General features: G+C 43.7%; 2 protein-coding genes across 2 annotated transcripts; both read right to left on the reverse strand.

Moving 5' to 3' along the window:
• Positions 1-24,930: 24,930 nt before the first annotated feature.
• Positions 24,931-92,673, reverse strand: LOC144602057 (astacin-like metalloendopeptidase). Its single transcript, XM_078414739.1, has 12 exons — positions 92,605-92,673; positions 92,496-92,526; positions 86,515-86,583; positions 78,419-78,565; positions 74,449-74,566; positions 67,633-67,814; positions 63,615-63,696; positions 49,518-49,645; positions 40,069-40,187; positions 27,620-27,842; positions 27,390-27,517; positions 24,931-25,290 (listed from the first exon to the last, which is right to left on the reverse strand). The coding sequence occupies exons 1-12, from the start codon at positions 92,671-92,673 to the stop codon at positions 24,931-24,933; spliced, it is 1,656 nt and encodes a 551-aa protein (XP_078270865.1).
• Positions 92,674-109,309: 16,636 nt separating this feature from the next.
• LOC144602058 (astacin-like metalloendopeptidase) lies at positions 109,310-241,276 on the reverse strand. The gene is made up of 15 exons (XM_078414740.1): positions 241,185-241,276; positions 230,113-230,216; positions 228,650-228,783; positions 228,495-228,573; positions 221,973-222,050; positions 209,305-209,451; positions 196,999-197,116; positions 176,955-177,133; positions 162,599-162,680; positions 155,742-155,869; positions 147,891-148,012; positions 131,034-131,256; positions 130,827-130,942; positions 128,483-128,714; positions 109,310-110,603 (listed from the first exon to the last, which is right to left on the reverse strand). Exons 3-15 carry the CDS (start codon positions 228,716-228,718, stop codon positions 110,479-110,481), a joined length of 1,698 nt encoding a protein of 565 aa, XP_078270866.1. The 5' UTR covers positions 228,719-228,783; positions 230,113-230,216; positions 241,185-241,276; the 3' UTR covers positions 109,310-110,478.
• Positions 241,277-243,793: the final 2,517 nt, after the last annotated feature.

Genomic DNA, 243,793 nt, shown 5'->3' on the forward strand with positions numbered 1-243,793 from the left:
TGCTTCATCTCTATACATTACGCAAGCCTCCTTTTCCCTAACCAGGCCTCACATCAACTGGGGTCTTCTAATCCTGCCAGCCTGGCCCTTCACTCTAATGGAGTGTCACCATGATCCAACGTTTTGGATCTTGTCATTGTGGCAAGGGGTAACCTTCAAAGCTTAATGCTTACTTCACTTCCTAAATCTTCATTGGCAATCTTTCTAACTCTGTTCTGCTCTCTGCAATCTCTCTTGCTCTCTCTCACTTCCTCTGTCTCTTTGCATATGTACATATATATGTCTACATACAAGCTGGTTCTACCCCCCACCCTTATTCCACTCGCACTGTATCTGCACCACTGTATATGACGTTGTCACTGAAGATAAGACACAAAATGCTGGAGTAACTCAGCGGGACAGGCAGCATCTCTGGAGAGAAGGTATTGGACGTTTTGGGTCGAGACCCTTATACGACAGCTCACTAACTCACCCACTGACAGTATGCCCTGTTACCCATCCCAGTGCTCCTCCCACATCCACACATTCCAAAAGGTTCCATACCTATTCCACACAATCATCCAAGAAAGGCACTCGACAATGCAACCACTCTCACCTCTCAAGGTTGCCAGATATTTGCAGCTGGCACAGCTGGAAACAGACTAACTATCCAGGGAGAACAGGAGAGAGTGCTAGACCTCATTGGGTACTTGCGGCAAGTTAGCACCTGGAAAAATTGAGTATTAAGATATCTCCCTGGTATAAATTAATTGTATCTTAGCACAACCTCACAGGACTATGTTAATCACCCCCTTGAGCCGTCTCCACCATTCAATAAAATCAAGGTGGATCCAATCTTAGTCTTAACCATTTTCTTTTAGTCTTCCCATTTTGCTTGACCCACTTGCTTTTCAAATATCTGTCCAAATATCTGTCATTTTCCATCCTGAATATATTTATGTTATTTCAAACATCCTCTGAGGAGAAATCCCTTAAATGGACAATCCCTTATTCTGCAATCATACCTCCTTGTTCTAAATACCCTCATAGACAAAACATTCTCAGCAACCCACCCTGTCACAGTGGCGCAGCCGTAGAGCTGCTGCCTCACAGCGCCAGAGACCTGGGGTCAATTCTGACTTCAGATGTTGTCTGTGTGATCGCATGGGTTTCCTCCAGGTGCTCCAGTTTCCTCCCACATCCTAAACGTGCAGGTTTGCAGGTTTATTGGTCACTGTTAATTGTCCCAAGTGTGTAGCGGGATGACTAGCGTGAATGGATGATCAGCAGTCGGTGTGGACTTAGTGGGCCGAAGGGCTTCTTTCCATGACGTATCTCTAAACTAAACCTTCAATCCATTTGAGTATCTCATGTTTTAAAAAGGACACATTTCATCCCTCTAAGCTCCCATGAGTATAAGCCATATTAACTTCATACATCAACCCCTTCTTCTTGAAATTATCAGTGAACCTTCCCTGCCTGCTTCCAATACATGTACATCATTCATTCAATTTGCAAACCAAAACTATATGCAGTTCTGCAGCTGTGTTTACCAGTGCTCTATGAATTACTTTGCACCTTTGTAACCCGCTAAGTTACTACAGCACTATGAGTCTATCTTTGGTATAAACCAGCAGCTGCAGTTCCTTCTTCTTACATACTTGTTACACTTGAAAGTCAACCTTTTGTGTTTTATGTACTTGGAAGCATCTGATCCTTTGTATAACCACAACATTTGCAGTTTCACTCAATGTAAATAATGTTGCTTTCTCATTCATCCTTCCGAATGCCTTAACAAATGGAATCTAATTAAAAATCATCTTTGTTATCACCATAATGACCTAATCAGCTCATTAATAATCATTGCCATTCTGATGGAAATTGTAATCAACAGTGATAAGAAATGAGCATTTACTAATAATCTGCTCATTGATGCCCAAAGTAGATATTGCTAGAGCAACTCCACTCCATGTGGAACTTTTGGGCACATTGTCTGGGGAAGGATGTGTGGGCTTTGGAGAGGGCCCAGAGGAGGTTTACAAGAATGATCCCAGGATCATTGAAAGTGCTTCTGAGGGCCAAATCAAAACTTTGCCAATAACTGTTCTTCCATCAGAAGGAGTGATGTTGGCTGATGATTGCATAATACTCAATTCCATTTGCAATACCACAGCAAATGAAATAGCCTGTGCCTGCACGCAGCAGGACCTAGACAACATTCAGAAATGGGCTGATAAGTGCCAAGCAGAACTCAAGCCACAACAATGCCAGGCAATGACCATCTTTAACAATGTAGAGTGAAACCATCTATCTCTGCCTTTCTATAGTATTACCATCACTTAGTCCTTCAACATCAATATCCTTGGGGTTACTGTTAACCATAAACTGAAAGAGATCAGCTCATAAAACACCAAGACTACATAAACATTTCAGCAGCTGACTACCTTATAGTGAGTGGCTCATCTCTTTACACTATAAAACCTTCCCATTGTCTCGAAGGCACAATGTGTTTGAAAACTCCCAACTGCCCAGAATGAGCTCTCAATGGCCATGATACCAATTAGGACAATGCAGCTCTCTTAATTGCCATTCTATCCACCAACCTAGCTATTAATTCCTCCACCATTGATGCAAATTGGTTCCAATATCTACCATCTACAAGGTGCACTACAGTCACTTGCTCAGGCTACTCTAACAGCCTCTCCCAAACCTACAACTCTACTATCAAGGATGAGAACAGAAGACTTATGGAAACACCGTCTCTTCATCATCGCTGGGTCTTAATTCTGGAACTACAGAGAGCACCTTCACCAGATGGATTACGCTGGTTCAAGAAGCAAGATCATTATCACCTTCTCAAGGGGAGTTAAGAATGGATAATAAATGCTGGCCTTGCAAGTGGTGCACAAGTACCAATAAATGAATAAATTAGAGTTTAAAAATTACATATTTATATTCTTACATTATGGATATACTGGAAGGAGCAAACTGAGAGGTCATTTCTTCTCACCTGTCAGACTGCATTTTGGTGACATGGAATATGAAATAGTACAGCTCAGGAACAGGCCTTTCATCCCACAGTGTCTAGCCGATCATGATAACCTAGTTTCATCTGTCCGGATATGATCCTTCTCCCATACCCCTCCAGCCACTGCACTTCCATGAGCCTATAAAGCTGTTGGGTCATACCATTCACTGTATACTTTCCCCTTTCATTCAATCTCCCATTTCTCACATCACATTTGCTTGGATTAAATAGTCTCAATTATGTGACATTTTGACAAATGGCATTAACCACTCTCAGGCTTTCAAATGTTATTAACCAGGACAGAGGTTTGCAGTATTTTTTTTAAACACCCAATGTAGAACACAGAGACACACCACTTAAATGCAGTTGTTTTATTCTTGATTCCATCCAAACTGTAAAAGAAAGGGACCATCAGAATAAAAGCTGCTCAGTATCCCCTTCACACATGTGGGGAAAGGCAACAAATCAGCTCTTGGTATGAATTGAACATAACACTCCAGTTTGCAAATGACGAGGCCTTGCATGTTGCAATTTCAGGTGGATGACAGGAAGAGAAAAACGATATAAAACATACAGATGGGAAACAGGTCATTTTGTACAACTAGTCTGTACTAGCCTTTGTGTTCCACATAGGTCTCTGCTTCATCCATCCACTTCATCTCAACCTTTCAGCATGTCCACTCTTTTTCTGTATTTTCATGTATGTCCACTCTTTTTCTGTATTTTCTCTCTTTTGATGGCACCCAAACACTTTCTCCAGTTCCTTTCTTAGCCCTGGGGATGTAACTAGTATTCTTAGTCCTATTTTTAGATTATATAACAATAATTACTTCAAATTGATCGTGTTCATTAATGGTAATTTCACAAACCAAAATCAGGTTTAATTTTTAAGTCCTCTCTTTTCAAACAAAAAAGACACATTTAGGTTTAGGTTTATTGTTGTCATATGTGCTGAGGTTCAGTGAGAAGCTTTGTTTTGCATGCGATTCAAATAGGTCAGATATACTATATATTAAATACAATCAAGTCAAAAGCAAGTCTTCTTCTTTCGTGTCCATCATCCATGTTTCAAATGTTACATCTCTGTCATCGTCCGTCCTGAAAAGGGCACAAGCTTCCGGCGACAATCAACGGGAGCCATCAGTTGTACAATAGATGATGGTGGTAGCAGAATTAGCTCAGGACACTTCCAGTTTCCAGCCCCGTGAAGTGAACACTTCTGCTATGGGGCTAAGTCAAACTCAAATACAAAAGATAGTACCAAATCTACAAATGTCCACAATCAGTGGGAGTGAAGCTGTGTGAAAATTGCTGTCTTTACATTTGTTTCTATTAAAGATAAAACAACGATATAGTTTGAATTGATTTACGTCACCTTCTTTAAAAAATGGCCTCTTCCCCTCAATGGATTGATAAAATAAAGATTTTGAAGTGCCTGTTTCTTATTTAAGGATTCAGCGTGGGTTGGTAATATAAAAAGTGATATACTGATTTAAGCAAACACATCAAAGGGTGATAGACTTGGCAGAATCAATATGGAATGAAGTGGAATGGCATAAGGACAAACTCCATCCCTGGGAACCACTGTGATCAACTGTTGGTCATAAAGCATAACAGAGGATTGCATCTAACAAAACGAGATCTCCCAAAGTAAATATTAAAGTAACACCATGTTTTTATTGAATTAAATGGCAAATTAATCTATGCACATGAGCTATGAATCATGTGATTCTTTAGGATGCTTAATACTTTGCCAGTAATAAACAGTTGATTATTAAGAATAATAATGTTTCCAGTTGTATGAATTGGTTTAATGAGTAAAGAACTTATACAATCAAAGCGCATTCTAGTTATACTAAATTACAAGAATATAACCAGAAAAGTACAATTTGGACTTGAGGTCCAAATGAGACAGATAACACTGCTGCTGAAAATTGAACTGGCTCAATATTTGGGCTCTAATCAAAAAATAAAATTCCTCAAAATAATTAATGATTCTTGTCCCTATCCTGTATCCATCTCTGAATTCTGACTGGTCGTAGACTTAGTGTGATGTTTGATGGACTGTGTGGGGTGGGAGGACCCGTTGCTCCTCCCTTGCAGCAGGTGGCGCTGCACAGAACAAAGGGAGATGTTTTGTACATAGTTATCTTGGCTGTACACAGTGTGGGGTGGCAGCCATTTTAGTTGTCTTGCTGCCAGCATTAAGTTACTGTAATAAAGACTTCTGTTGTACCTTGAAGACTAGCAAAGTTTCATACAGGCATAGAACAAGAACACGAAACTTAGCTTTTTAATAATTCAGTAATATAACTTAGAATGGACATGGTTTGCACCTACCACTGGCTCAAACACCAAGATGGTTGTATAGGTAGGTGAATACTCTGGCACAAGGATTCACCAGTACTTACTGCTGGTGTCAACAATACAGCATTGAAACAGGGTCTTCGGCCTACTTTGGTCATGCCGACTAAATTAGAATACTGGGGTAGTCTGATTTTCCTGCATTCAGCCTATAGCCCTCTAAACCCTATCCATATAACTGTCCAAATGTTTTTTAATTGTAGTGGAGGCATGGAGGACTGGGCTAATTTTGAATGTGAAGACCAGGTAGCTGCTAAATGGCAAGTTTGAACTCCAAGGTGCAAAAGAGTGTCGAACAATCCCAAAAATAATGCAACAAATGGACATAATATATTCCTTTATTTGTCCCACACCGGGGAAATTTACAAACAGTGTCAGGGTATCAATTGCAATATGCAAGGTTTTAGGAGGCTCATGTGAACCTCTATCTCACCTAGAATGGTTGTTGGATCCCTGGATGGGAGGAGAGAGGTGTAAGGAAGGACAGATGTTACATCTCCTGTGGTTGCAGGGAAAAGTATCTGAGGAGGGGGCAAGTTCAATGAGAAAGGATCAGCGAACCAAGGAGTTGGAGAAAGAGTGGTCCGGGTGTAAAGTGATGGGGATGGGTAGTTGTGACTCGTGGTGGGATCACGTCGAAGTTGGCAGAAATGTGGCACTGGATGTGGAGGCTAGTGGAGTGACTTGAGGAATTCTATCCTTATTCTAAAAGTGCTGGTGATTCTCAGTGGATTGGCATTATCCAGAATGGACAGTTGATGCTTCGGGTTGAGGCCTTTGTTCAGATGGATTGCAATAGAGAGGACAAAAGCGGAAAAGAGAAAATCTGGCAAGTGTTGATGGATACAGGTGAGGTAGGGATTGATGAGCAGATGGGTGGAGTAAGTGACAAAGGCTAGGGGTGAAAAGTGTATCAGATAAGGAAGAGAAGTGAAATATAAAGCCAAAAGGGAAGATATAGGTGGATGACGAGGATATAGGTGAAGGGGAAAGAAGGGGGATGAAGGGGAAATGAGGGAGTCAGGAATAGATGAATGTATAAAGGAGAAAGGAGCAGGGGGACTGGGTGCTCGTCAGGGTGGGGGCCACAGGAAAGAGAGAGGGGTAATGGTGGTATTGTGGTGCCATCTGGTGGTCGGGCCACTGGTTAATTACCCGTTCATTATGTGGTACGAGGCACGTGACTGGAGGTGGCAGGAAGGAGTTCGAGGGAGTGCCTGGCTGCAGCATCACGCAGTTAATTCCGGGCTCAGCAACACTGCTATTGTTTTGGATTTCTTTTTGGTTAATAAAGCTTTTTCTTGAGCTCACAACGTGTGACTCGCTTTATCTCGCTTTATTGGTGACCCCACGTTTTCCAAACTGTGGTTTTGGATCGAACAATGGACGCAGCTAACAGCCCGCCCGATCCAGTCGCCGGCCCTCCGGCTCAGCAGAACACCGTGGCGGTTAAATTGCCCATGTTTTGGAAGTCACAACCGCACGTATGGTTTAAGCAGGCCGAGGCTCAATTTCATATTTGGCACATTACTGCTGACAACACAAAATATTATTACATGGTCTGGGCCTTGGATCAGGACACGGCCGGTTGTCTCGTTCATTTTCTTCGCCAGCCGCCGGCTGCTGGCAAGTATGACGGCCTTAAGGCGCTCCTATTGCGCACTTTAGGGCTAAGCAAGCGCGAGCGGGTTGTGAGGATTCTGAACATGGGTGGTCTTGGTGATCGCAAGCCATCGGGTCTGATGAGTGTAATGCTTACCTTGATGGACAGTCATCAGTCTTGTTTGCTTTTCGAGCTTGTGTTTCTGGCGCAGATGCCCGAGGACATCCTCCTGCTCCTCGTGGGTGAGCATTTTGCCGCAACGCAGCCTGCGGCCATTTTCTGTGTCGGTTGAGGGTTCCACGGGAAGGCCGGTTTCGAGTGACAGGGGTAGAGGTAAGTGGTGCAACGCTGGGGTCCTGCAGCCCAGCAATGCCGTCCGCCCTGCTCATATCTGGGAAACACTGTGGCCGGCCGCCAATAGTGGCTGCCGCGGCCGGCCTGAAGGATCGCCTCTACGCCTGGGACCGTAAATTGGGACGGCGATTTCTGGTTGACACGGGTTCTGAGGTCAGCGTTTTGCCCCCAGCAGGAGTCGACACTCGATCCGGTAAATGGGGCCCGCTCTTACTGCAGTTAATGGGAGCTCCATCCGTACATACAGTTTTAGCATGGTCCCGCTTATTTTCGGGTCCTGCCATTTTACATGGACTTTCACTGTGGTTGACGTGTCTCAGACGTTGCTGGGCGCTGATTTTTTTACGGGCACAATCCCTGTTGGTTGATATGCAGGGGCAGCGTCTCGTGCATTCTGGCACTTTTGAGTCGATTTCTCTTCGCCCCGCATCAGTTCCTCTGCCTCGCCTTGACCCGGTTACTGCTGTTGACAATATATACGCCCAGATATTGGCGGAGTTTCCTGCCATTCTGACCCCTCAGTTTCAGTCTGAAGGAGGGTCTCGACCTGAAACGTCACCCATTCCTTCTCTCCTGAGATGCTGCCTGACCTGCTGAGTTACTCCAGCATTTTGTGAATAAATACCTCAGTTTCAGTTGGTTGTTTCCAAACATGGGGTTTTGCATCATATTACTACCACCGGACCGCCACTTTACTCCTGTGTACGCCGGTTGCCTCCTGACAAGCTTCGCATTGCCAAGGCTGACTTTCGCCAGATGGAGGAGATGGGGAATGTGCATCGTTCTGATAGCCCATGGGCCTCTCCACTGCACATGGTTCCTAAAGCGAATGGGGGCTGGAGACCTTGTGGGGATTATCGCCGTTTAAATGATGTCACGGTGGCTGATCGATATCCTGTTCCGAATATCCAGGACTTCACGGCCCATTTGAATGGGACCAAATTTTGTTCGAAGATCGACCTGGTGAGGGGCTATCATCAAATTCCAGTTCATCCGGCTGACGTTCCCCAAACTGCTATCTTTACCCCTTTTAGGCTTTTTGAGTTCATCCGTATGCCTTTTCGTCTCAAGAACGCCGCGCAGGCTTTCCAGCACCTCATGGACATGGTGTGTCGTGGTCTCGACTTTTAAAAATTTATTTAGACATTATCCTCATCACCAGTCGCTCTCGTCAGGAGCTGTGCCCACCTCCATGTGCTCTGTCAACGTCTCAGTGAATAAGGACTGGCCGACAACCTCGCAAAGTGTCAGTTTGGTCTGAGTTCCATCACGTTTCTGGGGCATCATGTTACACCGCAGGGGGTGGTGCCGCTCCCGAGTAAGGTTGAGGCCATTCGGCAATTTCCTCGACCATCCACTGTGCATGGGCTGCAGGAGTTTGTTGGGATGGTCAATTTTTACCATCGTTTCATGCCCACGGCTGCTTTGATTATGCGGCCATTGCTTAAGATCTTGTCCAGCAAGCGGCGTGACTAGGTACGGGATGAGAAGGCCATGGCTGCGATTGAGGGCGCAAAGGAGGCGCTGGCGAAGGCGACGACGTTGGTCCATCCACGAGCTGATGCTCCAAATGCCCTGGACGGTTGACACTTCTGACACTGCTGTTGGGGTTGTACTCGAGCGACTGATTGATGGACGCTGGCAGCCTCTCGCCTTTTTCAGTCGGCACCTGAGCCCAGCCGAGCGGAAGTACAGTGCGTTAGATCGGGAGCTCCTTGCAATTTTCCTGGCCGTTCGCCATTTCCGCTATTTTCTCGAGGGCAGGGACTTCACCACTTTCACGGATCAGAAGCCTCTTACTTTTGCTTTCGCGAAGATCTGGGATCCCTGGTCAGCACGGCAACAGCGCCATTTGGCTTACGTTTCGGAATACACAACGTGCATCCGGCATATTGCGGGGAAGTGCAACCTAGTTGCGGATGTTTTGTCCCACACCACCATCCATGCCTTCCATTATAATGTCCTGGCGGCTGCGCAGCATGACGATGATGAGGTGCTCACCTACCGCACCGCTATTTCTGGTTTGGTGTTGGAGGATGTGCGGTTTGGTCCTGCTGGTGCCACGGTCCTCTGTGATGTGTTGACTGGTCAGCCGAAACCCATCCGTCCTGCAGCCTGGCATCGCCAGGTATTCAATCTCGTTTATGGTTTGGCTCATCCATCCATCCGTGCGACGATTGCGTTGGTGGCGGCCACGTTTCTGTGGCATGGTCTGCATAAGCAGGTCGGTCACTGGGCCAGAACATGTATCTCCTGTCAGACGTCTAAGATCCAGCGGCATGTCAGGGTGCCCGTGCATGGTTTTGCTGTGCCCCAGCGGCGTTCTCACCATATCCATGTTGATATTGTGGGTCTATTGCCCCCGTCTAGAGGGGGTACTCATCTGTTTACTATTGTTGATCACTTCACTCGATGGCCGGAGGTTGTTCCAATTGCTGATACCTCTGCTGCTAGTGCGCTCGTGCCCTCGCCGCGCATTGGATCGCTCATTTTGGTGTGTCGGTGGACATTTCGTCTGACAGGGGCGCACAGTTCACCTCTGAATTGTGGTCTGACATGGCTCGGCTTTTGGGTACTCAGTTGCATCACACCATGGCTTACCATTCACAACCCAATGGGTTGGTTGAGCGTTTCCACCGCCATCTCAAGGATGCTTTGAAAGCATGGCTCACTGGTCCGGATTGGGTCCATGAGTTACCGTGGGTGTTGTTGGGAATTCGCACTGCCCCCAAGGAGGATCTGGCTACGTCCTCTGCTGAATTAGTGTACGGTACTCCGCTCACGGTTCCTGGTGATTTCATCCTGACTGCGCAGGGGCAGCAGGAGTCGCCCTCCTCTGTGCAGTTTCATTTTCGGGAGCAGGTGGGCACATTTTCTCCTGTTCCAACATCCCGGCACAGGGTTGCTTTGTCCTAAGTTCCGTCTGCCCTCCAGGACTGCCCATATGTGTTTCTGCGTCGGGATGCTCATCGTACGCCGTTGCAACGCCCGTATGATGGTCCGTTCCGGGCGTTGCAGCACGGCATTTTGACTTTTGTGTTGGATGTGGGTGGAAAGCCTGAGACTGTATCGGTGGCGTGTCTTAAGCCGGTTCATGTGGACATTGACCAGCCGGGCTCAGCCTCGCCGTCGAGGGCGCCCATTGTCTCAGCCCCCGACGGCGAGGCTGAGAAGAAAGTAGAAAGGACAGACTGTTGGTGAGGCAGCCAGCGCCACCCGGTGGAATAACGATGGAAAAGTAAGGGAATCTTGAATGACCAAAGAGGTTGTAAATTTGGTCAAAAGGAAAAGGGAAGCATATGCAAGGTTTATGAAAATAAAATCAGATAGGGCCTGTGTCGAATATAAAGCAAAGAGGAAAGAACTCAAGCGGACAATTAGAAGGAGCAAAAGGGGCCACAAAATGGCATTGGCGAGTCAGATTTAAAAAAATCTCATGGCCTTTTCATGTACAATAAAAACAAAAGTAACCAGGGAGATAGTAGGACCTCTCAAGGATAAAGGAGAGAATGGTGCTTGGAGTCAGGGAATATACGTATGAAACAAATACTTTGCATCTGTTTTCACTGAGGAGAATATGGAAGACAGTGAGATCAGTGTGGAAAATACTACTATGCAAGGACAGGTGGAGATTAATGAAGTGTTTGGAGAAGAACATTGAGGTGGCTAAATTCCCAAATCCTGATGCGATCTATCTTGTTATTGAGCATATTATAGAGACATGGTTAATGACCAGTGCAGTATGACAGGAAATTAGAGCATATTGTGGGTAATGCTAAGAAGCAAATAGGGTTATAACTCTAATTTAGAGAGATCCTCTAAGTTTGACTTTATCATAAAGTCAAACTTAGAGGATCTCTCTAAATGAATAACATGAATTAATGGTGCAAATAAAGGATAATACATGTCAACCAATAGATATATCAAAGGCACGATTACAAAGTTTCAGAAAGATTAGAAAAATGAAATAAGTTGTGTGCGAGGTGAGGTGGGGAAGCGGGTGTGTTGAGGAAAATCTGCTGATAAGAGTAACTCCAATAATGAAGGATGACATTAGGTTAGTAGTGAGAAAATCACATTCAAGAAATAAGATAAACTTGGGTGTGAAAAAACTCCCAAATACCAGTAAGTAACAAAGATCACGGGGAAATTACATCGTCAAATAAACCGAATCAATCGAATTGGCAAAGTTAGTCTTGTGGAAGAGTTCATAAATCCTATTAATGGTAGTTTCCAAATAATATATTGTGGACCCAATAAGGAAACAGTTATTTTCCATTTGTTCAGTTCACTGTGACACAAATACTGGAGCTGCAAGTTTGAAAATCTGGGTACAGTAAAAATCTGACAATCCTCTATCCACGAGCTCAGAAATCGCACAAGCATTTGGCTAACCTGGTACTGTTTTTGCATTCCCTCTTGATACACCAAAGTCCTGGTTCAGACTCTTTTGATTTCACAAATATCCTATTTCCTGCACTCCCTTTAAAAAGTCACCAGAGCTGCTTATGTGTGCTCCCTTTGAACTTACCATTGTCCTATTTTCTGCACTCTAACACAACGAGGTCCTGTTTTCTGTGCCCCCTTTAAACTCAAGATGACCATTTCCCACACTCATTTTAAACTTACCTGCTTCTCTTTCCCTTGGGTAAGTTCCCTTGAAACTTATCAGATTCACTGGAAATTTTACATTGTTGAATTGTGCGTCTAAATAACAGTGAATTAAAAGGGTAAAGGAGCATTAATTAGAATACTGTCCACTAGTTTGGAAAATTTGCCAGTCCGGTGCCTCCAAAATCCGGAGTATGCCAGATTAATGAGATTTATTGTATTATGTGGTGAATGACTCATATTCAGACTTCCCAAACTCTTTTTCACAATATACAAACTGTACTTTGGTGTGAAGAACAAGACAGAATATTACTTCCCTTAACGAATTACATTTTGTTGAGAAACCCAACACTATCTGGGACACAGCACCCTCTTCATTGGAACTACATCACAATATTCAATTGCTGAATCACCAATGCACATTGGATGCAGTGTGTACCTCCAGCAAGATGCCTTCCGGTTATTTGACAGTGTTCTTGATTGCACTTCCCAAATCCATGCCTTCAACCAGCTAGAAGGGCAACAGGGGGATTGAATCATCAGCACATATAAGTTCCCATTAAGTTGCACACCATTCTAGATTTTTTTAGATCCCCGCACATTAACACTATCCTACACACACTAGGGACAATTTTTACATTTACCCAGTCAATTAACCTACATACCTGAACGTCTTTGGAGTGTGGGAGGAAACCGAAGATCTCGGAGAAAACCCACGCAGGTCACGGGGAGAACGTACAAACACCGTACAGACGGCGCCCGTAGTCAGGATCGAACCTGAGTCTCCGGCGCTGCATTCGCTGTAAGGCAGCAACTCTACCGCTGCGCCACCGTGTCGCCGACTTGTAAGTATTCTGACTTGTAAGTATTTTGCCATTCCTTCAATGGGATATTGAGAGAAAGTGAATGTTATCATTGTTTGCATCACCAATTTCATATGCCACTTTAAGAAACCTAGTCTTGGCAGTGCATTGGGTGATTCATACTGGCCCATTAAATAACCAACAGAGGCAATTTATTCTGTGCTAGGATAGCATTCTCATTCAAATCTCTGTTCCTGTATACTTTTTAATATTATGCTATTATTGTTTCTCCTTGTTCTTTCTAGCAAATGTATTAATTTACACTTTACTTTATTACATTTCATCTGCCATTTATCCTCCAGTCTGCCAGTCAATTTTTGCTGGAAGGAGACTGAGTCTCAGGTGTTAGATCCTATGGGCAAAATTACCTCAGACCATAAGACATAGGAGCAAAATTAGGACATCGGATCATTGAGTCTACTCCGCCATTCGATCATGGCTAATCTATTTTTTCCTCTCAACCCCATTCTTCTTGTTACCTTTGACACCTTTACTACTCAAGAATATTCATCTCCACTTTAAAAATATCCAATGTCTTAGCCTTCAGAGCCATCTGTGGCAATGAATTCCACAAATTTACCACCCTCTGGGTAAAGAAATTCCTTCTCATCTCCATTCTAAAGGTAGGTCCTTTTATTCTGAGGTTGTGCTCTGGGTTCTAGACTCCCCCATTACTGGAGACATCCTTTCCATGTCCACTCTATTTAGGCCTTTCACTGTGCAGTAGATTTCAATGAGATCCCCTCTTAATCCTAAACTCCAGCGAATATAAGCCCAGATCCTTCAAACGCTCCTTATATGTTAGCCCAATCAACCCCAGGATCAATCTTGCAAACCTCTGGACCTTCACCAATGTCAGCATATCCTTCCTCAGATACGGGGGCCAAAACTGCTCACAATATTCCAAATGTAGCCTCACCAGGGTCTTATAAAGCCTCAGCAGTATATCCTTGCTTTTATATTCTAATCCCCTTGAAATGAATGGTAGCATTGCATTTGCCTTCCTTATCACCTCTCAATCTGCCAATTAACCTTTCAGGAATCCTGCACCAACACTCCCTAGTCCCTTTGCACCTCTGATTTCTGAATCCTCTCTCAATTTAGAAAGTAGTCATTGTCTTTATTCCTTCTACCAAAACGCATGACTGTACACTTTGCTGTGCTGTATTACATTTGCCACTTTTCCCACTCTCCCAACCTGTCCAAGTTCTTCTGCAAACTCCCTGCTACCTCAACACTATTTGCCCCTGCATCTACTTTGTATTATCCGCAAACTTGGATCAAAGCCATCAATTTCATCATCCAGATCATTAACATATAGAACGTGAAAAGTAGCGGACGGAAAATCGATTGCTGCTGAGGACAACTAATTTCTGGCAGCCAACCAGAAATGTCTATCCTGTTTGTTCTTCAAAGAATTCCAACTGACTTTGGTCCATTTTATTGTATGCTTCCAAGTACCCCGAAACCTCATCTTGATAATAGACTCTAACATTTTTACCAATCACAAAGGTCAGACTAACTGGCCTATAATTTTATTTCCTTTGCCTTGCTCCCTTCTTAAACAGTGGTGTTATATTTGTAATCTTTCAGTCCTCAGAAACTATTCCTGACTCTAGTGATTCTTGACAATTTTCAAGTAATGCCTCCACAATCTCAACAGCTACTTCTTTCAGAATCCTGGGTGTAGTCCATCTGGCTCAAGTGACTTATCCACCTTCAACCTTTCTGCTTCCAAAGCACCTTCTCCTCAATAATAGCCACTGAATCTCTTGAATTTCTGGCACATTGGTGCTGTCATCCACGGTGAAGACCGATGCAAAATACTTACTCAAAACCTTTGGTACCTTCTTTCATATTATTGGCTGGCTTACCTTCAAATTGAATCTTTTCTCCCTTTTTTGCTTTATTAGTTGTCTTCTGTTGGTTTTCAAAAGTTTCCCAATCCTCTCGCTTCCCACCAATCCCTGCCAGGTTATATACCTTCTCTTTTGCTTCTCTTTTGACTTCCTTTGTCAGCCACAGTTGTCTCATTCTCCCATTCATATGTTTCTTCCGCTTTGGGATGAAAAGAACCCGTGTCTTTCAAATTATTCCCAGAATCCTTCAATTGCTTCTCCACTGTCATCCCTGCTAGGGTCTCCTTCCAAACAACTTTAGATAGCTCCTCCCTCTTGCCTGTGTATATACCTTTACTCAACATTAATACCGATACATCCAATTTCTGCTTCTCCCTCTCAAACTGCAGGTTGTATTCTATCATGTTATTATCACTGCCTCATAGGGGGTTCCTTCACTCTGAGCTCTCTAATCAAGTCTAGCTCATTACATAAAAACCAAATCTATAAATGCCTAGTGGGCTCGACCACGAGCTGCTCTAAAAGTCCATCTCGTAGGCATTCAACAAATTCCTTCTCTTGAGATCCAGTACCAGCCTGATTCTCCCAGTCTACTTGCATATTGAATCCTCCATGGCCACTGCAACAATGCTTTCTTACATGCCTTTTCTATTACCTGATATAATTTATGCCCTACATCCTGATTACTATTTGGAAGCCTGTATTTCATTCCAATCAGGGTTTTTAATCTGAAGATATCGACACAAAATGCTGCAATAACTCAGCAAGCCAGGCAGCATCTCTGGAGAGAAGGAATGAGTGACATTTTGGGTCGAGACCCTTCCTCAGACTAGTCAGGGGAAAGCGAAACGTTAAACGTAACGAGTAAAATGCAAACAAGCTGTTTGCTAGGTGAGAACGGGAACCTGGTGCGACTTGGGTGGGGGAGGGATGGAGAGGGAGTGCAGGGGTTACTTGAAGTTAAAGAGAGGGAGCGCAGGGGTTACTTGAAGTTAGAGAAATCAATATTCATACCACTGGGTTGTAAGCTGCCCAAGTGAAATATGAGATGCTGTTCCTCCAATTTGTGATTAGCTGTGGTGTTCTTCCATTTTATCTTTCAACATGGGCAGCACTTCACTCTGGGAATTGAACTTTACTCCAGTGAATGGCTAAACAGGCCTGGTGCAGGTAGCCCATAGAGTTATGAAAACAAGTTTGCTTAATACAAAGAAGAGCTTATGAACTCAAGGCTATACCGAGACACCCTAATCCTACATAAAGAAGCCTGTTTCTCAGTGGAAATTTACTGAATGCTGGATCACAATAGTTAACCCTGTAAACAAGTGTACGTGACTAACCTTGCTTTTATGCTATCAACAATGTTATCAAAATACTGCATGCTTTGAATCGAGAGGACAGTCTCTTGCTTGACTGTTCTCCTTGTCTGACATGTTATTACGAACAAAGTAGCTACAGTTTGATAGTCACTCACGTCTTGCAAAAATTATTCCAACAAGTAAAAGAAACCAGACAGGTTGTTAGCTGTTTGCTAGGTGAGAACGGGAACCTGGTGCGACTTGGGTGGGGGAGGGATGGAGAGAGAGCGAGTACAGGTGTTACTTGAAGTTAGAGAAATCAATATTCATACCACTACTGGGTTGTAAGCTGCCCAAGCGAAATATGAGATGCTGTTCCTCCAAATTGCGATTAGCCTCACTCTGACAATGGAGGAGACCGAGGACAGAAAGTTCAGTGTGGGAATGGGTTAAAATGTTTGGCAACTGGGAGATCACGTAGGTCCAGGCGGACTGAGTGAAGGTGTTCAGCGAAACGAGAGCCAGACGACGTTTGGTCTCGTCGATGTAAAAGAGTCCACATCTTGAACGGATACAGTGGATGAGGTTGGAGGAGGTGCAAGTGAACCTCTGCCTAACCTGAAAGGGCTGTCAGGCTCCCTGGACAGAGTCAAAGGAGGAGGCATAGGGACAGGTGTTGCATCTCCTGCGATTGCAGGGGAAGGTGCCTGGGGAGAGGGTGGTTTGGGTGGGAAGGGATGAGTTAACCAGTGAGTTGCAGAGGGAACGGTCTCTGTGTAACGGGGTAGAGATAGGAAGATGCGACTCGCGGTGGGATCCCTTTGGAGGTGGCAAAAATGTTGGAGGATTATGTGTTGTATGCGACGGCTGATGGGGTGAAAGGTAAGGACTAGGGGGACTTGGACTCTGACTAGGGGGAGAGGGAGCAAGGGCAGAGCTGCGGAGTACCAAGGTGACACGTGTGAGGGCCTCATCTATGATGGAAGAGGGAAACCCCCGTTCCCTAAAGAATGAGGACATCTCAGATGACCTGATATGGAACATCTCATCTTGGGCGCAGATGTGGCATAGACAGAGGAATTGGAAGTAGGGGATAGAGTCTTTGCAGGAAGCAGGGTGGGAAGAAGTGTAGTCAAAATAGTTGTGGAAGTCAGTGGGTTTGAAATGGACATCAGGCAATAGTCTATTTCCTGTGATGGAGATGGTGAGATCAAGAAAGGGGAGGTGGTCCACGTGAATTTAAGTGCAGGATGGAAATTGGTAGCGAAGTTGATGAAATCCATGGGTTCTACATGGGTGCAGGAGGTAGCACTGATGCAGTCATCAATGTAATAAAGATAGAATTTGGGTATAGGGCCAGTGTACACCTGGAACAGGGATTGTTTAACGTACCCTACAAAGAGGCAGGCATAGCTGGGGCCCATGTGACTGTCCATTGATACGCCTTTGATTTGGAGGTAGTGGGAGGAGTCGAAGGAGAGGTTGTTGAGAGTGAGGACCAGCTCCACTAGGAGGAGAGTGCTAGTAGAGAGAAATTGGCTGGTTCTGCGGTCATGCAAGAAATGGAGGGCTTTCAGGCCTTGCTGGTGGGGGATGGAAGTGTAGAGTCACTCTTTTGGGGACAAATTGGAGGAACAGCATTTTTATATTTCACTGGGGCACCTTAGAACCCAGTGGTATGTTGATTTCTCTAACTTCAAGTAACCCTTGCACTCCCTCGCTCTCCGCCCCTCCCCCACCCAAGTTGGACCATGTTTCCATTCACACCTAGTAAGCAGCTAACAATGGCCTGTTTCCTTTATTATCGTTACTTTTTTTATATATCTTTCATTCATTTGTTCTCTAACTCTCTACACCACTGTCTATATCTCTCATTTCCCTTTCCCCTGACTCGCCTGAGGAAGGGTTTCGACCGGAAAAAACAGCCATTCCTTCTCTCCAGAAATACTGCCTGTCCCGCTATGTTACTCCAGCATTTTGTGTCTATCTTCAGTTTAAACCAGCATCTGCAATTCCTTCCTACACACAGGGTTTTTACTCTTGCAGTTTCTTATCTCTACCCACAAGGATTTGACATCTTCGGATCCTAAGGCAGAGGACAAAATAAAGCCATACAAAATACAGGCTTTGGTGATTCAAGCCTATTATACCCAATAATAAAAGATGTTAAGCAAATCTAGATAAGATTAGATATGCTGTAATGGTCAAAGAACTCAAGATTCAGGAAATTATCACTCAATGTGGAGATGTGTAATAAACTTAAAAGATTATTTTTGTTTAACAGATGATAAATAATCCAAAAGTGCAAAACAGATTTGTTTGTTGTCATAAGTTATATGATTTTAATGAAGAAACCAAAGTTACATAGCCAGTGGAACCTTCCATTGTTCTCCAAAAAAAATGTTTTAAAATGGTCTTGCTCTAATGAAAAACAGCCAAAGGCAAAGACAATTATTGAAGGAATGTCTTGAAATTCTTATATGGTTCTGCTGGAACCTGGAGCTATAGCATACTCCTTTATGGCTATACATGCATTGCAAGCAAAACCATTTTTTAATCCTCATTACAATTTAAATAACTCACTGATGTTTCAAAAATATTTTTCTTTATGATTGGTTTTGTTACTGCAACTCAAAATATAGGAAACATAACATTTTCATAAGTAACAAATACTATTCAAATACTAATAAAATTTTCAGAAATTAATTTTTTTACGATGTCCACGCATTCGATAGACATTGCTATATTTCTGTGATCATTCTGAAAAATACCGTCATCCTTATTCTTCACCATTTACCAAATCTGGAAGCAGATTTTTTGTTTTCAGTCACACAACTTTCTTTTCACCTGAAATATTTATTGGATGGAATGTTAATTATAAGCAGAATTGTCAAATATTTTTTGTTTATGTTTGCATAATCAAAAGTTATTTGATAATACTGCTTCTAATCTGAAGCATGTATAGAATTTAACATAGCTAATCTGCAACAAATACACTGAAAAACATTTTGGATATTAGGAGATCAATGCGTGATAGATTAAAGCAAAAGTAAGTTATGATTGCATTGCAGAAAACAAAAACAAGTTATGGTTGCATTTCAGAAACTACATTATCCACACAGAGTTTAATAATATGCACCATACCAACATAAAAGCATTGCATTGATTCCAGTGAACAGAACTTCTACCTGTAAAAAGAGAACACAAAATTTGTAGATTTTTGTGATGGAGCCATAATGAATTATCCTAAAATAAAACTTTTTTATTATGAAATAGAAGTACAAATTGGCAATTAGGCCCGCTGTTTTCTTGTTCTACCATACAGTAAGATTGTGGCTGATTTTGTACATAAATTCCTTTACTATCCACATATTCCTTATTTCCTCTAACACCTAAAAATCTGTTGATAAGTGCCTTGAATTATTCTATGACTGAGCAATCTTGCAGAGATTTCCAAAGCTTCATTACTCTTGAGGTGAAGAAATCTCTTCTCATCTCTATCCTGAATAGCTATCCCATAGTTTGAAATTGTAACCCTCTCAATGTATTTTAACATTCCGTCTTCTTAACTTACATTCTTTATGAATATATTACTTCATGCAATAGTCGTCAAAATTTACAGCTAACTTTATTCCCATCATATTTGACTGCCACATGACTTAAACAGTTAAACCGGCTATTGCCACCATTTCTCATACTTACCTTTGTTCAGCTTACTTAATTCCCCTCAAGATCTTATTTGATTATTGGATGTGAAGTATCCACTTAACCACTTAGCTACCAATCTATAACTCATGCTGATCAAAAATTAAATCATCACCCACAAAGTTCCCAGTTACAAATCTGAAATTCCAGACATTCATAGTCTTTTAGGATATTCCATGATGACTCTCCAGTTGCAAAATAAAATTGTTGCTGAACCCTACTTTGATTTCATGCATCAACATTTTCCTTCTTTTTCTTAAAGGCATTTCCCAGCCTCCAGTTATAGGTTAGCTGAAAGTGCTTTCAATTTTACATCTATCTGAAGAACCACTTACAAATAATTAAAGCATATATTTACATAGGGAATTGGAATATTTTTCCACTTAAGGAAAAGGTGCAGGAGTAGGTGCAGGAGCAGGCCATTCGGCCCTTCGAGCCAGCACCACCATTCAATATGATCATGGTTGATCATCCTAAATCAGTACTCCGTTCCTGCTTTCTCCCCATATCCCTTGATTCCGTAAACCCTAAGAACTACATCTAACTCTCTCTTGAAAACATCCAGTGAATTGGCCTCCACTGGCTTCTGTGGTAGAGAATTCCACAGATAACATATTAGTATATTATATAGTAATATTCAACATATTAAGCAGTGAAAATATAATATATAATATAAATAATATAAATATAATAACATTTGATATAAAATCAATTCCAATTATAACTAACATTCACCTAGAAATTCAAGTGCACTTTAGGCCATTAATATCTTGAACAATAACAGTTTTGGTCATTCCTGCAGTGCAGTAAAAGTCACAGGCCTCTTTTGCAACCTAGTTAGTATTCAATTTTTCATGTACAAAAATACACATCCTGGTACTTTTCCTGAGGCCTGTTCTTAGAAGGGCCAGTTGGACTGGGTGGGTTGAACTGTCCATGAAGATTAGTTTGGAGTTGGTTGTGTTAGATAGGGCATGGTAGGTCCAAAATGGCAACATGGAATGGAAACGGATCAGTGCAGGGCAGGAGATGGGAATGATTTGGTGAAAGCAGCTGATTTCAGGATTTCTAGTTATAGTAACTAGGAACTAAATACACTGCAACATTCTGTGATAAAATGAGTGGCATTGAATTCAGAAGCGGTGTTACATTATGCGGGATGTGGCGTCTGATTATGCTGACGCATGTAGCAGGCAATGTCACAACTGAATTTACTAATCCTTGGCTTTTTCCAGGGACAGTGCCATTTGTATGTTCAGTATCAACAGATATAGATGATAAATGCATTCTTTACTTCATCAAAAACAAAAGAGAGAAAACAGCAGAACATTGAAAATGTGCCATAGTTACCGTGGTCTGCACTTCCATGTAGGACCAACTCTGTTCTGTGCATGGATCTGCTTGTCACTATCTATGCTTTATGTGAAGGAAGGTTGGTGTAAGCACACTCATTTACCTTAATATGGTTACTGACCATGCACAAAAACATATGTGCTGATAACTGAGGATTTTAATTTTCTTGTTTTCAATCAATTTTGAGTATATTAAGCTATTTTTAATTCAATGTATTGTTTTTGATTATTTAAATCAATGTAATTTCCAAATATATTTTAAGAACAGATTGAAGGTTTTTGAGAGGAGTAAGCTCTCTGAAGCTAACTGGAAATCTTGGGGGTCGAACATCAGGAAATCTGGTGACACGCCTCATGATCAACTGGTATTGCAGAACAGCAAAAGGCAAGAAAAAGGTTTGGAGGAGAAGGGTGCAGTAAACACTCAACAGATCAAGCACAATTTGGCCCATTACCCTAGCTTCCCCTGGAAATAACAAAGCCCTGTACATAAACTGTCAGGTCTACAACTACTCTTCATTTAAATTGAGGATAATGCCAGTTGTTCCACCAGTAAGAAAATATTTGTTTACAGTAGTCCAATAGGGTTATTTTTGATAAATGGCAGGCAGGAGTTTTGTTCTGTGGGACATAGATACAATGACATGTGCCTCCTTACTAGCTTAGAGAGCAGATAAATAATTGGTGTGTTGTAACAGCAAATCTATGCCTTTCAAACCCAAAGAGATCTTTCTTCACGGTTCAGCCTAATATCTTGCATAATCATGATCCATTGTAACAGCAAATCTATGCCTTTCAAACCCAAAGAGATCTTTCTTCACGGTTCAGCCTAATATCTTGCATAATCATGATCCACTAAACTTTATCTACAATTTCGCAATGGTAATCGTAATTAATTTATTAGGCAAGTATGTTTTGCAAGAGATAAAAAAGTTTCCCCCAACCCCCCATAATACAAAACTAAAGGTACACTAAAACATACATTTACCAACAGACTTAAAACAACAAAGAAAAGAAAGACGAGACAGACCGTTGGCAGAGGCAGCTATTGTTTAGCACAATGCATATGGTGTAGCAGAAATAAAAAGAAACTGATGACGATGCAATCATTTAGCCCTGCAAGTGTTTAGGTACATCAATGTAACCTGGTTTCTCCTAATTACCCTGCAATTCCTTTCTATTCCCAGTGTTCTCTCTATGTTCTCTCTTCAGAAACCAAAGGAAAGAATTTCTATTGGTAAAAGATATCACCACACATTATCGGTAAACCAAGCCCTATCTTCACACTGAGGAAATACACCACCAAATTGTGTGGTACCATCAACATTTCAGATGGGATCGATTCAGAACATTATCCAGCAGCTCAAGATTTCCAAGAATTGTTAGTTATGGACTTCAGTAAGCTTGGTGGAATATGTGGCCAATCACCATTAACGTCGCCAAAGTGGAAATGGTTGAGAACTTCAAGTTCCTGGTGTTAATATTACAATGATCTGTCCTGAACTAATTATACTGAATCGACAGTTTGGGGAATAGCTCTGCCCAGGATCGCAAGAAAGTGCATAGAGTTTTAGATGCAGCCCACACAGACCAGACTTCCCTATTTGACTCTCTACACTTAACGCTGCTTCAGAAAAGCAAAAAACATCAAAGACTTGTCCACACTCATTCCTCCTACTCCCTGCTCCCATCCGGCAGAAGGTACAGAAGCTTGAAATCACACCACCAGACTCAGAAACAGCTTGAGTTCTCCGCTGTTATCAGGATTCAGAACAGTCCTGCCATAGCTAGGGTACTGTCCTATTTACCTCTATTCCATTGTGGACATTGAACTTTGTCAATGGAATGGATGTCCTACATTGCTGAGAACTATATTCTGTACTTTGTAGGTTCCCTTTTGCTCTATCTATTGTTCTTGAGTTTGACTTGATTGTATTTATGATCTGTTTGGATAGCATAGAAAACAAAGCTTTTCACTGTACCTCGGTACTTGACACTAATAAATCTAAACCAATATACCCATCCTAGCCCACTTGAATAGCAGACAATCTATCATCCATTCTATTCACCACTAGTTGTAGTGTGTTGCATTCACAAAATGCACCCTATTTACTCCCACACCGCCCCCCTGAACCTATGGTCTTTGTTGTTAAGAAAGGCAAAGAAAGCAGGTGCATAAAAACATTATCACCTGCCAGTCCCCTACCATATCACATAATAGAGTCACCATTCTTGGTGAAGCAAAAGTGGCTCACATATTCATCTTAGCCACGTTGATATTAAGTGGATATGGCCTCCTTAAAAACAGAAAATGTTGAAAACAATCAACAAGTCAGGCAACAAGCCAGTCTATGGAAAGAGAAGTGGAGTTTACACTTCAGGCTGAACATCCTTTGTTAGAACTAGTAACAAAGAAAACAAGTTAGTTTTAATTTGCACGGATGAATAGTTAGATATAACAAGGACAATATCTCTGGTAGGATGAAGCCAGGGTTGCTGTGGGGATTCGCTACAGGATCATCTAATCAACGGGTTTAATGGGGCCAGTTAGAGAAGCGAGAAAATGGAACAAAAGCTATGGGATGAGTTAGTGAGAATATGCACAAAGGAATGTGATAAATTACAAAATGCAAGACTGGATGAAATGCCCAAAACATCAGAAAAATCGTGAGAAAAAATGAGCCAATATGGATGACATAGTAGAATTGGCCATTTCTGATGCAGGCAGAGAAAGCACGTCACCTGGTTGCAGAATTTGATATAGAAACATAGAAAATAGGTGCATGAGTAGGCCATTCGGCCCTTCGAGCCTGCACCGCCATTCAATATGATCATGGCTGATCATCCAGCTCAGTAACCTGTACCTGCCTTCTCTCCATACCCCCTGATCCCTTTAGCCACAAGGGCCACATCTAACTCCCTCTTAAATATAGCCAATGAACTGGCCTCAACTACCTTCTAAGGCAGAGAATTCCACAGACTCACCACTCTCTGTGTGAAGAAATGTTTTCTCATCTCGGTCCTAAAAGACTTCCCCCTTATCCTTAAGCTGTGACCCCTGGTTCTGGACTTCCCCAACATCGGGAACAAACTTCCCGCATCTAGCCTCTCCAACCCCTTAAGAATTTTATGTTTCAATAAGATCCCCCCCTCAGTCTTCTAAATTCCAGCGAGTATAAGCCTAGTCTATCCAGTCTTTCTTCATATGAAAGTCCTGCCATCCCAGGGATCAATCTGAGTCTGGAAGACTGTAATACCCACAGATGGAGCTCCCTGTTTATTTCTCATTCCTATTCCCACTGATAATGCCCAACGGAAGTTTGTGGACCAGCAACTTATCTGTGATATCGGTTCAAGCCATATCCTTCAGCACAGCCTGATTTGTTCAATGCGTGTGCTTTTTGTTTTGCAACTTTTCACACTGCTTTGTCTGTATGTCTCTCAAATTGCCCTCGCTCCAGGTTTTATTCTGTGCTTTCTCTTTAATTGCCCCGATTAACCCACCAGACAGTATAACCTATCTGCATGGCAATACTGATTTCAGTTTATGACCTTCTCCCTTTGACACGTCCCCCCCAACCTTCTCTGCAAGGTTGAGATGTTTTTTCTCTTTTCCAGTTCTGAGAGGCTGTTCAACCTGAAACTTTAAATGTTTCTCTTTCCACAGGTAATGCCTGATCTGCTGAATATTTCTACATTTTCTGCTTTTATTTCATTCTTAAACATTTGCAGAAATTTGTTTTCATGGCTTATCCAATACCCTTATCCTCCAAATTATTTTGAGTTTCTCTTGCCCTGTCATAGCTCACTTCTATGCTCTGTGTTCAATTGAAGCTGTATCACAATGGTGCAGTTCTTTGGTCAATGCTACTCAACAGTTGCAACGCCAAGGAAAATTATAGTTCTATATATGTTTATGTACGTGAAGACCACCTCCATTGAATAGAATAAACAAGATTGTGGGGAGAATGGAATTTTGTGAGTAAATTTATGGTACAAGATGGGGAAGATTTTTTTTGTTGCATTTTTTTACCTCGTCTTTCAAATGGACGAATGACACACTTATAATCAACTCTCAGTCCAGGCTGTATTTGTGCTCCAGGGTGCTTAAATTCTAGCAAGAGGGCAATGCCCTCAACAATAGGCACAGGTGTTGCTCCACAGAATTTTCCTTGACTCGTAGGAGGTGCTTGAGCAACATCATCAATTTTCATGTAGGCATTAGTACAATTGTCAGATCTTTGGAAGCTGTATGTTGTAATTTCAAAGACAACCTGTTGAAGAACAGCAATGGAAGTAGAATATTAATTTCAGTTAATTTCAAAGATTACTGTAAATACAAATTGTTTGGCAGCAAATTAGGGCTATATTTAATTAAGCAAGTATAGTTCTCCCTATGACTGGCAATCATCTTCATGATTTCTATTGGGCATGTTAACAAGATGAACAAGTACGTGTTTGAGGTCATCACCACCATTATTATTTGGCAGGATGTTAAGAGGCATGGAGAAAAGTACAATGTGGTCAGCTTGTCCAATTTAAGTAAAGGTAGAAGACCCTTTACCACATAAGGTGAGGCAATTCTGATCTTCATCTTGTCAAATGGTTTTTAATTGAATGGGATATAAAAGCAAACATCTAGGATGTTTTGGAATGTCTCAAAGAGTGATGGAATAATATTCATTGGAGTGGAGTTCTAACAGCACTCAAAACGTTTGTATCATCTGGTCACAAAGTGCTGGAGTGAGTCAGCAGGTCAGGCGGCCTCTCTGGAGACATAGATAGGTGACTTTTAGGGTCAAGAACCTTCTTCAGTGATTGTGGGGGGAGGGGTAGAAGAAAGTTGGAAAAGGGGAGAGGCAGGACAAAGCATGGCAGGTAATTGGCTTGACAGGCAGGTAGTTGGAACAAATGCCAGAGATAAGAACTAAAGATGTGCGGCAGGTTTGAACAGCTGCAGATTGTCAAGCCAGGGGCTGGGGGGTGGGGTTGTGGAGGGGCAAAATAAGTGGGAGTCCAGGTAGGGCAAAGGGGAGGGAAGGAAATTTGTGGGAGAGAAAGGGGGAAGGAGGTTTATTTTAGGGGGGGGGGTCATCTGGTCATGGATGTAAGGATAGGGCAATAAAATATTTTAGTTCCTGTCTGAGTGATTAGGCTCAAGTCATCAAATGCTCTGTCTTGCTATTTTATTTTTTAAGCCAACAGATAACAGCTCAGAATTTAAAATCCATTTTATCATAAAAGATTTAAAAAAAAGAAAGCATGGTTTGAAAACAGTGTATTAAAAAGGTATATAAAGATTCAGTATGTACTGAAATATTACACACACATACAATTATCAGGCAATGACTATCTTCAAAAAGAGACAATCTAACCGTCTACACCAAAATTTTAAAGGGATTATTATTGACTCTGAAAATCCTCTCCTGGAGTTCTGCACTATTAGAAATTGGACAAGCCACTTAGAAATCATGTTGCGTGCAGATCATAAATGGATATCCTTAACCCACTTCTTAACAATCCAAAGCCTTTCCACCATTTACCGAAGTGTGATAGAATAGTATTCATTGGAGTGCAGCACTAACAGTATTTAAAAAGCAATGGCAACCTCCAGGACAGAAAAGTCCACTTGACGGGTATCCATGCTCTACCTTAAACATGCTCTCTCTTCACCCTCAATGCACCATGGCTATAGTATATGCCATTTAAAAAAATTGCTACAGCTACTCAGCTGGGCTATTTCAAAAGATCCACTATCCCAGGAATCAATTTGTTGTCCCAAAGTCTGAACACAATACAGGATATTTCAAATGCACGGGTCTTCCGTGTACCTATTACATTAGCTCTCCTTACTAAAATCTCCTACCACTGTACTCTTCATTTGTACCAATAAAAGAATCTGTAATCACTTTTCAGGAAATAACACATCAGTGATCACATGCATGGATTGCCTGAATGCACTGATGGTAAATTAAAGTGATTTGTAGAAAGTCTATATCCTGCTTTTACCTCGTGCAGTACAGCATGCAGCATGTTTATCTATCCAGAGGTGCAGCTATCCAATTTAAATTTGGTGTGCCAAGTTGTTAGAGAATTTACCACATAATATGTCAGAACCAATTGGGTATCAATGGTATTATTTATCAGTAAGCTTTACAATAATAATATAATTTCAGTGATAATAAGTCTCTCTTTCAAACAGCAAAAATTCTAATTTCAGCATCAATTATTATTTTTTATTTTTTTTGCCCCTATAAATATCAAAGTTATCAGCACTAAATAAACCCAACCGATTTTCTGTACAACATTGTCAGTAACAGATATGTGCTCCTAACCACATTACATTGCTATGCTTCAATGTATTACTTTGTACCTTATGTCCTTTATGTGCTTGGACTAACCAAAAACAGTTTGATATTTCATTTGGATTTTTGGATGCTCTATGTTCAAATTTACCAATAATTTTGGTTGGTGAAGCAATCAACATTCTTCCACATTTAACTGCAAAATAAAGAAAATTAAACAATATGTTAAAAGCATGAGCTTTTCCATTTTATATAAATAATCAAGAGCTGCATACAAAATATTATAACAGGGTATTACCAAATTGATACTTAGCACTGAATCCTTTCGTGTGTTTAAAATGGCTTGAGATAAATACAATTAATAACTGATGATGGGAAGAGATGACTGCTGGAGCCATTTTGCCACAAACTGGTCCTTTAAGGATTCGTGATTGAACAGTGGAACCATCATAAATTTTTAGATTATCTCGATAGCAGCCTAAATATGTCTGGATATGAAAGAAATTAAATTCCAAGACGATCTGTAATTAGAAATAAAATTCCATATTAATTTTTAAACTCTGACCAGGAATTGTAACAAGAAATAATGATCAGTTATAATTACAATAAGGGTTCATACCACACAAATTTGGTGCAACATCCCTGAAAAGTGGAACTGTGAATTATTCTTTTGCCAAAATATTCTTACACATTTTGGAAGAAACATCGGAGAACTTTGTACTCTTTACATTCTGAAGCCAATTCTTATCAAAAAATCAGATGAGTTTGTCAAATCTACAGTTGAAATTTGTGACATTAAAATTCCAAAATATTCTCCACTTTGCCATATGTGGCCGAAACCAAATGGAATCTTGATACTTCCAAATGGTAGCTCAATATGACAATATAAATGACTTACAAGATATAGATTTGAGTAGTGAAGATGGAACAAAATTACAATACGATGAGATTTTATGTTCTAAAGTATCAAGAATTTTGATTTGATTATCTGCTTTAGGAGCAAGGAGGTCATACTGCAGCTGTACAAGGCCCTGGTGAGACCACACCTGGAATATTTTATGTAGTTTTGGTCTCCTAATTTGATGAAGAACATTCATGCTATAGAGGGAGTGCAGCGTAGGTTCACCAGGTTAATTCCAGGGATGGCGGGATCTGACATATGATGAAAGAATGGGTCAACTGGGCTTGTATTCACTGGAATTTAGAAGGATGAAAGGTGATCTTATAGAAACATATTAAATTCTTAAGGGATTGGACAGCTAGATGCAGGAATTTATTTTCTGATGTTGGGGGAGTCACAGTTTAAGAATAAGTGGTAGGCCATTTAGGACGGAGATGAAGAAAAACTTTTTCACCCAGAATTGTGAATCTGGAATTCTCTGCCACAGAAGGCAGTAGAGGCCAATTCACTGGATGTTTTCAAGAGAGAGTTAGATTTAGCTCTTAGGGCTACGGAATCAAGGGATATGGGTAAAAAGCAGGAACGGGGTACTGATTTTGGATGATCAGCCTTTAACACGTTGAATGGTGGTGCTGGCTCAAAGGGCCGAATGGCATACTCCTGCACCTACTTTCTATGTTTCTATATATTTGAAACTGAAATCAACACCAATTTCTGAGATTTAATGTTACAGTCAACGTACATTATTGTGAAATCAAAACTCAATTGGGGCCTTTTGATAACTTCATTATCTGCTGGATCAAATTTTAAATATAAATGCCAAGTATGAACATAATCACCAAATGATACAACACAAAAGGCCATTTGACATGTGACATTGTTATCCAATTAGTTTTACTTTCCAGCTCTTTTGCCATCAATTATTTTTCCCCAGGACTCTCATCAACTTTAACATTCTGTTTGTTAACATTAATCCCATTGAGTTGCCAACTGGTTCTAATTGACAATATGCCTCGAGGGTACACCTTAACAATGACATGGTTCACTCAATCTTGACAATTGGAAACACCTCAAATTCTTGTGTAAAGCCAAATTTTTCTCGAGGCTCATATTTCTAATCTTGTATACATAAGATTCATTTCTTGCAGTCCTACTCTTCATTAAATAACATTTAGGGGGAATTGCAAAGATGTTTTCAAGAGAGTTAGATTTAGCACTTAGGGCTAAAGGAATCAATGGATATGGGGGAAAAGCCGGAATGGGGTACTGATTTTGGATGTTCAGCCATGATCATATTGAATGGCAGTGCTGACTTGAAGGGCCGAATGGCCTACTCCTGCACCTATTTTCTAAGTTTCTATTAGCCAAGATGGTTACCAGGAAAGCTATAAAATGCTGGTTAAGAATATCCTTTGAATGTTCAGTGGGTTGGTGGAAACTGAGTGATAATATATTTTAACAAAGTTGGAGCCATAGCATAGCTATTACTACAAAATGTAACATCTATGCTGTGTTGTATATCTAATGTTTTGATTGATTGATACTTTATTATCACAAGTGACATCACAGTGAAATTCTTTGACTTGCTTACCATCCACAAAGTATGCAGAATTGCCATGTATAGGTCGCCAACAAAGTTACAAAGTAGTCCCCAATAGTCCCTTTGTTCTCTCAGCAGCACACACCCGCCCCCCCCCCCCCGGGTCCCTCTTTGTTCATGGCGGCCTCCCCGTGAACAAAGTTGATGAAATCATAAGGGGCATAGTTAAGGCGAACAGTCCTTTCCTGATGGTACGGGAGTTCAAAATTAGAGGGCATATTACATATTAGAGGGCATATTACATACCGTAAGTCAGACCTGGCATTGGAAGTACAACTAAGAGGAAACAAATGACAATATCTAAAGAAGGACTTAACTGACTCAAAGTAAAATGTTTTCTTAGTTTTACAAACACATCTGGTCAAAACATAAATGTGGCCTCTAATAATAATAATAAATCAAACGGGTAAAAATGATCTTTCAAGCATGTGAGAAGACTTGATTGATTGAATGAAAGGGATGTTTTGTTATGATCATGATACTAACCACAGGAAGGGATCTCTCCTCTGATTTGTCAGAAGACATGTTATTTATAGATTGGTTAAGTAAATGCTAGATATGAAATATAACCTCCAAATTGGATAATACAGGTCACATGCAAGTCAAGCCAAGTTGAGTTTATTGTCATATGCACGAGTACAGTGATGTATAATGAAAATACAGTGAGTATAATGAAAATCTTGCTTGTACCAAATCAAATCATAAATTATCCATGTAACACATGCGTAGAGCATATAATTACTATGACTTTTGGTTTTTAGGTTATTCTGGAATTCTGTATCCTGGTGACATTCTTGCATGAGCTTGAATACAGCAGTGAACAAAGGAATCTGATTCTCAACTGATTACCATGGGTGCAGAGAGTAACCCGCAATGTAACTTTTCTCAGGGAATGATCCTGGTGTAGACCCATTCCGTAATATCTATGCTTGCATGCATCATCACAGAGCAAGTTTGGGATGGAAAATATTTATATAAGCAACTAAATTTGAGGTGTTCCATAATCATCCCCAATTGATAGAATGGAAGGTTTTAGTAAGGTTTGATTGAGTGGATGGTGATGCTCCAAGCTGTTTCTTAGAGTTGTGCAATGAAGATCATTTATACAGTATGTCCAAATGGACAGAATTCTTCCTGTGATTCAGTGAACAGTTCCTTGGCCACAGATTTTAATAATAGTAATAACAATAATAATAATATATTCCTTTATTTGTCCCACACCGGGGAAATTTTCAGTGTTACAGCAGCAAAGCGGATAGCAAGAGATCATTCATTATAAATAAAGGTAAAGGCAAGGATAAATTGTCATCAATTTACTGTGTATTCCTTAACTGTTACTGTTCACTCGTCTGCTGGGAGCAGTGCTGGTTGTGCAGTCTCACAGCAGCGGGAAGGAAGGACCTCCTATATCTCTCCTTCACACACTTGGGGTGAAGGAGTCTGTCACTGAAGGAGTTACTCAGTGCAGTGACAGTGTCCTGCATGGGGTGGGAGTCGTTGTCCAGCAGCGATGTTAACTTTGCCATCATCCTCCTCTCTCCCATCGCCTGTACTGAGTCGAGGGGGCAACCCAGGACAGAGCTGGCCAGCTTGTCAAGTCCCTTCCCCTCCGCCGCTGAGATGTTGCTGCTCCAGCAGACCACTCCATAGAAAATGGCTGATGTAACCACCGTGTCGTAGGTCCTTAGGAGTGCCCCCTGTACTCCAAAGGACCTGAGTCTCCTCAGCAGATAAAGTCTGCCCTGGCCCTTTTTGTATAGCGCATTGGTGTTTTCGGTCCAGTCCAATTTATTGTTGAGGTAAACACCGAGGTATTTATAAGAGTCCACCCTCCCAATGTCCATTCCCTGGATGTTCACCGGTGTCGGGGGGACTTGTCTGCGCCTGCGGAAATCCACCACCATCTCCCTGGTTTTCCCTGCATTGATCCGGAGGCGGTTCCGCTGGCACCAGTCCACAAACTCCTTGATCAGTTCTCTGTACTCCCTGTCATCGTCGCCTGTGATGAGGCCGACGATGGCAGAGTCGTCAGAGAACTTCTGTAGATAGCAGTTTGCAGAGCTGTGCCTGAAGTCTGCAGTGTACAGGCTGAACAAGAATGGAGCTAACACTGTTCCTTGCGGAACTCCTGTGCTGCAGACCACCATGTCCGAGACATAGTCCTTTGTCCTCACATACTGTGTAGTCGGTTGGTGAGGTAGTCCAGAATCCAGGATGTGAGATGATGATCCACTCCTGTGCACTCCAGCTTGCCTCCCAGAATTTAATTGTGGCAGAATACAGGGAAACTCCTCTGAGGTTATCATTCTTGAAGATGATCTTGAAGATCTCCAGGAATATCCTTCTCTTCCTAAATGCGGCTGATGAGGGTGCAGATTTGTGAATGGGATTCGTCTTCACAAGTAATTTAGAATTCTGTCCAGAAAGTTGTGATTTGGCCTTCTCGACTTCTTATTTTTCAGAGCGGTGCAAGATTAGCTGGACTGGTCGCTTTGGGATGGAGTCACGTTAAGTCCCTGTCAATGGGATGGAGTCACGCCAAGTTATGCTCCTGTCAAGGGCTCAGTTATGGTTGTGAAATTTCTTCCAACAGGTGTCAGTTGCTTCTTTGTTGCAGATAAGTTCACCCACATTCCTGAATGGGATGGGGCCATAGATAAGTTTTACAGTGCTGAAAAACCTGCACATATCATGGCTGTCAGAATTTCCCTGGTTCTCATCTTTTATCCCATCAACCAAGGTTTCAAGGTTAAAGGTCAGTTTATTGTCACATGTACCAATTAAGGTACAGTGAAATTCAAATTACCATACAGCCATACTAAACAAAATGCAACAAGACACACAACTACATAATGTTAACATAAACATCCACCACAGCAGATTTCCCACGTTCCTCACTGTGATGGAAGGCAATAAAGCCCAAGTTTCTTCCTCTTTTATTCTCCTGCGGTGGGGGCAGTCGAACCATCCGCAGTCGGGGTGATTTAAGCTCTCGCAGCCGGCGCTCGAAGCCCCTGCGTCTGGCGGATGAGGCCCCTATGTTGGGGCGATCGAAGCTCCTGCATTGGGGCGGTCGAAGCTGCTGGGGCTTGGAGTTCCCAAAGTCAGTCTCTAACCAGAGACCACGAGCTCCGCGATGTTAAAGTCCATAGGCTCCCGCGGTTGGAGCCCCTGTCGATTCCCGACAGGGATTGCGAGCTCCGTTATGTTAAGTCCGCAGGCTCCCGCGGTGGAGCTCTCGAAGTCGGTCTCCAGCAAAGGACGCCAACGCCTCGATGTTAGGCCACAGTGCGGACGGAGATACGATACGGAAAAAAATTGCATCCCCGTCGAGGTAAGAGATTAGAAAAAGTTTCCCCCCCCCCCCCCCCCACATAAAACAAGCTAAAGAACACTAAAAATATACATTGAACACATACACACAAACAAACAGCAAAGAAGGAAGGGACAGACTGTTGGCGAGGCAGCCATTGCTGGCGCCACTCGGTAAACCAACACATTGAATCGATTAACCTTTGCGATTTCCACCACATATTCCTATCTCCTCTCAGCATTTACTTCATGATTTCATGATTTTCCACCCCATCTTATGTGAGTTCCTTAAACAACCATAGATGCACCTGTGTTCAATCTGCAGGAACAACATTGTTGCCTACTACTTTAGCTCTCCATCCCACTCCCATTCTGTCCTACCTGTATGTGGTCTTCTGTGCTATTACAATGAAGCCCGATCCAAATTTGAGGAACAACATCTTATCTTCTGTCTTAGCACATTGCAGCCTTCTTGACTCAATATAGAATTCTCCAACTTCAGATAATGCATTCCATTTCTGCCAGTCATCCATCTATGATGTTGGCTGTTTTTCACTCTCACCATATGTACATGCTGACTGCCGAGCATGTCCCAAAGCTCTGATATTAGTAACAAGGAAACATGCTCTAATTTCCCAATTAACCTCTTTGAACTGGTCACACCGTTTTGCAAGTATTCCCTTTGTTTCATTGATTCTTCATTGCAACTTAAAAATATTATTTTATTTCTCTTGTACAGTTCTGATGAAGGGTCTTGGGCCTGAAAAGTTAGCTAATTATTTTTCCACAGATGCAACCTGACCTGCTAAGTGTCTTCAGCGCAGTGGGTGTTGATTTTAAACCATTATAGCAGGTTGTAAGCATCTTTTGGAATAATATTCAACATGGTATAAAGAAGACTCTAAACAATTCACTAACATGTTGAGGTTAAATTTTAAGAAATGGGAGGCACACTCACTCTTTTGCACAGCATCCCTTCAACTCCATCCATCCACCCATCTCTAAAACTCTCGGATTGTTTGTGTGTATATGTTTATGTGTTTATGTGTGTACCATGCCCTTGACAGAGCCAAGACGGTACATGATATCGTGACAATTTTAGGCCCACCTTACTCACCATTGTCCTGGGATTCAAATGAATGTTTAATTTTTTTTTTAATCCACTTTTCAATCTTTCAAAAATCACTTTTCTTTGGCAGTCACCCGCGTATGACGTCACAATGGGAAGTCCGAGTCCGCGCCTGCCATTCGCCATCACCTGCGTATGACATCACAATGGGAACCCAATGCGTCCGCGCAGTTGTGGCCCGTTGATCTAGTTCACCGGACTACAACCCCCAGCGGACATTGCGGCACACACACATACACTGCGGCCGCTCTACTACTTCTCCTCCTCCTCCTCCCACTCCGACATCTTGTGTGCACCTCCCGCTGCCGCGCTGACCACTAGAAGTTGTAGGCGCTGCTCGGCCCCAGCGGTTGCCGCTCGGAGGGAGGGGTGCCACCCGCCTGAGTGACGGGAGTGGCAGCCAATGAGTGGGGGAAGGAGGGGTGATGAGAGCATCAGGGGAGGGGGGGGTAGGAGGGGGAATGGAGTGGGTGAGGTATGGAGTGGGTGAGGGGGGTGGGATGGAGTGGGTGAGGAGGAATGGAGTGAGGGGGGAGGGGATGGAGTGGGGGAATGGAGTGGGTGAGCAGGGGGGATTGGGGATGGAGTGGGTGACTTGGGGGGAGGGGATGGAGTGGGTGAGGAGAGAGGGGGGATGGAGTGGGTGAGTGGGGTTGGAGTGGGTGAGTGGGGTGGAGTGCCGAAGAGCCCCTAAGAGTGGAGGGGGGAGGGGATAAGGGGGGTTGAGGGGAGATGGTGGGTGAGGGGGATGGAGGGGGTGAAAAGGGGCTTTGAGGGGGATGGAAGGGGTGTGGGGGGGGAGGGGAAGGGGGGAATAGGGGAGGGTGCTACACCAATGCAGGGTCTAATGGATGGCCGTCAGATCCGCGCGTGCGTAGTTGGGGGAGGGTTGCCATTTTGTGTTCAGCTCCAGCGCTTGTGCAGTTAGGGGAGGGTTGCCATTTGTGTTCAGCCCCGACCTCCCACTCGACGCCCGATTGTTCCAGGTCCCACGTGGGGGAGCACCGGTGCTCCCCGCTCCGATTGGTCGCCGGTGCATCCTGATTTGCTCCTGGCGCTCACCCCCACGTGCGGTCCATTGATTGGCTACAACCTCCCGCTCGATGCCCGATTGGCCCCACGTGAAGGGAGCGCCAATTCTCCCCATTCTGATTGGTCACTGGCAAGTCCTGATTTGCTCCTGCCGCTCACCCCACGTGGGGTCAATAGACAATAGGTGCAGGAGGAGGCCATTCGGCCCTTCGAGCCAGCACCGCCATTCAGTGTGATCATGGCTGATCATTCTCAATCAGTACCCCGTTCCTGCCTTCTCCCCATACCCCCTGACTCCGCTATCTTTAAGAGCTCTATCTAGCTCTCTCTTGAATGCATTCAGAGAATTGGCCTCCACTGCCTTCTGAGGCAGAGAATTCCACAGATTCACAACTATCTGACTGAAAAAGTTTTTCCTCATCTCAGTTCTAAATGGCCTACCCCTTATTCTTAAACTGTGCCCCCTTGTTCTGGACTCCCCCAACATTGGGAACATGTTTCCTGCCTCTAACGTGTCCAACCCCTTAATAATCTTATACGTTTCGATAAGATCTCCTCTCATCCTTCTAAATTCCAGTGTATACAAGCCTAGTCGCTCCAGTCTTTCAACATATGACAGTCGCGCCATTCCGGGAATTAACCTAGTAAACCTACGCTGCACGCCCTCAATAGCAAGAATATCTTTCCTCAAATTTGGAGACCAAAACTGCACACAGTACTCCAGGTGCGGTCTCACAAGGGCCCTGTACAACTGCAGAAGGACCTCTTTGCTCCTATACTCAACTCCTCTTGTTATGAAGGCCAACATTCCATTGGAAAGGAGGACGGAGCAACATATTGATGCACAGAAGGCCAAATGCACGATGACAGCCAACTACAACTACCTGCCACCATGCCACTACGCTCAGTTCAGAAGCTTCACACACAGGATGATGCCCATTCCAGTAACATACCCACCAAAACATTTGCTCAAGTTCGTCTGTTTGTCAATGTAAACCTTGGCAGAAATGACATTCCCAAAAGGCATAAACATCTGGAGCAGATCCTGATCTCCGAACTCCTGAGGCAGGTGGTAAATAAACAGATTGCTTCCCTCTGGTCCTAAAAAATCCAACCTCCCGCTCGATTGGTCCGGGGCCCACATGGGGGGAGCAGTTTCCTCCTGCTCAAAGCAAGTACCGTCGCAGTCGAGCTGACGCTGCTGCAGAATGAATCTCTAAGAGAGGATTTTAACCATAAAAACCAAAAACATTCCAGATAAGATTTATTTATTTTTAAGAAAAAAAAGCAATTTATTTTAAAGAACAAAAGCGATTTTCCCATGTCACGATGGGAACCTAACGAGGAATGAGCCCAACAGGTCCACTTGGTTTAGTTAGTAATAAAAGTACACTTCAAGATTATTGTAGATGTCTGGAGAATGCCCTTTTAAGAACTGGAGGCTGCCAGTTAATTTTGGAGGCCGCTAATAATCGAAGTCTATGCATGAACAACTTCAAAATAATGGTGCATACTCTAACTATACTTGAATATACTGATGTTTAAGGACTCAGCAACAGACTTGAAGAAATATGCTACGGTTGTAACTAACTTCATAAGGAAATGCTTGGAGGAGTGTGTTCTCACCAAAACCATCCTAGTGTTTTCTAACCAGAAGCCTTGGATGAACCAAGAGGTTCGCAATGCACTGAGGATCAAAACTTGGACATTCATGTCTGGCAAGTCATAAAAAAGGCAAAGAGAACTTTCATTTAAAACTGGAGGGTGAAATGGACAGTTGGTGGCTCTGGCAGGGCTTGTACTCCATCACTTCCTACAAGGCAAAACAAAGTGGCAGCTCAAGCAACAGCGAGACATTACCCCCAGGTGAGCTATGTGTTCTACACTCGCCTCAAATGGGAGAACACCAATGTGCCTTTTCAGGCTTGCACAGTTCCCGTTGGCATTGTAATCTCAGTCACCAAGCCCGACACAAGAAAATCTTTTATGAGAGCACTTGACCCTCTGAAAGTGTCCGGATTTGATGGCGAACCGGGCTTAAAGCGTGCATGGATCAACTGGCTGGAGTATTTGTGAGCATCTTCAAATTTTTGTTAATGAGGTTCAAGAATCCCACCTGCTTTAAAAGAGCATTAATAATAATACTGATTCGCAAGATGAGGAACATGACATGGCATAATGACTGCCAACTGGTGGCACTAATGTCCGTGATGAAGTACTTTGAGTGGTTGCTAATGGCACATATCAACTCCTACCTTAGCAAGGTCCTGGACCCACTATAATTTGCCTACCGACACACCATATCAACAGGGAATGAGATGTCGCTGGTTCTCCACTCTGCCATGGACTACTTGGACAATAAGAATCCTGTCCGTCAGGCTGTTGTTCATCAACTACAGAGCGTTCAACATCATCATTCCCTCCACACTTGTTATCAAATTCAGGAAACTTGGACTTTACTCATCCCCATGAAACTGGATTATTAACTTCCTCATTGGCAGACCACAATCAGCACATATTGGTAACACTTCCTCCTTGAGAATCACCAACACAGGTGCACCTCAGTCCACTGCTCTACTCACTCTTTACCCACAAAAGCATAGCTAAACAAGTTCCAACACCATCCTTAAATTTGTCAACAACATCACGAATGTTGGACAAATAACAGTTAATGATGAGTCAGGGTAGAGGAGGGAATTAGGAAATCTGATTTAATGGTGCCAGAACACCAACCTTGCTCTCAACGTTAACACGATCAAGGAGTTGATTGTTGATCTTAGAAAGGGAAAACAAAGAATCAACAAGCCTGTCTTCATTGACAGGTTGGCAGTGTAGACAAGTTTTTGGGTGTATGCATCTCTGTTGATGTGTTCTGGGCCCAGCATATTAATGCAAACATAAAGAAAACCCATCAATGCCTCCACTTCCTAAGAAAATTCAGGAGATTTGGTATGTCAACAAATACTCTCTTGAACTTCTACTTGTGTAAGGTAAGAGAGCTTATCAACTGGTTGCATCATAGAGCAACTCGAATGAAGGAGATTACAAAAGTGGTGGACCCCATCTGGTCCATCGCAGATACTGACTACACAACAATCGAACAAATCTCTTGGTGGAGCTGCCTCAAAAAGGCAGTCAGCATCATCAAAGTCTCACACTACCGTGGTCATGCTTTCATTGCACTCAGGAAAGTGGTACAGGAGTCTGAAAAATGTAACCACCAGATTCAAGAATAACTTCTTCCTAACAACTATCAAGCTCTTGAGCACCACACAATACTAACCTCAACTATGAACTATCTCTGGTTGCACTGATGCCTTAAGACTTTTTGCACTAGTATTGGGGTCAGTAATGATCGTTCACCTTATTGTGGTGAAGAGGCTTGCGTGCCCCCATGATTCAGAGAGCGATGCCGTCGGAAGCACTAGCTTCTGGTAGGGCCACCCATGGCGGTAAGGTCAAGGATGAGGGTCGAGACTCAGAACGATCCAACGTTCAAGACCTCAACGGCGGACCAGGGGGACGAAGTTATCTTGAACTCAATGGCTGTGAAGGCGGATGAAGGCTGCAACAGATCTATCAGCTCCAATCATCTTGCCATTGGAATTAGTTGATTGATTTGTGAAGGGCAGTGTGCTTCTTGGAATGCAACATCAAGTACACGTTAAACAAACACACGCACAGGCGTCTTCGTTCTGACATCGGAATGTAGACCATCAACCTCAACCTCGAGGGATAGCCAAGACGACGAATGTATTGAATTTTTGTTCATTATACATTGTCTATGTGTATTGTATTTGCAGGCCTGTTATTCTGCTGCTGTTGCAGGCCTGTTATGCTGTCGTCAGTACATATGGCAATTAAACACTTGACTCCTGAGTCTCGGCTACACTGGTGTGAGTAGGAACAATGAACTGTGCATGGCATGTTGTAAAACATTGACAAACATTCAATATACTTAAAAACCTAAAACAAAAGTTAATTGTTAAAATAGCTCAGGTCACGATAAAAACACATTAAATGATTTGCAAAGTATGAATAAATATATGCATGTTTTGAATGTTTTCACAACTCGATATTCGCAGTTCATCAGAGATTATAAAAAAAAGTGCTTTACACATTTTTAGATCACCTAAGGATCTTAGCAGCTTTTTATCCATTCAAACTAAAAGGAAAAGATTTGATATGTTTCCTGCTGTCCAGTGCCTGATATTCCATCAAATTCAGTTGGTAGATTTTGTGCATTGCTTAAGTTCTGGCTCCCACATTGTTTCATTAGATCAGCAGTTGGCTATCCAACAGTGAACTGCTGTCAGCAACTTCAGGATTTTCTCATTCACATGTGCAGCAGAAAACCCACAATTGTTGACAGGTGAGATAATATCAGGCCTTTTGCCATTTTTTTTCCCCTGTAAATTCCTGGCCGTTATATCTTAATATTCTCTGTGCCATTTAATTAAATATGTAATGATCTGAATTTAGAAACTGGTTTAGTAAGTAACAAACTTGTTGATCATGCTAAAAATAATACAGAAAATAAAGACTGTAAAAGACTGGACAAGCTGACAAGATGGGCTGCTAGATCACAAAAATAATTTAAAAAGGCAATTGATTTTTCGCTGTGATCTAAGTAATAATTCATGGATAAAAAAATGAAAACCTATTCCATGGGAGTACAATTTATTTTAGTGTCTCTATTTTAGTGTCTCTATTCAGCGTAAGACTATTTCATTTAAAAAAAATGTTTATGTATTTTAGGCTGCGCTCACGCACCTTATGTTGCCAAGGTGCCCGGATTATCCACTTGCATTGAGAGTAATCAGGATATAAATCTGGATAATTTGGAGAGATGAAACGTCCATAATTTTCAGTCAGTAAATATCCACATACTTCTGAAAAATGAAATCAAAATATATTAAAGTAATGTTACAAACATAAAACAACAATGTTATTTATGTATGGCAGAAGACATTCTATGTATACCATTGATTACATTTATACATTGTAAAAAAAATCAGGAGCCAATTTATATACAATGGCACTTTATTTGTCACATTTACCGATGTACAGTGAAAATCATTTTTGTATACAGTTCAGTTCAGTACAAGTATCACTTGTCAATGGTTCTGTTTCTGGATGATGTTAAACAAATAGTTAAGAGAACACTAGAAAATATTAAAAAGAATATTAAATTGGTTCAGCCTAAGGTGTGCAGCATTTTTTCCAAAGCTCATTTTCATACATATCAGCAGTGAGGTTATGGAGGGGAGGCAAACTTGTAGTTGGCAAACTATGCAGCCTGCATCCCTAAAAGGTGATGTCGACACAAGGAATTGCAGATGCTGGTTTCCAAAAAAAGACGCCAAGTGCTGGAGTCTGAAGATTACCAACCCGAAATGTCACCTATCCATCCACAATATCAAGTCATGCCTGACTTGTTGAGTTACTCCAGCACGTTGTCTTTCTCTAAAAAGGGGAATTGTATTGACACTAAATAACTTATGGGAGTCATTTAAACATTTTATTTCAAGTGTGATATCATGAGGAATAGTTAATTATTGAAAAATATGTATACCACAAACATTACAATGGCAGTATTGGTAGAAGTGATGGAAGGGAAATGTCTTATATCCATTAGGGGTCAGGAAGAGAAAGGGGTATAGCATACTAACTTGTGTAATTTGTGTGTTTGCCAGGTTTGGGAGGCATATTGTTGTCTTAACAGAGTTTACCAGCTGGGTCAAAGAAGCATAGAATAAAGATGGCTGCAGGATGATTAACAGAGGGCATGGCTCAGGCTCTCTGTATGTTACAATAACTAAAGCTTTTGTTTAGGCAGAGCAACCTGTAGCCTTACACTGCATCTAAAATCCAGGCACTGGAGATGATAATATAACCCTGATTGCTTTTGTTAGCAATCATCTCAGATATAAGCTTAATAAAATCTCAAATCAGAGCCTTCCATCTGAGAAATGAGAAAGTGGAATAAGTGAATGTCATTTCTGGAGGCTAGATCTTATATGTAGGCATAATATTTAGCCACAGAAAGAACAGACAAAATACCAAAGCCATAATCGATGCATAAAACATCATTGTGCAAAGCTCACAAATTCCATGGGGCATATCCATCCATTGAATTACTATCTAACTCTGATATCCCTTGGATTATCCTTGACCGGACTTTGCTGGTTATACGTTGTGCTAAACGTTATTCTCTTATCATGTATCTATACACTGTAATGGATTGATTGTAATCATGTATTGTCTTTCTGCTGACTGGTTAGAATGCAGCAAAAAGCTTTTCACTGTACCTCGGTACACGTGACAATAAACTAAACTGAATTCTATACCTTCATACTCAGTTTCTCAAGTTACATAGACAATACTTCAAATGATACATGCAAAACACAGAAGGAAAGCACTGTTTATCAGCACAGCTTTGAAACCCAGCAAAGTGCAAGGATGTAGCTGTACTGAAATAGCTATAGGTGCATCAAATTCTGGAGAGTAAGTCCTCAGCATCAGTCCTCAGCTGGAATTGTCTTGTGGTCTTTTCTATATCTTATTTGTTGTGGACGTCAGTAGGAAGCTGAAGGGGGCAATTTGCTGACACAAGTGCCTGAAATTGATTGCACATATTTTACCCTTTGCATGCTGAACACAGGAAACCAGAGGATTGGGAAACTTTCAAAGGACAACAGAAGGTACCAAACGACAATATGGGCTGAAAAGATGAAGTATGAGGGGAAACTGGCCAAGAATATAAAGAAGGGCAGTAAAAGCTTCTTTAGATATGTTAAGAGAAAAAGAGTAGCAAAGTCAAATGTGGGTCCCTTAAAGGCAGACACGGGTGAAATTATTATGGGTAACAAGGAAACGGCAGAAGAGTTGAACAGGTACTTCAGATCTGTCTTCACTAAGGAAGACACAAACAGTCTCCCAGATGTACTAGAGGACAGAGGATCGAGGGGGAGAGAGGAACTGAAAGAAATTTGCATTATGCAAGAAATAGTATTGGGTAGACTAATGGGACTGAAGGTTGATAAATTCCCAGGGCCTGATGGTCTGCATCACAGGGTACTCAGGGAGGTGGCTCTAGAAATAGTGGTGTAGTGGGCGCGGTCGCCACAGAAATCAGGCCAGACGCCAGGTAAGTAGTAACTATACTTTATTCTGCAACGAACACTCACACCGCACTAAAAACTCGTGAGTCGAAACACCCAAAGCCCTTTATAGCCCCAGACCACCTGACCCAAGGGAAATGACCCAGGAAGTGACCTAATCCCCCCCGTCCACTCAGTGCCGAGTGGAATGACCAAGGGAGTGGCCACAGGACACCCCCCCAAGAACCAAAGGCACGAAACGGACAGGGGGACGGACTAAACGGCCAGCCCGCGTGCGCGGCACGGCGGGCGCAGGAACCGGAACCACCCCGCTAGGGGAAGGCACCCGCGGGAACTCCGGGGGTAAGGGCCGGGACGCTGGACGACCCCAAGGGCGAGGCCGCGCCAGTAGAACCGGCTGGCTAACGTCTACGTGCGCCGGCTTCAGCCGCGAAAGAGACCGTCTCAGGACGACCCCCCATGTCCAACACGAAGGTGGCAGAGCCCCGCTCAAGCACCTTGAACGGTCCCTCATAAGGCCGCTGAAGGGGTGTCCGGTGGGCATCCCAGCGCAGGAAAACAAAAGGGCAGTCCTGCAGGACGGAAGGGACATGTGACCGCACCGAACCGTGGCGAGACGTCGGCACCGGCGCCAGCGAGCGCACCGTCTCCCGAAGGCGTTGCAGAGCGGCCGAGGGCTGTTCTGCCTGACCCTGGGCGGAGGGAACGAACTCCCCGGGCACTGTCAACGGAGCCCCGTACACCAATTCCGCCGAGGAGGTGGCCCAGTCCTCCTTGGGGGCGGTGCGGACGCCCAGTAAAACCCACGGCAACGCGTCGACCCAGTCTGGGCCAATGAGCCGGGCCTTCAGAGCGGTCTTGAGCTGGCGGGTGAAACGCTCCACCAGGCCGTTCGCATGCGGATGGTACGCCGTGGTGCGGTGCAGGTTAACCCCCAGCAGTTGGGCCATGGACGACCACAGCTCGGAGGTGAATTGCGGCCCTCTGTCGGACGTAATGTCAAGCGGAACCCCAAACCTGGCAATCCAGTGAGCCGCCAAGGCACGGGCACAAGTAGAGGCACACGTATCCGGCAGTGGAACTGCCTCCGGCCACAGCGTGAAACGGTCCACCATAGTCAGGAGGTAGGTGAAACCCCGAGAAGGCGGCAGCGGCCCCACGATGTCCACTTGTATGTGGTCAAAACGGTGGTGAGGGACGGGGAACTCCTGGAGCGGCGCACGCACATGCCGCTGTACCTTTGCAGTTTGGCACAGGATGCAGGTGCGCGCCCAATGTCCAACCTGCTTACGTAACCCGTGCCAAACGAAACGGGAAGCCACGAGGGTCGTCGTCGCCCGAATGGAAGGGTGGGCCAGCCCGTGGAGCACCTCGAACACCCGGCGCCGCCAGGCAATAGGAACGATTGGGCGCGGCTGCCCGGTGGAAACATCGCAAAGCAGCGATGCGCCCCCAGTGCCACAGGGAACGTCCTCCAACCTCAGGCCCGAAACGGCGGTACGGTAGGCGGACATCTCATCATCTGTCAACTGGGCCGCCGCCAGGGCTGAGTAGTCGATGCCATTGGCCACTTGCAGGACGGCGTGGACCGAGGGTCGAGACAAGGCGTCGGCCACCCGGTTGTCTTTACCCCCGATGAAATGGATGGAGGTAGTGTATTCAGAGATGAAAGCCAACTGCCGCTGCTGGCGAGCTGACCACGGGTCGGACACCTTGGCGAACGCAAAGGTGAGGGGCTTGTGGTCCGTGTACGCAGTGAAGGTAAGCCCCTCGAGGAAATAGCGGAAGTGGCGGACTGCTAGGTAAAGGGCAAGGAGCTCGCGGTCAAAGGCACTGTAGTTCCGCTGTGCGCCGCTGAGGTGCTTACTGAAGAAAGTGAGAGGCTTCCAACACCCATCCATGTGCTGTTCGAGCACCGCCCCAACCGCCACTTCCGAAGCGTCGACTGTCAGGCTGGGTGGTGCATCCGCCCGTGGGTGCACCAGCATCGTGGCCACAGCCAGGGCTTCCTTGGCGTGTTGGAACGCCGCCACCGTATCGTCGGTCCATTCAACCTCCCTGCGCTTGCCCGCCATGAGGTGGAACAGTGGGCGCATGATCCGGGCTGCAGACGGCACAAATCGGTGGTAAAAGGCCACCATCCCAATGAACTCCTGGAGGCCCCGGACGGTGGTCGGGCGTGGAAACTGGCGCACCGCGTCCACCTTGTTCGGGAGCAGCAGCGCCCCGTGCGGTGGCCCAGGAAATCAATGATGACACCCCGAAACGGCATTTGGCTATGTTGATGGCCAGCCCATGATCGCTAAGGCGCTGGCATAGCTGGCGGAGATGGGCAGCATACTCCTGTCTCGAGCGGCTCGCCACCAAAATGTCATCAAGGTACACGAACGCGAATTCCAGGCCACGGCACACAGTCCATAAGTCGCTGAAAGGCTTGCGCAGCGTTGTTGAGTCCAAACGGCATACGGAGAAATTCGAAAAAGCCAAATTGCGTCACGATGGCCGTCTTGGGGACGTCGTCGGGGTGGACGGGAATCTGATTATAGCCACGCACCAGATCGACCTTAGAAAACACTGTGGCCCCAGCCAGGTGTGCATTAAAGTCCTGAATGTGAGGGACCGGATACCTGTCGGCGATGGTGGCATCGTTAAGCCGACGGTAGTCCCCGCAAGGACGCCAACCACCGTCTGCCTTGGGGACCATATGGAGCGGGGACGCCCACGGGCTGTCTGAGCGGCGCACGATACCCAGCGACTCCATAAGGCGGAACTCCTCCCGAGCGAGACGGAGCTTGTCCGGTGGAAGACGCCGTGCCCGGGCGTACAAGGGCGGGCCAGTAGTGGGAATTTGGTGCACCACCCCATGCTTCGGGGCGGCGGAGTGGAATCGGGGGTCCAGGATATCGGGGAACTCGGTCAGAACTCGCGAGAACGTAGCGTCCACGGACGACAGGGGCCCATCAGGGCGCACGACTGGGTTGCCCAAGCGGAGGAAAACAGGCTGCAAGGTGACGGAGTGCACCAAACGCTGCCGCTTAACGTCCACGAGCAGGGAATGTGCCCGTAGGAAGTCCGCACCCAGCAACGGCTGGGACACATCCGCAATAACGAATGGCCACGAGAAGCTGCCCGCTCCGAAGTTGAGGGAGATTGTGCGCACCCCATATGAGCGGATCGAAGTCCCGCTGGCTGCGGCGAGGAGGGGGCCGCGGCTACCACTGCGGAGGTCAGCACGCGAAGGGGGAACAACGCTCACCTCCGCCCCGGTGTCCACAAGGAAACGAGCCCCGGAGCGGCAGTCCCACGCAAACACACGATGAATCTGGCCGGCCGCCGAAGCAATCACTGACAGCCGGCCCCTGTGTTTCCCGGGAACGAACAGGGCTGCCGACATTGACGGGCAGAAGGGCCCCACCACCGATGAAAGTAGCACCAGCCCCCTCTGCTGGCGTCCGTGAAAACGGACGGCTGTGCGGGCCGATCCGACCACCAGCGACCTCCGGTAGCGTATGGAGGAACTGCCGGCAGGCTGCGCGCGGCACCCGGGTCCGACCAACAGCGACCTCCGGTGGCGGGTGGGCGAACTGCAGGCGGGCCGTGCGAAAAAGACGGGCGGCTGGGTGAGCTGCTGAAGCCGGATACCGTCGGGAAGGCTGTCGGGGAGCGGTAGAGATGCGGGCGATCGAGGCCCCTACCTGCGGATCGTCGTCGGCCGTCGGAGGGACTTCCAGCGCGTCGAGGGCCAACTGACGGGCCATCAAGAGTTCATCGGCGCGCCTCCCCACCGCCTGCATGTTGGTGAACGGGTCGTGGAGGAGCTGCTGGCGGAGATCGGATGGCAGCTGCATCAGGTAAGCATGTTTGAATAGAAAGTCGGGCTTGTGCTCGCCCAGCAGCACCAACATGTCGGCCAGTAGTACCGACGGGCGGCGGTCACCCAGGCCCGGCATCCGGAGGATCCGGGCCGCCCGCTCGGCTAGTGAATGTAGAGTATCTAGACTTTCAGAAAGCCTTTGATAAGGTCCCACACGGGAGATTGGTGAGCAAAATTAGAGCACATGGTGTTTGGGGTAGGGTGTTGACATGGATAGAGAATTGGTTGGCAGACAGGAAGCAAAGAGTAGGTGTAAACGGGTCATTTTCAGAATGGCAGGCAGTGGTGAGTGGAGTGCCGCAAGGCTCAGTGTTGGGGCCGCAACTGTGTACCATATATATTAATGATTTGGACGAAGGAATTAGAAGCAACACAAGCAAGTTTGCGGATGACACAAAGCTGGGTGGCAGTGTGAACTGTGAAGAGGATGTTAGGAGGTTGCAGGGTGACCTGGACAGGTTGAGTGAGTGGGAAGATGGGTGCCAGATGCAGTATAATATAGATAAATGTGAGGTTATCCACTTTGGCGGCAAAAACAAGGAGGCAGATTATTATCTCAATGGCGTCAGGTTAGGTAAGGTGGACGTGCAGTGAGACCTGGGTGTCCTTGTACACCAGTCACTGAAAGTTGGCGTGCAGGTACAGCAGGCAGTGAAGAAAGCTAATGGCATGTTGGTGTTCTTAACGAGAGGATTTCAGTATAGGAGTAAAGAGGTTCTTCTGCAGTTGTATAGGGCCCTGGTAAGACCACATCTGGAGTATTGTGTACAGTTTTGGTCTCCTAATTTGAGGAATTACATCCTTGTAATAGAGGCAGTGCAGCGTAGGTTTACGAGATTGATCCCTGGGATGGCGGGACTGTCATACGAGGAAAGATTGAAAAGACTAGGCTTGTATTCACTGGAGTTTAGAAGGATGAGGGGGGATCTTATAGAGACATATAAAATTATAAAAGGACTGGACAAACTAGATGCAGGAAAAATGTTGCCAATGTTGTGGGAGTCCAGAACCAGGGAGCCACAATCTTAGAATAAAGGGGAGGCCATTTAAAACTGAGGTGAGAAGGATCTTTTTCACCCAGAGAGTTGTGAATTTGTGAAATTCTCTGCCACAGAGGGCAGTGGAGGCCAAATCACTGGATGAGTTTAAGAGAGAGTTAGATAGAGCTCTGGGAGTTAGTGGAATCAAGGGATATGGGGAGAAGTTGGGCACAGGTTACTGATTGTGGATGATCAGCCATGATCACAATGAATGGTGGTGCTGGCTCGAAAGGCCGAATGGCCTCCTCCTGCACCTATTTTCTATGTTTCTATGAATGGCCTAAACCTGCTCCTATCACATGATCTTATGAGCCTGATTTTTAGATAAGAAAATTTATTTTGGTAACACGCACATCAGCAGCATTAAACCAGGCTTCCACTCAATTTCTGCAAATTAATAATGATAGAGTGGTAGCAGCATTAAAGGAATTCCTGGTTATAGTCACATCACATATCACCTTCCTGGTGGCTATTGTAAAACATGCAATTCTTAGGCACAGTTCCATATGTAAAGTAATAGCTTCATACACCTGTCTGAGATTAGAAGCTCTCTGGGTTAGATAATATGGTAACTGAATTTATGTCTTACATCCTAGCAAAACATTAAGGTCAGTTTAAGTTCCTGAATTGAAATAAACATTGAATTGTTGGAGCATAACATGCAATGTATATCAGAGACCGTTCCCTCCGTAACTCCCTGGTCCACTCGTCCCTTCCTATCCAAACCACCCCAACCCCGGGCACTTTCCCCTGCAACCGCACGAGATGCAACACCTGTCCCTTTACCTCCCCCCTCAACTCCATCAAAGGACCCAAACAGTCTTTCCAGGTGAGACAGAGGTTCACCTGCACCTCCTCCAACCTCATCTATTGCATCCGCTGCTCTAGATGTCAACTTATTTATATCGGCGAAACCAAGCGCAGGCTCGGCGATCGCTTCGCTGAACACCTGCGCTCGGTCCGCATTAACAAAACTGATCTCCCGGTGGCCCAGCACTTTAACTCCCCCTCCCATTCCCAGTCTGACCTCTCTGTCATGGGCCTCCTCCAGTGCCATAGTGAGGCCCGCCGGAAATTGGAGGAGCAGCACCTCATATTTCGCCTGGGCAGTTTGCAGCCCGGTGGTATGAACGTCGACTTCTCCAACTTCAGATAGCTCCTCTGTCCCTCCCTTCCCCTCCTCCTTCCCAGATCTCCCTCTATCTTCCTGTCTCCACCTATATCCTTCCTTTGTCCCGCCCCCGACATCAGTCTGAAGAAGGGTCTCGACCCAAAACGTCACCCATTCCTTCTCTGCCGAGATGCTGCCTGACCTGCTGAGTTACTCCAGCATTTTGTGAATAAATCGATTTGTACCAGCATCTGCAGTTTTTTTCTTATACTTATGCAATGTATAAATTCCACTGCAGTTCCTAACACAGCAATCCTGTCAGTCTCATTCTTTGGGGCAGCACAGTGGTAGGGTTGCTGCCTTACAGCACCAGAGATGCAAGTTCGATCTTGACTACGGGTATTGTATGTACAGAGTTTGTACATTCTCCCTATGACTGCATTAGGTTTTCTCCAGGTACTCAGGTTTCCTCCCACACTCCAAAGAAGTGCAGGTTTGTAGGTAAATTGGGTTCTGTAAATTGTCCCTAGTGTGTAGGATAGAGCTAGTGTACAGGATATTCTTTGGTCGGCGTGGACTCAGTGGGCCGAAGGACCTATTTTCGCGCTGTATCTCTAAAGTCTAATGTAAAGTCATCCCTTTTCCCAGGATATGTCATAGTTGTTGCCTGACAAAACTTGACTTCAATCCTAATGTTGCATGCTATTTGTGTGGAGTTTCCATGTACTCCTTGTGATCATGTGGGTTTCCTTCAGGTGCTTTGGTTTCCTCTCATATCCGAAAAACATGTGGTAGGTAAGTAAATTGGGCATTGTAAATCTCCCCTACTATGCTGGCATATGGTTGAATGAGAATGTGGGGAGAATTACTGTAGAATCTGTGTAAATGGTTTATGGTCAAAATGGAATTGGTGGACCAATAGTTTTCATACTGTAGGGTTTTTTTAACTATAAAACATGGTACGCCTCTGAAAGAAACCCTTTCGCCTTCTTTTAGGTCATAGCAAATGTTTGCAATCAGTAGGTGTTAAAGGATCAACATTTCAAAAAAGTAAGTTTATATTTTATACTTACTGCACTGATACAGATTGTTTATCTTTGAAATATCTGTATTGGAGAATCCCATCAATTGTCCAAGATATATATTTGGATCTGGTTTTGGCACAATAGTAGGTAAACCAGGCATTTTGGAAAAAGCATACCTAAATTAAACAAAAAATTTAATTCCATTTTTTGAATGGAATGTTACTGAGTTCCCATATTAGAAATAACAAATAGCATGGGAAAACATAACTCAGATTTATTTTCTTTAATAAGGTTAATTCAGAAACGATGCAGCAGTTTGGGTGGTGCTTGCATGCACATTCGTACAATGGTTTTAACTGGTATTGTTACGCTTGTATAATATTTTAGCAGAGAACAAAATATAATGGGAGGGATGGAGGGGGGGAGAGAGGGAGGGGGGAAGAGAGAGGAAGGGGGGGAAGAGAGGGGAGGAAGAAGAGAGGGGGGAAGAGAGGGGTTGGGGGGAGGAGGAGGGGAGAGAGGAGAGGAGGTAAGAGAGGGGGAAGAGAAGGGGGGGGAGGGGTGAAGAGAGGGGGGAAAGAGAGGGGGGGAAAGAGAGGGGGGGAAAGAGAGGGGGGGAAAGAGAGGGGGGAAAGAGAGGGGGGGAAAGAGAGGGGGGGAAAGAGAGGGGGGGAAAGAGAGGGGGGGGAAGAGAGGGGGGGAAAGAGAGGGGGGGGAAAGAGAGGGGGGGGAAGAGAGGGGGGGAAGAGAGGGGGGGAAGAGAGGGGGGGGAAGAGAGGGGGGGAAGAGAGGGGGAAGAGAGGGGGAGAGAGAGGGGGGAAGAGAGGGAGGAAAGAGAGGGGGGAAGAGGGGGGGAGAAAGAGAGGGGGGAAAGAGAGGGGGGGAAGAGAGGGGGGAAGAGAGGGGGGGAGGAGAGGGGGGGAGGAGAGGGGGGGAAGAGAGGGGGGAGAGAGAGGGGGGGAAAGAGAGGGGGGGAAAGAGAGGGGGGGAAAGAGAGGGGGGGAAAGAGAGGGGGGGAAAGAGAGGGGGGAGAGAGGGGGAAAGAGAGGGGGAAGAGAGGGGGGAAGAGAGGGGGGGAAGAGAGGGGGGGAAGAGAGGGGGGGAAGAGAGGGGTGAAGAGAGGGGGAAGAGAGGGGGGAAGAGAGGGGGGGAAGAGAGGGGGGGAGAGAGGGGGGGAAGAGAGGGGGGGAAGAGAGGGGGGGAAGAGAGGGGGGAGAGAGGGGGGGAAGAGAGGGGGGAAGAGAGGGGGGAAGAGAGGGGGGAAGAGAGGGGGGGAAGAGAGGGGGGGAAGAGAGGGGGGAAGAGAGGGGGGAAGAGAGGGGGGGAAGAGAGGGGGGGAAGAGAGGGGGGGAAGAGAGGGGGGAAGAGAGGGGGGAAGAGAGGGGGAAGAGAGGGGGGGAAGAGAGGGGGGGAAGAGAGGGGGGGAAGAGAGGGGGGGAAGAGAGGGGGGGAAGAGAGGGGGGGGAAGAGAGGGGGGGGGAAGAGAGGGGGGAAGAGAGGGGGGAAGAGAGGGGGGAAGAGAGGGGGGGAAGAGAGGGGGGGAAGAGAGGGGGGGAAGAGAGGGGGGGAAGAGAGGGGGGGAAGAGAGGGGGGGAAGAGAGGGGGGGAAGAGAGGGGGGGAAGAGAGGGGGGAAAGAGAGGGGGGGAGGAGAGGGGGGGAAGAGAGGGGGGGAAGAGAGGGGGGGAGAGAGAGGGGGGGAAAGAGAGGGGGGGAATGAGAGGGGGGAAAGAGAGGGGGGGAAAGAGAGGGGGGGAAAGAGAGGGGGGGAAAGAGAGGGGGGGAAAGAGAGGGGGGGAAAGAGAGGGGGGGAAAGAGAGGGGGGGAAGAGAGGGGGGAAAGAGAGGGGGGAAAGAGAGGGGGGGAAAGAGAGGGGGGGAAAGAGAGGGGGGGGAAAGAGAGGGGGGGAAAGTGAGGGGGGGAAGAGAAGGGGGGAAGAAGGGGGAGAGGGGGGGAAGAGAGGGGGGGAAGAGGGGGGGGAAGGAGGGGGGGAAGAGAGGGGGGGGAAGAGAGGGGGGGAAGAGAGGGGGGGAAGAGAGGGGGGGAAGTGAGGGGGAAAGAGAGGGGGAAAGAGAGGGGGGAAAGAGAGGGGGGGAAGAGGGGGGGAAGAGAGGGGGGGAAGAGAGGGGGGGAAGAGAGGGGGGGGGGGGAAGAGTGGGGGGGAAGAGAGGGGGGGAAGAGAGGGGGGGAAGAGAGGGGGGGAAGAGAGGGGGGGAAGAGAGGGGGGGAAGAGGGGGGGAGGGGGGGGGAAGTGAGGGGGGGAAGAGAGGGGGGGAAGAGAGGGGGGGAGGGGGGAAGAGGGGGGGGAGAGAGGGGGGAAGAGAGGGGGGGGGGAGAGTGGGGGGGAAGAGAGGGGGGGAGAGGAGGGGGGGAAGAGAGGGGGGGAAGAGAGGGGGGAAGTGAGGGGGGGAAGGAGGGGGGGATGAGAGGGGGGAAGATGGGGGGGAGAGGGGGGGAAGAGAGGGGGGGAAGAGAGGGGGGGAAGAGAGGGGGGAGAGAGGGGGGGAAGAGAGGGGGGAAGAGAGGGGGGGGGGGAAGAGAGGGGGGGAAGAGAGGGGGGAAGAGAGGGGGGGGAAGAGAGGGGGGGAAGAGAGGGGGGAAGAGAGGGGGGGAAGAGAGGGGGGGATGAGAGGGGGGGAAGAGAGGGGGGGAAGTGAGGGTGGGAAGAGAGGGGGGAAGAGAGGGGGGGAAGAGAGGGGGGGAAGAGAGGGGGGAAGAGAGGGGGGAAGAGAGGGGGGAAGAGAGGGGGGAAGAGAGGGGGGAAGAGAGGGGGGGAAGAGAGGGGGGAAGAGAGGGGGGAAGAGAGGGGGGAAGAGAGGGGGGGAAGAGAGGGGGGGGAAGAGAGGGGGGGGAAGAGTGGGGGGGGGTAGAGGGGGGAAGAGGGGGGAAGAGAGGGGGGAAGTGAGGGGGAGAGGGGGGGAAAGAGAGGGGGGGAAAGAGAGGGGGGGAAAGAGAGGGGGGAAAGAGAGGGGGGGAAAGAGAGGGGGGGAAGAGAGGGGGGGAAAGAGAGGGGGGGAAAGAGAGGGGGGGAAGAGAGGGGGGAAAGAGAGGGGGGAAAGAGAGGGGGAAGAGAGGGGGGGAAGAGAGGGGGGGAAGAGAGGGGGGGAAGAGAGGGGGGGAAGAGAGGGGGGGAAGAGAGGGGGGGAAGAAGAGGGGGGGAAGAGAGGGGGGAAGAGAGGGGGGGAAGAGAGGGGGGGAAGAGAGGGGGGGAGAGAGGGGGGAAGAGAGGGGGGAAGAGTGGGGGAAGAGGGGGGGGAAGAGAGGGGGGGAAGAGAGGGGGGGAGAGAGGGGGGGGAAGAGAGGGGGGAAGAGAGGGGGGAGAGAGGGGGGAAGAGAGGGGGGAAGAGAGGGGGGAAGAGAGGGGGGAAGAGAGGGGGGGAAGAGAGGGGGGGAAGAGAGGGGGGAAGAGAGGGGGGGAAGAGAGGGGGGGAAGAGAGGGGGGGGAAGAGAGGGGGGGGAAGAGAGGGGGGGAAGAGAGGGGGGGAAGAGAGGGGGGGAAGAGAGGGGGGGGAAGAGAGGGGGGAAGAGAGGGTGGGAAGAGAGGGGGGAAGAGAGGGGGGGAAGAGAGGGGGGGAAGAGAGGGGGGAAGAGAGGGGGGAAGAGAGGGGGGAGAGAGGGGGGAAGAGAGGGGGAAGAGAGGGGGGAAGAGAGGGGGGAAGAGAGGGGGGGAAGAGAGGGGGACGAGAGGGGGGAAGAGAGGGGGGGGAAGAGAGGGGGGGGAAGTGAGGGGGGGGAAGAGAGGGGGGGTAAGTGAGGGGGAAGAGGGGGGAGAGAGGGGGGGAAGAGAGGGGGGGGAAGAGAGGGGGGGAAAGAGAGGGGGGGAAGAGAGGGGGGGGGGAAAGAGAGGGGGGGGAAGAGAGGGGGGAAGAGAGAGGGGGGAAAGAGAGGGGGGGAAAGAGAGGGGGGGAAAGAGAGGGGGGGAAAGAGAGGGGGGAAAGAGAGGGGGGAAAGAGAGGGGGGAAAGAGAGGGGGGAAGAGAGGGGGGAAGAGAGGGGGGAAAGAGAGGGGGGAAGAGAGGGGGGAAGAGAGGGGGAAGAGAGGGGGGGAAGAGAGGGGGGGAAGAGAGGGGGGGAAGAGAGGGGGGAAGACAGGGGGGAGAGAGGGGGGAAGAGAGGGGGGAAGAGAGGGGGGAAAGAGAGGGGGGAAAGAGAGGGGGTGAAGACAGGGGGAGAGAGGGGGAAAGAGAGGGGGGAAAGAGAGGGGGGGAAGACAGGGGGGAAGACAGGGGGGAAGAAAGGGGGGGAGAGAGGGGGGAAAGAGAGGGGGGAGAGGGGGGAAAGAGAGGGGGAAAAGAGAGGGGGAAAGAGAGGGGGAAAGAGAGGGGGAAAGAGAGGGGGGAAAGAGAGGGCGGAGAGAGGGGGGGAGAGAGGGGGGGAGAGAGAGGGGGGGGAGGGGGGAAAGAGAGGGGGGAAAGAGAGGGGGGAAAGAGAGGGGGGGAAAGAGTGGGGGGAAAGAGAGGGGGGGAAAGAGTGGGGGGAAAGAGAGGGGGGGAAGAGAGGGGGGAAAGAGAGGGGGGAAAAGAGAGGGGGGAAAGAGAGGGGGGAAAGAGAGGGGGGGGGGAGGGGGGAGAGAGGGGGGGAAAGAGAGGGGGGAGAAGAGAGGGGGGAAATAGAGGGGGGGAAAGAGAGGGGGGGGAAAGAGATGGGGGGAAAGAGAGGGGGGAAGAGAGGGGGGGAAAGAGGGGGGAAAGAGGGGGGAAAGAGAGGGGGGGAAAGAGAGGGGGGGAAAGAGAGGGGGAAAGAGAGGGGGGGAAAAGAGAGGGGGGGAGAGAGGGGGGGAAAAGAGAGGGGGGAAAGAGAGGGGGGAAAGAGAGGGGGGAAAGAGAGGGGGGAAAGAGAGGGGGGAAAGAGAGGGGGGAAAGAGAGGGGGGAAAGAGAGGGGGGAAAGAGAGGGGGGAAAGAGAGGGGGGAAAGAGAGGGGGGAAAGAGAGGGGGGAAAGAGAGGGGGGAAAGAGAGGGGGGGAAAGAGAGGGGGGAAAGAGAGGGGGGGAAAGAGAGGGGGGGAAAGAGAGGGGGGGAAAGAGAGGGGGGGAAAGAGAGGGGGGGAAAGAGAGGGGGGGAAAGAGAGGGGGGAAAGAGAGGGGGGGAAAGAGAGGGGGGGAAAGAGAGGGGGGAAAGAGAGGGGGGAAAGAGAGGGGGGGAAAGAGAGGGGGGAAAGAGAGGGGGGGAGAGAGGGGGAAGAGAGGGGGGGGAAGAGAGGGGAGGGGAAAGAGAGGGGAGGGGGGAAAGAGAGGGGAGGGGGGAAAGAGAGGGGAGGGGGGAAAGAGAGGGGAGGGGGGAAAGAGAGGGGAGGGGGGAAAGAGAGGGGAGGGGGGAAAGAGAGGGGAGGGGGGAAAGAGAGGGGAGGGGGGAAAGAGAGGGGAGGGGGGAAAGAGAGGGGAGGGGGAAAGAGAGGGGAGGGGGGAAAGAGAGGGGAGGGGGGAAAGAGAGGGGAGGGGGGAAAGAGAGGGGAGGGGGGAAAGAGAGGGGAGGGGGAAAGAGAGGGGAGGGGGGAAAGAGAGGGGGGGGGGGGAAGAGAGGGGGGGAGGAGGGGGGGAGAGGGGAGAGAGGAGGGGAGAGATCTCCCTGCTAGCTGTGTTCCCTTGTTGCAGTTTTGTGGAAGACTGAGTCATTGGGACAAACCTGAGACCACCAGGACTGCGTTACCAGGAAGAAGCCCTAGCCAGCCAGTGCCCTATTGAGGCTAGACCGTTCCTGGGGCAAGCATAACGCCAATGCCACTTACTGCCCATAGACAACGAGGAACTGTGCCCACAGACAGAGGCAAAGACTGAGCTACCAGGACAATCCACAGTCTGCCAGCATTATCTCTTCAAGCCCAAAGCTGAGCTGCCAGGATAAGCCTGAGACTACTAGTGTCTCCTCTCAAGGCAAGGGTGAACTTCAGGGACAAGCCTGAGATCGTCATGCCTCGTTTGAGACCAGGACTGAGCTGCTGCGATGAGCCCAAGATCAGCAGGGCAAGTGTACATGGCCCTAACGACAAGAGACTGTGCCCCCATGCAGCCCTGGACTTTCCTGTTTCTGTAAATAAAATATATCATGCGAGTTCACCGTAGAGCGAGTGTCACTGCCAAACCAGCGTCATCCCCGATGCCACACTTGGTACATATGACAATAATAAATCCAATCCTACACTTTCTCAACTCAAGATGATGCATATAACTAGCCCGCCATCCGAGGTCTAGATCTGTTCTTAGTCACCCATCAAAGCTCTCTAGAGTTATAGAGGCACAGCATGGAAACTGACTGTTCAGCACACCGAGTTCACGCTGAATATTAACATTTATTTACACTAATCCCATTTTATTCTCTCCACGCTCCAATCAATCTTCAGTTTCTACCATTCACCTTGACATTAGAAACAATTTATTATGGCCAATTAACCTACTGAACAGCATATCTTTGGCGTGAGAGAGGAAACTGAAGCACTGGTTGTGATTTAGCTAACAGCATCATAGACTACCTAACAGTGCCAAGATAGATAATAATGGTAATAGTAGTAAAGTGCAAGTTGTGAATGCTTGAATCAGAGCATTTTTCTTGCAAGGATCCTTAATGAAATATTTTGATTGGACTGATTGATTCCTCTGGATATATTGAAAAGCATAGCTACTGCCAAAAATCAATGTGCTGTCTTTCATTGTGGCAGAACATTTTTCTCAAGGTAAGGAAGTGATGGATTTTTTTTTGCTGCTCCATTGCCATACTATGAGTGCATAGAACACTAAGTCCATATATCTGTTGTGCTACTGAAAGTAAGAATTTCATTGTTCAGTTTCTGGACACATCACATTAAAACACTCTTGACCCTTGAGTTATGGTCCTTCCTACAATGAAATCTAGTCAAATTACATAATCAGCTCTGTGTAGCTCATTGCAGGTTTGATTGCGGACATTGATTAAGGCTTACAGAAGCTACTGCAGGTACAGCCTACTACTGTATATGGGATCATAACAATTTAAACTCAGATCATGATAGTCCATTTTTCCTTACATTATCTATTTATTTGGTCAAAGCACCCCTATGTTATTTTGTGACACATCTTTCTTCGTCACCTCATTTCCTCCTCTTACCCCTTTTACTGAAGGCCAGAGAAATAATTGGCCCACTTGATTTGAAAATTATGGAGGATACAACAAACCACAATGAAGTATCCAAGCAGCTCTAGAGAATTCCTCGAGATGCACACTTCATTAGAATTCTCTACTAGTTTATTCTCTACTGAAGGAATTAGAAACTAAGCAAGGAGAAGATACCTATTATCTGCAAGTTTCAGTCCTCGACATGTAGTCATAGCTAAAATATCATAGAATCACAAAAAAAGTTATAAAATGGAGGAAACCATTGGCCCAACAATCTTACGCCAGTTCTGTGCTAGAGCAATTCAACTAATCCCATTCTATCTTGTTCATAAGTGGTCGGAGCAGAATTAGGCCATTTGGCCCAGGAAGTTTACTTCACCATTGAATCATGATGGGTTTATCTTTCTCTCTTAACCCCATTCTCCTGCCTTCTCCCCATAACCCCTGACATCCGTACTAATCAAGAATCTTTTATCTCTGCCTTAAATATCCATTGATTGCCTCCACTGCGTACTGTGGCAATGAATTCCACAGATTCACCACCCTCTGACTAAAGAAATTCCTCCTCGTTCGCTTCCTCAAGGAATGTCCTTTTATTCTGAGGCTATGACTTTTGGTCCTAGACTCTGCCACTAATGGAAGCATCCTTTCCACATCCACTCTATATAGGTCTTTCACTATTCGGTAAGTTTCTATGAGGTCCCCCCTCATCCTTCTAAACTCCAGTGAGTAATGGCCCTGTGCCATCAAACGCTCATCATATATTAACCCTCTCACCCTTACTCAAGTTCTGGAATCCTTTTCCTTTCCAGTAATTCATCCAATTTACTTTCAAATGCTATAACTTAATCTGCTTCACTATTCCACTTGTCAATGCATTCCAGATCCTAACTACCTAAAAATGTTTTCCTCCTTTTCTTCTTTTACCAATCATGTTAACATTTTTTGGTTCTCCACTTTTCTGCCAATGGGAACTGTTTTGCTCATTCATGATTACAAACACTTGTAACAAATCCCCCTCAACTTTCTCTGTTCTGAAGAAAATAACTACCAGTTTATAGTGTATCCCCATAATCAAAGTGTCTCACATGTGCAATAATTCTAATAAATTTCTCTAATCTGTAAGGTCTTCACAACTTTCTTGAAATGTGGAGCCCAGTAACTGGTGAACGTGATTTCATGAAGTCAGCAGCTAGCTCCTTCATCTTGCTGACATTGAGGGGAAATTGTTATTTGGATACCATGATATTAAGGTCTCTATCTCCTTCCTGTACTCCATCTCACCATTTTTTAAGATCTAGCCCAACAGTGGTGTCATCTGTAAATTTGTAAACGGGATTAGTGCAGAATTTGGCTGCACGTGTGAGTATATAGAGAGTATTGAAAGCGGCTGAGAACACATCCCTGAGGGGCACCAGTGTTCAGAATGATAGTGCAGGATGTTTTGTTGCCAATCCTCACTGATTATGGCTTAAGAGTCAGGAAGTCGAGGATCCAGTTACAGAGTGGGGTGTTAACTCCAAGGTTCATGTGTTTGGAGATGAGTTTGATTGGGATTATGGTGTTGAAGGCAGAGCTACAGTCAATAAATAAGTCTGATGTAGGTGTCCTGTTATCTAGATGTTCCAGGGATGAGTGTATGGCCAGAGAGATGGTGTCGGACATGGGCCTTTTGCGACAGCAGGCAAATTGCAGTGGATCAATGCTGTCTGGGAAGCTGGAGTCAACGTGCACCATGACCAGCCTTAAAAGACTGTGATGGTGAATTTCAGAGCCACTGGACTGTAATCATTAAGGCATGCTACTTTTGGCACTGGGATAATGTGGTCTTAAAACTGGTGGGAACCTCACTATAGAGCAGATAGAGGCTAAATATATCTGTGAATACTCCTGCCAGCTGGTCCACATAGAGTCTAAGGACATGACGAACTCCATCTGAGTTAGTTGTTTTTCTATGGTTTATTCTCAGGAAGGCCGATCTGAGAAAACTATGACTGTGAGTACAGGTGCACCCAATGGTGTTGGGGTGGGTGATGTAATTCTGTCGACTTTCTGTTCAATGTGAGTAAAGAATTAATTGAGCTTGTCTGGAAAGGACATACTGTTCACAGCGATATTGAAGGACTTCCCTTTGTCAGCCGTTTTAGCATGCAACTTGCCACAATCATTGGGTATCTGGTACTTTAGCTTGGTCTGGAATTCCGCCTTGGTGTCCTTGATGGCTTTATGAAGGTCATATATAGATTTCTTGTATTGCTCGAGATTGTTTGACTTGAACACTCCAGACTTGGACTTCACATTAGAGTGAACATCACAGTTCATCCATGGTTTCCAGTTAGAGATCACTTGTTTTTTTCTTTTTATGGCACTCAATACTCTACACATATAACGCTGAAGTCTGTGATGGCCGTAGACACATGGAACTGTGGATGGTGGCTTACAAAACGGCATAAAGTGTTGCGGTAGTCAGCAGGTCAGTCAGCATCTAAAGAGAACATGGATAGGTGATGTTTTGGGTCGGGACCCTTCTTCAGACTGATTGTAGTGGGGGATTGATAAGGCTGGATGAGAGGTGGGGGTGGGACAAGTGATAAGTGGATACAGATGAAGGGGGGGGGGGAGTTTGATTGGCAGATGGTTGGACAAAGTCTAGAGATGAAAATACAAAAAGTGTGAGATAAGGAGATAAAGGATCGATGAAGCGCAAAATGTGAAGCCTGAGGAAGGAACATAGGTGGAAAGGGACGTAGCGAGGGGAGGGAGTAAAATGGCTGCTTATTTAGCTGGGGCACAGAACAAGGGGAGAAAAGTTTGTAGCTTAGTTACCAATATTTGGAGAATTCAACGTTCATACTGTTTGTAAGCGACCCAAGTGGAATGTGAGGTGTTGATCTGCCTCCTTGTTCTCTCCTCCTTCTGCCTCCTGTAAGGTGCATGTGGCCTCACTTTGGCAATGGAGGTGGCCGAGGCCAAAAATGTCAGTATGGGAATAGGTAGCAGTTAAAATGGTTAGCAACCAGTGTCACCATGCCTTGCCGGACCAAGCGTAAGTGTTTGGTGAAATGGTCGCCTCATCTAAGGTTGGTCTTGTTGAGGTAAAAGAGCCCATGTCGGGAATACTGAAGGCAGTAGATCGACTAACCTACAAACATGCACCCCCCCCTCCATAACTCTCTCTTGCCCTACCTGGAAGTGCACCCATTTCTCATTTTCCCCTTCATCCCCCGTCCCCTTCCACCTATATTCCTTCCTTTTGCTTTACATTTTGAGTCTCTTTGCATCCTTATCTCACACTTGTTTATTCATCTCTGGCCCTCTAGATCAACCATCTGCCAGTCAGAAATCTCACTAAACTTTATCCATCTATTATTTGTCAGACTTTAACCTGCGCCCAGTTTAAACCTCTTCCAGTTTACTTTCCCCACCACCCCCAACTACAATCAGTCTGAAGAAGTGTCCCAATCCAAAACGTCTATACACGTTCTCCAGATATGCTGCCTGACCTGCTGAGTTACTCCAGCATTTTATGTCTTTTTCGGTGATGACAGTGGTGTACCTATTTAGGATGGCCAATGTTTCTTGAATGTCCAGTCCTTTCCAGTGCCGCCTCTATCATATCAGCCTGCCCAATATCTCAACTACATTTGATTTTCAAAAGACTCCAGCAACGATGTAAAATACTAATTTAGTAATCATGCCATTATCTAGATAGACTAATTGAGTCGGAGAAACGGGCCTTTGTCCCAACTTGCCCATGCCGACTAACATGCCCCATCCACACCAGTCACATCTGCTTGTGTCTTTTAAATGTTGTTATAGTACCTGCCTCAACTACCTCCCCTGGCAGCTCATTCCATATACCCACCACCTTCTGTGTGAAAAAAGTTGCCCCTCAGGTTCCTATTACATTTTACCTCTCTCATCTTAAACCTATGTTCCCTGTTTCTTGATTCTGCTACTCCGGGTTAAAGATTGTGCATTTACTCTATCTATTCCCCCCTGATCTTATACACCTCTATAAGATTACCCCTCATCCTCCTACACTCCAAGGAATAAAGTCCTAGCCTACCCTACCTCTCCCTATAGCTCAGGGTCTCAAGCCCTGGCAATATCCTTATAAATCTTCTCTGCATTCTTTCTAGGTTAACAACCTCTTTCCTATAGCAGGTTGACCTAAACAGAACATAATACTCCAAATGCAGCCTCACCAATGTTTTTTACAACTGTAACATAAATCCCAACCTCTATACTCTGACTGAAGGCCAATGTATCAAAAGCCTTCTTGACCATTACATTCTTGACGCCACTTTCATGGAACTATGTACCTGCACTCTTAGATCCCTCTGCTTTACAACACTCCCTTGCTCTACACTTACTTTAGATAACCATCTTCGTTATTTATGACACTACCCACTTTAGTGTCATCTGCAAACTATGTATTCTATATTCTCATCCAAATTGTTGCGTAAACCACAAAGGCAATGCGCCCACCACCAATCCGAGGCACACCATTATTCAATGGCCTCCAATTGAATAACAACCTTCCACCATCATCCTCTGCTTCTTTCAATTAAGCCAATTTTCTACCAGTTCTCCTTGGATTCACTGTAATCTAACCTTCTAGCCTATCAAGTGGAACCTTATCAAATGCCTTGCACAATTAAGTGCAGAAAGACCCTTTGGATCTCTTTTTGGATCTACGCAACAAATGATATTACTCTGTGCATTTACACATGATAATGCATTGATGTGTGCCAGCATTCACAGCTTTTAAAGTTCTCAAGGTGTATTTAGAAAGCAGCATGGTTCATGTAGAATGCAGTGAGGGTTTGGGGAACAGAGAGAAGCGAATGGATGAGGACTTGGCTAGTGGAAAATAACAGGGGAAAAGTGTAATTCTTTATGATAGACAAAATAAAAAGGCTGATTTTTAAATGGTGAGGAATAAATGAGGTACCCGGATGTCTCCATGTAAGAATTGCTAAAGGTTAATGTGTAGGCAGAGTAAGTAATTAAAATGTTAAATGTTACGTTGGCCTCTATTCCAAGAGAATTTCATACAAGTAGAGACAACGTGCTTCAAATATGGGGTTCAGGTAAGACTGCACCAGTAACATTATGTTCAGATCTAATCTCCCTATCTGAGGAAGGATATAGTTTTGATAGATGGAGATTCATAAAAGTTTGCCTTTTTTTTTGATGGAGGCTTTCTTGTTTGAGGAGACATTAAGCAAAATTAGGCCTGTATCTCAAACAGCTTGAAAAGTTAGATGCAGCAGTGCTGGCTCGAAGGGCCGAATGTCCTCCTCCTGCACCTATTTTTTATGTTTCTATGAACTGTTACCACTTGAAAATAAAGGGCCAGCCATTCAGACAGAGATGAGAATAAATGTCTTTACTTAGAGAGTATGTTTAAAGACAGAAAATGTATATAAAGAGATGAAGGGCAGGCATGACTGTAAGACAGTGCTACTGAGTTAAATGATCAGTAATGATCATTTTAGATGGTAAAACAGGTAAAGACCAAATAGTCAACACCTGCTCTATTTTCTATGACTGTCTATGTCTTTTACCAAGATTAAAATCCTGATGTTCACTTGTATGGCTCAGCATCATTTTTCATCTGATTGTGCTCCTGTGAAATACCTTGGAATGTTTTTAGTTCAGAGATACAGCATGAAAACAGGCCCTTAGGCTCATCAAGTCCATACAGACCCGCGATCACCCGTACACTAGTTCTATCCTACACATTAGGGACAATTTTCAGAAGCCAATTAACCTACAAAAGTGCACTTATGAGGGATGTGGGAGAAAACTGGAGCACTCAGAGAACACCAACATGGTCACAAGGAGAACATAAAAACTGTACAGACAATACCCAGGATCGAACCCAGGTCTCTGAAGCTTTCTGCTTCAGAGATCCAAAGGCAGCAACTCTACTGCTGCGCTACTGTGCCGCCCTATTGTTAGTGGCAAACAACAGATGTTTGACAGATAAATTACTTCATAGATTTTGCTGAGAATATGTTTTCTGCTTGCTGAGAATGTTTTCTGCTTATCACTCAACTGTTACAATTATCTCAGATTATTGTCTTTATAATTTTGAGATGCACTCAACTGAACAAAAAAAAAAAATGGTACTAGAATACATATGGATGGTTGTGGGATATCCTGCACAGGTACTTCTTCTGTAGTTGAAAAGAATCAATTTTCAAACTAAAGGCACACACTGTAGCAATATTTGTGAGCAGTCTTAATTCATTTTCTGATCCGCATGGCCGCCTTGCCAACAGTCTGTCTCGTCCCTTCCTTCTTTGTTGTTTTTTTAGTATGTGTTAAATGTATGTTTGTGTTATTTAGCTTGTTTTACATGGAGGGTGGGGTTGAGGGAAACTTTAAAAAATCTCTTACCTCGAAGGAGATGCGATTTTTTTGGTATCGTAGCTCCGTCTGCACTGTGACCTAACATCGTGGAGCTGGCGGCCTCTGCTGGAGACCGACCTTGAGAGCTCCAACCACGGAAGCCTGCGGACAACACCGTGGAGCTTGCGGTCCCTGTCGGGGATCGACCTTGGAACTCCAACCGCGGGAACGTGCAGACTTTAACATCGTGGAGCTCACGGTTTCTGGTTAGAGGCCGGCTTCGGGAGCTCCAAGCAGCTGGAGATTCGATCGCCCCGACGCGGGAGCTTCGATCGCCCCGACGCTGGGGCTTCGATCGCTGGCTGCGAGAACTTTGATCGTCCCGACTGCGGATGGTTCGACTGCCCCGACCGCGGAGGAATAAAGAGGAGGAAGTTTAACCTTTATTGCCTTCCATCACAGTGAGGAATGTGGGGATTCCACTGTGGTGGATGTTTATGTTAACTTTTATGCAGTTGTGCGAGTTTTTTTTTCTTTAGTATGGCTGTATGGTAATTCGAGTTTCACTGTACCTTAATTGGTACACGTGACAATAAACACCTTTGAACCTTTGAATTTATCAGCTGTCACAATTGCTCGTTTAAAGCTATCTCCCAGTTACTCATTTAAAGAAAATGGAAACATAAATTGATATCTTACCTTCCAAAATGCATAATTGAACTGTAATCATATTCAGCCACCAAGTTATTGGATTTCTTTACATTAAAGTTGTCCTCAAAACCTGTAAAAATAATTCAAAATACTCTTTTTTACTGTATAAACTGTGTTTTACACATCATGCTTTACATTATCAGATATTACTGTATAATTTAATCAAAATATTATACAGTGACATCAATGAGGCTGTACGAATCAATATGATCACAATATAAAACAATTATTGATATAATGGCTTTTATTTATTTTATTTTATTTATATAACTATTAATCTGGTTACTTTATTGGTAGGATGGTAAAAGAAACTACGCAGAGAAAGGTAAGGAGTATAATTACAAGAGTTTACTTATGATCCATAAGATTCTCAATTATTCACTGTGTTAAGTACAGATAACACCATTAAGTTCATTTATGTAGCAAATATTAATGATATTATAATTAGTAGAAATAGGAACATTAAATTAAGAATAAATGTTAACAAATTTAAATGAGTGGAAAATCTGTCAGATGGATATAAGCGCATTCATGGAGTCACCCATTCTGGATGTAATATTGTAGCCTAGAAATTAAATCACCTAGCTCTGGCTCTTCTATTACGGTGTGAATGAAAATTGTTAACCCAAAATAAACTGCATTTCTAACCATTGATCAAACGATCTAACCAAATGATCAAACTTGAGGGAGTGCAGCATGGGTTCACCAGGTTAATTCCTGGGATGGCGGGAATGACATATGATGAAAGAATGGGTCGACTATATTTAGCTTATATTTACTGGAATTTAGAAGGATGAGAGGGGATCTTACAGAAACATATAAAATTCTTAAGGGATTGGACAAGCTAGATGCAGGAAAAAAAATCCCGATGTTGGGGAAACCAGGGGTAACAGTTTAAGAATAAGTGGTAGGCCATTTAGGACTGAGATGAGGAAATACTTTTTCACCCAGAGAGTCGTGAATCTGTGGAATTCTCTGCCACAGAAGCCAGTGGAGGCCAATTCACTGGATGTTTTCAAGAGAGTGGCATTTAGCTCTTAGGACTAACGGAATCATGGGATATGGGGAAAAAGCAGGATCGCGGACTGATTTTGGATGATCAGCCATGATCATATTGAATGGTAGTGCTGGCTCGAAGGGCCGAATGGCCTACTCCTGCACCTATTTTCTATGTTACTATTTAACGACCAGACACTTCCATATTTGGGATATTCGGACATATTCTGAGTATTAATTATCTATAACAATCTTAGAAACATAAATACAGGAGTAGGAGTAGGCCATCTGGACTTCTGCATTACTCATTAGATTATTATTCTATCTCAGTGCCTTATTCCAATGCTCTCTCCACATCCTTTTATGCCTTTTGTGTTTTCGGAATCTATTTATCTATTCTTTAAATTTGAAAAAAACAGATGCAATAAATCTGAAATAAAAACAGAAAAACCTGGAAATACAGCAGACCAGGCAGTATCTGTGGAAAAAGGAGAGTTAATCTCAGTTAACAACGCTCCTTAAATATATTCAGCAACATTGCCTTCACCGTCTTCTGTGGTAGAGAATTCCGCAGGCTCAGCATCCTGTGAACGAAGACATTTCACACCTCAGTCCTAAATGTATCCTAAGACAGTGACTACTTGTTTAAAACCCTGCAGTCAGATGAATCAACCCCCCTTCATTCAGTCTGTTCAACCCTATGAGAATTAGATACCCTGCGATGAGACCTCTGCTCATTCTTCTAATCTCCAGTGAATACAGGCTTAGTCAACCCAATCACTCCCCATAAAACAATCCTGCCATCACAAGAATCTTTGTACACCTCCTCTATGGCAAATAAATATTTCATCAGATCAAAGCTTCTCACAATATTCGAGGTGTGGTCTCACCAAGATCTTTAATAACTGTAGTAAGATATTATGGATCTTGCATTTACAATTTCTTGCAACTAAGGTCAATGTAACATTTGCCGCCTTAAGTGCTTGCTGCTGTTTGCCAGTTACTGTTGCACAAGAACAGCCAGATCCTTTTGTATATTAACATTTCCCAATCCACAATTTAAGTTAGATTGCTTTTCTGCCTCACTTATAATCTCCAGGACAGGAAATCTGTCATCCTATTTTGTCTGGCCTTTACTCGACCCTAGATCCACAGCAGTCTAAAATATCTTTTGAAATGATGACCTTACCAGTAATGCTCATTTCCAAAATGTGAATAAAAAATCCAATCTCGGGCCGAGAAGAAGGGTCTGAAGGAGAATCTCGACCCAAAACATCACCCATTCCTTCTCTCCAGAGATGCTGCCTGTCCCGCTGAGTTACTCCAGCTTTTTGTGTCTATCTTCGGTTTAAACCAGCATCTGCTGTTCCTTCTTACACACGGAACCATTGCTACAACTGGTTACATTGTTTTGTGACCTACAGAGTCAGAGTAGATGCAGGACCAGCAGCCCAACTAACCCTAACCAACCGACATGTCCCATCTACACTAGTCCCACCTGCCTGCATTTGGCCAATATCCCTCTCAACCCTATCCTATCTATGTATCTGTCTAAATGTTTCTTAAACATTGCAACTGTACCTGTCAACACCTCCTCTGGCAGCCTGTTCGTTACACCCACCACCCTTTGTGTAAAAAAGTTACCCATCAGGTTACTATTAAACCTATGTCCTCTGGTTCTCGATTCCCCTATTCTGGGCAAGAGTGTGCGTTTTCCCGATCTATTCCTCTCATGATTTTGTACACCTCTATCAATCACCCCTCTTTCTCCAACACTCCAAGGAATAGAGTCCTAGCTTGCTCAAGCTCTCCCTTTGGTTCAGAGCCTCAAGTTCTAGCAACATTTTTGTAAATCTTCTCTGCACCCTTTCCAGATCGAACAACATTTCTACAACATGGTTCCTAAAACTGAACAAAATACTCTAAATGTGGCCTCACCAATATTTTGTATAACTGCAACATGACCTCCCAACTTCTATACATATACAATAGAACATAGACACTAGGTGCAGGAGTAGGCCATTCGGCCCTTCGAGCCAGCACCGCCATTCAATGTGATCATGGCTGATCATTCACAATCAGTACCCCGTTCCTGCCTTCTCCCCATACCCCCTGACTCCGCTATCATTAAGAGCTCTATCTAGCTCTCTCTTGAAAATATCCTGAGAATTTCTTCCACTGCCTTCTGAGGCAGAGAATTCCACAGATTTACAACTCTCTGTCTGAAAAGGTTATTCCTCATCTCCATTCTAAATGGCCTACCACTTATTCTTAGACTATAGCCCCTGGTTCTAGACTCCCCCAACATTTGGAACATGTTTCCTGACTCTAATGTGTCCAATCACTTAATAATCTTATTTGTTTCAATAAGATCCCCTCTCATCCTTCTAAAATCCAGTGTATACAAGCCTAGTCGCTCCAGTCTTTCAACATACGACAGTCCTGCCATTCCGGGAATTAACCTAGTGAACCTACGCTGCACTCCCTCAATAGCAAGAATGTCCTTCCTCAAATTTGGAGACCAAAACTGCACAGTACCCCAGGTGATGTCTCACTAGGGCCTTGTACAACAGCAGAAGGACCTCTTTGCTCCTATACTCAACTCCTCTTGTCATAAAGGCCAACATGCCATTAGCTTTCTTCATTATCTGCTGTACCTGCATGCTAACTTTAAGTGACTGATGAACAAGGACACCCAGATCTCTTTGTACTTCCCCATTTCCTAACTTGACACCATTCAGATAATAGTCTGCCTTCCTGTTCTTGCCACCAAAGTGGGTATATTTTTAACAATATCATGCATAACACTAGCTCCTTTCAAACACCATCTTTGTTCAGTTCTTGTTGGCATACTTGGTTTGGATGAGAGTTTTCATGTGCACTGGAACCCAGAAAAAGGATGCTAAACTTGCTCGACATACATTTAGTAAGTACAAGTTCAACTTCTTATAGATTTGTTACTTTAGTGCTGGGACTGAAAAATACTCTGTAATTTTGTTTTTAATCTTACCTTTTGCAACGTTCTCCATTTTGGCTTCTACATATTTATTACGATCAGTGCGAGAGGTTTCATGATAAAAACCAAGTGCATGCATCACTTGATGTTGTATTATACCAACATCCACACAATGAGGCTCCTGTAGTGATATTTCTTGTGCTGCTCGTTTCCCTGGTCCTACATATGACCAACATCTGGAAAAAATGCTTAAAAATAATTTCCTTCCGAAAACCCTTTTTATTTAAACCTAAGTGTACCACATTGGTATATAACTAGTTCTTTATCAACCTCATAAGCATGTCAGAAATACAGTAAGCCAAATCTTGCTGATTGCGTTACCACCAGCCATTGGCCATTTGAACAGATGCGAGTCCTAGGCTTGATTGCCAATGCAACAGACGGTACTTCACTCCATGTTAAACTCCATATTGAGTCTGAGTTATGTTAGGTAATTGCCACTCAAGTCCTGCACCATATGGTGCATGATCTGACATTTCATTGATTTAAATGGGAATTCAGAGTTCTGACTGGGAAGAAACTTTTTTTATTTGAATTATTTTTATTTAATTTTTTTTAAATAGTGGCAGTGGGCAAAGGGCCTGTTTCCATGCTTATCTTTCAATTCAATCAACTTTCATTTAAATAGTTTTTAAAACAATCTTGGAAACACTGAAAATGACAACATACATACAATCATCAGAAAATATCCCCACTTCTGACCGTTTGATTAAAGAAAGGTCATTGATAAAGTAGTTTAAGATATATAGGTCTGTCATTGCCCTTGAAAGTCAAGTCAAGTTTATTTGTCACATACATATACAAGATGTGCAGTGAAATGAAAGTGGCAATGCCTGCGGATTGTGCTAAACTATAAAACAGAATAGAATATTTTTTTTAACACAAAAAATAAATTAATAAGTAAATTAAATTAGTCCCTGGTGATATGAGAGTTAACAGTCCTGATGGCCTGTGGGAAGAAACTCCGTCTCATCCTCTCTGTTTTCACAGCGTGACAGCTGAGGCGTTTGCCTGACCGTAGCAGCTGGAACAGTCCGTTGCTGGGGTGGTAGGGGTCCCCCATAATGTTGCTGGCTCTGGATCTGCACCTCCTGATGTATAGGTCCTGCAGGGGGGGTGAGTGTAGTTCCCATAGTGCGTTCAGCCGAACGCACTACTCTCCAAAGAGCCTTCCTTTCCTGGGCAGAGCTGTTCCCAAACCAGATTGTGATGTTCCCGGACACGATGCTTTCTACAGCCCCAGAGTAGAAGCACTGAAGGATCCTCAGAGACTTTAAATTTCCTCAACTGTCTGAGGTGGCAAAGGCGCTGCCTTGCCTTACTCACCAGTACGGCAATGTGTGTTGTCCATGTCAGATCCTCAGTGATGTGGACTCCCAGGTACTCCCAGCTGCTCACCCAATCCACAGTAATCCCATTTAACTCCAGTGGCGTGTACGTCCTCGGATGTTGAGCCCTTCTAAAGTCTACAATCAGCTCCTTAGTTTTTGTGACATTCAAGAGGATGCTGTTATCCTGACACCAGAGTGCCAGATCAGCCACCTCCACCCGGTAGGCCTTCTCATCGTTATTGGAGATCAGGCCCACCACCACAGTGTCATCAGCAAACTTGATGATGGAGTTGGAACTGAACCTGGCCACACAGTCATGTGTGTACAGAGAGTACAGTAGGGGGCTAAGGACGCAACCCTGGGGGGATCCTGTGTTCAGGGTGAGGGGGTTAAAAGTATGTCTCCCCATCTTGACCACTTGGGGCCTGGCAGTGAGAAAGACCAGGACCCAGTCACACAGGGGAGTGTTAAGCCCCAGTTTCAGCACCTTCTCAGCCAGTCTGGTGGGTACTATTGTGTTGAACTAAAATCAATGAACAGCATCCTCACACAGCCTTTTGGCTGTCCAGATGCGAGAGCGTTGTGCAGAACCTGGGAGACCGCATCATCCGTGGATCTGTTCGGACGGTATGCAAACTGCAATGGGTCCATATTGCGAGAGAGGAAGGCAGAGATATGGTTCTTGATCAGCCTCTCGAAGCATTTCATGACCACCGGTGAGGGACACCGGTCGATAGTCATTCAAACAAGCTGGAGAGGCATTCTTTGGCACTGGTACGATGATGGATCTTTTTAAGCATGCAGGGACCATGGACAGGTTGAATATTGTGGTGAGCACTAGAGCAAGCTGAGTGGCACAAGACTTTAGTACTCGCCCAGATATACCATCTGGGCCTCCAGCTTTCCTCGTGTTCACACGCATCAGTGCCCTCCTCACGTCGTGCTCGGACACGGAGAATGTGTGCACGTCCCCCGTGGTGGATCCCCCTCCAGCCTCGCTAGCCAGCGCTCTGGCGGTGTTGTTTTTAGACGGCGAGCTAGGGGTAATGTTGCCCGTCTCGAACCGTGCGTAGGAGTTCAAATCATCAGCTAGGGAGGTGCCGGCACTTCCGGTTGAAGGAGGGCTGCACAGGTAGTAGGTTATAGTCCGTACCCCCTGCCAAAGGAGCCTGGTGTCCTGCTACTCCATCTGCGACTCTACCCTGTCCCTTTACCTCCTTTTTGCGTCCTTCACCACCCTTCACAGTCGGTAGGACTCTACCTTGTAGTCATCCATATTGCCGGATGCCAGGCCTGAGTTGTAAGCAGCGGTGCGAATATTCAAGGCAATGCGAATAGACCTGTCCACCCAGGGTTTTTGATTAGGAAAGATATTGACCCTTACTGTGGGGACGATGTTATCGGCTATTGTTGCAATGAAGTCCGTAACCGCTTCCGCAAACTCATTGACGTCTCTGGAACTTGCTTGGAACATATTCCAGTCGACATCGCTCATAGCATGGCCTCTGAATGGTCAGCCCACCGCTTTACGTCCCTCGTCACCGCCGTTTCCCGTACTATCCGTTGTTTATACTCTGGCAGCAGGAAAATGGCAGCGTGGTCAGATTTTCCAAAAGGAGGGAGAGAAATGGCCTTATAGCCTTTCCTGAATGGCGTGTAGCAGTGGTCCAATGTTCTTTCCCCCCTGGTGACACACGTGATGTGTTGGCAGAAGTTAGGCATAACCTTTTTGAGATTTGCCCTATTAAAATCTCCAGCCACCACCATAGCCACATCAAGGTTCTTGTTTTGGTGTCGACATCATGTAGGGCCGATAGGCCACGTCGGTGTCCGCATGCGGTGGAATATAGACCGAGCTGAACTCCCGGGGAAGGTAAAATGGACGGCATGAGATAGTCAGATGTTCCAGGTCCGGCGAGCAGGAACGAGAAAGCGTCTTAATATTCCTAGGGCTGCACCAGTTATTGTTGGTCATGACGCAAACTCCTCCACCCTTGGATTTCCCGGATTCTTCCGTTCTGTCCGCACGGAAAACAGTGAAGGACTCGGTTGGGCAGATCACCTGATCCGGCACCAGTGGGGTCAGCCACGTCTCGGTCAGACAGAAGATGTTGCAGTCTCTTATGTCCCGCTGGAATCTGATCCTCGCCCTGAGGTCATCCAGCTTGTTCTCCAGGGACTGGACGTTCGCCATAAGCAGAGATGGATGGAAGGCTTGGGCTCTCAGTCTATTCCGAATCCCTCCCCCACCTTCCTTGATGTTTTATAGACAATAGACAATAGAAAATAGGTGCAGGAGAAGGCCATTCGGCCCTTCGAGCCAGCACCGCCATTCTCCGACTTTTTCTCGGAGCCGCCCTCCCATTGATGTTTCCGCGGCGCGCTCTTTGATCTCCGTCGGCCACGCTGGATCGGTGAGTACAGTGTCTAATAAATCTTCGGTTACGCTAAGGTTTAGTTTTACGAGAGTTTTCCGGTTGTACGTTAGAATATACAAGTTAAAAAAACGCACAACCTTCGCGGACCTACCATGACGGCGACTGGACTCGGCCGCGCCATCTTGGGTGAAAAACTCGTATTGATTTCTTGGGGGTAGAATTTATGACCTCCAAAAAACTAAGCTTTGTGGCATTTCTCTTTGTAAACAGTATGACTTCTTCAAAGTGGAGTATTTCATTTAGAGGCCCATGAAGGTCTGGAGCCGAGTACTGCTGGTGAAACTCAGAATCACATCATTCACTAAGAGTCGATGATTGGACTTTAACTTGAGGAATTAATTCTTTCCACAGAGGCTGGCCTGAGCTGCTGAGTATTTCCTGCATTTTGGCTTAAAGCCCACCTAGTTCTGAAGCACGCCTTCATCACTGCAACTAGGATCTTTGGATGTATCCAGTACTCTGCCATTTTTAAATTAACTCATGGAGTGAACTGAATTTTCTGGACACCAATAGACCATCTATTTGTCAATTCTGGATGTGACTGCAAATGCTTCAGGATTTTCTTTAGCAGCCACATGGTGGGCATAATTCAAGAGAGTTAGATATAGCTCTTGGGGCTAACAGAATCAAGGGATATGGGGAGAAAGCAGGAACAGGTACTGATTTTGGATGATCAGCCATGATCATATTGAAAGGCGGTGCTGGCTCGAAGGGCCGAATGGCCTATTCCTGTACCTATTTTGTATGTTTCTATAACACGCCAGATGTGACTGAACCAATGTTATATAATAGGTTCATCAAATCAATGTATCATTTATTGGTAGGGGGAATACGAATGTATTGAGATTATCGTTTGATCATACACATCACATCTGGAGTCCCAATGGTTTCCTTACTTAAGGATGCAAATGGATTGGAAACATTACAGATTTTCTAAAATAATAGCTGAAATGGCAATGTTGTCAGAGCCGGCAAGATTTGTAGTTCGAAGTTTAGAAAGGTAAATGGTAACTTGACTGAAACATACAAGATCTGAGAATCTGAGAGTGAATGTGGAGAGAATGTTTTACCTTGTATGAGAATCCAGTATTGGTATCACTGTTTAATAATATGGGGTCACCCATTTAAAGAAGTTTTCTTAGGTGGTTGTGAATGTTCGGAACTCTTTTTCTCAAAGGGTGAAGGAAGCCGCAACTATGTACTTTTAAGGCAGGGGGCAATGTTTTTAATAAGGGAGTGAAATGGTTGGCAGGAATATAGTCGAGGTTATAATCATATCAAGGGTAATCTTATTGAACAGGTTTGAGAGATTAAATGGCCTATTCCTGCACCTAAGTTGTATTTTAATACCAGGCCTTCCTTCCTAATATGCTTTGTCTCTATTTATAAAACCCAGAACCCAGGATGCATTTTACCAATTTGTCAACCTGCCCAGCCACTAACAGAGAACTCTGCATATATACCATGTCCTCTCTGTTTTAAAATTGAACTCTCTAGTTTATATTGCCTTTTTCTCATTCCTCCTGTGAACATGCAATACTTCACATTTTTCAGTATTGTATTTCATTTGCCATTCATCTGTTATTCCACCAGTCAGAATTTTGATAATATTTAGTCATTGATAGCTTGGTAGTTCGGGAATTAGGAATTGGTTTGAGGATCGATTGTTAAGTCAAATGTTAACCGTAACTTGATTGTGGCGTGACTGGTAGTCTGCAGGGATAGGTCAGTGATCAGGTGGATTTAACACCTTGGTGGGTTGAAATAGTTTGAGCAAGCACCTAGAGGAACTTGTGAGTGGGGAATGCAATCACTCCAGCAAGGAGTTCCAACTGTGGAGGAACATACCCTAGTCAGATTCCCATTACCAGCCTGAGATTATCCCAGGCATGTTCTTTTTAGTCAAGCCATAAAAAGCTATTTTTAGTCAAGTTACTGTGAAAGGTGCTTCTGCATAAATGGCTCACGAAAAAGATGGTTATACTTGTTCATGTCAAAATGCCCGGAACCTGGAGTGTAAAATGGATACCTACAACTTGCATGAAATCCATTTGTCCATAAGGTTACAATTTTCACTGAAAGATTTGCATACTTCACACAAACGACATACCACATAATTCAATAGGTAAATCTTTATTTCCTACGTTGCAACACGAGTATGCATTTCTTTGGTTGTAAACACTTTGATATCGTAACAGATATTACAGACGATTCCTGCATTGCAGATGGGTTGCATTCCAAGACAAATGTCTATGTCACAATTTTCTCTAATGCAAATAGTTATTTTCCATTGAATCCCATAAGTGGAGATCCATATCTAGGGTTTTATTATTTCTCTCAACAGTAATGATAGTATCATTATCAGTAAATGATCATTATCATTATTAATGACAGTAATAATAATGGTACTGGTGGTTTATTTATCATTACCTGTTTCAAAAGCGTATATCTTAAGGGACCAGCAGCTCCGTTTGCAGCTACTGAAGATGCTATAGCAAGCCCCACTTTAGCTATTACACAAAGTATTTTTTATAAAGTTATACACTGATAGTCCAGCACCTTTGTTTCTAGAGCCTTGCTGTATTATCCGTTTTACTGGATCAACAGTGATCACGGTCTTGGGGGGGGGGGGCCAAGATACCGGCCCCCAAAGTCTGTCAAGGAATTCGGATATGGGAATGGATCTGCCAGCTCCGGTGGGGCCTGAGTTCCAGAGCCTCAGACGTAGAGTACAAATCGATCAGCACAGAAGTGCCAATGAGGTAGAGATCGCCCGTCCCACCTGGCCTAGGCGCCACATTTTCAGGAGGGGGATGGAAAGGAAGATTTCAAGTGTGCTCTCTTAATTTTGTTGGATTAAAGGAGGTGCCGGATGCCAGTTGCCAGAAAACCCGTGGTGGACCTGTAACTGTGTTACATCTGCGCGAAATCTTTGAATATTTCTTTAAGACTTTTGCTCATCAATAGGTTAAAAAAAGGCCAAACTGAATTCATAATATAACTTATTTCTGCAGATATAATTGACAGATGTATATACTTACCCTATCCCATCAATAAACTCAAGATAGGTCACCTCCCTTGTTCTGTATTTAAACCTGAGGCATGTCAAAGACTCAAACTCAGAAAGGGAAGTTATAATTAATGCTTTCTGGGCTCTCTCTGAGGAAGAAAAGCCAATACATATTAATAATCAAAACATTATTTATATGAAAATTTTACAAAATATAAAGACAGGAATACTACCATTACTGTTCAATAATTGTAGAGTTAATAACTGTAACGTGGTTAAACCAATTTTATGCAGTGTTTCTATCATACCAAAGCATTTGCTCTGTGCTGGTAAGCACCAACGTTGCCCAATTTAATAGACCATACAGTGACAGAGTTTCCAAGCCAAGTGAATATTTCTTGGGAATGGTCAGATTTAAGGAAAAAAAATATTGGGTTCCATAATATTGATTTATGCCTCCATTTAACTTCTATTTAAACTGGACAAGCTGAAGAGTATCCACTAGGTGGCACACAGCATGGCCATTCTGCATCAGGTAATGCTATATTTGAATTCAGAAATCCTCAAATGAGTTATTGTGCCAGGATGTGAATGAGACCAATTGAAACCACTTTCAGAATCATTTCATGACCAGAAGTCCCATACAGTCACAAATCATTGGTATGACTATTTTTGGCACATCTACGCCACTCTGAAACAAGAAAATAGAGTAATGGAGCATGGAAACAGGCCCTTCTGCCCTGTCAATGCTGACCAAAATACCCCATCTACATTAGTCTCACCTGCTCATGTTTGGCTCATATCCCTCTAAACCTTTCCAAATGTGCTGTCCAAAAGTACCTGTCCAAATGTCTTTTATATGTTGTTATGGTACCTGCCTCAAATACCACCTCTGATACTTGTTCCATATACCCACCATTCTCTGAGAAAATGTTGCTCCTCAGTTTCCTATTAAATCTTTCCCCGGAATAGGAATAGTCTGGGTAAAAGACTATCTACTCATTTCTTGATTTTATACACATATAGAATTACTCCATAGCCTCCTATGCTCCATGGAATAAAGTCCTAGCATGCCCAATCTCTCCATATAGCTCAGGCACTCAAGTCCCTACAACATCCTCATAAATCTTCTCTGCATTCTTTCCAGCTTAACATTTTTCCTATAGCAGGATGACCAAAACCAGACATTATAATCCAAATAAAACTTCACCAATGTCTTTTACAACTGTAATTACTAATATATAATCCCAACTTCTATACTCAATACCCTGACTGATAAAGGCCAATCTATCAAAAGCGTGGTTGACTACCCTACCTACCTGTGACGCCACTATCAGGGAATTTTTGTACCTATACTCCTGGATCCTTCTGCTTTACAGCACTCCCTGGAGCTCCTAGTATTTACTGTGAAGGTCCCAAATTGACTTGACTTCGCAAAATGCAACACATTGCACTTTTTATTTGCAATAAACCCCATCAGCTCTTCCTGAGCCCACGTGGCCAGCTGATCAAGATCCTGCTGTAATATTCGATAGCCACAAACAGAAATGTACCCAGCACCGATTCCAGAGGCACAGCACTGGTCGTTGGCCTCCTATCCGAAAAACGAGCTTTCACCACGACCCTCTGTTTCCTTACATGAAGCTAATTCTATATTCAGTAGACTAACTCTCCCTGGATCCCAAGCAATCTTATCTTCCAGATAAAGCTACCATGCGGAACATTAAAGGTCTTGCTAGAATCTCTGTAGGCAATGTCCTTGGGTTTGCCCGTCAACATTTTTGGTTACCTTCAAAAAACTCAGATTCATAAGACACAATCTCCCACCTACAAAACCTGTTCACTATACCTAATCACCCTCTGTCTAACCAAATGTATATACATCTAATCCCTCAGAATCCTCTCCAGTAACTTGCCTATCACAGATGTTAGGCCCACTGGTTTACAGTTCCCATGTTTTTCCTTGCAGCTCTTCTTAAATAGACATTAGCTACCTTCCAGCAATTCACCCACGTCTAATGATAATTTGGATATTTCAACCAGGGCTCCTGCAATTTATTTTCTAGCTTTCCAGAGTGTCCTCAGATATATATCATCAGAGCCGGGAGATTTAACTACTTTCATACAGCTTAGGACGTACAGCACCTCCTTGACTGTAATATGGACAGTCCTCAAGACATCTCCATTAACTGTCCCAAGTTTCTCAGTCTTCATGTCTTTCTTCATTATAAAAACAGAGGAGAAATACTCGTTGAGAACCTTGTCCATCTCCCGAAGCTCCACACATAGTTGCCTGCCTTGTTTTCTGAGGGGCCGTATTCTACAGTATCTCTAGTTACCCTCTTTTTCTTAACAATCTCATAAAACCTCTTTGGATTCTCCTTAATATTATCTGCCAGAGCTATTTCCTGCCCCCTTTTTGCCCTCATGATTTCCTTCTTAAGTCCTATCATATCATATCATATATATAGAGCCGGAAACAGGTCCGTGCCGCCCAGCGATCCCCGTACATTAACACTATCCTACACCCACTAGGGACAATTTTTACATTTACCCAGCCAATTAACATACATACCTGTACGTCTTTGGAGTGTGGGAGGAAACCGAAGATCTCGGAGAAAACCCACGCAGGTCACGGGGAGAACGTACAAACTCCTTACAGTGCAGCACCCGTAGTCAGGATCGAACCTGAGTCTCCGGCGCTGTATTCGCTGTAAAGCAGCAACTCTATCGCTGCGCTACCATGCGCTACCCAGCTGCCTGTACATGGACTATGCCTCCTTCTTTTTCCTGAGCAGTGCTACAATGCCTCTCATCATCCAGGCTTCCTTACTCTCACCTGCCTGGCCCTTCACTCTAAAATGCATGCCTTGAACTCTCGGAATCACACTTTTAAAAGCATCCCTCTTTCCGGAATTCCCTTTGCACACAAACAACCTACTCCAATCAACTTTAACAAATTCCTGTCTAATACCATCAAGGTTGGCCTTGCCCCAATTCAGAATTTTAACTTGTGGGCCCGCCCTGTCTTTATCCATCACTATTTTGCTAATATAACTGGTCACTGGTCCCAAAAGAATTGCCACTGACACTTCAGTCATGTGCCCTTCTTAATTTCTTAAGTGTAGATCAAATTTTGCCCTCTCCCTTGAAGGGCCATCTACATATTGCCCGAGGAAGCAATCCTGAATACATATGACAAATTCCACCCTGCTTAAGCCCTTGGCACTATGGCAGTCCCAGTCTATACTTGGAAAGTTAAAATCCCCTACTATGATAACCTTATTAGTGAAGAAAGCACACTACTTCACAAATCACCCACCCATCCACCTTGTCAGATATCCATTTTCCATCTGTGGAAGAGTCTGCTGCTCCCCATATTGGCTTTATAAGTCATGTATGATTTCACAAAACTACAATGGAAACAACCCACCCTACATCCCAAAGAACTGCCTAAGGAGACATTTCCTTCAACTAATGTCCAGCTTTTAAAGTCAGAAGTCTTTCGATTGTCAAACACAATGCAAAGCTTACAAGGTACTTTCGGCAAGATCCTAAACTGTATATTGCTCATCCTTGCATTGTGGCATTGCACAATTTCACCATGTTGACTCTTGTTTATTGGTTAAGAAGGCAGTTCAGATTATCTATTTATTTTTTTACTCTCACTGGGAGTAGCTCAGTTTTGCCAGGAGTCATAATAGCTGCATTGGCAAGGTCTGCAAGCCTTATTTATCACAACACCTCATAGATGATTGCAGTGATAGTGTTGGGTATTTTTTTTTAAATTATACGGTAAGGTGCAACTTCGCACATTTGTTTTGCAGTCGGCCAACTATTATTTCCCATCTCCAATTACCCGTAACAAGGTGTGGTGACAAATGTAGTCGTTCAAGAACAGTAAAAATGTCATTGTTCCATTTGTGATAAATATGACAATTAAATCCTCTTGACTCTCTTGAAGCAATAAGTTAGTAAGATGACAAATTTAAGTTACTTACTGTAATTTGATTTGAAAGTATAGGGTATATAAATATTCTTATTATGTGAGGAGGGCCATAAGCAACTCTTGTGACCAGCTGAACAAATCGTATTTGCATGCTCTCGATAATCACCAGTTATAATACCTTGTAAGGAACTAACATTCACTGGAAAAAATCAACAAATAAAATCAAAATGCAAGGCATATCTGATGCTGTTAAGCATTAGTTACTAAACTTTGCCATAGTTTCTTTACATTTTTTCATTTGTGTACAGAATTGTTATTGTTACCATTATATATACACAAGGCATATTTAAGTCACAAAAGAATTACGCATCAATTTAAATACTAGAAAAAATTTCAACATCCAAAACTGTATTATTCAAGAGGCTAATGTTCCCTGCATAGAGGCAGCACGTATCTGCATCTGTCACCTACTTGGACATCATGAAACAAATAGTTTAAACAAAATTACTTCCTCCAAAGACCACCATTACAAATATATTTTTTATAAACAGAAAAGGAGGTGGTAATTTTAACAGTGTTGAAACACACAGATACAATGGTGCAAAATGTGTACTTCCATTTCCATTTTGCTTCAACAGGTTTTTACACACTTTTTGTGTTCATTGGGCTCATAAATAATAAAATATTTAAAGACAAAATTTGAGAAACACGCAACAGATAATGAAACATATGTAAACAAATGCAGTTAACACTTTAAGGTCACAAAACATTTATCAAAACTTGGAAATAGACAATAGGTGCAGGAGTAGGCCATTCAGCCCTTCGAGCCAGCACCGCCATTCAATGCGATCATGGCTGATCACTCTCAATCAGTACCCCGTTCCTGCCTTCTCCTCATACCCCCTCACTCCGCTATCCTTACGAGCTCTATCCAGCTCTCTCTTGAAAGCATCCAACGAACTAGCCTCCACTGCCTTCTGAGGCAGAGAATTCCACACCTTCACCACTCTCTGACTGAAAAAGTTCTTCCTCATCTCCGTTCTAAATGGCCTACCCCTTATTCTTAAACTGTGGCCTCTTGTTCTGGACTCCCCCATCATTGGGAACATGTTTCCTGCCTCTAATGTGTCCAATCCCCTAATTATCTTATATGTTTCAATAACATCCCCCCTCATCCTTCTAAATTCCAGTGTATACAAGCCTAATTGCTCCAGCCTTTCAACATACGACAGTCCCGCCATTCCGGGAATTAACCTAGTGAACCTACGCTGCACGCCCTCAATAGCAAGAATATCCTTCCTCAAATTTGGAGACCAAAACTGCACACAGTACTCCAGGTGCGGTCTCACCAGGGGCGGTACAACTGTAGAAGGGCCTCTTTGCTCCTATACTCAACTCCTCTTGTTATGAAGGCCAACATTCCATTTGCTTTCTTCACTGCCTGCTGTACCTGCATGCTTCCTTTCAGTGACTGATGCACTAGGACACCCAGATCTCGTTGAACATCCCCTCTTCCTAACGACACCATTCAGATAATAATCTGCCTTTCTATTCTTACTTCCAAAGTGAATAACCTCACACTTTTCTACATTAAACTGCATCTGCCATGTATCCGCCCACTCACACAACCTGTCCAAGTCACCCTGCAGCCTTATTGCATCTTCCTCACAATTCACACTACCCCCCAGCTTAGTATCATCTGCAAATTTGCTAATGGTACTTTTAATCCCTTCATCTAAGTCATTAATGTATATCGTAAATAGCTGGGGTCCCAGCACCGAACCTTGCGGTACCCCACTGGTCACTGCCTGCCATTGCGAAAGGGACCCATTTATCCCCACTCTTTGCTTTCTGTCTGTCAACCAATTTTCTATCCATGTCAGTACCCTACCCCCAATACCATGTGCTCTAATTTTGTCCACTAATCTCCTATGTGGGACCTTGTCGAAGGCTTTCTGAAAGTCGAAGTACACCACATCCACTGACTCTCCCCTGTCAATTTTCCTAGTTACATCCTCAAAAAATTCCAGAAGATTTGTCAAGCATGATTTCCCCTTCGTAAATCCATGCTGACTCGGAATAATCCTGTTACTGCTATCCAAATGCTCAGCAATTTCGTCTTTTATAATTGACTCCAGCATCTTCCCCACCACTGATGTCAGACTAACTGGTCTATAATTACCCGTTTTCTCTCTCCCTCCTTTCCTAAAAAGTGGGATAACATTTGCTATCCTCCAATCCACAGGAACTGATCCTGAATCTATAGAACATTGAAAAATGATCGCCAATGCTTCCACTATTTCTAGAGCCACCTCCTTAAGTACCCTGGGATGCAGACCATCAGGCCCTGGGGATTTATCAGCCTTCAGTCCCATCAGTCTACCCAAAACCATTTCCTGGCTAATGTGGATTTCCTTCAGTTCCTCCATCACCCTAGGTTCTACGGCCCCTAGAACATTTGGGAGATTGTGTGTATCTTCCTCAGTAAAGACAGATCCAAAGTAACGGTTTAACTCGTCTGCCATTTCTTTGTTCCCCATAATAAATTCCCCTGCTTCTGTCTCAGTGGTGGGAAAACAAATTAATTTATAGTCACGTGGAGGGCAAATAATAAATGGATAGTACAAATGGAATATATTTCTAATACAGTAAGACCAGGATTGCCACTTTAATTCCCCATCTAGTTCGCACTCTGATCTGTCTATCGTTATCTGCACTTGTCCAATGGAGCATTATGTAAGCCTGAGGAACAGTATCCTGACAGTGCAGCCTTCAGGACTCATTATTAAATTCCAACAATTTCAGATGACATTTTCAACACCCCCTTCCTCACCTTCACCCAAGCTTCTAACCAGCCCTTTCAGAAACGACAAAGATTCACATATACTCTTCCAACCTCATCTACTCCAAACCTGTGGCGCTACTCACCAACATTCTCCTCTACATCGGCGACTGCACTGGTGTTATCTCCTGCACCCATATCGAGCTTGTTAATTTCAACTTGGCTACTAAATTCCACAGCGCCTTCAAATTCACTTGCATTATTTTTTACACCTCTCCCCTTTCTTTATCTGTCTCTATCTCAGGAATCAAACTCTCCAATAATATTTACTATAAGCCCACTGATTCTCAGTTACTCAGACTACATCTTCTGCAATCCTGCCTCTTCCAAGAATGCCATTGCTTTCCCACAGTTCCTTTTTCCGCCACTTCTGTTCTCGAGAAAGGAATTCCGTTGCAAAAAATTTGAAATAGTCTCCATTTTCAGGAAACACATACACAGTGGTTGATTGAACCCTCACCCATATCACCTCCATTTTCTAAATTTCCCCTATCATCCCACCTCCCAGAAAGAACAGGGGGAGTCTCTTGATTCTTACATTTCACCCCACCAGTACATTCCCTAACAACTGTAGGTGTAACACCCACTGCTTCACTTCCTCCCTCACCTCCATCCAGGAACAGAAACAATCCTTCCAGGTGAGCTTTGCACTTGCAACTCCTCCAACCACCCAATTTCTTTCTCCCTCTCCACCTGTGCATTACCCACACCCCACTCCCAAGGGCCCATCACCTCAATCCCCACTATTCCCATCTGCCCACCATCTCTCCCTTGAGTCCACTTTTCTTTTCTTACCAGAATTTATAATTTACAGCGGTCAGTTGTCTAAATATCTCCCAGACTCTGCCGCTATCTCCCCTTTCCCTTCCCCCACCTGACTCAATTTGCCATTAACCCCATCTCACCATGGATCGCTTGTCAGCTCTTGCCTAACTCTTCCCTCCGCCTAATAATGTCTATTTCCCTGTTCAGCTGCCTGATCTACTGAGTTCATCTTGCAATTTGTTTTTTTTTTGCAATTTATTTTCTCTTTTTGTATCAGAACAGACCAGTTCTGTTGCAAGAACAAACATAGATCATTACAGCACAGGATCAGGCCCTCTGATCCACAATGTCTATGCCAAGCAAGATGTCAAGTTAAGCTAATCTTCTCTGACAGAACACAGAGGTTATCTACTGCAAAACTGGACTGTCGGACTGTTTGATGTTGAGCTTCTTCATAGTTTGAAACGTATTCATCTAGGCAAGTGAACTGCATCGCATCATGTTCCTGACTTATGCCTTTTATTTAATGCAATTGCTTTTAATAACCGTGTCACTTGTCACAGGATGTCCAGTTTTTGACCAGGCTCTTGTAGCTACAGTATTTATGAGGCTTCTTCCATTGAATTTCTGGTTAAAGGTGACCTCCAAGAGGTATGGTGGAAGATGGAATGATAATGTCATTCAACAAGGATAGTTAGCTAAACAATTTCATTGGAAATAGTCACGATCTGATAGTTTTGACATGTTATTGTTCAATAATTGTTGCAATATCCAGCTCTAGCTGCAACCAGGCAGAGACTGCTTTATTTAATGAGGAGATTTGAATTGACCTGGATCTGTAGAATTTGAATATGACATCATAATTTGCATATGGACAAAATCTGCACTGAGATAATTTACTCAACCCCATTGAAAGCAGATACAAGAAAGGAAATGAGGTAGGGAGGGAAGACAATGTTAATGGGAATAAAGAAATTAGATGCAATCATCAAGGCCAGGAACCACAAACATAGGTTAGAAACATAGAAACATGGAAAATAGGTGCAGGAGTAGGCCATTCGACCCTTTGCGCCAGCACCACCATTCAATATGATCAAGGCTGATCATTCAAAATCAGTACCCCATTCCTGCTTTTTCCCAAATCCCTTGTTTCCGTTAGCCCTAACAGCTATATCTAACTCTCTCTTGAAAACATCCAGTGAATTGGCCTCCACTACCTTCTGTGGCAGAGAATTCCACAGATTCACAACTCTCTGGGTTAAAAAGTTTTTCCTCATCTCAGTCCTAAATGGCCTACCCCTTATTCTTAAGCTGTGACCCCTGGTTTTGGACTCCAACATTGGGAACATTTTTCCTGCATCTAGCCTGTCCAATCCCTTAAGAATTATATGTGTTTACTAGTCCAAGTGGACCCGTTAGGCCCAAGACTCTCCTGCATTGGTGCAGCATCCTCTCCTCTCCCCCCCCGCACCTTCCCATCCCTCCTCCCCCTGTCCCCCCCTTCCCTCCCCCCCACTCTATTCCCCTCAACCCACCTTATCCTCCCTCCTCCCCCTTCTTCCCTCCACCCTCCCTCCCTCCACCTCCCCCCCCTCCCTCGGAGATAGATTTAAACGTGAATAACTTTAAAAATATAACACCGATTTCAACGAAACTTCTTCCATTAGCACCAAAGGGACGACGGTGAGTAAGGTGGACCTATAATTGTTGCCATATCATGTACCGTTTGGCTGTAGTTCACGAACAAACAAACAAATGAGAGTATTAGTATATAGATATGTATCCTGCCATCCTGGGAATTAACCCGGGTGAACCTACACTGCACTTCCTCAATAGCAAGAATGTCTTTCCTCAAATTAGACCAAAACTGCACACAACACTCCCGGGTCTCACCTGTACAACGTCAGTAGGGCCTCCTTGCTCCAATACGCAAATCCTCTCGCTATGAAGGCCAACATGCCATTTGCTTTCTTCACTGCCTGCTGTACCTGCATGCTTACTTTTAGTGACTGATGTACAAGGACACCCAGGTCTCGTTGCACCTCCCCTTTTCCTTATCTGACACCATTCAGATAATAATCTGCCTTCTTGTTCTTGCCACCAAAGTGGATAACTTCACATTTATCCACAGTATACTGCATCTGCCATGCATCTGCCCACTCACCCAACCTATCTAAGTTATCCTGCAGCCTCATAGTATCCTCCTTGCAGCTCACACTGCCACCCAGCTTTGCGTCACCCGCAAACTTGGAGATGTTACATTTAATCCCCTCATCTAAATCGTTAATATATATTGTAAATAACTGGGGTCCCAGCACTGAGCCTTGCGGCAACCCACTAGTCACTGCCTGCCATTCTGAAAAGGACCCGTTAATTCCTACTCTTTGCTTCCTGTCTGCCAACCAGTTCTCTATCCATGTCAATACCCTACCCCCAAATCATGTGCTCTAATTTTGCACACTAATCTCTTGTGTGGGACCTTGTCAAAGGCTGTTTGAAAGTCCAGACACACCATATCCACTGGCTCTCCCTTATCCATTCTACTTGTTACATCCTCAAAAAATTCCAGATTAGTCAAGCAGATTGCCCCTTCATAAATCCATGCTGATTGTGACCAATCCCGTCACTGCTTTCCAAATGTGTTGCTATTACATCTTTAATAATCGACTCAAGCATCTTCCCCACTACCGATGTAAGCCTAATTGGTCTATAATTCCCCGTTTTCCCTCCCCCTCCTTTTTTAAAAAGTGGAGTACATTAGCTACCCTCCAGTCCACAGGAACTGATCCAGAGTCTATAGAACATTAAACAATGATTACCAATGCATCCACGATTTCTCGGGCCACCTCTCGATATACCATCAGGCCCTGGGGATTTATCTGCCTTCAGTCCCAAGTTTACCGAAACACCATTTTCCTGACTAATGTGGATTCCCTTCAGTTCCTCCCTCCTGCTAGATCCTCGGTCCCCTAGTATTTCTGGGGGATTGTTTGTGTTTTCCTCAGTGAAGACAGAACCCAAGTACTTGTTAAACTGGTCTGCCATTTCCTTGTTTCCCCATTATAGATTCACCTGTTTCTGACTGTAAGGGACCTACATTTGTCTTCACCAATCTTTTCCTCTTCACATATCTAAAGAAGCTTTTACAACCAGTTTTTATATTCCTTGCAAGCTTTCTTTCATACTCTGTTTCCCCCCTTTGTCCTCTGTTGAATTCTAAATTTCTCCCAGTCCTCTGGTTTGCTGCTTCCTCTGACCAATTTATATGCCTCGTCCTTGGATTTAACACTATCCCTAATTTCCCTCGTTAGCCACGGTTGAGTCACCTTCCCCATTTTAATTTTACGCCAGACAGGGATGAACAACTGATGTAATTCATTCATGCGATCTTTAAATCTTTGCCATTGCATTTCCACCGTCAACTCTTTAAGTATCATTTGCCAGTCTATCCTAGCCAATTCCCGTCTCATACCATCAAAGTTACCTTTCTTTAAGTTCAGGACCCTCATTTCTGAATTAACTGTGTCACTCTCCATCTTAATGCAGAATTCCACCATATTTGGTCACTGTTGCCCAAGGGGCTTTGTACAACAAGATTGCTAACTAATCCTTTCTCATTACACAATACCCAGTCTAGAATGGCCCGCTTTCTCGTTGGGTCCTCTACACATTGGCTTAGAAAACCATCCCGTATACCCTCCAGGAAATCTTCCTCCTCAGCACTGTTACCAATTTGGTTAGCCCAATCTACGTGTAGATTAAAGTCACCCATGATAACTGCTGTACCTTTGCTACACGCATCCCTAATTTCCTGTTTGATGCAATCCCCAAGCTCACTACTGCTGTTTGATGGGCTGTGCACAATCCCAACAAGTGTTTTCTGCCCTTGGTTATTTCGCAGTTCTACCCATACAGATTCTACAGCATCCAAGCTAATGCATGAAATGCATTACTATTGCATTAATCTCCACTTTGATCAGCAATGCCACCTTATCTCAAATTCCTTTCTGTCAACCCGTCCTGAATATTGAATACCTCTGCAAATTGAGCTCCCAGCCTTGGTCACCCTGGAGCTATGTCTCCGTAATCCTAACTATATCATATCCGTTAACAAAAACTGCATGTTCAATTCATCCACTTTATTACGAATGCTCCTCGCATTAAGGCACAAAGCTTTCAGGTTTGTTTTTCTTTTCTCCCTTCTACCTTTTGCTTCTGCCCTCATTTTACGGCCCTGCATTGGTTTCCATCCCCCTGGCCTATTAGCTTAAACGTGACCTTTCCTACACTCTCTTTCCCTTTAACTAAAATGCATACGCTTCCATGTTGTTGACCCCCCCCCCCCCCCCCCCCCACCATTTAGAGTTCAAAGCTTCTGCTTTACATAAAAGTTGCAGTGACAATATCAGTGCTATACGTAACTGAAACATGTAACAGTTCATTAATTCTTTAACACCAGTGTCCATTGTTCAATTTCATAACAGCAATGTGAAAACATTAAACAATTTGAATTAATACAAAAAACTATTGGAAATTCTTACGTAAAGGTCTATTAATTTGCATGATTCTGCTAATTATATCATTGTTCATTTGTTGTGCTTTTGGAGTATCTAAAAAACAAAATAATATCTTTCTTAATTTTAGCAAGTTTTTTCAATACTTTATAAACATTTATATTTTCTTTCTACCTCCCAAATGAACTCCTTATTATTACCCAAATAATAGAATTAATGAAAATTATCAGGCAATCTGATGAAACGCCTCAAAAATCTGAGCAAAATTCCCTTTCTATTACCAATCTTTCAAAATGTTTACACAACAGACTAAGAAAAACTGGTGGCCAGTGAAATTAAAGGGTTCTTTTTGATTTGAGTGAAAGGGAGACGAGGCACAGAAAGGGTGGTGGGATGAAGTAGAACAACTATTGCATTTACATTGGAAAGTATTGCAAGCAGGGGAGTAGTTGGCGAGATGAAAGAATGATAGCAAGATGGTGAGTGGTTGGTTGAGAGTGAAGAACTTTGGGCCCAAATAACCCTTTCAAATGATGCTGCGATTCACTTGCACTTCTCTCATCTAGCGTACCACATTCTGAACACATCATGTGGTCTCCTCTACGATGGAGGAAAACATGTACTGTTTGACAGTTTTGTAGAGTAGTTGCCTTTATTGACACTCAATGGTGAATTCAACGATTTTGGTAATTCACTTTCTCACTTACACCACAACTGCCTATTTCAGATACACGGTTATCCATCTGTACTCCTTGTATTCCCAGTCCTCTACTATATTCCCTAAACACGAATGAGTGTGCAGCCAAATTCTGCTCTAACTCCATCTACAAGTTTGCAAATTATACCACTGTGGTGGGCTGGATCACGAACAATGACGAGAGGGAGCACAGAAAGGAGACTGAGAACTTAGTAACATTGTGTTAGGATAATAATGTCTCCCTCAATGTCAGCAAGACAAGGGGCTAATTATTGACTTCAGGAAGCATGGTGGAGTACATGTCCCAATAAGCATCTCAATGGTGCTGAAGTAAAAATGGTTGAGTGTTTCAAGTTCCTTAGCATTAATAATACCAACGATTTGCCATGGACCAAACACATTGATGCAACTCCCAAGGTGGTACACCAATACCTCTACTTCCACAGAAGAGTGAAGAAATTCATGAAAATAATTATTCTTATCTGCTTCGAAAGATGCACCACAGAGAGCAGACTGATGGATTGCATCATAGCCTGGTTGAGGAACAGCTCTGCTCAAGACTGCAAGAAATTGCAGAGTTGTGGATACAGCCCTGTCCATCACATAGACCAAATTCTCCACTATTGATTCTACATTTCATGCTACCCCGGGAACAGCTATTCCCCCTATTATCAGGCTTCAGAAGAATCCTTCCATAAGCTAGGGTACTATCCAATTCACCTCTACCCCATTGCGGACATTGGACTTTGTCTACGGAACTGATGCACTACAATGAGGAGACTTACATTTTGAACTCTGTATCTTCTCCTTTGTTCAATCTATTGTACTTGAGTTTGATGTGATTGTATTTATGTATAGTATTATCTGATCTGATTGGATAGCATACAAAACAAAGCTTTTCACTTTACCTCAGTACACGAGACAGCAATAAACCTAAACGTACCATTAGTTCAGATTTTTCTTCTCTGCCTGGACATTTCCTGCAGTTCTGACCCATCTTTCACAAATATTACATTCTCCTTTTTTCCTCTTTGTAATAGCCCCCATTAACCTATTAATCAGATGGTTTCATCACCAAATTCAACTGATTATCAGCCTGCCTCACCCTAGAAAAGATATTCCTATCCCTCCTACACACTTCTCTGAATTTAAAACTAATTTGATTTCTCTTTCCAAATTTTGACAAACCATCTTCAACGTGAAATGATTACTGCTTCTTTCCACAGATCCTGACTGGCCTGCTCAGTGTTTCTTTCATTTTCTTTTTTATTTCAGCTGTCCAGCATCTGTAATTTGTTTACTTTAATAATCCAAGTCTAAACAGCTTTGATCTGCAAAGATACTGTGCATCACACCACAGCACATTTTACACAATGGAAAAGCTAACCTGGAGAAACAAAAGAATATTGGGAAACGTGGGGCAGATTTGTCGATTGGGGTTAATATAAAAGATGGTACATAGAAAAGAAAGGAACCATACGATTGTTTTACAAACCTACAGATATTTAAAAACATAACGGGGCAGTTTAATTAAACAAGTTACAGCTAAGGATAATATAATGGCAGACCACTGCACAAAATTTAAACAAATAATGTCTGCAAACTTGAATTTGAAATTAAAAGGGTAAAGGAAAGGGGTGAATATGTTCACACCTGCCACCTATTTGAACTACAATTGAAAGCAAAAAGCAAGCATGCACACATACAAATTAGGACTACGTAGGCCAAATGATCCCTGGAGCCTACTACGTTATTCATTAAGATTGTAACTAACCTATCTATAATCAAATAGTATGAACAGATAAACTATTCATTTCTTAAAATCAACAATGTTTTTCATCGTAGTCTTAGGTTAGAAGTTCTAAATGAGGTTAGGGGAAGAAAAGGCCAGGGTTTGAAGTTGGAGGTTAAAAAAATGGCGAGTGGTGGGAGGCTGGTGGGTGCCCAAGCACAGCAATGAGATAAATGGTACGAGTAGATTGAACTTCAAAGCCGTAATTAGGATTCTCTAAGATCTGGTGAGTCAAGTGACCAGCAAAAGAATTAAAGCCATAAAGGCGTTAGTTTAGTGGGGGGGTGGGGGATAGTGGGTGAGAAGTGATGGTTAATAGCATAGATAATTTAAGTAAGGTTAAGAGTATTTGAACTATCCTTGAACCGGGAAGACCTTGGTACCTCAGACCTTCAATGCAAAATAAATCAATTCCAAAGAAAATGTGATGTTAATATAGTTACTCATCTGCCTAATAATTGTTAAGTCTCTGCAACTTATGACATTTGTTATTGAGACATGTTTCTTAAAATATTCCAAAGGGATCACTGCAGTTGGAATGTAATTGTGCCATATTTCATTTCAGGGAAATGGACAACACCCACCCAGTCAGCACCTGGAGGCAAAATTTCCCAAAATGGTCATTAATGTTTGTAATCTGGAGCATTCAATAACATGAAAAACTGGTGGATTTTAACAATTTGCAACTGGATGATGGGGATTTAAATTGATATTGTGCGGCATTGAAGTTAACAGGGCCAACTAAATTCAAATGCACATAATGTCACCTTTTCACTCACTGAACCACAGGTTGCTTATCAAAATATTGAAATGATGATCTGCAAAAGCCTAATTATGTCTTATTCAGTTTCACTTTTAAACCACATTTTATGTGTGAGAATTTGACAATTTTGGTTATCATTTGTTTGATACACAGTCTTTATGTTTCCACATTTTGCGATAGCATCACAAATAAATGAAACCACAAATTACTAATAATTTAATTTACAGGATTTTTTATTCATTCTTTCTTTTCTGCTGATTAAATCCTATCAATTTTTATTTTACACATCATCTTCAGTTCTAAATATTTGCGCACGTTCCTCTTCCCTTTATTTCTTTCAAATATAGTCATTTTGTCATTTTGTCTTGTTTCTATTTCCCACAAAATAATTTCAGATGTGCATTAAATTTTCTAGAATGCTTAACTTCAATTCATATTCTTCTACTGTGCAAATTCTCCTGAAGGTTCTTACTCTTTAGAAGTACAAGATTATAGACAATAGACAATAGGTGCAGGAGTAGGCCATTTGGCCCTTCGAGCCAGCACCACCATTCAATATGATCATGGCTGATCATTCACAATCAGTACCCCGTTCCTCCCTTCTCCCCATACCCCCTGACTCCGCTATCTTTAAGAGCTCTATCTAGCTCTCTCTTGAAAGCATCCAGAGAATTGGCCTCCACTGCCTTCTGAGGCAGAGAATTCCACAGATTTGCAACTCTCGGAATGAAAAAGCTTTTCCTCATAGTTCTAAATGGCCTATCCCTTATTCTTAAACTGTGGCCCCTGGTTCGGGACTCCCACAACATTGGGAACATGTTTTTTGCCTCTAACGTATCCAATCCCTTAATAATCTAAAACTGTTTCAATAAGATCCCCCGTCATCCTTCTAAATTCCAGTGTGTACAAGCCTAGTCGCTCTAGTCTTTCAACATACGACAATCCCGCCATTCCGGGAATTAACCTAGTGAACCTACGCTGCACTCCCTCAATAGCAAGAATGCCCTTCCTCAAATTTGGAGACCAAAACTGCACACAGTACTCCAGGTGTGGACTCACTAGGGCCCTGGTACAACTGCAGAAGAACGTCTTTGCTCCTGTACTCCTCTTGTCATAAAGGCCATCACGCCATTAGCTTTTTTCACTGCCTGCTGTAACTGCATGCTAACTTTAAGTGACTGATGAACAAGGACACCCAGATCTCTTTGTACATCCCCATTTCCTAACTTGACACCATTCAGATAATAATCTGCCTTCCTGTTCTTACCACCAAAGTGGATAACCTCATATTTATCCACATTAAACTGCATCTGCCCTGCATCTGCCCACTCACACAACCTGTCCAAGTCACCCTGCAACCTCATAGCATCTTCCTCACAGTTCACACTGCCACCCAGCTTTGTATTATCTGCAAATTTGCTAATGTTACTTTTAATCCCTTCATCTAAGTCATTAATGTATATTGTAAATAGCTGCGGTCCCAGCACCGAGCCTTGCGGTACCCCACTAGTCACTGCCTGCCATTCTGAAAGGGACCCGTTAATCCCTACTCTTTGTTTCCTGTCTGCCAACCAATTTTCTATCCATATCAGCATCCTACCTCCAATACCATGTGCTCTAATCTTGCCCACTAATCTCCTATGTGGGACCTTATCAAAGGCTTTCTGAAAGTCCAGGTACACTACATCCTCTGGCTCTCCCTTGTCCATATTCCTCGTTACATCCTCAAAAAATTCCAGAAGATTAGTCAAGCATGATTTCCCCTTTGTAAATCCATGCTGACTCGGAACGATCCTGTGCTATCCAAATGTTCCACAATTTCTTCTTTGATAATTGACTCTACAGGAACTGATCCTGAATCTATGGAACATTGGAAAATGATCACCAATGCGTCCACGATTTCTAGAGCCACTTCCTTAAATACCCTGGGATGCAGACCATCAGGCCCTGGGGATTTATTGGCCTTCAGTCCCATCAGTCTACCCAACACCATTTCCTGCCTAATGTGAATTTCCTTCAGTTCCTCCGTCACCCTCGGACCTCTGTCCAATAGTACATCTGGGAGATTGTTGGTGTCTTCCTTAGTGAAGACTGATCCAAAGTACCTGTTCAACTTGTCTGCCATTTCCTTGTTCCCCATAATAAATTCACCTGCTTCCGTCTTTAAGCGACCCACATTTGTCTTAACTGTTTTTTTCCTCTTCACATACCTAAAGAAGCTTTTACTATCCTCCTTTATATTCTTGGCTAGCTTTCCTTTGTACCTCATCTTTTCTCCCCGTATTGCCTTTTTAGTTATCTTCTGTTACTTTTTAAAATTTTTGTGTTGCTGTTAATTTTGCTATTGTGTTCTTTTGATAATAACCAATTATCACAATCATTTAACACAATATCTGCAAACCTCTTATGTAGCTGACCACTTGCAAGAAATGAAGTTCCACTTGTTTTTTAATAACTCAAATATGAATTTAAACCTTTTGTATGTAAAATGCTTCTGATGAATTGGAAAAGTAAGTTACATTTTTAATTCATGATGAACCTTTTCCCATGGCAGATTTTTGATTTTATTATGTTTGTCACTAAACTGAAGGGTCATTAAAACAACTAGAAAAACTGACGTGCCATAACAATTACTTTCATAATTAGTTAATTGGAGTGAAAAGTAAATTATGATTTTTCTATTATTTTTGGATTAAGCATCACATTATTCCTTCACATTTTAAAATACTTAAAATTGAAATTCTATAGAAACAAACCTTGAAATGAGGGTTTTGACAAATCTTCTCCCTGCATTAAAATAACAGGTTACAGAGATCTTAAAAAATTATGCTGATCTGTAACAATATTGCCTTCACATTTTCTTACCACAACTGCACTGCTCCACAAAGCACTCAACAGCGAGAAAGCCAATATTACTCCAGAGATAAAGTTCATCTTCTGCTGTTAGCTGCACATCTACCTTATATGAAGAAACACCAAGATGTGAAACATTTATAGACTACTTCCTACATAACACTATTTTCGAATAATTAGAATGCCAAACATACTGAATTATACCAGATGTTATACGTGTTATAATTATCATATAAAATGTCATTTTATTGCAACTTAACATGAGCATTGTAGTTGTTATGTAGGTCTGTTTAAATAAATGTAACAGTCATAGTCAAACTCATCGTTGTTTTTCAAACTGAGTTAGTGATCCAGCAAAGAAATGGGCCCTTCAGCCTCAGATCCCACTGAATCCACACCAACCCTCAGATACCCATATTTACAAACCTACTTTAACCCACTTTATTCTCTCCTCATGTCGAAGAATGAAAAGGATCGTCCCAATAAGATGCTTTAAAAGATATAATATGCAACACTACAAATTTCCAGGTAACGGGCTGTGGACTCAAGTACACATCTTTCATTGCATTCATAGAGGATAAACTGCAGAACTTTTGCTTGAGATGGGTGTGTGCCTTGTTGAGTACTGTAAATATGGGTATCTGAGGGTTGGTGTGGATTCAGCGGGATCTGAGGCTGAAGGGCCCATTTCTTTGCTGTATCATTGACTCAGTTTGAAAAACAACGACAAGTTTGACAAATTGCCAGGTAATGTTCCTTCTTCTTCAGGTAATGATACATGGGTCAGGTCCATTGAGATGAAGGATCTCACTCAATTCGCATGTTCAACATTGAAAACTTACTTCCCATGAAATGGAATCATGTGGTGGTTTATGTGGTAAATCAAACTTGATGTTTTGGATGAAAATTACCCAATTCACAAAATTGAATTTGGCACCTCCAATCATGGTGTGCGCAAGATACCTGGCATGCATCTATGACACAATGTTCCTTTAGACCATTTGTAAATGTAATGGGGCAAACTGTTCTTCTTTGTTATCATTCGTCACTCAAACAAATGTTTTCATAGCACAGTGCTCTACAGCTGTGCTATTGAAAGCTGTTCACCAATTCTATAGTAATGCAATCTACCATGAGAAACTGTCATTGCAATTTTGGCTTATGTTGGTTCCACTGTATGTGCCACTTAAGCTGGAGGTACAGGACAGGCATGAGAAGTAAGGTTTCATGCCTGGAGACCCTGAGGAATATGGGAAAGATGTCATGTCCATACCACACTATCCTTCAGAGCATTCAGTGATCCATGCTGCAAGATGCAGTTGTCAAAGCTAGAGGTTATCAGAAACTGAAGTGGAGGTTATGTCTATTATAGAATCAGCCTATCCTCTACAGTACTCAACAAGGCACACACCCATCTGAAGCAAATTTTCTGCAGTTTATCCTCGATGAATGGAATGAAAGATGTGTACTTGAATCCGCAGCATTTCAGTCACAGGTGGCCTGACAGAGGTCCGGCTGAAACTCTATCTGCACAGCTGATCTTAAGATGAAACTCACACTGCTGTCACCCTAATCTTCTACTCAAAAGGGCACTGTTCCTTAAGCACATAGATCCTTCTGGAGCACAAAGATTTTTGAAGTGTGTGTATAGTTTAGAAATACAATGCAGAAACAGACCCTTTGGTCCACTGAGTCCATGCTGATTAGCAATCCCTGTACAGTAGCACTATCCTACACACTAGGGACAAGTTACAATATGCAGAAGCCAATTAACCTACAAACCTGCATATTTTGGGAGTGTGGGGGGAAACTGGAGCACCTGGTAAAAACACATGCTGGCACAGGGAGAACGTACAAACTCCGTACAGACAGCACCCATGTCAGTACCCTACCCCCAATACCATGTGCTCTAATTTTGCTCACTAATCTCCTATGTGGGACCTTGTCGAAGGCTTTCTGAAAGTCAAGGTACACTACATCCACTGGCTCTCCCCTGCCCAGACCAAAATAGAAGTCATCTAGCCATTTCAGCAAACCATAACTAAAATCTTCCTTCAAAATTGTAGTTAGCTTGCAGAGCTGGCAACGACCTGAATGCAACCCACTAAAAGTCACAATTCATCAAACAGCTGTGGAGTTGAGATAATATATAGTGTAGAACAGAACTGTCAGCTTAAAACCAAGCTCCATAAGACACGGTAGTCAAGCAGCAACACCCCCAATGTTTCATCATAATCTTTTTTTTTGTGGCTTGGTATTTCCTTCCCTCCTCTCAAGCTGTCTCTGCGATGGGTGGAGAAGTCTATGATGGAAGGAGAAGTACAAGGTATTGTATTTTGATTATGTGCTGTTGAGTCAAATCAAATCATACTATGATTGGGTTCAATTAAGCCATACACAAATAGATCAGGTAGTGTAAAGAGAAATAAACCAGAGCACAGCATATAGTGTTACTATAATAGTAATATACTAGACCAAGTGGACCCGTTGGCCCAAACCTCTCTTGCATTGGTGCAGCACCCGCTCCTCTCCCCCTTCCCCTCCCCCCACTCCATCCCCCTCAACCCCCCTTATCCTCCCTCCTCCCTCCAACCCCCTCCTTCCCTAGGTGATACATTTAAACTTTAAAATATGAATAACTTTAAAAATATAACACCGATTTCAATGAAACCTCTTCCATTAGCACCAACAGCGAGTAAGCTGGGCCTAAAATTGTTGTGATATCGTTTTGGCTGTAGTTCAGGAACAAAAAAATTGTCGTGCTATCGTTTTGGCTGTAGTTCAGGAACAAACAAACAAAAGTTTTAGTATATAGAAGATATTATAGCATCACATTTACATAAAAAGTGCAGATAAAAGAGAATGCAAGGATCACAATGACGTAGGTTGGAATATTGGAGGACCGTTCAGTAGTCTGACAACAGCAGGGAAGAAACTGTTCCTAAATTCAGTGATACGTGCTTTCAAGCCTCTGTATCTTCTGCACGACTGGACAGGATAGAAGAGGGAATGACAGGGGTGTGAGTTTGAGATAGACTGGGCTTTATCCAAAATTCAGCAATTTCTTGAAGTCTTGGGCAGAGCTGTTGCCAAATCAAGTTGTGATGCATCCCGATAGGATGCTTTCTACAGTACAACTGTAGAAGATGGTAATAGTTGTGATAGTCTTCTGCAGATGTAGAGGCATTAGCATGCTTTCTTGGACGTAGCTGCAAAATGGTTGGTCCAGGACAAATAGTTGGTGATACTTGCACCTAGGAACTCCATCATATCATTTCAGCATCATTGATGCTGACTAGTGCATATACAACAGCCTGATTTCTGAAGTCTTGCTGACATTAAGGGAGGCATTGTTGTCTTCATCCCATGGTACTAAGCTCTCTATCTCCACCTTGTAATCTGTATCATCTTTGTTTGAGATTAGGACCACTACAGTGATGTCTTCTGTAAACTTGTAAATGGATTTAGATCAGAATTTGGCTACACAATCATGGGTGCATATGGCACATAGTAAGGAGCTGGGCATCAGATTGGGAATAATCGTTGGAAAATATTTTGTTGCCTATCCTCACTGATTGTTGTCTGTAGGTCACAATGGCAAGGATCCAGTGGCAGTAGTAAGATACTGATTCCTAGGTCCAGGTGTTTGGAGACAAGTTCAATAGTTCTTTATTGTCACGTGCACCATTTAAGGTACAGTGAAATTTGATTTACCATACAGTCATACCAGAAAAAAAGCAACAAGACACACAACTACATAAAAGTTTACATAAACCTACCACAGCGGCAATAAACTCTTATCTTCTTTCCTTCCATCACAGTGAGGAATATGGGGCATCCGCTGTGGTGGATGTTTATGTTGACTTTTATTTAGTTGTGCATCTTGTTGCTTTTTTTAAGTATGGCTGTATGGTAAATCAAATATCACTGTTCTGTGGCAGGCTGAGCCATTTTGGTTTCAAACGTTGTTTGTTGGGCTTGAACTCTCACATGGACTGGCCGTGATCTGGGCCGACTAATGAAGGGGCCCAGGGGGCGGGCGGTCGTGTGTGGGCGGAGAACAAAAAGAAATTGCGTTTATAATTTGAACTCGAGGATGCGCGAGCGACGGAGCTGTATCGGTTAATTATTAAACGGAGTGTTTACACAACGCGTGGACCTCTAGAGGTGGTGCCCCCAACTATCTAAAACGGCCTATTTTGGATTGTATCATCTCTGCAGCCAACAACCCAGATTAGCAGAATGCAGTTTCGATCAAACTGCCCACTTTCTGGACATCACAGCCCCACATGTGGTTTCAACAGGCTGTAGCCCAGTTCCACATCTGTCAGATCATCGCCGATGCCACCAAATACTACTACGTGGTCAGTGCGGTGGACCAGGACATCACTGGGCACATAATCGATTACCTTCGCCAGCCACCAGGCGATGGCAAGTACGAAGGGCTCAAAACGCACCTCCTGCGCACTTTTGGTCTCAGCAGCCGTGACAGGGCAGCCAGACTCCTGCACATGGATGGCCTAGGCGACCGCAAACCATCCGTGCTTATGGATGAAATGCTTGCTTTGATGGATGGACCCAAGACCTGCCTCCTGTTCGAACAGGTTTTCCTCGAGCAGTTGCCTGAGGACATTCGCCTGCTCCTCATGGACGACGATTTCACCGACACCTGGCAGCCTGTGCGGACGTGCTGTGGCAGGCGAAACAGCAGGATGGCATCATCAGCCAGGTGGCAGCAGTGTCTCGGCAGGTCAAGGGGACGGGCCCTGCCTCCACCGAAGGCGCTGCAATGAAGCCGGCCACAAGCGACGCCGGCAAGGGGGAGTGGTGTTCTACCACCTAAGTTGGGGTTCCGAGGCCCGCCGATGGCGACCACCATGCACGCATCCGGGAAATGCCTCGGCCAGCCGCCAGTAGTGGCTACTGCGGCCGGGCCAGAAGCATCGCCTCCTCTACACCTGGGATCGTCATTCGGGGCGGCATTTTCTCGTGGACACGGGAGCAGAGGTCAGTGTTTTGCCACCATCAGGGGATGACACTCATTCCAGTAAGAGGATGCCTTCTCTGGCTGCTGCCAACGGCATATGGGGTCCGCACGATCCCGCTCAACTTCAACTCCTGTCACTTCAAGTGGCCCTTTATTATCGCCATCTCCCAACCGCTGCTGGGCGCCAATTTCCTCCTGGCGCACTCCCTGCTGGTCGACGTGAAGGGACATCTCGTCAATTCGAGTCGATCACTTTGCGCCATGCCGAATTGACTGCACCACATCTCGGTTTGGTGGCTTTCTCTGACAACGAGTACGCCAGGATCTTGGCCAATTTCCCCAACATCATAAGCCCCCAGTTCACAACGGCCAGCCCCAAGCATGGGGTGAAGCACCATATGGCCACCACCGGACCGCCACTCCATGCACGTGCACACAGGCTGCCCCCCCCCCCGGACACGCTCCAACTGGCCAAAGACGAGTTCCGCAAAATGGAAGAAATGGGCATCATGCGCCGCTGAGACAGCCCATGGGCATCCCCGCTTCACATGGTCCCCAAAGCGTCTGGAGACCCTGTGGGGACTACCGCCATCGTAACGACGTCACAACGGCCAACCAGCACCCTGTCCCTCACATCCAGGACTTCACGGCCAATCTGAACGGCGCCAAGGTTTTTTCGCAAATCAACCTGGGACGTGGCTACCATCAGATTCCGTCCACTCCAGACCTCCCAATATTTGATTTTACAAATTCATAATTTCGATGTCCAAAATTCAGAATTTTACATAAAAATTCATAATATGGCGCGTAATGCCAGTTTTCAGCAAAAAAAATGTTGCATGCCCAATGCGCATACGCATTGCGCTACATTTATGAGTGAGAAACAACTATTATTTACAGCAGTTTGTAGTCCTTGGACTACATGAACAAAGTCAGGCCTATCATGAGTATATTCTGCTATTTATAGAAAGACTAGACAAAGTGGATCTGTTGGGCCCAAACCTCTCCTGCATTGGTGCAGCACCCTGTCCTCCCTCCCTCCCTCCCTCCCTCCCTCCCCTCTCTCCTCAACGCCCCCTCCCCTCTCCCTTCTCTCCCACTCCCCCCTCCCTTCCCCATCCCCTCCTTTTAAACCTTAAAATGTGAATAACTTTTAAAATATAACACCGATTTCAATAAAACTACTTGCATTATCACTAAAGTGACAATGGTGAGTAAGGTGGGCCTAAAATTGTCATGATATCGTGTACCGTTTTGGCTAAAGTTCAGTCACAAACAAGATAACAAATGAGAGTTTTAGTATATAAACATAGCACAAAAAGTAAGGAAATTTGTGTTTGGTAGATTATTTCTTTGTTGTAACAATGCTTCTTGGCAATAAATCTTATACCGTTGGAAAGCCTGTTTATTTCCCTTTTAAATGGTGCCACATTTGTAAGGAACATACATTTGTGGGATGAGCAGCAGAGCTGAGTATATGGGTTGTGCCCATGAAAAATTTGCCAAATCTTCTCTGCCAATGCCAAACAGCTTATTCTGCTGTTGCTATTGACTCTTGTTTTGAGCTTCTGGTACCCCCAGGTGCTGACAATCAGGTGCCTGATTGGCACCTGATCGGCAGCATCTGTGAGCATGGGCCCTGCTACAGTGGTCAGTAGGTGTCTGCTCCAAGAATCGGCATGCCACGTTTGACTGATCTGGATAGGGCCCGTGCGATAGGGCAACTTCAAGCGGGTGTTCCGCAAAACCAAGTTGCGGCATTATTTGGAGTGAGCCCTAGTACCATCTCCAAAGTGAAGGCCAAGTTCCATATAACTTGTCAGAGACAGGCCGCGAAGTGGGCGTCCCAAGAAGACGACACCCGAAGAAGACCGTTTCCTCACCCTGTCAGCACTTAGGAATCGTAGGCTGTCTTCTACAGATTTGTAGTCAAGGTTTGCAGGACGATATGGCCGACGGCTCTCTGCCCAGACAATTCGGAACAGACTGCACGCAGCCGATCTCCGGTCTCATAGGGCTGCCAGGAGGCCTGCCATGACTGCCCTTCACCGTCAGGCCCGTTTGCGCTGGTGTCGGCAACACGTGCACTGGAACCTGAACATGTGGAGGAACGTTATGTTCAGCGATGAGTCCAGATTCTGCCTACGGCAGTTGGATCATAGGGTCAAAGTGTGGAGAAGACGCGGAGAACGCTATGCTGATTGCTGCACCGATAGAGTAACATCTTTTGGTGGAGGCAGTGTGATGGTGTGGGGCGGCATCTCCCTCACTGGAAAAACGAGGCTTGTCATCATTGGAGGCAATCTCAATGCAGAGAGATATCGAGATGAGATTCTGCAACCAGTGGCAATCCCATATCTCCACAGTCTGGGACCGAACTCTATCCTCCAAGATGACAATGCTCGCCCCCACAGAGCAGGGTTTCTCAGAGACTACCTCCAGAATTTGGGAGTGGAGAGGATGGAATGGCCTGCCAGCAGTCCTGACCTCAACCCCATTGAACACTTGTGGGATCAGCTTGGGCGTGCTGTTCGTGCCAGAGTGACCAACACAACCACGTTGGCTGACTTGCGACAAATGCTGGTTGAAGAATGGGATGCCATCCCACAACAGTGTGTGACCAGGCTGGTGACCAGCATGAGGAGGAGGTGCCAGGCTGTTGTGGCTGTGTATGGTTCTTCCACACGCTACTGAGGCTCCTGTTTATTAAATGAATAAATTGTTAAATTGCCAATATGTCTTGTTTCTTCAGATTTCAATCATCCAATCCACCAAACAACACCGAACAAGAGTCAATGGCAGAATAAGCTGTTTGGCATTGGCAGAGAAGATTTGGCAGATTTTTCATGGGCGCAACCCACATACTCAGCTCTGCTGCTCATCCCACAAATGCATGTTCCTTACAAATGTGGCACCATTTAAAAGGGAAATAAACAAGCTATCCAACGGTATAAGATTTATTGCCAAGAAGCATTGTTACAACAAAGAAATAATCTACCAAACACAAATTTCCTTACTTTTTGTGCTATGTTTAGATTATTGAACAGAAATATTTTTTACAACACAAAGAAAAAATTGTTTTGTTTTGTTTTTTCTATTTTGCTTTTTGAAGAATGAATTTCATTTAAAACTGCACATACCTAAATTTCATTGAAGACACATTTGCTCCAGTGGTCTTCAACAGCAAATCACAATGGTCCATGTACCCCCACCCCCACCCACTACTCCCCTCACCCCCTCCACTCCCCCACCCCCACTCCCCTCACCCCACTCCCCTCACCCCACTCCCCTCACCCCACTCCACCCCTACTCACCCCCACTCCCACAAAGCCAGGAGAGTGGCGAGCCCAGGCCAGGCAAGGGGCGGGCTGCAAGGGACGAGGGGAGGACAGGCAAATGGCGAGGCCAGGTGAAGCGAGTAGCGAGGCAGAACCAGGCGAGCAGCGGGCAGCAAGGGGCGAGGGGAGGACAGGCGAGCGGCAAGGCAAGCGGCGAGGCCAGGCCAGGCCAGGTGAGCAGTGAGGCGAGGCCAGGCGAGTGGCACGACCGAGCAAGGTGAGGCGAGTGGCGGGACGAGCGGCGAGGCAAGCCCAGGCGTGGTTGGACGAATGACAATGCGAGGCCGGGCGCTTACGGTCCCGGGGGACTTCATCCCAACGGCACATGAACATCATGAACTTCCCACGACCGTGCTGATGCGCCTCCATGAGGTGGGCATGCAGTCTCCAGTCCCAACGTCCTGCCACGGACTCACCACCACGTACGTCCCACCCGCCCTCCAGGACTGCCAGTACGTTTTCCTTCGCCATGATTCCCACTGTACGCCACTGCAAAGGCCTTACGAGGGACAAGGTACTGCAACACGGTGCCACGACTTTTGACATCAACATGGGTAGCAGACACGAGACTGTCTCCGTGGACGTCTTAAGCTGACACACTTGGACATTGACCAACCAGTGCAGGTGGCACAACCCTGCCACAGAGGGCATCCACCATCACGACTGCACCCGCTCTCAACTCTGCCAGCTGCGACCCCGGACACATGTATATGAGATCAGGCTGCCTCACTCGTCAACCTAACCGCGTCCATTACTCCGGTTCTGGGGGGGATGTCATGTGGTGGGCTGAGCAATTTTCGTTTTAAACCTTCGTCTGTCCGGCTCGAACTCTCGCGTGGACTGGGCGTGATCTGGGCCGATCAATCACGGGGTCCGGGGAGCGGGCCGTCATGTGTGGGCGGAGAAAAATAAATTGCGGTTAGAATTTGAACTCGGGGATGCGCGTGTGAGCGACGGAGCTGTATCAGTTAATTATTAAACGGAGTGTTTACACAACGCGTGGACCTCTACAGTACCTTAATTGATACACGAGACAATAAAAGACCTTTGAACCTTCTATGGTTAGGAATATGGTGTTGAAGGCAGAGCTTTAACCCATACACAGGAGTCTGACATATGTGATCTTGTTTATCCATATATGGATATTATCCATACACCGATATGTATAGGTAAAAATGAGGTGCCAATCTGCTAACACCGCAACATACAATGCACGCCATACAAGATAGGACGGGACAGTTTTGTGCACCGTCCATTTATACCAATGCTGCGCCAATTCCATTTTATTTTCCCCCCAATTCCATCAACACCCCCCTGGGGTAATTTACAATGGACAATTAACTTACTGACCTGCACATCTTTGGGATGTGGGAGGAAACCCGAGCACCCATAGGGAACCCACATGGGTCATGTGCAGAATATGTAAACTCTATTTAGGCAGCACCGCAGATGAGGATTAAATCCAACACACTGGAACTGAGGAGCAGCAGTTCTATTAGCTATACCATTGTGCCACCTTGGAAAAGGTAACATGCAATAAAGTGAACTACATGATCCCATTCTCAACACCTGGATCAATGAAAAATCCTATTAACTTGTCAGTGGGACAGGATCCCGGCATTATTTAATGCTTTCGCCAACATTCTCTACTTAGCCAACAATACCTAATATCTCATTTGCATATGTGAACTCAATACTCATAAAATGGCTTTCATGCCTGCCTATGTAACGGAGATCGTGGGCATTCAAACTACTCTGTTTTATCCAAGGTACAAACAATCATGCTTTGTGGTAAGGAGATAAAAGAACTAAGAGGCAAAAGGTGTAAATTGCAGTTCGGGTAGAGATCATACAGAAGGCCTGAGACGGAATAGGTAAAATTGCCAGTGTGTAGGGGAGTGGGATAGAAGTGGGTAGGTGACAGGTGGAACCAGATAGGGAGGTTCTGGTGGAACCAGGTACGGGAGATGTGCAAGGAGAACAAAAGGAGGAAGACAGACGAGTGTGCGTTACAGCCATGGACTGGGTTGCCTGAAACTGTGTTGCTATCATTGGGCTTTAAACGGCTCGTCTGAACTTTGAGGTCCCGCGAAGAAACACGTTTGCAACCACTGGCCGAGCAAAACGAGATGGGACCAATGTGTTAACACGCGGCCAGCTGCTCAGACACGAGGCTCAGCCCCAGGCTAACGGAGCTCCAGCCCGGGCCCAGAGTAGCATATCACTAGCTGCGGCGTCCGTAAGGGAGGGACGGGATATAAAGGACCTGGAACCCCCCCCCCCCCCCCCCCCCCCCTCCCTCCTCCTCTCCCTCCGGCCGCTGACGAGCCGACGGCTCTCTCTGGTTGCAACGGCATCGAGTCAGCCACGGGCCTTGGGACGGGCAGTCCACCCGCGGCACCATCTCCCGCTGCACCGATTTCAATGGCGCTGCCCTCCTTACCGATGGCGCTTCGCCAACATCCAGAACCTTCCTTCCCTCCCTCCTGCCAAGAGGATCCACCCCTCTCCCGTCATGCACGCGCCCTCAACGCCTACCGCGCTCATCCACCTCGTGCCGCGGCGCACGCGCCCTGGTGGCGTCTTCGAGCCGATCCACCCGCTGCTGCCGCCGGTGCGCGCGCTCCTTTCAAATTGCCTCCCCCGACATCGTCGCCATCGTCCAACTGCCTCCCCTCCGGCGCGCGCCGAGCCCGAGAGCAGCGCTCGGCCCTCCTCACACTCGCTGGGCAGAGGTGTGCCCTCCCTCTCACAGCATCAGAAAAAACGTCTCAACGAAAGCAAATTAAGAATTTCACTTTTCACGACAATAAAAAGATGTAGACACTGGAAATAGACACAAAAGGCTTGAGTAACTCAGCGGGACAGGTAGCATCTCTGGAGAGAAGGAATGGGTGACGTTTCGGGTCGAGACCCTTCAGACTGGTTAGGGATAAGGAAAACGAGAGATATAGATGATGATGTGGAGAGATAAAGAACAATGAATGAAAGATATGCAAAAAAGTAACGATGATAAAGGGAACAGGCCATTGTAAGCTGTCGGGTGAAAATGAGAACCTAGTGCGACTTGGGTGGGGTGGGTTCGTGTAGATGGGCCATCTTGGTCAGCGTGGGTAAATTGGGCAGAAGGGTCTGTTTCCATGCTGTATGACCCTAAAATTAAAATGAACAAAGATAGCTATTTATGTTAAAGATAGCTATCCCAGTTCAAAGGTAGGACTATTTTTGGGATAAGCAAGACATGATGAGAACAGGAAAGCAGGCTCACAAAGGTGGACTTCTTGTCTATAAGAAGGATGAGGGAACTGTTATCAGGATCATCTTGTATAAATCAATAACTAATTATCACAATTCCCATTTAAAAACAGGATCTCGATGATTTATTGTGAAATTGTCGAATCTGTACATGACTATTGCAATCGGAATATATGATTTTGTAAGATTTTTAGGAACCAGAGCATTTCTGAGGTCTCTTAGGAGTCATTTCTAGTATATACTCAAATAAACAGACTTGTTAGAAAGATTCACTACTGCTGTATGAGACTTTCTTTGTGTGCTGTCCCAATCTGAGCCATAATTAAGAGGGCAACTGGGCCCCATGTGAAAGCAAATTCAGGGTGTCAGTCAAATGCACAAATTTCTCCAACAAGGTTATTTATCTGCAATTAATGCACATGCAAATAACATCTTGAAATCAGTCATGGAGTCATACAGTGTGGAAATATGACTTTCGGCCCAACTTGCCCACACCAATCAACGTCCCATCTACACTAATCCCTCCTGCCTGTGTTGGCCCATATCCCTCTAAACTTATCTTATCCATGTACCTGTCTAAATGTTTCTTAAATGTTATGCTTCATTTGATGTGTACAAATATTCAAATATTAAAATGTTAAGTCATGCTAGGAAGTATGTTGAATACAATGTACACATGTTGAATTCATTACATGCAAATCAAGATGTGGCTGGAGTCAACATTTTGCAAGCAGCATGCAGGAGTTCACTTATATGTACATCTTCAATACAATTATATATTGCAATGTATGGTAGGTTTAAAAAAGTAAATATCTTTCCTTTTTTAGAATGGTTAATTTGTGTGGTATATATTTCCTTCATATTAGTGTTGGGTATAATTGTTATTTTAAGATTGGTGTAGTTGCTGTCAATTTAAGTATGCCATGTGATTAATAATTATATGCTATGTAATTAATAATTGCTACATTGTATACACTTGCTCTGAAACTCAGTTGGGGACCGACTGCCATAATAGTTGTATTTACATGAGGCACCAAGTCTGAGTGAGTTAGAGTGACAGCTGTTTCAGGCATGAGCTCAGAATCCACAATACACCATAACCATTTTTATCTCTCCCCCTCAATCCCCGGTCACTTCTTCTGTTTTTTCTTTGTCGCACCTGACCATCAAGGCTGAGTAGGTGAAGGTGTATGCCAGCCAGTTGCGCGGAGTACTCTATCTAGCAAGATGCAAGAGAAAAAATTTAGACGATCTAACAATAAAGTATTATCGTATCATATCGTATATCTTCAACCTGAACCTGGAGAGGGTGGAGAGAGCCTGCCTAGTACCTTTACCAAAGAGGACGCTTCCCAGCTCCTCCAATGACTACAGACGAGTGACGCTGACCTCACACGTCATGAAGTCCCTGGAGGGCCTGGTGCTCACTCACCTGCGACCCCTGGTAAAACCCTACCTGGACTCCTTGCAGTTCTCTTATCAAACAAAGATGGGGTAGAATCAAAATGCTGGAGTAACTCAGCAGGTCAGGCAGCATCTCAGGAGAGAAGGAATGGGTGACGTTTCGGGTCGATACCCTTCTTCAGTGACGTCAGGGGAGGGGGCAGGACAAAGACAGGGTGTAGTAGGAGACAGGAAAACAGTGGGAGAACTGGGAAAGGGAGGGGAAGGAGAGTGACAGAGGAACTATTTAAAGTTGAAGAAGTCATTGTTCATACCGCTCGGGTGTAGGCTGCCCAAGTGAAATATGAGATGCTGTTCCTCCAATTTGCGCTGGGCCTCACTATGACAATGGAGGAGGCCCATGACAGAAAGGTCAGACTGGGAGCGGGAGTTGAAGTGCTGAGCCACCGGGAGATCAGGTTGGTTAAGGCGGACTGAGCGAATGCTGCCTGACCCGCTGAGCTACTCCAGCATTTTGTGTCTACCTTCAATTTGATCCAGCATCTGCAGTTATTTTCCTAAACAAAGATGGGGGTTGAGGACACCATCGTCCACCTGCTCCATCGTTCCTATGCTCACCTGGATAAGCCGGGAGCAGTGAGAGTCATGTTTTTTTACTTCACCAGTGCTTTCCGGCCTGCATCGCTAGGGAGCAAACTGATGAAGATGTGGGTGCACCCTCCATTGGTGCCCTGGATCACCAACTACCTGACTGGACGACCACAATATGTCAGGCTATAGAACTGTATCTTGGCAGTGAGCAACACAGGGGCCCCACAGGGGGTCAGTCCTCTCCCCCTTCCTGTTCACCATCTACACCTCAGACTTCAGATATAACTTGGACTCCTGTCACCTGCAGAAGTTTTCAGATGACTCTGCAATTGTGGGCTGCATCAGTGAGGGTGTAGGGAAGCTCAATACAGAGGTGTAGTCAACGACTTTGTTGAGTGGAGTGGGCTGAATCACCTGCAACTCAACACACAAGGGTGGTGGACTTTAGGAGGAGAGGAACACCCCTGTCTCCAACAATGGTGTGGATGGGCAGTTTACCAGGATTACAAATACCTTGGAGTGTACCTGGACAGTAAACTGGTCCAGAAACGCTGAGGCCCTGTACAAGAAGGGACAGAGCTGCCTTTACTTTTTGAGAAGGCTCTGCTCCTTCAACGTCTGCAGTAAGATGCTACCAATTGGTGGTAGCCAGTGCCATCTTCTTTGCTGTCATGTGCTGAGACAGCAGGGAGAAGGCCGCGGTCGCCAATAGGATTAACAAACTCATCAAGAAGGCTGGCTCCGTCCTGGAGGGGAGGATGCTCCTCAAACTGCGGAGCATCTTGGACAACACAGCTCACCCCCTCCATGACACACTGGTCAACCTGAGGAGTACCTTCAGCAACAGACTGGTTCCACCAAGACGTAGTACAGAACGCCACAGGAAATTCTTCCCTGTGGCTATGAAAATGTACAACTCCTCCCCCTTCTGTCGTGGGGTAGACTGACTCCCCCCCCCCCCCCCCTCCCCAATCTATGCACATTCCCAATCGTTTACACTCGTCACTTTAATTTCATGTTTCATGTATTTTGTATTTTATGACAGTTGGCAGATCAATTTCCCTCTTGGGATAAATAAAGTTCTATCGTATCATTAGTATCTTCATTCTCGCCTGTCTTTTGCCCTATTTCCCTTTTCTATATTCCGCCATTTCCCAGCCCCTCCTACCTCTACCTTTCTCTGTATCTCTAACTTTTTCAATTTTCGCCGAAACTTAAGTTATGTCCATCGATGATGCATGATTTGCGGAATATTTCCAGTATCTTTTGTTTTAATTTCAAATTGCTAACCAGTATTTTGCTTTGCAATGTGCAAGTTGGCCCAATTTAGAAGCAGCTATGATTATCCATTTAAGTGTTCACCTGGATAAATTCAAAGATGCTTACTTGGGGCATGGAACACTACCTTCATCCATGGCTTATGATCACCCAAAATACCTGTGCACATAAGTTTAATGAGATTTATGCTCAGATAATAGGAAACCTTGAGCATCACCCTTAAGCCCTGGAGGATTTCTTTCTCAGTAAATTCAGGAGCCTTCCTTCAATGAGCCCTAGCCAGGATCTTGTAAATACCTGGCAGAAATTCTGCACATCACCTGGGTGTGCAGAACACAGATTAGCAAAAAGTCACATGACTAGGCGAGGAACAAATGAAGCTATGGTAAGATTAGCAGAGGAAAATGCCTATCAGAGATGTTTAGATTATACAGTTTTTCTGAACAGCTTGATCACTTTTCAGTAAAAATAAAACTGGCAATTAATCATGGTCTTGATAAGCCCAGCTCCAACCCTCCATCACACTTTCTGTAACACTAAACATTCAGCCAACTTTTCCATAAATTCCCCATAACAAATCAAGCTGAGATGTTCTATAAACACTGCATATCAAGATGATTGAAGTGTTATATCTTGTAATGTGCATTCTAAAGCAGTTAATTTACTTTAAATCATTGTGTATCCAAGTGTCAATACCCAGGTCTAATTTAAAATAAAATGATAGTTGCTCAATCCATTACTTTTACAAGATGCTCTGTCAGCGGCTTCACAAAAGTGCAATGAGGCAGTGGCGGATAACATGTAGACCCTACACATGGGCACTCTCCTCTGGTACTGTGAGGCTGTAAGGACATAGCTGGAGACCAGTTGGTGAGACCATTTAGAGTATTGTGTTCAGTTCTGGGCACCATGTTTTTGGAAAGATATTGTCAAGCTTGAAAGGGTTCAGAAAAGATATAGGAGGATGTTGCCAGGACTAAAGGGTGTGAGCTATAGGGAGAGGTTGAGTAGGCTGTGTCTCTATTTCATGGAGCATAGGAGGATGAGGGGAGATCTTCTAGAGGTATACAAAACCATGAGAGGAATAGATCGGGTAGATGCACAGTGTTTTCCCCATAGTAGGGGAATCGAGGACCAGAGGACATAGGTTCAAGGTGAAGGGGAAAAGATTTAATAGGAATCCGAGGGATAACTTTTTCACACAAAGTGTGGTGGGTGTATGGAACAAACTGCCAGAGAAAGTAGTTGAGGTTGGGACTATCCCATCGTTTAAGAAACAGTTAGAAAGGTACATGGATTGGACAGGTTCGGTGGGATATGGACCAAGCGCAGGCAAGTGGAACTAGTGTAGCTGGGACATTGTTGGCTGGTGTGGGCGAATTGGGCTGAAGGGCCTGTTTCCACACTGTATCACTCTATGACTCTAACTCAATGAAACACCAATGAAGGGAGGTGCCCACTTGATAACCCCAATGATATACTTGCATCTACAGGATTAGTTTTTTTTTTAAAGAGCTAATTAATATATTGGTAACTGGGTTTTTTTGCACATGGAGTCATTTATTGTAAGTTGGTGTATTTGGTTAGATAATACTTTGGTTTGGGGCTTGGTTTTCTTCGTTAAATGCTTATCCAGGAGTTATCACACAAGTATTTTGTGTTTTAATTGTAATTTAATTATGTGCACTCCAGATGAGATTAATGGGATAAATTATATTTTTTCATTTATCTTTTATATTTACAAAGCAAAATCTGCTTGAAGTCTTACTTTATTAAAATAACATTTGATGACAATTAATTTCATGTAAATATTACATTGGGTGAACAGGCATAGTGCGAATAGTAAAAATAATATTACCTCGATTAACAAACTAAAATTAATGATTTGATTCTAAACAATAAAGTCCTTGGAGTTAATCACCATGTTCAGTTTGGAGTCAAAGCCACTTGAAAAAAATGATCATTGACCTCCCCTTTCCTCAGCAGTCAACAATAAAATAACTTAAAAACATATAGGTTAGAAAATCAGATGCATTATTGGTCACCAGTATATAGCATGGGCAGTGAATCCCTGGTTACTCCAACGTTTATTGTCAGACTATTTTATAATGCAGCCAGATGAAAATCTCAAATTGGAGCAGCTGACTGAAAGATCATGGTTGTTAATGTTGCAGTGAACTTTGTACGTCTGGGGTCACATTAGAGGCAGGTATCAGGACTGGGGCAGTGAAAGAAAGTCGAGGTTAGGAACTGGGGAGTTTACATGTTCCAGTCTGCAGTTCTTAGTTCAAAAGGCTGTTATTGAGGAGAACAGTATCAGCTGTTGGGGTAAGAGTTTGTGGGGAATAAATGGGTGGTAGTGGTGGTGGTAGTTGGGAATGCTAGTGATCATGTCAAAATGATGTCAAAATGAAGGGTGGTTAAATATGCCTGCAAGGCATTCTCTATCTTCTCTTAGCTCCATTCTTAGCTGGAATATATGTACTCGGGAGAAAACCTGTCTGGAATTGAGGTCTCTTATTAGTACCTGTGTATGGGCCAATGCCTGCTTATGTGAGGAAAATATATAACTTTTCACCTTTCTAGCATGCTTCCTGCCAGAGTTCTGGATCCTCAGAAGGCCAGCCAGTACCGTAAACATGAATGTTGGATAGCGGACTTTTGAGCAGTATTAACAATTTTTGTTTTCTATCTCGACTTATTAAAATGAAAGAAAACACAAGTAAATGAAAATAAGCAGGAATGACAAATATATTTGGCTCTAGGATGAAACAATTAATTAAGCAGATAAAGCGCAAGAATCTTTGTTCCATATTTACAAATTCCAGGTATTTTTCTCTGTTTGATTCAAAGAGTTAATTGTTTTGTTTAAATAGAAGAGACTGATGTAATGAAAATGTGATGTGCTTGTTCATTCATACCAGAACATTAATTCCAAATTTATCTTAAATGCTTTTGGATCATATGTATAATTTTAGTCGACTTTTGTACAAAACAGTTGGACAGAATTTCCACGGACAGATGGACAAAATTTTAGAAATAGGGAAAAATGCAGAAATAAAGGACTGCATAAGTTAGCAAGATGTGCGGCACTACTGCAAAAGTGTTCTTGCGATTCCCGTCATTCTTGTAAGTAATAACCACGGGAGGATTTTTATCTGCAAAAAGAAAGGAAAATAAAACGTTGTAGTGAGTTCAAACGAGCGATATTATCCAAATACTTTATTGTCGATAAAACCCGTGACAAATGCAACGTACTTACTCTTGGACTAACACTAACTTCGCTCGCTAATCTAATCTCCAACCTGAGTTTGGCGCCAGACACTTAAATACCTCGCGCTCCCGCACCACGTGACCCGTAAACCAATCCGAGGGTTCTAGACTACCTGGCCAGTCCGTATGCCCCTACATAAACCCCCCAGAACCCTCGAAACCATACCTCACGGGGGCCCGAACCTCCCGCCCGGAACGTGTACGGAGGGGGGAAACCGATACCGCCAGCGTGACAGGAGGCGGGGAGGACGCCGCCGCTGGAGGCAATGAGGGGTCACCTGGCGCGGAGGGTGCAGGCGACAGGGGGCACTTGATCGGCAATGGCAGCCCGGGCCCAACCATAGGCGGCGAGGGCCCGAGAGGTGGCAAACAGGGCGCCGCTGGTTGGACCAGTGGAGCGGCCACCGGCCGGCCCCGGCGCGGAGGCTGAGCCACCGACACGGGGAGGTCCTGGTCCAAATGGGCAGGCTTGAGCCGGGACACCGAAACGAGCTCCTGGCGATTTCCCACCTGCAAGGTGAAGGTGACAGTCCCTCTTTTCAGCACCTGGAACGGGCCCTGGTAAACCGGCCGAAGAGGGGGGCGGTGGGAATCCTTCCGAAGAAACACGAAATCACAGCCCCGCAAGTCAGACGGAACGTGAACTGCTGTGCTTCCGTGACTGGAGGTTGGGACTGGAGCCAGAGAACCCACCCGTGCCCGGAGGGACCCCAAAACTGACGTGACGGACGGTGGCAAGGCGGGAGTGGAAGGGAGAATGTCACCCGGCACCCGCAGGGGCGAACCGTAGACGAGCTTGGCCGAGGATGTGCCCAGCTCAGTCTTCGGGGCCGTACGAATGCCGAGGAGGACCCAAGGCAGTTGGTCAGCCCAATCGTGGCCGGTCAGGCAAGCACAGAGGGACGCCTTCAGCTGCCGATGGAAGCGCCCAACCATCCCGTTGGCTTGGGGATGATAGGCGGTGGTCTGCTGTAAGCGAGCACCATACAGCTGTGCCAGCACCGGCCCAGAGGGACGAGGTGAACTGGGCCCCCCGATCTGTGGTGATGATAGCCGGGACGCCGAAACGGGCCACCCAATGCAACGCCAGGGCCCGAGCACAGGAGGCCGCCGAGGTGTCCAACAACGGGAGCGCCTCCGGCCAACGCGTGAACCGATCAACCACCGTCAGCAGATGCGTATAACCCCCAGAATAGGGCAATGGACCCACCAAATCTACATGGATGTGGAAAAAACGGTCGGGGGGAACCTCGAATCTCTGGTATGGGGGCTGGACATGGCGATGAACTTTGGAGGTCTGGCACGGAATGCAGGCGCGTGCCCAGGCTGCCACCTGCTTCCGCAGGCCGTGCCAGACAAACCGGGCAGCCACCATGGCTGAAGTCGCCCTGATGGACGGGTGTGCCAAGCCATGAATGGCCTCAAAAACCTTACGCCGCAGGGCGGCCGGCACCACCGGGCGAGGGCGTGTAAGGGAAACATCACACCACAACTTGGTACCTGTGGGGCCACACGCCACCTGCTCCAAACGCAGTCCCGAGGCCGTGGAGGCGTACACCGCGGCAGTCCCTTCCAGGCGCTGAGCCTCCGCTAGCTCCTGGAAATCCACCTGTTTACCCACCACGGCTACGGAGGGAATGGCCGGCCGGGACAGTGCATCAGCAACGGCATTAAGCCTACCCGCAATATGACGGACATCGGTGGTAAACTCCGAAATCAGGGTGAGGTGCCGCTGCTGGCGAGCCGACCACGGATCAGAAACCTTAGCAAAAGCGAATGTTAGAGGTTTGTGATCCACAAAAGGCCACAAAAGAACGGCCTTCCAAAAAATAACGGAAGTGGCGGACTGCTAAATAAAGGGCCAGGAGCTCCCTATCAAACGCACTGTACTTGAGCTCCGCTCGAGAGAGCTGCCTGCTGAAAAACGCCAGGGGCTGCCAGTAACCGTCGACCTGCTGCTCCAAAACCCCACCCACCGCCACGTCTGAGGCGTCCACCGTCAGAGCCGTGGGGGTGGAGGAGCGCGGGTGTACGAGCATGGTGGCATTGGCGAGGGCCTGTTTGACCGCGACAAAAGCCGTCTCTGCAGCTGCGGACCATACCAACTCAGCGGGGTTACCCGCGAGACATTGAAAAAGGGGACGCATGACCCGAGCTGCTGCAGGCACGAACCGATGATAAAAGTTCACCATGCCCACGAATTCCTGCAAGCCCTTGATGGTAGTAGGGCGAGGGAAAGAGCGGACCGCGTCCACCTTAGCTGGCAAAGGAGTGGCACCGGCCGGAGTAACCCGGTGACCCAAAAAATCCACCGCTGACAGGCCGAATTGGCATTTGTCCGGATGGAGAATCAGGCCGTGATCTTGCAGCCTCTGGAACACCGTGCGGAGGTGGACCAAGTGCTCCTGGACCGAACGGCTGGCAATCAAAATATCATCAAGGTAAATAAACACAAACGGCAACCCTCGACCCACCCGGTCCATCAGACGCTGGAATGCCTGAGCTGCATTTTTAAGGCCGAAAGGCAAACGCAACCACTCAAACAACCCGAACGGAGTAATGGTAGCCGTTTTTGGAATGTCCGGCGGATGGACCGGGATCTGATGATATCCCCGCACTAAATCAATTTTTGAAAAAATTGTAGCCACCTCTAGGCTAGCTGAGAAGTCCTGAATGTGCGGAATCGGGTAGCGGTCCGGCCGCGTTGCCGCGTTGAGTCGACGGAAATCCCCACATGGTCTCCACCCCCCAGACGCTTTGGAAACCATATGCAAGGGGGAGGCCCACGGACTACTGGAAGGCCGAATAATTCCCAGCCTCTCTAAGTTTAGGAACTCCTCTCGAGCCATGGCCAGCTTGCCGGGTGGGAGGCGCCGTGCCCGGGCAAAAACCGGCGGCCCCTCGGTCGGGATGAAATGAACAACCCCGTGCTTCTCGGAATGTGCATCGAAACGCTGGACGAGGAGCTGCGGGAAGTTGGCCAGGACCGCATCGAACTGACCGGGAGCCGTGGTAATGGCCTGGATCGCTGGCTTGGGTGGGGCGGCGCTTGTAGGAGCCTCCGGCCCGGTACCTCGGGGCCGTACACCAGCCGAGGGTTGCAGGCCTCTCCCGCGGACATCTGCGACCAAAGAAAACGCCCATAGGAAATCTGCACCCAAAATGGCCTGGCCAACATCCGCAACGATGAAATCCCAACGGTAGGTCCTGAACTCAAAAGACAGGGACATGGCCCTTTTACCGTAAGTACGGATGGTGCTACCATTCACTGCAATGAGGGGCGGGCCCTTCCCCCCGCCCAAACTTCGCAGTCATAGGGGGGCACAATACTCACGACCGCTCCCGTATCCAATAGAAAAACGATCCCGGTACTCTGATCTGTAGCGTAGAGGCGGCAATTGCGGCCAATCGAGACTGCCTCTACATTCGATCGGCCCAGGCATTTCCCGGAAACGAACACGGGGCTCTGCAGCTTCAGGCCTCACTGCCCCACCGCTGATGGAAAAAGCACCAGCCACGCCTATTCGGCCATGTTGTTCGAGCCCGCTGCCAATGAACAGGCGCCGCAGCCCTTTCTTGGCGGGCCGACTGCGAAATCGCGGCCGCTGTGTCGCTCTCCCGGCCGCTCCCCCGACTGCCGCTGGGCCTCGAGACCCGGTTAACCGAGCCGTCTCGGGTGTGCCGCTCCCTAACGAGCGTGTCGGCCTTCTCGGCGAACGCTACTGGATCTTCAAAAGAGACGTCCGCCAACACCAACCTGACGTCCTCAGGTAGCTTCTCCCGAAAGGCCGCTTCGAACACCATACACGGCTGATGGTCGCCCATCAAAGTCAACATCTCGGACATCAACTCCGACGGCAGCCGCTGCCCCAGCTCTGGCAAATGGAGGAACTTCAGAGCCCGCTGGATCTGGCTCCAGCCGAAAGTCCGCAGCAGGAGCCTCTTGAGCCCCACGTACTGCCCCGTTTGGGGTGGACTGGTCAGGTATTGACTGACTCGCGCAGCCACCTCCGCCTGCAGACAGCTCACCAGGTGGTGGTACTTCTCCTGGTCTTCCTCCACCCTTTTAAGATGGAACTGCGATTCTGCCTGCACAAACCACAGGTGCGGCTGATGGGCCCAGAACGGCGGTAGATGAATTTCACCTGCGCTCGCTCCCGCCTGCGACATGCTGCTGCTTCGATTATAACGTTCGAGGTCACCAATGTAGTGAGTCCAAACGAGCGATACTATCCAAAGACTTTATTGTCGATAAAACCCGTGACAAACGCAACGTACTTACTCTTGGACTAACACTAACTTCGCTCGCTAATCTAATCTCTAACCTGAGTTTGGTGCCAGACACTTAAATACCTCGCGCTCCCGCACCACGTGACCCGTAAACCAATCCGAGGGTTCTAGACTACCTGGCCAATCCGTATGCCCCTACAACGTAGTAATTCTCTAAAACTCCAATAACTAAATGATAGCACAGATATAACAAAAATCTTGCTAAAAATCTAAAACAAAAATACATTTTCTAGAATTATTGGCATACACTGCTGGGGCTGTACTTCAGTAGATATCCCTTCCTGCTGCCTTGTCTGCATTTGACTGGAGAGTCACTTGCAGGTCCCATTGGCAGACTCCTGAGGAACCAGGATATTTATTATCAACTGGTCTACGAAGATCTTCACTGTAACATATGATATCATGGGCACCCTATTGTTCTTATGGTCAACCATTCTTCAGTTTTCATCATAACAGTCACCAATTCACATTGTTAACTCTCTTTCTCCACAAATTCTACTTAACCTGCTGATTATTTCTAGAGTTTACTGTTCTTATTTCAGATTTCCAACATCTGCAGTTTTGTTAATTTTTGATTCCTGGTTGAATTTACTTGAACAGTGACTCTCAGTATGTGCCACAGCTATTATGCACCTGGATATTAAAAGATTCTATCTTACTGCCCTGAAATGAAAGGTAGACATATTATTGGTCTCCTTCCGATGCATACAGGCAATGAACTGAGTGAAGCATTAAATATATGCAAAAATCATGATAAAGACATGGCAGCACAAACTTGGCTAGTGCTGGATTCCACTTCGTGGTTGCGGAATTGTTCATCATGCTCACTGGATCCATTTTATTGAGCTATTTTGAGAATGTGACTCTTCTTGGAATCTATATACTAAAACTCTTGTTTGTTTGTTTGTTCCTGAACTACAGCCAAAATGGTACACCATGGCACAACAATTTTGGGCCCACCTTACTCATCATCGTCCCTTTGGTGCTAATGGAAGAAGTTTCATTGAAATCGGTGTTATATTTTTAAAGTTATTCACATTTTAATGTTTAAATCCATTTCCTAGGGAGGGAGAGGGTAGGGGGTGGAGGGAGTTGGGGCAGGGAGGGAGGGGGGAGGAGGGGGATTAAGGGGGGTTGAGGGGGATGGAGTGGGGGAGGGGATGGAGTGGGGGAGGGGAAGGGAGGGAAAGGGAGGGAGGAGGAGGGAGGATAAGGGGGGTTGAGGAGGATGGAGTCAGGAGGAGAGGAGGGAGGGGAGGGGGGAAGTGGGGGGGGGAGGGGAGGGGGGGGGGAGGAGAGGGTGCTGCACCAGGAGAGGTTTGGGCCCAACGGGTCAATGCAGGAGAGGTTTGGGCCCAACGGGTCTATTTGGTCTAGTAACATCTATATTAACATTAAAATGCACTGGGTCCCAAATATGGGTGTTAGAACATGCCTGCACATTGCCCATGAGATGTTTTCATTTGTGATAAAAAATACAACAAAGTTGGTAAGTTTTTCTTCAACAACATCCTTTGACAGAAAGTAGTAGTTCAATGATGGAGACTGAGCAATCCTCATGGAGTAAATCTATGACAGGCAAGGTCGTACGATCATAAGATCATAAGTGACAGGAGCAGAATTAGGCCATTCGGCCCATCAAGTCTACTCTGCCATTCATCGTGGCTGATCTATCTCCCCATCTCCCCCTCCTAACCCCATTCTCCTATCTTCTCCCCATAACCTCTGACACCTGTATTAATCAAGAATCTATCTATGTCTGCCTTAAATATATCCACTGACAGCCTCCACAGCCTTCCGTGGCAAAGAATTCCGCAGATTCACCACCCTCTGACTAAAGAAATTCCTCCTCATCTCCTTCCTAAAAGAACATCCTTTAATTCTGAGGCGATGACATCTAGACCTAGACTCTCCCATTAGTGGAAGCATCCTCTCCACGTCCACTTTATCCAAGCCTAGAAGTGAGATGGTCTTTCAATAGCAAAATATTTATTTTAATTACTGCATATAAAATTAAAGGCTGCATGTTACATTGTTCAACAAAGTATCATTGCACAAGTGTCAATAGAAGTGATTGCTGGTCAATTTTAATGCCAATCCTGGTTAAAGTAGCAGCCGTGTTCTTAACAGCCAATGGTGTCTGATTACTGCAGGGAGGTTAAAAGAAACATATTTTCCCTACACTGGTAGTTAACCAACTAACCTTTTTTTGTTTGTCAGTTTACTAATTCCCACTTGTCCTTGGGTTCCTGATGAAATTGCCTGATAAACTATTCAGCCCACGTAATGCAATTAGCTTTCCTGAATTAGTCACTCACAGTATATACAATTTGCATTATAGTACTATACTACACATTATAGTAGAACTTCCTGCACTTAGTGTAACACGTCACCTTCCCAATTCTCAAAGATTCAAAAAAGAGAATTGTAATGAAGTGATTAAACCAACGCTGTAATACAACACATGGCTTTTATTGCAACATTTACATCACAGGAGGTGCAGTACATTCCAGCTCCGAGCTGCTGCACCTACTGACTGACGCAGGCAAGTTCTTAATATATACAGCACATAATGGGCGGGACTACTACTAACAAACACTACGATTGGCTAGCATGCAATAGTTCATCTACATCTCTTCTTGTAGAAATAAAGAAACAACGGTAGCTTAAACACTGAACAACAAATGTAAAGAATATACTAGCAAAGTTACACAAAATCAACGGTACACAAAATTGCCATATCTAACGGGTGGCCTACAAACCCGTCCGGTCCTCGTGCGGTACGAGACCGCCTCACCTCCTTTCGTGGGAGAACAAGGGGAGGAGAGTGGGGACGCAACAGGCGACTTGACAGGACTAGTGGGAGACAACACGGGCGCGACAGGCACCGACCGACGCGGGGAACCCACGGCAGGAACAACGGTTGGTGGTGAATCAACGGTGGGAGCAAACACGAGATGCGGGGCGTCACGACTCGGAGACGCAGGACGCGGTTCCTTCACCGGAAGGATGTGTTGACGGTTGCGTCTGTAGATGGCCCCATCCACTTTGACCAGGTATGAACGTGGCTCCGTGGGAGGCCCGTAAATGTGTCCCAGCCATGCATGGCCCTTATCGGTTTGCAGACGAACCACTTGCCCACGTGCAAGAAGCGTGAGCGGCCTACTGGACCTGTCAAAAAACCGCTTCGGTGCGTCCCGGTGACGCTGTAGCTGCCGCTGCACCATGGGCGGAGACCGAACATGCGGCTGGAGCAGCTGCTGGGAGACAGGCAGGGGAGCACGGGTTTGGCGAGACATCAGACGCTGGGCTGGCGAACCTAGGACAGGATCTCGAGCAATGTTTCGTATATTGAGTAAGTCCAGGTATACGTCAGATTTGGCAAGGTAATCTCGTTCCATGAGCTGTTTCGCACTCCGGACGGCACGTTCAGCGAGCCCATTGGACTGCGGGAATTCGGGGCTGCTGGTAATGTGTTGGAAGTTCCATCGGTTAACAAAGTTCTTAAACGCTTGGCTGGTGAACTGCCTACCGTTGTCAGACTGAAGACGTGCAGGGGATCCATGTGTGGAGAGGTGCCGTTGCAACTTCTCGATCACAGCCTCCGAGGAAATGGTCCGCAGAAGGTCTATCTCGAACCATCCCGAGTAAGAGTCAACCAAAACCAGGTAGTGTTTCCCGCGCCACTCGAAGATGTCGGTAGCCAACGAGGACCATGGAAGAGACGGGACCGGTTGGGGCAGTAGGGGCTGCTTCTGTTGATGTGGTGCCAGGCTGTTGCAGACAGTGCACGTTTCGGTTCTTTCACGTATGTTTTTAGTCATCCCGGGCCAGTAAAACATGCTTTGCGCCCGTTGAAGGGTTGCCTCGGTGCCGGGGTGACCCCTGTGGACGTCGTTGTAGTATTCGTCCCGGAGTGCGGCTGGGACCACCGCTTTATGGCCCTTGACTATGATTCCGTCCTGGAGGACTAGTTCGTCGCGAACCAGGAAATAGGGGCGTATCTCAAACGAGGTATTTGATTGCTTGTGGGGCCAGCCGGCCCGTATGACTGTGGACAACAATTGTAAAGTCTCATCAGCAGCCGTGTGTTCGGCTAGGCGACGTAGAAGATCAGTCGGCACAAACGAGACCTTCATGACCGAGAACTCATCCTGTTCGGAGAGGTGCTGTTCATTGATTCTGCCCGGGGCTCTGGATAGCGTATCTGCTATGTGCATGTCTTTACCCCTCTTGTAGACGATCTGGAAATCAAACCGCTGCAGCTGCATTATCATCCGTTGCAACCGTGCAGGGGCAGCGTGAATCGACTTGTTTAAGATAGTGACCAGCGGCTGGTGGTCAGTCTCGATGCTAAAGGTCTTGCCAAAGATAAAGTCCTTGAATTTGGTGCAGGCGAAAACCACTGCGAGCAGCTCCTTTTCGATCTGCGCATAACGCTGCTCGGTATCAGTCAGAGTACGGGATGCATACGAGACGGGCTGGAAGCCGTCACCAGTCGTGGTCTGCAGGCACGCAGCGCCTAACCCGTACTGGGACGCATCGCAGGTGATGGTAACCGGTAGTGCCAGATCAAAATAGGAAAGGGTTGGGGCGCTAGCTAGCTGTAGCTTGAGGGTGTCAAAAGCCCTTTGGTGCTGCTGATACCAGGACCACGCCGTGTCTTTGTGTGTAAGTTCGCGCAGGGGGCAGATAATTCGCTAAGGTTGGGGATAAATTTCCCCAAGTAAGTGACCATGCCAAGGAATCGTTGTAAACCTACAACGTCAGTAGGAACCGGCAGTTCATTGATGGCTGCAGTTTTCAGTGGATCTGGTCGGAGACCGCTGCTGGTGAAAACATGTCCGACGTAAGTGACCTGAGGAACACGAAACCTGCACTTTAGTGGATTCAGTTTGAGATTAATGTCCATGGCGCCGTCGAGTACTCTCTTCAGATTAGCGTTGTGTTCAGCCAGGTCACGACCGTAGATAAGAATATCATCAACGATGATGGCGCACGGGTACTCTGCAAACAACTGTTCCATAGTACGTTGGAAAACTTCGCTGGCGGAGTTGATGCCGAAAGGCAACCTCAGAAACTTGAAACGGCCAAAAAGTGTGGCGAAAGTAGTGAGGTTGGATGAGTCCGGGTCAAATGGAATCTGCCAAAAAGAGCTTTTGGCATCCAGGACGGAAAATGCTGCTGCATTACCAATCTGTGCAATGACATCTTCTGTGGTTCGCATAGGGTAGTGAGGGCACTTGATAGCAGTATTAAGATCTCTGGGATTGATGCAGATGCGGATCTCCTGTTTGTTTTTCTTAGTTGCGACGACCATTGTGGAAACCCAATCAGACGGGTCAGCTACTTCAGCAATAACACCCATTGAGACCATGCGTTTGAGTTCATTGTATATTCTGTCACGCATGGCATGTGGAACCCAATGTGGCGCTCGGACCACAGGAGTGACGGCAGGATCCACAGTGATTCGATATGTGGCAGGCAGCGTTCCCAGTTTATCATCAAAGAGGTCTTTGTAATGCGACAGTAGCTGTTGAGTAGGCTCATCAGCGAGGCATAGGTTGTGGACCGCGTGGCCGAAAAACACCAGGCCTAGATCGCGGCATGCGTTGATACCGAGCAACGTCTCTGAATTTGATGCAACAATGTAAAACAGCAGGGTGCGGGTCTGCTCACCAACAGTGCACTTTAGAAGAACCTTTCCAAGTGGGTGCAGGATCTCTCCCCCATAAGCCCGAAGCGTTGAGGAGGCTTTATCAATATGCTCAGCAGCGCGAATTTTGTCGAACGCAGTTACTGACATAACGTTGACCTTCGCACCCGTGTCTACCTTGGCGAGTAAAGGCCTGCTATTTACGAACACAGTTACTGCAGGGTCAAGTAGCTTGTTAGACGGAGGGAAGAGGGAATGAATAACTAAACTGCTATCTGCACTGACTGAGCAGAGCGCGGGGGACGAACCCTGTGAATCGTCATCAGCGAATTCCTGTTGAAGCAGGTGCAAACTGGTCTTGGGAACATTAGCAGTCGCACGAGAACGACAACACCTAGCGAAATGGTTCAACTTTTTACAGAAATTGCAAGTCTTTCCGGAAGCAGCACAGAACTGACGACCCTTCGCATGAACATAGTTGCAATTCAAACAGCGAGCATCAGGCGCGTTAGAGGGTCTGCGGGAGAAGTCTGTAAGGTTAACGCTATGCTGCTGGCGTGGGTTGAAATGGACAGGAACAGCATGGGAAGCAGTAATCTCCGAAATACGGCAGGAGTGGATAGCCTGGTCTAGGGTCAACTCAGTGTTGCGAAGCAGCACAGCTCTCAGTTGGTCATCAAGCATGCCCCCTACCAACTTATCTCGAACAAGTTCAACCGGTTCATCAGCCCGCTGGAAACGAGTATAGAACTTTGTTCTTTCAATTATATGGTTCGAAGGCATCTGACACAGTTCCCTGAATTTGTTTAATAGAACCGCAGGGTCATCTATAGTCTCGGCAGGAGTGATAACCTGGTCGCCGTCACCCACAACAGCAGGAGCAAAAACAAAGTTGTCAGCTCGGTTCATAGCCTCAGGACCCGCAAGGTTGAGTAAAATAGATGCACGCACATCAAGAGGGTCATTGCGATGAACGATGCGAGCATAATGAGTACAGTCACTCTCGAAAATGCGCCAACGTTCAGCAATGTCTAAATCAAAAACCAGAGGGTCCGGGCGACGGCACGAATTAGCCATAATGGAGAAAAAACAGGAGCAACTAAACAAAAAAATAAAACCCGATAAACACAGAGGAGTAGGTTCGAATCGACTGACACCATGTAATGAAGTGATTAAACCAACGCTGTAATACAACACATGGCTTTTATTGCAACACTTACATCACAGGAGGTGCAGTACATTCCAGCTCCGAGCTGCTGCACCTACTGACTGACGCAGGCAAGTTCTTAATATATACAGCACATAATGGGCGGGACTACTACTAACAAACACTACGATTGGCTAGCATGCAATAGCCCATCTACAAGAATTAATCAAATAAGCTATTTATTTATATAGAAACCTGACCTAATCTCAATAGAGCCTTAACCTAGACCTGATACTAGTATAAAGGTGGTTTTAAAATGTGTGCCACCATAGAGACTGGAATACAACATTCTAGGCTGACATTGCAGTGAAGGTGTATTACATGGCTGGAGGGAGTCCTATAATATCACCTTTCTGACATACAACATACCTTGGCAGAGTTAGGCAGCAGCATATATTGGCTGCAGTGCTTCCTACAACAGTGGCTACATTTTAAACGTACTTCATTGGCTCCAAAATGCTTTGAGGTCATGCAAGGATTGTGATAGTGTTATGGAAGAGTTTCTTCACTCAAGGACTGGTGCACTGGGATTGGGAAAATGTGACTTGTGGCTGCTATTCCTTAAGAAATAAATTCACGTAAAGAATCCCCAGATTGTGAATTAATTACTTTTACTTGTATTGTGGAACACTAAGGCATAATAGTGTTCAAACTCCGACTTACATCTGCCCTAATATAAAAATCAGCAAACTCAACTTTAAAGATGCCCCTTTGTTCCATGGCGACCAGAAAGCCATCCTTACCTTCATCCAGACACACTGGCAGAAGATGGGGGTGGAGCTGGTCTCCAGGAATAAGACACTGCAAAGTGTCAGAATGTCAGGCAATAAGAGGAGCAATTTGAGAAGAGGGGAGGGGAATACAGAACTGAAGGTGTTATATTTGAATGTATGCAGTATACAAAACAAGGTGGATATGCTTATAGTGCAGTTAGAAATTGGCAGGATCGACGTTGTGGGCATCACAGAATCATTGCTGAAAGAAGATCTGGGAGCTGAACATCAAAGTATACACATCCTATTGAAAAGACAGGCAGGTGGGCAGAGACGGTGCAGTGGCTCTAGCGGTAAGGAATGAAATTCAATCCTTCGCAAGAAATGACATAGGATCAGAAGATATAAAACCTTTGTGGGTAGACTTAAGAAACTGCAAGGGTAAAAAGACACTGATGGGAGATATATAAGCCTTCAAAGAGTAGCCAAGATGCAGGATAGAAATTACCTCAGGAGATAGAAAAGGCATGTAAGAATGGCAATGTGACAGTGGTTCAACGGTCCTTTATTGTCACATGTACCGAGGTACAGTGAAATTTGATTTACCAGTCATACCAAAAAAACAACAAGATACAAATACTACATAAAGATTAAACATGAACAGCCACCACAGCAACGTGTGAGAATCCCTAGGGCACACAGTATAAGCGGAGACCCACAGCCATCAGTTCAATGTCCGTGCCACACACGCTCTCTCACCGTGATGTGACCAGAGTTGTACCGACCGCTGTCACTCTCTCTGTAGTCCCTGTCCACCCGAATAGTTGGAATGTCGCCCACACTCACACTAGACTCTGGGATGTCCTCGCAGCGCGATGTCCCCGCAAACACCGGGATCACGGCACTCACAGCACTCCCTCCGAGTCCTCACCAGCACAGGCAACACGTCCATCTGGTTTTTCGGCGACTTCACATTCCCCACTGTGATGGAAGGCAAATCGGGGCAATCGAAACATCCACAATCGGGGCGATCGAAGCTCCCGCAGTTGGCGATTAAAGCCCCCGCATTGGGGCGGTCGAAACTCCTGTGGTTGGAACTCTCGAAGTCGATCCCTAACAAAGTGACCGCCAGCTCCACGATGTTAGGCCACAGTGCGGACGGAGATACGATACGGAAAAAGTCGCATCTCCGTCGAGGGAAGAGATAAAAAGTTTCCCCAACCCCCCCCCCTCCACCCAACCACCACACAATACAAAACTAAAGACACACGAAAACTAACAATTAAAATAGACTAATAACAACAAAAGAGGAAAGGGACAAGACAGACTGTTGGCGAGGCTGCCGCTTACCGCGCCACCCAATGGTCATGGAGGATTTCACTATGCAGGTGAACTGGAAAAAACAGGTACTGGATCCCAAGGGAAGGAATTTGTATAATGTCCAAGAGATGTTTTTTTAGAGTAGCTTGTGGTCAAGCCCACTATGGAAAGGGCAATTCTGGATTTGGTTTAGTGTAATGAACCAGATTTGATTAGGGAGTTTAAGATGAAGGAACCCCGAGGAAGAAGTGATCATAACATGATACTTCTTGTATCGAGCGGCACGGTGGCGCAGCGGTAGAGTTGCTGCCTTACAGCGAATGCAGCGCCGGAGACTCAGGTTCGATCCTGACTACGGGCGCCGTCTGTACGGAGTTTGTACGTTCTCCCTGTGACCTGCGTGGGTTTTCTCCGAGATCTTCGGTTTCCTTCCACACTCCAAAGATGTACAGGTAGGTAGGTTAATTTACTGGGTGGAATTTAGATCTAAAAAAAATCTAAATTCAACCTGCAGTTTGCTGGAGTTCAGAAGGATAAGGGGGAATCTCATTGAAACTTAATGAAAGGCCAAGATAGAGTGGATGTGGATGTTTCCATTAGTGGGAGAAGCTAGGAGTAGAGGGCACAGTCTCAGTATAAAAGTACAGACCATTAGAGTGGAGGTGAGGACATTTCTTTAGCCAAAGGTTGGTGAATCTGTGGAATGGCATTGGTGAGTGTAAATGTTCTGCTTTCCCTATGTACATGGGGATTGTTTCTCCTAACTCACGCTTCTTGGTGAAACACACCTTTCTAAAGAAAAAACATCATGGGCATTCAGCATAGAATCCTGCTCCCTACACGACAAAGATCTAGTCTTCCAGCTACAGCAAGGACACATTATACAGTGACAGGGCAGTGAAGCTCCCATGGATGGCAAGCACAATAAAGAAGCACTGGGGCATATTATGGAAATTGTAAATTGTTAGATAAATTTCATGTCTCTTTCTGTTAATTTGTTCCAAAAAGTAAGGGCTTTTACATTGAGATCTTTGCAAGGTTTATTTCAAATTTTAAACTTTATCACAAGTCAACTTTTTGCATAACATGTAAGGCTGACCCTGCTGTGAAGGACCTCTATGGCTGATGCACATGGATTGGGCAAGGCACAATTTTCTTCCATTGCATGAAAGTCAGAAGCCTAATTACACTCACAGGAGATGCAAGTTCACAGACTTTGACTCCTGGCAGTAGTGATAACTGGTCGTTGTAGAAATATGTTCAATGCAGCAGACGTCAATGAGTGCATGTCGTAAGAATCTACACTCTATTCAATGGTCCCATTAGGTGTCTAAATGGAGTATTCCACCTATACCACCGGCCATGCTCAATTGCTGATGGGACATACGAGTGCACCTGATGGCATCTCTGCTCCCATTTTTTCTGAACCTTTTCCTCCTACCCTTTCACTTACATTGCTGCATAATCTACTGGGTGTTCACCGTCTGTGTTGCTAGCTTGTTAAGCTGTGCTGTCAGACGCAGACATTGATGAATTGGGGCACCCTCCATTTAAGGTTGTGGATTCAGGGATAATGCCATGTTTGCCAGTGACCACACCAACACTCGCAGTAGGGTGAACTCATGTATGTTTTTTGTTTACAGTGTTAAGAAAGTCCAGGATGGCAAGGGTGCGCTGTCCCTCGGAATCAAGGTGCACGTGTGGCTGGTGATCTTGGGCTTGTCCCCTCAGCTCAGTCCTAGTCTCAAAGGAGGGAACATAGTGATCTCAGGCGTTCCAGAGAATCCGGAGAAGGCATTGGCAGACTCAGATTTATCTTGGTGTCTATACCTTGGGCTTGAACAGTCTGTGCTGGCATTCTCTGGATTATCCTGGTGGCTCAGTCTTTGCCTCTGTGTGTTGACGCAGTTCCTTGTTGTCTGTGCACAGAAAGAGGCACTGGCGTCTCAGGCTTGTCCCAGCCACTCGGTAAAGGCACTGGCTGTCTAGTGCTTCTTCCTGGCAGTCCAGTCTTCACAACACTGTGATGCTAGTGGTCTCGTGTTTGGCCCAGTGGCTCAATCTTCCTCAAAACTGCAACAGGTGAATATAGAATCTAAAATTTAGAATTTAGAAACTCCCTGCTCCTTCCTCAAATGCCTGGGATTAATAAGGACTAGGCTGATGAGGTTCAGGTGGCCAAACCAATGTCAGCTAATCGGACCCAGCTGTTATTAATGCTGGGGTTGGCCTCTCCTGGCCTGTCAAGCTAATGATAGGGATCAGAGTGGTCTCTGAGGGAGGGGGCGCTGTCACAGAGTGCAAAAGCACAGCTCTGGAGTAGTCCAGATAGCAAAACCTCATTTTGAAGATGCCAGTTAGAATTCCTATTAAGTTTAGTTTAGTTTATTGTCTTGTGTACCGAGGTACCGTGAAAAGCTTTTGTTGTGTGCTAACCAGTCAGCAGAAAGACAAAACATGATTACAATCGAGCCATTTACAGTGTGTAGATACATGATAAGGGAACAGCAAGGTAAAGCCAGCAAAGTCTGATCAAGGATAGTCTAAGGGGCACCAATGAGGTAGATAATAGTTCAGCACTGTTCTCTGTTGTGGTAGAATGATTCAGTTGCTTGATAACAGCTGGGAAGAAACTGTCCCTGAATCTGGAGGTGTGCGTTTTCACACTTCTATACCTTTTGCCTGATGGTAGAGGAGAGATGAGGGAGTGGCCAGGGTGCAACTCATCCTTAATTAAGCTGCTGGCCTTGCTTAGGCAGCGTGAGGTATAAATGGAGTAAATTAAAGGGAGGTTGGTTTGTGTGATGTTATAGGCTGCGTCCACAATTCTCTGCAATTTCTTGGGGTCTTGGATGGAGCTGTTCCCAAACCAAGCTGTGGTGCATCCTGATAAAATGCTTTCTATGGTGCATCTGTAGCAGTTGGTGAGCGTTGTAGGGGATGTGCCAAACTTCCTAAGCCTTCGATGGAAGTAGAGGTGCAGGTTCTGGCCCCTGGTGGAACAAGAGACATGCTGGTAGGGCTTTGGTTGTACGCCCCTGAGGTTGGCTTGATTAAGTCTCCGGCTACATCGACCAGGGCTTCAAGGAGTTTTGTCTTGAGGCTATTGATAATGGAGTACAGTTCGTTCACAACAAGCTTGACGTCTGCGTGGGGGGGGGGTGTAGACTGTGGTCAGGATAGCTGAGGTGAATTTTCTCGGCAGGCAGTAGGGGCTGCACTTCACAGTCAGTATTCCAAGTCCGGGACTGCTAAGTCTGAACACCACGAGGTATTGATTAGAAAGCAGACACCGCTGACTATAACTTTGCCTGAAGACTCTGTACAATCCATCGGTGAAGGGAGAAGCCCTCGTGCTGAATAGCAGAGTCAGGTATGTCAGGGGTGAACAATGTCTCTGTGAAACAGAGCACACAGCAGTCTCTCATTTCTTTGAGGTAAGTCATTCTAGCTTTCTTCATCTAGCTTAATTTCAATGGATTGCATGTTAGCCAATAGTATGCTGGGCAGGGGGGGTCTTAAATCCCCATCGTTTTGGCCTTACTTGCAGTCCGGTGTGCTTACCTCATAAGTTCTTTGTGCTGCTGTGGCTTTCACAGTACCAGTGCTCATCGTTAGTGGTTGAAGAATGCTCAAGTAAGGAGGCAAAATATCTCATGTTCCAATAACAATAACACTGTGGCCCCAGAAAGATGTTGAGCAGCTGTGACTGCAAACCCTCTTTAATCTTTCAACAACACATTCATATAAATTTCCCAAACCTCTGGTTGCTTCCACCCTTTAAATCTGTCATCTCAAATAATCTTGCATCTTATACTGTGTCAATCACAGATAAGACCATCTCTAATCACTGTCTTGCATTACTCCTCACTCACATTCTCCCTCCCCCTTACAAACTCTTTGTCTTTACTTAGAACAAATTTTCCACCAGATTATGTAAACTACATTCAAATTTACAACTCACTAAAAAATTACTTAAAAACAAAAAAAAAATCCTCAGTCGGATTTTCCATACGGATTCCATAGTTGGTAATTATATTCTTTTTTCTTCTTGCGCCCAAAGGGTCCAGTTTAACTTTTGAAATTCTTTCAAATTAGAACAATTAAGTGATACATTCAATTGTGGTTGACTCAATCTGAAAGTGTGGCCGGTTTGTGGGCAAAGCAAAGTTTAACATGAAAATGACTGCAAAATCCAGTCAGATTGCATTCAGTGCATACATTATGCCCATATTGGGTAAACTGTATGGTAAGAAGGCACAATTGAGCCTAAAGTCCAGCTGCCAAATTTAGTACACAAATTACTGCAAATAAATTGTATTGCAGCAGCCAAACATGTGGTAATTCAGCACATTCTACTGAATTACATCAATAATGGTCCTCTGCTCATGGTTTAGCTTTTCTGGTATAGATTTGAAATTAGGTTTGTGCATTTAGGGTTTCCTAGATGGACAATAAGACCATGTATCAGCAGGATCTTACAAGCATGTTATCATATGTTATTAAAAGCTCAATTGTTTGACTTTATAGGTTCCTGTAAGAAAAATATTTTTGTGATATGTGACTTTCAGTACTTACTTTTAATAGATTTGTATTCAGCTGAAAATCCCCATCCAAGGTTTGGGTTTAAATGAATTAATTCTAGCACAATAGTCCGTCCAGTTGAGGTAAAAGTCACTGGGCTATCAAGAGGTCCACAATATTTTGCAAAGAGTTTAGGTGGAAATGCAGCAATGTCATGGATGGCCAAATAGTTCATTTCACAATCATTATGTTTGTCCAGGTTCAGCGCAGTTAATGTGAAGACTATCTGTAAAATGAATTAATGATAAAAAATAAGCTAATGAATGAAAGGTGAAAAAGTTTAAAGCGAACATTTTCCAAGCATTATTTTTTTTCATGGAAAATCAGCTCACAATCATAAATTAAAGTTAAAGTTTATACCAGAGATCTTATTTGAAACACCTTATACTGATAACAAACAAATATAAAACAACCTTTATTAAATGGTCTAGTGTTAATGCCTCTGACCAACCTTACAATGTACAAGGTTTACCTTCTTAAATTCTTGTGTATGCATGTTTTTATACACCTACTAACTCCAATTGAATTTTTTGAATATTTCTGTGTTATTGGATATCTGAAAAGTGCTGCTGACAACTCAAAAGTTCAACAGATATCAGAGGCATATTTACTGTGCTACCTGCCATGTGCTACTTCGCAAATTACAACTCACAAAATTGAACAACATTTACAGGAAAGGATAGACACAAAAAGCTGGGGTAACTCAGCGAGGCAGGCAGCATCTCTGGAGAGAAGGAATGGGTGATGTTTCGGGTCGAGGCAGTCTCGACCTGAAACGTCACCCATTCCTTCTCTCCAGAGATGTTGCCTGCCTCACTGAGTTACCCCAGCTTTTTGCGTCTATCTTCGGTTTAAACCAGCATCTGCAATTCCTTCTTACACATTTAAAGGAAAGGAACTGATATCACATTCTTAGTGAATCTCCTCCCATCTTTTTTCATCCAACATCATCAACATGTCCTCCCTTTTATTCCTTTCACCCTCAGGTATTACCTTGCTTTCCATGAAATGCATCCATACTTTTCACATCAACTGTTTTAGTATAGTTCAACATTTTAGCTGCTGCCTGGTGAAGAGGTTTCCTTCGAAAGCCCAACTGGAATTTTTGTGACTGTAATGTCTATGGTACCTGATTCTCAACTCCAATTAAACATTTCCATTTGCAGATATGTCTGCCCTGTGAAACTTTTTCATAATTTAGAAAATGGGCTATAAGTACTACTCCAGGGGCTTTTGATCATGATGAGCATAAGGAGCAGATGATAGCCCACATACCAGAGCTGATATCTGCCATTGAATTTTCAGAAGGTGGACAGATTTGTAGTCACAGCCGGGAGGAAGGAGTGGGGGTGGATGTGTGACCAGAGCTTAGGCACAGGAATAAGGTTAGTTTTGCAAATGGTGTCAAAGTATAGGATTGTGGATAATTCTGTGCCAGAGCCAGAAAAAAGGAACATGGCATATATGGCCAGAAAGAGAAGACACAACAGAGGTCGGTTTGTGGCCAGAGCAAGGGAATGAGACTGTGAAGCCAGTGGTGGGGTTTGCCTATATGGTCACGGTGTGCTGTTGGGAATGGGGGGGGGGGGGGGGGGGGGGTGGGAATGTGGAAGATCTTCAACTAACAATGGGGATCAGGGATACATGTACATTTGAGGCCAGGATTGATAGTTTGATTAGGGGAAATTGAAATAACTTAATTAATGTGAAAATATGTGAACCTAATGGCACAGCAGGAGTGTGGGGAAATGACTGATAGGCAAGGTGGGAGGAGGTGGGCACAGGCTCCTCTATATTTGTGTGTTTGTTGGCAGTTATACATGTGCATTAAACATTCTTTCATTTAGCAAAATAATAAGTGAAATTATTTTAAATAATGAAACAGCTCTTGCAAAATTGTAAGACCTATATAATTAACCAGATTTGAACTTACTATAACATTAATGCCACATTAATTGTGTGCATTGTATGCATGTATACCATTGCCTAGAAGCTTAAATAACTTAACTAATGTCAAAACAATGGCTGTAACAAGTATGTTGTGTATTTCTTTGCGAGGTGAATGGCTTAAAAGAAGTGTGTTGGAACTCAGGTCACAGCTGAGAAGCCCAACAATACTCAAGAAGCTGAAAATGTTGTGGGAAAAAATGATCCTTTTGGATGGTATACCAGTCACTGACTATAGAGCAATGTGGTCACAGCATCTTCAAAATGCATGGGTCAACTTACAATTTAGCCAAGAGTTGTGTTAATATAAAATAATTCAGCAGAACCCCATAATATTTGATATACATTTACTTGATGATTCCTATATTCAAAATAGATATCAGCCTATCACCTTAAATGCTCTTGGTACTAGCAGCGCCCAGAAACATTTTATCGCTGTCTCGTCTTGCTTCCAAGCTATAAAATCAATTATATCCGCTTTTTTTGTCATTGTAGAACCACAATCAACTGGAAGGAAAAAATTATTTATTAAACAGCATATTGAAAAATATATAGACAATCAAAAAATATATAATTTCTAACTGGATGAGAGTATTACCAAACTGAAAATTGGCACTGAAACCTTTCGCTCTCCGTAAATGTGTAGTGTAAAATTCAACTAATAAAGCTGTTCCAGATGATACCACTGCTGGATTCTCTGCACCACAATTTGGTCCATCAAGGACAGGAAACAATGGATTGTCACCATCATAAATAATTACGCGATCAGAATAACAGTTTAGAAACTGTTTTACTTGAAATGTAGTAAACTGCAAGTAAATCTGTAAAAAAAACCATATTCAAATCAGACTGGTTATGATTCAAATATACAATAACAGAACCAGAAAACAATAAGCAGAATAATGTAAGGGCAACCTTTTAAAGAAGAAATGCTAGGATATCTTTATCATTGGAAGATTTGTGTCTTCAAATTGTCTGAAGTTAAAATCTAATTGGAAATTCAGGCTTGTTCAATTGTTCTGGCCTTTCAAATAAATGTCTCCTCTCCACTTGTCTGGTTGGGTGCAGCTAAGATAATACAAAAGTTCATATGAAACAAAACAAGCAGACACTTGGTCAACAGCCCATCAATCTCCAAAAATATCAATTTGCTCCACCACTAGTCATACAGTGTGTACCGTTTATATAAAAACTCCAGCAACTCACCACAACCTTTTGGATAGCATCTCCCACAACTAATACTTTTACCATTTATTCGCTCCCTAGGTCATGTTATGACATTAAGTGTTTCATATTTCATTGAGAGTGATCAGCCATGATCGCATTGAATGGCGGTGCTGGCTCGAAGGGCTGAATGGCCTACTCCTGCACCTATTGTCTATTGTCTATGAACACTTGAAGGTATTCTAATGATGAAGGGTAAATAAATCAGATGTTATGGTCCACATAAGTACCAACAATAATGGTAAACAGGGAGGAGATCCTGCAACTTGAATTCAGGAAGCTAAATCACAGTTTAACGAGTAGCACCTCCAAAGGCATAATCTCTAGATTACTTCTGGTACCTTACTCTAGTGAGTAGAGAATTAAGAGGATATGTATGGCTAGAGGATTGGTACAGGAGGGAGGGTTTTAGATTTCTGGATCACTGGGACCCTTTTAGGGGAAGGTGATGGCCTATACAAGATAGGCGAGTTGCACCTAATCTGAAACGAGTTTGATGTCCTTGCTGGGAGATTTGCTAGTGCATTGGAAAGTGTCTCAACTAATTTAGTTGGGGAATAGGTTACAAAGCATATGACAGTTGGGGTGGGCGAGGGTGAGTCAGTCTAGTTGGTAGAACAAACAGGGGCATGAAAAAGGCATATGGATGGAATGCAGGTTAAACTGCATCCATTTTAATGTAAGGAGTCTAACTAGTTAGGCAAATTAACTTAAAGAATCAACCAGCACATGAGACAATGATGTTGTTGCTGTTACAAAGATGAGAAAATAAGATGAGATTGGCAACTTCGCATTCCAGTTTATAGAATATACAAGTGTGATGAAGTTGGGGTATGTAAGTGAGGAAGAGGCATTGCAATATTGATTAAGGTCTGGAACAATAAGGAAGGATTGCAATATCGTAAGAGAGGACCTGACCAAAGTAAACAGCTACTTGTTGGTGGGTTTATATCTGTTAGATGGGAGACATTCTTCAGAAGCTAAAACAAAGGAAATTCTGGGCCAATGTATTCCCACAAAGATAAAGAGTAAGGATAGCCAGTTCAATTAACTCTATCAAGGGATAGGAGGGCCAGATAAAGTCATCAAAGGAATCATTTGACAGATATAGAACACTGAAAACGGGGCAGTGGTATAAAAAATGCAGAGAACAGATGGCCAAGAGGGAGAAAAATATATTACTAGCAAACAGGATTAAGGCAAATAAAGTACTTTTTCAGTATTTTATAAGAGTCTACAATCAAGAAAGAAATAGTTATGTTCAGAAAGATTTAACATCCATCTAAGTCAGCATGGTTTTACGAAAGGTAACACATGTTTGATAACGTTGCTAGAGTTCTTTGAGTAGATAACAAGTAAAGTTGATAGAGAGAAACTTGTAGATGTAGTGTATTCGGATTACTGGATAAATACAGAAATCACAGTAGTATCACATAGAAAACAGAGTAAGAATAAATGTTATTTGCGATTTATATGAATGATCTGGAGAAGGCAGCAGAGACATTAATTGGGAGGGCTCCTATTGAGAAATGGAGAAAGGTTGCAGATAAGTGAAGTACAGAGGAATCCAGGTAATCCTGCGGAGACACGAGAGACTGCAGATGCTGGTTAACAAAAAAAGACACAAAGTGCTAGAGTATCTTTTTGGGCCAGGCAGCATCTCTGAAGAACATGGATAGGTGACATTTTTCAGGGGTTATCAGAGGTTATGGGGAGAAGGCAGGAGAATGGGTTAAGAGGGAAAGATAGATCAGCGATGATTGAATGGCATAGACTTGCTGGGCCAAATGGTCTAATTCTGCTCATATCACTTATAAACATGAATCTTGACAAAAAAATGTACTGGGGGAACTCAACAGCCCAGGCAGCATCTGTGGAGGCAAATGGACAGGCGATGCTTCGGGTTGGGACCCTTCTTCAGATTGATGGAGTGGAGGGGAGAAAGTTGGGAGAGAAAACTGAGGGGAAGGAGTGGGGCAAGTAACCAAGGAAGGGAGTGAATTGGAGATAAAATGGACTGTGGAATCTAATAAGGAAGAAAGATGGGGAGTGAAATGTAGAACCTAGAAGGGGGTGACAGGGATAAAGGAAAATGGAGATTTGGCGAAGGGAGATGAGCGGATGGAGGAGGGGAAAGGTGTGTTCAGAGGTGGAGGAGGGGTGGGGGGAGAGAAGTTTACCTGAAATTGAAAAATTCAATGTTCATGCCACTGGGTTGTGGCAAGTGGAGGCTGAAGGCAGAAAAGTTGGAATGGGAATGGGAAAGGGAACTGAAACAACTAGAAACTGGGAGTTGCAGCAGACGCTGGCGGATAGAGCACAGGGGTTTGGCGAAACAGTTGCCTAGTATACATCAACATCACCAAATGTAATGGATGAGGAGTTTGCTGACAGATGCAGCTGTTAGTGAGGAAGACAAATGGCATATTGGCCTTAATTAGAATATGATTGGAGTTTAGAAATAGAGAAGTTTTTTTTACAATTGTACAGGGTTCTGGTGAGAATACATCTGGAGTACTGTACATAATTTTGGGCCCATTATTTAAGAAAGGTTATACTGACATTTGAGCCAGTCCAAAATAAATTTACTGTTTATTCCTGGGATGAGAAGAATGTTCTATGACGCACTGCTAAATAAATTAGATCCATATTCTTTGACGCTTGAAGAATGATAGGGTAAATGTTAGATACTTTCACAAGTGGTAGGATCTTCATACATTTCACCACTAATTTCCATCCTGCTCTTAAATATACTTGGACCATCTCTGAGATCTCCCTACCGTTTCTGGATCTCACCATCTCCATCACAGGAGACAGACTAGTGACAGACATGAGAGAGGAGCTGGCCAGAGTTGACTGGAAAGATACCCTAGCAGGGAAGACGGTGGAACAACAATGGCAGGTATTTCTGGGAATAATACAGAAGGTGCAGGATCAGTTCATTCCAAAGAGGAAGAAAGATACTAAGGGGAGTAGGAGGCAACCGTGGCTGAGAAGGGAAGTCAAGGACATATAAAAATAAAGGAGAAGTGGTATAACATAGCAAAGATGAGCAGGAAGCCAGAGGATTGGGTCTCTTTTAAAGAGCAACAGAAGAAAACTAAAAAGGAAATATGGGGAGAAAAGATGAGGTACAAAGGTAAGCTAGCCAAGAATATAAAGGAGGATAGTAAAAGCTTCTTTAGGGTTAGGGTTAGGGTTAGGGTTAGGTATGTGAAGAGGAAAAAAATAGTTAAGACAAATGTGGGTCCCTTGAAGACAGAAGCAGGTGAATTTATTATGGGGAACAAGGAAATGGCAGACGAGTTGAACAGTTACTTTGGGTCTGTCCTCACTAAGGAAGACACCAACAATCTCCCAGATGTACTAGTGGACAGAGGTCCTAGGGTGACGGAGGAACTGAAGGAAATTCACATTAGGCAGGAAATGGTGTTGGGGAGACTGATGGGACTGGAGGCTGATAAATCCCCAGGGCTGAATGGTCTGCATCCCAGGGTACTTAAGGAAATGGCTCTAGAAATCGTGGACGCATTGGTGATCATTTTCCAATGTTCCATAGATTCAGGATCAGTTCCTGTGGAATGGAGGGTAGCTAATGTTATCCCACTTTTTAAGAAAGGAGGGAGAGGGAAAACGGGAAATTATAGACTAGTTAGCCTGCCATCGGTGGTAGAGAAGATGCTGGAGTCAATTATAAATGAAGAAATTGCAGAACATTTGGATACCAGCAACAGGATCGTTCCGAGTCAGCATGGATGTCCGAAGGGGAAATCGTGCTTGACTAATCTTTTGGAATTTTTGGAGGATGTAATTAGGAAAATGGACAAGGGAGAGCCAGTGGATGTAATGGACCTGGACTTTCAGAAAGCCTTTGATAAGGCCCCACATAGAAGATTAGTGGGCAAGATTAGAGCACATGGTATTGGGGGTAGGGTGCTGACATGGATAGAAAATTGGTTGGCAGACAGGAAACAAAGAGTAGGGATTAACGGGTCCCTTTCAGAATGGCAAGCAGTGACTAGTGGGGTACCGCAAGGCTCGGTGCTGGGACCGCAGTTATTTACAATATACATTAATGACTTAGATAAAGGGATTCAAAGTAACATTAGCAAATTTGCGGATGACACGCGGGTGGCAGCGTGAACTGTGAGGGGAATGCTATGAGGATGCAGGGTGACTTGGACACGTTGTGTGAGTGGGCAGATGGATGGCAGATGCAGTTTAAAGTGGATAAATGTGAGGTTATCCACTTTGGTGGTAAGAACAGGAAGGCAGATTATTATCTGAATGGTGTCAAGTTAGGAAATGGGGAAGTACAAAGAGATCTGGGTGTCCTTGTTCATCAGTCACTTAAAGTTAGCATGCAGGTACAGCAGGCAGTGAAGAAAGCAAATGGCATGTTGGCCTTTATGACAAGAGGAGTTGAGTATAGGAGCAAACAGGTCCTTCTGCAGTTGTACAGGGCCCGAGTGAGACTGCACCTGGAGTACTATGTGCAGTTTTGGTCTCCAAATTTGAGGAAGGACATTCTTGCTATTGAGGGCGTGCAGCGTAGGTTCACTAGGTTAATTCCCGGAATGGCGGGACTGTCGTATGTTGAAAGACTGGAGCGACTAGGCTTGTAAACACTGGAATTTAGAAGGATGAGAGGGGATCTTATTAAAACATATAAGATTATTAAAGGATTGGACACGTTAGAGGCAGGAAACATGTTCTCAATGTTGGGGGAGTCCAGAACCAGGGGCCACAGTTTAAGAATAAGGGGTAGGCCATTTAGAACGGAGATAAGGAAAAACCTTTTCACTCAGAGAGTTGTAAATCTGTGGAATTCTCTGCCTCAGAAGGCTGTGGAGGCCAATTCTCTGGATGCTTTCAAGAGAGAGCCAGATAGAGCTCTTAAAGATAACGGAGTCAGGGGGAATGGGGAGAAGGCAGGAACGGGGTACTGATTGTGAATGATCAGCCATGATCACATTGAATGGCGGTGCTGGCGCGAAGGGCCGAATTGCCTACTCCTGCACCTATTGTCTATTGTCTATTGACATCTACTACAAACCCACTGACTCCCACAGCTATCTTGACTACACTTCTTCCCACCCTGTCTCCTGCAAAAAGTCTATCTCTTACTCCCAATTCCTCCGTCTATGCGGCAACTGCGCCCAGGATGAGGTGTTTCACACTAGGGCATCAGAAATGTCCTCATTCTTTAGGAAACGGGGCTTGCCCTCTTCCATTATAGGTGAAGCTCTCACTAGGGCCTCCTCTATATCCTGCAGCTCCGGTCTTGCTCCCCCTCCTCCCATTCGTAACAAGGATAGAGTCCCCCTTGTCCTCACCTTCCACCCCATCAGCCAGCGTATACAACAAATCATCCTCCAACATTTCCGTCACCTCCAACGGGATCCCACTACTGGCCACATCTTCCCATCTCCTCCCCTTTCTGCTTTCTGCAGAGACTGTTCCCTCTGTAATTCCCTGGCCCACTCGTCCCTTCCTACCCAAACCATCCCCTCCCCAGGCACTTTCCCCTGCAACCGCAGGAGATGCAACACCTGTCTCTTTACCTCCCCCGTCGACTCTATCCAAGGATCCAAACAGTCTTTCCAGTTGAGGCAGAGGTTCACTTGCACCTCCTCCAACCTCATCTATTGTATCTGCTGTTCCAGATGTCAACTTCTCTACATCGGCGAGACCAAATGCCAGCTCGGTGATCGTTTCGCTCAACACTTTCGCTCAGTCCGCCTTAACCAACCTGATCTCCTGGTGGCTCAGCACTTCAACTCCCCCTCCCACTCCCAGTCTGACCTTTCTGTCATGGGCCTCCTCCAGTGTCATAGTGAGGCCCACCGCAAATTGGAGGAACAGCACCTCATATTTCGCTTGGGCAGCTTACAGCCCAGCGGTATGAACATTGACTTCTCTAACTTTAGATAGCTCCTCTGTCCCTCTCTTCCCCTCCCCTTCCCAGTTCTCCCACTATCTTCCTGTCTCCAACTATATCCTTTCTTTGTCCCAACCCCCTGACATCAGTCTGAAGAAGGGTCTCAACCCGAAACGTCACCCATTCCCTCTCTCTAGAGATGCTGCCTGACCCACTGAGTTACTCCAGCATTTTGTGATACCTTCGAGTGGTAGGATCTTGATTGAGGAGTCAAGATCAAGAGCAAGAGTGTTTTATTGTGATATGTCTCACATAGAACATTGAAATTTTTATTTGCAGCAGCACAACAGAATATGTAAACATCGTGCACTGTAAACAATCTCATAAACAAGAAAAAAAAGTTCAGTGTGTGTATATATACACATACATGCATACATACACACATACACACATACGTGCACATAAAAAACAAACAATAATATTGCAAAAACACAAAACCAATGCCCCCAAGTCTAGGTAGTTCAGAGCTTATTGGAGGTTGTAGTGAGCAGTGGACAGCCGTTTAAACGGACATTTATGGGAACTTTACTGCAGAGGGTGGCGAGTCTTTATACATTTGCTGACTGGATAGCATGCAACAAAAGCTTTTCACTGTACCTCTGTGCATGTGACAATAAACTAAACTGAAACTGAACTGAATGTGGAATTGGCACAGAAGAGGAGATGAAGCTTGAGGTAGAAGAGGCATAATCACATTGAATGGCAGGGTAAGCTTGAGGGACCAATTGTCCTACTCAAAGTTTCTTTTGTTTTTAAGTACATTAAGGACAGGAGAGTGACAATTTAAAGTGTAAGGTTCATTTGGAAAACATGGAGCCAGAAGGTATTGGTTCGGTCTAAAAGAAATACATCTCATTTGTATTTGCGAACAAGGATTTTGCAGATGGAGAATTTGGGATGAGGGGTGATGAAAATCTCAAATACATTGTTATTAAAAAGGAGGGCAACATGTAATTGCTGGGTTCAAGCAAGACAAATTCCCAGGGCTAAATAAGGTGTATCCTAGCTGCTATGAGAGATGAGGGAAGAGATTGCTGGGTGCCTGCGGAGATGTTTATGTCGCCACTGCCACAGGTAAGGTGTCAGATGACTGGAGAAAAGCAAATTAGGTTCCTTTATACAAAAAGGACAACAGTGATAAGTCGGGTAATTATGGGTCTATAAATCCAATGTTACTGGTAAGGAAGACATTGGAAAAATTCTGAGGAATAGGATTAATATATAACTGGAAGGGCAGAGATTAATTAAAGATAATTAGTTCAGTTCTGTTCAGCGGAAATCTTGTCTGATCAAAGTGTTCTCTGATGGAAATGTTCTCAAAGTGGGAATAAAGTGTATTGATAAAGGTAGAATGGCTGATGTGACCTACATTAAAAACAAGGTTCCACGTGGAAAATTAGCCCAAAATGTTAGAACCTATGAGATCCCTGACAAGTAGCAAATTGGAAGCAAAACTGGATTGGGTAATAGGAGGCAAAGGTAATGGTGGAGGCCTCCTTGCCTAAGACCAGTGACGTACCACAGGGATTGGTGCTGGAACCCTTACTGTTTGTAATATATATTAACTATCCGGATATGAATACAGGAAGTATAATTAGTAGTATTCCAGATGACACGTGAAATGGTGGTGTTGAAAGGGAGAATAATTGTAGGATGCAGGATGTTGATCAGATGGTAAAACGAGCGGAACATTGGTACTTGGATTTAATCCTGATAAGTGCAAGATGATACATTTTGGTAGCACTAAGAGAGTATGACACACACATTGAATGACAGAGCACTAAGGAGTACTGAGGAACAGATAGACTGGGGTGAACAAATCCAAGGGTGCTAGCAGAGGTAGCTAAAGTGGTGAAAAGGGCATATTGGATAATTGCCCTCATTAGACAAGGCACAGAATATAAGGAGATGATGGTACAACTTAATAAGACATGAGTTACGTCACAGCCGGAGTGTCGTGTACAATTCTGATTGACAAACAATAAAAAGAATGTGATTGCCCATGAAGATGCAGATAAGATTAACAAAGATGTTGCTTGTAATGGTCATGATAGGTAAATGGCCTTTTTCTGTGCTGTATAACTCTATGGCTCTGACAGTATTAAAACAAACATTAGGTTGGCCACTTAACCACTGATCTACCAGTAAATAACACTTTTAGTACTTCTATAAATTAACTCTTCCTTGAAATACTTTCCTTTATTGGATATGCAGATATATTTTGAAAGTAATAATATTTTAATCAGGCCAAAGTATATTTGTTTAACTGTCAAAACTGAGAGCATATTCCATTAAATTATTTATTTATTTGTTACTTCATTTGAGGTCATTTTATAATTTTAATTAACTCTTTGACCTGGGACATTACACTTCCTTAATTATTTTAATGTAGTCCTTTGATGAAACCATTGCCTTTCTGGCCTGGACTTTAGTCATAGGAAGTTTGCAAATATGTTGTTTGGGACAAATTACTATATTCAAGTAATTAAGGGTGTGTAATAGTACACCTTAACATGTTTACAAAATGAAAGGAGGCCATTCAGTCCATTGAATAAGTACTGGTTCTATTTAAAAGCTGTCCAATTGGTTGTATGCCTTGTCCTACCCCCAAAACCCTGCAAATACTCTTCTTTCACATCATTATCTAGTTCCTTTTTGGTTGTACAACTGAATTTATTTCTACTACTATCGGTACTGAATTTCAGATCCTAACTAGCTACTGAATGAAAGTACTTACATCATGATTCTTTTGCCAGTCATCTTCAATCTATGTCACATCAGCCACTGGGAACCGTTTCTCTCTATCTGCCCCTCTTATAATCCTCATAATTTTAAATACTTCTGCTTGACATCTCTGCAATCAGCCTTGTTCCAAGGAGTGCAACCACAACGTCTTTAGTCTATCTGTGTAACCTGTTCCTCATCCCCAAAATCTCTTCTGTGCTCTCCCCAAAGGGTTTACATTTCTCCTAATATGTCGCAACCAGCACTGAACAATGTTTCAAATGTGGCAAACCGGTGTTTTATAAACATCCATTATGATGCTCTTAAAGTGTTTTTGTCAAATAGAATTCCCAGTCTATGCAAAAATATTACCATCAACACACAGTTTTTTTATAATAAATCCATGTATGGCAGCTAATCAAAGGTGGCATTCTGAATGTCCAAATACAATAACTAACTGGTTTGCCCTTATCTATTCAGTGAGTTAAACTTCAAAACACCTATACAGAATTGTCAGGTATAATTTTCTTTTCATAAATCCATGTTGTTTCTTCCAAATTATTTTAAATGTTGTAATAATTTCATTCAATAATTTTAATAGGAGGGAATTTTGCCATATTATTGATGTCAGGCTAACTTGTCAATGTTTTCTGTGATTTTTCTCTCTGCTTTTTTTCCTTAAATGGTGGAGTTATATATGGTTCCTTTCCATCTGACGGATCCACATTTGAATCTATGAGATTTTGGAAGAATTCACTGCACCATAATGTTGAACAGTAAGCTGAGAGGAAACTTATTAAAAATTTTATTCAAAGATATTAAAAAATGAAAAGGTAATTAAGATAAGTTAATTCATATTTCCATAGGGAGAGTAATATATATTTGTAAGAACAGAATTGACAATGGTTTTGGTGTCATTTGTCACCATTACATCTTGAAAGGGGCCGCAAGAATATGGCATGCATAATTAACTAAGGAAATCAGAATTTTTCGTCTGTGATTCTCTGCAGATCCAGATATTACTAAGGTCTTCAGCATAATGTTCAAAGATTAACTCAATGCGTTTATTAAATTAACCTAGTTTTACAACTTCATAGGCCTTAAATAAGTTACATTTATAGAATGTATTTTCCTAACATGATATTTCAGAATCTCATAGATTTTTTGGAGCTTTGTGATATTTCACCTTTTATGTTCATCTCATGTAGATTTAGCTATCTTGAAATTAGTTTTAAAATTTTTAAAGGTTAGTTAATACTTTGTGTGTCAACTGTATGTTCTATTTATGTTCTGTTGAAGATACTTCAATAAAATTGACTGGTTGGCATTACTGTTGTTGGATGCTAAAGATTTCCTTTAGTAATAGATGAGAGTAACTTTGCCAAAAATACTTTGTGGGAAGGTTATTTGAAGTTATCATGAGTGTTCTCACTTTACTAGTGACTGAAATATCTGAGTACATATATTTAAAATTCTGTCCCAGTTCTACTCTCTATATTATAAAAGGTCTATTATGCATTAAAGATTAACACGGATGAATTCTGAACAGAATGTCTATATCTATCAGGAATGATTAAAGCTGTTTTCTTTCCCCTTGGCAACTGAATGTTGAGGATAGGGATTTTTGCAATGCAGGATTATGGAAGCGTATCATTGTATAAATATAGAAAATATGTTTTCACTCCTCCAGAGAGGCCTAAATGGAATACACCTATTTGCTAACGGGATTATTGCAATGATAATCATGATGGATATGCTGATTGGATTAGAAATAGGGTTAGGGATAGATTATGTGGACGATGAACAGGCACAGACTAGCCATACTGAATGGTATTTTTCTGTATTGGTGCACTCTATGCAATAATGATGCGCATTGTTACCTTACTGTTAATATTTCAAGAAATTTTTGTATCGATTATTGATTGATCATTCAGATTTCCATTTGATGTTACATCTTCTAATATACTGTAAGGACAATCCTTTTCTTAGATCCACACTAACATCAGAATATTACTAATATCATTTGAAGTAATTTTCTGAATTATTCATTAAACATTCTGCATGACTATCTTTTCCCCGGAATTAGTTAATTCACAGAAGCTATCTGACTTTGCAATTCAGGAGATATACTTTTCATGAGGTTCTGAAATATTAATTTGTAAAATATTATCCTGACATTATTATTCTTATTATTCTTATATTATTCTTATATTATTATTATTATTATTATTATTATTACATAGACATAGAAACATAGAAAACAGGTGCAGGAGTAGGCCATTCGGCCCTTCGAGCCTTGCCCTGCACCGCCATTCAATATGATCATGGCTGATCATCCAACTCAGTATCCCGTACCTGCCTTCTCTCCATACCCCCTGATCCCTTTAGCCACAAGGGCCACATCTAACTCCCTCTTAAATATAGTCAATGAACTGGCCTCAACTACCTTCTGTGGCAGAGAATTCCACAGATTCACCACTCTCTGTGTGAAAAAAAACTTTCTCATCTCGGTCCTAAAAGACTTCCCCCTTATCCTTAAACTGTGACCCCTTGTTCTGGACTTCCCCAACATCGGGAACAATCTTCCTGCATCTAGCCTGTCCAACCCCTTAAGAATTTTGTAAGTTTCTATAAGATCCCCCCTCAATCTTCTAAATTCCAGCGAGTACAAGCCGAGTCTATCCAGTCTTTCTTCATATGAAAGTCCTGCCATCCCAGGAATCAATCTGGTGAACCTTCTCTGTACTCCCTCTATGGCAAGAATGTCTTTCCTCAGATTAGGAGACCAAAACTGTACGCAATACTCCAGGTGTGGTGTCACTAATGCCCTGTACAACTGCAGCAGAACCTCCCTGCTCCTATACTCAAATCCCCTCGCTATGAATGCCAACATACCATTCGCTTTCTTCACTGCCTGCTGCACCTGCATGCCTACTTTCAATGACTGGTGCACCACGATACCCAGGTCTCGCTGCATCTCCCCTTCTCCTAATCGGCCACCATTCAGATAATAGTCTGCTTTCCTGTTCTTGCCACCAAAGTGGATAACCTCACATTTATCCACATTATACTGCATCTGCCATGCATTTGCCCACTCACCTAACCTATCCAAGTCACGTTGCAGCCTCCTACCATCCTCCTCACAGCTAACACTGCCCCCCAGCTTCGTGTCATCCGCAAACTTGGAAATGTTGCATTCAATTCCCTCGTCCAAATCATTTATATTGTAAATAACTGGGGTCCCAGCACTGAGTCTTGCGGTACCCCACTAGTCACTGCCTGCCATTCTGAAAAGGACCCGTTTATTCCTACTCTTTGCTTCCTGTCTGCCAGCCAGTTCTCTATCCACATCAATACTGAACCCACAATACCGTGTGCTTTAAGTTTGCATACTAATCTCTTTTGTGGGACCTTAGTCGAAAGCCTTCTGGAAGTCCAGATATAACACATCCACTGGTTCTCCCTTATCCACTCTACTAGTTACATCCTCGAAAAATTCTATAAGATTCGTCAGACATGATTTACCTTTCATAAATCCATGCTGACTTTGTCCAATGATTTCACCACTTTCCAAATGTGCTGCTATCCCATCTTTAATAACTGACTCTAGCATTTTCCCCACTACCGATGTTAGACTAACTGGTCTGTAATTCCCTGTTTTCTCTCTCCCTCCCTTTTTGAAAAGTGGGGTTACATTAGCTACCCTCCAATCCTCAGGAACTACTCCAGAATCTAAAGAGTTTTGAGAAATTATCACTAATGCATCCACTATTTCTGGGGCTACCTCCTTAAGCACTCTGGGATGCAGCCTATCTGGCCCTGGGGATTTATTATTATTATTATTATTATTATTATTATTATTGTTATTATTATTATTATTAAGTAGAGCAGGCAAAATAATAAAAGATCCATCCCACCCCGGCCACCGTCTGTTTGTTCATCTGCCCTCTGGTCGACGTTTCAGGTCGATCAAATCCCGAACAAACAGACTTAAGAACAGTTTTTACCCCAGGGCCATACGAGAACTGAACACTACCTTTGCACTAGGCAACACCGTTAAAAAATCTTGTACTTAATATAATTGTATTTATGTATTTATGTATTTATTTGTTTTTGCATTTATTGCATATATGTTGTACGCACCGTCAGGATTGGCTATTTTTTAATTTCGTTGTACTCGTTGCAATGACAATAAATGAATATTATTATTATTATTATTATTATTATTAACTTCCACAATTTTTCCTTCAAAGTTCAAACTAATCTTTAAACAAATCTAATGCCCATTGTTTAAAAATAAGTTCTAAAATAAGCTTTTGGGTTTTTTGAATCAAGAGTTAGGATCCTAAACATTTAGGATCCGAGTTCCAATCAATACCAGAAAAAAATTCTGGTTAATGGTTAAGACAAAAAGCAATAAGGGCTTTAATTTGATACTGGGTAATGGGATAGAAAATAGATTTTCAATGTTTTTAATGATATAAAGGTAGTTGATGTTGTATATGGTATCAAATATGCTATTGTATGCCAAAGTACTATTAATAGATTAAGAGAATATGTGAACTATGGTATGTGAATTTCAATGTAAGGAGAAAAATACATTGTTCCTTTATTTAAGAAGGGAAATAGAGAGAATCCAGGGAATTTTAGGCTGGTGAATCTCACGTCAGTGGTGGGGAATCTATTGGAGATGATTCTTCGGGATACGATTTGATGCCGTTTGGAAGAGAATAGGTTAATTAGAGACAGTCAACATGACTTTGTACATGGTAGATCGTGACTTACTAACTTAATTCAGTTTTTTGAGGAGGCGACAAAGATATAGGGATTATGGATAACCTGTACATCTTTGGAGTGTGGGAGGACATCGAAGATCTCAGAAAAAAACCCCACACAGGTCACAAGGAGAATGTACAAACTCCATACAGACAAGCACCCTTAGTCAGGATCGAACCCAGGTCTCTGGCACTGTAAAGCAGTAGCTCTATCGCCACGCCAACATGCTGCCCTTAAGTTATCAAGTATACGAGTCAGGAAATCATGATACAGCTTTATAGGACTTAGGTGAGGCCACATTTGGAGTATTGCGTGCAGTTCTGGTCAACCCATTACAGGAAGGCTGTGGAGCCTTTGGAAAGGGTGCAGAATGATGCCTGGATTAGGTGGTGTTAGCTATAGACAGTTGGACAGACTTGGATTGTTCTCTCTGAAATGTCAGGAGACCTGATAGAAATATGTAATGAGAGGAATAGATAGCGTAGATAGTCAGAAACATTTTTCTAGGATGGAAAAATGAAATACTAGAAGGCATTACTAGAATACTAGAAGTTTTATTGGGAGAGTGACAAAGTTTAGGGAGATGTTCAGGGAAAGTTTTTTTACATTAAGGGTGGTGAATGCTTGGAACGCTGGGGTGATGGTTGAGGCAGACATGATAGCGGCATCTCACTCTCTCTCTCTCTTTCCGGTGAACCTCTCTTGTACATAAACCTCAACAAACTTCTGCCTTACTGGCGCCGGCCTTTATACAGGTAAGAAATCAGGTGTTGAAATAACCGCCGGTAAGTCCTGGCCAATAGCACTGCTCCCAAATTCAAACTATGACCAATGGCAGGGGACTCCATCCCAGCAATCCCCCCCCCCCCCCACCTCTTGGGATCAAAGCGCTATCAGCTGCAGACTGGCGCGTAAAGCAATACAGCGCTACAGACTTGGCGCGTAAAGGTAATACACACATTGCTGCCGGTTTGGCACACAAAGATTTAAACAGAGCGCTGTTAACAACGCGTGGGAATTTAAACAAAGAGCTGTCGACTGCAGCGTTCTGGCCACAGTGCTATGGTCTTTAAACATAGCGCTATAGCCACAGCACTATGGGTCACAGACCCATTCTCATATAACATATGGATTATGTGCAGGTAGATAATAAATGGTCATGCAATCATGTTCAGCATTGACATTGTGGGTTGAAGGGCCTGTTCTTGCTCCATGTTCTATAAAGCATCTACTTTCAAGTGATATCTGGAACTCACTGCCAGAGGATGTGGTGGAATTAGATACATTCACTATGTTTAAGTCATTTGGACGGACACTTAAATAGGCAAGGCATGGAAAGATATGGACCTTATGTGGGTAAATTAGTTTATTGCAGGGGGTAAAAAGATTGTGGTGGATGTGGCAGGCTCAAGGGCCCATTACCAACCTGTACAACTCTACAACTCTATAAGAGCGGCATGGTGGCGCAACGGTAGAGTTGCTGCCTTGCAGCGCCAGAGACCCAGGTTCGATCCTGACTGTGAGTGCTGTCTGTATGGAGTTCGTACATTCTCCCTGTGACTTGCATGGGTTTTCTCCGACAGCCCTGGTTTCCTCCCACACTCCAAAGATACACAGGTTTGTAGGTTAATTCGCTTGGTATAATTGTAAATTGTTCCTTGTGTATGTAGGATAGTGTTATTGTACGGGATTGCTGGTCGGCATGAGCTCAGTGGGCCGACGGGCCTGCTTCAATGCTGTATCTCTGAACTAAACTAATCTATACTTAAAGATAATGAAATAGATGGTGAACAATCAGATTCGCAGTAATCGAAAAAGATTTTTTTTGTCCAAGTACAAAAATAATTAAATATCAGATTGGAGATAATCATTATGGTTTATGGTAAAGTTTATAAACAAGACGGTAAAAAAACATGCTGTGAATAAGCCTTGGTAAGACCATGCTGGTAGTACTGTGATCAACTTAGAAACTTCCAATTTATGAGGGATATATTGACCTTGGATTGAGTTCTTTATAAAAATGACACTAAGCAGAAATTTCACAAACCATGTGAGAATTTATAAAGCTGAAAGGTGAGTTGATTGAAGTTTTCAAAATACTGACAACTGAAGGTAGATAAATAGAAACAAATTCCGATCAAAAATCTAATAGCAGGGTAGATCATCTAATCATGAGAGCCAGTGCTTACAGGAGTCAACCTAGGAATAATTTCAATGCACATAGGTTAAAAGTTTGAAACTCTCCTCTATCAACAACTGATTCATTTAAAACCTGAGGTTGATGGATTGTATTAGCTAATGATGTTCAGTGAAATTGGACTTAGGTTTTAGATGAGCCATGATTTTAGTGAATTCTGAAACAGCTGTGTGGGGCCAAATGGTCTACTAGCATTCTCACACTCCGATATGAAAATCAAATAAAGTATATATTTGTATTTGGTGTGTATTTTTACTTTTTGTGGGATTAATTAGAATTCAGACATCATTAATTATTATAAGAAAATAACTGCAGATGCTGGTACAAATCGATTTATTCACAAAATGCTGGAGTAACTCAGCAGGTCAGGCTGCATCTCGGGAGAGAAGGAATGGGTGACGTTAAGTAATAAGTAATTATTACTTGTGATAATGTTTAATGATGGATGAAAATCATAATATAGTGTTTCTCAGTTCGGACTCCACTACTTACTACAAATAAAGTAGAATTTTAAGATCTCAGGGGACACTCCACTTGGACCTAATCATTTCTGTGACCAGTGGTTAGCAATATTTTGTTGTGGAATTACTTACTTTATTGTCGTAATCTGGTGATCTAATTAGCCATTTGCAATTAAGATCGTTTAAATATAAGTTTGGAAATCCCGGAGAATTGAGCTGTCCATTATTCGTCGATAACAGTCCTCCACATCTATCTATAAAATTAAATTAAATATTATGAGGTTGAAAACAATTTATCACAGATGCACTGCACCATTGTGACTACATAAATTCTTTTAAGTTAGAATTCTTGGTAGCTATGTTAACATAATAGTTATGTTACTGGATTAGTAATCAAGGGACTGGATGGATGATCTACAAATGTGAATTCAAATCCAAATGTGGCTGCAGAAGCAATTATACTTAGACATCAACACTCTGGGAACTTTAATGTATGGTATATAAATAATAAGCCGGGACACCAACTCTCGTTCATTAAAGTGTAGTAGTCTGTTCATGAGCAGCACCAACTTTAGCTAAGAATAAGACATCATTCCGAAGGAGGTGAAAGAAAGGACAACATTTCTACTAAGCATCAGAAGTACCATGTTACAGATAGAGCTATGTAATAGCAAATTGGACTGAAGCTCTATTGATTATCGTGTGAACAATTAAACAACTAAGTCACAAACAGTAACATTCATGATAAGTGTTCAGTGTGCAATTCCACTTGGAACTCCTCAGATAATGAAATGGTTTGTTCCTGCATATAGGAAAACATGGACAATCCATCCAGGATTAACGAATGGGCATGTGGCAATTGTGTCATACATTGTCATATGTTGACAATGCCAATGAAAGAGTGTTTAATCATCTCAGTGTGACATTCACCTACCATCATTTCTCTCATGCTCACCATTGATCAGAAACTTAATTGGACCAGTGAAATAAAAACTACGGCTCCAAGGGCAGAGAAAATTGTATTCTGTGAAAAGTGATTCATTTTTTAATTTTGAAAAACAGCATGCCATTTATATTGCATATTTTCTTGAATTGATTTTCTGGATCTGGTGTCACTGTCCTCGCCAGAATTGCATGCCCGTGCATTATTACCCTGAAGGTGATGATGAATCACTTTCTCAAACTGCTGCTGTACTTTTGTAAGTGTACTCTTTCCCTTTTGCGAAGGGAAATTCTAGGATTTAAACCCAGTGTCAATGAAGGACTGGTGTTTTATTTCCATGTCAGCATCTTCCTCTTTTGTGTCCGTCATACAAATGTTACATCACTGTCATCGTCTGTCCTGAAAAGGGCGCAAGCTTCCGGCCACAATCAGTGGGAACCTCATTTGTACAGTAGACGACGTGGTAGCAGAATTAGCTCAGGACACTTCCAGTTTCCAGCCCCGTGACGTGGATGCTCCTGCTCTGGGGACAAGTCAGCATGATGTGCAACTTGGAGAGGAACCTGCATTTTGTGGTTTTTCCATGAACCAATTGCCATTATTCTTCTTGGTGGCAGGGTTCGGTTTCAGAGATGATGTAGATAGTGAGGAACTGCTGTACAGTATATTTTAGAGATGGTACACACTGCAGTAACTGTGTGCAGACAGCAGAGGGAATGAATGTTTAGGATAGATGATGGGATACCAATCAAGCAGGCTGCATTCTCCTAGATAGTGTCAAGCTACCTGAGAGTTGTAGGAGTTTAACTCATCCAGTCAAGTCGAGAGTATTCCATCATGTTCTTGATTTGTGCGTTGTAAAATGGTGGAAAAATCTTCAAGTGTCAGAAGGTGAGTCACTCACCGAAGGCTACCCAGCCGCTGCTCTTGAGTTGAGTTTATTGCCACGTGTACCGAGGTACAGTGAAAAGCTTTTGTTGCGTGCAAACCAGTAAGCGGAAATACAACACACAATTACAATCGAGCCATTCAGTGTACAGAAACATGATAAAGGGAATAACGCAAATAGCATTTAGTGCAAGATACAGCCAGTAAAGTCTGATTAAAGATAGTCCAACGGTCTCCATTGAGGTACACAGTAGTTCAGGACCGCTCTCTAGATGTGGTAGGATGGTAACAGCTGGGAAGAAACGATCCCTGAATCTGGAGGTGTGTGTTTTCATACTTCTTGCCTGATGGGAGAGGGGAGAAGAGAGAGTGGCCTTGGAACGACTCGTCCTTGATTATGCTGCTGGCCTTGCCGAGGCAGAGTGAGGTATAAATGGAGTCAATGGAAGGGAGGTTGGTTTGTGTGATGGTGTGGGCTGTGTCCACAATTCTCTGCAATTTCTTGTGGTCTTGGATGGAGCTGTTCACAAACCACACTGTGATGCATCACAATAAAATACTTTCTATGGCGCATCTGTAGAGGTTGGTGAGAGTTGTTGGGGACATGCCAAACTTCCGAAGCCTTCTAAGGAAGTTAGTGTGCTTTCTTAGTTCAATTTGGGTGGTCCGGGAGATGTTGTTGGTGCCGTTTACTCCTAGGAATTTGAAGCTTTCAACCATCGGTATTTCGGCGCCATATAAACACTATCTCCTTTGTCTTGCTGACATTGACAGAAAGGTTGTTGTCTCGACACCAGGTCACGACGTACTCAATCTCCTTCCTGTACTCTGCCTCACCATTATTTGATATCCAGCCCACAATAGTGGTGTCGTCTGCAAATTTATACATTGAATAGAAGTCACGGTATGTATACGGCTGTTCCAGTTGAGTTTCTGGGCAATGGAGACCTCCTTAGGACATGATGAGAGACTCAATGATGGTGAAGAAAAATCAAATGGTTCTGCTCTCTCTTGTTGGAGACAGTCATCACCTGAAACATGTGGCACAAAATGTAACTTGCCACTTATTATAACACCTACTGACTCCCACAACTATCTAGACTACACCTTCCCACCTTACATCCTGCAAAGACTCGATCCCCTACTCCCAATTCCTCCGTCTGTGCCGCATCTGCACCCAAAATGAGGTGTTCCATATCAGGACATCCAAGATGTCCTCATTCTTTTGATAACGGGGGTTCCCCTCTTCTATCATAGATGAGGCCCTCACGCGTGTCTTCTTGGTACTCCACAGCTCTGCTCTTGCTTCTCCTCCCCCCTATCGCAATAGGGACAGAGACCCCACCCCCACAGTCCTCACCTTTCACCCCATCAACCATCGCATACAACACATAATCCTCCGACATTTTCACCACCACCAACGGGATCCACCACTAATCACATCTTCCCATCTCGACCCCTTTCCGCAGAGACCATTCACTCCGTAACTCCCTGGTTAACTCATGCCTTCCCACCCAAACCACCCCCTTCCCATATACCTTCCCTGTGCAACCACAGGAGATTCAACACCTGTCCCTACACCTCCTCCATCGACTCTGTCCAGGTCCTTTCAGGTTAAGCAAAGGTTCACTTGCACCTCCTTCAACTTCATCTACTGTATCTGTTGTTCCAGGTGTGGACTCTTATATATCAGTGAGATCAAGCGTAGGCTGGGCGATTGTTTTGCTGAACAGCTTTGCTCAGTCCACCTTGGCCTATGTGATCTCCCGGTTGCCAAATTGGAGGAACGGCATCTCACATTTCGCTTGGGCAGCGGTATGAATATTGATTTCTCTAACTTCAAGTAACCCTTGCATCCACTCTCTCTCTTTCCACCTCCCACCTTAGTCGTTGTACTAGTTTCATTGATGTCTTGGTGAGTTTCATTATTTGTACAACTCGTTATCACCGAGCCCACAGTCAACAATGGACTGTTTCTTTGATCATCGTTAGTTTTTTTGCATATCTTTCATTCATTTGTTCTATATCCCTTGTTTCCTTTTCCCCTGATGGTCTAAAGAAGGGTCTTGACCCGAAACATCACTTATTCCTTTTCTCCAGATATGATGCCTAACCCACTGAGTTACAACAGCTTTTTGTGTCCATCTATGGGCAGGACAATGCCAGGTAAGTGATGGGTGGATTTAGGTGAGGGTGGATTGATTGGCAGTTGGGTGACAAAGGCTAGCGATGAAAGGATACAAAAGGGTGTCAGGTTAGGAGAGGAGTGAACAGTAAAGCCAGAGGGAGGGATATAGTTAGAAGGGGACTGGGGGAAGGGGAGGGATAGTGGGCGAAATAGGTACGGGGGGACGGGGGGGGGGGGACACAGGAATTAGAGGGAAAAGGGAGGTTGTGTTTCTTAAAATTGGAGAATTCAATGCTCATACCATTGACCTGTAAGTTACCCAAGTTGATTCATTGAAGGTCAACAGTCTGAGTGCTTATTCACTATTTCACTGTCATCCAAGGGAATCAGTCATAGTGCCCAGCTATCCTGAACTTCTACCACAATCTCATAGAGTCATAGAGTCATAGAGTCCTACAGCACAGAAAGAGGCCCTTCGGCCCATCGTGTCCGCGCCGCCCGTTACCAAACACAGTCTAATTCTAATCCCATTTTCCCGCATTTGGACCGTAGCCCTGAATGTTGTAGCATTTCAAGTGCCCATCCAAATGCCTCTTAAACATTGTGAGTGTTCCCGCCTCCACCACCACCCCAGGCAGTGAGTTCCAGACTCCAACCACCCTCTGGGTGAAAAAGTTATTTCTCACGTCCCCCCGAAACCTCCCTCCTCTTACCCTGTATCTATGTCCCCTCGTTGTTGAACCTTCCACCAGTGGAAGAAGTTCCCCGCCATCTACCTTATCTATGCCCCTCATGATCTTGTACACCTCGATCATGTCCCCTCTCAACCTTCTCTGCTCCAGGGAAAACAACCCCAGTATGCTCAATCTCTCCTCATAGCCGAGGCCCTTCATCCCTGGCAGCATCCTGGTGAATCTCCTCTGCACCCTCTCCAAAGCTATCACATCCTTTCTATAATGTGGTGACCAGAACTGTACACAATACTCCAGCTGTGGCCTCACCAGTGTTCTGTACAATTCCATCATTAACCCCCTACTTTTATATTCGATGCCCCGGCTAATGAAGGCCAGTACCCCATATGCCTTTTTGACCATCCTGTCCACCTGTCCTGCTGCCTTCAAGGACTTGTGTACCTGCACTCCAAGGTCCCTCTGTACCCCTGTCTTCCCTAGGGTCCTTCCATTCATGGTGTACTCCCTCTCCAAGTTATTCCTGCCAAAGTGCATCACCTCGCACTTTTCAGGATTAAATTCCATCTGCCAATGCTCCGCCCATCTGACCATCTCATCTATATCTTCCTGCAGCTTGCAGATCCCTTCTTCGCTATTCACCACCCCCCCCTAACTTTGTGTCATCTGCAAACTTGTTGATCATGCCCTGTACGTTGACATCCAGATCATTAATGTAGATTACAAACAGTAAGGGACCCAACACCGATCTCTGCGACACCCCACTGGACACCGGCCTCCAGTCACAGAAGCAACCTTCTACCATCACCCTCTGCCTTCTATCACTAAGCCATTTTTTAAATCCATTTTGCCAAGGTGCCCTGGATCCCATGGGCTCTTACCTTCTTGACTAGTCTCCTGTGTGGGACCTTGTCAAAAGCCTTACTGAAATCCATGTATACCACATCCACTGCACTACCCCATCTACCTCCTTGGTCACCCTTCAAAAAATTCAATCAAGTTAGTCAGACACGACCTTCCATTAACAAAGCCATGTTGACTATCCTTAATTAACCCTCGATCCTCCAAGTGAAGACTGATTCTGTCCCTCAGAATCTTTTCTAGCAGCTTCCCCACCACCGATGTCAGACTCACCGGCCTGTAGTTCCCAGGTTTATCCCTACTGCCCTTTTTAAATAATGGCACCACATTAGCTATCCTCCAGTCCTCCGGTACATCCCCTGTTGCAAGAGAGGCTCTGAAATTTTGTGCCAGAGCCCCCACAATCTCCTCCCTTGCCTCTCTCAGCATCCTGGGATACATCTCGTCAGGGCCCGGAGACTTATCCACTTTTAAGCCTGCCAGAGCCTCCAGCACCGCCTCCCTGTCAATAGCAATATGCTCAAGAACATCACAACCCTCCTGCTCCATTTCTAAATCCGCATCGCCCTCCTCCCTCGTAAAAACAGATGCAAAAAATTCATTTAAAACATCTCCTACATCCTCTGGCTCCGCACACAGCTTTCCACTATGGTCCCTGATGGGCCCCACTCTTTCCCTCGTTATCCTCTTACCCTTGATATACTTATAGAACACTTTGGGATTTTCTTTTATTTTGCCCGCTAGTGCTATCTCATGGCCCCTTTTTGCTCTCCTAATTTCTTTTTTAAGAACTGCCCTACACCTTCTGTATTCCTCTAATGATGTCTGTGCCTTAAGTTCTTTATGCCTTCCAAAAGCCCCCCTTTTTTTTCGAATCAATCCTACTATATCGTTCGACATCCAAGGTTCTTTGGACTTGTTTGTCCCACCCTTAAACTTTAGGGGAACATGCTTCCTCTGTACTTTTTCAATTATACCTTTGAATGACTCCCACTGTTCTGATGCGGTCCTCCCCATGAGAAGCTGATCCCAGTCCACCAGGGCCAACTTCTGCCTTATCAGATTAAAATCGGCCTTGCCCCAATTTAGACATTTTCCTCTTTCCTCTGGTCCCTCTTTATCCTTTTCCATTACCACCTTAAATATCACTGAATTGTGATCACTGTCACCAAAATGCTCTGTCACTGACACTTCAGCCACCTGTCCGGCCTTATTTCCCAAGATTAAGTCCAATACCGCCCCCTCCCTTGTTGGACTTTCAACATATTGGCTCAAAAAGCCCTCCTGGATGACCCTTAGGAACTCTGCACCCTCAGGGCCCTTGACACTTTGGCTATCCCAATCAATATTCGGGAAGTTGAAATCTCCTACTATTACTACCCTGTTGTTTTCACACACCCCCGAGATTTGCCTACAAATATGTTCTTCTATTTCCCTCTGACTGTTTGGGGGTCTGTAGTATACACCCAGTAAGGTGCATGCCCCTTTTCTATTTCTCAATTCCACCCAAATAGCCTCATTTGAGGAACCCGCTAATATGTCATCCCTTCTTACAGCAGAAATAGATTATTTGATTAATACTGCAACACCCCCTCCCCTTTTTCCCTGCTCTCTGTCTCTCCTGAAGATTCTATATCCTGGAATATTGAGCTGCCAGTCCTGCCCTTCCTTCAACCATGTTTCCGTAATGGCAACAATGTCGTACTCCCATGTGTTCAGTAACACCTTCAATTCATCCCCCTTGCTTCCAATACTCCTTGCATTAAAATAAATGCCGTTCAGTCTTGCCATACCCCATTGTGCTGGGGCATTCTTGTTCTGCCTCCCAATCTGACCAGTTTTTTCCTCTATATTTTCCTTCTCCTCACCCCCTTTACTAGCTCCATGTTGTATCCCAACCCCCTGCCAAATTAGTCATAATCTGAGAAACTTCTTTTTGTGTTCTGTGATAAAGCATTGATAAACATCAGGAATGGTACAGAATATTGAATGAAATTGCTTCCCTTCCGGAAGCTTCAGCTGTCAAAGCCAAATGCTCTACAATTCTCGCCCAAAAGACCTCTGCCTCTATTATGTTCTTCTGTGCTTTAAAATAGTTCTTAAAACCTATTCGGAAAAATGTTTAGTTACTTGCCCTAACATCTCCTTATGTTGTTCAGTATCAATTTTATTTTATATTTAACTCTCCTATTCTCCACTTGAGTAAATTATGTTAAAAGTGTTTATCATCAATAATAATTTTGACAACTAACAGGGAACTATGTGTAAAATAATTAGTACCTCTATTTTGTACACATCTTGATTTTGATCAGCAATAATGAATGTAAATTCAAGGGTCAATGATCAGTTTATAGTAGAATGTTAATTTGCTATTCAGCGGGATAAACTTAATTTATTTCATTGTTAGGTACAAAAAAGTCTCTAGGTTTATCAATGTTCATAAATTTTTCTCAAAAAACACAGTTTGCACTTACTACATTTATACAGCTTGTTAACCTTTTGAATATCTAGACTGGACATTCCAAAACGTTGTCCAATAACTACATCTGGATCTGGTTTGGGAATAATGGTGCTGCTCTCGCCATCGTTAGAAAAAGCTGTTCTGCAAATAGAAAGACAACTATTTTAGCTTTTTTTTTGGTATATGATTCAGATTTACTGTTAAACATCAAAATATGCTTGAGGAACAGCCAACATGATTTTCAACTAGGTTGAGTGCTGAGGAAATTAAAAATTCTAATCTAATTTACATCAACTACATCAGTAGACACAGTTGGCATTGGAAGTGATAATTACATTAAAATAAGTTTCTTTCTCACTTGGGGAATAAGAACAATGGAACCAATCTGATAGATACATTTTATGAGTAGGATCCAAAAGAATTTTGAATTATCCCAAGTTTACAAAGATCTTATAAGTGTGTAGCCATGTCCTCCACCTATATCCTTCCATCTGTCTTTACATTTCACTGCTCTTCTCTCCTAATCTGACAACCCTTTGTCACCTTTTCACCTCTAGCCTTTGTCCATTCACATGCCAATCAACCTCCCCTCACTTAATTCCATCTGTCACTTACCAGGCTTTGTCCTGCCCCAACTCTTTTCCAGTTCTCTCCCCCAAATCAGAGTTGGAACCCATCCATTCACAATCTATATCAGTAATTTAACTAAAGTAACCAAATGGCATGCTTCCAAGTTGATTGATGCTGAAGAACTAACTTGGACTGTAAGAAAAGAGGAGGGTGTAAAAGGCTTCAATGAGATAGGGACAAGTTGAGGGAATAGGCAAGATGGAATATAATGCAGAAAAATATGAGGTATTCCACTTAGGTACACAAAACAGAACAACAGAGTCTTTTTAAAGGGTGAAAGATTGGATGGTGTTGCTGCTCATAGGAATCCTGGCACACTTGCACACGTCATTCATAACTAACATGCAAATGCAAAAAATAGTTATGAAGACAATTTTTCTGCAAAAATCTGCATAAAGAAATAAGGAAGCCAAATTGCAATTACATATGGCCTTGGCAATATACCATTTTGATTTTATTTCCTTCCTAAAGAGAGATGTATTTTCCATAAAGTAAAATGAAATAAAATAAAATAAACTATCCACAAGGATGGTTCCAGAGGTGGCACCTTTGTCATATGAGGAAAGATTGTGTGGACCAGGCTTGTGTTCTCTGGAGTTTAGAAAAAAGAGTGGTGATCTCATTGAAATTTACAAAATGTTCACAGGGCTCGACAGACTGGATGCAGGAAGTATATTTCCACTGGCTAAGTCTAAAAACAGGAATCACAGTCTCAGAATAAATAATTCACTTGTTTACGAATGAGATGTGGTAATTCAAAACAAAAATCGATGGACTTTTGTACATTAAACGTTATTTGGGATATGTGGGATATTAACTCTATAAGTTGGAAAATTAGACAGAATATTGATGAATGGAGAAAAATTAAAGAGCTAAATTACCTTCTCTTATTTCTTGACATTGTTATGGAAGAGAGAAGCAGTCTAGTGATCTCCATGAATAGAGTATGCAAAACTCCATTTATCGTGAGGGTGACACCACCACTGGTGAGGGTGACAGAACCACCTTTAAGGTGTGTGGAACTAAACCTGTTCTGCAAAGTGCAAGACAACTGCAAATTTGGTGGAATTTAGAAGTCAGAGGGACAGATTTTTTTGCTTTTAACTTGAGATACATGCGTGCAGTCTTTTCAGGGTCAAGGTAAGAAACAAAGCCGTGAACTTACTGGAGAAAAAAAATATTCAGAAGTGATAGGCCATGTTGAAATCAATGATCATAAGACATAAGATCAGAATTAGGCCATTCAGCCCATCGTTTGATCAAAGCTGATCTATTTTTCCTCCTCAATCGCATTCTCCTGTCTTCTCCCTGTTATCTTTGGCCCCCCTACTAATCAAGAATCTATCAATCTCGTCTTTAAAAATAACCAATGACTTGGCTTGTACGGCTGTCTGTGGTAATGAATTCCACAGATTCACCACCCTCTAGCTAAAGAAATTCCGCCTCATCTCCATTCTAAAGGTATGTCCTTTTATTCTGTGTCTGCGCTGTCTGGTCCTAGACTCTCCCACAACTCAAAACATCCACTCTGAGGGAAAGGATATGCTAAGAGACTTAATGAAGAAGAGGCTTCAGATTTTTGGGACTTTGGGAATAATTGTATGGTCATACAGCAGGGAAACGGGTCCATTGGTCCAATCTTATCCATGCCGATCAAGACGCCCCATCTACACTAGTCCCACCTGCCTGAGTTTGTCCCATATCCTAAACCTTTCCAATCCACATACCTGTACAAATGTCTTTCAAATGTTGTTATAGTACCTGCCTCAACTACCTCCTCTGGCTGTTTGTTCCATGTACCACCAACCTCTGTGTGAAAAAGTCACCCCTTAGATTCCCATTACATTTTTCTCCTTTCACCTTAAACCTTTGTCCTATGGATCTTGATTCCCCTACTCTGGGAAAAAGACACTGTGCCTTCACCCTATCTATTGCTCTCTTTATTTTATATACCTCTTTAAGATCACCCCTCAAGCTCCTGTGGTCCAAATAATATTTTCTAGCCTGCCCACCTCTTCCTGGAGCTCAGCCCCTCAATTCCTGGCAACATCCTCATAAATCTTCTCTGCACTCTTTCCAGCTTAATAACACCCTTCTCCCAGCAGGGTGACCAAAGCTGAACATAATATTTCAAATGCGGCGCCTCTAACATCTTGTACAATGTACAAGGTCTGGGAAAGTAAGGACCAGTTCACAGATTGCATTTAAACAGCGATGTATGGGACAATAAGGCTATATTTTAAAAAAGGGCGTCACGGTGGCACAGCGGTAGTGTTGCTGCCTTACAGCGAATGCAGCGCCGGAGACCCGGGTTCGATCCTGACTACGGGTACTGTCTGTATGGAGTTTGTACGTTCTCCCCGTGACCTGCGTGGGTTTTCTACGAGATCTTTGGCTTCCTCCCACACTCCAAAGACATACAGGTATGTAGGTTAATTGGCTTGGTAAATGTAAAAATTGTCCCTAGTGGGTATAGGATAGTGTTAATGTGCAGGGATCGCTGGTCGGCGCGGACCCGGTGGGTCGAAAGGGCCTGTTTCCACGCTGTATCTCTAAACTAAACCATTGTCCTCTTCGGCACCGGGAATGGTTTAAACTAATTTGGTTAGGCATGACTATGTAGAATTAGAAAGTAGAAGCATGGTACAGTGATGTCTGCAGAAGCAATGAATGTTAGAAAAAATATGGATTGGACGGTATCATGGTGAATAAAGAGATATCTAAATTAGCTTTTGGAATGCATGGGGTAGAGATTCATCTTTGTTCACCTGCCCTAAACACATGATTTAGAAACATTCTCTACATTTCAATAGTCTCTACACAAGTATTTAAATGGCTGTAATTCACTGGGAGATAACAGGAAGGGTATTACATAATAATAATAATGTAATAATCATATATTATGTAATTATATTATATATGCAAATAATAATTATATAATAATAATAATGGCTGAAGAAGGGTACTGATCTGAAACATCACCTATCCATTTCCTCCAGAGATGCTGCCTGACCCGCTGAGTTACTCCAGCATTTTGTGCCTATCTAGGGTATTATATAATGTTCTTTTCTTTCCACTGATTTGGTATACTAAACTTGTAGCAACCTTTGATGTCCTGATCTCCATTCAGATCATCTCTTCATCATGTGACCATGTGAAAATTAAAAAGGGAAAATCCTTGCCCATTCACAGCCTGAAGTTTCTGATTTTTACAGCCTTCACCACCACCAAGCTTGGTATCACGAGGAGACTTCCCTGACCCCAATCATTGATATTGTTCATGAGCAGTAGATGTAGTTTGTGAGAATTCCAGTACCGATCCCTACTGGTCACATGATACCAGTCTGAAAATAACCCATTTATTAATATTCCCAATTTTCAATCTATTCATCATTCCTCGATCCATGCCAGTATAATACCTCCAATACTATGCACTTTAATTGTATTTGGTAATCTCCACTGTAGCAGTTTAATTAAAGGTCTTCTGAAAATCCAAGAATAAAAAATCTACTTCCCCACCTTAACGATTTTGCAAATTATAATCTCAGAAAAATAACAGATTTGTCAAACATGATTTCCTTTTCAAAACCCCACGTTGATTCTGCATAATCCTTTTATTATTTTCTTAATCATAGAATCCAGTGAATTTCTTTAGTGATGTCTGGCTAACCAGTTATAATTCCTGTTTTCCCTCTCCCTCCTATCTTAAATCGTGGGATTACATTTGCTATCTTCCAATTGCGAGAACCATGCAAGAGTTTCGAGAATTTTGGATGAGCACAATCACTACTTTCTAAACACACATTCAAATCAATATAACAACCTCTTTCCCAATGTCAGCAAGACCAAAGAGATTGTGTTCAACTTCAGGAAGTGAAGCGACACATTTAACCCAGTATTATTGATGGTGCTGAAATAGAGATGGTCGAAAGCTTCAAGTTCTTAGGAATACATATCACCAGCAATTTGTCCTGAACCAGCCACATCAAAACTACGGTCAATAAGCACACCAATGCCTCCACTTCCTTAGAATACTTAAGGGCCTGTCCCACTTAGGCGATTTTAAGGTGGCTGCCGGCGACTAGTGCTGTCGCCGAACATTTGCCGGGGTGTCGCGGGCATGATCGTGAGGAGTCTTCAATGAATCGTAGAGAATCTCGGCGCGCCGCGTAAAAAAATTCCAGATAGAGATTTCTCGGCAACAGCTGGCTTGTCGCCAGGTATCGTAGCTTATTGCGGGCGCTGTCGCATGCTGTCCCCAGGTTTGCTAGGTTGTCGCAGATGCATTTAGAAGCACGTAATATTAAATTAAGAAAAGGCATTTGAAGATACCAGAAGATAGTTTTGTTTAACCAATTTATTTACCGTCAGGACATTTGACAGGTAGATTGGAGGCGATAATTTAACGGTCAGGTAAGCGTGAAAATTTTGCGATGTTTCCAAAGACGGTGTAATCTCTTAGCCAGGTGCTAGTTTCACAAAAAAAAGTAACTTGTATCGACCTGACTCAGCATTGTCGTGGTCATTGTCGTAGGGTAAAAGAAAATTTTGACGATCTGCTACGACTTTGACAGCCGCAGGCAGTCGCCTTAAAAATCGTGTAACTGGGACAGGCCCTTTAGGAAGTTTGTCATGTCTCCAGCAACCCTCACCAACTTCTACAGATGCAAGTAGAAAGCATTTTACCAGGATGCATCATAGCATGGTTTGGGAACAGCTCCATCCAAGACCACAAGAAATTGCAGAGAGTTTGGACGTAGTTCAGACCATCACGCAAAACCACCTCCGTTCCATCTATACTTCACACTGCCTAGGCAAGGCGCCCAGCATAAACAAGGATCAGTCTCACCTTGGTCACTCCCTCCTTTCCCCTCTTCCATCAGGCAAGAGACACCGAAGTTTGGAAACACATACCTCCAGATTCCGGGACAGTTTCTTCCCAGCTGTTGTCAGGCAACTGAACCATCCTCTCATCAAATAGAGAATGGCCCTGACCTCACATCTACTTAAATTGGAAATTTTTGAACCATCTTTAATCACACTTTACTGGACTTTATCTTGCAACTTTTATCCTGTATCTTTACGCTAGTGGGTGGCTTGATTGTAATCACGTGTAGTCTTTTTGCTGACTGGATAGCATGCAACAAAAAGATTTTCACTATACTCGGTACATGTGACATTAATATACTAAACTAAAAGTCGTTATTTCCCGAGCATTTAGAAACATAGAAAATAGGTGCAGCACGAGGCCATTTGGCCCTTCGAGCCAGCACCGCCATTCATTGTGATCATGGCTGATCATCCACAATCAGTAACCTGTGCCCAACTTCTCCCCATATACCTTGATTCCACCAGCCCCCAGAGTATCTAACTCTCTCTGAAATTCATCCAGTGATTTGGCCTCCACTGCCCTCTGTGGCAGAGAATTACACAAATTCTCTGGGTGAAAAAGTTCCTTCTCACCTCAGTTTTAAATGGCCTCCCCTTTATTCTAAGACTGTGGCCCCTGGTTCTGGACTCCCCCAACATTGGGAACATTTTTCCTGCATCTAGCTTGTCCAGTCCTTTTATAATTTTATGTCTCCATAAGATCCCCTCTCATCCTTCTAAACTCCAGTGAATACAAGCCCAGTCTTTTCAATCTTTCCTCATATGACAGTCCCGCCATCTCAGGGATCAATCTCGTGAACCTACGCTGCACTGCCTCAATTACAAGGATGTCCTTCCTCAAATTAGGAGACCAAAACTGTACATAATTTAACATAATTTCAATCCCATTCATTTTTCCAATTTTCATTTTTGACTAATATTAAATGAAAATAAAGAAAAACTATAGATGATAAAATTCTGAAATAAAATCACAAAATGTTGTAAATTCTCATCTTAGGCAGCATCACAGAAAGAGAAATGGAGAAATGTTTCAGGTCAATCAGAATTGGTAAGGAAACAGCTTGTTTCAAGTGAAAGAGAGGAAGGGAAGGGTGCAAAAAAACAAAACATTTAGCAATGAAAGGTGCAGAACAAAATAATCCAGGTTATAGTGCTTTCAAAGCCGTCTAGATAATAGATGAAGAAGGGAAAAGAGAACGAAACTTGCTGGAATGAAGAAAAGAGTTGTTGGAAAGCGACACAACAAAATTGAAGGATGTACTGAGTAATCAGGCAGTGTCCATAGATTGAATTAATGCTACAGATGTTATCAACATTCCCTGATCATGCCTCAGCATCCTAATCAATTACCTGCCATAATGCATGACTGAAGTATAATCGTATGGTGCTCCCAGGTTATTGGTGTTGATTTTGCGAAAATTATATCTTGCTTCTGTAAAATGAAACAGAAATACCTAAAATAAACTTTTTTACTCTTGTCAATTTAATATATTGATTTACATACTTAATTTCCAGACAAGCCGTTTAACTCACTGATTGTAATGTTAAATGTGGCTATCAATCCAGCATGATTGCTTGTCCATTATACTTTGGAGCTGTTTTCCTTTCCATTAAATGAGATATATAACGCTGAAGTTGAATTTCAATGATTGACCACTGACAACTGTATTCAGCTTCCTTTGTGCAAGTTATAGCTCCAATTATTGGAGTGTTTTCCCCTTGATGCCATTCCGTTTGGTTTTACAAAGTATTACATCAAGTCAACGACCGCCTTGAGGTCACGGTGTATCCCATTAAAAGGGATTAAGTTGACTCAAGGCAAACTGGAGTCAAAAGGGTTGTTAAAGTACAGTTCATTGGAGCATATCAGATCACATTGGCAAATTGTAGAATAATGTTTCAGATAAGGTAATCTTAAAATTTAATTGTGTAGCCACTGAAAACACCAAAAAAATGCAAGGGCAATCAATCTCGGGCACATGCTTTAAAAAACCCTATTATTGACATGTAAGTAACAGTTCAAAATTAAAAGGTCTAAAAATTCAATGTTTTTGAAGGAAGATCAATCTGACCAATCCTTTTTCTTCATTAGTCCCTTTAGATCAAAATGGATTCAGAGGTATCTGGTATTGGTTTATTTGTCATGTGTACAAGATACAGTGAAAACATTGTTTTGCATGTTATCCAGTCAAATCATACCATATATAAGAAGATAACTGCAGATGCTGGTACATATCGAAGGTTTTGATTCACAAAATGCTGGAGTAACTCAGCAGGTCAAGCAGCATCTCGGGAGAGAACGAATGGGTGACGTTTCGGGTCGAGACCCTTCTTCAGACTCTGTTTTGCATGTTATCCAGTCAAATCATACCATACATTAGTATAATCAACACAAACTGTACATGAGTTCAACATGTAGTAAGGAGAAAATGAACCAATAGTGCAATTACAGAGAAAGTGCAAAAAAATAAAAAAGTGCAAGGGCCACAACGAGGTAGGATGGGAAATCGGGATTAAATCCTTAGTTTATGAGAGGTCCATTCCATAGTCTAATAATAGCAGGGAAGATGCTGGCCATATGTACTTTCAAGCTTTTGTATCTTCTGCCCAATGGAAGAGGGAGAAAAGGAAATGAGCAGGGTGTAGGTCATCCTAAATTATGTTGGCCGTTTTCCCAAGGCAGCGTGAGTATAGATGGAGTTAATGGGGGAGGCTGGTTTGTGTGATGTCCTGGGGCGCATCCACAATTCGCTGCAATCTTTTGCAGTCCTGTGCAGAGCAGGTGCCAAGCCAAGCTGTGATGCACCCCAATACGATCCTTTCTACAGCGTGTCTGTAGAAAATTATAAGAGTCAGTGGAGACATTGGATGATGAAGGAAATTGGGCTTTGGTCAAGAGTAAGAAGGAGGCAAGGGACAGGTACAGGCAGCTGGGATCAAGTGTATCACTGGAGGAGTTTCGGGAACTAAGAAGCAAACTAAAAAACGAAATCAGAAGTGACAAAAAGCGGATAGGAGATATATTAAGATATCCTTAATGCTTAATTAGATAGCATGAAGGATAACCCCAAGAGATTTTATGACGACATAAAGGGAAAAAGGGTAACCAGAGAGAGAGGAATCAAAGCGGTCAACTCTGTGTGGAGCTACAGGAGATGGGCAAGGTCCTCAGTGAGTATTTCTCCTCTGTTTATACCATGGAGAAAGACAGGAGCACTGAGGAACTTGTGGCGGTCAATGGAAGTGTCTTGAGAGTAGTCAGTTTACGGACGAAGAGGTGCTGAAGGTCCTAACGGGTATGAAGGTGGACAAATCTCCTGAGCCAGATCAGATATATTTGAGGATACTGTGGGAAACTTGAGAGAAAATTGATCGAGGGTGGCAAATGTTATGCCTCTATTGTGGACGGGTGGCATGGTGGTGCAGTGGTAGAGTTACTGCCTTACAGCGAATGCAGCGCCGGCGACCCGGGTTCGATCCTGACTACGGGTGCTGTCTGTATGGAGTTTGCACGTTCTCCCAGTGGCCTGCGTGGGTTTTCTCCGAGATCTTCGGTTTCCTTCCACACTCCAAAGACGTACAGGTTTGTAGGTGAATTGGCTTGGTAAATGTAAAAATGGTCCCTAATGGGTGTAGGATAGTGTTAATATGCGGGCATCGCTGGTCAGCACGGACCCGGTGGGCCGAAGGGCTTGTTTCTGCGCTGTATCTCTAAACTAAACTATAGGTCAGTGAGCTTAACATCTCTAGTCGGAAAATTACTGGAGAGCATTCTGAGGTATAAGATATATATGCATTTAGATGGACGAGGGCTGATTAGGGATAGTCACCAAGGTTTTTGTACGTGGGAGGTGGTGTCTCATGAATCTGGTTTAGTTTTTTGAAGATGTGACCAAAAAGGTTGATGAGGGCAGAGCAGTAGATGTTGTATATATGGATATTAGCAAAGCATTCAACAAGGTTCCACATGGTAGACTACTCTGGAAGGTAAGATTGCATGGGGTCCAAAGAGAGATAGCTGAATCGAAAGAAAATTTGCTTCATGGAAGGAAGCAGAGGGTGATAGTGAAAGGTTGCTTCTCGAACTGGAGGCCTGTGACTAGTGATGTACCTCAGGGTTTGGTGCTGTGCCCATTACTGTTTGTCAATTATATCAATGATTTGGATTAGAATGTAGATGGCAAAATTAGAAAGTTTACACATGATACAAAAGTGCGTGGTATTGCAGATAGTGAAGATGGTTGTCAAAAAATGCTGCAGGATCTTGATCAGTTGGCCAGGTTGAGGAATGGTTGATGGAATTTAATAGAGAAATGTGAGGTGTCGCATTTTGGAAAGTCTAACATGGGCAGGACCTACACAGTGAATGGGTTAGACAATAGACAATAGGTGCAGGAGTAGACCATTCGGCCCTTCGAACCAGCACTGCCATTCACTGTGATCATGGCTGATCATCCACAATCAGTAACCCGTTCCTGCCTTCTCCCCATATCCCTTGACTCCGCTATCTTTAAGAACTCTATCTAACTCTCTCTTGAAAGCATCCAGAGAATTGGCCTCCACTGCCTTCTGAGGCAGAGAATTCCAGATTCACAACTCTCTGTTAAAACTGTGGCCCCTGGTTCTGGACTCCCCCAACATCAGGGACATGTTTCCTGCCTCTAGCATGTTCAGTCCCTTAATAATCTTATATGTTTCAATAAGATCCCCTCTCATATTTCTAAATTCCAGTGTATACAAGCCCAGTTGCTCCAGTCTTTCAACATACGATAGTCCCGCAATTCCAGGAATTAACCTCATGAACCTACGCTGCACTCCCTCAATAGCAAGAATGTCCCTCAAATTTGGAGACCAAAACTGCACACAATACCCCAGGTGTGGCCTCACTAGGGCTCTGTACAACTGCAGAAGGACCTCTTTGCTCCTCTTGTTATGAAGGCCAACATGCCATTAGCTTTCTTCACTGCCTGCTGTACCTACATGCTTACTTTCAGTGACTGATGAACGAGGACACCCAGATCTCGTTGTACTTCCCTTTTTCCTAACTTGACACCATCCAGATAATAATCTGCCTCCCTGTTCTTGCCACCAAAGTGGATAACCTCACATTTATCCACATTAAACTGCATCTGCCATGCATCTGCCCACTCACACAACCTGTCCAACTCACTCAGCATCCTCACAGTTCATGCTGCCACTGTTTCTGGGAAGTGTTGTAGAGCAGAGGAATCATGGAGTGTAGGTGCATAGTTCCTTAAAGGTGGCGTCACAGGTAGATGGGGTGGTCAAAAAAGCTTTTGGCACATTGGCCTTCATTAGTCAGAGTATTGAGTATGGAGGTTGGGAGGTCATGTTGCATTTATATAAGACATTGGTGAGGTCGCATTTGGAGTGTTGTGTTCAGTTTCGGGGCAGCATGTTATAGGAAAATGTTAAGTTGGAAAGACTGCAGAGAAGATTTACATGGATTTTGCCAGAACTCATGGGTCTGAGCTATAAGGAGATCTTGAGCAGGCTGGGAGAATATTAGTTTAGTTTATTGTCATATGGACCAAGGTACAGTGAAAAGCTCTTGTGTGCTAACCAGTCAGAGGAAAAACAACACATGATTATAATTGAGCCATGTGTACCGATTCATGATAAAGGGAATAACGTGAATAACATGACCTTCCAAACTTTTCTACTCAATACTCTGACAAGATAAAGCCAGTAAAGTCCAATCAAAGATAGTCCGAGGGTCTCCAATGAGGTCGATAGTAGTTCAGGACTGCTCTCTAGTTGTTGGTAGGATGGTTCAGTTGCCTGACAACAGCTGGGAAGAAACTGCCCTTGAATCTGGTGGTATGCATTTTCACACTTCTAGACTTTTGCCCGATGGGAAAAGGGAAAAGCAGGAGTAGCCAGGGTGCGACTCGTCTTTGATTATGCTGGTGGCCTTGCTGAGGCAGCGTGATGTGTAAATGGAGACAATGGAATGGAGATTGCTTTGTGTGATGGTCTGGGCTGCATCCACAATTCTCTGTAATTTCTTGCTGTCTTGGATGGAGCTGTTCCCAAACCATGCTGTGATGCATCCCAATAAAATGCTTTCTATGGCGCATCTGTAGAAGTTGGTGAGATTCCCTAGAGCACAGGAGGATGAAGGGTGATCTTATAGAAGTGTATAAAATCATGAGAGGAATAGATTGGGTAGACACACAGAGTCTCTTGCCCAGAGTTGGGGAATAGAGAACCAGAGGACATAGGTTTAAGGTGAAAGATTTTATCGGAATCTGAGAAGTAACTTTTTAACACAAAGGGTGGTAGGTTTATGGAACAAGCTGTGGTAGGAGGTAGTTGAGTCAGGGACTTCCGTAACATTTAAGAAGCAATTAGACAGGTACATGGATAGTGCAGGTTTAGAGGGACTGGTGTAAATGGGACATGTCGGTTGGTGTGGGCGTTAGGCCTAAGGGCCTGTTTCCACACTGTATGACTCTATGACATAAAGAATTTCCTTAGGCCCAATAAGTAGATATTGCTGTGCTTTCTTGTTAATATGAGTGGAGCTTCGGATGGGGCAAGAGGTGTCCGACAGGCCAGTGAGAAGTTTGTATGATGATGTACTGCTTCCGCCACTAATGCAGTGCTTCTGAACTCAAGGCTCTCAATACCATCCCAATTGCTCCTTCTTTACTTTGAATCAAAGATACTAGAGGAACAAGATGGACCACTCAGTTGAAATCGCTTATACTGAAGTGTCGTACAGGAAAGGAGCCATTTTAGTAGGCAAAACCCACCATTCATTATGCCTCTCGCAGTGTAATCAGTGTTTTGGGGGAACATTATGTGTGATGATACCATTAAAATGCAGAATATATCTCATCTATCAATTCACAGATTTTTGTTATTTTTCTTTTAAAATGTTTCTGCAAGTTTCTGCCTACTAAAATGGCGTCATGACATACTACGGTTTTTAGGGTCGAGTGGTCTATCTTGTTCCTCTAGTATCTTTGCTTTGAATGGCCAAGGGCCAGGTATTCCCAGGAATCAGTGAAAGTGCTGCATGTCTTCACGGAGTCTTGGGCACATTTTGAATCTTTTCTTCTTCATGTTCAGTAATCTTTCTTTAAGGTAGAGGTTGGAATAGAATGAAATGGACCAATACATCAAGTTGATTTGCCTAAATTATCACAACTACCTTATTTGTGCAAGTATAACCATAGTTTCTCCCCATTTCTTCAAATTGATTTAATATTTTTACAGGATTTCTTGAATTCGCAGTTCTGTTGCCTTGTTTTCAATGGCACTTGTTCTCATATTATCTCCAAAATTGAGCTAATTTGTCCACTTTTGTATTTGCAATACTTAATTTCAGTATAACTACTTTTTTATTTTCTAAGTGTCCATTTTCAGGGCCTTAATGAGATTCGTACATTCCTCCGTTTCTATTAATGCAAAATTAACACATCTATAATTCCCTTTTGTCTCCCCTTTTATGGAGTTTCATCTGCAACCTTCAAATTCAAGAGGGAATATTTGGAAACATGGAAATTATGCAAATTGCCTCCTTTAAAATCCCAGTGTAACTCACAGCAGGACAGACAAAGGAGAGTCAGTGGATGTTGTTTACCTAGTTTTTCAGAAAGCCTTTGATAAGGAAGATGAGAGCCCATGGTGTCAAAGGGCAGATACAAGCATGGATAGCAGGTTGAATAGCAGAAGGCAAAGAATGGCAATAAAAGGGGCTTTTTCCAGTTGACTGCCAGTGACTAGTGGAGTTCCGCAGGGGTCGGTGCTGGGGCCGCTTGTTATTCACGTTGTATATTAATGATTTGGATGAGGGGATTGAAGGCTTTGTGGCCAAGTTTGCGGATGATACGAAAATAGGTGGAGGGGCAGGTAGTGTGGAGAAAGCAGGGACTCTGCAGAAGGACTTGGACAGGTTGGGAGAGTGGGCAACAAAGTGGCAGATGGAATAAGATGGAGGCCAAGTCAGTGGATATTTTTAAGGCAGAGATATATAGATTCTTGATAAGTACAGATGTCAGAGATTATGGGGAGAAGGCAGGGGAATGGGGTTACGAGGGAGAGATAGATCAGCTATGATTGAATGGCGGAGTAGACTTGATGCCTAATTCTGCTCCTATCATATGAAGCCCAGGAAATTTCCCAGTTACTATGGCTATTTATGTTTCCAATATTTCATATTTACTAATAACAATAGTTTTCTCATTCTGATCAGACCATTAGTTATCCATAGTCTCCTAGTGCCCTCCACTGTAAGGCAGAAAAGAATCTTGGAATCATCTTTGATCAAACCCTCTCCTTCGACAAACACATCACAAAGACAGCCTTCTTCCACCTCAAAAACATTGCCCGTCTCCGTCCATCCCTCTCCTCCACAGCTGCAGAAACCCTCATCCACGCCTTCATCACCTCCCGTCTGGACTACTGCAGCAGCCTCCTCTATGGCGCACCCTCAAAAATCATCAGTAAACTTCAATACATTCAAAACTCCGCTGCCCGTCTACTCACCCACACCCCGATCCGTGACCATATCACCCCCGTCCTTTACAAACTCCACTGGCTCCCCATCCCCCAGAGAATCCAGTACAAAATCCTCCTCATGACCTACAAAGCCCTCCATAACCTGGCCCCATCCTACCTGACTGACCTCCTCCACAGGCACACTCCCACCTGCACCCTCCGCTCTGCTGCTGCCAATCTCCTATCCCCCCCCATCCGGACCAAACTCAGATCCTGGGGGGACAGGGCCTTCTCCATCGCTGCTCCCACCCTATGGAACTCACTACCCCAAATCGTCAGAGACTCCTCCTCACTCACCACATTCAAAACATCACTGAAGTCTCACCTGTTCAGTACTGCCTTCAACCACTGAAGGTCACCTCACCTTCTGTCTCCTTTCTCTGTTCGTTTACTTATTTATCTATTTATTCACTTCCCCATGTCCTTTAAATCCCTGTAAAGCATCTTTGAGTGTATGAAAAGCGCTATATAAATGTAATGCATTATTATTATTATTATTAAAATCATAATTGTGTTGGAAAGTAAGTGATAGACAGGAATGTGCATGAAACTGCACCTGCATAATTACTGGTGCACATACTTCATGCAATGATTTTAGATTCGACTGAGCATAGTAATGGGGAGCAATTTCTGGAGTAGCTGTCCCTAGATAGGTGCAGCTGTTGGTATGTGTGGGTGTTGTGATTTGTGCCCTGTGATATATTCAATATCTAATCAGTCTTGTAAATATGTGTGTGAGTATGCGTAGTGTACTTTTGTAAAAAAAAGACACACACTGACAACTGCTTGTCTGAAAACCTGTCTTTGTTGCTGTCTATTTGTTATTACCGTAATATCTTACAGATATTATGTTGTATATTCCAACAGTAGTAGTGGAGACTAAAAGAGAAATCGGACATGCCTCATAGTACAGAAAATCATGCAGAATCAAAATTAATATCAGTGGGAGGAAATAAGCAGGTAGGCAAAGCAGGGCTTGGTGACCCAATTGGCAATGGTAGAGAATTACCCATGAGATCAGTGAACACATCTCATTGGTCAACAAGTGAATCACTGCAGTCACACCTTAACGTCATGCACCACATCCCCTTGATCTGATATTCACGGCTCCCAGTTCAGATACTAGGGCATGAAAATAGTTTGGAGCTTTTCATTATGAGGATCATACCGCAACCTCTGCTATGAGAACTGAGATTGCAACACAACACATCCCTCAAAAGCGATGTTTAAGTATGTTAGGAGTTGTGGCACACTTACTGAAGCTCTGAGCTTCTTGAAACTGCTCCTCATGGAGTTTTCTTTGCTCTAAGCGTACACCAATCATCACTATGAGACCAATGTGTGGAAATATTGGGGGTTGCAAAGCCATTGGAAAGACAGGCACAAATAGTATACAGAAGGATGATTTGTTGATCCATGGATATTGTTTTCAATTGAATGTAAAGCGGCACAATGGCAAACAGTGCCAGAGACCAAGGTTCAACCATGACTAAGCGATGACTAAATCTGTAGGGAGTTTGTAAGTTCTCCCTGTGTCTGCGTGAGTTTCCTCTGGGTGCTCCGGTTTCGGCCCACATTACAAAGACGTGCAGGTTTGTAGATTAATTGGCTTTTGTAAATTGTCATTAGAGTGTAGAATAGAACTAATGTATGGATGATTGTTGGTCAGCACAGACTCGATGGGCCGAAGGGCCTGTTTCCAAGTTATATCTCTAAACTAAAAAAAATGTCCAGTTGATCTACTTGTTCATGATCTGACAAATGTGAGAAACAATCGGACGGGAATATGGAACCTCCCCATTCATGTTCTGACTTACTCTTTATTTGTAAGTATAGGTAGAAAGTCAGCATACCTGGGTAGTCAGTATGCAGCAAAGATAATAGAGCGGAGCAAGATGGACCACTCCGTCGAAATAGCATATACCGAAGTGTAGTACACAACGGAGCGGAACGTCTGCCATTTTAGTAAGCAAAACCCGCCGATCGCTATGACTCGCAGTATAATCAATATTGTGGGGGAACAGTATGTGTGATGATACCATTAAAATGCAGAATATATCGCATCTATCAATTCACATTTTTAAAATTATTTTTCTTTTTAAATGTTTTCCCCTGCTTATTTTTTTCTGATTTTATTCTTTCTAACTGTTTCTGCCCATTTTCCTCCCATCCTTCCTCCCCAGCCCCTCTTTTGTGCAGTTTCCCTTGTGTTGCTCTAAAAAACACTCGGCACATATATATACTAGACCCCGTTGGGACCATTCCTCGTCGAGGGGGGGCAGGGAAGGGGAGAGAGTGTGCGAGTGAGCCCTGGATCTAGAGCCTCTCCTGTATTGGTGTAGCACCCTCAGCACTTTGAAAAATGTGTTTAGAAATGAAAGGTTTAAGATTTAAAATCTCTCTGACTTAAAAAATATATGACCAATTGGAATAAAATTTGTTTTGAACAGTCGGCAGGAGAGTAGTGATTAAGGTGGCGCAAAAATTGTGGTGCTATGGTTTACCGTTTTGGCTGTTGGTCCACATTTTCAGACACATGGCCTACTACGGTTTTTAGAGTTGAGTGGTCTATCTTGCTCCTCTAGTATCTTTGGTATGTAGTGGTTAGGATTGGTTTATTATTGTCACATGTACAGACCTACTGTCAAAATGTTTTGTGTGTTATCCAGTCAAATCATACCATAGATGAGAAATATCAAGCATGGACAGAATCCAGATGATGTAAACAAATACATAGAGTGCAGAATTACAGCCACAGAGAAAGTGCAGGTAAAATAAATCATTCCCAATTATAACTGATGATGACGTAGATGTAGACACAGCATGGAAACAGGCCCTTTGGACCAATGAGTCCACGCTGACCATCCATCGCCCATTCACACTATTTCTATTATCCCACTTTCTCATCCAATCCCTACATAGAAGGGACAATATGCAGTGGCTAATTAACCTGCAAACCCACATCTTTGGGGTGTGGGAGGAACCCGGAGCACCCAGGGGAAACATACATGGATGGTCCCAGGGAAAGCTCCACAGACAGCATCTGAGGCTAGGATCAAACTCTGGTATGTGGCGCTTTGATGCAGCATCTCTACCAGCTGCAACACTGTGCCGCCCCAGAAAAGATTTGTTTTCCTGAACTGATGTGTCATATATTGAAGTATCTATCACAATACTCCGAAATAAGCAGCTTTTAAATTGTTATAATGTGGCCATTCAGCAATGGCAATGCCTCGCCCCAGATTTTCCTGAGTAGTTGTCCTATCTGTTACTACTGACATTCCTAACATAATTGTCAAAAAACTTAGAATTTTTGTACAATTGTATGCAGACATTTATGTCCCAAACATAGAGACGTGACCGACACTGACATTCCTACAAGGGCTGACCTCAGCAGAAATTACATTTATGCTGGGAAGTCAGCTCCCTTTAAGATCAGATCCTCTTTCCAGTGATCAATGTAGCAATGTCACAAAAGTCGTCGGCTTTTCCAGCAGCTTGTGAAGGGAACAACATCGATTACTTTTGGGTATATGATTCTAAATGAAAATCGCTACTGTATTTGCTATTAATATAGTTTGTGTGATTTTACCAGTTTCTGTGTGGATCCAATGGGATATTATCCTAGATGCAGCCAATGTTTAGTTTAGTAAAAAAAGGGTGAAATCCATTTTCTATATTCATATCTATGGGAAGTTCTAGAGCGGAAAAGAAATTAAGGGCAGGGCCAATTGTGAACGATGTGAGAGAGGAGGTAAATACAGAAGTTAAAGTGTTGTACTTAAATGCGCGTAGTATAAAAAATAAAGTGGATGAGCTTGAGGCTCAGTTAGTCATGGGCAAGTATGATGTTGTAGGGATCACTGAGACATGGTTACAAGAGGACCAGGGCTGGGAACTGAATATCCAGGGGTACACAACGTATAGAAAAGACAGACAGGTGGGCAGAGGGGGTGGGGTTGCTCTGATGGTAAGGAATGATATTCATTCCCTTGCAAGGGGTGACATAGAATCAGGAGATGTTGAATCAGTATGGATAGAAATGAGAAATTGTAAGGGTAAAAAGACCCTAATGGGAGTTATCTATAGGCCCCCAAACAGTAGCCTCGACATAGGGTGCAAGTTGAATCAGGAGATAAAATTGGCGTGTCAAAAATGTGATGCTACTGTGGTTATGGGAGATTTCAACATGCAGGTAGACTGGGAAAATCAGGTTGGAAATGGACCCCAGGAAAGAGAGTTTGTAGAGTGCCTTCGAGATGGATTCTTAGAACAGCTTGTACTGGAGCCTACCAGGGAGAAGGCAATTCTGGATTTAGTGTTGTGTAATGATCCTGATCTGATAAGGGGACTAGAGGTAAAAGAGCCATTAGGAGGCAGTGATCACAACATGATAAGTTTTACTCTGCAAATGGAAAGGCAGAAGGGAAAATCGGAAGTGTCGGTATTACAGTATAGCAAAGGGGATTACAGAGGCATGAGGCGGGAGCTGGCCAAAATTGATTGGAAGGAGGCCCTAGCAGGGAAGACGGTAGAACAGCAATGGCAGGTATTCCTGGGAATAATGCAGAGGTTGCAGGATCAATTTATTCCAAAGAGGTGGAAAGACTCTAAGGGGAGTAAGAGACACCTGTGGCTGACGAGGGAAGTCAGGGACAGCATAAAAATTAAGGAGAGGAAGTATAACATAGCAAAGAAGAGTGGGAAGACAGAGGATTGGGACTCTTTTAAAGAGCAACAAAAGTTAACTAAAAAGGCAATACGGGGAGAAAAGATGAGGTACGAGGGTAAACTAGCCAATAATATAAAGGAGGATAGCAAAAGTTTTTTTAGGTACGTGAAGAGGAAAAAAATAGTCAAGTCAAATGTGGGTCCCTTGAAGACAGAAGCAGGGGAATTTATTATGGGGAACAAAGAAATGGCAGACGAGTTAAACCGTTACTTTGGATCTGTCTTCACTGAGGAAGATACACACAATCTCCCAAATGTTCTAGGGGCCGGAGAACCTAGGGTGATGGAGGAACTGAAGGAAATCCACATTAGGCAGGAAATGGTTTTGGGTAGACTGATGGGACTGAAGGCTGATAAATCCCCAGGGCCTGATGGTCTGCATCCCAGAGTACTTAAGGAGGTGGCTCTAGAAATAGTGGAAGCATTGGAGATCATTTTTCAATGTTCTATAGATTCAGGATCAGTTCCTGTGGATTGGAGGATAGCAAATGTTATCCCACTTTTTAAGAAAGGAGGGAGAGAGAAAACGGGTAATTATAGACCAGTTAGTCTGACATCAGTGGTGGGGAAGATGCTGGAGTCAATTATAAAAGACGAAATTGCTGAGCATTTGGATAGCAGTAACGGGATCATTCCGAGTCAGCATGGATTTACGAAGGGGAAATCATGCTTGACAAATCTACTGGAATTTTTTGAGGATGTAACTAGGAAAATTGACAAGGGAGAGTCAGTGGATGTGGTGTACCTCGACTTTCAGAAAGCCTTCGACAAGGTCCCACATAGGAGATTAGTGGGCAAAATTAGGGCACATGGTATTGGGGGTAGGGTACTGACATGGATAGAAAATTGGTTGACAGACAGAAAGCAAAGAGTGGGGATAAATGGGTCCCTTTCGGAATGGCAGGCAGTGACCAGTGGGGTACCGCAAGGTTCGGTGCTGGGACCCCAGCTATTTACGATATACATTAATGACTTAGACGAAGGGATTAAAAGTACCATTAGCAAATTTGCAGATGATACTAAGTTGGGGGGTAGTGTGAATTGTGAGGAAGATGCAATAAGGCTGCAGGGTGACTTGGACAGGTTGTGTGAGTGGGCGGATACATGGCAGATGCAGTTTAATGTAGATAAGTGTGAGGTTATTCACTTTGGAAGTAAGAATAGAAAGGCAGATTATTATCTGAATGGTGTCAAGTTAGGAGGAGGGGGAGTTCAACGAGATCTGGGTGTCCTAGTGCATCAGTCAATGAAAGGAAGCATGCAGGTTCAGCAGGCAGTGAAGAAAGCCAATGGAATGTTGGCCTTCGTAACAAGAGGGGTTGAGTATAGGAGCAAAGAGGTCCTTCTACAGTTGTACCGGGCCCTGGTGAGACCGCACCTGGAGTACTGTGTGCAGTTTTGGTCTCCAAATTTGAGGAAGGATGTTCTTGCTATGGAGGGCGTGCAGCGTAGGTTCACTAGGTTAATTCCCGGAATGGCGGGACTGTCGTATGTTGAAAGGCTGGAGCGATTGGGCTTGTATACACTGGAATTTAGAAGGATGAGGGGGGATCTTATTGAAACATATAAGATAATTAGGGGATTGGACACATTAGAGGCAGATAACATGTTCCCAATGTTGGGGGAGTCCAGAACAAGGGGCCACAGTTTGAGAATAAGGGGTAGGCCATTTAGAACGGAGATGAGGAAGAACTTTTTCAGTCAGAGAGTGGTGAAGGTGTGGAATTCTCTGCCTCAGAGGGCAGTGGAGGCCAGTTCGTTGGATGCTTTCAAGAGAGAGCTGGATAGAGCTCTTAAGGATAGCGGAGTGAGGGGGTATGGGGAGAAGGCAGGAACGGGGTACTGATTGAGAGTGATCAGCCATGATCGCATTGAATGGCGGTGCTGGCTCGAAGGGCTGAATGGCCTACTCCTGCACCTATTGTCTATTGTCTATTGTCTATAAATTGATTAAACTAAGTCTGGCTGTTAAAGGAACTATTAGGAATGATGAGAATATACTTATGATCCATGAATAAATTAGTTAAACAGTACAATATACACTTGTAAATGTGTCGTAGTCTACTGTTTACCTTCTGATTGGAGCCAAGATTGACACAGCAGAAAAGATGGCACTGGTTTCAGAGATTGAATTGCAAAAATTAGAACTTCTGGACACATTAGCTCAGGGGAATGATCTTTTCCCCAATAAGTAAGTAGTCATCACTTCAATAACTAAGTTAGTGATGTGAGGACTCATGTTCCTTATTCCTCCAGGTAAAGTAAAGATCAAAGCATAATCTCTTACATTCTCTAATCCAATCCTAGCTAAATTTTCCTGAATCTATTTATTTCAACTAGTCCATTTATTGATGATCTCAAAGATTTCTTTTTCATCACTAATTGGCCATATCTCTTTTATGAACGTTAAAAATCAGTTGTAAATATAAATTTTAAGCATGCTTACCGTTGATAACATTATCAAGTAGGATGGTCACGTATTCATCACGGTCATTTCTATTTTGCTCGTGATGAAAACCAAGAATATGTAATAACTCATGCTGTATTATCCCACGATTTATACAACCATTTACTTGGAGTGAAGTAATCTGTACTCGGCTATTATGTCCTACATTTGCCCAGCAGCTAAAAAGCAACAGTTAAAATGAAAACCTAAATTAATATTTGTATTTTTGAAATCTTAATTAATTTTTCTTTAATACCAAAATTGCAAAAATAATATAAATTTAAATAAAATGATGAGAGATATTCAAAGGTTTAGAAAAAATGATATGCTACCTGGCCATAAGTGCCAGCTGCAAGTTCTGTTCTTTCTTGGCTAGTTGGTTCCTCAATTTGGGAAACACGAGGGACACTTGTAACTTAATTCGGTATTTCCAGGAAAAGTTAAAAACTGTAAAGGTATTTCCTACTGATTACTTTGCAAAAATCCACTACTGAAAAAAGTGTGCACTGGATATTCTTTAGATAGAATCACTTTCAGCAATGTTTATCTGATGGTTAAATACTTTGCCAACAATCTATATACTAAAACTCTCGGTCGTTTGTTTGTTTGTTTGTTTGTTTGTTTGTTTGTTTGTTCCTGAACTACAGCCAAAACGGTATATGATAGTGCGATAGTGGGTTTTAGGCCCACCTTGCTCACAGTCGTCCCTTTGGTGCTAATGGAAGAAGTTTCATTGAAATCGGTGTTATATTTTTTAAGTTATTCACATTTTAATTTAAATCTATCTCCTAGGGAGGGAGGGAGGGGGGAGGGAGGGGGTTGGAGGGAGGGAGGGGAGAGGAAGGAGAAAAAGGGGGGTTCAGGGGGATGGAGTGAGGGGGAGGGGAACGGGGGGATGGGGAAGGAGGGGGACAGGGGAGGGGAGGGAAGAGGGGGAGGTGGGAGGGGGGGAGGGGGTAGGGGGGGAGGAGGAAGGGGGATGGGTAAGAGGGGGGGAGGGGGAGGGGAGGGAGGGAGGCTGGTAGGAGGGAGGCGGGGGGGAGGGGGGGGATTTCAGCCATTCTAAAATTGTGTATTGTGACAGTCATTTATAAAAACCCATCAAAAAAAATAATCTTTATTTTTCTACACATTTGAAAGAATGGATATCCACTAACTGGATACAAAATTGGCTTCATGGAAGGAAGCAGAGGGTGGTTGTGGAAGGATGTTTTTCGGACTGGAGGCCAATGACTAGTCGTGTGACTCAGGGATCGGTGCTGCACCTATCGCTGTTTGTGGTTTATATCATCGATTTGGATGAGAATATACAAGGCATGATTAGCAATTTTGCAGATGACACTAAAGTGGGTGGTATCGTAGACAGGGAAGATGATTATCAAAAATTACAGCAGTCTCTTGATCAGCTGGGCAAGTGATCTGAGGGAAGGCTAATGGAGTTTATCACAGATAAGTGAAAAATATAACAAACCAGGGCAGGATCTTCACAGTGAATGGTAGGGCCTTGCGGGAATGTTGTAGTGCAGAAGAATCTAGGAATACAGGCACATAGTTCCCTGATATTGGGTTCACATGTGTGTAGGGTGATAGAGAATGCTTTTGAAACATTGGCCTTTATCAATCAGGGTATTGATTATAGAAGTTGGAATACTAAGTTACAGTTGCACAAGATGGTGTGGTGGCATTTGGAATATAGTGTTCACTTTTGGTCACCCTGTTGTAGCATGGATGCCATTAAGCTGTAAAGAGTGCAGAGATAATTTACGAGGACGTTGCCAGGACTTGAGGGCCTGAGCTACAGGATGAGGCTGGACAGTAGGACTTGATCTCTTGGGGCACAGGAAACTGAGGGTATATAAAATCATGATGGGAATGGATAGGCTGAAGGCATAGGCCTTTTCCTTAGGGTGAGGAAGTAAGAACTAGAAGGCATAGATTTAAGGTGAGAGGGGATAGATTTAATAGGAACCTAACAGCCACATCACTTGGTGGATGGGATGGTGGGTATATGGAAAGGTGCCAGAGGAGGTAGTTGAGATCAGTACAATGAGAGCATTTAAAATACCCTTGGACAGGTGCATGGATAGGAAAGGTTTAGAGCGATATTGGTCAAACACAAGCAAATGGGACAACCTTAGATAGGGCATCTTGGTTGGCATGGATGATTTGGGTTGAAGGGCCTGTTTTCATGCTGTGACTCTATGACCAAGGATTCTTTACTCTTTAGAAGTAATGATGAAACATAGTGGTTCATTTCACCCCTAATCCAGTAGAAACTATACTTTGGTCTCAGATCTCAGTTCTTTCGTGCATTTCAGAATTCTGGTGGATTCTGCATTAAATTGCAGTACCCTGAGTTTAAATTGTTTTCGGGCATAATTGAAGTGTTTTTCCATCAGGGTGAAATAATTCAGAATCATGTCTTCAGTGAGATAAAATCATCCAAGACAGGATCTTTGCAGGATTAATAGAAGCAGAGATGCTTCTGACCCCTCAAGAAAAAGCCCAATATTCCATATAATTTAGAAACATAGAAAATAGGTGCAGAAGGAGGCCATTCGGCCCTTCGAACCAGCACCGCCATTCATTGTGATCAAGCAGAAGAAGCACGCATGAAGCCAAATGGCACGTTGACTTTATTGCAAGATGACTAGTGTCTAGAAATAGAGAACTATTGTCGCAATTGCAGGGGGGGGGGGGGGGGGGGGGTTAGTGAGGCCGCACCTGGGCAGTTTAAGTCACCTTATTTGAGGAAATATTTAGAGTAGTACAAAAGAGATCCAGGATAATTCCTGGGATGAGAGAGTTGGCCTCTCATGTAGCTAAAAGAATTGGACTGAATTTCAGGAGTTTAAAAAAAATGAGGGGTCATCTTATTGAAGCATTAGATATTAAGAGTGCACAACAGACGTTTCATCTGGTGGGAAAAGCTCAAACAAGATGATAGAGTTATAAGATAAGGGGTTGGTTATTTTAAAATGATTTGCTCAAGAATTTCTTGCAGATGGTAGTAAGTCTCTGGCATTTACTATACTGAAAAGTTGTGGAGGCTGGTTCATTGAAGATATTTGAAAATGAGGGAATTAAATTAAACAACAAAAAAAAAATTCTCAAAGAAGGAAAATTATGTATACAGAATATATGTGTAAAATCACAGACTTCGCTACACCTGAACTAGAAGATTCGCATCCCCACTTGTAAACCAGCAATTAAACCACAACTGAACTCTGCCAAATATACAATAAATATTTAAAAACCATGAAGAAAAACCACAAAAGAATTAATGAAGTAGTCAACAGTTGGTAAACAAGTACCAATTTGAAGTAAAGGAAAAAAAATAGCATTTTATGCATTTACTGCAAATTCCGTGGAGCAATAAGCTGGAACGAAATACAGCTTACAACATAACACATTTGGAAGAAAAACAAATTATCTTTTCAATTTCTGAAAATCTTTTCATTCATCATCTATAACCAGAAAATTATAAGCAAGGAAACATAACAAGAAATATTCAAATCTTTATATAGCAAACAGGAACTGTGACTCCCTTTGGAAATGTGTAATGGAGGTTTAATCACTTTGAATTAGGCCAGGAGAAAGGGTTGGGAAGGGGATAAAAGGTGCCATTCTATGACAATGTTTCTGCCTAGTTTCAAACGGTGTGAGCATGGGATTCCTCCGGGATCTCGCCCTTCTGAACAATGGCAGAGAGTTTTCATTTGATTTTTCATTTTAAAACTATTTACCTAAAAACTGGATCACTCAGATATAGGAACTGTGCGGAGTTTGCACATTCTCCCTGTGACCCCATGGGTTTTCTCCGGGTGCTCCAGTTTCCCCTCCCATTCCAAAGATGTGCAAGTTTGCAGGTTAATTGGCTTCTATAAATTGTCCCTAGTATAACGGATAGAACTAGTGTATGGGTGAGCGTGGTCAGTGTGGACGGAGGGCTGAAGGACCTGTTTCCAAGCTGTATCTCTAAACTAAACTGAACTACATCTGTGGAGGTTTGCCCAGCTGCATCTCCTTACAAATGTGGCAGGGGGATGGGAGCTGGAGCAGAGAGACAGAGGGGTGTAAAATGAGGGTAGAAGCAACAGGTAGCAAGGTGAAAAGTAAAAGTGGCAGGCAGACAAATCCAGGGCAAAAATCAAAAAGGGCCACTTTTCAACATAATCGTACAAGGGATAAGAGAGTTGTAAAAACAAGCCTGAAGGCTTTGTGTCTCAATGTAAGGAATATACGTAATAAGGTGGATGAATTAAATGTGGAGATAGTTATTAATGATTATGATATAGTTGGGATTACGGAGACATGGCTCCAGGGTGACCAAGGCTGGGAGCTCAACATCCAGGGATATTCTATATTCAGGCGGGATAGACAGAAAGGAAAAGGAGGTGGGGTAGCGTTACTGGTTAGAGAGGAGATTAAAGCAGTGGAAAGGAAGGACATTAGCTTGGAGGAAGTGGAATCGATATGGGTAGAGCTACGAAACACTAAGGGGCAGAAAACGCTAGTGGGAGTTGTGTACAGGCCACCTAACAGCAGTAGGGAGGTTGGGGATGGCATCAAGCAGGAAATTAGAAATGCATGCACTAAAGGCGCAGCAGTTATAATGGGTGACTTCAATCTACATATAGATTGGGTGAACCAAACTGGCAGGGGTGCTGAGGAAGAGGATTTCTTGGAATGTTTGAGAGATGGTTTTCTAAACCAACATGTCGAGGAACCAACGAGAGAACAGGCCATTCTAGACTGGGTATTGAGTAATGAGGAAGGGTTAGTTAGCAGTCTTGTTGTGCGAGGCCCCTTGGGCAAGAGTGATCATAATATGGTAGAGTTCTTCATTAGGATGGAGAGTGACAAAGTCGATACAGAAACAAGTGTTCTGAACTTAAAGAAAGGTAACTTTGAGGGTATGAGGCGTGAATTGTCCAAGATAGACTGGCGATTGATGCTGAAAGGATTGACGGTGGACATGCAATGGAAGGCATTTAAAGGTCGCATGGATGAAGTACAACAAGTGTTCATCCCAGTTTGGCAAAGGAACAAACCAGGAAAGGTAGTGCATCCGTGGCTAACAAGGGAAATCAAGGATAGTATTAAAACAAAAGATGAAGCATACAGATTAGCCAGAAAAAGTAGCATTCCAGAGGACTGGGAGAAATTCAGAGTCCAGCAGAGGAGGACAAAGGGCTTAATTAGGAAAGGGAAAATAGATTATCAGGGAAAACTGGCAAGGAACATAAAAACAGACTGCAAAAGCTTTTATAGATATGTCAAGAGAAAAAGATTAGTTAAGGCAAATGTAGGTGCCTTGCAGTCGGAAACAGGTGAATTGATCATAGGGAACAAGGAGATGGCAGACCAATTGAACAAATACTTTGGTTCTGTCTTCACTAAGGAAGACATAAACCGTCTGCCGGAAATAGCGGGGGACCGGGGGTCTAAAGAGATGGAGGAACTGAGGGAAATCCAGGTTAGTCGGGAAGTGGTGTTAGGTAAATTAAATGGATTAAAGGCAGATAAATCCCCAGGGCCAGATAGGCTGCATCCCAGAGTGCTTAAGGAAGTAGCCTCAGAAATAGTGGATGCATTAGTGATAATTTTTCAAAACTCTTTAGATTCTGGAGTAGTTCCTGAGGACTGGAGGGTAGCTAATGTAACCCCACTTTTTAAAAAGGAAGGGAGAGAGAAAACGGGGAATTATAGACCAGTTAGCCTAACATCGGTAGTGGGGAAAATGCTAGAGTCAGTTATTAAAGATGTGATAGGATTACATTTGGAAAGTGGTGAAATCATCGGACAAAGTCAGCATGGATTTACCAAAGGCAAATCATGTCTGACAAATCTTATAGAATTTTTCGAGGATGTAACTAGTAGAGTGGATAAGGGAGAACCAGTCGATGTGTTATATCTGGACTTTCAGAAGGCCTTCGACAAGGTCCCACATAGAAGATTGGTGTACAAACTTAAAGCACACGGTATTGAGGGTTCAGTGTTGAGGTGGATAGAAAATTGGTTGGCGGACAGGAAGCAAAGAGTAGGAATAAACGGGTCCTTTTCGGAATGGCAGGCAGTAACTAGTGGGGTACCGCAAGGCCCAGTGCTGGGACCCCAGTTATTTACAGTGTATATTAATGATTTGGACGAGGGAATTGAATGCAACATCTCTAAGTTTGCGGATGACACGAAGCTGGGTGGCAGTGTTAGCTGCGAGGAGGATGCTAGGAGGCTGCAGAGTGACTTGGATAGATTAGGCGAGTGGGCAAATGCATGGCAGATGCAATATAATGTGGATAAATGTGAGGTTATCCACTTTGGCGGCAAGAACAGGAAAGCAGAGTATTACCTGAATGGTGACCGATTGGGAGATGGGGAGATGCAACGTGACCTGGGTGTCATGGTGCACCAGTCATTGAAAGCAAGCATGCAGGTGCAGCAGGCAGTGAAGAAAGCGAATGGTATGTTGGCATTCATAGCAAGAGGATTTGAGTTTAGGAGCAGGGAGGTTCTGCTGCAGTTGTACAGGGCCTTGGTGAGACCGCACCTGGAGTATTGTGTGCAGTTTTGGTCTCCTAACCTGAGGAAAGACGTTCTTGCCTTAGAGGGAGTACAGAGAAGGTTCACCAGATTGATCCCTGGGATGGCGGGACTTACATATGAGGAAAGACTAGATAGACTGGGCTTGTACTCGCTGGAATTTAGAAGACTGAGGGGGGATCTTATAGAAACATATAAAATTTTTAAGGGGTTGGAGAGGCTAGATGCGGGAAGATTGTTCCCGATGTTGGGGGAGTCCAGAACCAGGGGTCACAGCTTAAGGATAAGGGGGAAGTCTTTTAGGACCGAGATGAGAAAACATTTCTTCACACAGAGAGTGGTGAGTCTGTGGAATTCTCTGCCACAGAAGGTAGTTGAGGCCAGTTCATTGGCTATATTTAAGAGGGAGTTAGATCTGGCCCTTTTTGCTAAAGGGATCAGGGGGTATGGAGAGAAGGCAGGTACAGGCTACTGAGCTGAATGATCAGCCATGATCATATTGAATGGCGGTGCAGGCTCGAAGGGCCGAATGGCCTACTCCTGCACCTATTTTCTATGTTTCTATGTTTCTCCCGCAGGATGTGGGAAGTCAGGGAGACTTCCTGCGCCCCTGAGCACTACGCGTATGGGAGGTGTGTCCAGTTGTTGCTCCTGACAGGCTGTGTTCGGGAACTGGACCTCAGGATCATCCAGGAGAAGGAGATCCTAGATAGGAGTTAAAGTGAAGTGGTCATACCGAGGGTAGGGCCTGAAAGTAGATGGGTGATCACCAGGAAAGGGAGTAAGCCCAGAGTATTGGAGTCCTCTGTGGTCATTGCTCTTGACACCGGCCTCCCATGTTGGATACTGTTGGGCACCAGTGCTCAGGTCGGTAACATCAAGCCTGGCTTTGAGGCACAGAGAGGAGGGTGAGGTCAGGCAGAGCAGTAGTGATAAGAGACTCATTAGTTATGGGCACAGACAAGAGATTCTGTGGCAGCAAACAAGACTCAAGGATGGTATGTTGCCTTCCTGGTGCCAGGATCCAGTGGCTGCATGACGATCTCAAGGGGGAGGGGGAGCAGCAAGAAGTTATTGTACATGTTAGCACAAAGGACATGGGTAGGAAAATTGATGATGTCCTGCAAAATGATCGTAGGGAATTAGCCAACAGATTAAAAAGGACCTCCAGGGTAGTGATAGGCAGATTACTCCCAGTACCACGTGCTAGTAAGAGTAGGAACAGGAAGGTAGGACAGATAAATGCGTGGCTGAGGAGTTGGTGCAAGGATTCAAATTTTTGGATCATTAGGATCTCTTCTGAGGCAGAGGTGAGCTGAACAAAAGGGACAGATTGCACCTAAACTGGAGGAGAACCAATATCCTGGCAAGCAGGTTTGCTAGTGCTACACGGGCGGGTTCAAATTAGATTGGCAGGGGGTGGGATACAATGCAGGACTGTGACAGGGGAGAGGCTGTAAATTGGTATGGAAGGTGATGAAAGAAAGTTCAGTAGACAGGATAGGTAAGAGCAGGCCATGGAACGAGGAAGGACTATTGGATTTATCACAAAATGCTGGAGTAACTCAGCAGGTCAGGCAGCATCTCTGGAGAGAAGGAATGGGTGGCGTTTCGGGTCGAGACCCTTCCTCAGACTGATGTCAGGGGGGCGGGACAAAGAAAGGATATAGGTGGAGACAGGAAGACAATGGGAGAACTGGGAAGGGGGAGGGGAAGAGAGGGACAGAGGAGCTATCTAAAGTTAGAGAAGTCAATGTTCATACCGCTGGGCGGTAAGCTGCCCAAGCGAAATATGAGGTGCTGTACCTCCAATTTGCGGTGGGCCTCACTATGACACTGGAGGAGGCCCATGACAGAAAGGTCAGACTGGGAGTGGGAGGGGGAGTTGAAGTGCTCAGCCACCGGGAGATCAGATTGGTTAAGGCAGACTGAGCGAAGGTGTTGAGCGAAACAATCGCTGAGCCTGCGTTTGGTCTCGCCGATGTAGAGAAGTTGACATCAGGAACAGCGGATACAATAGATGAGGTTGGAGGAGGTGCAGGTGAACCTCTGCCTCACCTGGAAAGACTGTTTGGCTCCTTGGATGGAGTCGAGGGGGGAGGTAAAGGGACAGGTGTTGCTTCTCCTGTGGTTGCAGGGGAAAGTGCCTGGTTTGGGTAGGAATTGGGACGAGTGGACCAGGAAGTTACGGAGGGAACGGTCTCTGCAGAAAGCAGAAAGGGGAGGAGATGGGAAGATATGGCCAATGGTGGGATCCCGTTGGAGGTGACGGAAATGTGGGAGGATAATTTGTTGTATATGCTGGCTGATGGGGTGGAAGGTGAGGACAAGGGGGACTCTATCCTTGTTATGAGTGGGGGAAGGGGGAGCAAGAGCAGAGCTGCGGGATATAGAGGAGGCCCTAGTGAGAGCCTCATCTATAATGGCGGAGGGGAAGCCCCGTTTCTTAAAGAATGAGGACATCTCTGATGCCCTAGTGCGAAACACCTCATCCTGGGCGCAGATGCGTCCATTCCTTCTTCTGTCCAGAGATGCTGCCTGACCCGCTGTGTTACTCCAGGATTTTGTAATACCTTCGATTTGTACCAGCATCTGCATTTATTTTCCTACAAGGACTATTGGATTGAATTGCATTGATTTTAATGCGAGAGGCCTGATGGGCAAGGTGGATGAACTCAGGGGATGGATAGGCATGTGCGACTGGGACGTTATAGCCATTACAGAAACCTGGCTAAGGGAGAGACGGGGCTGTAGCTTAATGTTCCAGGGTTCAGATGCTACAGATGAGGCAGAGGTGGGGGTAAAAGAGGAGCGGGTTATTGATTAAAGAGAATGCTTATTGATTAAAGAGAATGTCACAGCAGTAGTTCAAGATAATATTACTGATGCTTCACTCAGTGAGGCTATATGGGTGGAGCTGAAGTATATGGGTTGTTCAGAGTATATTATATGGCCCAAAATAGACAACAGGAATTAGAAGAACAAATTAACCAGGTGACTGCATGGGTTGTCATAGGAGGGGATTATAACTTTCCCAATATAGACTAGGACTGTTATAGTGCCAAGGGCTTAGATGGGTGAAATTTGTCAAATGTGCTCAGGAAAGTTTCCTCAGGCAATATGTGGGGTACCCTACAAATGAGAGGGCAAAGCTTGATCTACTCTCAGGAAATTGTGAGGAGCAAGTGACTTAAGAGTCTGTGGGTGAGCCTTTGAGACCAGTGATCACTGTTCTATCAGTTTTAAAACAGTTATGAATAAAGACAGAGCAGACCCACAAGTTAAAATTCTGAATTGGGGCATGGCCAACTTTGATGGTATTAGACAGGTACTTACTAAAGTTGAGTGGAGGAGGTTGTTTGCGGGCAAAGGAATGTCCAGAAAGTGGGAGACTTCTAAAACTTTGATGACAAGAGTTCAGGGCCTGCACATTCCAGTTAGGGCGAAGGGCAAGGCAGGCAGGAGTAAGGAAGCTTGGACGACGAGAGAAACTGAGGCACTGGTCAGGAAAAAATGTTTCATCGGCATGGGACAGGTATAGGCTGCTAGGATCAAGTATATCCTTGAAGGAGTTTCGGGAACTAAGGAGCATATTTATGAAGGAGGCAAAAAGCGGGTAGGAGATGACTCTAGAGTCATAGAGTGATGCAGCGTGGAAACAGGCCCTTCAGCCTAACTTGCCCACACTGGCCAACATGTCCCATCTACACAATTTTCAACCTGTCCGTGTTTGGCCCATATCCCTCCAAACCTGTCCTATCCATGTACCTGTCTAACTGTTTCTTAAACGTTGGGATAGTCCCTACCTCAACTACCTCCTCTGGCAGCTTGTTCCATACTCCCACCACCCTTTGTGTGAAATAGGTACCCCTCAGATTCCTATTAAATTTTTTCTCCTTCACCTTAAACCAATGTCCTCTTGTCCTCGATCCTACTCTGGGCAAGAGACTGTGCATCTACCCGATCTATTCCTCTCATGATTTTATACACCTCTAAAAGATCATTCCTCATCCTCCTGCACTCCAAGGAATAGAGTCCCAGCCTACTCAACCTCTCCCTATAGCTCAAACACTCTAGTCCTGGCAACATCCTCGTAAATCTTCTCTGTACCCTTTCAAGCTTGACAACATCTTTCCAAGAACATGGTGTCCAGATCTACCTCATGCGGCCTCACCAATGTCTTATACAACTGCAACATGGCGTCCCAACTTCTATTCTCAATGACTGGTGAAGGCCAATGTGCCAAAAGCCTTTTTGACCACTCTATCTACCTGCGACTCCACCTTCAAGGAATCATGCACCTGTACTCCTAGATCCCTCTGGTCTACAACACTCCTCGGAGCCCTAGCAATCATTGTGTAGGTCCTGCCCCTATTAGACTTTCCAAAATGCAACACCACACATTTCTCTGTATTAAATTCCATCAACCATTTCTCAGTCCACCTGGCCAATCGATCAAGATCCTGCTGCAATTTTTCACAACAATCTTCACCGTCTGCAAAACCACCCACTTTTATATCATCTGCAAACTTAATAATGTTGCCATGTATGTTTTCATCCAAATCATTGATATAGATGACAAACAGTAATGCAACCACCACCGAATCCTGAGGCACACCCTAGTTACAGGCCTCCAGTTCGAGAAGCAACCTTCCACCATCACCCTCTGCTTCCTTCAATGAAGCCAGTTTTCTATCCATTCAATTATAACTCCTGGGATCCCATGCGATCTAACCTTCCAGATCTAATCTAGCCTACCATACAGAACCTTGTCAAAAGCATTGCTGAAATCCATACATACATTCACAGCTCTGGCCTCATCAACCTTTTTAGTCACGTCTTCGAAAAATGTAATTAGATTTGTGAGACACGATCTCCCATGTACAAAACCAGGCTTACTATCCCTAATCAGCTCTTGTCTGTACAAATGCCTGTATTTCCTATCCCTCAAAACACTCTCTATTACCTTCCCAACTACAGATGTTAAGCTCACTGGCCTGTAGTTTCCAGCATTTTCCCTGCAGCCCTTCTTGAATAGAGACACAACATTTGCCACCCTCCAGTCTTCCGGCACCTCTCCTGTATTTAAAGACGACTCATAAATTTCAACCAAAGCTCCCGCAATTTACTCTCTAGTTTCCCACAATGTCCTCGGATATATTTGATCAGGCCCTGGAGATTTGTCTACCTTCATACACGATAATACCTTCTGCACTTCTTCAACCGTAACACTGATTGCTCTCAAGATACTTCCACTGATTGCCCCAAGTTCCTCTGTCGTCCTGTCTTTCTCCTCAATAAATGCAGAGGAGAAATACTCATTGAGGACCTTGCCCATCTCCCATGGCTCCACACAGAGTTGACTGCTTTGATTCCTGAGGGGTCCCACTCTCTCTCTAGTTACTCTTTTCTTCCTTATGTATTTCTCTGGAAGATAATATAAAGGAAAATCCAAAAGAGATTTTCTAAGTACATTAAGGGAATGAGGATAACTAGAAAGAGAATAGGGCCCCTCAGGAACAAAGATGTCACCTTTGTGTGGAGCCGCAAACAGGCAAGTTCCTCAATATTTCTCCTCTGTTTTTAATGTGGGGAAGGACATAAAGACTGGGGAACCTGGGACAGTGATATATCATGAGGACAGTCCATATTATGGTCGAGGAGATGCTAGATGTCCTAAGACGTATGAAGATAGATAAATCTCCCAGCCTGATCAGATATATGTGATGACATTTTAGCAGGCTAGAGAACAAAGGCAGTTGCCCTGGCTGTCAACTATGAATCGTCATTAGCCACAGGTGATGTGCCAAAAGACTGGAGGGGCGCTAATGTTGTGCCTCTATTTAAGAAAGGCTGCAAGGAAAATCCTGGGAACTTTAGATCAGTGAGCCTAACATTTGTGCTAGGCAAATTACTGTAGAGGATTCTGAGGAATAAGATATAAATGCATTTGGATAGATGGGCTGATCATGTATAGTCAGCATGGCTTTATATCATGCCTGATCAATCGGATTGAGCTTTTTGAAGAAGTAACCAAAAAGGTTGGTGAGGGCAAAGCTGTATATATTGTCTACATGGACTTCATCAAGACATTTCATAGTAAGCTGCTCTGGAAGGTTAGATCACATGGGACCCAAGGAGAGCTAGTTGACTGGATGGAGATTATTGTGCAGGGAAGGAAGCAGAGGGTGATGGTGGAAGGTTGATTTTCGGACTGGAGGCCTGTGACTTGTGAGATGCCTCATAAATCGGTGATGGGCCCATTGCAATTTGTAGTTTATATCAGCGATTTGGATGAGAATGCACAAGGCATGATTAGTAAGTTTGCAGATGACACTAAAGTGGTGGTATTGTAGATAGCGAAGATGGTTATCAAAAATTACAGCAGGTTCTTGATCAGCTGTGCAAGGGGGCGGAGGAATGGTTGATGGAGTTTAATGGAGATATATTTGCGAGGTATTGAATTTTGGGAAGGTGTTTCACAGTGAATGGCAGGATCTTGGGGAATGTTGTAGAGCAGAGGGATCTAGGCATGCAGGTACATAGTTCACAGAAAATGGCCTCACGGGGAGAAAGGGTGGTCAAGAGGGCTTTTGTGACATTGGCCTTCATCAGTCAGAATATTGAGTATAGAAGTTGGGATGTTATGTTATAGTTGTACAAGACATTGGTGAGACCACACTTAGAATATTGTGTTGAGTTTTGGTCACCCTGCTATAGGAAGGATGTTGTTAAGCTGGAAAGAGTGCAGAGAAGATTTACAAGGATGTTGCCAAGACTTGAGAGCTGGTGAATCTGTGGAATTCTCTGCCACAGAAGGTAGTTGAGGCCAGTTCATTGGCTATATTTAAGAGGGAGTTAGATGTGGCCCTTGTGGCTAAAGGGATCAGGGGTTATGGAGAGAAGGCAGGTACAGGTTACTGAGCTGGATGATCAGCCATGATCATATTGAATGGCGGTGCAGGCTCGAAGGGCCGAATGGCCTACTCCTGCACCTATTTTCTATGTTTCTATGTGCCATAGGGAGAGGTTGAACAGGCTGGGGTGTTATTCCTTGGAGCACAGGAGGATAAGGAGTGATCTTATAGAGGTGTTTAAGAATAGATAGAGGGTGAATGCACAGTCTTTTTCCCAGGGTAGGGGAATGAAGAAATAGAAAGCAAAGGTTTAAGGTGAGAATTAAGATTTAATGGGAACCTGAGGGGTAATATTTTCACTCAGAAAGTGATAGGTATATGGAATGAGCTGCCAGAGGAGGCAGGTGAAGTCAGTATTTTAACAGCATTTAAAAGAAAAAAAGACAGGTAGATAGCCAGGAAAGGTTTAGAGGGATGCGTCAAATGCAGGCAAATGGGACAAGAATACATTGGGCATCTTGGTTGGCATGGGCAATTTGGGCTGAAGGGCCTGTATTTGTGTTCTTTGATTTCAGTAGTGGATCTAACCAGAGAAGCAGGTAATCTACAGCAACTACGTTTCAGAACCAAGAACAACCCCCTATCCCCCTTATCGCAGTAGCTAAGGTGGAATATGCAGGTGACATTTGTGAGGGTGCATGTTTCACAGTTGACCATGGAAAATATGGACCATGGAAAATATGAACAACTTACATATCTCAGGAGTTACCTCTCAGCAACGTAAGACATCCACTCACCCATCCACTCCAGCTACACTTCACGCTGCCTCAGGAAAGCAGCCATCCTAATCAAGGACCAATTACACCCCAGTCATTTCCTCTTCTCCCCTCTCCTGTCAGACAAAAGATACAAAAGCTTGAAAACGACTATCACCAGATTCAGGAACAACTACTTCCCTGCTGTTATCAGATTACTGAATGGACCGCTTACAAGCTAAGGATGTAGTCTCGATATACCTCATTGCAGACCATGCATTTATCTGAACTTTTGTTGTAGCTGTAACATTACATTTATTTTGTCTTTGCACCTCCTGTGTTGTTGTGAATGGTTTGATTGTACTCCTTTCCAGAATGATCTATACACAAGAAACTGCAGATGCTGGCTTACAAAAAAAAAGACAAAGCGCTGGAGTGGGTGAGGCAGCATCTCTGGAGTAGATGGATAGGTGATGTTTCCAGTTGGGACCCTTCTTCAGATTAATTGTAGTGGGGAGGGGGGGGGGGGGGAAGAAATTTGGAAAGGAGGTGGGGGCGGGACAAATCCTGACAAGTGATAGGTGGAGGATAGACACAAAAAGCTGGAGTAACTCAGCAGGTCAGACAGCATCTCTGGAGAAAAGGAATAGGTGATGTTTCAGGACAAGACCCTTCTTCAGACTGAGAGTCAGGGGAAAGGGAAACAAGAGATATAGATGGTGATGTAGAGAGATATAGAACAAATGAACAAAGATATACAAAAAGGTAACGCAAAATGCTGGAGTAACTCAGCGGGTCAGGCAGCATCTCTGGAGAGAAGAAACGGTGACGTTTCGGGTCGAGACCCTTCTTCTGACTGATGTCAGTCTGAAGGGTCTCGACCCGAAACGTCACCCATTCCTTCTCTCCAGAGATGCTGCCTGACCCGCTGAGTTACTCCAGCATTTTGTGATACCTTTGATTTGTACCAGCACTTGCAGTTATTTTCCTGCAAAAAGGTAACGATGATAAAGAAAACAGGCCATTGTTAGTTGTGGCCAAGGTGAAAACGGGTATTGACAATGAGGCTCAACAAGACGTCTTTGAAGTTGGTACGACTTGGGTGGGGGAGGGATGGAGAGAGGGGGGATTCAAGGGTTACTTGAAGTTAGCAAAATCAATATTCATACCATTTTTTTTTTTCATCTCTGGCCAATCAAAACCTTCCCTCAAAGATAGATAGAATGGTTTCGACCCGAAACATCACCCATTCCTTCAGTCCAGCGATGCTGCCTGTCCCGCTGAGTTACTCCAGCATTTTGTGTCTATCTTGGGGTGTGAACCAGCATCTGCGTTCCTTCATATACAAAATCGTCCCTCACCTAAACCCACCTATCACTTGCCAGGCTTTGTTCCGAACCTACCTATCTTCCAGCTTTATTCCTCCTCCCCCAGGGCCTACAATCAGTCTGAAGAAGTTTAGTATAGTTCAATTAATTTAGTTTATTGTCACATGTACCGAGGTACAGTGAAAAGCTTTTGTTGCGTGCTAACCAGTCATCAGAAAGACAAAACATGATTACAATCGAGCCATTCGCAGTGTACAGATACATGATAAGGGAATAATGTTTAGTGCAAGATAAAACCAGTAAAGTCTAATCAAAGATAGCCCAAGGGTCTCCAAATAAGGTGGATAGTAGTTCAGGACTGCTCTCTAGTTGTGGTAGGATGGTTAAATTGTCTGATAACAGCTCGGAAGAAACTGTCCCTGAATCTGGAAATGTGCGTTTTCACACTTCTATACCTTTCTATACCTTTTGCCCGATGTGAGAGGGGAGAAGAGGGAATGGCCAGGGTGCTACTCATAGTTGATTATGCTGCTGGTCTTGCCGAGGCAGCGTGAGGTATAAATGGAGTTAATGATGTTAATGGAGTTTGTAATGGAGTTAATGGAGTAAATGGAGTTAATGGAGTTTGTAAGACAGTCTGGGCTGCGTCCACAAGAAAGGTCCCAACTCATTAAGTTTAGAGATACAGCGTGGAAACAGACCCTTTGGCCCACTGTCCCAGCCGCCCAGCAATCACCCAAACACTAGATATATCCTAAACATTAGGGACAATTTATAGAAGCCAATTACCCTACAAACCTGCACATCTTTGTAATTATGGGAGGAAACCTGGTAAAAACCCACACAGTTACAGGGAGAAAGTACAAACTCCACACAGACAGTACCATAGTCAGGATCGAACCCAGGTCTCAGGTGCTCTAAGGCAGTAACTCTTCCACTGCAACACTGTGCCGCCCCAACTCAGCGAGTCGGGTAGTATCTCTGGAGAACATGGACTCGAATTGTTGCCCGTCCATGTAATCCAGAGATGTTGCCTGGCTCGCTGTATTACTCCAGCACTTTGTCTTTTTATGGAATGATTTACTTGGAAAACACATATGTACAGCCAATGTTTTTCACTGTATCTTGGTTTACATGACAATAATAAACCAGTACTAATACCAATACATGCGGTAGACATCTCAAACACCGGGCATCTCAGTCACTGGGAAAATACCACAAATGCTGTTTTTGCAAGATCCTCCAAGTTATTGAGGGACAAGTCAACCAATGTCAGTTTCCCCAGACAAACTTAGCCAACTTTGCTGCCCTAACTACACTCAGTCGGCTGTTGGTCAGCCCATGCCATTCGCATGCCTGATACCAGACTTCCAATAAGGACATTCAGTTCTGAGTGCTTTCATGAAAAGAGATTACCAGATGGACAGAGAAAAACATTTAAGGATACATTCAAAGCCCTTGGAAGAAATGCAATAACCACACTAAAGCGTGTAAATCTTTGACTTCTCAGAGTTTTGAGGCCAAATATAAAGAACATATAGAAACCCTGCCTAAGTATCAGAAAGAGTGCATCACCTCGCATGCTATCCACCAACTTTCTCCAGCAGTTGCAAGCCCTATCTGGTTCTAATAAGGGCCTTATTAGTCATATTAGAACTCACAAAACCATATCTGAGCGTTATATGTCAAAGAATTTGTGCTGACAGATATCTATGGGCACTTATCTACATGCATTTTCATATCCATGCAGCTACACCTAATCTCCTGTCATCTCAGATTGCTTGGAACAAGATCATACTCTCTCAATATGTGTATTAGCTGGTGAGGAACAGCCACTCTTCATGAAAATAGTTTATGTACAGACAACATTTGCTCCATATACTAAGTTCAGGCCCAGGAACACCGAGAGTCCCATGAGGAGTCTGAAGAGCGGCAGATTTGTATGCTGGTCATAGAGTGATACAGTGTGGAAACAGGCCCTTCGGCCCAACGTGCCCACACCGGCCAACTTGTCCCAGCTACACCAGTTCCATCTGTCTGCGCTTGGTCCATATCCCTCCAAACTTGTCCTTTCCATGTACCTGGTCTGCTATCATAGCTCGGGACCTTAGACACTTTGATATTGACAATACCACACTAAATGAGGCATGACAGGCAGAAATGCTCTGCTTATAACAAAAAAATATAATTAGAAACAGGAGCAAAGTTGACCATTCTCCCCCGTGGGCCTGCTCTGCTTTCAATAGAGTCAATGTTGCATTTCTCATACCGGAAAATCTATTGATTTCAAGGTGGAGAGTGCAAATTGTATTGAAATAGATTTTGAGAGGGGCAGAGGGAGGGAGGAGAGGTAGGGAGAGAGAGAAAGGTGGAGGGAGGGGGGTGGAGAGAGAGATGTAGGGAGAGAGAGAGATGTAGAGAGATAAAAGGGAGAGGTAGAGAGAGAGAGGTAGAGAGAGGGAGGTACAGAGAGTATAGAAATGTATAGAGAGAGAGGTAGAGAGAGAAGTAGAGAATGAGAGGTAGAAAGAGAGAGGTAGAGAGAGGGATAGAGAGAGGGGATAGAGAGAGAGGTAGAGAGAGAAGAAAACCAATTTTCATGAATCACCTCAATGCTAGGGCTGGAAATTATGCAATTTCCTAGGTGTGATGGCAAGGAAGTGGTAGGCAAAAGACATCATTATTTTCATTCTGATAAAATATTTGGAGTAGTCTTATTGTCAACCAACAACGTTTGTTCAGAGAGACTTGCTTCATGGCCACACCCTAAACCAAATACTTGCATTTGTTAGATTACCTCATCTAAACAAGACAATGCAAGGATGGAATCTAACAGGTACTGTTGCGCTGATCCACTGCCCAATTTGATCCATTATTTCAATAAAACATTTTTAAAAACAGGGTTTAATTGGCTATATGTGTGGAGGATGTTTTCCCTGGCTAGGGGAATCTAGAATCAAAGGTCAGAGTCTCAAAACATGGGGTAAGACCGATGGTCAGTAGAGCTTCCTTTTCATCACTTGCAAAAGATACCCAACACCTGTAATCCAGAGTGAATTAATAATAATAATAATAATAATAATAATAATAATAATAATAATAATAATAATAATGATAATAATAATAATAATAATAATAATAATAATAATAATAATAATAATAATAATATTAATAATAATTATAATAACTTTATTTGTATAACTTTTCATACAATTGAATGTAACCCAAAGTGCTTTTCACAAAAACCCAGACAAAACGACAATTTTAAAAAGTAAGGACATAGACAGTTAATAACATATAAAGCACAGATTTATATAAAAATATAAAATAAAAAAATAAAGATTGAGTGTGTAAAAGGGCAAAAAAAATTGGTGTAAGAGTTCAGAATATGGCTGGAGGGAACCACAGCATTTTTATAATCTGTCCTCTAGCAAATAACCAATCAATATGCCACCCCTGTAGCACGGACCTCCTATTATTTTTCAAGATGACAGCGTTTTAAACCCATCATTGCCATTTACAGATTTTCTTGCCTTGAAACAAAGCCCTCCTGGCCCAAAACATTTCAATGTTAACCTCAATATCCACCTTCAAGCTCCTCCACTTAAAGGAAGTAGTTTTTCACTGCCATGCTGCAGCCACTGAGATAATATTGTATTGGTGTGCTGGATAGGTTTCTATAAAATTAGAGGGATATCATGTCCTTTTAATTATAAATTTCACAAGAAGTGTTTTGCACTGGTTTCTATTTCCACCTTGTGGCCAAATAAGCTCTGTTTTGGGTTGCAACAATGGCAAGGTAAAGTGGGTTATTTGAGAATGGAGAAACAAAATTTCAGCTCTCCGTAACACACAGATGATTTTCTTTTCCAACGATTGTCTGTATGGGGCATTGGATGTCTTCTCTTCCTTCTGCTCCTCAATTACCAGCTCTTCAGCCAGTTTCTATTTAGCCAGCCACCTTGGATAGCGTGTAAATTCTCTTCAGCATTACACATTGTAACATTTAGCAACTGAAGAATTCTACAAGCATCAAATTCTTGTAGAAGCACTGAGCTGGAACATTAATCAACAAAGGAACAGCATGTCATATCAGCTTTCCAAGATGATTGGCTTCAGTCTGAAAACCCAGCACACTACCAGGGGTTATTGAGTGCAGCTGTTATATTATAATTTGCAGTCATAATTTTCTGTTAATATCATTGTGGATCACTATGTCAAAATTTCTTATCTAGTTTTGCTATACCAATGATCACATTGTTAGAAAGTATCTGGCATGGAATTTCGAGGTTCTCTCTGTAAAATCTGATATCACTTTCAATGATTATAAACATGGGCATTTTTTTCTCTGATAACATGGATAATTTGCTAATCTTACAAATATACCAGAAGATAAATGTAAACAATTATTATTTTTGAATGAAATATGACATTGTGTTTATTATTAAAATATGACTTTTTTGTTAATGATTGAAGTCCTTCATATTCTATCAGAGTGTTCATAAAATAATTGCAGTGGACGCAACACAATATATTTGAATACTAACATTCTTCAACTTACCCACTTCCTGCGATAATTTTAATATAATTTTTTTGATGCCGCCTATATGCGAATTTTACGCACGTAAGAGTATCAAACTCCTTCATGGCATTGTATATAATAGTTTCATGCGTCTTGCCTATAGTTATAAAATATAATAGATTATGTTTAATTTGTCTGCACGCATATAATTTGCAATTTTAAAGTTTAGTCTAGAGATACAGCACGGAAACAGGCCTTCCAGCCCACCGAGTGTGCACCAACATTACCCTACACACACTAGGGACAATTTGCAATGAAAATAAGCCAATTAACCTACAAACCTGTGGAGTGTGGGAGGAAACCGGGGCACCCGGAGGAAACCCACGCAGATCACGGGAAGAACGTATAAACTCATTACAGACAGCGCCAGTAGTCAAGATGGAACCCGGGTCACTGTAAGGCAGGATCTCTACCACTGTGCACTATTCCGCCCTTTAAAGCTATAAAGAAATATAATGTAACTAGACCGAGTGGACCCGTTGGGTCCAAACCTCTCCTGCATTGGTGCAGCACCCTCCTCCCCCCCACCCCCTTCCCCTCCCTCCCCCTCCCCTCCACTTCCCCCTTCCCTCCTCCTCCCTCCTCCTCCCTCCCTCCCCCTCCCCATCTCCCCTCCCCCTCCTTCCACAGCCCCCTCCCACTCCCCTCCCCCCTCCCTGCACACCCCCCTCCCACTCCCCTTCCCCTTCCTCTCACCCCCACTCCATCCCCCTCAACCCCCCTTACCCTCCCTCCCTCCATTCCCCCTCCCTCCCTAGGAGATAGATTTAAACTTAAAAATGTGAATAACTTTTAAAATATAACATCGATTTCAATGAAACTTCTTCCATTAGCACCAAAGGGACGACAGTGAGTAAGGTGGGCATAAAATTGTCAAGCGATCGTGTACCATTTTGGCTGTAGTTCAGGAACAAATAAACAAACAAACGAGAGTTTTAGTATATAGATTATAGAAAAATCTAATGAAGGAAACCAGAACATAGCCACCATAAGCCAACTCAAATTGAATGCTATGAGGCCAGTTTTAAGGCATATCACATGTAAGAGGAAATGATGGGAGTCTAATAATTGCCATTTGGAGTTCCTCCCCTAATCCATTTCATTTCTGCCTGTGCCACTTTCCTGGAGACCACAACAGGAATACCTTACATAATAACTTGGTGGTATCAAAATGTTCAAGATGATGGACATTTGGGACTGTGTAGGTGGTTGGGACTAGTGTAGCTGGGACATCTTGGCCGGTGTGGGCAAGTTGGGCTGAAGGGACTGTTTTCACACTGTATCACTCTATGACTCTATGATTCATAGTCAGTGGCATAGGGAGATATTAAGCAGATGCCAAAATTTGATCAAATTATGTATTTAGGCACAGTTTAGTCTTGATGAGTTGAAGGTACATTAAGCCAATAATGGAATGATTTAATTCAGGGATGATAAACAGCTGGACTCAGGGAAAGACAGATACCTTAAAGAAATATGCATTCTGGAAAAGATCACAGTGAAAGAAACTATGGAGGCATGAGAGGTTTGAAACAAAGGTAATTTTAAATTGTGACTGAGCTTAACTTAAGATTGGGTCTCAATTGTCAGACTCTTACATCTTCTTCCTGATGGTATGAGTGAAATAAGAGTGTAATGGCAACTTCAGTCTTTTCCAGTAAACTATTTTCTAATTGCTATTACTATACAGGGAGTCGGAGTGATCTTAACGCAAGCCCCAACAGAGAGATCTTCAAGATGTTTTTCCAGTTTAAGTAGTTGTTCATTGAAGTAGTGATACAAACAAAGGGATGAACATACCATGCTGTACTTATTTCGCATTCAAGTCGTAGCTGGCTGCTCTGTTCCCCCCGTCTGCTCACAGCTCTCGTTGAAGATCTAGTAAGAACTGTATCCTCTCCCTCCCTGTGTCTAACTCCTCCCAGTCCTTGTATCCACAGATATACCACCTTATTCTGGCTCCTCCCAGTCCGTTATGCTCATATATATATATATATATATATATTCATTTAACGACAGCCCCCAAGGGTGCAAAATAATACGGCAAGATATACCTAGACAAAATAATATAATATGCTATAACATCGTCTTGTTGGAACTGACAGTGCCGTGGGAGGACCGTCTGGAGGAGGCCCATGAGAGGAAGAAGACCAAGTACGAAGAGCTGGTCATAGACTGCCGTGAACAGGGCTGGAAGGCAAGGTGTATGCCCATCGAGGGTGGCTGTAGAGGTTTTGCTGGGCAATCGCTCTACAAGGCCTTGAGTGCACTGAGCATCACCGGAATGGAGAGGAGAAGAGCCATCAAGGACACCACAGAGGCAGCGGAGAAAGCTTCGAGATGGCTCTGGATCAGTAGAGGAGGTCCATGGGGAGGAGCGAATGCCACCTGAGCACAAGTCGTTGTCTGATCAACCACGGCTGGGTCGCCTGGGTGAGGGTGTCGGATGTTGAAAGACCCAAAACACCCAATGACCCCAGGTTACATCACTGATGATGTGTCCAGGAGCATCAAGCAATGTATTTTATCAATGCTAACAGCAGCCAGTCCAAAACACAAATGGCTCCTACATACCGGCCCCTAATTGTTCTATGTATATAATGAAACAATTACCAATAAACATTAAAAGGAGCTGTAAAAACTTTACTCATAATCAAAACAAAAAAAAAGTATGCACTAGGTGTTGGCATCTAATCTACTTTCGTGATTCTTCAATCTTTAAGGCCACCAGTCTTTGCTGTACTCAGGTCTCAGCTTCTAGGAAGCCAAGCTAAGGCAGTCTTCAGATTCCTCCATGATGAGAAATAGGTGATCAGAGAGTTTGTGGGATTCAATGGATTTTTGTCATTGACATTCATTGTGGTGACTTGCTTGATTTCTGGATATTAGCAGAGATTGCAGATTCCAGGTGAGGTTTTGGCCATTCTCTGTCTGGCTCACAGAGAAATTCTGGTCGTTTGATCCATCTTTTACAGCTTACGAAGTGGTCTGCTGTTAGTCCTCTGGAGGCTTCATCTGCAGGATTTTCCTTTGTGCTAACATATCTCCATCCCTTAGAAAAGAGATCCTATTTGTTACAAATGTTTGAAAGCATTTGGTTTCGTTGGTGATGTACTTAAGCACTGTTGTGCTATAGGTCCAGAAGATGGTTTGTCCAGTTGAAGCTGTAATTCTTTTTGCAGCATTGTCAATAGTCAATAGTCAATAGTCGTTTATTTGTTACATACACATAAATGTGTAGTAAAATGAAACATTACCCGCAGTTGAACAATAAGACCAATAAGATTAATCAATAAAAATGCAATAACACATACAATCACAACTAACACCAAACAAAAAGAAACATCCATCACAGTGAGTCTCCTCCAGTCCCTCCTCACTGTGATGGAAGGCCAGAATGTCTTTTTCTCTTCCCTGCCGTCTTGTCCCGCGGTCAGGCTGTTGGAGTTGCCACGTCGGGGCGGTCGGGGCTCCCGATATTGAAGCCCCCGCTGGGCGGTGAAAAAAAATCCCGCGGCCTATTTCAGGCCGCGCCGGATGGTGAAAGGTCCGTGGCGGGCCGACCCAAGCCCCGCGATTCGGGGCGGGCGAACACGTTGCCTCTGCCGCTGCCGGAGCTCCCGATGTCGGCCCCCATCCAGGGGCCTGCGGGCTTCCGACGTCCACGCGGCCCGCGCCGGAGCCTCCGGAGACGAGTCGCAGCCGTTCCCGCAGCATTCGCAGGCAGCCAGCGCCGCAGGTGGTGAGTCCGGACCGCGGGCTCTGCGAACCAGAGACCCAGGTGGTCCCAGGTGCATGGCCGGTGGTAGGCCGCAACGGGAACGGAGACATGGCACAGAACAAAGGTCGCGTCTCCGTTCTGGAGAGAGAATGTTACAGTTACAGTTCCCGTTCCCTCCCACCCCCCCCCCCAAAACATAACATACAACACTACATCATATTAACACTACAATTGAGACAAAAACAACAAAAAACACAAAAGACAGACGGACTGCAGGCATGCCGCAGCTGCGACGGCTCTGACAGCTAGGACTGCAGCTGTAAGCTCCATTCTGGGAATCGACATCTGTTTTAATGGTGCCACTCTGGATTTTCCCATTATGAATGCAACATGCACTTCTTTGCGATCGTTTTCCAGTCTTAGATATGAAACAGTACCGTAGCCACTTTCGCTGGCGTCTTCTTGCTTGAAAGGTAAGTCTAGACAATAGTGTCCATCTGTCATCCTTTTTGAGCGATTCACAATATCCTGGAACTTTACATCTTCTCTGGACATTTCCTCTGTTTCCTTACTGGTTCTTTCACTGAAATCGTGATTGTATTGTTTGACCAGTAGCTACTCTAGGTTTGCAATGGATATTCTATTGATAGCAGCAGCAGGGCAGCCATTTACATCCCTGCTGTCGTTGTCTCTTCTCTGGGGACTATAGATGCCCCACCCCAGTAGGGTTCTTATAGCGTATGGTCCATCCCCTTGGCTGTTGACCAGCTCCCAAGGTTCCAATACCTTTGAAGCATTTGATCCGATGAGTAGGTCAATGTCAGAGTCTATTTCAGGAATCTTAATATCCTTCAAATAAGGCCATTGTTTCAGGTCTTCTTGTCTGGGAATGTTTAGCTGAGAAACAGGCATGGTCTTATGTGTAAACTCATCAGATAGTTGAATAAAATTGTCTTTGCCCGACTAGATATTTCCAAACCTAAGATATGACGACTGATCACAGGCTTCGCTTGGTTCATGGTACGCAAGAGAATTTTGGTCTTTGGTCCTGCAACGTTCAGCCTTCTCATCAAGCTTTCTGTGCAAAAGGTAGATGAACTTCTATGATCCAAAAATGTGTATGTTTGCAACACTGTGCTCCCCTAGTGGCTCTTCACTTGTACCGGTACAATGGAGAAGATACAGGTTTCATCACCGGCCCCAATATGACCATACATGTGAGATGAGAGAACAGCATCACTCACAATTGGCTTTTCATTCCATTCTGTATGTTCTGGTTTCTTTTCTTTGTCCTTTTGTTCAATGTGAAGTATTTCAGGATGATTTTACATAGAAACATAGAAAATAGGTGCAGGAGGAGGCCATTCGGCCCTTTGAGCCGTTGCTGATCATGGCTGATCATCCACAATCAGTAACCTGTGCCCAACTCCTCCCTATATCACTTGATTCCACTAGCCCCCAGAGCTCTATCTAACTCTCTCTTAAATTCATCATTTTGGTTGCACACATCACAAGCCAAACGCAAGCCACTTGCAGACTTTGCTCATGTGATTTTCAAACATCCAAAACAGATTCCCTTTTCTTTTAAGAAGTCCATCTTTGCTTTGTGCTCCTTCTTGATAGACAATAGACGCAGGAGTAGGCCATTCGGCCCTTCGAGCCAGCACTGCCATTCAATGTGATCATGGCTGATCATTCTCAATCAGTACCCCGTTCCTGCCTTCTCCCCGTACCCCCTGACTCCGCTATCCTTAAGAGCTCTATCTAGCTCTCTCTTGAATGCATTCAGAGAATTGGCCTCCACTGCCTTCTGAGGCAGAGAATTCCACAGATTCACAACTCTCTGACTGAACCGCCCTAATGTGTGACCACTTTTGTTACAGAACAAACAAGAACCATGTGGCTAGGCGGTAGGTACGTCTCTTTTCATTCCCTTTGTTGTTAGATTCTCTTCCATCAGTGTTTCTACAGATTTTGCAGTTGTTGCAAAACTGCTCCCTCTTGGTTGCTGCCTTTCTCTTGCCTTAGCAAAAGTAGAGCTATTGACAGTTGCAACTGGCTTAACATCCTGGATGTTTCCAAAAAGTGGATCAAATGGTATCTTGGCTTGTTTCTCTATGAAGTCTACCAGGTCAGAAAATCTAGCTCGATTCCAAGCTCCCCTTGTAGCTCACTTGCCTTATCCCTCCACTTGTCTCTGAGCAGTTTCAGAATAATAGTCTTCATATTGGAAGCAGCATTCATTTCCTCCATTTAGGTGAGATGTGTGTGAGAATGCTTGCAATGCTTTCACATCTTCTGATTTGATCACTGACCAGGCCAATGCCTTGACCATATATGCAGTGGCAATCTTATGTTCATTACCAAAATACTCTTTAAGCAGATTTTTTGCCTTTAGATAGCCCTGGGCTGGAGATAAGTGTTGACAGCTGCAGACTAAGTCTTTTGCTTGACCTTTTGTATGTTGCTCTAGAAAATGTAAGTGGTCACTGTTATCATTAGTCTTTCTCTCAAATGCCATGATGAAAAATTCATACTGCATAGGATCACCATCATAAACAGGAATGTCTCTTGGTGGTAGAGTAGAAGACAGATTTTGTTCAGCCAAAACATTAATATCATTCTGCTTCTGGATTAGGTTATAGATATCAACTTGGTTTCCATCATACTGTACGGGGGGGTAATGCGAACATGCCCCTGCACACCCTTTTGGTCATGAGTCTTTGCTTTTTGCCTTTGAGGAGAGTGTTGAGTTAGATGGGTCCTATCATGAGCTCCAGCAGATGGTCCCTGTGTTGTTTGTTTTGGTCTAACAACCTGTTGCACTTGATCAGGCAAGTATTCTGCTGCATGTGGCTCTAATTTAGCTGATGTTTCCTTTCGAGCAGTTTCTTTTCTCCAATAAGAGTTCATCGCATCAGATACTCTAGAGCTGCTTCTTGTTCTCATGGCCTCAAGTATATTGAGTCCTGCATTGGTTGATGCCAGTTCAGCCTCTAGTTCCAGTTGTTCTTTCTTTCTTCTCAGCTGTTTCTTCTGTCTCTTCTGTTCTTCCTCCATTTATTCTTCCTTGCTTCTCAGCTGTTCCTTTTGTCTCTTCTGTTCTTCCTCCATTTGTTCTTCTTGTGCCTCAATCTCATGCTTGCCTTTCAGGTAGGCAACCCGTTCTATGAAAACAGCCATATCTGCCTGAGCTTTCATGCGAGCAGAGAGCGTTGAAGATACACATGATGAAGAACGAGATTTGTGGCTCAATTTAGGTTTTAAGACATTTGAAACACTGTCATCAGGTCCAATGTTATCTGAGTTTACATCACTCTGTTGTGTGGCACTCCCAGCAATGGAGTGTGTAGTTTGCTGACTAACCTTAGTACCTTGTGTAAACCCGATAAAAATTTCCACTGCTTGGTGAATCCACTGATTTTGTTTTTCAAGCTCATCTTCAGGCAGTGGTAACTTTACCAATGCCTCCCTGATTAATTGAATCAGGTTAGATTGTACTCCATTTACATTTTCACTTGATTCCATGAGCTCTTTCATCATTTCCATTAACTTGATAGCTTGTTCATATCTTGAATTTTCTCTCTTCTGGTGCTTCTCAATGAGCGATTCCAAGCCCTTGGCAATGGGTTTGATAATCCTCCTTTCCTTTTCAGAATCTTTTCTGTTATCGCCATTTTGTGGCTGAAGATCAGATCTCACCACAGACATACTTGTGCACTGTCCCTTTAAGACATGTTGACATAATGTCGTATCAGCACAAATATTAAAAACAACTGATATCGTGCGATTCTCAAGGTCACTTCTTTGTTCTCAGCATTCCAATACAGCAGCCATTTTCCAATACAGCTTCTGGCATATAGCTTTCCCAATAAAGCTTAATAGTAGCCGTAATTACTTTCCCTAAGCATTGGCTTTCGAAGTTTCCAATCTCCATTAGTCAGATTGGCGCAGGTGGCGACCTTGTCGAGTCTGTGGGATTCGGCGTCAGGCTTGTGAAATAAAACAATCCTTGTTCCGTCCAGTTGATTCCCAAGCTCCAGTCTCACTCATAGAGATAGTTCTTACTTAAAATATAATGGCAACTTCAGTCTTTTCCAGTAAACTCTTTTCTAATTGCTATTACTATACAGGGAGTCGGAGTGATCTTAACGCAAGCCCCAACAGAGAGATCTTCAAGATGTTTTCTCCAGTTTAATTAGTTGTTTATTGAAGTAGTGGTACAAACAAAGGGATGAACATACCAGGCTGTACTTATTTCGCATTCAAGTCGTAGCTGGCTGCTCTGTTCCCCCCATCTGCTCACAGCTCTCGTTGAAGGTCTAGTAAGAACTGTATCCTCTCCCTCCCTGTGTCTAACTCCTCCCAGTCCTTGTATCCACAGATATACTACCTTGTTCTGGCTCCTCCAAGTCCATTATGCCCATATATATATTTATCTAAGACAGCCCCCAACTGTCCAAAATAATATGGCAAGATATACCTAAACAAAATAATATAATATGCTAACAGCAGCCTGCGCATAAAGAATGTGGCCATGGTGGTGTGGGTCTTTGTTGATGCTGGTTGCATTTTTGAGGCAGCACATCTTTTAGCTCCCTCGATGCTCGGGAGGTGAGTAACCGCGATGGACTGAACAATGCCCACCACTTTTTGTAATCTCCTTCATTACTGGGCATTTGAGTTGCCAAATTAGGCTATGATGCAACTAGTCAATATGCTCTATACCGTACACTTGTGCAATCAAGAGAATATTGTTTACATATCAATTCTCCTCAATCTTCTAAAGAAGTAGAGGCATTGATGGTTTTCTGTGATTAGAAACATAGAACATAGTGATTGCATCGATATGCTGGGCCCAGGAACTTTACTTCGGCATTCACGCCGAGGAACTTGAAGTTATTGACTTTCTCCACATGCTGATGATGACAAGATCGTGGATCCTCAGGCTTCCTCTTCTAAAGCCACCAATCAGCTCCATGGTCTTTTGTTGAGAGCAAGATTGGTGCTCTGGCACCATTCAATCAGACGATCAATCTCCCTCTTATACTCAGACTCATCGTTACCCGTAATTCATCTAACAACGGTGGAGTTGTCGGTAAATTTAAAGGAGATGTCTGTCTGCGCAGTCATAGGTATAGAGTGAGTAAAGCAGGGGACAGAACAAATAGACCTGAGATGCTCCGGTGCTGATAGTTATCGAATGGGAAGCATTGATGCAAATGCGTACTGTCTGCAATCTGCCAATGGGGGAGTTGAGGATCCAGTTGTTTAGGAATGAGTACAGACCCAGTTCCCGAAATTTGTTAACACATTTGGAGGGGATGATGGTGTTGAATGCTGAGCTCTCACTTGGTTTTGCAGGGACTGCAGTGTAGGTTCACAAGGTTAATTTCTGGGCTGGCTGGACTGTCAAATGTTGAAATAATGGAGTGACTGGGCTTGTGTACACTAGAATTTAGAAGGATGAGAGGGGACCTTATTGAAACATATAAGATTATTATGGGATTGGACACGCTAGAGGCAGAAAACATGTTCCCGATGTTGGGGGAATGCAGAACTAAGGGCCACAGTTTAGGAATAAGGGGTAGGCCATTTAGAACGGAGATAAGGAAGAGCTTTTTCCACCCAGAGAGTTGTGAATCTGTGGAATTCTCTGCCTCAGAAGGCAGTGGAGGCTGATTCTCTGGATGCTTTCAAAAGAGAGTTAGATAGAACTCTTAAAGATAGCGGAGTCAAGGGATATGGGGAGAAAGCAGGAATGGGGTACCGATTGTGGATGATCAGCCATGATCACAGTGAATGGCGGTGCTGGCTCAAAGGGCCGAATGGCCTACTCCTGCACCTATTGTCTATTGTTTTGTCTTGCAGGAACTGATGGCGTGCAAGCCCTGCCCCAACTGCCGAATGTCCATCTCACCCTCCAATTTAGGGGAGATGTCGCTTTGGCTTTCTCATGGCCTTATCAAGCTCATATCTGGACCCCCTATGTAAACCTGCATCACCAGATGTGTATGCCCGAGATCTGGTCCTCAATAGATTGCAGACCTCCTAGTTCATCCAAGGCTTATGGTTAGGGAACACTAGAGTAGTTTTGGTGGGAACACACTCCTCGACACATTTTCCTGTGAAGTGAATTACAATTGTAACACATTCATTCAAGTCCGTTGCTGAGTCCTTTTTTTCAAGGAGATTTTGAACACACCCTTGAATCTTTTCATTTATCCATCTGGTAATTGTTTCCTGTGACATGGCTGGGAATAGTATAGCTGTTTAAGGAATCTGGTAGACCAAAATGCTGGAGTAAGTAACTCAGTGGCTCAGGCAGCATCTCTGGAGAGAAGGAATGGGTGATGTTTCGGGTCAAGACCCTTCTTCAGGCTGCTGGTGTTGGGCATGCAAATGACAGAGCCTACCCAACACAGTCAAGTATAATTGGCGCTTTATTATTGGAGCTAGTGGCTTAAAGACCATGGCATTGGTTCATTTATTCTTCCAGTAAAGTTAATGAATTCTGCACACAATGTTAGTGATACCTTTCCAAAGCTTTGAGTTGCCTGTTGTATATATTTAGAGCTCAGTGATGCAGGTATCACTGCTGCCCAGTCAATGATGAGTTCTACATCTCGAGTAGGATGGTATCTACACTTTGATTCAAGTAGTAGTTGTCCATTGGGAGAGAGACAGTCGAGATATACTTGAGCAATAGCTTTTCCTGTTAAAAACAGAAGACTACTCTGTAGATACCATGGTTGGAAGGTGCACACAATTATGGCACACCATGGAAGAAGGGTTCCAACCCATGACATCACCTATTCCTTTTCTTCAGAGATCTGCCTGATCTGCTGGGTTACTCCAGCATTTTGTGTCTAACCATAATTATGACACAGATGCAGGCAATGAAATCTTAACTTAAGAAAGCCAATGGCATTTTCCACCATCATGGTGATACTTAGTAACTCTTGCACCAATGCTTTGGTACTGTGGTTAGAGAGTGCAGTGATGTGAGGAGCCAGGGAAATGGAGAGTAGTCCTGGTCTTCGACGATTCATCCCTCCAGACAGCATTGGCTGCTGAAAATATCCAGGTCCAGTTATCTCAGGAAAAACCATCATGTCTGCTGTCTGGAAATATGGTATTCACCATGAAGAAATACTTCTTGTAATAAATAATCACCTGTAGACAGTGGAGTTTTTTCTTATTCTTAAAAGTTTGGAATTATTAAAAGGATCCTTTATGGACACAAGTGCAATTAAATTATTGCTTGAATTAGTGAGGAATCAGAAAAGCTGGTGGATTCCAGCATTTGATATATTTGCACCTCACTGAAATCATTTAGTCACAAGTACGATGCCTGGGTGACCTCTGTGCAATAATAAAGAGCAAATTTGGATATGACAGAAATCTGCCGTTGCCACTTACAAAGGTCCTTTAGCATGGAATTTCTATGTCAATGTGATTTGAAAAGCACAAAATTATGACTGGAGGTCTTCCTGATGAACATTACAATGACAGCAATGGAAATATTGATCCTGATCCACGCTGAAATACATTGTTCGCATGAGAGGTAAGTTGGATGTGGTTGGTCTTCTTAATGGGCATTTATTTTCATAAACACAGGAGATAGATAGCTCAAGATAAAAAAGGTCACTTGATAAATGTCACATAATTGAATCATTAAAATCAAAGCCAGCATGATCAAAGGGTCTGCATGGATACAAAACTGACCACTACACTGAAAGCAATAACTGGTGGTGAATTTGTTTTGAAGGAAACATGCAGTATCATACCACAGCTCCTTTTTTCATATATGCTAACTAAACTATTACCACAAAATATCTAAGAGGGTTTTCAAAATATGCAGTTGAAGAGATCTGGAATAGGCCGCTGCTTTAAAATATTTTCGTCTTTAAAATATTTTCATATTGGTGCATTTGTTCGTGAACTTTCACTTAAATGTCCTATTTATATTTCTTGATGAGCATTATTATCAATTAAGCTTTCTTATGTGTACATTAAAATTATGTCATAGACAAAAGGAGTTTTGGAGAAGGTCAGGGGTTAGGATCTCTGGAGAACATGGATAGGTGACATCAGGTCCCTTCCTCAGACCACTGACAGCAAGAAACAGCAGCAGATGAGAGAGGCTCGCATGTGCACCTTGCGAGTCGGGAATGGGGAAGGAAGCCGGGGCTCTAAACGGCCGGGGAGACAGTGAGAGCCAAGGATGGGTCGGCAGGTCATTCCATTCACATACAGTTTACAATACCATCTGTCTCAGGGAATTATAGCTGAAGTCTCATAATTTTGCCCATCACGTGCCAGAAAATCTGTGTTCAACGTGTTGTAAGCAAATTGAGTTCAAAGACTTAAATCAACAAATGTAAATGTACAAATCCTGTGTAATACTTTGTATATTATAACAGTAGGAACTAAAAGCAACAACAACTTAATTGTAATAAATCCTGGCTTAAAACAATTAATTTGTTACATACTATTTAATCACAACAAATAAAAGTGTATATTTATTCAGACCAAATATTAACATAGGTAGTTTGACTTACTGAAGGCTCTATCAAGTGTGTATGGTACATAAACTATTCCATCTCTTGAACGAGGCCACAAACAGGACCTAGGACCATAGAGACACTTTATGGCATTTTTGGAACCTCCTGTTGCAATATCTCCATATTCAAGAGACATAGATGAGCCTGCAAAATATAAACATTCCCTTTTCAACAGCAAAATATGTTGACAATAAAGTAAAATAATGTAGGTGCTGGAAATTCAAAGTTAAAACAGGGAATTCTAATTTCAGCAGGTTAGGCAGTTAACTAACATTTTAAGCAAGTAACGGACAAATATTGAATTTGATTTTAAATGATCTACTTTAAACAATTTGGATTCAAGTTTATTTCTTCAATGTCATGGTTTCATCAACTATGTAATTTTCAACCAAATTATGATGTTTCCTCGAAAAAACATCAACAGAGTAACGGTTTGGGAACCATATATTCTTATATTTCTTTTTAATATCTAGTTTAGAACTACTACTTGATTTCATCCTACATTCATACAAGTTCATTGAAACATTGACATCACCACAATTGCTGGACCCCAAGGGCCTCTTTGAACTAATACCAAAAAGTTTCTAGGGTGCTTATTATCTTTACATGATGTGTTCTTTCCCTGGTCTGCAGCGAACATCAGTGTAATTTACAAATTAAGGTCTATATATCTCGGTGGCAAAAAAATATATATATTAAGATCACTTGTTTTTTGATGAGGACAATTTATTCCAGAGAATAAAAATAATCCGCTAAATGAGTACATAATTGCAAATTCATTTCAGTCAAACATGTGGAAAGCAGAACATGGAGAACAACTGTGTGCCTGGATTAGATATAGATGGTCTCCAATAATGGGTTAGATCATCCTTGATGCCTCATTGTTGCAGCTATCCTCTAAGATGGAGTGGTCTGCAAAAAACCCAAACCACAGGATCCTGAGGCCCAATACACAATCTCCCTTGATGGCTCGACAGTTCACTGCTGATCAAAAACATTTAAAAGCTGTTCATATTTAAATATTATTTTAAAAAGCTTGAAAAGATCATAAAGTGCTACATTCCTAACAATTAAGTAATCAAGAAAAAACCTTACCTGCCCTTTTCAAACAAGCTCAGAGAACTATGTAAATTAGGTCATGCAACATAGGCTAACTTTGGGCCCGGATGCAAAGAACATTTGCCTTCTGAGGTCAGGATACACCTGCTTCATCTTTGGAATGAGCAATGGTTCCAGTGGCTGAACAGAACATCAAGTGCGTTGGTTCACATCTCTACAGAACCATCATTACAATGTAACCCATTAATTTAAATAAAATGCAAACTGAAATGGCTGGGCGATCAGTAAAAAAATCTGGTGCATCTGATTTTGTGTATGACACTGAATGATTATTGTTATTTTACAGCTTTTGTTGATTGTTTTATAAAATCTATTAATTATTTTATAAATCTGTAGTTTAGTTTATTTTACCTGTACCGAGGTACAGTGAAAAGCTTTTTTGTTGTTGTGTGCTATCCCTATCAGCTGGGAAATACAATGGAGGAGGCTGCAGCCCACAAGCAGTTGAAGATCTAGGTTCATGTCAGGGTGTGCTTCTTGGCATATGCACACGTATGGTGAGGTACAGGTACAATGGAAATCTTGCTTGCAGCTGCATCACAGGCACAAATACTTAGACCACATAAAAAACATAATGTATATAAATTACACATTCATTTTGCAAGACTTTGAAATGAAAGACTATGCAAAAAATGACTTTAGTGCAAAACACTGAGATATCAAGTCCATATTAATTCAAGAGGTGATCCATAGTGTTCCATTGCTAGGGTAAGATTAGGCTGTACAAGTCAGTTCATGAACCTGATGGTTATAATCATGCAGCTGTTCCTGAACATGGCAGTGTGGGACATCTTGCTTCTGTAATTCCTCCTCAATGATGGCAGTGAGCAGAGGGCATGGCCTGGATAGCTGGGATCATTGACAATAGATGCTGCCTTCTTGAGACAGCTCGTCATATAGATGCTTTCGATTGTGGGTAGTCCTGTTCTCGTCCACGCGTTGCAGCCTCATGAGATGGCGTCCTTCCAAGAGGCAGGGTGATAGATAATTGTGGGAGTAAGTGGGTTTACAGTAGATAGTAAAGGCTCCTGAGGGAAGTAGGAGTCAGAGGGCAGGCCCAAAGGAAGGCAACCAAAGAACTTGCCAATGCCGCCGAACGGAGCAGTCACTGGCTGTGGATGAAAAGAAGAGATGCTGTCTGGGCTGCCATGTGACCATCTAGAGGCTAACCATAAGACACACACCCAGGCCTGATCACCCTGCGGTGGGCCTGCATCGACTGAGGGTGTCTTGTGATAAAAGGCCGAAACACCCAGTGACCTTGAGGTACACAACTGAAGATGTGTCTGAATGGTAGCAACATCACCTAGTGGTCATCCCCAAGAACAACACCGTGCAAGTCAATTGTAGTGCAAATCTTCAGGAATTGTAATAGCCAATCCTACTAATCAATCTGTCCCCTATGATGGAGGCAGAGCGATCAAGAAATGGGAGAGAATTGTGAGAGATAGTCCAAGTGAACTTGACGGCAGGATGAAAGTTGTGGTAAAGTTGATGAAATTAATGAGTTCTGTATGGGTGCAGAAGCATCCCCAATGTAGTCAACGATGTAGCACAGAAAGAGTTTGAGGATGATACCAGCATATGTTTGGAACAAGGACTGCTTGACATAACCAACAAAATATCAGGTATAGACTGAGGAAGGGTTCCAACCCTAAAAATCACCTATTCCTTTTCTCCGGAGATGCTGCCTGACCCGCCAAGTTACTCCAAAATGTTATATCTATCTTTGGTATCAACCAGCATCTGTAGTTCCTCGCCACACAAAATGCCAGGTATAGCTGGGATCCATGCATGTGCCCATGGTTACACGTTTAACTTGAATGAAGTTAGAGCAGTCAAAAGAGAAGTTATTGAGGGTAAGCCAAATTTGAAAGGGTGAGGAGAGTGTTAGTTGTGGGGAACTGATTGGGTCTCTGTTGAAGGGAGGAACAGCGATTGAAGGTGTAACGGGACTGGACATTCATGGTAAAGATGAAGCAGTGGGGACCGAGGGATTGAAGAAAGTTATTGAAGTGTTGAAGAGCATGTGTGGTGTCTTGTATGTAGGTCAGGAGGGACTAGACAAGGGGGGAGGGGGGGAGGAACAAGATGGAATTGAGGTACTTGGAGATGAGTTCAGTGGGGCAGGAGCAGGCATCCTTGCCTGATTCTACCTGCCAGTCCTGTTTGCGAATTTTGGGAAGGAGATGAAAATGGGCAGTACTAGAAGGTTGGAGGCTGTGAAGGGGAGATCGCCCGAGGTGATCCTCAAGACATCTCCATTAACTTTCCCAAGTTCCTTAGTCTTCATGTATTTTTCCACAGTAAAACAGAGAAATATTCATTGAGGATCTTTGTCCATCTCCTGCGGCTCCACACATTGATGACCACTTTGGTTTTTGATGAGCCTAATTCTCTCTTATTATCATTTCCTCCTGATATACATAAAATCTCTTTGGATCCTCCTTAATTGTATCTGCCTTAGTTATCTTATGCTCCCTTTTTTGCCCTCCTGAGTTATGATCCTCAATCCCCTCTCCTCTTCCAGGGATACATTTGATTCTAGCTGCCTGGACCTGACTGATGCCTCCTCCCTTTTCCTCACTAGAACCTCAATTACTCTCATCATCCAGGGTTCCTACACTCAACCATTTGCCCTCTACTTTACTTTTAACTTGTGGACTAGCCCTGCCCTTATCCATAACTATGATAAAGCTAATAGAACTGTGGTCATTGGTCCCAAAAGGCTCGCCCACAAAAACTTCAGTCACTTGCACTGCCCAATTCCCTAAGAATATGTCAATCTTTGCACCTCCCTTGTAATGTCCTGTACATATTGCCTCAGGAAACATTCTTGAACACATTTAGCAATTTGTACCCAATCTAAGCACTCTGGCAGTCACAATCTACATTGGAAATGTTAAAATTCCCGACTATGACTTGTTATTCTTGTAGCCGTCTGCAATTACCGGACATTTTTGTTCCTCTAATTCTCATTTACTATTTAGGACCTATTGTACAATCCCAACAATGTGATCATCCCCTTTTTATTTCTCAACTCCACATATAGCTTCACTGGATGATCCTTCAGTAATGTAATCTTGAACTACTGCCGTGACCTCTCCTCAATCAGTGATGCAACACACCCATCTATTCAACCCAAACCTTTATATCGCCTGCAGCACCTATTCCCTGGAACATTAAGTTGCCAATCCTGTCCCTCCCTTAGCCGGTTTTATGTAATGGCTACAACATCCCGTTGATTTCTGTACCCTCTTCCAGCTTCCCACCTGTCTCGCTACTGCGTGGCATCCCATCCTCCACCCAATCTAGTTTAAACCCTCTCGGGTAGCACAGGCAAAATTTCCCACCAGGATATCGTTCCCCTCCAGTTTAGGTGCAACCTGTCTCTCTTTTACAGATCCCTCTGGCCCAGTGGAGATTCCAATAATCCAAAATTCTGAATCCCTACCCCCTGCGCCAACCTCTCATACATGCAGTCACCTGCTCTATCTTCCTATTCATACCTTCAGCATGTGGCACTGGAAGCAATCCAGAGATTACTATCTTTGAGGTCCTGCTTTTAATCATTTGCCTCACTCCCTATGTTCACTCCACAAGATGTCATCTTTTTTCCTATTTATGTTGTTTGTGCCAATATGCACAATGGTTTCTGGCTGCCCCCCCCCTACAAATATTCTGCCGCTGCTCCGAGAAATTCTGTGCCCTGACACCAGGGAGGCAACACATCATCCTGGAGTTCCACGTGCTGCCACAGAATCTCCCAGTCTGGCCCTCTAAACTAATGAATCATCTATCACTCTAACCTTTGTCTGACTACACCCTAACCTGCTGTGCCTCAGAACCAAGCCTAATGCCACAGATCTGACTCCTGCTGTTCTTTTCTATGAACTGTCAACCCCCACCACCCCCACTTCTCCAAAACAGTATCCAGAAGGTATACTATTTTTGGAGGAGAATGGCTGCAAAGGATTCTTGCACTCTCTGCCTACTCTATTTCTTCATAGTCATCTATTTACTGTCTTTCTGTACCATAGGTGCGACCATCTCACTACAACACTTATCCATAACGCTCTCATTTTCTCAAACAATCCTGAGGTCGTTCAGCTGCAACTCTAGCTCCCTCACATGGTTAGTCAGGAGCCTCAGCTGGACACACAAAAAGAAAAGCAGACCTTACCTTATTCTGCCGTCACTCTCCACTCAGCCTCCTCACCAAAGCCTTACAAGTCAAAGCCTCTACACTTTCCCTCTCACAAAAGAGGCCATCCAGCTGTGCTTGCCTTCCATTTATGCACCTCGAGAAGCAGTCACTCCGGAATATTAACGACTGCTTCATAAATCACCCAAGTTGCTCCTACTCTCAGCTGCTGAAACCAGTGGGGCTTCAAGCTGATGGCTGCTCTTTAAACACCTGCACACCTCCTTCTCTAATCTGAATTATTTGTCAACTGTCCTCACTGATTGTGGTCTATGGGTCAGGAAGTCATGCACCCAGTTGCAGAGGGGAAGCTGACTCCTAGGTACAGGAGTTTGCAGATGAGTTTGGTTGGGATTTGATGTCGAAGGTGCATCTAGAGTCAACAAATAGGAATCTGACATGTTTCCAACTGTTCCAGTGATGGGTATAGGACCAGGGAGATGGCATCTGCTGTGATGATCGGCAAACCGAGTCAAAGCTGTCTGGAAGATAGTACACCATGAACAACCTCTCAAAATATTTCATGACGGTGAATAGAGCCATAGGACAGTAGTTGAGGCATGCTACCTTACTCTTTGACACCAGGACGATAGTGGTCTTCTTAAAGCTGGTGGAACCTCAGAATAGAGCAGTTTTTTAGTTTTAGTTTTTGAGATACAGTGCGAAAACAGGCCCTTCGGCCCACTGAGTCTGCACCGACCAGCGATCACCGCACACTAACAACTATCCTACACTCTAGGGACAATTTTTACGTTTTATACCAAGCCAATCAACTTACAAACCTGTACGTCTTTGGAGTGTGGGAGGAAATCCACACAGGTCACGGGCAGAACGCACAAACTCCGTACAGACAAGCACATATAGCCAGGATCGAACCCGGGTCTCTGGCACTGTAAAGCAGCAACTTTACCGCTGCGCCACCTGGAGTAGAGAGAGGTTAAAGATGTATGTGTAAATTCCTGACAGCTGGACAATGTAGATTCTAAGAATGTGAAAGGGGACTTTATCCAGGTCAGTTGCTTTCCGGGGGTACATTCTCAGGAAGGACGATCTGACATCTGTAACAGTGACCATGGATTCAGGCCAACCAGAGACTGGGGGGGGGGGAAGGGGGAATAACTCATTCCACTGACCCTCTGTTCAAAGGTAGGATATGATGCATTGAGCTCATCGGGAAGGGACACGTCGTTGCAGTGCATGATTTCACTTTGTAGCCTTGCCACAATCAGCGGGTATCTGTCGTTTTTCTGAGACTCCAGCTTGTTCCAGAATTTCTTCTTGCTATCTTGGATGGCATAGTAAAGGCTGTAAATAGATTTTTGTTTTGAAGGTCATCGATAGACTTCATGGTTTCCGGCTGGCGAGTCGTGTGGTCATATAGTCTTCTTCAGCAAGCATTCCTCTGCGCACTTATTGATGATGTCTGTGACTGCCATGGCATACTCATTTAGGTTGGTTACAGATTCCTTGAATATGGACCAGTCCACTGATGGAAAGCAGGCGCAAAGGATCTCATCTATTCCTTCAGACCAACACTGTATGACTTTGTCAATAGGTTTAATTGTCATAAGCACTGGCAATGGAACAATGAAATTCTTGAATGCTGCAGATTTACAGGAGCATTAATACAATAACAAAAATATTTAATAATCAATAATATAATAAGTTAATAATCAGTGGCACTCAGTGACCAATCCATAATAGTGCAAAATCACAGTACGTAGTGCAGCCAAAACAAAGTCAATAGACAATAGGCTGATCATTCTCAATCAGTACACCGTTCCTGCTTTCGCCCCATACCCCCTGACTCCGCTATCCTTAAGAACTCTATCTAGCTATCTCTTGAATGTATTCAGAGAATTGGCCTCCACTGCCCTCTGAGGCAGAGAATTCCACAGATTCACAACTCTCTGACTGAAAAAGTTTTTCCTCATCTCTGTTCTAAATGGCCTACCCCTTATTCTTAAACTGTGGCCCCTGGTTCTGGACTCCCCCAACATTGGGTACATGTTTCCTGCCTCTAATGTGTCCAACCCCTTAATAATCTTATACGTTTCGATAAGATCCCCTCTCATCCTTCTAAATTCCAGTGTATACAAGCCTAGTCGCTCCAGTCTTTCAACATATGACAGTCCCGCCATTCCGGGAATTAACCTAGTAAACCTACGCTGCACGCCCTCAATAGCAAGAATATCCTTCCTCAAATTTGGAGACCAAAACTGCACACAGTACTCCAGGTGCGGTCTCACTAGGGCCCTGTACAACTGCAGAAGGACCTCTTTGCTCCTATACTCAACTCCTCTTGTTATGAAGGCCAACATTCCATTGGCTTTCTTCACTGCCTGCTGTACCTGCATGCTTCCTTTCAGTGACTGATGCACTAGGACACCCAGATCACGTTGTACGTCCCCTTTTCCTAACTTGACACCATTCAGATAATAATCTGCCTTCCTATTCTTACCACCAAAGTGGATAACCTCACACTTATCCGCATTAAACTGCATCTGCCAAGCATCCGCCCACTCACACAACCTGTCCAAGTCACCCTGCAACCTCATAACATCTTCCTCACAGTTCACACTGCCACCCAGCTTTGTATCATCTGCAAATTTGCTAATGGTACTTTTAATCCCTTCATCCAAGTCATTGATGTATATCGTAAATAGCTGCGGTCCCAACACCGAGCCTTGCGGTACCCCACTAGTCACTGCCTGCCATTCTGAAAGGGACCCATTTATCCCCACTCTTTGCTTTCTGTCTGTCAACCAACTTTCTATCCATGTCAGTACCCTACCTCCAATACCATGTGCTCTAATTTTGCCCACCAATCTCCTATGTGGGACCTTATCGAAGGCTTTCTGAAAGTCGAGGTACACCACATCCACCGGCTCTCCCCTGTCAATTTTCCTAGTTACATCCTCAAAAAATTCCAGTAGATTAATCAAGCATGATTTCCCCTTCGTTAATCCATGCTGACTCGGAACGATCCTGTTACTGCTATTCAAATGCTCCGCAATTTCGTCTTTTATAATTGACTCCAGCATCTTCCCCACCACTGATGTCAGACTAACTGGTCTATAATTTCCCGTTTTCTCTCTCCCTCCTTTCTTGAAAAGTGGGATAACATTAGCTACCCTCCAATCCACAGGAACTGACCCGGAATCTATAGAACATTGGAAAATAATCACTAATGCGTCCACAATTTCTAGAGCCACCTCCTTAAGCACCCTGGGATGCAGACCATCAGGCCCTGGGGATTTATCAGCCTTGAGTCCCATCAGTCTACCCAAAACTTTTTCCTGCCTAATGTGGATTTCCTCCAGTTCCTCTGTCACCCTAGGATCTCTGGCCACTAGAACATCTGGGAGATTGTTTGTATCCTCCTTAGTGAAGACAGATCCAAAGTACCGGTTCAACTCGTCTGCCATTTCCTTGTTCCCCATAATAAATTCCCCCGCTTCTATCTTCAAGGGACCCACATTTGCCTTGACTATTTTTTTCCTCTTTACATACCTAAAAAAGCTTTTATTATCCTCCTTTATATTATTTGTTAGTTTACCCTCGTACCTCATCTTTTCTCCCCGTATTGCCTTTTTAGTTATCTTCTGTTGCTCTTTAAAAGAGTCCCAATCCTCTGGCTTCCCACTCTTCTTTGCTATGTTATACTTCTTCCCTTTTATTTTTATGCTGTCCTTGACTTCCCTTGTCAGCCACGGGTGCCTCTTACTCCCCTTAGAATTTTTCCTCCTCTTTGGGATAAATTGATCCTGCAACTTCTGCATTATTCCCAGGAATACCTGCCATTGCTGTTCCAGTCTTCCCTGCTAGGGCCTCCTTCCAGTCAATTTTGGCCAGCTCCTGCCTCATGCCTCTGTAATCCCCTTTGCTATACTGTACGGCAGGACTTAGTTGCTGAGGTAGGTGTGATTAGTGTTTCACAGTTCAAGAGTCTGATGGTTGCTGGGAAGAAGCTATTCTTGAACGATCATAGTTTTTAGGCTCCTGTAGCTCAATCCCGATGACAGTAGTAAGATGAAAACATTGTTAGGGTAGAGTGGGTCTTTAATGATATTAGTTGACTTTTCGAAGCAGTGCTTCCTGTAGATCCCTGCAATGGTGAGGAAATCAGTATTTGTGATGGACCGGGCAATGTCTACCACATTCTGCAGGATCCTTCATTCCTGGGCATTTGATTTACAGAATCGTGATGCAACCTATAAATAAGTTCTCTACCATATACCTGTGGATGTTCACTAGCATATTTGGCAACATAGCAAATCTTCTAAGGATGTAGAGGCATTGATGAGCTTTCTTTGCAATGCAGAAACGTGAGTACAAACAAGCGCAGGTAAAGCCTATTGCTCTTGATATAAACACCTACAACTTTTGATGTAAATACTCACGGGCAGACACTGGAGTGCCAACATGAACTTTGCCTGGTCAATTCCAAAACCATGTGGTGCAATCATCTACCATCAATTCACCAAATATAATCACTCTCGTAATACAGAACCTAAGTGCCATCCTCAGGACTACTCAGTAGAATGTATACTACATTCCTTTTATCATCATTTAGTGACATGCACCTCCTTTAGTGAGCCTGCGTTTGGCCAGATTATACTGCATACAGCAGATAATAAGGGGGCTCTATAGGCATCCCCTTCCAGTAAAGGCAATAGAATGTTACCTTGTGCTCTTATATCACTTTTCACTGGACTCCAGTTGGCTCCTTAGCTCTGATTGTGTCATCATTCAGCAACTCCATCTGGAACCTTGACACACACATGGAGCCGAGATAGATGTTGCCCTCAAGATCCAACCCTTCACTTCGGCTAAGTGCTGAAACTGGTAGTCGTTGCACACGACCCGAGACATATGCTACAAACAAAATTCATTTCCAGGATATGGACTTGGAAAGGAGCCTTTGTCCTCAAAATTCCTATGGAATTCATTGTTCATAAAGGGAGCTCACAGTTTAGACAATAGACAATAGACAATAGGTGCAGGAGTAGGCCATTCAGCCCTTCGTGCCAGCACCGCCATTCAATGCGATCATGGCTGATCACTCTCAATCAGTACCCCGTTCCTGCCTTCTCCCCATACCCCCTCACTCCGCTATCCTGAAGAGCTCTATCCAGCTCTCTCTTGAAAGCATCCAACGAACTGGCCTCCACTGCCTTCTGAGGCAGAGAATTCCACACCTTCACCACTCTCTGACTGAAAAAGTTCTTCCTCATCTCCGTTCTAAATGGCCTACCCCTTATTCTTAAACTGTGGCCCCTTGTTCTGCACTCCCCCAACATTGGGAACATGTTTCCTGCCTCTAATGTATCCAATCCCCTAATTATCTTATATGTTTCAATAAGATCCCCCTCATCCTTCTAAATTCCAGTGTATACATGCCTAATTGCTCCAGCCTTTCAACATACGACAGTCCCGCCATTCCGGGAATTAACCTAGTGAACCTACGCTGCACGCCCTCAATAGCAAGAATATCCTTCCTCAAATTTGGAGACTAAAACTGCACACAGTACTCCAGGTGCGGTCTCACCAGGGCCCGGTACAACTGTAGAAGGACCTCTTTGCTCCTATACTCAACTCCTCTTGTTATGAAGGCCAACATTCCATTGGCTTTCTTCACTGCCTGCTGTACCTGCATGCTTCCTTTCAGTGACTGATGCACTAGGACACCCAGATCTCGTTGAACATCCCCTCTTCCTAACTTGACACCATTCAGATAATAATCTGCCTTTCTATTCTTACTTCCAAAGTGAATAACCTCACACTTATCTACATTAAACTGCATCTGCCATGTATCCGCCCACTCACACAACCTGTCCAAGTCACCCTGCAGCCTTATTGCATCTTCCTCACAATTCACACTACCCCCCAGCTTAGTATCATCTGCAAATTTGCTAATGGTACTTTTAATCCCTTCATCTAAGTCATTAATGTATATCATAAATAGCTGGGGTCCCAGCACCGAACCTTGCGGTACCCCACTGGTCACTGCCTGCCATTCCGAAAGGGACCCGAAAGGTTAGTTTATTATTGTCACGTGTACCAAGGTACAGTGAAAAGCTTTTTGTTGCTTGCTATCCAGTCAATGACTTACATGATTACAACATTTAGTGCAAGATAAAGTCTGATTAAAGATGGACTGAAATGACTTTCAGGAATCCTGCAATTTCATATTAATTTACCTATGACTGCTGATTTCTAAACATGGCAAAGGTGATAATAAATATTTTCCATAAGTGCAAATGTAACACAACAGTGAGCTGCAGTTTATGATATGGTATGGATCACCTGCCATTGTCAGGTATAGTCCAGAAGCTAAGGAGTTGAAGGTATCACTGAACTTCATCTACACTAAAAAAAAAACAGTTTAAGGATGAATATAGGCAAATAGCTGTCACCATATCTGAAGAAAATGAATGGCCTCTATTTTCCAAGCTTTGACAACATTTGCCTGCAGGTGCCTTTCTCTTTAGATAACTGGCTGTCGGGGAGTGATTCCCTATATATCCTTGAGGGGATGGGTGTGTAGGCATGAGCTCTTCTATCCTCTTTCTTTGGGGACCGTGGACATGTCCATCCTGCTAATGACTCCATGGTCCATCTCTCACTGATGCAGAACACTGCCAAAGTCTGAAGCAATCATGATAAAAGAGTAATTACTGGAGAAATAACTAAACCTCACCTAAAATAGCTTTGTCACTTTGGAGTTCCCTACTTTTATGGCAACTCAAAATACCCATGTACTCCATTGCCAGCCTAGTGATAAAGGAGCTTTTTAAAAAGGGTTGCTGCTATGAAATGAGTACATTTTAAAGTTACCTCTTCTGAGCATTGCTCAACATTTGAATAATTAGATAAGTTTGATCCACTTTCACTGGTGGATGTTCAAAATCACCATAGCGTGATGATTAAGGTCTTCTGTGCGTATATGCTGCAAATGTGTATGTGTGCAACATTTATTCATAGTTTTGTAGTCTGCACAAGATCTATAGTTTCATTATGATGCACACTCACAACAATCAAAATTTATCTGCATGGCAGCAGAAATGTGCCATGCATATAGACCACAGCATATCATAGCTTTTTGTAAGATTTTACTGTGCACAAATTTGTCATTATTTTTCCTGCATTATACTTCATAAGATATTTTACTGGTCCTAAAGTGTGTTTGGATATCTGAGAGTGAACATGAAAGATACAACATAAATGCTAATGGTTCTTCTGACATGATTTGCTGCAGTCAGTGCATTCACATTCCACAATTTTACTTTCGCTAAGCATTCAGTTACAATTTCCTAAAAATGCATATTCTGATTCTTACCAAAATTTTTGTTAATTTCTGCAATCCTGGTAAATATATCCACCTTGTTGAAATCTAATATGCTTTCTTGCAAATTACCTGCAAATTTGCAATAAATGATAATTACTTGAAAAATCATAATAATACTGTATTGTTTTCCAATTTACTCCTGCGATTTTAAGAATGTATTTCTCCCTTATTTACTACTTCTATGTGTGAGATTTGATGTATCAATTTTCTTTCACACTTTAATGGAACCACGTGGTTGGCTTTCCCTCAAACTATGTGGTAGTTTAGTGCTCAATAAGGCTCCTATCAATTTTCTGAGCAGGATGTAACAATGGTGCCCAATAGTTCCATCTGACAGCCATGAATTACATCTGATGATGTAACTATTTGTCATGACAAGAAGGGCAGCTTTAATTGGCGTAAGTCCCACTTATTTTCGTAAGGGACCCCTTCCAAATTTTCGTCATATGTTTAAAATGAAGTTACTCGCATGTTTTCCATTTTGCAAATAGGTTGACTATGTGATTTTTTCCAAGTGCGGATCCAATTTGTACATGCTCAGGTACACATCCACACACTGGCACAACCTTTGGTGCAGGAACAAGTTGAGCCTTCCTTTCTGATGGAGAAGCTTTTGCAAATTCCTAGTCAGTTATAAACTGGACATCTAAGCTGCATTATTTCAGTGATGGGCTGAAGTGATTGTTCAGAGTAATTCCTGGAGTTGGTAGAGCAGCAGCCAACTCATCCCCCACTCTGATGCTTTGCTTGCTATCTCTGGGCGAATTTATGAAAATACGTTTTGTGATCATTCGTGGTCATAGTTGTATTTGTGAAGACAAATAGAAATATTTCCTCCACAAAACTTTAGGAGACTTCTCCCACATCAACACATTTTCCTCAATGGTGCAACAATGCTTTTGCAAAACATGATCAATAATGTCTTGAGTATTTATTGTGGAATAGAAACCACAGGATACGTTCCTTATGAAAGAAGGCCATGGAGAACTTCTAGGCGAATGTCACCAGTTAGTTCCTTCTAAGCTTATGAATATAATCCATGAATGCTTGCATTTTGGGAAAGTTGGAAAACTGGCACACACTTGTTTCATGATGGTTACCAATGGGTTCACACCAGATCCCAACATAATGCAGACAGTGGAAGCATAGCAAACTTTAGCTCACTTCCAACTAAGTGTCCTGCTGGAGTAGAACTAATCCACAGGAACAATGAGACCCTGCTCAATCTACATCATGTCCATTCCAGAACCCAAGTCACTCCACCCTCAGTAGTTGAGCTGCAGTATGCAGTATGCAGATGACACTTGCACATATGCGCACTTGGAGAACAAGATCCAAGTTATTCTCAAATCATTTACTAAGCCATATGAGAGATTAAGCTTTGATAGAGGATCCAGCAGATTCAGGATCCTCTATCAACATCCGAGTCCATATCTGACAATGTGGTAGTGGTTTGAAAGCGAACTGCTCAGAGTTCAGGACTGGCATGTTCTAGTAAGGAGAAGGGATAAGAATGGCAAGGTAAGCGGACTGATGACTGAAGAGGTTGTAAATTTGGTTAAAAAGAAAAAGGAAGCAGATATAACTTAAGCAAGATGAAATCAGACAGAGCCCTTGGGGAATATAAAACAAAGATCTCAATTAGAAATTCGCAAATCAGATTCTTAAACATACTTTTAAAAAAAGAGGACAATTGGCAGGACAACTCAAAAATAAAGGAGGGAATTTCTGCTAAGATATATTGGTTGCAGGTAAGGAAAGAGATATCATTGTGGCATATACTAACATGCTCAGGCAGTTTAAGATCAAGAAGGAGGTGGCGTTGGGTCCCTGGAAGAGCATTAGATGAATAAATCCCCTGATAGGATCCACCATCGGTTAAAGAGAGAAGAGAGGAGACTGCAGGGTCCTTGACAAAGATCTTTGTATTCTCTCTCGCCACAGACAAGACCCCAGAGATCTGGAGAGTAGGCAATGTTGTTCCTTTGTTTAAGAAGGAAAGTAGAATTAAAGGACGTTCTTTTAGGAAGGAGATGAGGAGAAGTTTCTTTAGTCAGAGGGTAGTGAATCTGTGGAATTGTTTTGCCACAGAAGGCTGTGGAGGCCAAGTCAGTGGATATTTTAAGGCTGAGATAGATAGATTCTTAATTAGTACAGATGTAAGCTATGAGGAGAAGATAGGAGCATGGGGTTAGGAGGGAGAGATAGATCAGCCATGATTGAATAGCGGAGTAGACTTGATAGGCTGAATGTCCTAATTCTACTCCTATTGCTTGTGACCTTAAGAGATAATCTGGGAAATTATAGGCTGTCACATCAGTAAAGGGAAGCTATTGGAGAGGATTCTTAAATACATGATTTAGTGGCATTTGGAAGAGAATGGGATAATTAGGAACAGTTAGCATAGCTTTACCCACAGTGGGTCATGTCTTACTAACTTGGTTGAGTTTTTTGAGGAGGTATCAAAGGTGATTGATGAAGGTAGGGGAGTACATGTTGTCTACATTGATTTAGTAAGACATTTGTCCCCCATGATTGGCTGAAGATTAAGATGCATGGGATTCATAGTGACTTGAGAGTTTGGATTCAGAACTGGCTTATGTATAGAAGACAGGAGGTCTGGATGGAGGTTGGTAACTGGTGGTGTTCTGCAAAGATCTGCACTGTGATCTCTGTTGTCTGTGATATATAGAGAGATTAGTTACAGATATGGGGAAACAAATGACAGATGGAGTATAATCCAAATAAGTGTACAAGGTTGCAGTTTGGGTGGTCAAATGTAAGGAACAAGTTAATGGCAGGACCCTAAACAGCATTGATGTACAGAGGGATCTTGAGATCTAAGTCGATGGCTCCCCGAAAGTGGCAACGCAAATGGATAGAGTGGTAAAGAAAGAGCATGGTTTGCTTGCCTTCATCAGTTGGGCATTGAGTAGAGTCAGGAAACCATGTTGCAGCTTTACAAAACTTTCATTAGCACATTTGGAAAATTGTGGGCAGTTCTGGACCCCCATTACAGGAAGGATATGGAGTCTTTGGAGAGGGTGCAGAAGAGGTATACTATGATGTTGCCTGGATCAGAGAGTATTAGCTTTGAGGAGATATTGGACAAACCTTGAATCGTTTTCTCTGTGCATCGGAGGCTATGGGGAAACCTGATAAAAGTATGTAAAATTGAGAGAGACATAGACACATAGACAAGGTAGACAATCAGAAGATAAAAGGAACTGCAGATGCTGGTTTACAAAAAAAGACAAAGTGCTTAAGTGACTCAACAGATCAGGTAGCATCTTTAGGGGGTGGCGGTACAAGCAGAGATGATAATGGCATTTAACAGGCTTTTATGCATATGCAGGAAATGGAGAGATATTATTCACATGCAGGTAGAGGAGATTAGTTTAGTTGGGCATCATGCTTGGCACAGACATTTTGGGAAGAGGAAACGAAGGCCTGTAAACCCCAATCAAAATAGGGCTGCAAGGTCAAAAATCACATGAATACAAAATCATGCGAGTTTTCATTCCCTGTGTTCATGCCAGCTGGCGGCTATGAAACAGATCTAAAGAAGCCAATCACTAATTTTATAGAGTGCTTCACTCTATTCTGCAAATTGCTGCTTCCTCTGATCCAGTTCACACTGTAGACTATCTTTTCTTTGCATCATAGAAACATAGAAAATAGGTGCAGAAGTAGACCATTCGTCCCTTCGAGCCTGCACCGCCATTCAATATGATCATGGCTGATCATCCAACTCAGTATCCTGTACCTGCCTTCTCTCCATACCCCCTGATCCCTTTAGCCACAAGGGCCACATCTAACTCCCTCTTAAATATAGCCAATGAACTGGCCTCAACTACCTTCTGTGGCAGAGAATTCCACAGATTCACCACTCTGTGTGAAAAAAACCTTTCTCATCTCGGTCCTAAAAGACTTCCCCTTATCCTTAAACTGTGACCCCCTTGTTCTGGACTTCCCCCATCATCGGGAACAATCTTCCTGCATCTAGCCTGTCTAACCCCTTAAGAATTTTGTAAGTTTCTATAAGATCCCCCCTCAATCTTCTAAATTCCAGCGAGTACAAGCCGAGTCTATCCAGTCTTTCTTCATATGAAAGTCCTGCCATCCTAGGAATCAATCTGGTGAACCTTCTCTGTACTCCCTCTATGGCAAGAATGTCTTTCCTCAGATTAGGAGGATTTTTCATTAATGAGTAAGGCCACCGCATCTCCTTTCTTGATCTTCGCAGTTGGATCTACAGTGCCCCCCATAATGTTAGGGATAAAGACCCATCATCTCCACATACTTTGTTGCAATTGTAACTGGAGCTGGTGTATGTTTCTTCAGTTGCTGCCTGACCTGCTGGGTGTTTCCAACATTTTTTCATTTTTATACCAGTTCTATTCTCTACCCTTTCCCCATCATCTTTAAAAGCTTTCCCTGATGGCTGAAGTGGCTAGTCGGACTCTATGGGAGTTACTATATCAGAATAAATAATGTAATTACTACAAATATGGAAATGCACACTGCATGAGTTTCACACAAAAGACTGATTAGCAAAATAGAGGTCCATAGAATTAATGGATCAATAACAGATGAATAAGAAACTGGCTTAAAAGCAGTGAGCAGTGATGGTGCTAAATAGCTTTTTTTTTCAAAGTGGAAATGCTTTTCCCCAGGGGTCAGGAGAGGGAGCATTTTTCATTAATGAGTAAGGCCACCGCATCTCCTTTCTTGATCTTCGCAGTTGTATCTACAGTGCCCCCCCATAATGTTTGGGACAAAGACCCATCATTTATTTATTTTCCTCTGTACTCCACAATTTGAGATTTGTAATAGAAAAAATCACATGTGGTTAAAGTGCACATTGTCAGATTTTAATGAAGGCCATTTTTATACATTTTGGTTTCATCATGTAGGAATTACTGCAGTGTTTATACATAGTCCCCCCATTTCAGGGCATCATAATGTTTGGGACTCAGCAATGTCACGTAAATTATAAGTAGTCATGTTTAGTATTTTGTTGCATTCCTTTGCATGCAATGACTGCTTGAAGTCTGCGATTCATGGGCATCACCAGTTGCTGGGTGTCTTCTCTGGTGATGCTCTGCCAGGCCTGTATTGCAGCAATCTTTAGCTTATGCTTGTGTTGGGGCTAGTCCCCTTCAGTGTTCTCTTCAGCATATAAAAGACATGCTTAATTGGGTTCAGATCGAGTGATTGACTTGGCCACTCAAGAATTGATCATATTTTAGCTTTGAAAAATTCCTTTGTTGCTTTAGCAGTATGTTTGGGATCATTGTCTTGCTGTAGAATGAACCGCCGGACAATGAGTTTTGAGGCATTTGTTTGAACTTGAGCAGATAGGATATGTCTATACACTTCAGAATTCATTATGCTACTACCATCAGCAGTTGCATCATCAACGATGATAAGTGAGCCAGTACCTTCAGCAGCCATACATGCCCAGGCCATAACATTCTCACCACCGTGTTTCACAGATGAGGTGGTATGCTTTGGATCTTGGGCAGCTCCTTCTCTCCTCCATACTTTGCTCTTGCCATCACTCTGATATGTTAATCTTTATCTCATCTGTTCACAAGATCTTTTTCCAGAACTGTGCTTGCTCTTTTAAGTACTTCTTGTCAAACTGGAACCTGGCCATCTTATTTTTGCGGCTAACCAGTGGTTTGCATCTTGCAGTGTAGCCTCTGTATTTCTGTTCATGAAGTCTTCTGTGGACAGTGGTCATTGACAAATCCACACCTGACTCCCGAAGAGTGTTTCTGATCTGTCGGACTGGTGTTTGGGGATTTTTCTTTATTATCGAGAGAATTCTTCTGTCATCAGCTGTGGAGGTCTTGCTTTGCCTGTCAGTCCCTTTGTGATTAGGAAGCTCACCAGTGCTCTCTTTCTTCTTAATGATGTTCCAAACAGTTGATTTTGGTAAGCCTAAGGTTTGGCTGATGTCTCCAACAATTTTATTCGTGTTTCTCAGTCTCATAATGGCTTTTTTGACTTTCATTGGCACAAATTTGGTCCTCATGTTGATAAACAGCAATAAAAGTTTCCAAGACTGGAGCCAAGACTAGGTGCTTAAGCTCTCTTATACCTGCATTAAGGAGGCAATTAAACACACCTGAGCAATTACAAACACCTGTGAAGCCATTTATCCCAAACATTATGGTGCCCTGAAATGAGGGGACTATGTATAAACACAGCTGTAATTTCTACATGGTGAAACCAAAATGTATAAAAATAGCCTTTATTAAAATCTGACAATGTGCACTTAAAACACATGTGATTTTTTTCTATTACAAATCTCAAATTGTAGAGTACAGAGGGAAATAAATAAATGATGGGTCTTTGTCCCAAACATTATGGAGGGCACTGTATATTTTTTCTTTCATACCCAAACTTCCTTCTAAAATCCCAATTTCTTTGCATTAAAAAAACCCTTGATTTTCAATTTTCTAAAATGTTTGTTTTATTTTCTGTTGCATACTCAAGTTTTACCTTCAAATCCGTAAATATCTGGATTTATATTCTGTGCAAGAAATAAACCTTGTAATGTCTGTGTCGTTGAACTATTCACCTGCATTAAAAGAAATCTGCATTACAAAAATAATGACAAGTAACTAAATATAGTTTGCAACTTATTCTCCTCTTACCATTACTGAACTACTCCATGATGTGTTCATCAGGGTTAAGACTATTGCTGTTCCAAAGATATAATCCATCTTCGAATGTTACACCATTATTTGTACATCTGCCTTGAATAAGAATCTTCAAATGGGGTATTGCTCTAAATAAATGACAGCACGTCATTTATAATAAACAAAGTATCAAGAATATATGCTTTTAGATATTCTAAATGTGTTACTAAGTATTGCTAAAGACAAAATAAAACAGTTGTTCAAAGCAATACATGTATATGCTTGTAGCACCTCGACTCAGTATAGGTGGTGGGAGAGAGGAGGATGATGGCAAAGATAACATCGCTGATGGACAACGACTCCCACTCCCACTCCCACTGTCACTCCACTGAGTAGCTCCTTCAGTGACAGACTCCTTCACCCCAAGTGTGTGAAGGAGAGATATCGGAGGTCCCTCCTTCCCGCTGCTGTGAGACTGCACAACCAGCGCTACTCCCAGCAGACCAGTCAACAGACCAGTAAACAGTAACAGTAAAGGAATAACACAGTAAATTATGACAATTATCCTTATCTTTATTTTTATTTATAATGAATGTCTCTTGCTATCCACTTTGCTGCTGTAACACTGCAAATTTCCCCGGTGTGGGACAAATAAAGGAATATATTACATTAATATTATATTATATGGCCTCTTTACTACTTGAGAAACAGCTTTAAAATGTAAGTATCTTGAACCATGTTGAATTTTGTTTTTTGTATCCTTTGCATAAATTTAGAAGACTTAAAATAGAAATACATTTGTTGAGTGAGCAGAGAGTATGCAAATTGTATTTTAAAATGTTCGATAGTTTTTGTAATTGATCTTAAAACATTTAACAAATTTATGCTTTAATAATTTAATACAATTTTCAATGCATAATATTGCAACACAAATATTATTAAGCTTAAAACTAAGCTGTATTTTACTAACATTTTTCTATTTAAACATTCACTGAATGCACAATTCAAATAACAAACTAAAATCTTAACAAATAACTCATTACAGCTGCACAGCAAATGATTTCCATAAAATAAATTAAAGACCATTATTTCTAAACAACTTCAACCAATGACAAAATTATACACGACTGTAAAGTTTTCAACTTATTTATTTACATACTGGAGATATTAATGAAAGTATAAGCCTCTTTTCCTGATTACTTGTATTTGTCCAAAGAGCAGTTCATAGAACCAACAACCCAAAAACAGGCTATTTCATCCTGTCATTGGGAAGATGGTCAGGATATTGTTAACTATCTATTCTTGCAGACATTTAATTGTATGCACTTCAATGGTTATACGCCAATCGATGGTTCATTGATCATCCCACAATGGGGCCATTCATAGCCCATACCTCCATCAGGACGATGGATTGTACAGGGGAATGCCCGCACATACTAAAGATGATGTTATCGATCCTCTCCAACATTTCCCCTCACCTCTACAGGAGCTCTGTGGCTGCCATGGGGATGGATCCTTTACAGTTTCACCTTTCCTCTGCAAAACTTGTCAAAGAAGCAGCAATCACAATAGTCTGCAGCTCCTGTTGGGAAAAAACAAGTCTCTACTTAGTATATGTTGCTTCTTGTAAGCTTACAGTAACTGTTTCAAATATATTGTTAGCCAATTTTAAAACTTTGATAGGTTCCTCAAATCAACATTAGCTCTGAACCAAATGATGGCTCTGTACACCAAAAATAGATGAAATGCTGCTTTTAGAAAAATGTGTATTGCTGCTGTCTGGCTGCTATGGGAAGTTTTACTTTAAAAGCCATGGCCTTATACTTATTGTTCCACAGTAATATTTCAGAAATTATGTCGATTGAAGCACTGTCCTGTTTAAATGGAAATTTTGGGGGTAAAACATTCTAACACAATTACTGCATTTTTGCCAAGAAATTTAGCCTGAATGCCAAAAGCAACTCTGTCTCAGCATCTGTATCCACAGCTTCCAGGGAGAAAATTACAAAGATGAATGGAGAAATTCCTTCTCATTCCAAATTTTAATAGTAGACCCTTTATTCCAAGGCCATGCAAGCAATTCTCTGTTCCCTGCAGGGGTAATGCAGGCCATGACTGTGTAATGTACAATCCAATGCAATTTTACTTCATGACACAGCTCTTCATTCCTGGAATTTATCTAGCAAAGCTTTGCATTACCTTCTAGGCTAGTATACACTTCCAGAATCAATAAGATCAAAATGATAGACAGTAGGCTAGATATAATCTCAGAAAACCAAGGTCCAGTTATAAAAAGTCACCCCTACTTCTATCCTCCATCCATCTTGCCAGAAAGGCATTCAATTCTCCTTCTCAATTACTTGCTGTATCTGTGCTAACATTAGTCTCACACAATTTAGTATTCTGATTTTTTTATTCGTCCCATCATTTCTTCATTTTATGTTAATTTACCATCCTTTTACTCACTCACATAACCAGATTACACTTCAAGACATAGATTTTGTGTCTTCATCATAATTTACCACCCAAAAAGATATGTTAAAAAAAACACCGACCTGGATTTCATTAAAGGACTTTGAAACAAAAAAAAATTAGTTCAAGTATATCATCAAAGTAAATTGTGAATAGCTGAAGCTTCCATATCCTGTAGAAACCCATTTGTTACAGGTTGCTAACTTGAAGTAACATTACATCCCTACTCCGTTTACTGCTTGTTAACCAATTCTATCCATTCTCATATATTATTCTCATTACTAAGGCCCTCAACTTTTTAGCAAGTTTTTAACTGGCACCTTAATACGTATTCAATCACCATTGGTTTCCTTTATTCCACGCTGGATTTATACAAAGAAATAATTATCAAACATAACTTCCCCTTCACAAAACTAAGTTGACACTTTGGGGTTTTCCAATCTCATGGGACCTTTTCATAGATACATAGACAATTAGTGCAGAAGGAGGCCATTTGGCCCTTTGAGCCAGCACCGCCATTCAATGTGATTATGGCTGATCATCCACAATCAGTACCCCATTCCTGTTTCTCCCCATATCCCTTGATTCCGTATTTAACTCTCTTTTAAATGCATCCAGTGAATCGGTCTCCACTGCCTTCTGGAGGCAGAGAATTCACAACCCTCTGGGTGAAAACGCTTTTTCTCATCTCAGTTCTAAATAGCCTACCCCTTATTCTTAAACTGTTCCAGGCTTCAAGGTCAGTTTATTGTCACATGTACCAATTAAGGTACAGTGAAATTTGAATGGCCCCTATGTTAAAGTTCAATCCGCGTTTTCAGACAACAAACCACATTAGACACCTTAAGAAAGTAACAATACTTTTTTATTCGCGCATGCGGGTGTGGGAGAGCAACCCAAGTATGGCTACATACTCGCTGTCTCTCGTGGTCCCACACCCCAAGAAAGAGAGTTTGTAGAGTGCCTCTGAGATGGATTCTTAGAGCAGCTTGTAATGGAGCCTACCAGATAAAAGGCAATTCTGGATTTAGTGTTGTCCAATGAACCAGATTTGATAAAGAGAACTCGAGGTAAAGGAACCGCTTGGAGGTAGTGATCACAATACGATTAGTTTTAATCTGCAATTTGAGAAGAAGGTTAAATCGGAAGTGTCGGTGTTGCAGTTGAACAAAGGGGACTATGAAGGCATGAGAGAGGAGCTGGCCAAGGTCGACTGGAAAGGGATCCCAGCAGGAATGACGGTGGAACAGCAATGATGGGAATTTCTGGGCATAATCCAGAAGATGCAGGATCATTTCATTCCAAAGAGGAAGAAAGATTCTAAGGGGAGTAGGAGGCAATCGTGGCTGACAAGAGAAGTTAGGGATGGAATAAAACTAAAGGAAAAGATGTATAACACAGCAAAGAGTAGCGAGAAGCCAGAGGGTGGAGAAACTATCATAGGACAACAGAAGGTAACAAAACGGGCAATACGGGCTGAAAAGATGTACGGGCTGAAACGAGAGGAAGATGGCCAAGAATATAAAGAAGGACAGTAAAAGCTTCTTTAGATATGTTAAGAGAAAAAGAGTAGCAAAATCAAATATGGGTCCCTTGAAGGCAGACACGGGTGAAATTATTATGGGTAACAAGGAAATGGCAGAAGAGTTGAACAGGTACTTCGGATCTGTCTTCACTAAGGAAGACACATACAGTCTGCCAGAGGTACTAGAGGACAGAGGATCTAGGAGGGTAGAGGAACTGAAAGAAATTTGCATTAGGCGAGAAATAGTATTGGGTAAACTAATGGGACTGAAGGTTGATAAATACCCTGGGCCTGATGGTCTGCATCCCAGGGTCCTCAGGGAGGTGGCTTTAGAAATAGTGGACGCATTGGTGATCATTTTCCAATGTTCAATAGATTCAGGATCAGTTCCTGTGGATTGGAGGATAGCTAATGTTATCCCACTTTTCAAGAAAGGAGCGAGAGAGAGAAAACGGGGAATTACAGACCAGTTAGCCTGACATTGGTGGTGGGGAAGATGCTGGAGTCAATTATTAATGAGGTACTAACGGTGCATTTGGATAGCAGTTAAAGGATAAGTCCAAGACAGCATGGATTTATGAAGGAAAAATCATGCTTGACTAATCTGGAATTTTTTGAGGATGTGACAAGTAAAATGGATGAAGGGGAGCCAGTGGATGTAGTGTATCTAGACTTTCAGAAAGCCTTTGATGTCCCACATGGGAGATTGGTGAGCAAAATTAGAGCAGATGGTATTGGGGGTAGGGTGTTGACATGGATAGAAAATTGGTTGGCAGACAGGAAGCAAAGAGTAGGAGTAAACAGGTCCTTTTCAGAATGGCAGGCAGTGGCGAGTGGAGTGCCGCAAGGTTCGGTGTTGGGGCCGCAACTGATTACCATATATATTAATGATTTGGAAGAGGGAATTAGAAGCAACACTAGCAAGTTTGCGGATGACACAAAGCTGGGTGGCAGTGTGAACTGTGAAGAGGATGTTTGGAGGTTGCAGGGTGACCTGGAGAGCTTGAGTGAATGGGCAGATGCATGGCAGATGCAGTATAATATAGATAATTGTGAGGTTATCCACTTTGGCGGCTAAAACAAGGAGGCAGATTATTATCTCAATGGTGTTAGGTTAGGTAAGGGGGAAGTGCAGCGAGACCTGGGTGTCCTTGTACACCAATCACTGAAAGTTGGCGTGCAGGTACAGCAGGCAGTGAAGAAAGCTGATGGCATGTTAGCCTGCATAACGAGAGGATTTCAGTATAGGAGTAAAGAGGTTCTTCTGCAGTTGTATAGGGCCCTGGTAAGACCACATCTGGAGTATTGTGTACAGTTTTGGTCTCCTAATTTGAGGAAGGACATCCTTGTAATTGAGGCAGTGCAGCGTAGGTTCACGAGATTGATCCCTGGGATGGCGGCTCTGTCATATGAGCAAAGAATGAAAAGACTAGGCTTGTATTCACTGGAGTTTAGAAGGATGAGAGGGGATCTTATAGAAACATATAAAATTATAAAAGGACTGGACAAGCTTGATGCAGGAAAAATGTTCCCAATGTTGGGCGAGTCCAGAACCAGGGGCCACAGTCTTAGAATAAAGGGGAGGCCATTTAAAACTGAGGTGAGAAGGAACTTTTTCATCCAGAGAGTTGTGAATTTGTGGAATTCTCTGCCACAGAGGGCAGTGGAGGCCAAATCACTGGATGGATTTAAGAGAAAGTTATTTAGAGCTCTAGGGGCTAGTGGAATCAAGGGATATGGGGAGAAGGCAGGCACGGGTTATTGATTGGGGATGATCAGCCATGATCACAATGAATGGCAGTGCTGGCTCGAAGGGCCGAATGGCCTACTCCTCCACCTATTTTCTATGTTACTACTTGAATTGTGCACGGACAATACATTTATACCTGAGTATTCACGGGTAGTTAATCACACACATTCCCCTGCACATTACAGCACATTCTTATCTTTTCTGGCACCAGTACTTGTCTGGATCAGACTTGCCTTTCTGTGCGGTTTTACTTAACAATTGGGCACTTATCTTTTTAGTCACACCTTGGATCTGTTTCTTTTGTCATGCATAACATCGCAATTTCAGCAAATCACAGCATTTTATCTTGTTTCCACATATTTCTTGCCTGGGTCATTCCTCTGCAGTTCTAAAACTCTTTCACCTGGTTCTGGACTCCCCCAACATCGGGAACATGTTTCCTGCATCTAGCGCATCCAATCCCTTAATAATTTTATATGTTTCTATAAGATCCCCTCTCATCCTTCTAAATTCCAGTGAATACAAGCCCAGTCACTCCAATCTTTCATAATATGACAGTTCTGCCATCCCGGGAATTAACCTCGGGAACCTAAGCTGCACTCCCTCAATAGCAAGAATGTCCTTTCTCAAATTCTGAAAGATCACCAGAGTGGTTGAGACAGAGACAATTAAAAAATTAACGTTGATTAATCCGTTTTTAAAGCAATTGATTTAATTGAATTTTGAACTGTACTTTTGAGTTATTTGATGGAATGTGCATTGCCTTAATTTAATATAATTTCAAATTCCCATTTGAGTTTGAATCTCACTGAGGGCCTGATCTGATCTTTACAATTTCAGCCTGGTTTATAACTCCAAATAGTTACAATCCTCCAACTGTGCGATTTGCACACCTGAATTACACAACAAAAAGTATAGGAGCAATGAGGTCCTTCTGCAGTTGTACAGGGCCCTAGTGAGACCGCACCTGGAGTACTGTGTGCAGATCTGGTCTCCAAATTTGAGGAAGGATATTCTTGCTATTGAAGGCGTGCAGCGTAGGTTTACTAGGTTAATTCCCGGAATGGCGGGACTGTCATATGTTGAAAGACTGGAGCGACTAGGCTTGTATACACAGGAATTTAGAAGGATGAGAGGAGATCTTATCGAAACGTATAAGATTATTAAGGGGTTGGACACATTAGAGCCAGGAAACATGTTCCCAATGTTGGGGGAGTCCAGGTAACGGGGCCACAGTTTAAGAATAAGGGGTATACCATTGAGAACTGAGAGGAGGAAAAACGTTTTCTGTCAGAGAGTTGTGAATCTGTGGAATTCTCTGCCTCAAAAGGCAGTGGAGGCCAATTCTCTGAATGCATTCACGAGAGAGCTGGATAGAGCTCAAGGATAGCGGAGTCAGGGGGTATGGGGAGAAGGCAGGAAAGGGGTACTGATTGAGAATGATCAGCCATGATCACATTGAATGGCGGTGCTGGCTCGAAGGGCTGAATGGCCTCCTCCTGCACCTATTATCTATTGTTTCTTAGGGTTTTGCAATGAGTGCAAGATGCTTTGAGTGGAACAAGGAGCCATACAGACACATTTAGTCATGGAGAGGGAGAAAAAAGTAAAATAGAACAGCAAGAGAAAAGGCAAGAGAGGAAAGACATGGGCATGGGAGAGAAATAAATAATGAGCCAGACAAACTGACGTGGCAGGGGAAAAAGGGTGGGTGAGGAAATAGAGAATGGGGGGATGTACGTTTCCTTGCATTCAAATCATTTCCTCCTTTTCCCTCGAACTTCCATTGCTCCCCTTCCCAGACTCATTCTCCTTTCCCTATGCCTCACTCTTAGCCCCCATTATACCCATACACCCCTTCCCAATCTGACTGTTGCTTTCTCTTCCATTCTCAGTTCCTTAGGATCATCTGCTCCCACTGTTCCTTGCCCCTTCCCTTCTCTCTCCACCTCCCCAGTACACTGCCAATATTCAGCTTTCTTATTCACTCCTCCACAACTCACTTCTGCCTCCACCCCCCTTAGCATCTTTATCTTCTCTTCTGTCCCATGTTCTTTATTTTATCGATGTTTTTTAACCGCAGTGCGTCAGAATTTCTTCTTGCAGAACATGATCTTCACTAGAATTCTCTATCCTGAAAGGTACTACATGCTAGAAGTAGTTTATAAAGAGGTGATAGATCAACTTTAGAAATATTGGAGAATTGAGAGCTACATGCACTGGCATCAAAGAAAAACTGATGCCTAGGAAAAATCAGCCAAAATTATATTGAATGGCGAGAGATGTGCATGGATCGGGTGGCCTAATCCTGCTCCTAATTTTATGTAGTTCTTAGTAGACATTTATGAGGAAATTCATTGACCTGTTCCCGGTATTGCCTTGGTCATCTGAGGAACAGTGAAGATTAAGAGCCAAATACCAAAAATGCTTAGAATGCTTAGCAAATCAAGCAGCATCTGAGAAACAGAGTTAACATTCTAGGCCGAAAACCCTTTATTAGAACTGGAGAACATAGAAAAAGCGGCACGGTAGCGCAGCGGTAGAGTTGCTGCTTTACAGCGAATGCAGCGCCGGAGACTCAGGTTCGATCCTGACTACGGGTGCTGCACTGTAAGGAGTTTGTACGTTCTCCCCGTGACCTGCGTGGGTTTTCTCCGAGATCTTCGGTTTCCTCCCACACTCCAAAGACGTACAGGTATGTAGGTTAATTGGCTGGGTAAATGTAAAAATTGTCCCTAGTGGGTGTAGGATAGTGTTAATGTACGGGGATCACTGGGCGGCACGGACTTGGAGGGCCGAAAAGGCCTGTTTCCGGCTGTATATATATGATATGATATGATATGATAACAAGGGGAAATTAAAAATAAACTGCAGATGCTAAAAATCTGAAACAAAAGAAGAAATTGCTGGAAATGCTCAGCTAGTCAGGTTGTCTGTGGGGAGACACCGAGGTAACATTTCTGCATGAAGACCCTTCATCAGAACTGGGAAAGAGACAAAAGCAGCTCAATAAACTTCAGGAGGATGGGGGAGGGGGGATGTTTCTGAGAGGGTAAAACCAGGATCACCATGTGATAAGCAGTAAACAAGATTATTTAGTCAATGAGTGAACTGGGGAAGTTAGAAAGTGAGAACATGAACAAAAGAAATTAGACAAAAGAATGTAGGAGTCGCAAATTGTAGAGCACGAAGATATGACCATCAGAAAAAGGAAAAAAAATAGCTGAGCCAATATTTAGATAGATGACTGCAACTGAAAGAAATCCTGCAAGACTTCTATCTATCAACTATAGCTCCGCCTTCAACAGCATAATCCCATTCAAATCCATTTCCAAATTTCTGGACCTACGAATCAGCACATTTATAGACAATAGATGCAGGAGTAGGCCATTCGGCCCTTCGAGCCAGCACCGCCATTCAATGTGATCATGGCTGATCATTCTCAATCAGTAACCCGTTCCTGCCTTCTCCCCATACCCCGTGACTCCACTATTCTTAAGAGCTCTATCTAGCTCTCTCTTGAATGCATTCAGAGAATTGGCCTCCACTGCCTTCTGAGGCAGAGAATTCCACAGATTCACAACTCTCTGACTGAAAAAGCTTTTCCTCATCTCCGTTCTAAATGGCCTACCCCTTATTCTTAAATATGGCGGGACTGTCGTATGTTGAAAGACTGGAGCGACTAGGCTTGTATACACTGGAATTTAGAAGGATGAGAGGGGATCTTATTGAAGCATATGATTATTAAGGGATTGGACACGTTAGAGGCAGGAAACATGTTCCCACTGTTGGGGGAGTCCAGAACCAGGGTCCACAGTTTAAGAATAATGGGTAGGCCATTTAGAACGGAGATGAGGAAAAAGTTTTTCAGTTAGAGAGTTGTAAATCAGTGGAATTCTCTGCCTCAGAATGCAGTGGAGGCCAATTCTCTGGATGCTTTCAAGAGAGAGCTAGATAGAGCTCTTAAAGATGGTGGAGTCAGGGGGTATGGGGAGAAGGCAGGAACGGGGACTGATTGTGAATGATCAACCATGATCACATTGAATGGCGGTGCTCGAAGGGCCGAATGGCCTACTCCTGCACCTATTGTCTATTGTCCTAAGAATAAATATCACCAATAACTTCTCCTGGATCACCCATATTGAAGCAACGACCAAGAAAGCACACCACTGCCTCTAGTTCCTTAGAAGGTTTAGGAAGTTTGGCATGTCCCCAGCAACTCTCACCAACTTCTACATATGCGCCGTAGAAACCATCTCAGCTTGGTGTGAGTTGTTGGGGACACAAACCAACCTCCCTTCCATTGACTCAATTTATACCCCACGCTGCCTCGGCAAGACCAGCAGCATAATCAAAGACGAGTCACACCCTGGCTACTCCCTCTTCTCCCCTCTTCCATCATGCAAAAGGCATAGAAATGTGACACACACACTTCCAGATTCAGGAACAGTTTCTTCCCAATGGTTATCAATTAACTGAATCATCCTACTGCAATTAGAGAGCAGTCCTGCACTACTATCTACCGCACTGGTGACCCTCAGAGTATCTATGATCGGACTTTGCTGGGTTTATCGTGTACTAAACGTTATTCTCTTATCATGTATCTGTACATTGTGAAAGGCACGTTTGTAATCATGTATTGTCTTTCCGCTGACTGGGTAGCACACAAAAGCCTTTCACTGTACTTCAGTACACGTGACAATAAACTAACCTGAACTAAACTGAAAGATGCATTCTCAGCCCCTACAATACTCCCCATACACTCACGACCATGCAGCCAAATTCAGCTCTAACTCCATCAACAAGTTTGCAGATGACATCACTGTGGTGGGCTGTATTACGAAAAATGATGAGACATAATACAGGAAGGAGATAGAGAACTTAGTAACATGGTGTCAGGACAATAACCTCGCTCAAAAAAATTGTGGCCAAGGAAGAGCAAAATGAAAAACAATGCGGATTTGATTCAAGTTAGGCTACTGGAGCATTTTTTGGGGGAATTGCTGCACTTTGACAGCTTTAGAAAGAAGGCTGACTTGTCATCATTAAATCTAGAAATATCAAGGGCATGTATAAAGATTTCAGCTGTTATCTCCTTCCGCAGCTTGCTTCCACTCCAGTTCTACAGGCTCTGAAGTGGTTGTGTGGCTTTAGACATTAGAGATACAGCGTGGAAACAGGCCCTTCGGCCAACGGAGCCCGCGCCAACCAGCGATCACCCTGTACTCTTGCACTATCCTACACACCAAGGACAATTTACAAAAAACAATTAACCTACAAACCTGCACTTCTTCGGAATGTGGGAGAAAACCGGAGCGCCCAGAAAAACCCCACATGGTCACTGGGAAAATGTACAAACTCTGTATAAACAGCACCCAAAGTCAGGACCGAACCCAGGTTTCTGGCACTGTCAGGCAGCAACTCTACCATGGTGCCACCCTCTGCGCCGCCTCTGCAGAATGAACAGACTTTGACATAAGTGGGATACGGTTGGGATGGTAGGCTTTTTGGGAGACGATGCTGTTCCTATTTTATTTCCATGTGCTTCTTCCAGACTCTGAAGGTCTTTGAGACAGTCATAATTTCAGCATCTAAGGTCCCATGGTTTATTCTGCTTTTTCCAGATGAAGGAAATAAAGATGTTCCTCTTCACCAAAAGATATCATCTACTCCACAGGTCTTACTTATTTTTCTGCTGTTAAACTGCTTTTTCAACCTTTTGAATGGTGTGGTGTAGCAACAAGACTGGACCAGGTAGTGTGCTATGAACTGAAACAAACGACTCAGATATCAGAATCAAAGTCTCAGTTGAGTTCTTAAAGCATTGCGTCCAGCAAACAACTATATTTGTCTTTAATGTAGACAATATATATAATTAATAAACGGCTTTGGATTAATTAACTGCTAGATCTACTCTACACCTCCCACTCACCATCCGTTTCAGTAACGTTTTTTTGTTGTTAGATATTCACCTTAAGGGTTTGTACCTTAATGTACAGGGAGTGGATGAAAACGTGGAATATGGAACTAATGTGAATGGGTGATCAGTGGTCAGCATGGACTAGGTGGGCCGAAGGACCTGCTTCCGTACTTTATCTCTAAACTAAGTGCCTATAAATCTGTATTTTTCATCCCTCAAGGATGTACGGGGAGCTTTCAATAAAGGCTTCAGGATCTTCGATCCATTGTCACCAAACCAATCCCAGTATTTTTTGACAGAGAAAACAAATGTCTCAGTGTAAATCAGGATCATGCGAATTTTTAAAATGCTGATGCTCAAAATTTTAATTAAATAAAGAGAATGTTGGAAATACTCAGCAGGTCAGACATCTCCAGAGAAAGAAAAACCTTGCTGTACTGTTTACAACTGCATACTTGTTTTTATATTCATGCATTTTAAATATGTATGTTATGTTACTTTGACAATATAATGATGTATCTTATGTTACTTTGGCAATATAATGATGTATCTTATCATGCCAATAAACAATTTTAAATTGAAATTGAAAAATTAAATTGAAAATTGAAAATTGAAAAACAAACTTCATGTTTCAGGTCAAAGACCGTTTGTCAGCATTGCGGGAAAAAAAGGGTTAGTTTGCAGCTGAAGGGGACGGGTGGGTAAAATAATCCACCTGGTAGTGTGAGAGGGGGGTTGCGCTGGGGATTTGTTGCAGAGATCCTGCAGGCGATGGATGGATGATCGGAAATGGAAAGAATGAACAAAGTCCATGAGATGAAGGCGGTGAAAGTGTGATCCGGGATCAGACCGTCTCATGCCCCACTCCCATGAGTCCCATTACCAGTCGGCTGCCGGCCGGCCCCGGTCACGGTCACCACCTCCGGTCACCGTCCGGACACTCCGCTTCAAACGCACTCTCAACTCGTGCCCAACCGACGCCCTCGACGCGTTACCAAGCGCACAGCCGCGTCCCGCCCCGCCCCGCCCCGCCCCTGCCGTGTCACATGACAGTCCACCTGCCCCGCCCCTGCCACAATCACATGACAGTGCACCTGCCCCGTCCCTGCCGTGTCACATGACAGTCCCCGCCCCTGCCACAATCACATGACAGTGCACCTGCCCCGTCCCTGCCGTGTCACATGACAGTGCACCTGCCCCGCCCCTGCAACAATCACCTGACAGTACACCTGCCCCGCCCCTGCCACAATCACATGACAGTGCACCTGTCCCGCCCCTGCCGTGTCACATGACAGGCCACCTGTCCCGCCCTTGCCGTCTCACATGACAGTACACTTGCCCCGCCCCTGCCGTGTCACATGACAGTCGACATGCCCCGCTCCTGCCACAATAACATGACAGTGCACCTGTCCCGCCCCTGCCGTATCACATGACAGCCCCATCTGTCCCGCCCCTGCTGTGTCACATGACAGCCCCACCTGCCCCGCCCCTGTGGCCTCACGTGACAGTCCAGCTGCCCGCGACATTCCAACACAGTCCCGCCCCTGCAGCATGACGTAATCGCCGTCTACCAGGGATGCAACACGATGGCTGTGAAATGACACATCGCTCCCCGGCACCCTGGAAAATTACATTTCAATCGTGTCACAGCATAACTCTAGCACTTCCACGCTATATTATCAGTATTTCCTGCACTACGGCATCACATTGCATTACATCCTAGCCTCTCTCCGACAGCATTACATCAGTATTACATCTGCCCCCAGAAAAATTATATCACTGCCCCATTCACAAAATGTTAAAACACAGCCAATTTCTCTGTAGTTATGTGTGGGAAGGAATAGCAGATGCTGGTTTAAAACGAAGATAGACAAAAAACTGGAGTAACTCAGCGGGTCAGAGAGCATCTCTGGAGAAAAGGAATGGGTGATGTTTCGGGTTGAGACCCTTCTTCAGACTGAAGAAGGGTCTAGACCCAAAATATCACCTGCTCCTTTTCTCCAGAGATGCTGTCTGACCCGCTAGGTTACCAGCTTTTTGTGTCTATTCTCTGTAAAGTTACATCACTGCTCTGTCACCAGGTCATCATGTTGGCTCTGCACCATTGCACAGTCCTGCCCTGCATTACAACATGTGTAAGTACTGCCCTGCATTACAACATGTGTGAGTATTGCCAAAATTGGGCCCTGGCAGTAAATCTAAAGAAAACCAACTTCATGATTTTTCAAAAAGGATCCAGATGTCAGGAAGACAAATACCAATTCACTCTCAATGGCATCATTTTCGAACACACTATGAGCTACACTTACCTTGGTCTAACTGTTACAGCATCAGGGAGCTTTAGCATGGCAGTGAATGCACTAAAAGAGAAAGCTCGAAGAGCTCTGTATGCAATAAAAAGAAGATTCCACAACATCCAAATTCCAATTAAAATCTGGCTTAAAATATTTGACAGTGTAATTCAGCCCAATGCGCTTTTTGGTAGTGAAGTATGGTGTCCGCTCAGTCACCATAGCTATACTAAATGGGAAAAACACACAACAGAGGCTTTACATGCGGAATTTTGTCGGAACATCCTCCGCATCCAAAGGAAAACACCAACAAATGCATGTAGGGCGGAATTAGGTAGATACCCACTGATAATAAATATCCAGAAACGAGCACTAAATTTTTGGAATCACCTTAAATCTAGTCCCCTAGACACTCTCCAGTTTAAAGCCCTCCAAACCCAAGAGGGGAACTCAGAAAAGAGCTCCCTGTGTCAGTTGGTACTGAGACTAACTACCCCTATTCAGCTAAACCTTGACCAGTCTCAGATCAACACTCCTTTCCAATCACCAGTTAGAGTAAACCAAATTATTAAACAATGCAAAGAAACCTATCTGGAACATTGGGATAAAGTAACCAAAAGCCAAAGCAGATTAGAATGTTACCGTGCCCTAAAAAGAGATTATAAATTGGCAGACTATCTCTCAACTGTTAGAGATATAAAGCAGAGACAGACCCTCACCGAAGGAAATACGGCACATCTTGGCGCACAATACGTAACAGCATGCCACAACCTGAGAGACAGTAAATGACCAACATGTACACATACATGCATACACAAATTGACACTAAGAAAATTAATATTGACCTGCTAAACCTGCTACCTTGCTGCACTGCTTACAACTGCAAGAACGAGTAACAATCGATAAAAGGCTATAAATGTATTGCGTGTATATATATGTACATGTACAGGAGCATATTTACCCATGCATTGTATACTTGTATTTATATTCATGCATTTTAAATATGTATGTTATGTTCTATACTTTGGCAATATAACAATGTATCTTATCATGCCAATAAAGTTTTCTAAATTGAAAAAATTGAAAATTGAAAGAATTGCAGATGCTGGTTGAAATTGAAGGTGGACACAAAATGCTGGAGTAACTCAGCGGGACAGGCAGCATCTCTGGAGAGAAGGAATGGGTGACATTTCGGGTAGAG

This window comes from Rhinoraja longicauda, chromosome 18, assembly GCF_053455715.1.
Source record: "Rhinoraja longicauda isolate Sanriku21f chromosome 18, sRhiLon1.1, whole genome shotgun sequence".
NCBI classification, from domain to species: domain Eukaryota; kingdom Metazoa; phylum Chordata; class Chondrichthyes; order Rajiformes; family Arhynchobatidae; genus Rhinoraja; species Rhinoraja longicauda.

Coding starts and splice junctions, on each gene's coding strand:
- LOC144602057 (XM_078414739.1), bottom strand. CDS start 92,673: ATGAACTTTATCTCTGGAGTAATATTGGCTTTCTCGCTGTTGAGTGCT. Junction 67,815..74,448: donor GAGTTTATTGATGGGATAGG/GTAAGTATATAC, acceptor CATTTTTTCCAG/ATGTTGGTCATATGTAGGAC. Junction 27,843..40,068: donor GGGCACCTTGGCAACATAAG/GTGCGTGAGCGC, acceptor TTCTAATTACAG/ATCGTCTTGGAATTTAATTT.
- LOC144602058 (XM_078414740.1), bottom strand. CDS start 228,718: ATGGATTATATCTTTGGAACAGCAATAGTCTTAACCCTGATGAACACA. Junction 222,051..228,494: donor AGATATTTACGGATTTGAAG/GTAAAACTTGAG, acceptor GCAAATTTGCAG/GTAATTTGCAAGAAAGCATA. Junction 128,715..130,826: donor TAGTACCAAGAGCATTTAAG/GTGATAGGCTGA, acceptor TTCATTTTACAG/ATAGTCTTCACATTAACTGC.